Consider the following 254,347-nt stretch of genomic DNA (forward strand, 5'->3'; position numbering starts at 1 on the left):
GTGTGTGTGTGTGTGTGTGTGTGTGTGTGTGTGTGTGTGTGTGTGTGGTGGGCTGGTTGATTGATGCTCTTGAAACCCAGAATGCAGCAGAGCCACAGAGGTCCAGCAGATAAAGCAGTGTAATGAGAGGAAGCTCTATTACCTTGTTCAGTTTGTGATAAATAACCCTGATACACACAAACCTGTGTGTCCTCCCTGATCAGTGAGGAGCCGCTGCTGCAAATATCTTACAATCTAGCGCCCTCTTGTGGTGAAGAAATGGCAGCATGTGGTAAACCTACCTAGCCTACGTGCCAAACACTGCATACATCACTTTCTGACCAACACACGTCGCGCGCGCACACACCACTTTCTACCAATACTGCACACGTCACTTTCTTTTACAATCGTCACATACAAACCTTTCTTACCATTATTGCACATGCCACTTTCATCTATCTCTCTCAAACACACACACACACACACACCCCTCTCTTTTTTACCAATAAGAATAAAACGTCACTTTCTTCTTACAAACGTCACTCACACACACACACACACGCACACACAAACACACACACCTCTCTTATAAATTCCGCACATGTCACTGTCACATGTCACATCAACAAATATTACACATTCTGTCTTACCACTTACTGCTAGGGGTGAAATAAAAAAAAAAAATAAATAAATAAATAAAAAAAAAAAAAAAAAAATATATATATATATATATATATATATATATATATATATATATATATATATATATATATATATATATATAATTTTTTTTTTTTTTTTTTATTTTCCTCACTATATATATATATATGTATATAGTGAGGAAAATAAGTATTTGAACACCCTGCTATTTTGCAAGTTCTCCCACTTAGAAATCATGGAGGGGTCTGAAATTGTCATCGTAGGTGCATGTCCACTGTGAGAGACATAATCTAAAAAAAAAATCCAGAAATCACAATATATGATTTTTAAACTATTTATTTGTATGATACAGCTGCAAATAAGTATTTGAACACCTGTCTATCAGCTAGAATTCTGACCCTCAAAGACCTGTTAGTCTGCCTTTAAAATGTCCACCTCCACTACATTTATTATCCTAAATTAGATGCACCTGTTTGAGGTCGTTAGCTGCATAAAGACACCTGTCCACCCCATACAATCAGTGAGAATCCAACTACTAACATGGCCAAGACCAAAGAGCTGTCCAAAAACACTAGAGACAAAATTGTACACCTCCACAAGGCTGGAAAGGGCTACGGGGAAATTGCCAAGCAACTTGGTGAAAAAAGTTCCACTGTTGGAGCAATCATTAGAAAATGGAAGAAGCTAAACATGACTGTCAATCTCCCTCGGATTGGGGCTCCATGCAAAATCTCACCTCGTGGGGTCTTAATGATCCTATAAGGAAGGTGAGAAATCAGACCAGAACTACACGGGAGGAGCTGGTCAATGACCTGAAAAGAGCTGGGACCACCGTTTCCAAGGTTACTGTTGGTAATACACTAATACGTCATGGTTTGAAATCATGCATGGCACGGAAGGTTCCCCTGCTTAAACCAGCACATGTCCAGGCACGTCTTAAGTTTGCCAATGACCATTTGGATGATCCAGAGGAGTCATGGGAGAAAGTCATGTGGTCAGATGAGACCAAAATAGAACTTTTGGGTCATAATTCAACTAAACGTGTTTGGAGGAAGAAGAATGATGAGTACCATCTCAAGAACACCATCCCTACTGTGAAGCATGGGGGTGGTAGCATCATGCTTTAGGGGTGTTTTTCTGCACATGGGACAGGGCGACTGCACTGTATTAAGGAGAGGATGACCGGGGCCATGTATTGCAAGATTTTGGGGAACAACCTCCTTCTCTCAGTTAGAGCATTGAAGATGGGTCGAGGCTGGGTCTTCCAACATGACAATAACCCGAAGCACATAGCCAGGATAACCAAGGAGTGGCTCTGTAAGAAGCATATCAAGGTTCTGGCGTGGCCTAGCCAGTCTCCAGACCTAAACCAAATAGAGAATCTTTGGAGGGAGCTCAAACTCTGTGTTTCTCAGGGACAGGCCAGAAACCTGACTGATGTAGAGAAGATCTGTGTGGAGGAGTGGGCCAAAATCCCTCCCGCAGTGTGTGCAAACCTGGTGAAAAACTACAGGAAACGTTTGACCTCTGTAATTGCAAACAAAAGCTACTGTACCAAATATTAACATTGACTTTCTCAGGTGTTCAAATACTTATTTGCAGCTGTATAATACAAATAAATAGTTTAAAAAAATCATACATTGTGATTTCTGGATTATTTTTTTGGATTATGTCTCCCACAGTGGACATGCACCTACGATGACAATTTCAGACCCCTCCATGATTTCTAAGTGGGAGAACTTGCAAAATAGCAGGGTGTTCAAATACTTATTTTCCTCACTGTATATATATATATATATATATATATATATATATAAGAAAAAGACTGGGCAAAAATGGTCTGCATGGCAGAGTTCCAAGACAAAAAACGCAGCTGAGCAAAAAGAACATAAAGGCTCGTTGTTTTGCCAGAAAACATCTTGATGATCCCCAAGACTTTTGGGAAAATCCTCTGTGGACTGACTGAAGGTGTGTGTCCCATTACTTCTGGTGTAACTGTAACACTGCATTTCAGAAAAAGAACATCATACCAACAGTAAAATATGGTGGTGGTAGTATGATGGTCTGGGGCTGTTTTGCTGCTTCAGGACCTGGAAGACTTACTGTGATCAATGGAAACATGCTGTTCCAGAATTCTGCTGTTTACCAAAAAAATCCTGAAGGAGAATGTCCGGCTGTCTGTTCGTGACCTCAAACTGAAGCAAACCTGGGTTCTGCAGCAGTACAATGATCCAAAACACACCAGCAAGTCCACCTCTGAATGGCTGAAGAAAAACAAAATGAAGACTTTGGAGTGGCCTAGTCAAAGTCCTGACCTACATCCTATTGGGATGCTGTGGCGTGACCTTAAAAAGGTGGTTCATGCTCGAAAATCCTCCAATGTGGCTAAATAACAACAATTCTGCATAGATGAGTGGAGCAAAGTTCCTCCACAGTGCTGTAACAGACCCATTGCTAGTTATTGCAAACGATAACTGCTAAGGGCGGCCCAACCCCAGTTATTAGGTTTAGGGGGCAAACACTTTTTCACACCGGGACAAACTGCATGTTGTGTTTACTTGTGTTATCCTCTACTAATATTTAAATTCGTTTTGATTATCTGAAACATTAAAGTGTGACAAACGTGCAAAAATATATACAGTATATATATTGTAATTATCCTTCATTCATTCATTTTCTCCCGCTTATCCGTAATTTGGGTCGCGGGGGCAGCAGTCTAAGTAGGCCCCCGCCTTCGACTGCTGCCCAATCCTCACAGCACCGTCCCTCACGGTCCCTCCTGCAGGTGGTGAGCCCACGGGAAGTATTGTAATTATATATATATATATATATATATATATATATATATATATATATATATATATATATATATATATATATATATATATATATATATATATATATGTATATATATATTTTTTTTTTATAATTTTTATTATAAGACCTCTAGTTATTAACCAGTTTGCCTGTTCAGTTTTATTTAATGGGTTTGGTTAAAACCTCAATAAATCAAACAAGTATTAATCAATAATTAACTATCAATTATATTGAAATGGCACTGGATGTGTGATATCTTGGGGAGAAAAAGGTCTGGTGAAGTTTCAGAGGTCCCAGATTACAAAACATTTGAGAAATCCTGCCCAAGAGAACCCTTTTTTCGCATGGATCTTTATAATTTTGTCGTCATCACAATTCATTTACGAAAAACATTTCTCGCTAATAAAACAAAAAAAAAAACGTTAATTCTTTCTGGCATCTGGAGATCAACAAAATAAATGTTCAATTGGATCTTCGTAGGTGTAATGCTGTATTTCACCAGTTCATCCAGTTGCATCATCGTACCATTCTCCAGCAGATGGCAGGACAGTGTAGAAAAATAATATCTTCTACACAAGCCTTTAAGACCCTAGATTTTTTTCAGTCATATGTGTTTTTCCTTAAACTTTTACTATAAAGTGAAGGCACACAATTGTACAGAATGTCGGATACGGATGCGAACACATGACATTTTACTTTTACTTTAACTTGGAGACCCAAAAACTGTTTCAGTATGACAATACCCTGTGCACAAAGCAAGCTCCCCAGATCTGACTGCACCCCAAGTCTCCTCACTCTATATCAGTACTGGACTTTTCTAATGCACTTGTGGATGTATGAGCAAAAATCTCCAGAAACAAACTCCAAAATTAGTAAAACATCTTGCCAGAAAAGTGGAGGTTAATATAACAGCAAATGTGAACTAAATGTGGAATGGGAAGTTCAAAATGCACATTCCAATTACATGCTCAGTTGTCCACAAAGTTTTGTCTATTTAGTGTATTAAAATTTGATACAAAAAAAGATTTCTTGTAAATACAGTACAATGTCACACTGACTTTTGATCTTTGCTATTCAAGTCAAGTCAAGTCAAGTCAAGTTTATTTGTATAGCGCTTTTCACAACAGACATTGTCTCAAAGCAGCTTTACAGAAAACAACAGTGAAGGTGAATGATGTGTATTTATCCCTGATGAGCAGCCGTGGCGACAGTGGCAAGGAAAAACTCCCTTAGATGATATGAGGAAGAAACCTTGAGAGGAACCAGACTCAAAGGGGAACCCATCCTCATATTCCCTTTCTCTAGCACTGTCTACAGGTCACATGTGTACATAAGTATGTTGGAAGACACGTCTGTGCCAACTCAAGTATACACCTTAGTTAAAATGTTGCGATAAGACGTGGTCTCTGTCCACAGTGCTGGTTATTAGGAAGCGTTCAGATTGGAGCTCTCCATGGTGCTGGTTTAAAGTTCCTATAAGACAAATTGCACTGCTTTTCCTATAGTACTCTTGTGTGATTGGGCAGAAAGGTGGGTGGGAAAATAAGTTTGAATTTATTTTTGTGCGGATAAATGAAGGGATGTGAGGACAGCAAGGTGAATGGCTGAGAATAAGGATGGACTGAGAGATGGATGAGTGTGTGGCTTGATGGATGGATAAATAGGTGAACAGTGTAAGAGTGGATGATAAACTGGCAAGTGGGCCTAAAGGTGAATTAGAATTAGAATTGAAGATCAAATGGTAAGTGGGCATAATAACAGATAGATAAATTAGTGAATTGGCCTAAAAGCAGATGGATGAAGTGGTGAGTGAGCATAAGAGCAAATTATTTAATCAGTATAATTGGAAATCAGAAGGGGTAGATTAATATTTAGATAGATTAATAGGGTGGACAGATGGATAAATGAATGAAACTTTAGTTGAAAAGAGGAAGGCACTGGGAACAAGACTGTAACTTAGCAGGCAATGTTTGTTTAGAAATAAATTATTGCTCAATTATTTATCTAAGGACAAATAATAAATATAAACAACAGCAGGTTTAATTTGTACTTAAGCATAGCTGAAATAAGGTCTACTTCCTAAAGCAAAAAAACTAAACAAAAAAAAGAGTCTATACTAAATTAGAAACAGGCCTTGACTTGCTGAACAGATTTACATACAGTGAGGAAAATAAGTATTTGAACACTCTGCTATTTTGCAAGTTCTCCCACTTAGAAATCATGGAGGGGTCTGAAATTGTCATCGTAGGTGCATGTCCAGTGTGAGAGACATAATCTAAAAAAAAAATCCAGAAATCACAATGTATGATTTTTTTACTATTTATTTGTATGATACAGCTGCAAATAAGTATTTGAACACCTGAGAAAGTCAATGTTAATATTTGGTACAGTAGCCTTTGTTTGCAATTACAGAGGTCAAACGTTTCCTGTAGTTTTTCACCAGGTTTGCACACACTGCAGGAGGGATTTTGGCCCACTCCTCCACACAGATCATCTTTAGATCAGTCAGGTTTCTGGCCTGTCACTGAGAAAAATGGAGTTTGAGCTCCCTCCAAAGATTCTCTATTGGGTTTAGGTCTGGAGACTGGCGAGGCCACGCCAGAACCTTGATATGCTTCTTACAGAGCCACTCCTTGATTATCCTGGCTGTGTGCTTCAGGTCATTGTCATGTTGGAAGACCCAGCCTCGACCCATCTTCTATGCTCTAACTGAGGGAAGGAGGTTGTTCCCCAAAATCTCGCAATACATTGCTCCGGTCATCCTCTCCTTAATACAGTGCAGTCGCCCTGTCCCATGTGCAGAAAAACACCCCCAAAGCATGATGCTACCACCCCCATGCTTCACAGTAGGGATGGTGTTCTTGGGATGGTACTCATCATTCTTCTTCCTCCAAACACGTTTAGTGGAATTATGACCCAAAAGTTCTATTTTGGTCTCATCTGACAACATGACTTTCTCCAATGACTCCTCTGGATCATCCAAATGGTCATTGGCAAACTTAAGACGTGCCTGGACATGTGCTGGTTTAAGCAGGGGAACCTTCCGTGCCATGCATGATTTCAAACCATGACGTCTTAGTGTATTACCAACAGTAACCTTCGAAACGGTGGTCCCAGCTCTTTTCAGGTCATTGACCAGCTCCTCCCGTGTAGTTCTGGGCTGATTTCTTACCTTCCTTAGGATCATTGAGACTCCACGAGGTGAGATCTTGCATGGAGCCCCAGTCCGAGGGAGATTGACAGTCATGTTAAGCTTCTTCCATTTTCTAATGATTGCTCCAACAGTGGACCTTTTTTCACCAAGCTGCTTGGCAATTTCCCCGTAGCCCTTTCCAGCCTTGTGGAGGTGTACAATTTTGTCTCTAGTGTCTTTGGACAGCTCTTTGGTCTTGGCCATGTTAGTAGTTGGATTCTTACTGATTGTATGGGGTGGACAGGTGTCTTTATGCAGCTAACGACCTCAAACAGGTGCATCTAATTTAGGATAATAAATGTAGTGGAGGTGGACATTTTAAAGGCAGACTAACAGGTCTTTGAGGGTCAGAATTCTAGCTGATAGACAGGTGTTCAAATACTTATTTGCAGCTGTATCATACAAATAAATAGTTTAAAAATCATACATTGTGATTTCTGGATATTTTTTTTTAGATTATGTCTCTCACAGTGGACATGCACCTACGATGACAATTTCAGACCCCTCCATGATTTCTAAGTGGGAGAACTTGCAAAATAGCAGGGTGTTCAAATACTTATTTTCCTCACTGTACATGATTGATAAGTGGGGTTGCTGGTTTGCATCGGCTTAATATGTCTGGATCAGCTTGACAGGACACAAAAACCAGACAAAACCACAAAATTTATGTACATTTAAATCACTGCCATGGGCATTTTCTGAGTTACTGCAGGTAAGGACAGCCCACGTCACCATTGTGTTACAAAGGGAGAAAGAATCTTAATCAGTTTGGTAGGAAGATAATGGGGGCAAATAAAAAAGAGAGTTTACCTACACAGACACACACGTGTATATTTGGGCTATAATTAAGTGTTAGAAGAGGTATAAAAAGATTATGCACAAACTGATTTTTGGTGCTTCCATTAAATTGCTTGACATTGTCCCAAATTTAACCCTGGACTTTTTTGGTCCTTTCTGCCACCTGAGCACTTGAACTTCTATCAATTTTTTTAGGAATCTACTATGACAGTTTGAGAACATTTACTGACATTTCTGAAAAGATTCAGGGTGACTATCCTAGTGACTATCCGACCAAGTAGGACACCACTGAAAGCCTAGGTGTGAAATGCATAACCCACCACTGGGTTATGCATTTCACACCTAGGCTTTCAGTGGTGTCCTACTTGAATTAATCCACTTTTTTATACCATCATTATGATGCCACGGCTATAAAAACCATCAATATTATAGAGAAGCGCAGTATAACAGTGCACTGCATCACAGACAGGAATCAAATGCAGTGAGAATAAAAGCCAATTCAAAAACAAGTAGCCCAACAAACACAATTGAACAAGTCTCCTTTCACTGAAGCCACAGCAGTACCACCTGCATACATCATCTCTAGCATAAGCATCAGTGTGACCCTCATTAAATGACCCTAGTTTTTTCATGCACTTCATGCACTACAGGGAAGAAAATGCAGAAGTATAATAATTTATGTAAGAACTTAACAGTTTTGAACATAGAAATATTGTCCATTTGATTTACTGAAATGTTTCCTGGGGGTACATTTATAGACAGCTTTTTGCAGAAAGAAGTCCATGTTGTACATTTCAATGTTTAAACAGTTAACAAACAGTAGAACCCAGACATGTTCCTAAATTTACCAGCAATTATCATAATTTTTTACCTTTGCTTACACTGACCTTTGACTGTATAAATGAATTTTTGGAAACTGTTCACTGTAAGCAAGTGTGCAAACACTGGAATGGGTGCATCCATCTTCCTCATTTAATGATTCATTTAATCACTGAAGTGTTCACGCTTTTTTTGTCTTATTTCCACTAATCTCTGTTCATGATTACATCAGTGGGAAAACAACCGATATATTCATTCATTCCTGTTAACCTAATTGAACTTTGTCCACTTCTAGCTGTACCCCGAGTTATCTCCCAGTCCCAGTTTAAACGTCAGCAGCCAGTATCTGATTACAAGCTACATTTTTTACAGTGTTTTGACCATCTAAATTCACTACTGGTTTTCCTAAATGCTTAAGTGACAAAGTATACAGTATTTGTAGTAGAAAAAGATAATGTTTGTCATCTCTGGTCATTTATTTCCCAGAATTAGCCTCACAAAACCCTTAAAACACAGTTAAGACAGTAAAGTCAATTAACAGTAAATTCACCACTGACACTAGCGCTAACAGCAATAAAACAACTCCAAACATCCGATGCTAAGACTTTTTATACAACCCCAAATCAGAAAAGGTTGGGACAGTAGGGAAAACGCAAATACAAAAAGAAAGTAGTGATTTCTAAATTTACTTTGACTTGTATTTCATTGCAGATTATATGAACACAAAATATTTCATGTTTTGTTTGGTCAACTTCATGTCATTTGTAAATATACCTCCTTTCCTGTCATTCAGACCTGCAACACATTCCAAAAAAAGTTGGGACAGTAAAGAATTTACCACTTTGTAATGTTGCCTTTCCTTTTCACAACACTTAAAAGAGGTTTAGGGACTGAAGACACCAAGTAGTGAAGTGTTTCAGGTGTAATTTTGTCCCATTCTTCCTGCAAACAAGTCTTAAGGTGGGGTCTTCGTTGTCGCATTGCCACACATTCTCTATTGGAGACAGGTCGGGACTGCAGGCAGGCCAGTCAAGTACCCGTACCCTCTTCCTCCGCAGCCAGGACTTTGTAATGTGTGCAGAATGTGGTTTTGCATTGTCTTGTTGAAATATGCATGGACATCCCTGGAAAAGATGTCTTCTTGAAGGCAACATATTGTGCTCCAAAATCTCTATGTACTTTTTTAGAATTAATGGCACCATCACAGAAGTGCAAGTTACCTTTGCCAAGGGCACTGACACAACCCCATACCATGACAGACCCTGGCTTTTGGACTTGTTGCTGGTAACAGTCTGGATGATCCTTTTCTTCTTTGGCGTCCATTCCTCCCAAAAAATAGCTGAAATACTGATTTATCTGACCACAGTACACGTTTCCACTGTGTGATGATCCATCCCAGATGCCTCTGAGCCAGAAGTCGAGGGCACTTCTGGACACTGTTAACATAGGGCTTCCTTTTGGCACAGTACAGTTTTAACTGGCATTTGTGGATGTAACTACGTATTGTGGTACTTAAAGGTTTGCCAAAGTAGTCCTGAACCCATGTGGTGACATCGCTTATAGATGAATGACGATTCTTGATGCAGTGCCTGCAACAATCTGAGGGATCTGATCTGAGATCACGGTTGTTCAGCTTAGGCTTGCGCCCTAGTCCTTTACGCACTGAAATTCCTCCAGATTCCTTGAATCTTTTAATTGTTATGCACTGTTGAAGGTGAAATATCCAAATCTCTTCCTATCATTCTTTGAGGAACAATGGTTTTAAAGATGTCAAGAATTTTCTCACGTATTTGTTGGCAAACTGGCGATCCTCGGGCCATCTTTGCTCCTAAAGGACTAGACCTTTCTTGGACGCTGCTTTTGTACCAAATCATAACAACAATCAACTGTTGACATCACCTGTTTCAAATCACATCATTATTTAACCAATTTACCTCATTACTACCCCTAAATTGCTCCTGTCCCAACTTTTTTTGGAACTTGTTGCAGGTCTGAATGACAAGAAAGGATGTATATTTACAAATGACATGAAGTTGACCAAACAAAACATGAAATATTTTGTGTTCATATTGTCTGCAATGAATTACAAGCCAAAGTAAATTTAGAAATCACTACTTTCTTTTTTTTAATTTGCGTTTTCCGTACTGTCCCAACTTTTTCTGATTTGGGGTTGTAGTTATTTTCCATATAATTAGTCATGTTGAATCAATCAAAAAAGTATATTTACAGTATGATTGAGGTTTAATTACAAATGATGATTACAAGTACATGAAAGTTATTAGAAATACAGTTAAATAATTAAGGCTAATTGTTTCATGACTGGTCAAGGCCATGAATGTGATCATTCCAGAAGGTGAGCTATTTAATCTTTTTGTTTTGTACATGTAAGGACCTCACTGCCCCTGTGTTGCAAAGTGAGAAAGACTCTAGATCAGTTTGGAAGAAAGAAAATGTCAATATTAAAATTATTGCGTTAAAAATATAAAATGGTTAAGTGTTAAAGGTTATTAAAAAATAAATAAAAATAAAATCATGCCCTGATTTTTTTTATGCTTCCACTGAATTGTTTGATGTTTCTTTAATAAAATCAACTTTATTTGCCATTTTAACCCAAGACCTTAAAATTGTCAACTTCATTCAATTTGTATAGCGCATTTAACAACGAACATGGTCTCTAAGCAGCTTTACAGAGATAACACGGTTATAAAGATGAATAAAGTTTAGTGCCTATTAGTTTGTTCCTTATAATTATAAGTTTGTCCATAGCGAGTCACCCAGTGGCAACTGTGGAAAGGAAAAATGCCCAGATGAAATGAAGAAACCTAAAGAGGAATCAGACTCAAAGGGGGAACCCATAGTCATCTGGTTGGCACTTCATGTCCATATATTACAAGTCTTTTCTGCCACCTGAGCACTTTTAACTGAATTCTTTGGGAAACAAACAATTTCAATTTTACATTCAAATCATTACTTTACCTACAGCATTCTCTCTTTCTATCCATCAAGCTCTGGTACTCACTCCTAGTGATCGTTATTTTGTTTAGGTCTCATCACTTACTTTCATAGTCATGTATAAATAAATAAAAACTTGCATTAAAAAACAAAGTAAAGTTTGTATTCTGTGTATGTGTTTTTATTAAACCCGATTTTAATTAGCAGTTAGATTTCTGGACACAATACATGGGAGTTACACAATTTAAAAACAAATGAAATGGTTATGGCAAGACAGTGCCTCGAGTAAGGCATACTTGAATATACTATTTATAAAGGTTATCTCTCAGGGCATGAAATGTTAGTTAAGCAACAAAGTCGGTGCTTGTTAGAAAAATCTATAGATGTAACAGAAGTGTATCTGGCTCGAGCGCATATATATTTTTTTTTTTTCATCCGTCAGACATTCGTCATCGTTCATTTGTGTGTGTTGACCAGCTCCTCCAGTTTCGTCTGGTTGGACCCAGAGAACTCTTCAATCTGTAGCACAAAAAAGAAAAAAATAATTTTTGTAAAATGAATCAGCTGAGATGTCAACCAGAATAATAGCAGGCTATACAATTCCCTGCTTTTTGTGCTTAAACTAAAAGATCTAACCCACCTTCTTTCCATTCTTGAAAAAGTAGAACGTTGGCATGCATTTGATCTCACAAGACTGAGCCACATCCTAAAGGAACAAAGGGTGGGGGATTAACGGGGCAGATCATAAGTCAGTCCTTTTTTTTTCCCATGAAAAAACTAAATAGATTTGAGTTCCACTCTTTGTTAAGGTTCAAGTGTAGTTCTAAGTGTTTTAATACAAAAACATCATGTAAACATTACATTTCAGATTTTTCTCAATCTGCAGTGCAATTGAAACATGCTTCTTTTTGATCGAGTGTGGCATACCACATTATTATACTGTAGATTATTGCAAGTTAATATATTGTGTTCTCTAGGTTTATAGAAATTACACCTTCCACAAACACATGGCTGTGAAAGATTCAACTTCTTTCTATTAAACATAGAAAAAGACATGAAAATGTATTTATTTGCAACCAGGTGAAAACCTGATGGAGGGAAGAGAGGGGAGGGGAAAAAAAAAAAAACAGTTACATGTTGAGATTCGTAGCTTAGTAAACATGGTACTGTTTTTTTTATTTTGGATCATAAGGTAAAGTACAAGTATTGCCATTTAAATACTCGCAATCCCTGTCAAATTTAACAACATGTAAATTTTGTAAGCAAAAACAAACAAAACATCTCTTTGTTAAGGACCATCATGAACTGAAGTCAAGTCAGGCGATGCATCTGCGTTTGAGGAACCGGCAGAGAAGCCAGGTGCATGCACACAAACACGTGGTCTTTTCTACTTCAGTTTTTTGTCCTCAGCAGTGGCGTGGTTCATACAACTACCAACACCTACTGCAGATTTACTTCTCTAATGCCTATATTTGGATTTAAACAGATCCAGTTACACTGCCAATAGCAGTGGAAAAACGGAATGGTGGGAGAGCAGAAGACCTTACTAACCTGTGCGTCATCTACATCTACCTTGAGGAAGACCACGTTGCCATGTTTTGGGTTTTCAGAAAGTCCCTGAAAAGGAGAAAGAGAAAGTAAAATGGTCAGTTTTAATAAAAGACATCCTATATTAGTAAAAGGGATCCACTGGATAGTATAATCAGACAACAAAAACAAACGGAACAGTATCTCACTTGTCTTATTGATAATGATGGTCTAGGAACAAAACACGTTAAAAATTAAAGCCACCATCACATATACAAAAACAAACCCAAAACTGCCACATTGCATACAAATTCTACAAACCACTAGTTCTTTAGAAAGACTTAATTGAACATGTTATAATCTTCCCAACCAACACTATATAATGAACAATGACTCATCTTGTTTTCTTTCGTCAACATGTAATTATATTTTTACACCAGGCACCTGGGCATTAATTGCACCCCACTAATCCACGTACAGAAGCGTTTGTCTAAAAGATTCCCCCAGATGGACAGTACAGTCTAACAGACTTAGCTCCTTTGCAAAATGTTCAGCTGGGTTAAGATCTGGTGAGTAAAGGTCATAAAAGTTTTACATTATTTAAGCTAAAACAATATAGTAAATGTTGAGGGCGGAGTCACCCTGAAAAGACCACGCATCAAAACAGGAATAGCTCAGAGTAGGAAGGTTAAAAGAAGCTATCAATTTGCAGTACTGCTTTCATCCAAGCATACAAATGGACAACCATAACTATAACAGCCACAAACCCAAAGCACAGAAGAACCAGCAACCTCTAACCACCAACCACAATTTACATAAGCTGGATTTGGGCACCATGGCATCCAAATTACACAAACTCAAACCCCTTTGTTGGTCTTCTCCAAGCTACAACATTACAGTTTCCATTAACTGAAACCAAAACACCCTTAAACCTGTTCCATCATGATTATGTCCCTGCACACGAAGCAAGGTTCATGAAGAGATTGATAAGGTTGGAATTTTAGAACTTGTATGTAGAGTCTTGCACAATCCTGACCTCAACCCCATGGAACACCTTTGAAATAACCTAGGACTGCACCCCAGACCCAAACACCATCACCACTTCCTGGCCTCACTAATACACATGAGGCTAAATGACCAAATTCCATGCTGCAAAATACAGAGAAAAAAAATTCTGGTAAGAGTCTAAAAGCAAGGTGGACTAAATTGGGACCGAGATGTTTAATAAGCACATGTGAATGTTATGGTTGTTACATGTCATCTAGATTATTAACACACAGCGCAGTGCCTCCACTAATGAGAGCTTTCATATAATTGCGTAAAATGCAATTATCACAGGCCGTGTGATCGCGAAAAAAATTCAACCATCATCTTCATTTTGGATCAGTCCTTCCAAAATGTAATGATTATTGTTAGGATAAACGAATATCATAAGCAGGGTTTACTCACTTTGTAAAAGGGAGCGATACTCTGGCAAGGCCCACACCAAGTGGCTGTGAAGTCCACCACGACGAGCTTATCGCCTGCATCAGCCAGAGCTTTATCAAAAGCTTCCTGCAGAGAAGTGACCGCATAAGAAATAGATATGCCCGTTACACAGAAAGCCATTTTTCCTCCCCATAGCCTAAACCTTCTAGCACAATAAGAAACGCCACAGTGTATGAATTTCAATGCGATTCAGAAAACAGAAGCTCAGTTTTTAATAAAGTAGATTGCATTGATTTTCAAAATGTGGATTTTACCACAGACATCAGTACTCGCATTTTGCATGAATGCACATCTTGATACATCTGTCTCACTCTAGCTATAGATGTGTGCATATATGAAATGTGAGTTCATGGAAAATTGTCATTCCAATTGAATAGGTAGGAAAGAAAGCATTCACGTACAAAGTCACGCAAACTCAGGGTGTATGTGGGTGTGTGTGTGTGTGTATATACAGTGCAGCCAGAAAGTGTTTACAGCTCTTCAAATTTTTCACAATTTATGTTACAGCCTTATTTCAAAATAAGGTATTATAAGTTAATAAGTATTCACAGCTTTTGCTCAATACTTTGTTGAAGCAATTTAGGCACCAATTACAGCCTCAAGTCTTTTTGAGTTTGATGCTACAGGCAGCATCTCCCATTATTTGCAGAAACCCTCGAGTTCAATCAGATTTAATGGTTCGAGTCAGTGCACAGTCCTTCAGATCTCCCTAGAGATGTTCAATCGGGTTCAGGTCTGAGCTCTGGCTGGACCACTCAAGCCGCTCCTTTGTTATCTTGTCTGTGTGCTTAAGGTTGTTGTCCTGATGGAAAATGAACCGTTGCCCTAGTCTGAGGTCCAGGTTTTCATTAAGGATGTATTTCAACACATTTCTTCCATCTTTACCTCAATCCTGACTAGTCTCACAGTTCTACTAAAAAACATCCCCACAGCATGATGCTGCCACCACCGTGCTTTACTGAGGGGATGATATTGGCCAGGTGATGAGTGGTGCCTGGTTTCGTCCCTGGTGGTTCCAAACTTCTTTCATTTACAGAATCGAGGTTCACTGTGCTAATAGTGCCCTTCAAGGCTGCAGAAATGTTTCTGTACCCTTCCTAAGATATGTGCCTCGAGACAATTTTGTCTCTGAGGTCTACAGACAATTCCTTAGACTTCATAGCTTGGTTTGTGATCTGACATTGTTAACTGTGGGACATTATATAGACAAGTGTGCACTGTACATCACAGACACACAGTACATTTAGAAAGTATTCAAAACCCCCTAAATTTTTTTTATATTGTTTTTGTTGCAGCCTGATACTACAATCACAAAAATAAAATTCTCATTAATCTACACTCTGTAACCCATAATTACAAAGTGAAAAAAATGTGAATGAGTATTTAGACGCTTCAAAAATGAGCTCAGGTGCTTCCCAAGTCTATTGATGGTCCTTAAGAAGTTTTTACACCTTGATTAAAGCCCACCGGTGGAAAAGCTTATTAATTAGACATGATTTGGAAAGGCACACAGCACTGTACAGACGTTCTCACAGCTGTGTATGGAGATGGGACAAAGTTCCAAAAAGGTCAATCACTTCAGCCCTCTGGGCTTTATGGCAGAGTAGATAGACAGACGCAGTGCAAAACCCATTGATGCTCACTTGGAGGTTGCCAACAGGCAGCTAAGTAAAAGAAGTTTCTCTGGTCTGATGAAACCAAAAGTGAACTGTTTGGCCTTAATTATAAACTTCACGTCTGGTGAAAATCAGTCAACTCAATGTCCAACTCAATGTCCTAGCGCGGCCCAGCCAGAGCCCTGAACCCAGTTGAACATCTCTGGAGAGACCTGAAAGTGACCGCCCACCTACGGTCCACGTCCAACATGACACAGATTGAGAGGATTTGACGAAGAATGGCAACAAAAATACAAAAAAATAAAAATAAAAAAAATAATCACCCAATGCAGGTGTGCAATGCTTGTTGCATCATAACCAAAAAGATTGGCAGCTGTAATTGTTCCCAAAGGTGCTTCAACTACATTTACGGCATTTAGCAGATACCCTCATCCAGAGCGACATACAAAAGTGCTTTGAGTCTCTAGCAATGAATAAATATACACTGGTACACCAGATTACAAACTTAATATAAATATAACTTGAATTCTACAAAGCAAACTTGGAAAGTGCTAGTTTAAGTGTTTCAGGAAGAGGTATGTCTTCAATTCTTCAACTAAAGTACTGGAGCTCATGGTCTGAATACTGCATGTGAGATTTCAGGGTTTTTATAGATAAGAGCTCTGTTTTCATTTCATTCATGAGAAAAAAAATTTATTTCAACAATTGTTGTGCACAATGTGCGTTTTGAGTAGCTTTAGTCATCAATAATTTTATACTGTAATTTACACACACACACACACACACACACACACACACACACACACACACACACACACACACACACACACACACACACAGGGAAAAAGCTGTGATATGTAAATCTGAAACCCCCTCAGAGCCACGTGTTCGGGCTGCAGCGCGCGCACTGTTACCGCCCGTTAGAACAAAGTGCAGCAGCGTAAAACTCCCTCATTATATATAAATATAAATACAAACAAATATTACAAAAACAAAAACACCCCTAATCCTAACTTGGAAGTCCACACGGTTTCACTGTGCGTGTGGTAACATGAAGCCATAATAATATCTGGGTGTCAACCTGCAAACTGGATGAAGCCTGTCTCCTGACGAGTCTTACAAATAAAACAAAAACAAATCCCCAGAAATTAGTTTATTATCCTGGTGTGTGTTTGTGTGCATCTGTTTTTTATTCATTTTTCATTAAAAAAAGGCGACATTTTGGTTTGAGGGGAGAAACCCGAAGTTTTAGCGCAAGCCTTTTTTTAACTAACTAAACAGCCCTCTCCCACGCATATACGGAAAAGTAAACACCACCCAAACCAAAGCACAGTGAATAGATATACAATTTTCCAATTTATAATAATTTTTTTGCCATTTTTAGTGGTGTACAACCCAGGATAAATCGGCGCCATCTTGCCTACACTCAGGCACGCGCACGCACGCGCGCGCCCGCAACTGAAGCGACCGGACCAGTGTTAGAACTAAAACTAATAAAATATCGTTTTTAAAAACAAAACAGTTTACATACTATATAAACATATGATTCATATGATTCGTTTAAGGTTGTGCCTCTCCACAACATTTGACAAGCTCCACATTACAGGACAATATGCATTATAATGAATACGGACCGTTATAGAAAATAAATAAATAATTAGACTAACCGGTCTATAATAAAGCGTAGATTTACTATAAAGATGTTTTCCAGATTAAATCTTTGCAAATAAGGGAAATTACATCTTGACCACTTCATATTACATTCGATATATCGATTTAAAAGATGGAAAAATACCGAAAAGGCGCAACAAACAACAAACTAAAACCAGCAAATCCACGACTTGATTAGTTTTCTAGCGCTTACCTGATCCTCAATAACGATGATCATGATGATTATCGGTTAGAGATTAAAAACTAAGAAGTAAAAAAACTTCCTCCTGCTGACGACCGAAGTCTCCAACACACCGCAAAAGAATGAGTGAGTGGCGCGCTGTGCTCTTAACCAGAAGCTCCGCCCCCGGACACGCCCAAAATTATGAAGTCGGGTTGCCAGAACTGCACCATAATTATCAACATATCGATAAAAGAATTACACGCGTACGTGGATATGTAACAAGAGGCGTGCAGTCACGTGCTGCAGGTAACAGTTTGTTTTATTGTTTTATTCAGTATTGCATGTAGAAATTAGTTCATAATTCCAAAATTCCTTACAAATTAGTGTGAAATTAGGATTGAATTTAATACTCCTATAGTAGCAGAAACGTGGGCAGTATAAAAGAATTTTAAAAAGTATTTTTTAAATACAAAGCTTTTTTACTCTAGTCTTTCAGTTATGTGGAAAGACAGCTAAATATATATTCTATGTTGCATGCACAAATTAGTGGGTAATCAGGGAAGCAGAAAGGAAATGGCCTGCAGATAATTGCACAAAATTTTATTTTATATAAAATATTTGCTTCCTTGGTTCATCCCACTTCTTTCCACCAAGTGATAATGAAATTCTCATGATTTATAAATTCAACTCACACAAACACACACACGCACGCGCGCGCACACACACACACACACACACACACACACACTAATTCAATGGAATGAGAAAATTATTTAATTTCATATATATAAGTAAATCCAGTAGTGGGCCATCAAAAGGCAGGCAAAGCTTTCTCTGCTGACCTAAACACTATCGCTTAGAAATTATATCCAATCATATTTCAGCCATCATCTGTTGGCAGGGTCAAAGAAATCTGCCAGTGTGGCCACCTGTTCCTTTGAATACACATGAAAATGAAATTGCTTTGACCAATCAGATTTCGAGTTAGCAGCACCAAGGCCATCTGTCATATGTACATAACATTTTCACATTCTTTGATTGGATGGTCAGAGAGCGCACTAGTCAGAGCTCACAAACCGCATCTGGAGCAAACTGCACAGCTGGTTGACAAAAGAGAAAAAATTAATGTGGCTGAAGATATACAGGTAATCCTCTATTTACGATGGAGATACGTTATGATAACCCCATCGTAAGTCAAAAATATCGTAAGTCGAAGATAGTACTATGACTGTGACAGTCTTTCCTGCTTCATGCTGATTTATAATTTTTATTTTCTGCTATAAACTGATGGCTTTCCTCTGTTTTTTTCACCACAAACAGGAGACATACTTGTTGCTTGGAAGACATCGGAACAACATTCGAAGGATTCGACCATTTCTGTCCATACAGGCTGCCCAGGTGCTTGTTCAGTCTCTTGTCATCTCAAGACTCGACTACTGCAACTCTCTGCTGGCAGGTCTTCCCCTGAACGCTATTCGTCCACTGCAAATGATCCAAAACGCAGCTGCACGACTTGTGTTCAATCTGCCCAAGTTCTCCCACACCATCCCACTGCTGCGCTCCCTTTACTGGCTTCCAGTAGCTGCACGTATCAGATTTAAAACACTGATGCTTGCCTACAAGGCCAAAATGGACCAGCGCCATCTTACCTCAGTGACCTCATCACATCTCGCACTGCACCATGCTGTCTTAGATCCTCCAGCACTGCTCGACTGGTACCACCTTCTCTCAGAATAAAAGGTAAGTATACTTTTTGCTTTTGCCATCAGATTTTGTTTAGGAATATATATATATATATATATATATATATATATATATATATATATATATATATATATATATATATATATATATATATATATATTCCAAAAAAAAATCTGATGGCAAAAGCAAAAAGTATACTTACCTTTTATTCTGAGAGAAGTATATAACAAATATAACAAATATATGGGTCGGATTCGGATCCACCAAAAACCTGACAAAATCATTTAGTTTCTGAACTTTAATAAATAAGTGAATTAATAAAAAGAATGAATTTATATAGGGAGCAGGTTGAGAAGAGCCTGGAGAGGTGGAGGTATGCGCTGGAGAGAAGGGGAATGAAATTCAGTAGGAGTAAGACAGAGTACATGTGTTTGAATAAGAGGGAGGGCAGTGGAGTGGTGCGGTTGCAGGGAGAAGAGGTGGAGAAGGTAAAGAAGTTCAGGTACCTGGGTTCAACAGTGCAAAGTAATGAAAGTGTGTTAGAGAAGTAAAGAAAATAGTGCAGGCAGGGTGGAGTGGGTGGAGAAGAGTGACAGGAGTGATTTGTGATAGAAGTGTATCAGTGAGAGTGAAAGGGAAAGTTTATAGGACTGTGGTGAGACCTGTGCTGTTGTATGGATTAGAGACAGTGGCATTGAGTAAAAGACAGGAGGTGGAGCTGGAGGGAGCAGAGCTGAAGATGTTGAGATTTTCGTTGGGAGTAACGACGATGGACAGGATTAGAAACAAGTTTATTAGAGGGACAGTGCATGTAGGACGTTTTGGAGACAAAGTGAGGGAGGTAAGATTGAGATGGTTTGGACATGTGCAGAGGAGGAACATGAGTTATATCGGTAGAAGAATGCTGAGGATGGAAGGAGAAAAGGAGGAAGGCCAAGGTGGAGGTTCATGGATGTGGTGAGGGAAGACATGCTGGTAGTCGGTGTGACAGAGCCAGATGTAGAGGACAGGGGCTTATAGAGACGGATGATCCGCTGTGGCGACCCCTAATGGGAGCAGCCGAAAGAAGAAGAAGAAGAAGAAGAAGAAGAAGAAGAAGAAGATATATATATATATATATATATATATATATATATATATATATATATATATATATATATATATATATATAATTATTATTATACTATTATATAAATATACAGTAGAAGTAGTTTTTTTTTTGTTTTACTTTCTTTCAATACAATACACCCTAAAACTGTAGACTGGTTGTAACTCATAATCGTTTAAAAAGCGGACCTGGCAACACCGGGGCTGCGTTACGTCATGGTGCACATGGCAGTGCGCCATCTTGTGAGTCACACTGCGTTCATTTACTGGTATTTTCTGAGGCTTAATGGGTGTAATGAATGGAAACAGGGAAAGAAAAGAACATTAGATTATCTCAATTATAATTTTTGCACAATCTTATTTTACGGCTGAATGTGAAGAATTGTGCAAATAAAGTCTGTATACAGGATGTAATGCCTTGTGTGTCTGTGTCTGTATCTATACTGATCAGAATCTGTATTACTCTTAAATAATGGGACATGTTTACACGTGTGTTGATGTGTATCTCAATGCAATATAATGTTTTTTTTTTTAATGGCTCATTAAGAAATATTTATATTTGTGTGTCATTTGGATCAAACAATGCAACAACATCTGCTACTACTACTATTATTATTGTTGTTGTTGTTATTGTGCTTGTTTGTGTATTGAATAATACATTATCTCAACCAGACTTTTTGGAAACTGAAGTTTCCTGAACAGCTTCTATTTAATTTGAAAAAGAAAGCTATCTGTTAAAACTACAATGATGCTGTACTTGAATGCTCTGCTCTCAGTTTTTTATTCGTTATCTCTAAGGATGTTTTCTTGCCAAAGTTGTTTCTGTTTTTTTTCATAGAAGATCAAAGTCTACACTCTATAGACAAAAGTATTGGGACACTTGAATTTCCCAGTCATACATAGTACCTGTGTAAACCCTTGTGGCTGAATGAGCACAAATCTCCACAAGCACACTCCAAATTCTAGTGGAACATCTCAGAAGAATGGTGGTTATTAGCAAATGGGGCTCAAATGTAAAATCATATGTTCAGAATGCACATACCAGTTTTATAGTTTGGTGACCACAAACTCTTGTCCATATAGTGTACCTTGAAATTTCTTAAAGGCTTTTTAAAAGTATTCTAATGATAAAATAATGTGATATATACCAGTCACAATGTCAGTGAAATAAGTAGATGCCAAATCTTAATCACATGAGTCTCCATGTTTGTCTTTTTGATCACTCCTGGAGCAGGTGGTCCTCTGATGAGAGGTTATATTCGTGTTACTATTATCTCTCATCTGAACCAGCACTGGTTGGGCATCAAATAAACAGTGTTTCCAAGGAGACAAAAACCCAAATGAGATTCTGTATGAGATGTGAAGCAGGAAACATTTCAGATAATTAGAAGTGGACACTAAGCACACTCACACTCATTGAGAAACCATTAATACTGTGTGTGTGATGGACCATGGAGCCTTTCTAGTCATGCATGAATACAAACACATGGGGGGGTCTCTTAGTGCTTTTGTTGGAAACCGCAAGAAATCATTTCATATTCAAGTAAACATTTTAATGAGGAAACAGACCTCAGTCGTAAGGAAAAGGAGACTGTTTATGATGCTGAAAATGTTCTAAAATAGTCTATGAATTGCTTTATGAATCAGTTATTCTTAAAACAGTAAAAAAATATCTTAGTGTCTGGGGGGGCCTATTACCCAACTGCAATGTAACAATATTAAACATTTAAAAAGCTGCCGTGAACTCAGATATACAGTAGTACAGTGCTTAAAAATGTTTAATAATGTAATTTTGAGCAAAAGATCATGCAGATACAGGTCACATCATGCAGTTGAAACCCAAATTAGTTTGGTATAACTCATACATCTCAAAGTTCACACATTGTGAAATGACTTCCTCCTCACTACAGACGTAAAGAGTGGTTTTCCTGATAGCTCAAACCACACTCTCCTTTCATCAACAAATTTTGTAGTGAAATGTTTAATAACTTTTACACCGTTGTGCCACGTCTAAATGATTATAGATGATAAAATGTGGAATTTTTTAACATGAGTATAATTTGTGAGTAAGCATTCGCTCCTATTATACTTTTATTACTGCTTTGCCAGTGTTGGCTCCCTTGAGCATTGCCATGAATGCACCAGGCATGTTCTCGAAACCTTTGGTGATATGTTCTCTGCACTGGAGCTTTCCCTGGAACAACAGAACAAAGACAAGAGATCGACATAAAAAAAAAATGTCATAGGCACCTGCTCTGTAAAATACATTGTGAAGTAAAAAAATTGACAGGAACAGCTTTAACCTTCTTGGAGACATGAACTCTGACTTTGGTCCATCTCGTTTACTATGCCTAATCATTGCCGATGCTTGTGTTTATTTTCACACCAGTTTCTTTGCATATAGTCACATTAAGTCTAGCCTGCTTTTGTGTACCCTTCCTTGTATCTAAGTGAATATTTATGCTTTGATTTAATGCTCTGTTTCTTGTTGCTTGGTCATTGAAGCATATTACCTTTGTTTCCTATTTGAGTCTAGTGCTAATGTTTATACTCCTGTCTGCATTGTATGCATTCATTTCCACATTTCCACTTTATACCCTTCTCAGCTACCTCTGGTTCTTATTTAAAATACTTCGATCAGTTAGTGTATTTCAGCTCAGCTCTGGACATGTTTCTGAAATGTGATAAAAAAAAAAGCAAGAAAATATTTGCATGCTTTCTGGAAGAAATGAGAGCTGCATGACTCATGAGTTTGTGTGTGTGTGTGTGTGTGTGTGTGTGTGTGTGTGTGTGTGTGTGTGTGTGTGTGTGTGAAATGTCAGAAACACCTGCAAATGTTGATCTTGATCATAAAAATTAAATCATAAATAAAAAATATACTATAAAATTATAATAATTTTTTTAAATAATAATTTTCCAGTACTAGTTTCAGACAGTGTACATTTGTATGTCTGCCTTTCTAAAGGATCGTATGGCTTTCTGAAAATATAGTTTTGATGTTATATTAAATGAGATAGAGTTCTGCTATGTTGTGTGTATTGAGTATTGAAAATGAGATAAGCACCTTCAATGCTGTGTGTATTGAATGTTGAAAATTTACTTTAGAGTCTGAGATTGTGGGACCTCCAAGTACTGAGCAGAATCAAAAACACAGACCAGTGAAAAAAAATGTAAAGAAAAATAAAGGCACTGTTAAGAAGGGAGTGCCATTTACAGTGGAACCCGGTTATCTCGCCCTCGGTTAACTCGAAAACCCTATTAAGTCGACGTTTTTGAAGTGGAACCGCCAAATTCTTTTTCTAAGCATCTTCTAAGTATCTCGAGCACAAGGGGGGAAAAATTTGCCATTTAACGTCGGTTATCTCGGTGCAGCCGCAGAAGAACTCGCGGAAGTGGCAGAAAAATCACGCCTTACAGCTGCTACAGGTGTTGTATTGTATACTGGTGAATCTCTGCTGTTAGTTAGTGCACATATGCCTTTTGTTGTCAAATGTTATGCGATGAACGGGAGGCGAAAGCCGCGCTTGGCGGCGCGGAACGTGGGATGAGCAAAAGCATAGAATGATTTTTGTTTATCTCGATCATCGGTTACCTCGATGCTTTTGGCGACCCCCTAGGACATCGACATAACTGGGTTCCACTGTATTTATTTTCCTGATATGGTTTATATCCATATGTCCCTGTCCAGGGAAGCTTTAATGCAAACGTCACCAGGTTATGTATGTAAGCTCACAAGCACTTTTGTACGTCGCTCTGGTGAGGGGGTCTGCTAAATGGCACAAATGTAAATGTAAATGTAGTTCCCTGAGGGAACGAGAGCTACGTCGAAATTGCTTTGGGAACGCCCCGAGTTGTTCACGCACGGAATTATGTGTAAAATCCCGCCAATAGGCACCCATGACCTCATTTACGGGTGACGTCGCACAAACCAGTAAGCTAAAAAAAATAGGAGCGAGATGGCAGCGACATCAGCTTCTGAAAAAGGAGAAGTTAAGCACTGCAGGGATGCAGGGAGTATGGCCCATTGACGCAGCTCTTGTTCCCTCAGGGAATCAGGGTTACATACGTAACCTAGTTACGTTCCCTATTAGGAACTCAAGCCGCGTTGAAAGCACTTTACAGAGGAGACAAGCTCCTTCCTGGCAGATTCTCTCCAGAACTCCTGGAAGCAGGCGTACAGACATAGCCTTGGCCACATCTGCACCATGGCGTCCAGCCCCAATGGGGCTGGTGAGAGAGAGAGAGAACCAGAGGGGACAGTGCAAAGTCTCGAGGCAGTTTATGTGCAATGAAAGATGTGACTTGTCCCACTCATGCCCGCTCCCTTCCCCGTGAGGGATGCGTCCGTCGTTAGCGTTACGCAACAACAAGGAGCTCCCAGGACAGGGCCTTGAGACAGAAAAGTATGTTCTTTTCATACTTCTAAGGCCTTCGCCGCGTTACCTTAATAGTAAGGAACAGATTGCCTCTTCAGGAGAACCACCACTGGAGGGGTCATAAATGGAGGAGGCCAAGTGGGATCACACTGGACACTGCCGCTATGAGACTGAGCAGCCTCTGAAACTGCTTCATAGTAAGTAAATGGCCTGCTTTTACTTTCTTAACTGCAGTGAGGATGACTTCAATCCAGGCAGGAGACAAATTGTGCCCACAACACGGTCGAGTCCCACAATACGCCCAAGAAGGTGGTTCTCTGTACTCGGGAAAGCACACTCTTCTTTGTGTTTAGTCTTAACCCCAATTCCTTCATGTGGGCGAGAATGACATCTCGATGATGGACCGTCTGAAGCTTTGATCGAGCTAATACCAACCAATTATCGAAATAATTTAGAATGCGGATGCCCTGAAGCCGCAGCGGGGCTAGAGCCGCATTCAAGCACTTGGTGAAGGTGTGTTGTGAGAGTGCTAGGCTGAACGGGAGGACCCAATATTGGTAAGCTTCGCCCCCGAAAGCAAACCTCAGAAACCTCCTGTGAGGAGGAAGGATGGCTATGTGGAAATAGACGTCCCTTAGATCTATCATGACAAACCAGTCCTCGTACTTGATCTGAGACAAAATCTGAGCCTCCTGAGTGAGCGGTTCAAGGAGCGCAGATATAGGATCAGCCGCATTCCGCCATCCTTCTTCGGAACAACGAAGTACTGGCTGTAGTAGCCTCTCTGACTGAGAGGAACCACCTCGATGGCCCCTTTCCTTAGGAGGGTGCACACTTCCTGTTCCAGGACCAGAGCCTGCTTGTGTCCCACCACAGTAGGACATAACCTGTTGAACCGGGGAGGAGGGGACCCGAACTGAATCCAGTAGCCCTGTTCTACTGTGTGCAGGACCCACCGAGATACGTCTGGCAGGCCTTCCCAAGCTGCCAGGAAATCTTTTAGGGGAACAAGCCTCTCAAGGCTGGTCTCTGACCCTCCCAGAGCCGCTGGACCAGTGGGGACGGAAGGAGTCACCCGGTGGAGAAAGACTGCGCTTTGAGGCACATCTTGTGGGAGAGCTGTCTGGCCCCCTGGTGGTGTTAAGGAGGTACGAGCACCATATAATGAGATGAGAAGCAAGTGCTTTTCCCGGGGAATGGAAGTTTGGCCGAACAGGAGAGGCTGGAGAGGTCTCATCCAACTCCATGCCTTTTGCTAGGTCGGCCTGCGAGCCTGCGACCTTCGGCCCCGCTTCACCTCATCGAGAGCGGGGCCTGAGCTGCGAGGGAGATCACTCTCCTCGAAGAGTGATCTCGGGGAGCGGAGATTACGGAGAGTGCGGATTGCCGTGCGGCTACAGCACTGACAATCGTCTCTCTAGAGAGCCGATTAAACATGCTCTACTCCCAAGCAAACAACAGAAAGCTTATGTGTGTGTCCCCATAATAAAATGGGGGCAAGGAGGGACACACATGCAAAAGTTTGTTTGCTTCTTAGCCATTGCTGCACAGATTCACACACAAAGCGCTTACCTGAACAACAGAAGCTAATGTCGCTGCCATCGCGCTCCTTTGTAGCTTCCTGGTTTACACAACATCGCTTGTCAATAACCACACGACTGCCTATTGGCCGGATTTTACACATGATTCAGAGCATGAACAACGCGAGGCTAACCAAAGTGTTCCTGAAAGGGAACACATGCATGATATGATAAATCATTTCCTTATCTATGGGCCAAACAGACTCACTATATGGTTTAATAAGGATAAAATCCTAATGGTAAAATCGGCTTTCAAACTCACTTGCTTTTTTCTGATTAAGGGAATCACTTTTAAAGAACAGTGTTCATTGTTCTGACAAGGTTTCACACTGTCTATAATTTGTATGCATTAATCCAAACAAAAACGACACTTCTGTATATTGTACTTATCATTACTACTGTGTGTATGGTGTGTAGTCAACACTCCAGTACAACATATCAAAAACACTCATGGTTTTACATAAGTCATTTTACAACTTCCTGCCTTTGATAACTCAGTTTGTCACTCATTTCAGTTCATGATAAAAACAAAACAAACAAACAAAATGAATTGGCATCAAATGCACACCGAGCTCAGAAAACTTTAATCCCCTCTCACAATAAATGCACACAGCATGACAGATGTCCTCAATATCTTAAGTGTGGCATGAAATAAATGGTTGTAAATTATACAGATTTCACATATGTACTGTATATGTAAGAGATTTAACATATCGAGCCGCACACCTATCCTTTGGTGTGTCTCTTTGATTCTCCTCTGTAACACTGATCGTGTTCAGTGGCATTTCATTAGGTCCTATTCAATAACATGTTAATCAGCTGCTTTGAAACCCACTGCAAAATTCATGAGAATGGAAATGAGATGGGTTATAATGGGATCTATACTATAATTAGGCAGCATCCCTTTGAAGTCTTTCAGTATTGTCTGGTAGCCAGATGCTCGCTCTCTCTCTCTCTCTCTCTCTCTCTCTCTCTCTCTCTCTCTCTCTCACTCTCACTCTCACTCTCACTCTCACTCTCACTCTCTCTCACCTCTTTTACCCAGTTCAGGAGCCTCTTAATTGAGTCTTGGTCTTTGTGCTTCCATCGATATACCAAAAATCCTTCCATACGTAGCTGCTTAAAGATCATATGAGCATGAACATACGGCCCTGAAACACACAACATCGCATGTGATAAAATACTAACCTAATAAAATTTTTCAACACATTTTGATTATTGTCCATGTGTCCCATATAATAGTTTGTAGTTTACCTTATTTTAATAGTGCCCTGTCTTATAAAACACAACAGCTCTCCCCAATCAGAACTGAGAATTCATTAGAATCTAACTGTTATCAGTCTCGTCATACCTTAACATACTTTTAAGTTTTGCATAATAAGTGCTTTCAGATAATGAATTCAGCTATTCAAATAGGTTCCTCTGCAAAGTATTTGTGTATAATTTATTATAAATCACTACAAAATGTATCGCTGCAGGAATAAAACCTTAACTTGAACAAGTTTAATACTCATCCTCACCTTGATAATGTAAACTCAGACTAATGATTTCAGTAAGACTACTAATAAATCCTTTCGCATTTTGCGCTACACTGGTTAACAATACTGTGTACCTGTCTGTAAATCAGTGTCGTTATACGTAGAGATGCTCCCACAGACAGCGATCCTGCCAAAGTCCCTCATCTGTGGCAACACAACACTGCTGAACTCCCCACCTACCTGCAAACAGAGGATCCTAGGCTAGGTCATATTTCTATTTACAGATTTTCACATTCACATTTTTTTTTTAACATCATGCCTTGTATTAGTTACCAATATTAAATCTGAACCTTTGGATAAATACAAATAACATACGTTAAACCAAATAAGCCATACTGTAGGTCAGGATTATGCAGAGACATACAGGACTACACAGTAAAACCAGTGGACATCATCAAAGCATGTCGTGTTAGTTTGTGTTAAACTATTAATGTGCAAATTCATTTCAGTCTCACCTCAAATCTCACACAGTGTCTTTACGTTTCAGCTTATAGTTCCTATTTCCTTGGCCACACAGGCAGTGTATTGTTTCTTTTGTGTTGTAACATTTTCCCTCTAAATAAAGAACCTGCACTTGCATCTGTCTTTCACTGTTCTGTATGATACCACACAATCTTCTAAATTAACCTCTATTCATAACTTTAATGAATGAAAGTGATTTCTAAAAACTTGAGTAAATAATTTTTGGTTAGTATGTTAACATTAGTTTTTACTTTAGTTTTAACTACTTTAATGATAGTTCAAGTCAGTAATATACACTTTATAGACAAAAGTTTGTGGACACCTGATCATAAGATTTGTACATTCAAAAATTTTGAAATTTTGGAAATCCCATGCCATATTTAGTCCTCATTTTCTTCCCACTCTTCTGGTAAGATGTTCTACTAGATTTACTTTTCTCTGGCCAAGTCATGCAATAAATCTGACATATGCAACCAGTTAACAGATCAAATATTTACATACATAATCCCTGTGATCTTCCAGATGAAGGTTGGTTTTAAAGTAACTAACAGTTTAATGTTTAACAGTTTGTGAATGAATCATAATTGTATCCTAATTTAGTTACTTGGTGTTTAGTAACGAAAGGCTCCTTTACATCAGCAACACTGATTCAATAACAAACAAGTCATTCATAAGAAGACTGATGGCACCTGCGTTCATAACAACTAGTTTCTAACTAATTAATAATTTGATTGTTAATCATAAATATAATAATATATTATGTGTCAGGAAGTCATTCATGCAATGGTATGCAAAATCATGATTCTATTCAACAGATACTTTAATTAGGGTACAATATTCGGCAATCAATTATTTATTTATTGATCATTGGACAGCTATTTGAGAGCTGGCAGCCTGCACGTTTGTTGCCTTCACCATTTCACACTATTCCATATGGATCAATTTTCTGTTCTGATCTTAAAAAGTCTGTCAAATTACTGAGTAGGCACCAATCAGAGGCTGCAATTTTCATGATGTCATCATGTAGATTTCTTACAAAGTATTTTACCGTATTTTAAAACTACAAAAATACAAAACACTTAAGTATTTTGATACAAAATATGAAGCCATTTTCATTAACCCAATCAAATACAAATGACAAAATCCTATTTTATATTTGAGATACGTAGTTGAAATACATGTATCATGAATACTGCACAATCCCTGGGTGCAGTCAGCATTCCTAAATTAACCCGAAGGTGTTCAGCAAGGTTGAAGCAGAGCTCTATAGCCGGCCATGCAAGATCTTTCACCCCAACCCATATAAACCAGGTTTAGGTCACTTACAATTGTGTATCTCCAGATTTGTGGTAACAGTTTGGGTAATAGATATGGATGGTCAGGTGTCTCAATACTTTTGTCCATAACATGTATAACTTTCTATTGTTGTAAACTGGTTTCAAGATGTTTAGATGCATCAGAATATTACGCTTACATTCTCAAAGTAGCAGTCATATCCTTGTGGGGCTGCCTCTTGGAGCGTGTCTTTCAGTGAGCTGATAGTCTTGTAGTTGAAGGCATAGTCAAAGCCAAGCTCCTTGAGATAGGAAACCTTCTCATCTGAGCCTGCACAGCCCACCACCCTGCAACCCTGTGGAATGAAAGACATCTCAAACATGCACTTCCTTTTTCAAATAATGTTTATTTTTGAACAAACAAATAAATAAAAATGATGAATTGACAAGTCTTGGACCAAGTCTAGACAATGGAATAACTGAATATTTAGTAGTATTAAGTAACCAGATTTATATTCTGAATAGGTTCCTCATAAAGAATTACCTTGATTTTGGCGATTTGTCCAGCCACAGAGCCCACTGCTCCGGCTGCAGCATTAATCAGAAGAGTTTCTCCGGCCTTGATCTCACAGACCTCCTCAAGACCATAGAGGGCAGTCAGTCTGTGCAGAGAAATTAAACATAAAGCTATTTAATTAGCTTTTGTTTCAATTAATACATTAATTTATTCAAGTTTATAATGTCAGGTTTGGTTTCTGAATCAGTGAGTGTTTTAGCTGTATTTGGGCTAGGCGATTTAAACACTTGGAGGAGCAGGATACACGTTATCAGTATTCTCATGGGACTGACAGATATAGTCTGTTTTGGTTACATAAGGAATTATCACAGCAGCCAAATATACAACAGTGCTAAATGTAAGAGCAGTACAACTGTTAGTACAACATATAAGTACATGTACTGTAGTACATGTACTTATATAATGTTATACCTGCTACATTATGTCTGTACTTCTCTTGCACTGGAAGCTTCTGACGCCAAGTCAAATTCCTTGCGTGTGTTAGTATACATGTTATTAAAGCTATTTCTAATTCTGATTCTGATAATAGAACTTATGTAGTACATCAGTCAGAGGTGAATTTACAATCATTAAGATCTTGACTGAAAATTTTTAATGGGGATCACTTTTTATTTCTCCTCTATTTCTTAAAGACATTTAATCAGCTTTTCCTGTAGTCATGATCGACTGTAAACATACCCTGGCATGCCGATACCCCCGAGAGTCAGGGAAAGCGGCAGCTCTTTTGGCCAGTCAGGGTGAATCAGCCTGAGGTCAGAGCCATCAGACAGAGTGTGTGTCCTCCAGCCACAGTTTGCAACCACATAACTGCCGATGGGATAGTTAGGATTTCTGCTCTGCACCACCCTAAAAGTCAAGAGAAAAGGTGTGCTGTGTTAAAATTCTTTATTAATTAAAGAAATGGACAATAGAAAGTCTGACTGCAGCGATGTATCTACTACATTGATGATTGACAATGCTAAATATTTAAATGTGAAACGAACCAATTTGCATTATTCTAATACTGTTAATAAGTGTTAAAAATTTTTTTTTACTTTTACACAGTACTAACTACACACAATAGGCTTCAGCAGTCTACAAATAAAATAGATGTAATACCTGGTGATTTGTCAGGGAAATAGAAGAAATAAAGTGTTGGATACAGAAATATGTCTGTATGTGTGCATTGTTTTATCTGTTTAATCTGTTGGTCTGGGTTTCTGTTTAATTTCGGGCTCATCCCATAAGCAAGAGCACCAGAAGACTTTTTCGAATACAAGCCACCAATATCTGCAGTGTTTACATCCAATTTCATTCAATGTTATTTGTATAGCGCTTTAACAACAGTCCCAAAACAGCTTTACAGAAATAAATAGAATAAGAAATGAATGTATTAAAGTTTATAACATAACGTTTGGCTTTTGAATCATTGGCATTACAGGTCCAGTGTTTTAGCTGTATTTGGGCTAGATGATTTAAATATTTGCTGGACCACAGCTATTCATTACATGTTATCAGTATACTCATGGGACTGACAGAGTCTGTTTTAGTTACGTAAGGGATTATCATAGCTGTAAATAATACTGTACAACAGTGCTAAATATAAAAGCAGTACAACTACTGTAGTAAGCAATTTGGTGTACATAAGTTAGAAGTGGAATTTACAATCATTAAACCCTTGATTGGACATTTCTAATTGAAATCTCTTCCTATTCCTCTTCTAGTTTTTTTTTAAAGAATTTAAAAGTGTTTCAATATACAGATAATTCTTTTCTTAAATGTTCAGTTTTCATATTTGTGTGTGCACACAAGTAATATACACTGGTATCAGATAAAATCCTACTTGGACACTTGGGTTCCAATCATTGTATCTCCTTCCTTCATGCGAGTTCTACTGTACGGCCTGTGAACGAATGACATTACTGAAAATACAGAAGTGTATACTAAATACTTATATCAATGCAAGTAATATGGACGTAATATTACCTCATATATGGATCCACACTTAGGAAAACTGCCTCCAGCAGTACTTCTGAAATAACATTTATGGTATAATTAAAATATTATATAATTTTTACAACACAAAATATCATTATTGTGCCATGCTTGTCGACATACAATTCTTATACAAGAAACAAAGCAGGTATTATATGATGATAATTTTTTAATTATAAGAAAAATGTTAAGAATTAAAATTTAAAAAAAAAATTGTGGAGGCTTGTTATTCACTATACATTGTAGTAGACTTATATATTCCTGAAATATAAGTTTTTTTGTCTATCTACGTAGCTATGCAAGCACTTTGTACGTCGCTCTGGACAAGGGATTCTGCTAAATGGTAATGTAAATTACGGGTACATTAGGGACTCCTGCTATTGAATGGCCACATCACTTGAATGAGAAACAAAGCAGGATGTCTCTAATTCATTGAAGGTGCAGCACTGTAGCATATCTTAACATTTCTGATTTTAATTATTCATCTAATTGTTCACTAAATTAACAATGCCTTTCGCCAAGGACAGCTAATTCCACAGTAATGCTTTACTGAGTATGAAAATAAATTTGCCTATTTATTGGGAAAATGCTGACACCCTGTGGCGTGCCTTATTCATTACACCTCATCCATTAGATAATTTACAGTATCTTAAGTGAACCAGTGTAGTAGATCTTCTCAAGGGACAATACTACAGAAATGAAACTTGGATATATTTCATAGTTGTCAATGTCCAGCTTGTATAGCAGTATAGATTTACTAAGAAAATAACTCAACATACAGCCATTATTGTCAAAGTAGCTGGCAACAAAAGTGAGTACACCCTAAGCGAACATGTCAAAACTGTGTCAATATTTTGTGTGTGCACCATTGTTCTCTAGCACTGCCTTAATCCTCCTGGGCATGGAATTCACCAGAGCGGCAGAATTGTTGATGGGATCCTCTACCACTCCTCCATAATTACATCACAGAGCTGCTGGATGTTACACACATGGTGCTTCTCCACCCTTCCGCTTGAGGTCTGGAGACATACATGGCCGCTCCATCACCTTCACCATCAGTTTCCGCAGCAAGGCAGTTGTCATCTTGGCGGTGTGTTTAGGGTTGTTATTATGTTGGAAAACTGTTGTTCGGCCCAGTTTCTGCAGCAAAGGGCATCATGTTCTGCATCAGAATGTCATGAATTTTTCCATAAATGACCCTGCAGCTCCCCAGTACCAGCAGCATCATGCAGCCCCAGGTCATGATGCTACCACCACCATGCTTGACTGTAAGCAAGCAATTTTCTTGGTACTCCTCACCAGGGTGTCGTCACACATGCTGGACACCATCTGAGCCAAACAAGTTTATCTTAGCCTTATCAGACCACAGAAATGGTTCCAGTAATTCATGCTCTTGGACAGGTCGTCTTCAGCAAACTGTTTGTGGGCTTTCTTGTGAGCCAGCTTTAGAAGAGGCTTCCTTCTGGGACGACACCATGCAAACCGACTTGTTGTGGTGTGTGACGTATGGTTTGAACACCACTTCTGCAACCTTAAAGCAATGCTGCAGCACTCATGTCTGTTTTCATATGAAGCAGCTTCTGCACCTGATGTGCACAAGGACTCTTTGGACAACAACTTCTTTGATGGACCCATGCGAGGTCTGTTCCGAGTGGAACCCGTATTGGAAAACCTCTGTATGACCCTGACCACTGTAGTGTAACTCAGTTTCCGGGTGTTACCAATCTTCTTATAGCCTCGGCCATCTTTGAGGAGAGCAACAGTTTTAATTCTCAAATCCTGATGGAGTTCTTTGCCATGAGGTGTCATGTTGAACATCTAATGGTCAGTATGAGAGAATTGTACTCAAAGCAACAAATTCTGACTGCACTAATGCACAATACACAAATTTGTATGGTCCTGTCAAGCAGACAAAAACATGAACATGAAGAACAGGACATGTGGCTTTGCACGGTTACATGACATAAAGCTGTTACTGCTGTTGGGTGTACTCAGTTTTGTTGGCAGCTATTTTGACAATAAAACCTGTACGGTGAGTTCTTTTTAGAGGACATTCAATCTATACTGCTCTACAACCTGCATATTTACTACTCTAAAATACGCCTAAATGTCATTTCTATAGTATTGTGCCTTGAGAAGATCTACTACAATGGTTGCTGAAAAGTGAGAGGTGTACTCACTTTTGTTAGCTACTGTATGTATTCTGACCATAAAAATACTGTTACCATGAGAAAGAAGCTACTGAGCATGAGTTTGAATGCATACAATAATAGTTACTATGAATATGATATTTGATATACTTGTTAATGTCATATTTGATTTATTTTGTGCCAGAGACCTCCATCTTGTGGTTCCGGCAGGTCCTCTTCTTTCAGTTCAAAGTCACTGTCCTTGGGAAAACCCACAAAGTGCTGACGGAGCGTCCAAAACTTAGCCCGAACCATTGTCCTGGTTTGGAAAGAAAATACATATAAAGAGATACATTAGCTAGAAGTAAAACTGAATATGATGGGTTTTGTATAACCAAGAATAAACCGAAGCTACAATGTTGTATATAAAGCACATTTTTTCATTTTTCAATTTCTATCCAATGTTCTATTCAGTTTATTTCCAGAATTGTGCTATAAATAAAATTATTAATAGCCTAGACTAGATTCTGGACAATGTGATGATATAATATTCACAGGATTTAAATGTTTTTTTTTTTTATAAATATTTATGCAACATCATAGTGTACCATTTCAGCATTTGCAAATCTCAAATCCTTGTTTCTTCACTGCATTCTCTGCTTTTCCTTTTGCAACAGAACACAATCTTCCCTTTGCTCCAGATTATTTCTGACCATTTTGTCACTTCAGTAGTGACAAAGGTTCTTTTTCTAACTTCGCTCGGTGTTTCACTATGGGGAATCGCTTTGGGCGTGACCAACTACGGAAGCTCTTATGACACCACGTCTGTCTTGACAGACAGGTCGACCTGAGATCAGGCTCCGCCCCACCTTTATCCCTCAGCTCGATCCCTCCTAACATCATTCACGCTTTCTTCCCGTGAGGGACTACACTAAGCTCCCTCAGCACTTCCAGTTCTCAGCTGGTTTCGCTTAACTGTTCATCGTGCAGGCCGTCATTGGATTCCGCCACCGAACGGGAGGTCAGTCATACGGAATCGTTCTGAGCGACGTCACGGAATAGCGTCCGCGTCGAGGCGAGCTATTCCTATTCCAACCTGCTGGGTATTAAGTTACACGGTAGGGACGTAGTAGCGTCAAGCTATTAAAGGCTTAGCGCGTCAAGGCGAAGCGTTCAGAGGGCTGACTACCCTGCGAACATCGGCAGACTAACGTGTTGTGACGAGTCTAATATTCCCCGTACTCAGCCATGTCGACGATCACATCCCCCCCCACCAAAGGAAATGAGTCGAAGTTCAGGGAGGTTGCATCCCGCCCGTGTCCATCATCATGTGGAGCAACCAACTCGTGCAGGGACCCTCACCCGATGTGCATCACGTGCATGGGCCCGAAGCACGCTCAGACGTCGCTCGCGGACCCGCAAGCATGCGCGCACTGCGCGTCGATGCCGGTGAAACATTTGGAGAGACGGCTGAGAGTAGCAGTGGCTAACCAAAAGGACCGTGTCTGTCCGGCGCCGCCAGCTACCACGAGCTGGGCAGACCTGATGAAGGCCGAATCGCTGGTCATGCCACCTCTGTTTGATAACCTCCTCGCGGTGGATGAGGAACAACTGTGCGACGAGGACGCAGATGCAAACTCAGACCTCCTCGACTTGGATATGGAGGACGAGGATGAGGACGACAGTGGCCCCTTCCCGGCCCAACAGTCGAGACCCCAGAGCGCGGGCGATGCAACCTCACAGGCTGAAGGTAACCTGCACGAGGTATGCAAACGAGCCGCAGCGAAGCAAGGACTAGCTTGGCCCGCGGCCCAGGACGCGGAGGGAGCGGTGAGAGACCTTTACGACGGGAAAAGGCTGCCGCCTGCTCAACCCGCTGCTAGACAGCTCCTGCCCGCCATGCCAGCTTGCATGAAGGAGATGTCTCGTTACTGGTCTAGCCCCTTCAAGAGCAAGCTTCCCGCAAAAGGGTGCTCCAAGCTGGAAATTCAAGGGATGGAGGAGCTGGGGTTGGCCGGACCCCCAGCTGTGGAGCCTTCGGTGGCTTATCACCTCCATCCGAACTGGCGTTCGATATCCGCCTCCTCTCAAATTGCGCTGCCTGGGAAAATCGAGAGATTGACGGCGTCCATCCATCAGGGGATGTATAAATATGCAGCGCAGTCAGTGTGCTCACTAAACGCGGTGACTTTGCTGTCCGCGTACCAGGCGGAGATTTTAGAGGAAATGGGACGACAGCTCGACACGGGAGTACCTAACCCGGTACTTTGGGACGAGATCTGTGTGGTGAACGACCTAATTCTCCGCTCTTCACGAGGCGCAGTTCAGGGCTGCGGCCGCGTGATGGGCTTGGCTGTGTCAGGTGAGAGAGCGTTGTGGCTTAACCTGTCAGGCTTGGGTGACACACAGAAAGCGAAAGTCATGGATGCTGCCTACGACCCCGCTAAAGGTCTGTTCGGTCCAGCTCTAGAGAAGATGAGAGAAATCAGTACTCTCAGGAAACAGGAGGACGAAGCATTCAACCTCTGTTTACCTCGTAAGCTGTCTCAGAACACGCCCCCTCAGCCAGTGCGACGGGGTTTTGCCGCGGCTGCGAGAGGGAGACTGATGAACGTGAGGAGCACAAGATCGGCTCTCGGCGGACAGCAAGCTGGTCAACGCCCGAGATCGGATGGCTCGGGACCGTGGGGAAAGCATTCATTTGTGGCCGTGGCGGCTAAAAACCGTCCGCCCCACCCCGAGGAGTGGAAGAAGAAGCGTGCGACCTGACACGCGAATGTTCTCCTATCCTCCTTTCTTCGCTGGTGAAGAAAAGGAGAAGAGAACGCAGCCCAGTTCTAAGTTCTGTAGGGCTTCCTCTATAGTTTCTCCTCGGTTTCGAGGAATGAGGGAAAATGTTCAGTGTCACCAAGCACTCACGACATTTGTTCACTCGCACGTCAGTTCGGACGATTGCGCAATAAAGAATGCATCATCGCATCCAAGCCACGGGCTAAGGGGGATGTGTTCAAAAATAAAAAACACAATAAATGTGGCACTTTCGCATCCAGGCGATTAGCCGAGGGCGATAGTGTGCGAAAATCTTAAGAATTCAGCGTGCACCCCCCCAGTTTTACCACTGGAGGGCGCGCTCGCTCTACCAGCGGAGCCCAGCGCGGCGACGGTTGTGACGTCATCAACGCGCGACCAGAGTTGTGTACGCAGGGGTTCTCTTTCTGCGCGCCTCGTCCAGTGTCGCGCATGCGCTGTTCCTTCGTGGGTCTTAAGCACGATTTCACGGGGTTACAAGCTTCAATTCACAATGAAACCACCCAGATTCAACGGTGTGTTGGTCTCGGTGGCCGAAGGGGAGTCGGCTCACGTCCTAGCGACCGAGATCTACTCTCTTTTGAGCAAAAGGCCAATCAGAGTTGTTCCGGAGGCAGAAAGCCATCAGGGTTTTTACTCCCGGTACTTTGTGATCCCGAAGAGAGGAACCGCATCTTTTTCACATAGACGTTTACCCGTCACACAGAAAATATTTGAGGTTTGCGCACAGAAGCACTGCCTAAGAGTTTCAAACCATTCCCTTCGGACTGTCTCTCGCTCCGAGGACTTTCAGCAAGTGTGTGGAGGCGGCACTTTTGCCGTTAAGAAACAGCGGGGTTCGGATTTTGTCTTATATAGACGATTATCTAATATGCTCCTCGTCAAGAGAGCAAGCGATCAGAGATGCGGAGAGCGTAGTCACACATCTCTGCGACCTGGGTTTGAGAATAAACAGGGAAAAGAGCCGTTTGTGTCCTGCGCAGTGCGCGGAATATCTAGGGCTCAGTATAGATTCCCTCTCCTATCAAGTCACGCTGACAGAGAGGAGAATCGCATCCCATTTTTGGGCGGGGACTATGGTCCCGTTCCGAAGAATGCCTACGAATGCTGGGTTTAATGGCCTCAGTGATTTCTGTGGTGCGTCTGGGACTTCTCATGATGAGAGATTTTCAGAGATGGGTCGCGCGGTTGCGCTTATGTCCCCGACGTCATCTCAATCGGCCGGTCAAAATAACACATGCTTGCGTCTCAGCGCTCCGCCAATGGGGACGTCCCGCGACACTTCGGTCGGGGATTCCCTTGGGGGCGGTGTCGTCGAGGGTTACTATGATGACGGACGCGTCTTTGGCAGGCTGGGCTGCGACCCTTATGGGCAGAGCTGTGAACGTTTTTTGTCCATCAGAGCGACTCATGTTCCAGGCATATGGAACAAGGGTGCGGATCTGTTGTCCAGGGGAATCCCCCTGTACGGGGAATGGAAACTGCACACCCAGGTGGTGGAGCAGATATGGCAGAGATACGGCCGGGCTGCCGTAGATCTCTACGCCTCGCAAGAAAACGCTCAGTGTCCTCGGTTCTTTTCTCTAAGAGACGAAGATGCACCATTGGGTGTGGATGTGTTAGCCCACCCGTGGCCAAACGTTCTTCTCTACGCTTTCCCTCCACTGAGCTTGATTTTCCCCACCCTGGCCAGGGTCAGAGAACTCAGCTTGTCACTGATTCTGATAGCTCCACGTTGGGCATCCAGACACTGGATCGCAGAAATAGTTCAGCTACTGTCAGATCAACCGTGGCCGCTCCCTCCACGGAGGGACCTTCTGTCCCAGGCAGGCGGGGAGAATAATCATCCGCACCAGGACAGGATTGCTCTCTGGGCCTGGCCCGTGAGAGGTGGAACTTGTGGCAGGTTGACCCTAATCGGTTATACACACTATCCAGAGTGCTAGGGCCCCGTCTACTCGCACGCTTTATGACAATACATTTTTTTTTTGAGGAGTGGTGTGGCCGTGGTCACATTGTCTCCTTCCAGTGTTCTGTGGGAGACATTTTGTGCTTTCTCCAGGATTTTATTGGATAGAGGGAAAGCTTTTTCTACTTTGAAGGTGTATCTAGCGGCTATTTCTGCGTGTCGTGTCGGGTTTAATAACGAACCTGCGGGACGGCACCCTTTGATTAGCCGGTTTATGAAAGGTGCACGCCATAAGAGGCCGGTGTCTCGGCGGTTAGTGCCTCAGTGGGACCTATCTTTGGTTTTGGAAGCCCTTTCTCATCACCCCTTCGAGCGGGTGGATGGCGTAGGGCTGAAATTTCTTTCTCTTAAAACGGCGCTGCTTGTGGCTCTAGTGACTGCTAAGCGTGTGAGCGAGCTGCAAGCCCTGTCTGTCAGTCTGTCCTGTTTACAGTTTGCCCCTGGGCTCACAAAAGTTTCCTTTCGCCCTAACCCGGCGTTTGTACCTAAAGTGGTGGATTCTTCTTATAGATGTTCCGTTACGGAACTTTCAGCTTTCCACCCACCTCAGGAGGAGGAGGGATTGGGTTCCTTGTGCCCAGTGCGGGCCCTCCATACGTATGTCAAGAGAACAGCGGTTTCAGGAAATCTGACCAGCTGTTTGAGTCTTGGGCTACCCCTCACAAAGACAGAGACAACGGCTGTCCCGCTGAATTGTGGAGGCTATATTTATAGCGTATGAATGTTGTGGTTCGCAGGCACCTGCGGGTCTGAGGGCCCACTCTACTAGAGGGATGGTGACATCATGGGCCCTACTTAAGGGAGTTTCTGTTCAGGAAATTTGTGCGGCGGCTGGCTGGGCTATGCCACACACCTTTGTGCGGTTTTATAGACTGGATGTGTCTGAGTCATCCTGTGTCTGAGTTTTATAGACTGGATGTGTCTGGTGCTGAGTGCCAGATGCTCTGAGCCCATGTGATTGGCTTGTGCAATCCGGGAGCTGTCTATATCTCCCATAGTGAAACACCGAGCGAAGTTAGAAAAAGAAAGATGGGTTACTTAACGTAATCCCAGGTTCTTTGATAACAGAGTGAGGTGTTTCACCAGCACTTCCCTCCTTGCACTTGGACGGGAAGAAATCTCGCTGCAATGATGTTAGGAGGGGTCGACCTGAGGGATAAAGGTGGGGCGGAGCCTGATCTCAGGTCGACCTGTCTGTCAAGGTCGACCTGTCTGTATGACGTGGTGTCATAAGAGCTTCCGTAGTTGGTCACGCCCAAAGCGATTCCCCATAGTAAAACACCTCACTCTGTCATCAAAGAATCCGGGATTACGTTAAGTAACCCATCGTTATACCCATTATAGAAAGCCACTTCAGACACATAAGTCCAGGGGTCACCAACCTTTTTGAAACTGAGAGCTACTTCTTGGGTACCGATTAATGTGAAGGGCTACCAGTTTGATACACACTTCTGAAATAACAAATTTTCTCAATTTATCTTTAATTATATTTTATTATTATTAATTAATGATATTCATCTATGTGAAGACACTGATCATGTTAATGATTTCTCACAATAATTATCTACAATGATTTCCCAAGGTAGGAAACAGCTATTATTTAAACAAAAAAAGGCCCGCGGGCGACTCATGTGGTCCCTGCAGGCAACCTGGTGCCTGTGGGCACCATGTTGGTGACCCCTGCATTAGACACTTCAGATGTTAGCAACTACTGTCTCGTGTTTATCTTTCTTTCTCACATAGGATGATCCCAGAATCTTAAATAACCTGGCTATAATGTTGCACAACAAAACCTGAAACTTCTCATTAACAGCTACATGAGCAGGTAGATCAGACAGTCTGTCAACACACCCTGACTTATCTTAATGTTTTTTGGATCAGGTTCATCTGTTTTTTGTATAAGATTTTTGTATACCTGCTCTCTTTGTATACACTCTTCTGGTTCCACACAAGGCTCATAGCTCACACTTCTTTCTTTATTTGTTTCCTATATACACTGAAAGGCAAATCCCCACATAGTTTTTATACCACTGCTGTGTTGAGACACTGCTCATTCTTTCCTTTTCTTCCTAAGACACTCATGTTTCTTCATCCCCAGAGATGCATACCATCTCAAGATCTTATCATCCCTAGATAATGGTAGAATCATACTCTCTGACAATGCAAAAAACCTTAATGTGGTTCTGAACAAGCAGCAAACATTTTTCAAGTCAAGTCTAATCAAGTCAAGAAGCTTTTATTGTCATTTCAACCATATATAGCTGACGCATTACACAGAGAAATAAAACAACGTTCCTCCTGAACCCTGGTTCTACATAGAACAACAATCACAGAAAACAGAAAACACAGGGCTAAATACTAGTAAGTGCATCGTGTGCAACCTGGTGCAAACAGTGCAAAGACAACAAACAACAGTGAAAGACAATACAGGACAGTGCAAGACAAATACACAAAACACAAAATAGCGCCGCCATTAAACCTGTTGTATATTGCACACTGCATTGTGTAAGAAACGTAAAGTGAACAGTAACAAAAAATGTAAACTAAATGTTGTGCAAAAGAGTCACTTATGTCACTAATCACACTGGAAAGTTAGCATGCAGCTGTTTATGCCCCCACAAGTCTCCCACAAGACCCAATTGCCATGTTCCATTCACTGGCTTCCTGTAGCTGCTTACGTTAGGCTTAAAACATAAATACTTGTTTACAGAGCCAAAAATTGGCCTGTCCACACTTGCCTCCAAGCACTCATCAAACTTTACTCTGCTAAAAATTTCTTTAACCCTTTTGCAGGACTTGACCAATTGTCCAGACATGAAGTAAACCTTTATTTAAGACCGTTCTCTGCACTGACATATAAATGAAAAAATTTGTCAGTGTCAGTCTTCAAACTTTAAGTATTCACTAAGCACAAAATTTGCTTCTTTTTTTGTAATATTACTTGCCATAAGTAATTTTCCACAAGGCTTTATGGTATTAATAGAACATAGATTAACAGATCATAGTCCTTTTAGCATTGTGTGATATGTTTGTAATAGTCACTCTGTTTGGTTAATGTTGATAATGTTAAAAAAGGGGTGGATTGTGTGGGAGTTGGCTGTGCAAATAAGCAGTGGTTCAGTTTCAGTTTTCTGTGTACGATACAACAAAGATTGAAGCTAAAATTACACACCTGTAATTCTTATCATCATCAAGATATCATCATCAAAACCATAAACCAATGTGTTTAAGAATTCACAGAGATTAATTAACAACTCCTTCATTTGCCAATTTATTTATTAATTGACTTAGTAACTAACTAATCAAATCTGCTACAAACTGCATCACCATAGTGGTAAATGACATCTGCATGCTGATGGCAAGGCTCAATTTCCCTCAAATTATTTTTATGGTAGACACAAAACATTTCCAGATGAACCATTGTTGAAGCATAACCAGGGAAATGGTAACTCAGTGGTTGAGATCTTGAACCACTGAGCAAAAGAGTGCAAGTTCAAATACCAGAACTGCCAAGCTACCAATGCTGATCCCATGAGCAAGGCCCTCAATCCTCACGTGCTGAATATATGAGCTTATTTTTATAAATGCAAGTCACATTTAAGGGGAATTGTATAATTGTAAGTTGTTCACTGTTAGGAATATGCAATCAGTGCTGTAGTGGTATGATGTGCCTAACAAGTTACTCTTTCCATCCTGAAGTTGACAGACTTTACCTTATGGGTCATTATATATTTTCAATTTATGGTCAGATTTAATGTGGTGCAATAAACACTGCACCAATCTCTAGGAAAAAAGATAAAGGAAAACAAAATGCAAGTCACGTCGAAGTTCTTCTTTGGAAAATGTAGTAACACATTCTGGCCAGCCCCAATAATTTCTCCATCAAGTTTACATGTTTGTTCTGAATTGTAACTGTTTAACACAGAAAATAGTGTTACACAACAAATCTATTACAAATATTCCTGAGAGTACTGAGAAGTAACACGAAATATGGCTCAGAGCAAACAATTCACACTGGAATATAAGCCCCAGGTATCTATATAGTGTATATTCTCAGGGTATTGTCTTGTTTGTTGAATTGTATGACTTGAGGCTAAATATCTCCTCCATTTGAATGATATGATAACATTGCATTGCATGTTGTTTTAAACATTGCACTTTGAACAGGGTGTGGGTTTGGGTGTGGCATAAAATTATTGCCACTATTTCAATGCCATTTAAAGATATTTACAAAGTAACAAATACTTATTTTAACTGGAAGGACATTTAAATGCATACAATGTATGTGTGCGTGTGTGGCTGTTTGTGTAAAGCACAAGAATTAGAACAAGACTGATCATGTCATGCTATTCAAAGTAACATCTAAAAATATAAGAATTTGAAAACAATGAAAAACCTACAAAAACAATAATTACATATTAACCAAGATTATTTTAAATAAGATAATTTTTTAAAATATGTGCAGCCAAGCATTTTTCACTTACCTTGACTTTAAAATATAGGCACAAAAAGTCCAAGGTATGTGCAGAGCTTGCACAGAGTAAACTTTGCAGCAGTAACAGGGTTGCCAGATTGAACAGTATGTCTACAGTCTAAATTATAATCACTGAATAAACCCCACCCACAGCAAACTTCACAGAGTTCATTTTTTTGCTTTACATCTGCACACAAAAAAGCTCTCTCAGATCAATTGAACTACCTTGACTGCACAATGACCAAAAATACCCAGAGAAACCACATGTTCAACCCATATCTACAAATACTCTTTACTTATACAGTACTTGTATATACTTGTAAAATGGGTCAAAAACGAGACGTGACTCTTCTGTCTGAAAGCTGTTTATTGTACAGAAACATTTTAGTGTTTGTAAATATTACTTCTCCTTCATACTTCAATTTCTTTTGTCAAAGCCTTCACAGGGATCTGTCTTACTATTTTGTTTAAAAAAAAAAAAAATCACAACAAAATTACATTAAATTGTGTAGCATGTCTGAATATTTCATACTTTTTCTATGCGTCTTACATTAAGCAGATGTAAGACGCACACAGAAAGTAAGCAATAGTCTTGGTTACTTTACATCCCCAATGACATAAGTTGAGACTTTGTGTAAAATGTAAATTAAAACAGAATGCAATCATTTTAAACCCATATTTCGCAGTTTTTGCAAATTGGTGAACCTCTGCCCATCTTCTCTTCTGAGAGGCTCATTAAGATATACTTTTTAACACAATTAGTTGTAAAATGTTCAGCCTTCGGTTGTGTTGTGGCCATCAAATTCAAAACGACTTAATTTTTATCCCTTAAAATGGTATATTTCCTTAGTTTAAACATTTGATACGTTTTATATGTTATACTGTGAATAAAATTTGGGTTTGAGATTTGCAAGTCATTGCATGCGTTTTTTTATTAATTTTTTCACAGCTTCCCAACTTTAAAAAAAAATTGGGTTTGTAATAATTTAAATGACATTTATCGCTGTTGCATAATTTAATAACGTCCTACATATCTGTTCTTCTCTCTTGCAGCCTGCATCTGACCTTCCAACCTTCTTTACCAACAAAATGATATATTCTTTCTTCCTTTTTTCATCACAACGAAATGATGCATTGATTTCTGTTGGCATGTTTTAATAAAACATTCCTTTCTTTTCTTGCTTTCTATTTATTTCCATTTATTTTCTTAATTCTAATTTAACTGCAATTCAAATCCCAACATTTCACACTAATAACTGTGGAATAACTTCTATACTTCCATTATTTCTTTCTTCCTCTCAATCTATACTTATAATGTTACCTATGTTATAATGAGGTAAAGGCAAGCTTTAAGAAGTTAAAGTGACTAACAGATGCATGGACAATGTAGTACTTATGTGGCGTTGCTGACATTATTTGAGGTGCTGTTTGGGGTGCGCTCTGTGTTACCCGGCTCTCTCCATCCACAAAATGCTTTCTCCAGGTACAGAGCAGTGGCCAAAGACAGACGATCCTGTAGCTTTCCTGCTACAAGCTGCAGTCCAAGGGGCAAACCCTCCACACTAAGTCCTAAAGGACACTGTGTCACCGGCAGCCCGAGGATATTAAAGATCCCTGCACAGAGAAAGATGTTTGTAAGATAAAATCAAGATATTAAGAATTTAAACAAAAGAAAATAATAAAACGTCTTTATGTACTATTTTATATGCCGGTCCTTTGGTTAGCTAATAATAAACATCAGATCAAGCCAGGCTTTATCTGTATATCCTAATATACATGCCTGTGTTTCAGTACAGTTTTAACAAATCCTCATTGATTTCTCTACACATTTTTTTCTGTCACCATTTTATAGACTGCTCCACTGTTTTATTACCCTTTCAAAGCTCCAGTGATTGGGTCAACATGAGCAGGAGGCATTTGGATAAAACATTTTCAATTAATACAAATGGAGCTAGCACCCAAGATAACTGTTTAGAGCTATGTATGTGTCCCAACATGTTTTTTAGTGATATCTTTTTGTGTGTGAGGATTATGCAGTCATTTCCTGTAGGTATATTTAAAGTATTCTGTGGTAAATGCCAATGGCTGGTGGAGCCCAGTGGTATTGGCTGGTCCCACTATCTCTCAGGGTACATGGAAGACATGCTTCCAGACTCTTCTCTGTATTGGCACCAAGGTAATGGAACCAACTTTCACTGGATGTCTTAAACTTACAGTTCTGGTTTTTAAATGGTTTAGATCAGGGGTGTCCAATCTTTTCTACAAAGGGCCAGTGTGGGAGCTGGTTTTTATTCCAACCAATCAAAGGCAACACCTGATAGCCATTGTAAATAAAAATCATTAGATTTAAACAGGTAGAATTTCCGCGACTTGCTTGGTTGGAATAAAAACCTGCACCCACACCGAAACTTTGGATTGGACACCCCTGGTTTAGAGTTTTAGATGGATAGTATTCTTAGTCTGTGTCCTAATGAACCTGTATTAGAATATATTTATTTATATTTATAGAGAGCACTTTGTAATCGCTCTGGATAAGGGCACCTGTCAAATGCCATAAATGTAAATTACACTGCAAATGTAATGGAAATGTCATAATAGTTGACTTGGTGGTCTTCAATATTACATTTTTTTCAACTTCAGAAACTGGTTAAAGCCTTCTTCTCTGAATGAATGAAAATGCCACGCCTTAGTCTGTTGAACTCATGCTTGAAATCATTCTGGTGGAATTGATACCAGATGAAAAAAATAGTGCTTTGTATAATGCATTGAATCTGTAGTGGAGAATCAAATAAAAAGTGATTCCCACATTCCTGAAACACAAAGAAGTGTAAACGCTGACCTGTGTAAGAGAAATTGAAGGGGGTGAAAAGGGGATGGTGGTGTTTGGGCGCAAGCTGAGGGTGTGAAGGATACAACAGCACTCCATCAGTACCCAAAAGCTCCTCCAGCTCCTTTTGCAAACTCTCTTTCTGCTGCAGGATGAACTGAGACGGCTGTGAGCTCTGAAACATCTCCACCATGGCTAAACCTGAGCAACAGAAACAAAAATGAGCTCCCAGGAAGAGCTGTAACACCTCTATCTATTTCATTCTTACAAAAAAATAAAATTGTACCTATAGCAGGCATGGTGTGAGGAGACAGTCCTAAAAACCATTTGAAAAGCTCCCACAGAGGCCACACCCTCTTTTCTCCTCCACCCATCAACTCAGCAAAAGTTGTAGGGAGCTGAAATGAACACCAACGATTTTAGTTTTCAACAAAAAAATATCAAGCTTGATAGAAAGGTATCAATTCTATAGTTTTTGTAAGCCTTTCCACTGAGGAAGAGAAACATCTCAGTTGCTCAACTCCACACAACCACCACATTTTTATGTTTGGGGGATATCTAAAACAGTTAGTGTTGAGAGGGAGTAGATCACAAAACCTCATGAAAAAGCAGCAGCAGACCCTCCTTGTGTTACAAAATGGTTTTTAACATGTCGTCATCACCTTCACAACTGGATACTTACTCTATCAGAAGCCAGTGGAAACCAACTTAAACAAGTGATTTGAAGTTGTTTTCTTGGCTAGTGTTTTTAATAAACTGGCTAGTGTGTTACCTAACTAGCAGGAGTTCATGCTAACATAGTACTATATAAACACTATCTGAACACACCACAAGAAAACTTAATTTCCAGCTTTATAATTTTAAAAAGATCATAGGCTGGTATTCATGTCCACTCGATCACCTCCAAGGTCACTAACAAACTTCAACAACTCAGCGGTCACCCATATGAGGATGTGTTCCCTTTTGAGCATAGTTCCTCATACCCCTCAATTAGATTTTGCTTTCTACTGTCTCCACTGGCCCATAGGGAAAAACATATAAGGAATCATTTATGATGTTAAATGTATATTTGTGATCTATTTATTTCTGTAAAGCTGCTGTGGGACGATGCCCATTGTTAGAAGAACTGTACAAATAAAATCTAATAAAAGGTCCTGTAAAATGGCACATACTGTAGAATTCAAACAGAGGAAAATGCTAGAGTGAAGTTAATAAGTGGAACATAGTCAATAACCTTTTCACTTCCATCTTACTGTGCTAATTTCAGAAAAACTACACTCATCTGTATGGAAACCCGACCCCCCGGCACACTACATTTTTTATATATATATTGTATATATTTATATACTTAAAACATTTATATATGCAGGACCAGATACTGAAGTGATATACAAACAATACAAGCAAACCTTTCCATCTTTGCCAGGGGAGGACATCATAGCTCCCCATATCTGAAAAGAATATTTGAGCTGGGGGATGCGTAATTCTTGAACTTGGACTCCTAAGTCAGCCTCCAAATGTTCAACCACCTACAACACACAAACACGTTACAGTTAAGAAATTTGTTTGTAGATAAAGCACACACACACACACACACACACACACACACACACACACACACACACACACACACACACACACACACACACACACACACCAACAAACCAACACACAAACACACCTTCTTCTGTGCCTGAATCAGTTGTGGGTCGACAGGAGAAAGAAGAGGTGATCCTCCATCATGAGGAACAGAGAAGAATCTGAGTTTCTTCAGAGCCACATGAGCAGAGAGGGATAATCTGTGAGGAAAAATGATGTGTGGAGGTACAGCTGATTTTTTTTTTAACAAAAGTATACCACATCTATTAATAATTACAGTGGAACCCTGGGGTGTACGAGTGCTTTGTAGTACAAGAATATCGGTGCACGAGTGGTTTTACTAGTAAAAATCTTTGTAGGAGTACGAGCATAGTATATCGTGAAGACAAGCATTTCTTTTGACACGCTTCATGCTCAGTAGCTTCATAGACAATGTTCTGAGTTGCCCTCTGTTTTAATGGGCAGGGACTCCCCTTTCAAAAATTAAGCTCCTTCACCTCTTCCCCAACATCATTTCACCCTCACCCATCAACCACTATGACACCATGTAGGTACAGTACAGTACTCAAGTTAATTTATTATATTTATTATTTATTTATAAAGTAATTTATTTCTTTATGTTTATAATTTATTACTTTTTATGTTTATACTTATAAGTATATTTGTGTGTTAAATTAGGCATAAAACCTTTTTAAGGACTGAAATAAGCGATCACCTGAGGTCTAGAGGTTCCACTATATATAGAAATAAATCGTTTTTTACTGATGCAAATGCGTTTAAAACAATGTATGATTGAAGGGTTTCGAGTTTAAGTAAGGCCCTTAACCTTAAACTGCTCAGTTATATAAAATTAGATAAACGTAAACTATTGTAAATATGCTAATGTGTTATAACTGGTGTAATCCACTCATATCCAATCTAAGGTTACTATCTTTAATATCTTAAGCTTCTGAAGACATTTGCTAATCCAGATCATGGAAAAGTAAGTCAAAAATAATTTGAGCCGCTAGCTCTCATGTAATAGAGTTACTTTTCTGCATTGGGTCCTGCCATAATCCTCAGCATGGGCAGAAGATCCTCAGCATAGCGGCACATGGGGCCTGTACAGAGGAAGCCTGGCTGCTGTCCAGACGCTGGAGGATACTGGCCTTCATTATTTACTATACCTGCAGACAAGCATAATTACAGCATGCAGCATTGCAAACAGCACAAGACTAAAGAATTAAGGATGTTTATGTAGAATTCCTCTTACATGCACACTCTCTTCCTACCTGATGTCGGCTTATGTCCAAAGATGCCGTTAAAAAAGCAAGGTATGCGGATGCTTCCTCCGATGTCTGAGCCCACTCCGATCACTGAAGCTCCGCTGCCTATTATACTTCCCTCTCCCCCTGAAAGAGATTTTATCATTTTTCTGAGTTAAAGGAATAATTCAACATAAAAAAAATAATCTAAAGTATTCTATATGCTGTCACTCAGCCAGATATTCCAGGGTTTAATCAGAAAATACCATCTGACATCTAAATAAACAAGCTTAGTTAGAGTTTCAGTAATTCAAAATTGCGCTAGATGTTTTTAAAAATCTGATTTGGCAACCTGCTTCTTCACCAATTGCAAACAAGTGGTCACTCAAGTGATGGGGAAAAAAATCAATACAGTTTGCAAAATACTTTTTAAACAACAACTAGAAAACATTGCACATCTTATTTTGCCCTTTTCTTTAAAACAACTAAATTAGTACTGGAGCAACCAGATGCTATCTGGAATCACATAATTAGATGAAACTGGAAGTGGATCTGGGTGCAAACAAAGTGTCAAATGATCTTGATATAAGCACATCCAGTTCTGTAGTTTTTTTAGAGATCATGAAGATGGTCTGAAAAATATTTTAAATTCAAAATATCTAACTGAGCATCTAAGATCTAATAAAAATGTGCGGATTGGCATTGATGAGCATGTGAATATGTGTAATTCTCCTGTGTTCCATCCAGGGATTATTCCTAACTCACTCTTGATGTTCCTGGGATAGGCTACTAATCCGCCAAAATTCTGACCAGGATAGAAATAAGAACCCCCCAACCTAGGAAAAAAATAAGAATCCCTCAAATCCAACACAGAAAGAACATTGCAGAACACTGGCTCTGTCTAAAGCAGAACTGTGCATCAAATCAGCGGCAGGGGAGAAAAAAATGGCATTATGGAAGCAACCAGGGGTCCGAGCACAAGACAGAACTGGAGAGATTCACAGCTCAGATAGAAGAAGCTGTTTACAGGACAAGTAGCAAATCACATTTGGAGTTGGCCAAACAATATTTTGGCAATTAATCAAACATGTAGCAAATTCTCTACAGTGAAGCATGGTGGTGGTAGCATCATGCTGAGGTATCTCTTGGCATCTTGTATATTTCTATTTTCAAAGCCTCTTAATGATATGCTGGTAAAAGAAATATTGGGCAGTGAGAGGGGGAGTGTTGGTGAATACTTGTGCAAAGCACTGTATATGCCCTAACCTGAGCTGCCCCCTGCTATCCTCTCAAGGTCATATGGGTTCCTGGTAATGCCATAAACACGGTTGTGAGACTCCAGCCACATGGCCAGCTCACTGCAGTTGGTCACGCCTAGCGGAATTGCTCCAGCCCGCTTTAACAAAGCTACAGGCGGTGCATCCACTGTTGAAACCACAGTCTTCCTGCTCAGCAGTCCTGTAGAATTTGGCATGCCTGAGGGAAAGAGAGAGAAGGACAGAGAGACATGAAGAAAACAAAGCTGGTACTGCAGAGACAGTTCCGTTGGCTTACACTATTTTGGTGGGTGTGTATTTGAATGGAATGGATTTGTTTTTTTTTTTTTTATATTTACAATCTAATCTTAAAGAGATACCTGAATTTTTCAAGGTAGCAATTCCTTCAGAACATAATTCAAATGAACATGTTTTATTCCGATTTGTATGTCAAATTACCACAGATAGCTAATGTTGGATGTTTCGATGAAACTTGTCAATCCTGTAACACAGCTATTTGCCTCTGAAATCATGTTATAGCTCGCTGCAAAAAGGACAACTCTTGAATATTATTTACAAATAATTTTAGGAACAGTCATATGAGAATGTATAAATAGAAATTTGAAACTAATTTTGTGACCTTGTCAATGGTATCATGCAGTATTGTAGTCTATACTATCATCCACATTCCATTATAATACGATATACAGTAAAGGTCGACCAACAGTTTAGTTAACCTAGATAGCTAGTTTGGCTCGTACTTGCCGACGACCATTTAATCAACTAATTTTTTTAAATGGATACTGGATTGAAAACCAGACAAACACTTCATCGAAAAGAATACTGAACTTTATTATCATAATAAAAAAACTACTGAATCATGAAAATGTGCTAAATTAAATATTAATATAAATTATGTTTATAAATATTACTGTATTACATAAATAACAAATTAGTGCTCCCTCTTCGTGCTGCGTGCAATCTCACATGTCAAAACATGGCGTTAGTGATTCACCTCTAGGGGCTGCTCTCGTAATGACAGCGGACTTTCTCAGCCGCTATCGAAAACTTATTGATGCCAAATTAATCTGCAAAACTGATAAATCAGTCGACCTCTACTATATAGTGTAACCCATTAACATTATATTCACAATTGATTTAAGCCAGACATGCTTCCCAGGTTACCCTGCAGAGCGAAGGCCTCTTTCACAGTAAAAGGCACTCCGAGAAAAGGAAGCCTGTCTTCCAGTACATCTTCTCCTCCTGTCTCCTCCTCTATCAGTTTATCGACCTGTGCTGCCTCTTGGAGCGCTGCAGCAAACCTGACCGAGATTAAACATAAAAGAATGTGGTCTGTGATCAAGTCCATGACAGTTATTAAGCAGATAATAAAACACTTACTCACCTGTCTTTAACCAGAGCATTGATGATTGGGTTGACTTCCTGGATGCGATCGATGTAGGCCTGAACCACCTGGACACTTGTTACCTAGGGTAAAAATAAAACCTGAGGTAGAAACATCCCACTAGATACATTTACAAGTAGATTCTGAGCCATCATCAATTACATATCTGATCTACCACTTCCACTTATAATGCATATATTAGTTGTGGTTCCCTTTAAAGAAAATTTTAAGAGTATAGGTTTAAGCAAATATAAATATAATGCCAATGTAAAATATAAGTGCAACAAATAAATAATTAAACATAAATGGGAAAAAAATTACAGCATATGTATTTGTACTATTTTTATAGTGTCATGGTGTAATAAGTTTTTTCTGTGCTGCAATCATAAGTGTTTGCTTTTTAGATAAGCTAGTTGAGGTATTATGTTTTTCCATATTATTTAATGGTGCAGATAAATGAACCCTTTAAAAACTTCCGAACTGTATATAAAATGTGAACATAAAGCTTCATGTGAATTACTTTCATCCCCAGAATATTTTAATATGACAAGAGATTAAAAAAACAACAACCTTTGTTTTCCAGCCATGTTTGGATTAGGACATAAGCCTTGAACAATTAGCTTCTCATTTCTCTGGCTGTCATGACCTTTGTACAGTCTAAAAAGACTAAAAGTTCTGAACACAAACTTAAAACCTCGAACACTTAAAATAAACCATTTCAATTATTACATGAATAATTGCAATGTTTAAAAAATAAATAAATAAATAAAAAAATAAAAAAATAAAAAAAAGGGTGGGTCCATAAAGCATAGCCAGGGGATGATGATTTTAATGTAGATGCTGATTATTATTTAAATTTTGTGTTGGAAATCCCAAACTATTTTCAGAAAGAAGGAATACTGAAAGAGAAAAAAAAAGAAAGAAAATAGAAAGAAATCAAAAGAGAAGAAAGAAAGAAAGAAAGAAAGAAAGACAGAAAGAGACTAAAAGACAAGAAAGAAAGAAAGAAAGAAAGAAAGAAAGAAAGAAAGAAAGAAAGAAAGAAAGAAACTAAAATAGAAGAAAGAAAAAAAAAGAAAGAAAGAAACTAAAATAGAAGAAAGAAAGAGAGAAAGAAAGAAAGAAAGAAAGAAAGAAAGAAAGAAAGAAAGAAAGAAAGAAAGAAGACTAAAATAGAAAAAAGACAGAAAGAGACTTAAAGAGAAGAAAGGAAGAAAGAAAGAGACTAAAAAAGAAGAAAGAAAGAAAGTAGGAAAAAAGAAAGAGAGACTAAAAGAGAAGAAGGAAAGAGAGAAAGAAAAAAAGAAAGAAAGAAAGAAACTAAAAGAGAAGAAAGAAAGAAAGAAAGAAAGAAAGAAAGAAAGAAAGAAAGAAAGAAAGAAAGAAAGAAAGAGAGACTAAAAGAGAAGAAGGAAAGAAAGAAAAAAGAAAGAAAGAAAGAAAGAAACTAAAAGAGAAGAAAGAAAGATAGAAACTAAAAGAGAAGAAAGAAAGATAGAAAGAAATAAACTAAAAGAGAAGAAAGAAAGAAAGAAAGAAAGAAAGAAAGAAAGAAAGAAAGAAAGAAAGAAAGAAAGAAAGAAAGAGAAAGAAAGAAAACTCCATTTCCCATAATCCCGTGAACCAGTTCACCTTGCATTGCTTCCTGAAACAGAGACCTGTCACACACACACACACACACACACTGCAGTGAAAAGGGTGTATAAATGAGCTGGGGCCTGAAAGCTTAATGTGACAGTGTGTGTGTTGTTCTCGGGATAAAGAATGGTGTTAAAGGTGAATCGGTGTCTCACTTGTTTGCGGCGGATCTTCAGCGCGAGCTGGACGGCGGAAACGCGCAGCAGCGGCTCGGTGATGGGGGGAAGCCGGCAAACGTCTCTGCTTCCTCCATGCTGAGGTGCGAATAACCGGAAAAAGGCCAAAAACGCTTTAACGATCACACGCAGCAAACAACTCCAGAACCGCTCCAGCCGTGTCGAGGCCATGACGAGCGGTTTGGGACACCAGGAGGAAGCCTACTGCTGGATCACTCAGATTCAGACAGGATGCTGATCCTTCACTGCCCCCATCATGCAGCACTGTGTTACTACTGTACACAGCAGGTGTTGCGCAACAACTCACCAACTACAGCTGGAACACAATGAAAAACAGGGGTCACCAACCTTTTTGAAACTGAGAGAAACTTCTTGGGTACCGATTAATGTGAAGGGCTACCAGTTTAATACACATAGTTTTCAGTTTGATCTGAAATAAAAAATTTGCTCAATTTACCTTTTATTATATTGTCAGTGGATTGTACTCGCCCCAGCGCGTCAGTAAAAACACGATACAGGATTCAGAACACTCTACTTTACTGGGTATAGAATTAATAATACAGAATTAGTAAATAATAGAATATAGAATTAGTAAAGAATTATATAGAATTAGTAAAGAATTAGTAATCAGTTTGATCTAAAAAAAAAATTTGCTCAATTTACCTTTTATTATATTGTTAGTGGATTGTACTCGCCACAACGCGTCAGTAAAAACACGAAACAGGATTCAGAACACTTTACTGGGTATAGAATCGATTGTATATGAGGTGATTCTTGCTGTCTTCTGCTTACTGCTGTTCAGTGGGTTGGGTGATGCAGAATGTAATGCTCCGTGTTCTGGCCTTTTATACTCTTGGTGGAGGAAGGTGTACTGTGATGTCACGGGTAGCTTGTCATTGCTTGGTAAACTGTATATCTGCCTCTAGTGGTAACGCATGGAATTACAACTAAATAGGAATCCTTTCTTACCCAAATATGCATTGCATATTTGCTTCTAAATCTTAGCTAAAAGTCTGTCGGTTTGATCTTGGTGTCGTCTTCAACTGCTATCTCTGGTGGATTAATGAGTCGGGTAACTGGCCGTGTGTATAATCGACCTTTAACGTTGACCTCTGCAGACCTAACTTGTCCGTCTGCTCCAGTAAATGTCTTTGACACTCTCCCGATCAACCAAAGGGCTCGTGGTAACTGGGGATCAACAATCATGACGACAGACCCAACTGCAAGTGTTTTAGTCTCTGCATGCCATTTGTAGCATAGTTGGAGATTGTGTAAGTAGTGTCTCACGAATCTTGACCAAAAATGATCAGTGGGAACTTGACTTTGTCTCCATCTACGTCGTCCTATGAATTCATCGGCAGGGTATATCACTTGAGGTAAAGAGCTGTCTAGCCACCCCATGAGCAGCAGATTTGGGGTGATTGGGTCTAAATCTGCTACATTGGAGGTGACATAACCTAAAGGTTTGCTATTAAGGATTCCCTCTATTTCGATAAGTACTGTTTGAAGAACTTCTTCTGTTACTGTTTGTGCACCTACTACTGTACGGAGGGCATTTTTAAGAGATCGGATCTCCCTTTCCCAGCTGCCACCAAAGTGAGGGGCATTAGGTGGGTTGAACTGAAATTTGATCTTCTGTTTGGCAAGATGCCGTTGAAGTTCTTGGCTGCAATTTTTTAAGGCATCTCTTAACTCTCTCTTTCCACCCTGGAAGTTAGTGCCTTGGTCAGATATCAGTTCTGAGGGAGTGCCTCTACATGCTATAAATCTCCTCAGAGCCATGAGGAAGGAATCAGTGTCTATAGCTGTGAGAAGCTCAATGTGTACACATCGAGTTGTAAGACACTTAAAGATTATCCCCATCTTTTCTCTAAATGCCTGCCTATTTTGGTTTGGAAAGGTCCAAAACAATCCATACCAGTACTGTAAAAGGGTGGTTTATGAAGTCTCAAGCGTGCTCGAGGAAGGTCAGCCATTTTAGGGTTCTCAGGTTTAGCCTTCCACTTACGACACTCCATACAGTTATGTTGGGATTTTCTAATTGCTTCACGACCTCTTAGTATCCAGACACTTCTCCTCATTTCAGCAAATACTCGTTCTGGTCCTGGGTGACATAGCTTACTATCATAGTCTTGAATAAGTAATTTGGTGGCTCGATGATGAGGGTCTAGGACAATAGGGTGTACTGTTTGGAGTTCTAAGCCTTCAGCACGACGTAGGCGTACTCCTACCCGTATAAGCTGACTGGCTTTGTCGAATTCTGGGGCTAAAGTGAGTAATCTACTTGTAGGGGGATACGGGCTTACCGGAGCTTAGTTGCCTGTATTCTTCTGGAAAACTATCTTGTTGAATATTGCGGAAGAGGAGATGTTCTGCTGTCACATAGTCCTTAGCTTGACAGCAGAACATCTATTCCTTAGTAGATTGATCTAAGTCACTTGGATGTTGTTGAACTATGGCTTCAACAAGGTTATTCCAAGAGTGGTACTCACTAGGGTCTAAGGGCTTTGATGTTTGTGTGACACTACAGAATATACTAGCTCTCCTTTCCACTTTATCTTCGGGGGTCTTAAGAGGTGGAAGGGTTGGCCACTCAGATTCTGCTTTAAGTAAAAAGGGTGGACCTAAACTCCACCTGTTTGGTGTAACAAGTTCTACTAAGCTACGCCCCTTTGTTAGATCATCGGCTGGGTTTCTGGCTGTATCTACATATCGCCAATCATGTGACTCAGTTAGGTCTTGGATTTCTGCTATTTAAGTGCCTACAAAGACTTTAAAACTGCAAGATTCAGATCTTAGCCATGAGAGAACTGTAGTTGAATCGGACCATAAGATTACTCAGCTGATCTTAAGAGTGAGTTCATTTTCGAGCAGCTTCGATAGTAGGGCACCAATAAGGGGTGCACATAGCTCTAGTCTAGGAATGGTTTGTTTACGTTTAGGGGCAATTTTGGATCTGCCAATCAGGCACTTCTTTAGTTTCTTAATCTCTTCGTTATATGCAACTGCCTTTTCAGGATCCTTTGCCAACCGCCGCTTTATACTTCTTAAGTTGGGCATAACGGAGTCCTTAGTGGTACAGAGTTGTGGCATATTAGCTTTCCTTAAACGGTGAGTAGCGTAGCGATTCACTCCATCTACCATCACCCTGGTTGTTCTGGTTTGTAACAGATTCATTGCCACTTGATACTGCTTTCATCGCGTGACTAATTTCTCATTTCTGTGTGGAATAGTATCACCTTGCCATAGTCTCTCTACGTTTCGGGATAGTTCTTCCATTTAGGGAGTGATAGAGATATGTAAGCTTTATTGAGGCTGTATCTGCTGCTGCAGAAAGCACGTTGGACCTTGTAGTGTCCAGCCTAATCTAGTTCTAATAGCTGCTGGACCTCCAGGGGGCCCTAGGCATATAGGCTCAATGGGTGTTATAAGGTGGGGATGGTCTGCTCCTATCAAAAGGAGGGGTTGTACTTTATCTATGGGCTGTAAAGGAATGTTCTTTAGGTGTTGATATCTCTGCTGGAGTGTTGCAATGGGATACGAGTGTTCAGCCAAACCTAAGTGCTCAGAGGTAAAGGCATTCTGGATCCAGTAACTCTGTTGGGGCTGTGATATAGAACGTACTCTAAAGGAAACTGCCGCCCCATTGAGTTTCTTGATATCTTGTCGAATAGTTTTTAATGTTAAATCTTCCTTCTGACCTTGTAACCCTAGTTTCTTAACTGCAGCTGGGAGTAACATAGTCCTTTCGGATCCGTCATCGAGTACTGCATAAGTGTTCAGGGCTCGATTGTTGTGTTGTATACAACGGGAATCACTTTTAGCAGGACACGCTTGGAACCTTCTGGCCTGTCTAGATACAGAGTTTTGTTTGTGGAACTCACTAAACAGGTACTCTCCCTTTGAGGTTGGCTATTAACCTCATGAAGGATTTGAAGATGTTTCCCACTGCATAGACGACAGGGCTTCTTTAGGGTACAGTCTTTGGCTAAGTGTGATCGCCCACATTTCCAACAACGCTTGTTGTCTTTGATCCATTTGATCATCTGCTCTGTACTAAATGACTGGAAAGTGGTACACTGGTTTAAATAATGTTCGGTACTGTGACAATATGGGCACAGAGATCTGCTCTGTTCAGATCCCCGTGCTGTCTTGGACTGATGCGAGGGCGTCGGCACCCGAGTAACTGTTTCTGGAGATCGGTCAGCTCCATGCAGGATAGAAGCGAGTTTATGCTTCGCCACTGGGCCTGGCTTGGGACGTACCATCTTACTTCTCTGATCTTTCCCCTGATTCGAATGCTCAGAGTCTTGACACCGGGATTCAATCCTGAGCCACTCTGCCAGATCCGGTAGAGTGTAGGAATCCTGATGGGGCAGGTGTCGTTTAAATGTGGCACCCAAATCCGGGGGTAACTTAGTGAGTAAGCAGGCTGGATGTGAGGCGCATCTTAGTTCGCTTTCTCCCTTTGAACCTAATAAGTTCAGGAGACCCACGAGGGCCTGAATTTCATGGGTGAACAGTTTGAAACTAGTTGTATCTCCTGTCTGTACATTAGGAGCATTCATGACTTCTGCTATCTTAGCTAGAGCTAACTGGAAAGGTAGTCCATATTGGCCATTAAGCAAAGTCATAGTGTCTGTGTATGGCTGAGGGGAAATTCAGGAATGTGTCTGCTATTAGGCGAGCCTCTCTAAATTTGAGGTGTCCTAAGAGAATCTGATATTAAAAGAGTTAATTTGCATCGGGAGGTAAGATATTATCAAGGGCTAACTTTAAATTAGTGAATTCTCTGGGGTCTGGACTGGTGAAATCTGGAACTGTTGGATGTGGGCCCCTATAAAACATGTCCGGAGATGCGGCACTCTGAAGCCGCCCCATCAAGGGAGGATATTGTGAATTAGGTAGATGGGCATATGTATCTACTTTTGACTTTAAGGGACTCTTACTAGGGGGCACTTGTGGTGTATGAGGCACTGGCTCTGGTACCGCTGCCTCAGGTGGTTTAAAGATAGTTCTGGGCAAAGGGACTGGAGTCTCTATGACCTGCTGTGGTCGGGGAGCTAGCAGAGCTGCCTGCGCATTTACTGTTAAATTCTGCATATCCTTATAAAGGGTTTTAAATTGTCGGAGTTCCTCGTGAAAGGCCACTTGATTTTCATACAGTTGCTTAACTATCTTCTCCAGGTTTCGAAGCTTTGAGTTATGCCTGATGGATATGGGTGCAGCCTCGTCTGGTTGTAACAAAGGCTTCTCCTCTTCATCACTTTCTAATGGCTGTGTGTTAACATCCGAATGCGGAGCGCTAGTAGCTCCCGTAATTGCGCCGATGTCACCAGTATGTGAACTTAAAGGAAGAGAAATACTGTAATCGAGGGGTAACATAGTAGATTTATCTCTCATTGTGCTTATCTGTGTTTCCTCTTCTTGTTCACGTGAACGCTGTGTAGAGTATTGCACCTCATAGTCTTTAAGGTGGGATGGGGGCTGAGTTCTGCGTCGTGGGCGGAAAACTCGCTGGAGGGTTGTTCTGACATCCTGTAAGCACACTTATCCGGCTCAAAGGACCAAATGTTAGGAAGTTTCCCTATCTAGCTCGGAGGACCATATAAGGATTCTCACTATCTGGTATACGCTGATCAGTGGATTGTACCCTCCCCAGCGCGTCAGTAAAAACACGATACAGGATTCAGAACACTCTACTTTACTGGGCATAGAATTGATTGTATATGAGGTGATTCTTGCTGTTATTATATATAATTAATATTACTATATACTGATAAAATCCAGTTACCAGCATGACACTAAAGGTAGTTGTAATGGTTCTTTTTACTTAAGTACATGTTAAAGCCCAGACTTCTTTACTTTAACTCGAGTGAAAAGATGTAATCACTACTTCAACTTACCAGAGTCTTAAAAAACATCAGTATCTGTACTTCTACTTGAGTGAAGGATGTGTGTATTTTTGCCACCTCCGCATTGGACATTGTCCTAAAGCAGCTTAACTGAGATAAAGCGCTTATAACGTTTTAATTTATATCTTAGTGCCCATAATTTTATCCTAAATGAGGGCTCCAGTGGCAACAGCAGCAATGAAAAGCTCCCTGAGATTTCTATGGGTAAGAACCCAAGATGAACCAGACGCAAATGATAACCCATTCTCATTTGGGTGGCATCCAAATCATTATAGTTCCATTATTATTGAGGTGTATTGTTCAGTGATGGGTGCTTAAGTGCAGATCTGCTCATGCAAACTGCAGTCCTGAGCCTTTGTAGCAGACTGTTTATATTAATTACAGTTAAAATCCATTCTCATACTTCTTTTTATTAGTTCAGTGACTTCTGGATATTAAAGCTGTTTGTGTGAATCCATCCCCAACTGGACAGAGTGGGTTTAATTTGAAGAAAGCTCCATCAGGATGTTAGGCATCAGGATGCGGCTCCAAAAAGAAAAAAGGGACAGGATTGCAAGTCACTGGTACCTCAGAAGCATGTTTAACTTGACAGATAGGGAGAAATGGAGAGTGGATGGGTGGCAGGGAGAGAGAAAAAAGGATTGATAAGTATTCTTCTTGTTACATGAAAGTTAAAGAAACTTCAGCCACCAGATTTGAAGCGACGTTTACATTTGAATATAAATGTTTTACTCATATTAAATCCCTATTCGATAATAACGTTTGGCTTATTAACAGAGGTCGAGGCACAGATAGTCGATCGCTAGACCTATCGGCTATTGGCTAAAAATCCATATCAATAGGCTTTTCGGATTCCAGTCCGCTGCCATTATGAGAATCGTTAAAGCCATGTGCTGGTTGTTTTTACACGTGAAATGAAGTGCTGTTATAACCATAGACTAACTATTTGTTAGATTTACCCACCAACCATATGCATATTGATAAGTAAGTAAATGTTTTGATTTTAATAGCAGTAAATATGAAAAAATGTCATTATGATAGGAATGTTTTATAATAGGCTATAGTCTCTTAAACATTTATTTGTCTGTACAGTGTTTCAGTATCAATGCATAGTAGCTTCTGTATCAGTGACAAAACTACAAGGTGTTTCCCCGATGACAAGCTCTATTAAGTGCAAGTCATGGTGGCTCAAAACTAAAAGGGAAAGTTGCAAAGTTTTGAATAATAAATTAGTTGAATTACATGTATTTATCCCTGATTAGCAGCCTGGGGTGACTGTGTCAACGAAAAACTCCCTTAGATGAATGAGGAAGAAACGTTTAGAGGAAACTCAAAACACTGGAGAGTGAGAACTACCATGAATACCGGAGTGCGTGTGATTATGATTAATGTCCTTTGTATGGTTTTCAGTTTGACTTTATATTTAGTCTCTGATCCCCCCCTGTTAACGTTTCAGCAGACCAGGAGGGTACAAAGTTAATAACTGTAGGCTTAAATACTGGGCAATACCACAAACCAAAGGAAAGACAAAACATCTTCCACTTTTGACACAATTTGTTAGGTCTGTCTCTAAAGCTAACTACTCCTCCAAAAGCTTATCCCACTTGTTCTTGTTCAGTTTCTCCAATACGGCCCCGGGGATTTCTTTCATACACCTCCTGGTGTCTGTGTGACGGATATTCCCGGTCCCTTATTGGAGAACTGAACAAGAACAAGTGGGATGAGACTGTCTGAGTTGCAGATAGCTTATAGACAAACCTAACAATAACAAGATAATAAACTAATCTAGCATTAGGAGGCATAATAAATAAATTTTAAAATCTCTACAATAATACTGGTTGTCACTCAGGCCCATGTAATTTTCTGTTACAGACAGACCTGGCCCCCCATTAAAGAAAGAAAATATTATTTGGCCCCTGACATTAAAGGTCACTGAAAAATTAGTAGTGGGCTTTGATCATTATTGTGCAATAAATTGGATTGTTACTCATTGGATTGTACTACAGTATATGTTTCACTGAACTAGAACTCTGGAAATAAAACTGCATTAATTAATAATACAAAGAAAATTTTTCTTTCTTTCTTTCTTTCTTTCTTTCTTTCTTTCTTTCTTTCTTTCTTTCTTTCTTTCTTTCTTTCTTTCTTTCTTTCTTTCTTTTATTCTTTAAATTTTTAATGAAAATGAGAAGAGCCATGGCAAGATTAATTTTAATATATTTTTTACTTTAATTAATTGCTTAATGCAATAAATGCAACATTTATTTTTAGTCCCCAGTCAGGTTTGATTTTTGGCTCTTGGAATAGGCTTGGGCACCTCTGTTCCAGGGTCTATTTTATGTCTAAATAAATATTTACTGTATGGGTCAGTGTGGGTAAGCCAAGTCAGATCTATGTGACACTGATGTTTAAACCATGAATAGGCTAATACAGGCTGCCTACATCAGGTACATTCTGTAGGGTAACATTTTCACCAATGTGCAAATCCAGAGAGACTCAGTTTGGGTTGCCAGTACAAGGCAGTTTTTGGTTCAATATGTACAGACCACTCTGGACCATCTATAATTTTCTTATTAGTGTGACATTAGCCAACAATACTGGGCTGATCTAAGCTACACGCAATGGACAAATGTTGCACCAATGGTTAATGGGTTGAGACAGTTTCCTAAATTGACCCTCACTAGTCTCATGTATTGTTTCATTTATGTCTGATTCTGATAAAAGTTAAATTTTTCATGTTTCTTATTTGGAACAGGTGCAGGATTTTCCGAGATTGTTAGACAAAGTAAAGCTGACATCTCTTTGCTTCAGCAATGTATAATAAAGTGGACATATACATAATAAGCTAATGCGTTAATCTCTGTTTTGTGAGAAGGGTTCTGTTTTGATTATCATCAGTAAATAGAATTTACAAAGAAAATCTTCAAACCCTGATTATAAGTGCAAAGGCATAATTATTGACTGTTTTGTTTTATTCATGACAAGGGCTCACTGAACGCTGATGCACAAAAAGTTTGTTTTGAGACAATTTTAAATGTATTCTAAAATAGCTTCTCGGATGAAATTAAATAGACAATACAGTAAAACTCATACATACTGTATATGTCAGCTTTCATCAAGGTGGGTCTTCACCCATTGCCAGATGGATTTTGCTGGAGGAAGAACTCACACCCTAAAAATCTATGATAGTAACATGAAGTAATGATTTAAATTCACATCAGCTTTATAAATTCTGATCTCTGATTAGGAAGCAACAGAGTTAACCTGAATTCGATTAACTAATAGTAATGCACATTTAGAGTATAAGAATTGCATGATTGCAGGGTGTTTACACATTTATATAAAGAATAGATATTTCAGATTCAGTAAAGCAATTTGACATATAATTTTTGGGGAAAAAAAGCAAGTATGCTAACAGGTCTCTACACTGTCCTCCAGCACGTTAATAAGGAAGACAGTCTCATAATGTTGGGGTATCATGAGAAACAACTATTAGCAGTGGTTCTTCACAGAGACACCAGACATTGCCTCTTACAAAAAGATGACCTACAGGTACATTCAATTCAATACCATTCCATTTTTTAAATAGTGATTTTTACAATGGGCATTGTCTCAAAGCAGCTTTAGAGAAACAAATTGCTGATGAATGTAAATTTTAAAATGTACATGAAAATTATCCTACAAACTATTTAGGACAATAGCATTAAAATGTTACCTTTAGCTGGAAAAACAGTAAAACCTCCAAAGAACTCCACGTTCTCAATCTTAAATATGTTGTGATCCTGTCCTTTTTCACAGCCAGGCTGTTTTTGTCCATGTGACACAGAAAAGTATACTGTTATTAAGATAGCACAAACATTTTCAGCTAAATCTTTTAGCTAATTGCTTACGGACACATGCTTCCTCAAGGTAAATATTAAGGGAATCATGAAAAAATAATGAGTTATTTTAAGGATTTAAGATGTATTAGAGCTCAACATTTCACCATATCATGTTTGTACTGGAGTTTAAAGCTCCCTGTCTGTTTCTTCTTCTAGACAGTATTCACAGAAGGTGATGGAATTACAATGAGCTTCTATGTTAAACAGGGCAGAAATGCAGTATTGAAAGAGTCTGAAACACTCAAGTCTGCATGCAGGACTGAACTAACGTACATTAGCATCATAATAATTAGCATTTAATACATTGAAGAATGAAGTACAATGAGCTCATTTTGGTGCTTCTGGTACATTCCTGTTTTCTGCAACCACTTGATTGGTTTTCCCCGTAGCACAGGACATAGCTGGGTTTTTTCTGTATTACTCAGTAAAGTGCGATGTTAGTGAAATAACACCTAACTGCCATATAGACTGAAGAATAAATTCTTCAGAATGATCAATACTTTTTGAATCTGTTCTGCTTATATTGTGCACTCCTTTTCAGTTGTTGCTGATGTGGTACCCTCAAGAATACACCTTTTGTAACTTTAAAAACCTTGATGATTGTTTACAAATTTCTGAATTTCACTGCTTTCTAAAACAAGTCATACCAAGTAAGAAAACACAACATAAAAATAGATCATGTTTAAATTTATATCAAATCACATATATACACTTATTATTTCTTTCAATGAGTGTTAACCATGCTATATAACTTTAAATGACAGCCAGAGTTGTGACAGTGAAAGTCAATAAACCATTATAAGGCATCGAAAAACAAGAATTAAACCTTAAGACACCAATCATGCATTATGTTTACCAGTTTTAACCATTAAATGCTGTATAAATGACATAAATAAAAGTTACTTAAATAAAGGATTAAAGGGTGTCTGTGGAATGCCAAAATATAAATGTATATTCTTGTCTGGAGAAAAACCTATAAAAAAAAGTCCCACTTGGGATTTGTGTGAGCGTGCTGAAGTGTGTGACACTTACAGGAAACCAGTGCTGAGCCATTGTGGGTAAAATAGGTATTTCCCAAATGTGGCATAGCCTGTAGTACTGTAGTCTCACATTTTTGTGTATGCATATTAAAGTGTGGGGTTATTTACAGCATGGAAGTTTTCGGCCAGTGTGGGTAAAATATGTATTTGCTGAATGAGGAATAAACTGTAGTGGTCACACACAGGGTTCGTTTTGGTGTACCAATATGTGGCTACAGGTAACCTAATCTCAGCCAATGTGGGATATGTGTGGGTTTGTTCAGCCACCTGCTGCCACAGATATAACCCCTGATCTACTATATATTTGTGTGTCCAATAAACAATTTCATAATTTCAGGTTTTTGGTGGATAGAAACATTTGGAAAATCCCCTGTATTATGTAATAGGTTAAATAATATTGTGTTCAACATTGATTTTGAAACTGAAACCTTTCATTTGTGGCATTGGGTGTGCTGGAGCTTATTTGAATGCTGGGCACATTATTGCAGGAAGACATGAACTGTGACTTCAGTGTGTTTTAATCCAAATCTACAATGGATATAGATATACCACAGTAATTAATGATTTTTTTTTTTTGTCATTATCCTGCCAGAACAGGCCAATTATCAAATTATGGGAATAAATAGTGTACAAGGAAAATCTAAAACTTCAAGGGCTTCCAACATCCCAAACAAATGTATGCACATATGTAATTGTAATGGTTCAGTTTAATTGTAAAGAAAGGTGATTCTGGTTATATGTTGACCTTTAAACGCTCTCTGGTGGCGAGGATTGTGTATAGTAACTTCTGTATGACTCATGTTGAGTTAAGTTAATTGGGAAGTGTCATGGCTGAAGAGCAGCTCGTACGGTGAAGTCGTGACCCGCATAAGGCTATAAGTCGCTATTATTTGTTAAATAAATATGACGTTTAGTAGGATAAAGATGTTTGACTGTAGATTCATTAATCTAGCGATGCAAATGTTGCTAAAAACAAAATGTAAAGTGAAAAGTGTGAGCTTTAGGTAGCGCCGTATGTTAGATGCCTTTTGGTAATAATTATTAGGCTAATATGGGTTTCTTTGGCGTGGATTACAAGCCATTACCTAGAATTAAGTATATAATTTAAAATGCACATGACAATGTAACGTTTAATGTGTTGATTTAATGTTTCTTTTGAATGCTTTTAGGCAGTAGTAGGTACTGCTCACTTGGCTATGCACTTTGAATGTGATTTGATTACAATTCTAATTGCTGTATTTTCTATGTCTGTTTACAGTTTTACAATTTTAATTTTAATGTTAAAGTTAAACGAGAAAAGATTCATGAAAGCTATTGGAAGAATAAAAGCCATGAATCAACATCTCGCCTGTTCACTGTCTGTCTAGCTGGATAGAGAAGTTACACGTTTAGTGAGGACAGAACAGTAAAAAGCCTTTTTCATCAGCATACAACGCCTTTCAGAAGCTGTTAACTTCAGTCATCAAATCATCATGTGGCAGCCATTGGACCTGCAACCCCAACGTCTGCCATGGAGCCACATGCCGAAAGCACAAGATGAGGTACTGGAAACGAGATCCCGGTGCTCTGCTTCTTCATCGCGGTCTACCAGGTCATCTGCAAGCATAGCAGCTCTCAAAGCGTGTGCCAAAGCTTAGGCTGTACAAGCACAGGTGGTCTATGCAAAAGAGGAAGCTGAAGTAATGAAACATCAAGCTGAAATGCCGGCTCAGCTACATATTTTAAAGATAAAGAAAGAAGCAGCCGCTGCTGCAGCAGAAGCAGAGATATTAGTAGCAGCTGCACAGTTTGAAGAACAACAGCCTTACAGCAAAGAACATCTGTGCGACAACCCCGTAGACTCCAAGGGAAAGGTTCAAAATTTCATTGATAGTCAAGTATTCTTGCAAAGCAACCAAGTGCCGTCACAGCCTCAAATCTCAATCACAAACCCCTTCTATCAACATGATAACACAGTAGCAGAACCATCACTATCCCCCTACATTACTTCTGTAATCAAGCAAGAAACCCTGCAGCACAGACAACAACGGCCATCTATATACATGTCAACACCACATCCGAACATGTTACATCCAGTTCTCACTCATCAACACCAGTCATTCAGCTCAACGCCCCCAAACCCTCAACAGACATCTACGGTAAATGATATGGCAAATATTTATTGAAACGTGAACTGGTGTCAGCCACTTTGCAAACCTTTGATGATGATCCACAAAATTATCGTTGCTGGAAATCTTCATTTCTGAATGTCATTGAAGACCTGTCCCTGTCCCCTAAAGAAGAATTAGATCTACTTGTAAAATGGCTTGGACCAAAGTCAAACCAACAAGCTAAAAGAATCAGTGTGGCTCAAAATAATGATGCTGCTGAAGCCCTTAACATTATCTGGCAGCGCTTGGAAGAAACCTATGGAGTACCTGAGGTAATTGAACATTCACTCTTTCAAAAGATTGAAAACTTCCCTAAGATTACGGCTAGAGACTCAAGTAAACTAAGGGAGCTAGGAGATCTCTTGCTTGAACTACAACTGGCTAAAGCAGATGGTTATTTACGTGGACTGGCCTTTCTGGATACAGCTCGTGGCGTTAATATTATAGTGGAAAGCTCCCTTACTCCCTACAAGAAAGATGGATCTCACATGCTTCCAAATACAAGGTAGAGTACAACGCTACATTTCCACTATTTTCTACCTTTTCTAACTTTGTACGGAAGCAAGCACGCATAAAGACATAATACAGTGTTACATCCAGGCCCACCCCCTCCTAACAGCATCACACCGCCGATAGAGGTGAAACAGCATGGCGGGGGAGCCTGAGCTTAGCACACCATCAGTCTCCGTACAGCAATGTGCACCGAGGTATGTGGCAAACAGCGTGGCGCAAGGTCTTGTGCTAAAATATGCCTATGCAAAGTGTATTTATCAGGTCAGAGGGACAAGGCAATAAACCTGTATGCTGTTATGGACGAACAAAGTAATCAGTCTCTTGCCCGCACTGACTTTTTTGACATCTTTAGTGTTAAAGAAGGCACGGAGGTGTATACCTTAAAAACATGTTCAGGTATCATGGAAGTTAGAGGGAGAAAGGCTAAAGACTTCATTGTCGAGTCTATAGATGGTCACATAAGGGTGCCACTGTCTCCGATGCTGGAGTGTAACATGGTCCCAGAGGATCGCTCAGAGATCCCCTCGCCTGAAGTCGCCCAATGCCACCCACACTTGAAGGCGCTCGTGCACAAAATACATGTCATAGATTTAAATGCACAAATCATGTTGCTCTTGGGTAAAGACATACTGAGTTTACACAAAGTGAGAGAGCAGTGCAATGGTCCCCATAATGCACCATTCGCCCAGCGCCTTGATCTCAGCTGGGTTATTGTGGGAGATGTCTGTTTAAATGGCGCACACAAACCAAGGTCAGTCACAACGTACAAAACAAACGCATTGCTTAACGGACGTCTATCGTACCTCAGTCCATGTACCAATGTCCTGCAAATAAAAGAAAAATCTGTAAGGCATCTAAAAGACACTCAAATCTGTACAGATACTTACCAGGCGATACAAACAGACAATCTTGGGGACACTATCTTCATCGGAAGGGAGGATGATGAAAAGTTAGCACCTTCACAACAGGATACGCAATTTCTCACAATAATGCAGAACGAAATGCAACAGGTGGGTTGCACCCCTTCCCTTTATCACAACCAGACAACGTCTACCAAATAATTGAGATCAGGCTTTAAAAAGACTCAACACACAAGTCTTGACAAAAAACCTGAGATGAAAAAGCACTTTGTACAGTTCATGCAAAAAGACATAGACAACAAGCAAGCAGAAATCGCACCCTCTTACAGCTGAATGAAGAGTGTTGGTATCTCCCCATGTTTAGGGTGTATTACCCGCAGAAACCCAAGCAAATCCGTGTGGTTTTTGACTCAAGCGCTAAACATGAGGGCATAGCACTCAATGACGTCCTTTTAAGCGGCCCAGATCTCAACAACGCTTTGCTTGGGGTGCTAATCAGATTCCGCACAGAGCCCATCGCAATAACAGCAGATGTGGAACAAATGTTCTACTGTTTTACAGTAAGGGAAGACCATCGCAATTTCCTGCGATTTCTCTGGTTCAGAGACAATGACGTCACAAAGGAAATCATCGAGTATCGCATGAAAGTCCATGTTTTTGGAAATCGTCCGTCTCCCTCTGTTACAATCTACGGGCTCCGGAAGGCAGCTGAATCCAGTGTGAAGGAATATGGCAAGGATGCAGAGCATTTTGTCACCAGAAACTTTTACGTGGACGACGGTCTAACATTACTCCCAACTGAATTTGAAGCAATCGATCTACTGCAAAAAACACAGGAAATGTTAGCGGAGTCAAATCTGCATTTACACAAAATTGCCTCCAACAGCAGCAAAGTCATGGAGGCGTTCCCAGCAAATGACTTAGCAAAAGACATCAAAAACCTTGACTTAGACTATGGTCTGTATGGAAAGACAGTCTTCTTGAGTTAGAGCACCTGCACATTCCCAGACCGTATGTAACATTGTCTCTTTCCTCAACACAACACAGAGAGCTGTTTGTCTTCAGTGACGCCACATCCACAGCAATTGCAGCTGTTGCCTACTTGCGAGTTGTCAATGAGCAGAGACAGCACCTCACTGGATTTGTCATGGGCAAAGCCAAACTGGCACCAAAACCAGCCCACACAATTCCACGACTGGAGCTATGCGCCGCTGTCCTTGCTACAGAAATGGCAGAGCTTATATGCCAAGAAATCGACCTAGAGCTTCATGCTGTAAAGTACTACACTGATAGTAAGATTGTACTAGGTTACATCTACAACACGTCAAGAAGATTTTATGTCTATGTATCAAACAGAGTCTGTAGAATCAGAAAATCTTCAGTACCAACACAATGGCATCATGTCTCATCAGAAAACAACGCAGCAGACATTGCTACTCGCCCAATAGCAGCACTTCTACTGCCACAAACATACTGGTTCACCGGACCACATTCTTCTCGAAGGAACTGCCTCAGTGTTCATCTACAGCAGATACAAACAAGTTTGAGCTAATAGAACCAGAGCATGATTCAGAGATTCGACCAGAAGTGAATGTCTATGCAACTAAAGCCAGCATCGAACCCCTCAGATCACACCGGTTCGAACGATTCTCAACATGGAAACATCTCATACGAGGTATGGCAAAACTCATTACTCTAGCTAGAAACAAGTCCAAAACTTCAAATCAAAACACTACATATCCTCAAACTAAAGCTAAATTTACAGTCATCTCAAGCGTCCAACAATATTCATTCAAAGAGGACATTAAGAAACTGCATAAAGGGGAACGTATCACAAAAACAAGCCCCTTGTGGACTCTAAACCCTTTCATAGACTCAGATGGACTGTTAAGGGTGGGGGGTCGGACGTCTCTAGCCGACCTCCGCTATGATGAAAAGCACCCTCTTATACTCCCTAAAAAACATCATGTGTCAACTCTGCTTGTGAGACATTATCCCCAAGGCGTTGCTCACCAAGGTCGTCACCTCACTGAGGGAGCGCTGCGATCTGTTGGTGTTTGGATAATTGGAGGCAGGAAACTATTCTTAACTGTAATCTAGTGTCACTTGTCGTAGGCTTAGAGGGAAACATGTTGAACAAAAAATGGCCAATCTCCCAGAAGATCGATTTACCATGGAGCCCCCGTTCACTAGGGTCGGCTTAAATGTTTTTGGGCTGTAGTCACTCGCAAGACTAGGGGTGGGGCCGCAGAACGCAAATGCTGGGCAGTTTTATTTAGTCGCTTAGAGACTCGTGCAGTTCATATAAAAGTAATCAAAACTATGTCCACCTCATGCTTTATTAATTGCACTGAGAAGGTTTTTCGCAGTTAGAGGCCCTTCCAAGGTTCTCAGATCAGACCGCTGCACTAACTTTATTAGAGCCTGTAAAGAGCTAAAAATCAGTACAGATCACCCAGAGATCCAAGACTACCTCAGCAACTAAGGTTGTACATGGACATTCAACACGCCTCACTCATCTCTCATGGGCAGGAATGATTGTCTTACCCATGAGGTCCTCACAACACTAATGGCTGAAGTCATGGCAATCATAAATGCTCGTCCATTGGTTCCCATAAGTACTGATTCAGACTCACCAACGATTTTGACACCGTCTATGCTTCTAACGCCAAAAGCAGGGGTTGTTTCCGCTCCTGAAGGACCATTTGAAATAAAAGACATGTATAAAAAGCAATGGCAACATGTTCAAGGTCTTGCAGATACCTTTTGGAAGTGCTGGAGACAAGAATATCTGTCAGTGCTTCAGCCAAGAAGGAAATGGACTCATGACAAAGATAACATTCAAGTAGGAGATGTAGTCTTGTTCAAAGAAGATCAAGTTAAACTTAATGAATGGCCAATTGGACTCATTACTAAAAGCATCCCAAGCGAAGACAAGAGGATCAGAAAAGTGGAAGTTAAAGTTGTGAAGCAAGGAACCACTCGTGTCTACTTGCACCCAGTGACTCAACTTATTCTCCTGCTTCCCCAAAGTAGTGATACAAAGACTGATTAGTATTAAATAGTGGTATAAAAGCATTTATACCAGGCGGGGAGTGTAATGGTTCAGTGTAATTGTAAAGAAAGGTGATTCTGGTTATATTTTGGTTATATTATATTATATTATATTATATTTATATAAACGCCCTCTTGTGGCGAGGATTGTGTATAGTAACTTCTGTATGACTCGTGTTGAGTTGAAGTCGCTATTATTTGTCATATAAATATGACGTTTAGTAGGATAAACATGTTTGACAGTAAATTAATTAATCTAGCGATGCAAACGTTGCTAAAAACAAAATGTAAAGTGCAACGTGTGAGCTTTAGGTAGCGCCGTATGTTAGATGCCTTTTGGTAATAATTATTAGGCTAATATGAGTTTCTTTGGCGTGGATTACAAGCCATTACCTAGAATTAAGTATATAATTTAAAATGCACATGACAATGTAACGTTTAATGTGTTGATGTAATGTTTCTTTTGAATGCTTTTAGGCAGTAGGTATTGCTCAGTTGGCTATGCACTTTGAATGTGATTTGATTACAATTTTAATTGCTGTATTTTCTATGTCTGTTTACAATTTTAATTTTAATGTTAAAGTTAAACGAGAAAAGATTCATGAAAGCTATTGGTAGAATAAAAGCCATGAATCAACATCTCGCCTGTTCACTGTCTGTCTAGCTGGATAGAGAAGTTACACGTTTAGTGAGGACAGAACAGTAATACAAGTATATAATATATCTTTGCAGTGCTTTAGGGATTTATTCTGGATTCACGCTCACATCAGCAGGCGCTCAATGCCGCCTCGGACCGCGCATGCGTCACACCCCGGCGTCCGTATATCCCGCCCCATTTTCAGGCGCGCCCCGAATCCGGACCAATCAGAGCGCAGGATTAGAAAGCGATTTGGTCGTGGTCGAGACGAGCCGACGTTGATCCGAAGACGGGCCGAAGCGGAAAAACGCGACCGAGGTTGAAAGATTAACGATAATTACGACTTCCTGCATCCCCAGGTGTATCAGCACAAGCGATAGTGTTGGAAAATAAGGTAAGCAGCGGTTTAGGTCTCTATTTATTATCAGGACTCAGTAGAATGTAACCGGCAGATTGCTGACAGATGAATGCTTTAAAACCCGAACCTTTTACCGTATATAGATGAAAAAGATTTGGACGAAATAATTCTCCATGAATATGAATATAATTGATGTTGCTTTAGATGTTAAAACAGGATAAATCTATGTAATTTTAGGATTTCTAGAATATGTATTTCAGGCTGATGGATCTCCGCAGTGGATCCTTCTGTATAATAATCCCCCTAAATGATCACAGCAGGAATGTGGTGTAAATACCCCCCTCTGTATTTCACACACACACACACACACACACACACACACACACACACACACACACACACACACACACACGCTACTACAATTAAACTCTACGAATAACTGAGATATTATTATGGATGTTGGATTCATCACTCATAAATTAGCGGTTTGCAGCATTTTTATCTTGCTTTAAGGGTTTCTATGGTTGCCAGATTGAAACCACTGCTGTAAATGAATAAAGACGCAGACTCAGGATGTAAATAATTTCAATATTCAACCACATTGAATTTATCATGTCCTACCGTGTTCAAAATCCAATTTATCCTGTCTAATTGGGTATTGTATAGGCGGTTGCATTTATCAGACTCGTGGATAGGGTTAATATAGGGGTTGCCAGATTGTTTAGCTTTTGCAACTGTCTTCAACACCAAAAAAGACTGACTAACTATCTATCTATCTATCTATCTATCTATCTATCTATCTATCTATCTATCTATCTATCTATCTATCTATCTATCTATCTATCTATATAATTAGATTACATACAGTGTATTATATTATATATTAACTCTAACAGTGATATGTTCAGGTGGTTGCATTTAATATGATTATATCTTAATAGTGGAGTTTCACAATTGTATAAAGTGTATAAGGTTGTCTCAAGCCAAACTCATATTGCAGTTAAATTTAAGCTTAATAATAATATACAAAAATGAAATAAATAAATAAATTAATAAATAAAATATTCGCTATCATTTTAATCTGTGTGCTTTTTAGTTCTCAGGGGTGATAGATGTGAACGGTACACGTATTCGCACTGAAATCTTGCAGTACATCCATACTTTCATCCATCCTTTCATCTATCCTTCCATCCATCCATCCATCCATCCATCCATCCATCCATCCATTTATCCATCCCTCTATCATCATCAGTAAACCCGTTATCATGGCTCAACAGTCCCAAATGAGTTCAGCCTTAAACTGTAACTGAATTATCTCTAATGTAAATTCTATTTACATTCATGAGGAAATTGTATTAAACGGATAAAAAATAACCCAGTTAAACCAAAAATTCACTTCATTTAGCTCTAAGGCAAATTATGACAGATGAGTTACCAGAGAGAATGTCATCTTTTTTAAAAGATAATTAATATATAATATTAATTATGTCATTTGTTATTGTCCTTTCAGCTGCTCCTGTGCATTTTCTTCGAGGACATGACCAGGAAGAGGAGTGTCAGGAGTGTTTCTACCCTTATTCTTAGCCAATGAGAACATCATTTCAGACTTATTATCTTTCTCATCCTAAGAGTGTGCACACTCTTTCGCAAAGCAAAGAAATCTCAGGGTAGTCCCACACACTTAAGGCCTCCTCAAGACCAGAGGATATAAAAATCCCAACTACAATCCTTTGATGTGTTCTTAGTAAAAATTAGGCTCAGCACTTTTTTCCTCTACTGGAATACAAATTTGTTTGGACATCAGCCAAAGAACCAAGACGCAGATTCAACAAAAGGGTTATTTATATTTATTGAGCCATGGCGCGAGTGTCCAACAGGACTTCATCCTAACCTATATTTGCGTCCATCATTATGGATCAGGATGAGACGAGCACAGAGATTTGGGAGCCACCTCTGCATGGACTCCATGGACCAAACCGCATGCGTCCCTCATCGTATCGGGCTCTGCGGAGCGCCGTGTCTAGCCTGGCGCGAATCGACGATTTCTTCTGTGAGAAGATTGGCTCTGGTTTTTTCTCTGAAGTTTTCAAGGTGAGTTTTTTCCAAAATTTTTTACTATAAACTGCTTGATACTGACTGACCATCAATATCATTTTACTACTATGTCTGAGAACCATGTGTGCAATTTTAATGTGCTAAAGCTGTTAATTATTACTCTTTAAAAATGTTTTTTAAACAAAAAAAATGAAGTAACTTTAAATGGTTAATTGTCTTTTATAAATTTTGTGACATTTGTATTTGTTAACAAATGGCATATGAATTTTGTAAATGCTGTTGTATATAAAGAATTAAAACACTTGTCATGCTGTTAGTTACTGTTACTGCCCAGAAGGTGATTATTTTCCAAAAAACAGCACATCCTGAAGTGTTTTATTGCTCTAACACCAGTTTCCCAACAAAGAAGTTTGGTTTATTATTAATATATTTAGCTTTTAACAATTTCCAACATGTTGTGGAATTTCCATAAAACCAGTTTGTATTTACTTGTCTTATAGTAGTTATAAATAGTTTTTTCTCAAACCTGACTGCTTTTTCACCACATAAAGGTATCTTGTACTATTACCAAAAAATAATAATAATAATTATTATATTTTTTAAATGATGGAAAATTTTGAGTTGTACAAAGTGCTAACAATAGAGAGTCTTTCCATAAATGGTGTTTAAACATCTCGTCACCATGTTCTTTTGTTTTTTAATTTAGTTATCACTAGGTTTAGATTTTGTAGTGCTTCTGCCATACAAGTCCTGGTGAATCGGTTATATACTATATGGAAAAAAGTTTGTGAACAACTGATCATACGATTTATATGTGCTTTTAAACATGCTATTCCACATGTAATCCACATTTCCTGTTATAATAACCTCCACTCTTCTGGGAAGATTTTGGAGTGTGAATTGTAGAGAATTGTGCTCATTCAGCCACGAAGGTGGTAGTAAAACCAGGTGCTCATGTAGGCGAGAAAGTTTGGGGAGCAGTCAGTGTTTTAATTCATCCCAAAGGTGTTCAAAAGGATTGAGGTCAGAGCTCTATATAAGGCCATTTTTGATATTCCACTCCAACCAATGTACACTATATTTTCATGGAGCTGGCTTTGTGCACAGGTGCATTGTCATTCTGGAAAAGGTTTGGGTATTCTAGATCAAATGTACCACATCTACCACATCCAAAATCATCCTGTGTGCCTACAAATGTCTGGTACAGTTTTGGAAATAACAGCATATGGCTCTAAAAGTGAAGCATTCCAATAAATTTGTCAATATAGTGTACATATGATAATATACGTACTATACATATTATAATGTCAAATGCAAATTCATATGAACCTGTAATTTGAATTGCAGCCAGGACTTTGATCACAGCTGCTGCATTAGAAAAATAATAACACCACTATGTCTAATAATTAAACTCATTCAAACGTTATTCCAATAAATAACGACACCGCCCTCCATTCCTGAACGTTTAAGGTATACGACCCCAGTTTCTTCAGTAATAATAAACACACCTTTTTCCCTTCTTTGAAAATGTTATAAAGCTCCTAAACAGTGTGAATCGGTAACCTTGAACACACAATTTTTTCCCCGTCACTTCCTTTTGCATTGTTTGAAAACCTCCACTGTAACAGTGTACAAACACTACATGACGCCTGCTTTGTTTGCTCTTAATATAAGGTGTGTTGAGTCATTCCTGACACAGGACTAAAGAGCATACATTTTATTGTGTTCGAGATATAAAGATTTATTTATGCAATTATAATTATATAGACAATTCTAGTCAGAGGACGCGATATAGAAACTTTTGTATGAATGTTTCTTTAAATTTTGCATATGTTCATTACAACCACTTCCTCTAGTTTTTTTGCAGCTCATTTACAGTATTTTTTTACCAAATGGAAAGGATATGAACAATCCAATTTATTGATCTGAATTTCCTTTGTAAGATTGTCTAAAATGCAGTGTAACATCATATGTATATGGCTTTTCATCTTGTCTGTGCTCTCATGCTGGAGTAATATTGATCAAAATATTAATCAAGGTTGTAAGTCTTTCTTTTTGCATTGATGTGTTGGGCAAAAGGAGTGTTAAATCACGTTTTACAGCGCCTGAGGTTGACGTGTAATTGGGGTGTGATATTTTGCATTTGACATTTACACTGTTTAATGTTGCAATTTCAGCGCAATGGATTTATGGGGTCTATTTATTTTTTGTTTCTGCATAGAAGTGCTGACAGTCAGCACTTCTGCATAGAAGTGCTGACTGTCATGAATCTGATTTGCCAATATAATAGAAATTGGGCCAATATAAAACTTGTTAAATGAACATTGATTAAGTGTTTTAACAGTTGACCATGATATCTAATTGTATTTTATAAATCTCTATAAACAGTAGATATTATCACAAAGCAGCTTTACAATGTTCAATAGATGTAAAAGTATTAACAAATTAAACACTTCTAAAAAATAATAACAGACTTGCTGTTATTAAGCAACTTCATTTAGGATAATTTGTTTTTGTAATTGAATTAAAAACTATTTAATGAGTATATTTTTCTACTTGCTACTTACTATGCAGTGAAATTGAAAAAAAAAAAAAGATGTTTATGGATTGTGGAGCTTGTGCTCGTTCATGGTGTTAGTAAAGTCAAGTAGTGATGGATGAGATGTGCAGTGGTCCAATTTATTCCAAAGGTGTTCAGTAATATTGTTCAGAGCTCTATACAGAGCCACTTAAGATCTTTCATTCCAAACCATATCTTCATGCAGCTAGCTTTATGCACAGTGGCATTGTCATTTTGTAAAAGGTTTGGGTCTCCTAGTTCAAGTGAGGGTAAGCTTTAATGCTACTGCATCCAAAGATATCCTATAAAAATTGTCTCTAACTTTGTGGGAAGAACCATATATGGCTGGAAAAGTCAGGTCTCCAAATACTTTTGGTGTACATATTTAGTAAATGCATCATCAATAAGTCCAAAAATATTTTTACAGTAGTTTATCATACTATAGATATTATAGATCTGCTCTGTTGTGAAAATGGATACACAATGCTGAAAGCTTTTTCCCCCCAATTTGACCCTTAAATAGGGCATTATCATACATATCTGATCTGACAGTTAAAACTATAAATGTGTAGACAATATAGTCTGTTTATCACAGTGGTTAGAATGTACAGCAGTTTTTCAATTGACATTGTAGGGCATACTTTCATTCATGGTATGCATGGTATAATATCTCTAACAGACTCAATTCCTTTCTTAATGTGGAAATACTGGTGAGAAACCTTATAGTACACATTTACACAAGATAACTGTAGATTACAAAATGAATTTCCTGTAAATAGCAGCCCAGTCTCAGGTCAGTCTCAAGTCATGTAGGCTTTTATTATAATTTCAACCATATACAGTAGAGGACAATGTTTCCCCAAGAACAAGGTGCTACATCAGACAATATAAATGAACAAAAAGTAACACACAACACAGAACAACACAAAACTGATGCATAAAATAAAGTGCATGTGTGTGACATTTAGGAGAAAAAAAAATAAGATGGTGAGACCATGCACACAGTGACACTGCATCACTGTACAGTACTTTACAGACATTTTTTGTTAGTGCAGATGGACACCTCGTCTCCTTTAAAAGACAGAAGTGTGTGGTTAATGAGAGCAAGAGCTCATTGAGCTTTATATGTAAATATTAGTGATGTGCATTTCCATAACTGAGGACAATGCGATTTGTATTTTTTGTATATTTATTACGTATTACATTTATAATGTAAATATTCATTACAGTAGATAGAGTTCGCTTTTAATTCTTTGGTTCAGACAGACAACAAATCAAATTTACTTTGAACGCAAAGTTTAACAAAGATCAAATAAAGCCAGATGTTCTTTCCTCTTCTGTCTCCAGAAAGATGCAGCTCTACCTCTGCCATGTTAATCTATATTCTATTTGACTCTTAGGACACGCCTCAGTCTCCATAGTTTTGTGAGACACCATATTCGTGTAGCAGCAGTGGTGCTGAGAAAACACGCTTGAGAAACAGTTTAGCGAAGAGAACTCAATCAACATATAAAATAGTGGACACAAATTATTGGTCACTTTCTAAATCAAGTTTATATAAATACTACTTAATACTAAATACTACTTTCTAAATAGTAGTATAGCGCATCTGCTAATAATTATATATATATGTAACATGCATGGTGTTATAAACATGCTTCACTGTTCTTACCATCTCTAGTATATATGTATGATTTTGGTAGCTTGTGAAAGATTCTCATTGTGAGGGCAGGCCAGGTGGGGTGAAGGGATATCCACAAATCCTATTAGTGCTGAGCAGCCAGTAATGCTTCTCTTGTTTTCTGGCACAGTCTCTGTCGCTCATTCTTTGTAAAGCATAACTCCTGAACATGCAAGTCAGCACCAAAGTGAAGCATAAACCTAAAAACCTATTCAGCATATCTGTGTGTAGTGCTCTTCTCATTTAAACGCTCTACTGTCCTTTCTTGGAGTTGCAGTAGGAATGACAGACTGGTTCAAGGTGGAGGTGGGACTGCATTAAGGATTGGCTCTGAGCCCTTTCCTGTTTGCAGTTTGTAGGTTGACGGACAAGGTCAGACTCAGTGGACTATGATGTTTGCGGATGGTAGTGTGATTTGTGGGGAGCGGGTTGAGAAGAGCCTGGAGAGGTGGAGGTATGCGCTGGAGAGAAGGGGAATGAAAGTCAGTAGGAGTAAGACAGAGTACATGTGTGTGAATGAGGGCAGTGGAGTGGTTTGGTTGCAGGGAGAAGAGGTGGAGGAGTTTTTAGTACCTGGGGTCAACGGTGCAAAGTAATGGAGAGTGTGTATAGAGGTGGAGAAAAGAGTGCAGGCAGGGTGGAGTGGGTGGAGAAGAAGGGACAGTGCATGTAGGACATTTTGGGGACAAAGTGAGGGAGGCGAGATTGAGATGGTTTAGACATGTGCGGAGGAGGTACATGGGGTATATCAGTAGGAGAATGCTGAAGATGGAGCTACCAGGAAGGAGGAAAAGAGGAAGGCCAAGAAGGAGGTTTATGGATGTGGTGAAGGAAGACATGCAGGTAGTTTTGAAAGAGGCAGATGTAGAGGACAGAGTTGTACAGAGACGGATGATCCGCCGTGGCGACCCCTAATGGGAGCAGCCAAAAGAAGAAGAAGAAGAAGAAAAAGAAGAAGACTGTCATTTCCTGGAGTGTGAACACAATTGTATATATCTATGCTTTATAATTACACTAATCTTGGTCTAATCGGTGCACAGTGTTGAGTGTATGAGCAAGGATTTGTTTTGATGTTGCCCACATGCATTTCGTTTTATTGTGTAAAGTAAAGCTGTTATGTTGAGGAATATAATACTTGGATTGTGCTGTTAAAGGAAGATAATCAATGAAGTTGTGGTATGAGGTGGCCGGGCTCCAATAACAGCATGTTCTGAAGTCTTGTACTACTCCTATACCACAAATTTGCCATTTACTAGGGATGCAAAGTTTTTTGTATTTTTTTACTGCTGATTTTTCCGGAAGTGCACCCGTGAGCACAGACTACATTTGTAGGCAACAATCATTTGTGTGGAAGTATTTGGAAATAAGTATTTAAGAAGTAGAAATATTTTGCACAAATACAAGCCTTTTTCTGGCGCTCACTGAAGTTGCGCGAGCGTACCTGCCCGCACCCTGCACAAGCGTAGACGTTGAATGTTTGATTAGCTCAGCTTTTCACATGTTGGATGAGAAACGAAACAGACTAACTTGTGACAAAGCCGAAATGCTTCTCGTTTTTTAAGAGTACCTGCATGCACTTTTGAAATGCCAGAAGAAATCAGTTCTGTAGGCTATATGAATTATTTTTTTTTACCTTAAAATTACATTTACTTCATTTGATTTAAAAAGCACCTGCTGTAGCTTCTTTGTTTTACTCGTTGCACTAAACGTTATTTAAAATAACATTTTGGAATTATTTATTTATATTGCCTTCTTTGATTTTATTTTGTTTTAATGGTAAAGACCTTTTTTCTTTACATCAGATTTAAAAACAAAAACAAATGCTGAATGCTGGTTGAGTAACATTTTTGTGTGTTTTGTTAAATGTGTTTTGATTGTGTTGTTTGGATTGTGGAACTATGCTAGTTTTAACCCAATTTAAAAACAAACGCTAACACTGCTTTTTAGTACCATTTATGTTTGTAGTGAATGTAGCCTACTTACTGTGCATTTACTGCTGTTAATTTCAGATAGTTACAGTTATTGTTTTTAATAGGCAATACCCAGTTTGGCCTGTTAAATACCAAAAAACCCCCATCTTTAATGTATTCTTTTATTTTTCTTGTTTGTTGCTTGATAAAATAAAAAAAAACCCAAACGGAAATCGGTATCGGAATCAGCCAGTTTGCGTTAAGAAATCAGTATAGGAATTGGCTATGAAAAATCATGAACGGTGCATCACTACTATTTAAAATTATTACAGTCATTAACAAATGATACATTTTTTTTATCCATTCATGGTAAAGATGGCACAGTATCATTAAGTATTGAATGTGTTTTTTAAATGAGGATTTTTTTAAACTGAAGCACTCCATAGTTCAGACACATAAATAACATGTAGAGTAAGTGAATCAGCTATATTTATGTACAATTACAATACAAATTAAGCCTTAATAAAAGAAAAAAGAGACAAGTTTGACAAACTGTGAGGTATGAGGTGAGACTTAGACAGTGGTGCTCATTAGCAGAAGACATTAAACCGGTGCAAACAGTCATGTGACAAGCGTTGGTAGGATGCAATGACTGATGGGAAATGTTATTACTTAAATTGCAACAGCTATGTTTTATTATTTTTTTGTGTATTAGGAGATCCTAATGTTTATTTGTTAAATTCATAGTGCCCATTATTTTCCTCATTTCTGTTCTTCATATGGATCAAACCACAACTTGTAACATTAGACTAATGCATGCTTTCCTCATCACTCTGGCCAGCATATTGTAGCACAATTTGCAGCAAACAGATTTTATTTATATTATGGAGCACACACACACACACACACACACACACACACACACACACACACACACACACACACACACACACACACTCAAAGGGCCCATTAGTTTTTCACCCTGCAGCAATATCAGCTACGGAGATTAGATTTTCTGCCAAGCAGCACATCTGTATTATATCTGTAACAGTCAATGATATTAAAGTATACACCAGTGGGTAATACTCTAGAGCAGTTTTTCATAGATGTTTCTGTCTTATTTGTGTCTGGTTTATGCTCTGGATTTTTTTTATGTTTCTTGATTTGTCATGCCTGCCGTATACATGTGTGTATAAAACACGTATTTTAGCCAAGTTTAGACTCAGGACCTGGCTAATAGGTTGAATTAGTTGGAGAAATAGAAGAATTCGAAAACACAAAAATATAGGGTACTTCAGAACCAAGCTTGAGAAATGCTGTTCTGTTGTAGTTTGTGTATACACACAATAATGTGTACTTTGCCAGTGAGCTTCATTGCTGTAGGCTCTCAGTTTCATATTCAGTAGTTTCAGCTGAGCTACCAGATCATCTGCATGTTTTTTTTTTTCAGGTATTTCCTTAAATATATTTATTGTATTTTTTAGCTTTTGCTTTAAGAATATAGCTAATGGAATCCAATAGTATGTGAACATGATAGTGACAAGGATTTCCCTGGTTTGACTTGATTTGAAATGACTGGATTGTTTATATTGCAGCGTAGAATAGCGGTTCCATTTGTGATACCATAAAGCCAAATGTCTGCTGTGTGTGACGCAGGTCCAGCACAGGATCACAGGGCAGGTGATGGCTCTGAAGATGAACACGCTGGCAAGCAACAAAGCCAACATGCTGAGAGAAGTGCAGCTAATGAATCGCCTCTGTCATCCTAACATCCTCAGGTCTAACACCAACACACACACACACACACACACACACAAAATTTTCCCCTCAATTATGTGTGAGTAATCTTGGATTGTTCAATGCTGCATATGTAACTGTTCTTTAACAGGTTTTTGGGTGTCTGTGTCCATGAGGGACAGCTTCATGCCCTAACTGAGGTGAGCTATATATCTTTAACATAGAAGCTTCATACAATTAATGCAGTATATACAATTAAAATAAAAAATTATCATTTGATTTGCATGGTTATAGTACATCAATGGGGGTAATCTGGAGCAACTACTGGACAGTGATATTTACTTGTCCTGGGCTGTGCGGATAGGACTATCTCTAGACATTGCACAAGGACTACAGTATCTTCACAGCAAAGGGATTTTCCACCGAGATCTCACCTCCAAGGTATATACACACAGAATATATATATCCTGTATTTTTTTTTTTAGACAAGTCTAAAACACATGGGATGTGCTTTGATAGGAAAATAGTAATTTCGGATATAAAACAGGGTTATTGTTTGAGTAGTGACACATCATCATATTGTTGTACTTGCATACCAAAACAATTTGTTTATTAATAGTATTCTTAATGCTTATTATTTAAAGAACGCCACCCTTTTTATCCATGAAACATGTTAGTGTTATCGCTGACATTCTAGCAGCTATAAACAGTTCTTTCCTCAATTTCAGTTGATGTTCATAGAATAATAAAATGCAGCTTTCGTTGTGTGTCACAGAACTGTTTAGTGCGCTGCGAGAACGGTGTTTTCACAGCTGTGGTTGGAGATTTTGGTCTGGCGGAGAAAATCCCAGATTACAGGTCAGTGACCCCCCCTTTCACCAATTTATGAAGAATTCCTTTGCCCCAGACCTTGGAAGTTTTAATAATGAGATTAGAGCATATAGAAATATACTGACATGTTTTTCCCTGGTTTTTACAGCAATCACATATTATTCATATTCACTATTGCTACTCTGGTACATTAAATCCTAAGCAACCAGTTGATAATTTACCTCTTTTGATGCATACTGAAGTGTCATTACCTTTTCTTAGTACTTTCAAATACCTTTATATTTATAGACTTAACCTCAATTCCTTTTTTTCAGTTTGCTTTATACATTTAAAGCAAAATGTGGAAGAATGAAAAATTATAATTGTCATTTTAGAAATGATTTACTGTACATATTTATTCATATTTATACATAGAAAAGCAATGTAGTTTTTAATTTAACATTGAAATGTATTTTTTTCATTTAACCTAATTTTGAGACCTGTTTTTATTTAAAGAAAAAGCTTTTATATAACTATAATTTATATATATATATATATATATTATAAAAGTTTTTTCTTTAAATAAAAACTGTTAAATTAAAAACTGCATTGCTTTTCTATGTATAAATAGAATAGGAATAAATATGTATAGTATATAACTATAACTATAATTTATATAGGGGGAGTGGTGGCTCCAGCGGTTAAGGCGCTGGGTTGCCGATCGGAAGGTCTGGGGTTCAAGCCCCGGTATCGCCAATCTGCCACTCTTGGGCCCTTGAGCAAGGCCCTTAACCCTCTATGCTCCGGGGGTCCCTTACGAGGGAAATATCAAGGTCCGTGATGTCGGAGTGACGTGGGGCCGCCTTCCCGTGGGCTCACCACCTGCAGGAGGGACCGTAAGGGACGGTGCTGTGAGGATTGGGCAGCAGTCGAAGGCGGGGGCCTGCTTAGACTGCTGCCCCCGCGACCCGAATTACGGATAAGCGGGAGAAAATGGATGGATGGATGGATAATTTAAATAACTAATGCTTAATGTTGCAATCAAAAGCCAAAACATACTGAGCAGAAATGAAGCTGAGTCACTACCTACAAAATGTATTTTAAATTAATACAACCAATATAATGATGTGCCATAAGACGCATAGTAATCTTAGAGGTTTTCATGCTAAGCAGACAAAATTTTAAACAAATGTGTTTTAAACTCGAGTAATTTGTAGTCTGTTAATTATGGTGTTCTGAATTGATCTTTGTGCCTCCATATGTATCCTTTGCCTAATTATACAACAATTAATTTCACTAGTTTTTGCCAAAGCAGCATAAAGCTTTTTTGGCATGTAACTATAAGAAGACTCAGAAGACTAATAATCACTGTGAGTTTGAACTTCTGTGAGTTCAGCTCATTTATTGAGTGAACTTTTTTGGAAAAATTGCAAGCTTGCAAGTTTTCCTAGCATGTAAGTGCTCTACAAATAAAATAGTTTGATCCATTTTCTTTCTTGTTATATGATGTGAACGCATTAAACAGTAATGTACTGCAGGTGGCATCATGCCCAGTTTGGTCAGCATTCCTTCAATATATCTAATGTTTTAATCAGATATACCTCCGTTTATGGCAGTAGACATGAACACTGTGTGGTATAAGGCTAAAACTGATTCTTGTTCCTGACAATATATCCAAATTGCTTTCTCTTATATAATCTGATAGGAAATTTTAATCTTTATAAAAAATCTCTCTAACTTTACTATGAAAGTCATTTTTTGCTTTTTTTCAAATTACAATATCTCTCGAGAATTGATTGTCTGAATCCTCGAGAGGAAGTTTTATTATAGATTTTGTCATAGTAACAATAACAGCAGGGTTTCAATGGCTTGTTTAATTAATAAATAGCCACAGTGAGTTTCCATGGCTTTTTAATATAAAATTGTATTTTATTGTCTCTAATGCCACAAATGTTCATCATGAACATTTCTACCATTCTGCTGCTGGTTACTGCTGGTACCTACAATTTTAAGTGTTTTTCTATACTGAAAAAAAGTTAGAAGTTATGCTAATCTCTAAGATTTTTTTGTTTATGGCTGCCAGTTTATTTTTTTTTTATATTATATAGTACATTTCATTATTGTGTGAATTAGGAAAATAGTAATTAAATAAAGCAATGTAAGTCTTGACCTGGGAGATTTAGGCATTCATATATTTTTCACATATGACAATTATCTAAAACCTGCCAATGTGTTGCAGTGACGGAGAGGAGAAGCAGCCTCTGGCTGTGGTCGGCTCTCCCTACTGGATGGCTCCCGAGGTGCTGAGAGGAGAGCTTTATGATGAGAAGGTATTTACATTTACATTCATTTGACTGACGCCCTTTTCTAGTACGAACTCACAAAAGTTCTTTGAAGTCCCTATCGTTGTCGTTTGTTAGGAAAATCACAGAAGTCTTTTTCACGCTCAAGCAGTTTATATTTTACGCAACACAAAAACACATGACCTCCGTTCACTATTTTCTTTTGGGTGAATTTGCATCAGGACTCTAAAGGTCCTTATAATACACGAAGGAAGTTTGGTCGGTGACCCCTTATGGAAAGTGTCACTTCAGGAGAAGAATGTTTCCAGAAGACACCGCAGTAAAATTCCTAAAATTTTCAAATTTGTGCAAAGTACACATGTTTACTGTTAGTTTGTTAATGCTTTGTACAAGGATTTAACATTTATGGAAGAAAACTACAGTAGCAGTGTTTTGACAACATATCATTAAGAATATTATCAACTCAGGATGAATGCTATAAGGCTTTTTGGCCATATTTACTTCAACAGAGAAAAATAGAGACATTCCATTATAGCACCTGTTTTTCATCAAAAAGTATGATGTAGTCTACACTAATAACATATGAGGAATGTGTTATATGAGGAATAAATCTCCCTGGGGCATGTTAGCCATAAACCAGTGCTAGGTGTGTGATCTTCATCATTCTCTTTATTGTATAAGGCACGCCTCGCTCTGGTTTATCTTGCTTATACAATGACCATTTACCAGCATTGACAAGTTAAAACTGCCATCCATCTTTGCAGTGCAAACGTGACAGAATAGATATAAAGAATACAATCAATGTAATTGAATTTCCATTAGTTATTTTATGTACAGGTTGTCTGCATGCTCAAAATCAAACATAAAGTTGTGTAACAGGATTATTACAGAGAGAGAGAGAGAGAGAGAGAGAGAGAGAGAGAGAGAGAGAGAGAGAGAGAGAGAGAGAGAGAGAGAGAGAGAGAGAGAGAGAGAGAGAGAGAGAGAGAGAGAGAGTGTGTGTGTGTGTGTGTGTGTGTGTGTGTGTGTATTACATGCATCTGGTTGGTGCAAATTCATTATATTTCTCATTTTAACTTTATGTTTTCATAAATGTATCATCTATCAAAATCACCATATTCACTATATCAGTTAAATGATGTATAAAAATCACCTATTTGGCAAAGTAATGTATTTTAAAGTAAAGACACTATACTTTATATACTATATAGTATACTATATATATATATATATATATAGATATATATATAATATATATATATATATACTATAATAAATTTTTTTTGAATAGAATGATATTTAAAATAATTCTTTGTCATGTTCTCATAACAGGTGGATGTGTTTGCGTATGGCATCATTCTGTGCGAGATTATCGCTCGGATCGAAGCTGACCCAGACGTCTTGCCTCGAACAGAGGTACTGCTCAAAACATAACCACTATAAAATCCCTGCACTACATATTCCCTGTACTTTCACACTGTTATAAAGTGTCATCAACTACAGATATACACTGCATCCCATATACATTTTTAATGTTACTGATTTCCTTGTAAAAGGATCTTCTTATAACTGCATGAATACTGGTGAATTCTTCTTCCTTCTGACTTCCTTCTTTGGTCTAGCATGCAAAACAAATTCAAATCCTGTTCAGGCACAACAGCCTTGAACATCTCTGATTCGCTATTTGCTAGGTCAGAGAAGGTTGACGATATAAAACTTTTTTTAAACACAATTTTCTCATATGTTTGATTGTAAGGTGTGTTCAATAATAATTAATATCAGATAGTACATTAATCACAACTTCTATCTTTCTGTAGGACTTCGGACTGGATGTGGAAACCTTTGAGCAAATGATTGGAGACTGTCCACCTGCTTTCCTTAGTCTGGCTGTAAACTGCTGCAACGTACGTGACAAGCATGCAACAACAATACGCACGCACACACACACACACACACACACACATTTGTCTGTCAGAATATACACTATTTCCGAAAGTTTCGGGTCACCTGGTCATAATTAAGGTATGTGATTTTTGAGCATCACATTTACACCGCTAGATTTTGTAGTGTGTTTATGGATATTTGTGTTCATCAGCCAAAAAGGTGTTATGAAAGGCAGGTACTGATGTAGGTGAGGAGGCCTTGGGTGTAGTCAGTGTTTTAATTCATCTCAAAGGTGTTCAGTAGGGATGAGTTTAGATCTCTATAACATGCCACTCGAGATCTTTCTCTCCAAAGCATGTTAACCATATTTTCAAGGAGCTCACTTTGTGCACAGTGGCATTACCATGCTGGAACAGGTTTGGGTTTCCAAGTTCAAGTGAATGAAAAAATGTATTATAGCGGATCTAAAGTCCTGTACAATTGAGTGCCTCCAGCTTTGTGGTAACAGTTTGGAAAAGAACCACATATAGCAGGAAAGGTCAGGTGACCCAATACTTTTGGAAATATAGTGTATTTTACTTTACTTTGTGCTTTTTCAAAAATATCCTTAATGTATTGACCAAAATTTCCACAGTGGAATATTTAATATAAATAAATAAATAAATGTACACATACATGTGCTCTGAATAAACTTTCAGCATATATTTCATTCACTTCACTTATTTGTATAGTGTTTTTAGCTTTACAGAAATAAATAGCCTATAAATGTACATTTTAATGTCATAAATTAGTCCCTATAAATATATCCCTAATGTTCAGAGCAACAGTTGCAGTGAAAAACTCTGAGATGGTATGAGGAAGAAACCTTTAGAAGAACCAGACTCAGAAGGGAACCCATCCTCATCTTGGGAAAATTAAGTCCATTCATTTTAGTTCCATCATTCTTGAGGTTTACTGATAAACACTTGAATGCAAAAATGCTCATGGCAATTGCAGCCCTAAGCCATTGAATTAGATTGTTTATATTGTTACGTACCAGGATAACAGCAAATACAGGCATGGAGTCATGAATCCGTTTCAATCTTTTATCTGAAACCCATTTGAAATAAATTTACAGCTCACTATATCACAGTCGTTTTTTTTTTCTTAGTTTTTTTTTAGGTCTTAAACAAAAAGGTTCACATTCAAATCACCCCCAAAACATATTAACATTACCAGTAGCCTGCTGATACATCTCACTGTCCTTTAGGCATGGCCATCTCGACTATCCTACCGCACATGCATGCACGTAGTGTCTCTGTCACTGTTTCAAAATGGTGACGGCGCGAAAATCCTGGAAAACATCCAAAAGATATGGTATCCACTCCCGAGAAAGTCCACGAGATCTGTGCATATAGTCCAACCATGTCCCTCGCGACAACGAAGTGCCTCCGAAGCTTGTCCGTCATCTCACCGAAGTCGCGCTTCCAGAAAGTTCTCCTCCGCGAATTCACTCTCTATCGCGTGTGATCAAGAATAACCCAATCACAAAGCATGCCGAGATGATCACTAGCCATTTGACCGTATCCGAACTCGTTGACCTGCTCATGAAATCTTTTCTATGGTTTTTTCTTTTTCCTCTGCTCTCCATGCAAACAAAGCATAAGAGGATTAAACATTAATAACATCTTTACCACTGTATATTACTTATCCTTATGTTATTGCCATGTACTTAATCAGACAAATAGATGACCTTATGACAAAATAAAATACAGAATCAAATCAAAATAAAACAATACAATAGAGAAATAAAATGTAAATGTGGGTTCATCACACCTTCCCCCTTAAAAAGGAACATTTTGATCCCATAGATCTTTTTAACATCGAGATAGACAATCAGCAATGACATTATCTTTACCCTTAACATGCTTTATCACAATGTCATACTCTTGCAAAATTAAACTCCAGTTTAACAATCTTCTGTTTTTGTTCCTCATCTTTATTTAAAAACACTAATGGATTATGATCAGTATAAACAATGAGGGGTTTCTGACATGTACATAAGTAAACATCAAACTGTTGTAGTGCTAGAATCAAAGCTAATAGCTCTTTCTCGATGGTTGAATAGTTTCTTTGATGCCGGTTGAACTTTTTGGAGAAATATGCCACAGGGTGCTCGACCTTGTCGCTTTCATCCTGTTGTAACAACACTGCACCAGCAGCATCATCGCTAGCATCTACGGCCACTGAAAATAGTTTATTAAAATCAGGAGACTGGAGCACAGGGTAATGACATAACATGGACTTAAGTTTGTCAAATGCCTTTTGGCAGGATTCTCTCCAGACAAACTTCTCTCTTTTCTTAAGCAAATTTGTCAGGGGTAAGGCGACATCAGCAAAGTTCTTGCAAAACTTGCGATAATATCCCACCATTCCCAAGAATCTCCGCAAAGCTTTCTTATTGGTGGGAACAGGAAAGGCCAATACTGCCTGGATCTTAGCATCAACTGGAACTACCTGACCTTGACCAATAACATGTCCTAGATATGTTACATGAGCACATCCAAATTCACTCTTAGCCCAGTTAACTGTTAGGTTGGCTTCTGACAATTTTTCAAACAGTCTGCCAACATCTTTAAGATGACTTTCCCAAGTTTCAGTCCCAGTCACCAAATCATCTATGTAAGCACTAGTGTTGGGCAAATCTTTGATCACTGCATGAATCATTCTTTGGAACGTGGCTGGTGAATTTTTCAATCCAATTGGGAGAACCTGATATTCATACAGCCCAGAATGTGTTACAAAAGCAGATATTTCTCTACCTCGTTCAGTTAATGGAACACACCAATAACCTTTTAACAAATCGATCTTAGTGAGGAACTTTGATTGCCCCACTTTGTCAATACAATCATCTACCCTTGGGATTGGAAAAGCATCAGTCTTGCTAACAGCGTTGACTTTTCTATAGTCTGTACAAAATCTTGTACTACCATCAGGCTTGGGTACAAGTACACACGGAGAGCTCCAATTGGAGTGTGATGGCTGAATTATGTTGTTCTTTAACATGTAAGCCACTTCCTCTTCAGCTGGCCTACATTTCTCAGGACTCATCTTATACAGATGTTGTTTGAGTGGTTGAGCATTACCTACATCAACATCATGAACTGCTACATGAGTTCTTTTAGGAACATCAGGAAACAAATCTCGATGCTGAAGCACCAAGTCCATCATTTGAGCTTGTTGCCAAGGCTCTAAATGTGACATTTTCACATCAAGGTTCTGCAGAATCTCAGAATTGGACAATTTACAGGAAATGATTTCGGGTTTAATGGAGGGTGCCTCCTCCTGACAATCATCACCTACAGCACTTTCACCCTGGCTAACAACTGAGACAATCTGCACAGACCTATCATGGTAGGGTTTCAACATGTTGATGTGACAAAACTGTCTGGCCTTTGTCCTATCTGGAGTTGTCACAATGTAATTGAGGTCATTAACCTTGAAATGGATCTCATAAGGTCCATGGAATCTAGCCTGTAGGGGATTGGACTGCAGTGGGAACAAAACAAGCACTCTCTCTCCTGGCTTAAATGTTCTTGCCCTAGCCTTGCGGTCGTACCAAGTTTTCATCTTTCCTTGAGTAGCCTTAAGATTCTCCTTGGCTAGTGCACAGGCTCTATTAAGTCTCTCTTTGAAATTAAGGACATAATCCAACAAATTAACATGAGTGTCGTTGTTAGTCCACTGCTCACCCAGCAGGGCTGATGGTCCTCTTACCTGGTGTCCAAAAACCAGCTCAAAAGGGCTGAAACCGAGAGACTCTTGGATTAACTCTCTACGCCGCAAACAACAGCAAATGAACACCTTCATCCCAATCCTTCTCATTCTCAAAGCAGTATGTCCGAATCATGGTTTTCAGGGTGGAATGAAATCTTTCCAAAGCACCTTGGCTCTCAGGATGATATGCACTTGATGTAATCCGCTTGATTCCCAACTGGTAAATAACCTGCTGGAATAATCCGGAGGTAAAATTACTACCCTGATCCGATTGAATCTCTTTTGGCAGCCCAAACAAAGTGGAAAAACTTTATCAAGGCCCTAGAACCGGTGGCTGTTTTGATATTTCTGAGTGGAATTGCTTCAGGGAACCTTGTTGAAGCACACATGATAGTCACCATGTACTCATTTCCAGTTCTTGTTTGGGATAAAGGCCCCACACAATCCACAATAACCCTTGAGAAAGGCTCACCAAAGGCTGGGATAGGTTTCAATGGTGCCACAGGAGGGTCAAACTGGTGTTTACCCACCACCTGACAAGTGTGGCATGTGCGACAGAAGTTTGCAACATCTTTGCGCAAACCTGGCCAGAAGAATTGCTTCATGATTTTGTTAACAGTCTTGTTAACACCAAGATGACCACCTAGAGGTAAGCTATGTGCCATGGTAAGTATGTCCTTCCTATAAACTTTAGGTACAACAACTTGGTTAATAACTGCCCAATCTTCATTGGCAGGAATATCAGGAGGACGCCATTTCCGCATCAAAACCCCGTCTTTCAGGTAAAACCCAACGGGCACTTTGACAATTTCCTCATCAGGGAGAGCTTTTTCTCTCAATTCAGCAATCTCAGGATCACTGCTTTGCTCAGTGATTAATTGCTTTCTTGACAAAGATAAACCATCAGACACATGCGAATCGTTCCCAACTTCTTGTGGCGAACTAATAACATCTTGATCAAAGACTGCTCCAAGAAAAGTATCTGACAACTCATTAAAAAATGAACTCTTACTAGAGCCACTATCTAACCTATGACCTGAACGATCAAGGTCATGCTTCAACAACGTGCTAGATTGTACAGAGTTCTCCTCTTCTCCTGCCTGGTTGGCCATAGCTCGAGTCACTGCACATGAAGGGAAAAACTCCAAGTCTAACTTTGACTCATCTTCAATGCTTGGCTTAGAGGTCAACTGAACAGAGGGAACGACTTTTCCACCAGCTAAGTCGTTGCCGAGTAAAAGAGAAATACCTTTGACAGGGAGGCTGGACATGAGCCCCACTTTAACTTGTCCTGTTACTAAGTCTGACTTCAGAAACACGGAGTGCAAAGGTACGGTCACAATTCTCCCCTCAATACCCTGAACAAGAATAAAGTCCCCTATCACCTTGTCTTCACTTCCACAGGAGGGCAATGCCTTTTTTAACAAAAGTGATTGGGAAGCCCCAGTATCATGGAGAATTCGAATGGGTTGAGAAGGAGAATTTTCACTTGGAGAAACCAATCCCTCTGACACGAAAGGAAGAAACTCTTCCCTCAGAAGATCAGACGACTCAGCCTTTTTAGCATCATAAGGACAAAATGATTCATGTGAACCAAACTCAATAGGCATTTCTGTGACAGACTTCACCAAAGCATTAGGCGAGGGCCCCTTTTCTCTCTTTCTTTGAAGAATTAGGCACTCCGACAAGACATGACTCGGTTTCTTGCAATAACGACACGTAGGACCTGTAGGCGCCTCCTTCTTGGTATCACCAAACTTTTTCTTAACATCAGCACTTCTGTCTTTAACCTCTGTGGTTTTGGCTGAATTAAGTTTACCACCACTCTTCTTAGGTGGATATAGCCTATCATGAGATCCAAACTTAGACTTATGAGTGAGTGAATACTCATCTGCCAACTTAGCAGCTTCATGCAAATTCAACATATGTCTGACTATCAATCTTTCTGAGACTCCTAAATTTCTGTCTGTAAGCTGAACCCTTGTCTGAATCAAAGTGATTGTTTTTTTACAATACAAACACGGGCCGCAGTGGTGAGAGCCACCAGTTTCTAGTGTCAAAACACTGACACTAGAAACTCCTTCCAAAAATATTTTATTAGTAAAGGTTTATTTTATTAAATGTTTGCTTTTACTCTGTGTATTTTGTACTATATAGTACATACTATTCATTTTGCTAGTAGTTACTATAGAAAATGTAACATATTTGAACAAGCATATTAATACAGAGAATTCATCAGCACCTTCTGGCAAATCATATTTAAAATAAACTTTAATCTTTTAAAATCTTAAATAAAATCAAAATGGTTTTCTAAAAATGCAGGCTGTCTGTATTAATTAGGGGTGAAACAGTACAGAATATTTACGGTTCATTACATACCTCTGTTTTTAAGTTATGGTTCGTTTCAATTTCCGTAGTTAGAGGGGAGGAAATGCATTGCTTGGTTAAACAATATATAAAATCATATTTTATAATGTTATAAATTAATGCAATACACTGTTTTATTACATTGATTATATTGAGTAATCAATTAAATTGGCACAAATTAAATGGCACAAATTAAATTGATTAAATAAAATATAATTAATGAAAAAATAATTTTAAATAGTTTACATTTGTTAGACCCCATTTGGGTAATACAGATGTGTATGTAAGTGTGTGTGTTATAATGCTGTTCTAGTAGAATTGTTCTACTTATTTCAGCTTACTTTAACAAATGTGTTTATTCCTTTTATCCTTAAATTTTTCACTCTTCGATATCTGTAATTGTCAGGATTTTCTCCTTTTAAGAGAAATTATTGAAGCTGGAAATAAACGCTAAAGAATCCATAAATCCTATGAATGGTTTTCATGCATGTGCAAAACAAATATAATTTTTGGTTCCAAGTGAGTAGCCACAGTGACACTGCACCAACTCTTGTTTCTTTTTTTTTTTTATACCCCTGACATTGTTGCATATGTTTTCCAATTTATTAATAATAATAAAAAAATGCACTCAAAGTGCGAGGCAGAGACTAAACAAACTTGCGGTGCCCGCCACTTAATACGTTCCTGAGTAATCTCAGATTGTACACGTGAGAGATTTTTGTACGAATACGTGTACGGTTACACCCCTAGTATTAACTTGTATTTGAATAGGTTTGTTAATCTTAAAAATGCATTCAAGTTTATTTATTTTTTATTTTACCTAATAATGTGTATATAAGATCACATTGATAAATGATGCTGCATACAGATTTTTTCTTCCATGTTCAAACCAGAACATTTCTGCCCTCTTTTGGTAGATGTGTGCAGAGAGTCGTCCTTCTTTCTCTGACATTGTTGTGACCTTGGAGAGGATGGAGAGGGACAAGGCTGAGACACCAGTTATTTTAGGTGAGAAATGCTTTTTAAAATTTTTAAAAACTATAATACAAGTAGTTTATACTGAGACATAACTGGCATAATTATTTGTTTAACAAAATGTAAATCATGACAAGAATCATTACATGTGATTTTTTATTAAAAAATAAATGATAATAAAAAAGTCATAAAAAATGTATTACAAAATATTAAGGTTATTGAAATTAATGCTTATGTTCACTATTTTATATTTTATTTTACATTGTTATTCAAAATGACCTGTATGTTGTGTATATATAATATTTACTAAATTAAAAAGATTTAGTTTCTTTTTAATTTTTTTTTTTAATTAAAAAGATTTTTTTCATAAACCCAAACACGATACTATGAAGATTAAAAAAAAAAAAAAAGTTGAGTTAACATGTTGTAGCCTGTTGTAGTACTTGATTTGTTTCTAATGAATGTCAATTCATATTGTGCTTCATTTTACTTTTCTTTTTCCACTGGAACTGCATCGCTGTTAATATTAAAGCTTTGGTATTTTTTTAAAGCTCCAGTAATGCCTGTAAAGAATATTTTTATAGCTTATAAAAACCCTGTTCAAAGGTTGTTCGAGATATACTATATGGACAAAAGTACTGGGATGCCTGACATTTCCAGCCATATGTGGTTCTTCCCTAATCTGCTACCACAAAGTTAGAGGCACACAATTGTATAGGGTCTTTGCATGCAGTAGCATGAAATTTTCTATTTTATTCCTCCATTTCACACCAGTGTTTTTTGATTTTCCCAGAACCTATTGCTGCTGATGAGAGCCCATACAGAAGGCGTGGTTCAGTCCAGTTGGGCACCCAGCGCCTGGCACGGAGTCAGTCAGCATTGTTGCCCCCAGCCTCAAGTCCATGTGTGGGTACACCGGTGCGCCTCAACCCCTTCTCGTTACGCCATGACTTAAATGGTGGCCGCATCAAACTTTTTGACACACCTAGCAAGTCACTTATCTCCCTGACCTTCACTTTGCCCCCACTTCCTGAGCCTTCTAACTCTCCACCAGTGTGTGGAGCATTAAAGCTTCGAGGGCCACCTCGCCGGTGTCGGTCCTTACCCTGTACTCCTGAACTGGGTCGACCTTTTAGCTTATTTCATGAGCCTGAACCTGAAAGTGTAGAGGATACAGACGGAGAAATACAAGAGACAGGAACAGAGATGACCAGCTCAGATGAACCTGGGCAGGACCCTGGCTTGGTACTGGATCTGGAGATGGTGTCTTTGGAGCGGGTGGAGGAAGAAGATGAAGAGACGGAGGAAGAAAAAGAAGAAGAGGTGGAGGGACTCTGTCACAGTGAATCTATGGACTGCAATAGCTCGCCTGATGCAACAGAGGGCGCCCTGAGATCAACAGCAAAGCCTCTTCTTCATGGTTCTTATTCATCCTCTTCTACCTTCAGCCCTAAGCCTAATGGCTGGACAGTACCTATTTCAAATGGGCCTCCATCCCTTCCGCCCTTGCCCCGCCTGGACAATAACAACAGCATGTTGGGAGTTGGACGGGTGCCCTGGGTGCGGCTCAGCGGCTACCATGGTCATCGTGCTCCCAGCCGCCTGGCACCTCCTCCTGAACAGGATGACATCATTTCCTGTCCAGGCTGTTGCCTGGTGGGATTTAGCTTTCCATCTGTGTGCCTACGCGGAGCCCCGCCTCCTCGCCGAACCCCACCCCTCCGCCCATATAGGAATCTTAATGGGAGGGAGGCAGGAGCTGGAAGGTCAAACAATGGACTAATGTGTCGAGGTGCAAAGGGTTTGGCTCCACTCACAATGACATGCGAACCGGGATTGCCACTTCCAGAGGCACAGACATAGGTAGTTAGTGTGCCCTCTAGGGCATTAACACAACACAGTGCACATGTGCTAACCTTAGTGCTGTGGCTGTACCAATAACCAACAGGTTAGACTATTAGTGCTAATGTGCAGTGAACATGTAAGAGGTGGTGTAGGAGTGTGATAGTGAGAGTGTGTGTGTGTGTGTGTGTGTGTGAGAGAGAGAGAGAGAGAGAGAGAGAGAGAGAGAGAGAGAGAGAGAGAGGTGAAGTGTTATAGAAAAACAGATATCCAGTATGAAAAGTCTGACTGTGGTACTTTAGGATACTAAACAAAACAAATTCTTTTTGTGATGAATTTGAAGAAGGTGCTTTTTTAGCCACATTAGACCTTCAGTTTCATAAGTCACTGTGGTAAAATTGCCCTGAAACAGTGTGTTTGTGTGTGAAAGACAGAGGGTGACAAAGTGTCAGAGAATAAATGTGATAAATTCCGCTTATTAATTTATTAAAAACTACACTCATAAAACTGAGGATTATAACTATAATAGTGTATGTGTGTGTGAGAGAGACTCGTTTATTCGTTGAATGAATGAATGAGTGTGTGTTTGAGTGTGTGTTTGTGTGTGTAAGTTTAAATTTGTTTATATGTCTGAAAGCAATGAGTGCAATAAGTCAACACTGATTAGCAAAAGTGTATATAATGTTTCATTTTTTTCTTTCTTTTTTAATGGAGAAAGCACCATTTTGAATCTGACAGAAACGTGCATTTGCTTGTGTTGTAAAGTCATTTTTACTGTCACTCTGTAGTGACAAAAGAGGATCCTTGCTGGTCAGGTTATTTTGCTGCTTGTTGAAGTTACTATGGTGTACATGTATTTACAGGTTACAAAACCAGATCACACAGGATAAACTATTTAAGCTTCAAAATATTATTCTAAAAATAAAAATATTATTTCAAAATTCTATTTGAAACTGTAATGTAAATCACATGCAGGATTGTGAATGAAACTGTCAAAATGAGGCATAATAATTTATATGAAAATGATAATTGTAGTAGCATTTCAAGAGAAATAAAAAAAAAAAAGACACAACATGTCCTGTGTGTTCTGGTTCACTCCCCGTCTGATGTAACAGCATGACTGTCAACTTAACATCATGAGTCCATCTAAAAGGTTCACTCAAGCTTGCATAAGTCCACCTGCCCATGATGTGAGTGCTGAGAGCCTGTGCTGGTAGTGCAAAACACTACACTATAACATAACATAACATAACATAACATAACATAACATAACATAACATATAACATGGTGCTAATCTGCACAGTGCTGTTTTACGGCTAAGGGTATACCTAAAGAGCTGCTCTTTCCAGGTTTCATATCTAACAGGAAGAATCATTTAAAAATGGCATGTCCACAGAGAAACAGAAAAATGAATGTTGTTCCTAAAACCAATCGAATACACAAAAGCAAGATTTGATCCCAAATTAAAATTAAATCAAAACATACTGTTCAGTCAAAAATACATTTGATGACTCTGTTTTGTATGGAAAGTGGCCATACTCTACTGGCCATAATCAACTTCTGAGGCTATAGAGTTTGTACAGTTTAGTTACAATTTCTATCTATTGAAAAATATCTTGTGATTGACATGATGGATGTAAAAGGCTGAATAGCATTTGATCCCTAAGTGTGTATTTACTGTGTAAAGATTAGCTTCTTCCCCATTCAAAGCACTTAGCACAATGATTATCAACATCAATTCTGGGGGAAATTCGCTTTAATAAATGGTAATGATTTATGTTATTTATGAAACTGTTTTCAACATTAAAAATATTCACTGAAACCCTGTTTGGCTGCATAAAATCATTGTATACAAAACTGTCTGTGTGTTTTTAAAGAAAAATCTGGGTAGTATTAGTGCCATAGATTCACTATTTTTATTGTGGGTTATTTTCTATTATGTTGTGTTGCTGTTTAACATCTATTACTTAACAATGGGATCCTGAGCCCTGACCAGAAAAAGGCAATTACTAAAGTAAAATTAACGAACACATAATCTAATCACTAATTCACTAATTACTAATAATTACTAATTCATTATATCTTGTTTTTACAAGTGCCAACACCACTCATTTAAAATCAGTTTCTCTTAAACTGGTAACTGTGGGATTATAAAAAGAGAGATAAAAAGTGTGTTTGCTGGTTAAAAAAACATGACTAGATTTGGACGATTCCTAACAGTAATTATTAAATTTATACTTGATATAATAAACAGTTAAAAATATATTAATTAATAAAAACAAATAGATGTTTAATATAATGATCATGGCAAAACTTTAATAAATGAATATACAACTATACAACTATACAACAAACTATTAACGAAGTTACAACAACAAAAAAAAAACCTGACCACAGAACATGAGAAACAGCATAAACCATAAACGGCAACAACAGTGAAAGACAAAATGTGAGTATATATAAGTAAATACTTTTGCTAATTACTGTTAACCTAATTAAAAAACAGGTGACAAACGTGTGGTATGAACGTGGGAAATGTAAACTCTAATCCTGACAGGAAACTTGGCAATATTGCCGATATGTAATAAGATTCTAATTGTAGATTTGTTCAAAGTGATTTTTATATTTTATTAAAGTAGGTCGAAAACTTTTGTGACTATTTATTTCTGCAGAATTCGGAATTAGCACTTCCAACACGCTTAAATTACATTAAAGTCTGCTTCTTTTGTTGAATTTATATTGATTTATAGTTTTATAGTAAATCATTTTAAGGTGTTGAACTTTTTAGCCAGCTGTTTTTACAGAACATGTATCTGACAATTGCAAGCTTAAATATGCGTATGAATTCCAAAAGAACATTTTCTAAATGTTCTTTTGCATAACCAAGGAAATTACATAACCAAGGAAATTACTCAATACATTATAGCTATAATAATAATATACAATATTGTGTGCTATATTTATTAATTCAATAGATTATTGTGAGCTAAATATTATGTAATGAACATTTAAACATAAGAACATTGTGTCAAATAACAGTCATCTCTTGAAAATTAGAGCTTAAACTAATTGTTTCATAAGAAGAAAAAACAAGGGTAATTGTTTACTATCACAACAGTTTATACAACATTCTTGTATGGTTAGGTATTTATATTGGAATCTGCTAATTCAGTTCTATCCACAGTACCATATTTATTTTTTAAATAGCAAACAAGTTCAAAATACAGGCAGATGTAGGGTTATGTGCAACAGTGTAAAGGTTTTTATTTTTTATCATGAAAAATGGATGTAACTGTTTACACTTGCCATATCTATACTGAATAAAGCTGCAAAGTTATATCGTAGACTCCATCACTGAATCCAACAAAACTGTGTACACACGTGTATGTATATTATACACTATATATTATACACTATATATTTCTCAAGTGTAAATCATCCCAAGAGAATCACCGCAAACACGTTAGGTCCCGGTGCACACAGGGATATTTATGTCTTGATCTTTTCCATGGTTTCATCATTTGTAATGTTAGTAATAAAAAATCCTATAGTATCTATTACTGCAATCTTCCTTCCATTTATTTGTGTTTTGCATTTCTCACACTCACATATGAGCTAGACGACACACATTTGAATGCTTCTTTTCCCAGGATAGTGTTTCCTGCAGCACTCTGTCCCACTCCTGTGTTTCCCATCAGCACAATCCTCATTTCACTAGTATTCTCCAGCTTCCTCAACACTGCTGAAGAAGAGAAAATACAGCATTACTTCTCCATTTATTTCACAAATAAACTGTTGTTAATTAACATCCATCTTAATTAATATTATTAATGTATTTTTTTATAATTTGCTTTAATATATAGCAGGAGACAGTCATCCCTGTTTCATAGTTAAGTATTGTCTTTCATTGCCTAGAGATTGCCACAGTTCAACTTTCCAATATACACCAACATTACAGTTTACAGTTACTGTGGTACTCATAGCTAGAACAAATAACTAGCACTGCACAATTATATGTATAGTGTATTACTTGACATATAACTACATTTTTTTTATCTTAAAAAAAGTACAATTTATAATAATAAAAAAACAAGCATTCAAATAAGTTCCATTTCCCATTTTATTTTTTTTTTATATCTATTTGATATAAATTTTGTCTATTGAAGGCCAAAATGACCTGCTGGTACTTTGTTCATATAGCTGAGGTACTTAATTATCTTTCTGGCCTTGGTCCAGCACACTTGCTTTGGACTGTCTGCAGGTCATGGAGGTCAGTGCTGAGCATGAGCAGCTGATTGCACCACTCTCTAAATGGCCTGTCCATAAAAAAAGGCCGTAATGCTTCCTGTCAAGATGTTCTGGATGATGCAGATAAAGTGTTTTTGTACAACTGAGGTAGAATATAAAAGAACTGACTTTGAATGAGGTAAACTCACGGAAAATGTAGAAAGGATGACATTGGATGGTCAGGAGTCCCATTTTTAATGTGTAAGAGCATTTGAAAATAGCAATGCATGAGCTGTTTGTCATCAGACACACTCTGTGGGCTGGTATGTCTTGGTGAAGCTGACAAGGTTGCAAACTCTAATGTTACTTGTGGTCCTTACATTGGCTTTAAAATTGTTGGACTTGTTCTAATTAACAAACCAGAATGAGCCCACATCAAGATGTCGTTCTTGCCCACTTGAAGGAGCCAGGGTTAAGACTGAAAAGCAAAAAGAGTGTGCATTCTCCATCACAGAGAACCACAGATTTAGGTGTAGTATGGGATGCGACCCTTATGCGGGTGCAGTTGTCCCCTGCTCATGTCAAATCGATCCTCACGGCCATCAAGAGAGTTTGAGTAAGTTTGATGGCAGCAGCATCCAATGTGGTCCCACTTGGCCTCCTGCACATGAGACCCCTCCAGTGGTGGCTCAGGGCCTGAGGGTTCCCTTGGAGAGGAAATCCACTTCGTAGGATCAAGGTCACACAGCGAGCCCTATGTGCCTTAGTTGTGTGTAGAGATCCCAGGTTCCTGTCTCTGGGCCCTGTGCTGGGAGTTCCTGGTGTAATACTCGAGACCGAGACCTGGGGAATGGCGACTCCACCCAGATGTGGTGTAGCAAATCTGGGGGAGATTTTACAGAGCACTGTGTCCTGTACGCCTTGTACAGACCTGGTAGCCCTTCTCGAACACTCTCCCTGGGAGATTCCTCTCAGGAGTAAATTTTATCATTTGCTATAAAACAAAAATCATAATTATGCCAGGATTTTCTCTGATTTGAATTGCTCTACAGATAAACATGTGTGTGTATATACAGTGGAACCCGGTTATGTCGATGTCCTAGGGGGTTGCCAAAAAGCATCGAGATAACCGATGATCGAGATAAACGATATATTAACAATATATTAACGTGCTTGCAATTTCTTTATGTACTTGATGTGCGTTAATAAATGATAATCTGCATGCACGTGTTTTTTGAGTTTTTTTTTTTTTTTACACAACAGCGTTGCCGCGATTTGTTTGATGAAGGCATGCTATAAAAATGTACATACATTCGATGTTATCGCGCATGCGTATCCCGGTACGTGCCTTCCCACCGGCACTCTCTCAACAGCTGCGCTTTTCTTCCCAAAGCGCACCGCGGATTCCCCCCCGATCCTGCCGTTGTTAATTCTATGCTTTTGCTGCTCATCCCACGTTCCGTGCCGCGCTCCTACCATCGCCTCCCGTTCATCGCATAACATTTAACAACAAAAGGCATATGTGCACTAACTAACAGCAGAGATTCACCAGTATACAATACAACACCTGTAGCATCTGTAAGACTTGATTTTTCCGCCACCTTCTGCGGCTGCACAGCGCGGATCGAGATAACTGACGTTAAATGGCTAATTTTCCCCCTTGTGCTCGAGATATTAGGTATGGCGACATAAAAATGCTTAGACAAAGCAAAAGGTTCCAACTTCAAAAACGTCGACTTAATAGGGTTGTCGAGTTAACCGAGGTCGAGATAAGTGGGTTCCACTGTGTGTGTGTATATATATATATATATATATATATATATATATATATATATATATATATATATATATATATATATATATATATATATATATATATATATATTTATTTATTTATTTATTTATCTGTAGAGCAATTGAAATCAGAGAAAGACCTGGGTATAATTATTGACTCTAGTTTCTATATTGGTGCTTATGTACATTACTTTTATGTACAGATTTATAATTTGTGCTGGGATTTACACTCATAATTAAGAGTGAAATTGAGGAAATTAAGACATTTTCGTTTGGAAATCTTGTATCAATTTAACTATAATTTTTAATAATTTTCACTGTGTAATTTTAGATAAAGATTCAAGGAGGTTGCAAGAAGGGAGAAGGAAGCTACCCCAACCTTCAATTTAAAACCTCTCAAGTATACGTGATCCTCTATTAATAAACCCTTTATACTTTAGATGTCCTTGCACTTTAAATAAATCTTGTCCGAACCATGCATCTCACATTTGGACAATAATCATTATATTATATCAATAATATATTAACAATTATTATTATTACAATCTCCATGGCATCAGTATTCCCTAATGGCTGTAGTCTCTTTCAGCAATACAATGCTCCTTGCAAAAACAAATCACGAATGGTTTAAGAATAAATGACAAAGTGTTCACGGTAATGACTCATTGAAATGAGGTTGTGTATCTCAGAAATAATTGCAATAAATTAATATTGTACTTTATTTACTTTATTATCATCTCACAGATTAGTATTTGGTATTATGGTTTCCTATTTTTGACAGGCAGAGATGCTTTGCTCCCTGGTGATGCTCAAAACAAAGAGCTTAGTGTTATCTAGACCAACTGCAGAGTATGTTTCTCTTACTTAACTCTAACAATAAACTGTGTTGATTAGATTAGATTAGATTATGAAATTCATGAATAAATAATTTATTTTGGAGTATGAATATTTTGGAGTAACACTGGATGGCTTTTTTAGTTACATTATATGCAGCAGATAAATACTTGGTGTTACCAGAGACTGTAGTCTCTGCTTTTAAGACATGCAGATAATATTACTTGAATAGACTATTTTAAACCTAGAACATGATTTACATATGATTTACTTAGATATGTAACATCATTATGCACTTGCGTGCATAAAAAAAAATAGCGTCGATTGCAATAATAAGGGATGTAGCATGCTACTGTCAAACTTGTCACACATTGTAGTTAACATTTCAAGCAAGCGAGTCTATACTTTCTGCACCTCCAGCCTATTTTGATCAGGGATTAACCATTTGAGCACATTATTTCTGAGTGTGTTAATTTCTCTCTGAAGACAAATGTTATTTGGTAATCCCCATGTGTGCTGCCACTCAGTTTCCTAAACTAAGATTCTTACCTCTTACCTCCTACTATTTTGCTTGCTTGGTCTAATCTTAAAATAAACATTAGTTTATAAAATGTAAATAATTACACTTTTTTTTTTTAAAACCGATGGATGGAGATCTTCACTACTCCCTGACCCACATGCTTTATCCTCCCTGACTGATGAAGACTTTGCCTCCTTTTATAATAAGAAAATTGAGTCCAGATCTTTGATTTGTCCCCAACAATGCCTACACTACACAGCCAGAAATCTTCCAGAAATTTCTTAACCATAGCAGAAGAAGAGATACTGCAAGTCATTCAATCTTGCAATCCCACTACTGCCTTTTGGATTGTGAACTACAGTTCAGACTTTATTACAAGACCTCCTGCCATTCTTCTCCATGAACATCAACAGGTCCTTAGCATCTGGCCATGTGAGAAGAAACCTGCTCAGAAGATCGCTCATACCAGGTAACATGGAGGGGGTCCACATTTAGCCCACGCAGACTCTCCACTGGTGTTGCACAAGGCTCAGTACTTGGTCCCCTCCTTTTCTTCCTCTATACCTTCTCGGTCATATCCTCAAATGAGTTTTCTTACCACTGCTATGCTGATGACACTCAACTCATCTTCTCCTTTACTCCCTCAGAAACCACAGCTTCTGCTTCGACCTTGGCATGCTTGGCAGACATATCATCATGCTCATCAACAAAAACTCAACCCCAGCAAAACCGAACTGCTGGTCATCCCAGGTAATTCATCTCCAGGTCAGGATCTCAAAATAACTAAAAATAACTCTTTGCTCGCCCTTTCAGCAACTGCTCGCAAGTTTGGGGTAACTATGGACAATCTACTGTCCTTCTCCTCACATGTTGCTAACATTGGTTCCTATTCTACAATGTCTAAATAAATAAGACTTCAAGGCTCTTGTCATTTCGAGACTGGACTATTGCAACTCTCTGCTGGCAGGTCTACCTCTGAATGCTATTCGTCCAAAATACAGCTGCACAACTTGTGTTCAACCTGCCCAAGTTCTACCACCCCACCCTACTGCTTCAACACATTGTTACTTGTAAACACACCTCTTGATAGTAATCCTAAAATCCTAAAGTCCTATTGCTGACAGATTTCTTCAAAGCTAGATTATCAAAGGACCTTTATGTTAATGACGTATTTGCTTGCTTCCTTTAATTATCCAAATTTTTTGGTTTGCCTAAGCATAACTATTTTAAATACTTACAAATAAGAGATTGGATTAGAAGTCAATCATTTGCGAATGATCTAAGAATTCTGAGCTCTGAAAAGCTTCATACAAGATATACTTCTGCAAAAGTCCTAACATCTTCCATATACAGCATTCCTATTAAAAATCTTCCAGCCTACCATAAATTTCCAATGAAAGAAAAATGAGAATTGGATTTGGAATGTTCTTCTAATGATATTGATTGAGGTAATCCTCTAGAAAATTTACAAACTGTACTGTATCCACCAAACTTCCTGGCTATTGTGTCAAAGATGTAAAATGTCTCTTAAAAGCTTTTTGAAAGTATGTAATAGCAATAATTTCTGAAATATCGAGTAATCATATTGATTTTGATTTTAAAGTTTGGATACTGGGTGATGTTAGCTCACTTCACCTGACTAATTATGAAAAGTATTTTAATTTGATTGCAGGAACTGCAGCAAAACCCCCCCCCAAAAAAAACCTACACTTAAAAACTGTAAATAGGAAACCCTCCCAGAAAGAACTATGGATTAATGAGCTTGTGTCCTATAGTATTCCTGAAAAAAATATTGTATTCTAGTAGGCAAAAACCCACAAAGTTTGACTATTTGGACCACTTTTTCTGATGTTTTACCACTGTTAGACCCCATTGACTGACAATTCGCATATTTACCTTTTATTTTAGTTATTACTTTTCTTCAAGAATCAAGATTGACTGACAATTCACATGTTTACTTTTTATAATTGTTTTTTTTCTTTCCTGTTTTTACAGGAAGTTACATTTACTTACATTTAACATGATCAATGATCTTTGTGTTTTTACTTTGTTAACAATTTTTAAAGATATTACAAACATACTGTGTGTTAATTTTTACAATGGATAATAAAGGAATGTGTTGATACATTTAATGTATTTGTATATTTCACACCTGTATATTCTTAAAACACATTATAAAATCGTTTTAAAAACATGCTTAACTGCTGTGCTACAACTTGTTCTGGGATCTGAAAAGCCAGTGCATGTCTGTTTCTTTCCGAATAGTGTTCAGGACATTGACATAATCTCAAAGTCTAGTATGAAAACTATGTTAATCAGGTATTTTATTACCATTTAGTAACCACTACATTTTATTATAGCATTTATTTTGGTAAAGTCACAGACCCACATGATTAATGGCCACAGAGAATTATGGCAAACTTTAATATCTAGAAGATTATTATGGTTTATGGCTAGTGATGGGTTGTACATGAGTGATTCATTAAAGTCTTCAATGTGACTCAAAAGAATGAGTGGTCTCAAAAAGTGATTTGTTCAAAGCATCACAAAATCTTTGTAGGTTATGTACAGGAAACAGAATTGGACTCTTTTTGTCAAGTTGTTCATTCTTTTATCATGTGACTCCCACTGATGCTATGCTGTGCATTACACAGGAAAAGAATTGAGTAGGTCATCTCATGAGTACTCTGGTTCAAGTCGTTCTTTCTTTTATCACATGACTCCCATATATGCTATGCAGTTATATATACATATATAAATTATTGGAACTATAGTTAAAGTACATGTATGTACAAGTGTTGGGGGATTTGCTTAATGAAAATGTAACATTTTATATTATTTCTGATCAAAGAAACGAAATTAACTAAATGACTCACAAAGGTATTAATTCATTTTAAAGAATAGGACCAAGTCACTAAAATGATCCGATCTTTCCATCACTTTATATGACACAAAACTCACCCTTATGTGATCTGTGTTACATATACCTTGAAGGTATATTAAAAACACGGCATTCAAATGAAGCATTTTAATTAACATTTTTGTTTAATTCTTGTCTGATTCTTCTACTTCTTATTTACATACAGCTACAAAGATTATTCAATGACATTATTTTTGTTAGAGAAAGAGAGAGAGAGAGAGAGAGAGAGAGAGAGAGAGAGAGAGAGAGAGAGAGAGAGAGAGAGAGAAAATACATTTGTATAATTGTCCATATTATGCCAAATGCTGCAAATGTAAAAGTAGATTAATATTAAGCATTAATATTGATAGTTTTGATAATGATAATAAAGTTAGCAAAACAGAAATAATGTAACAGCTCTACTAAATAGTTACACATATGAATGGAGATTAAAAATTTTTTGCATTGTCTAATCTCTTTGTAATGAAATTCTCAAGAAGTGTCCAGAGAACCTGTGTGATTATGGCAATATATTTATTATTTTTTTCTGCCTGCTCTCTGGCTTGTCTCTCCTGCTTCTCCTGGAGCTCAATATATGCTTCAGACAGAGCTTCCAGCTTCAGAGCCTCAAACTGCCTACATCTCTGCTCTTCATTTTCTTTTAGAATTCGCTGTTTCTCTTCTTTAATTGCTTGTTCTGCCTTCAGCAGCATTTCATTGGTATAATATTTTCCTCCATTTTCTGACACCATGTTGTCAATTGTTTCTAGTAGTTGAACAACTTGTGTTTGATCCCTCACCTCATTAAAAATCTGGTATCTCTGGCCACACATTCCGAAGAATTCTGCGAGATTTGAGTTTTGACTAACAAAATCTTTCATGTTTCTTTTACCAAGTTTGTCTCCATATGTGAACAGGATTATGGTGTGCTTGATGGCATCTTCCCTAAATATATTCAGAAAGATCTCCACTGTCTTTTTGTCTTCCTGAGTGAATCTACTTGGGTGAACCACAAACAGGAAGACATGTGGGCCAGGAGCAGAGAGAGGTATACAGAACTTAATCCTATTGACCGTCTCCTCTAGAGAAAAACTTAGATCAAACAGCCCTGGTGTATCAATCACTGCGATTTTCCTTCCATTTACTTGTTTGATGTTCTTACAGCATTCTTTGGTCACAGATTCTGCTGATATGTCATATTTAAAGGCCTCTTCAGCCAGAATGTTGTTTCCAGCTGAACTTTTCCCAACACCAGTTTTTCCCAAAAGAACAATCCGAAGATCTTCATGGGATTTGTGTTGCTCATGCACTGTTTAAAAAAAAAAAAAAGAGACGCTAGTGTTATTGCTCACAGGAAATAGAAGGCAAGTAAATTTTTCATGCATTTTGTGGTTTTGACAATTTGAGATATGAACAATAACAAAAACACACTTTAAAGTGGAACATGTTTTATTTTTTCATATGAATCCTTTGTACAACAATCATTAAAGGTTCATTACAATCATATTTTATGCCACTGGTTTTGAAATAGACATTCAAATATAGAATACACATCTAAAAATTAAATAAACAGAATTCAATCATCTTAGAGTAAACAATCGAAACAAAAGCAGAACACACAGATTTAAAAGTATACTAGCATTTTAAAGCTTATAAATCAACATATAAATCAATGAGGTTATAATAAAGAGTTGCTAAAAAGAAAATGTGGGTAATAATTTTTGACCCACCATCAATTACTGATTATCTTCTTATCTTTTTGAGATTCCTTGTCAGTACACTGCAGAAGTTATTTACATAATTTCCTAAGGATCCACCAGCCTGTCCTTAACCCGATACTTATAGGAATCAGGCCTTTCCAGTTGAAATGCAATCCATGTAGCATTTGCCAAAATTGTGCACTTGTGATCGAAATATCTTGGTCAGGAATTGACTCTGTGACCTTTTTAAGGACAACTTTCTCTTCTGACAATGACTGTAATAGTGGCTCTGCTGGGATAACATTCTCTACTGAGGCTAACTGTGATAGTGACTCTGCTGGTACTTGCCATTTGGCCTACATCATTTTATATGCTAATAATGCTACAATTGGCAGCATAATACAGAGGATTGTTGTCGTCCATGGATATTGCACATGTTTTGCACTCTTTACATAAAATGGCTGTTTTTTCCTTCTCTTGATCATATTGTCTATTTTCTTCAATAAATCACTGACCTGAGCTTTATTTTCTGTTTCAGCATTATTGAACACATGGTACTGTCCTGAACATTTTCCAATCAGTTTCAACAAGTTCTTGTCTTCTTTCACAAACTGATCTATTGTTTTGTTCTTCAGTTTATCCCCATAAGTAAAAAGCACCATGCAGTAGGGATTCATATTTGAGCCCCACATTTTAACCAGCTCATCCATCACTTTCCTCTCTTGCTCTGTGAAGCGTCCCAGCTGAATAATGATGAGAAAGGCATGGGGTCCTGGATGGCAGAGAGTCACAGCTTTGTCCATCTCCTGCTTCATCTCTGTATCAGAGAGTCTGCTGTTAAAGAGACCTGGAGTGTCCACCACCAACACACGTCTCCCACATACCAGACCCTCCCTGTATTCAGTTTGCAGTGTCAGAGCACTGGAGCTGATGTCTGACTGAAACACTTCACTGCCCAGGATGGTGTTTCCTGCTGTACTCTTCCCCACACCCTGAAGCCCGAGCAGCACCAGCCGCAGATGCTCCTTGGCTCCTAAAAAAAATGGCCTTTAAATACTCAAAGTTTTTTTTTTAAATAGGGCACATCATATATTTAAACTACATATTTAAACTACAAACTACTGGCACTGCAGAAATTGTGTTCAATCCATAAAAGGAAAAACACACTGCATTGTTTCACTTTATGTAATGATTTATTGCGTTAGACAACTAACATAACAGAGACATCATTGTCTATTACATTTTAATTGTGATTTGGTGTAGGGCTGTATGCAGGTGAAAAATTGAAAATATCTAATTTTGAGATCTTTTATGGCATTTATTATAAATTTCAACCCATAATTTTATCTAAACATTTTAGATATTTAAATGGTTAAATCAATCAAAACGGAAGCCACCGTAACCTAAAAAAAACATTTGTTTTACTATAAATGATGCTTTATTTATAGAAACTGAACACCTGCACAAAGATATTCTTTTGGAACAAAAAAACCCTTGTCCAGTCTACTTCATTTCAGAATTGATTAATAATAAATCATTGTATCATGCAATATCCTCGGAGTGCTGCAGCAGCAAGACCTACAACTGCAGTAGCTACCCCAACACCAATACTGTTTTTCATGTTCCTAATGCAACTTTCTGCTTGCTTCCTTGCCTGCTCAGCATTCATTTGAGTTTCTCTTTGTATTCTTAACTGTTCCTCTTGAATTGCTCTTTCAGCCATTTGCAGCATTTCATTTGTGTAGTGACTTCCACCATTTTTTGTAATCAGCTGTTCTAACTGTTCAAGCAGCATACTAACCTGCATAGGGTCATTTACTTCATTGTTGAATACATAATATCGTCCACTAGTGGTTTGTATAAAATTAATTAGCTGAGAATTTTCTCTAACACATTCATGAATTGTCTTTTTGCTTTTTGCCAGCCTGTCTCCATGTGTGAAGAGCACCATAATGTACTGTGAGGAGGCTTCACCAAAGAGTTCCTTGATTATCTCCATTGTCTCTTTCTCTTCTAGTGTAACTCTTCCGAGCTGGAAAACTGCCAAAAACACATGAGGTCCCGGTGCACACAGGATTATGCATGTTTTGATCCTTTCTACAATTGTCTCATTTGAAATATCGGTGTCAAAAAGCCCTGGAGTATCTATTACAGCAATCTTTCTGCCATTGTTTTCCCCTTTAACTTTTTTACAGTCTGAGGTCAAAGATGAGCTAGACAAATCAGATATGAATGCTTTCATTCCCAGGATAGTGTTTCCTACAGCACTCTTCCCAACTCCAGTCTTTCCCACCAGCACGATCCTCAGTTCTTTGGTATTGTCCTGCTCCCTCTGCACTGTTAAAGGACAAGTACACCATTACTCCTATATTTATTTTACATGCATTGTGCATAAGGCATGACAATGCCTTTTAACCTTTTTTCTTTCTGCATAAGAATTTATTTTGAATAATACCTTTTTTAAATTTAATATACAGTGTATTTTAACTACAGTACATTCCTATGTCTGTTGTAATTATTACATATCCTAAAAATAAAGTCAAAGGACCTAATGTAAATCCATTTACCAGAAAAGCAAAATCAATGTTATAATGGTTTTAAATGCTTTAATAGTTCCCTTTCAGGAACTCGAGCTGCGTCGGAACGCTTTGGGAATGCGACTGCGTTGTTCATACTCTGAATAATGAGTGTAATCAATCAAAATTGAAGGCAGGCTGTCACCGGTGGGGTGATGTCACTAACAGGAAGTATAAAACGCATACGGAGAGAAGCCGGCTGTGTAAAATTTAATGTTGTTTTTCTGTCTGTAAAGAAAGAAAATGGAGGCATTGAAGAAAACCAAGCACACTTTTCGGCTTGTGGGAGTGGATCACGATATTTCGGCTCTCGAGGGAGCCGATTGCCAACACTGTGCTCGCATGCCCCGTTCCCGGCAGGCACTCTACGAGAAGGAAGTTCACTTTACCTCGCAGAAGGTTTGGAGACAGGCTTGCCCCTTTCTTCTACCTCCTCTGCCCGGACCAGCTGTCGTTTGCAGGCTTTAAAAGCACGCCTTTCAGTGGTTTCTTCCCCCTGCCATAAGAGCAAGCACACCTGCATGCCGAGGTGTCCAGGTCCTGGGCGTGGCCTTTCTCGGCCCGCCTCTTCAGCCCCAAGACCGCGGTGTAATCCAACGTCATGGGGCTTAGGGATTATGGCTATGGTGTTATGCTACATGTTGAAGAGATGCTTGCAGGCTATCTCTCCCCAGGTGTGCCATCTTCTCTTAACCTCCTGACACTACCCACCAAGCCCTTGCATACTACATCAGTGCTGGTGGGGACACTCCACACTTTAGAGTGGACTATCCGATTCAGTTTGGGTCTCGTCCACCCCAGTTTAACTGGGTTCTACGGCTGGTACTTCATAGTTCCCAAAAAGGACCGTGGGTTGCGTTCTATCCTAGATCTATGTCAGCTGAACCGCTCTTTCATGAGGCTCCAGTTCAAAATGCTGACCCTCAAGCAGGTTGTGTCAGATCACATCCGAGGACTGGTTTTTCACGGTAGATCTAAAGGATGCATACTTTCATGTACCCATCCTCCCTTCTCACAGGAAGTTCCTGAGGTTCGCTTTTAGGGTCAAAGCATACCAATACTCACTCCGGGAGTTCTGAGGAGAGTTTGCCAGGATGGAGTCCGTCTCCTCCTGGTAGCCCCCTGGTGCTTCGGCTGTCCGTGGTTCGTGGACTTAGTGGCCCTCCTCGAGCAGCCTCTGAGGAGAGATCTTCTCTCTCTATCTGTGACCGGAGCTGTGGAAGCTATGACTCCTGAAGGGGAACAGCTCTGAGTTTCTGGTCTCTCCACCAAGGTAGTTGAGACCATTCTCCAAACCAGAGCTCCCTCCATGAGGAGGCCGTATGCCGCGAGATGGCGTCTGTTCACTGTGTGGTGCACTCAGCACCAATTGGACTCAGTCCACTGCCCAGTTGGTTTAGTGCTGGAGTTTCTGCAGGAACAGTTCACTAAATGGTTGGCTCCATCCTCCGCTCCTGACACGTTTTTTTTTCCGTGGCACCCGGAGGCTGAGGCCTGGATGGGACCTGCGTTACGTTACTTGGGGTTATGTCCTCAAGGTGCCCTCGTTTATCCCAGGTCCCCCCGACCTGTCAGTCTCCAGGTATTCAATTCCTCTCCATTCCAGACCCCATACCAGGAGAGAATGAACCGGCTGTGCCCGGTCCGAGCACTGGACTGTTATGTCCACAGGACAAGTCCTTGGAGGAAGTCCTCGAAACAGTTGTTCATTTGCTACGGCCCTCCGAGGAGAGGCCTTTCTGCTCATAAGCAGACCCTCAGCAGATGGATTATTGATGCTATTGCCTTCTCTTACGGGTTCTCTGGTCTCCTCGCTCCATTCGGGGTCAGAGCGCACTCGACCCAGAGTGTGGCAGCCTCTAAGGCTTGGTCCTCTGGAGTGTTTTACAACCTTGACCTCTGTGCCACTCCTGGCCCCTCTGTCCTTTCGACCTAGCTGTGCACTTTCACACTAGTCAGGGACTGGTCAGTGTGGTGGTATTGGACTTTCGTTCCCAAAGCATTCTGACGCAGTTTGAGTTCCTGAAATAGAACGTCTCTAGGTTAAGTACGTCCCCTGGTTCCCTGAGGGAACTAGACACTGCTTCTCTATGCCACACCTCCAGTGTCCCTTCAGCGCTTTCTTCTCGGTTACAGAAGCTGAAGCCAGCTTCTCTTCATGTAAGTTTTATGCTTCCTGGTAATGACGTCACCCTGCAGGTGACAGCCTGCCTTCAATTTTGACTGATTACACTCATTGTTCAGAGCATGGACAATGCTGTCGGGTTCCCAAATCGTTCCGACGCAGCGTTTCATTCCCTTAGGGAACTATGGTTACATACGTAACCTAGAGAAGTTCTTTGGTATTGTCTTGCTCCCTCTGCACTGTTAAAGGACAAGTACACAATTACTCCTACATTTATTTTACATGCATTGCGCATAAGGCATAACAATGCCCTTTAACCTTTTTATTTTTGTAGCTTTGTCTACTAATACCCTTATAAAATCCACATAAAAGGTTTGCATTCTTTATACTGCACATGAATACATGCAGCAGAGTCAATTATGGTCTATAACAATATTTACCATGTTTATATATTGGAATATTGCCTCATAGGGAAGAATTCAAATATGTGTTTGATAACCAATATTTTGCACAATATATATAGGCGTCATATGTTACTATGCACATATGTACTATTCACAAATTATAAAATAGTTACAGGCAAGTCTCAGTTACGTGTCATTTTATTTTATTTTATTTTTATTTTTTTTTACCTTGGTTTCAATTTAAATCTTTATCTTGAACAATTTAAGCTAAAGAGAAAAAGTGGTCAGGCCTCTTTTTGAGTTATATAATCATGGCACAGTGAAAATTTATGTTATGGGTTATAATTATACTCTTGACTTTGAAGTCAATATTAACACAAGAAATGTATTATTTTGTAAAATCATTATTTTGAATCCAAGAGTTTAATTCAAAAATATTGCTCTTTAAAATAATGTAACATATGACTTTTATTTAGAGCACATTTTTGACTAAATAATTTAAAATAAAATTCATTGAAACATTACAAATGTAACATTTTCAGATGTTATGGTTTATAAATTCGTATCTCATAGCTTTATCATTTAATTATATGTGCAAAATTAACTCAGCATCTAATACAAAAATAAAATAGTAAATAATAGGATGCACTTGAGTAAGCCAGAGCTAGTATATTACATTTTGTATCTGCATTACAGTAGACCTCTGCAGATCTCTTTTTGTCTCAAGCCCATACTATTTTTTTGCATTTTAAAATATATGCCATATTTAAAGTGAATTTACAGTGATTAATGTGAACTTTTCATGCAGAGTCTAGCTAGATGTTTATTTCCATGTTTTACATCTTTTCAGTCATATATTCTTTTTATTCAATTAGTCTTTATATTTTATATTGTTTTTACAATTACATTTCAAAGGAAAGTAAATAAAACAAAAGGTTTAAAGTTGTATAGTTATAACTAGCACAAATTAGAATACACTATACAAATATACAGTAATATTTACAATCATTGATAATGTTTGTTATAAAATATTATATGTCATGTCTTATTATTTTTGTTTTCAATGTATTTGGATTTTTCTTAGGTCTTTTCTGAGAATATGCTGTACCAAGATAATATAGCATTGATTTAGACTTTAAAATCCATTTGAGCTAATTTAAAACCAAAGCATTTTTTAGACTAAAAAACTTTCTGGTAAAAGGTTTAATTCGACTTACCTGCCTCAGTTTCCATTGCACTTATTTTAATAGGGAGATAAAATGCTTCTCTGTGCTGTAGTGTTTTGTTGTGAAGTTGTATGGGGTATTTATTTGATGTTACTATAGCAGCTAGTGTTAATATACTCAGATCATGACACACCCTCATTTGTTCTAAAACATAAAAGTGTTTCTAAATCATCTATGCTGTGTATGTTTATTTTTGGGTGGATTTTTAAGACTCAGCCCTCCTTATAGTTTACAAAAGAAATGAACCTGGTTCTGTTTGTACAGCGAAATTTTAATTAAAGATAACATTAATTAAGTAAGAATAACTTTCAGTATGGACATAGTTGAGGTGTGCCATATAGCCTTTTACCTAGGATTTCTAGGTTGTTTTAAAAAAAATTATTTTTTAAATGAACAGAACAGGAAATTCCTCAAGGCAATTTTATTGATCTATATCTAATATCTTATTATTAGATAATACAGATAAGAATAAGCAGATTATAAAGGCTTTGTGTCTGCAATAATTACTTTCTTAAATTTCCATATGTATTGCCATTTTATATTTTAAGAAAATGAAAATTTTATATAATATATATATTTTTTTTATACAATTGTGTATTCGTTAGTGTTAGTTGACTACACAGCTATAAAATAAAAAAATACCACAACTTTATATCATATAAAGAAATCGTATCGTAAATCCATAAATCCCACCAGCCTTTTTAACTAACTCATCAATACAAATCTCCTGCCACGGCCATTAAACATGTTTGTTGGTTTACAAATTTCTTCTTAACAGTGGCAATGGTGTTAGTATTCTTAGACCTGACTTACAACATTTAGACTAATATGAGATTTTAATTTTAAGGCAATTAAACAGTAAGTTGCTCTGAAATAATGGTGTCTGTTAAATGATTTAAATGTTTTGCAAATTACTGCAGTTCAACTTTAGACTTCCCAACACGCTATTTTCTGGTCATTTCCAGGTCATCCGCTGCCATTAAAAGCATCTGTTACGAAAATGTACTTATGGGTGTTGTGTGTGTGTTCAAAATTAATTCTTAAAAAGCGATTTTCAAAAAATGGCCTAGAAATGCTATATACACAAGCCAGATGGCAACTAGGTGCCAACTATGGCAAACCAAAATATAAATATCTTTGTTCATCATATCTGTCAGTCCAGTATTGCTCTACAAACAGGTTGATGCTCTTTTGTAAGATTTAAGGAGTTTCATAGATCCACCCTAGAGCAGCTGCCACAGAATAAACATGTTCAGCATAAATGTAATATAGACAATTTCATAGCACAACAATAAATGAGGGATGGGCAGGGCTTTGAATATAGGACAGGACATTTGAGCAATTTTTTTTATGTTTTATTTCAGACTTATTATTTTTAACCTCTTTGCTTCTTTCTACAACAACTTCTCCAAGCTCTGTTACGATTCATTTTTTTGTGTGTCTCTGGAAGATGCTTTCCCCATGATACTATGTGTAAATGACAGAATGGAGTGCCAGTGTTCCTCAAGGCAATTTTAGAAAAAACTATTACATCTTTATAAGATAATACAGATAAGAATAAGCAGATCGCAAAAGAAAACTACACCATTTACACAATATATAATATATATATATATATATATATATATATATATATATATATATATATATATATATATATATATATATATATATATATATATACATATACATACATATATATTACTTATTGGGTATTTAGTCCTTTTCATAAATATTGTCAATTTGTATTATATCACAAAAACAATGGTTCACCCCTTAACCTAGATGTAAAAAGGGGAATGTAACATAATACAATAGAACAAACACAACACACAACATGCATACAGTCTGATATCAAAGGTAAGCTAGACAGTTCAGATTTGTTTTTCCCATGAAAGTGTCCTTCTTCTTCCCACTTTGCCCAAATTCTTTTTTCCATAACACTTAGAAGTATTTTCTGTTGTCAAACAACATCCATCCTAATTCATACTAATGATTTATATATATATATATATATATATATATATATATATATATATATATATATATATATATATATATATATATATATATATATATATATATCGTTGCTTGGATATGGTTGCAAGTCAACTTTCCAGTCTAATGAAACTGAGCTGGACTTTCACAACCCGATCTATTTTCTTTCTCAGTTTGTAATAATTTGTAAACAGTACCATGCAGTTTTGATTAACATATAAATCCAACACTTCCATCAGCTCATCCATCACAGTCCCCCCTTGCTTTGTGAAGTGTCCTAATTGGACGATATGGGGTTCTGAATATTAAAGTAACCGTGTTGTTACTTTTTTTTTATTACTTTTTTTTGTTAATTTATTTTACATGCATATTTTACATTTAATTGTTTGCCATATTTATCAATCATACATTGTTTTATGTGTCTAATAATTGTTATTTTCCAAAATTAAATAATGTCATATTTTTTATGTTATAGCTGTGTGGTTATAACTAACACAAATTAATACACAATTCTAATAGTATTATATACAATATAATATATTAAAATAAATTTTTCTTTTTCTTATAATATAAAAAGGCAACAAAGCTGAACCTGAATTCATTCAACTTTCACAGTTTTCATTGCACTTATTTTAATGGCAAGGTATAATGTTTGTACTAATGTTTTTTTAGTAAAGTTGTTTGCTTTTGCTGGATCAACTGCTATTTTATACTTGGATCTTCCCTCAAGAACCCTCATTTATTTTTGAGCTATGAAATTGTCTCAAATACATCTATGCTCTTCTTCTTCTTCTTCTTTTTCTTCTTCTTCTTCTTCTTCTTCTTCTTCTTCTTCTTCTTCTTCTTCTTCTTTTTTACACTCCATTCTGTCATTTACACATAGTATCATGGGGAAAGCATCTTCCAGATGCAAATGAATCATAACAGAGCTTGGAGAAGTTGTTGTAGAAAGAAGCAAAGAGGTTAAAAATAATAAGTCTGAAATAAAACATAAAAAAAATTGCTCAAATGTCCTGTCCTATATTTAAAGCCCTGCCCATCCCTCATTTATTGTTGTGCTATGAAATTGTCTATATTACATTTATGCTGAACATGTTTATTCTGTGGCAGCTGCTCTAGGGTGGATCTATGAAACTCCTTAAATCTTACAAAAGAGCATCAACCTGTTTGTAGAGCAATACTGGACTGACAGATATTATGAACAAAGATATTTATATTTTGGTTTGCCATAGTTGGCACCTAGTTGCCATCTGGCTTGTGTATATAGCATTTCTAGGCCATTTTTTGAAAATCGCTTTTTAAGAATTAATTTTGAACACACACACAACACCCATAAGTACAATTTAGTAACAGATGCTTTTAATGGCAGCGGATGACCTGGAAATGACCAGAAAATAGCGTGTTGGGAAGTCTAAAGTTGAACTGCAGTAATTTGCAAAACATTTAAATAATTTAACAGACACCATTATTTCAGAGCAACTTACTGTTTAATTGCCTTAAAATTAAAATCTCATATTAGTCTAAATGTTGTAAGTCAGGTCTAAGAATACTAACACCATTGCCACTGTTAAGAAGAAATTTGTACACCAACAAACATGTTTAATGGCCGTGGCAGGAGATTTGTATTGATGAGCTAGTTAAAAAGGCTGGTGGGATTTATGGATTTACGATACGATTTCTTTATATGATATAAAGTTGTGGTATTTTTTTATTTTATAGCTGTGTAGTCAACTAACACTAACGAATACACAATTGTATAAAAAAAATATATATATTATATAAAATTTTCATTTTCTTAAAATATAAAATGGCAATACATATGGAAATTTAAGAAAGTAATTATTGCAGACACAAAGCCTTTATAATCTGCTTATTCTTATCTGTATTATCTAATAATAAGATATTAGATATAGATCAATAAAATTGCCTTGAGGAATTTCCTGTTCTGTTCATTAAAAATTTTTTTTTTTTAAAAACAACCTAGAAATCCTAGGTAAAAATATTACCACCATTGCCATTGTTAATGAGAAGTTTGTACACCAACTAACAAGTATAATGGCAGTGCCATGTGTTTCAGAACAATTTTCATTAAGTTTTTATTGATAAGATCATTAAAAAGGCTAGTGGGATTTATAGGACTTTAAGTGTGTGATAGGAAAAAAAAAAGTAGATCATGAAGTAAATCTACACCAATTCACTGCACAACTCAACAATGATTAAACTGTATTGACATTCGGTGCCACCCAGATGAGGATGTGGTCACTTTTGAGTCTGGTTCCACTCAAGGTTTCTTCATTGAGGGACTCATCAGAGTGTTTTTTTTTCTTTGCCACAGTCCCCACTGGCTTGCTCATTAGCGACAAACTTACAATTATATAGAAAAAACTTGTAAATTTTTTTATTAACGTTTTATCTCTGTAAAGCTGCTTTGAGACAATGTCCATTATTAAAAGCTTCTTCTTTTTCTTTCGGCTGCTCCCATTAGGGGTCGCCACAGCGGATCATCCGTCTCCATCCCACCCTGTCCTCCACATCTGCCTCTTTTACACCAACTACCTGCATGTCTTCTCTCACCACATCCATGAACCTCTTCCTAGGTCTTCCTCTTTTCCTCCCTTCTGGTAGCTCCATCCTCAGCATTCTCCTACCAATATAAATCTTGTCCCTCCTCTGCACATGTCCAAACCATCTCAATCTCGCCTCCCTCACCTTGTCACCAAAACGTTCAACATGCGCTGTCCCTCTAATAAACTCATTTCTAATCTTGTCCATCCTCGTCACTCCCAACGAAAACCTTAACATCTTCAGCTCTGCTAACGATACCTGTGGCGGTCGTTGTTAACCCGGGCCTCGACCGATCCGGTATGAAATTCTTAATCGTGACCGGCATATTTGATTTGGCACATGTTTTACGCTGGATGCCCTTCCTAACGCAACCCTCCCCATTTACCCGGGCTTGGGACCGGCACTAAGAGTGCACTGGCTTGTGCCTCCCTAATGGCTGGGTTAATGTCCATAATTAAAAGCACTATGCAATGAATCTTTTTTAATTTAACCAGTCTTAGAAAAGAAGAAAAAATAGGAAGCAAAATTGTTGATTAAAATGAAAGCTGCATCTTAATCCCCTAAAGAGATGTTTATTTATAAAAAAAAAAAAAAAAGATAAAAACCAGAAACGAAAATGAAAGATAAACCTGTCTAACACTATGACAAAATATAAATAAATGTTGTTCTGCTAAATAAAGGAGTATACTTCGGGAGTGACAATAGGTGATTTACCAAAGCATTTTCTTTCATTAGGAAACAATAGTGTTTGACATTTCCTAATGATATAAAACAAAACAAAAGTAAAACAGGTTCTTAAGTATACCTTGATTGAGTATTTAACCTAAGGAAAAGTGACAAATGCAAGATTTGATTGGGGAATGATTGGGATCCAGTATAGAGTGGATAAGACAGGGGTGTTGTGTTCGCATTTTCTGGTCCTGGTAAGGACTTTTGCAGCTACCTTCTGGTCTAAATTGAGCTTATTTTTGCACTTATTAGAACATTCAGACAGTAACGAACTAAAGAAGTTCAACCTATATGTAACATCAGCATGGACTAGTTTTTCTGCATAATGTAATGACATCATATTTAAACCTTTAGCAATATTTCTGAGATAAAAGATGGCTATTTAAATTATATTATCTACATGAGCTTAAAAGAAAAGACTGGAGTCAATAATAACATCAAGGGTTTTTTTATTGCTGCACTGTCAGGGTGCGAGTAAAACGGGAGGCGGAAGCCGGAGTACAGCTCGCTCGGGTTTTGTGGTATGATATTTTTGCTGTTTTGTGTTTTTTTTTTTATTTTATATTTTTGCCCCCTGCAGCAGAGAGTCTGCAGTGCACCCAGAGTCTGTGTCTGCACTTGTTCACACTCCCCTGGGGCAGACTGCCGGGGTTCCCCCAAATGAGATGAGGTAAATACCTAATCATGACTATTTTTAATATTTAACCGTTCTGTCTTTGCTTGTTTTTTTTTTTTACATGGATTTTGCATGCCAGGGTTGTTCCATTATTTTTGCATCTTCTAATATTTTTGAGAATTGCTTTCTTGGTAACTTTTTTCTTTTGCAGTCCCTGTTTTTTGTGACCGCTTCAGTGCTTTTTGTTTGTGTCCAACTGTATGTCCCGTGCATGTTTTTTTCTTTTTGTCTCCTCTGTGTCTTTTATATGAATTAAACATAAGCCCTGTGTTTGCATCAGTGTAATTACTGTTTTAAGTAACCCCTGTTAGGGTTGAGTCTCAAAACAGGGTTGGCTGCATGAGACAGGTTGCCCCTTATATTATTCATTAGCAAGAAAATCACAAGCAGTCTAAAGTCCATAAACAAAAGGTCCACAGATCAAAAAGTGCAATACAACTCAGAAATAATAAAACAAGAGTTTGCACCAAAATATTTAGTAGGGAAATCTATTAAAGTAAAAAGGGTAAACAATTACACTGGAGTAATTCACGAAAAGACATGGGAAACAAAACACAAAAGCCAGACTGCCTGAACTCACAAGGGGAACTTGTACATTGAGAGTAATTGATAGCAGGTGGAAACAGTTAGACAATTAGTACTTAGGTAAGGGCAAATGATAAACTGGTGACATCTAGTGGGACAATTAAAGAAAGAGAAAGACAGAAAAGAAAACGGAGTCCTGACAGTGACCCTGAAATCCTCATAATATTAGTAGCATACTCTTAGTAAAGGGAAATTAAGGTCATTTTTGGGTCAGATGGAAAGGTGCTTATATAATTAACATTTACATGTTTACGTGGTCACACCCATGTTGGGCCAGTGTACAGAATCAGAATCTGGAAAAATGTTTTATTAGCCAAGCAAGATTTTATTTACATGCAGTTTACCGTACCATTTAACATAAAAGTCACAGTAATTAAACATAGAATACAATAGAACTATAGACAAACACAATAAACACACTTTTGCCCTTTCTTAGGCATTTATAGAAATACAGTTTTTTCTAAGCTTTTTCTACTTGTCTCTAGTCACTAGTATAAAGGAGCATCATCCAGAAGAAATGGTTTTTCAGCATCAGTAGTATTATAGTTACTACATCACTGTTAAAGATTATTAATGTTTAATATGATTTTGCTGTATATTAAACTTCCTAAAAGTAATCCATTTAATTGTAAATTTGAAATCACGCTACATCTAGAAATATAATTGTATTTTATTAAAAATCTGTGATCTCACTCTTACACAAATAGTATCAATTTAAAAAAATGTACAACTGATATTAAATTACTTTAAAAGTAAATCCGATCTTAGATGTGTTTAAAACAAATTACGAATCTTTGTGTAAACTGCTTTTAAAAAATTGCCTATCTTTCCAAACAGTGAGGTGTTTTGCTCAGCCATCCATCTTGCCTGCCATGCTTGTTCCCATTTAAATTTTTGTATTTCTATCTCATATTCTTCTCCCTCAAACTTCTTCCTCAGCTCTTCTATCACCTTCTGCCTTTGTGCTTCATTCTCTTTCAGGATTCGTTGTTTCTCTGCTTCTATTGCTTTCTCTGCCTCCTGAAGCATTTCTGTAGTGTAATGTCCTCCACCATTTACAGTGACTATCGTATCAATCTGGTCGAGGAGTTGGATGACTTGTTTTCGATTCTGATCTTCATTATTAAACAAATGGTATCCACCTTTGCATTTCCTGAGGAAATTCAGAAGCTTTGTATTGTTGCGTACAAACTGATGAATAGTTTTCCCCTTTAGCTGATCGCCATGAGTAAATAGAGCCATAGTGTAACTTGAAGATTTTTCCCCAAAAATCGCTTGAAAAATCTGAACAGTTTTTTCATCTTCCTCAGTAAATCTGCCTATTTGAATCACAACTAAGAGGACATGAGGTCCTGGAGCAGAGAATGGAATGCACAGCCTAATCCGATTAATCACCTCATCTGCAGATAACTGAGTGTCAAACAGACCTGGGGAGTCGATAACAAATACTTTTCTGCCATGTATATTTCCATGTGCTTTTTCACACTGTGTGGTTACAGACGAAGAAGATATTACAGATTCAAATGCCTTATTTCCGAATATGGTGTTTCCTGTTGCACTCTTGCCCACACCGGTTTTTCCGATTAGCAGGATCCGAAGCTCATCACTGAATTCTGTAACTATTAGAACATGAAATAATTTCATTTATTAATATTATTATTATTACTTTTTGTTACTATTTTTGCTAATGTTACTGTACAGTACATACCTTCTTCACTTAAATAATTGTCCTGTTTAAAAATCTGTGGGGACAAAAGGCATTTAGTGTGGTCTTTATTACACGTGTACATTTCCATATAAAAATACAATGTACAAAATTCTTGCATATACGATTGGGGGAAATCTGTCAAACAACAGTCAAACAACTTGACATTAGCTTATTATACTCTATAATGCAATTCTTCTTGACTGTTATATTTTGGATAAATTTGATGTTTGAGGAAGTATGCAGACACTTTCATAATAAAAAAAATAAATACCTGCTGTATACTCTTTGATGTTATGCTTAATCTACTTTGAGATAGTTAGTCTACAATAGAAAACAATAATTTAAAACTTTACGTCTAAAAAGCGAATTATTATATTATAATTATTAGAGTATTATATAATTTGTGAGATTTCAGCTTACCTTAATCCCAATAGCTACCACACCCACAAAACATGTCAAAAGCAGCAGCTTAGAAGAAAGAAGGCAGGCCATGTACTGCTTTAATCGTCCTGAGAAATTTTACATTATGGCTTATTCAAAACTTTTAATATCTTAACATATGACCATAAAGTAAGATATTTAGATACAAACATGACAATAAGTTAAAGTTGAGGTTCAAGTTTAAGTTCACATTCACCAGGGGTGGCCAACCAGTCAAGAGACAAAGAGCCACATTTTTTACTGTGTTACCGCAAAGAGCCACATCATACACATGGGCACACACGAATATCACCCATCCCTTCCTCACACACACACGCACGCACACACACGTGTCTCTCAAACACTCTCTGTGTTCAGCAGCACATATCTGTGTGTGTAACTGTTCTCTTTAATGAAGATGAACAAAACACCACTCAGGAGTCTCACTGATGAACACCTTCACTCAATCCTGAAGATTTCCTCAGCTCAGAGACTAAACCCCAGACATGATGCACTTGTATCTAAGAAGAGATGCAGGAATCTGACTTCAACCAATCAGAGTCAATCAGAGTGTTACTGACCTTGAATAAATGTTGTCTTTATGCACTTTTGTACTCCAAGGCATGGACTGTTAATAGTTGAAAGATTGTTTTTTTTTTTTTTTTTTTTAAAGGAAATTATTATTATTTTTAGTTATTCTGTTGTTGGCCTGTGAAATGCCACCATTTTGTCTCTATGTCCTTCCGGTGTCTAAACACTCCTGTGTTTAAATTCTGTTTTCTGCATTGGTTTTCCTGAATTTCCTGCCCTATCCAGTGTAGCCCTGTGAAATCCTTGCTTAAGATGATTTATTTATTTGCTCTAGGGAAAGACATTGTTGAGTTGTTTTTAACCTGCCTCATTTTAATTATTGACTCGTTCCACTTTTGTTATGGATTCTGGGACCGGAGTTTGTGGAATGATATTTTTGCTGTTTTGTGTGTTTTTTTTTATTTTTTTATATATATATTTTTGCCCCCTGCAGCAGAGAGTCTGCAGTGCACCCAGAGTCTGTGTCTGCACTTGTTCACACTCCCCTGTGGCAGACTGCTGGGGTTCCCCTAAATGAGATGAGGTAAATACCTAAACTTTAGACTGGAATCATGACTATTTTTAATATTTAATAGTTCTGTCTTTGCTTGTTTTTTACATGGATTTTGCATTCCAGGTTTGTTCCATTATTTTTGCATCTTCTAATATTTTTGAGAATTGCTTCTTTGGTAACTTTTTTCTTTTGCAGTCCCTGTTTTTTGTGACTGCTGTAGAGCTTTTTGTTTGTGTCCACCTGTATGCATTCAACAAAACACAAACACAAACTTCGATATGAACGTAAGAGCCGCATGTGGGTTGGCCACCCCTGACATACACATACATACAGAGTACGACATGCAGTGAAATGATTTATACGACCGACCGACATTTAAGCATGAAAAAAGGAATAGAATATTAGGATAAAAATAAAGTAGATAAATAAAAAGTATAAACTAAAGAAAATATAGAAAATATATGTGTATACATGAATCTAGATGGAGATGAATGCTTATGGCAGATATTGACAATACAAATTAAAGTGATTTAGTGTCAAGGTGCAGTATAGTGTGGTATAAAGTGACAAAACCATTGATAATTTATGAATGACAACCATTTATACATTTTCTTATTAGAAATTACCAGTTAAACACAACTAGGTATATTTAAAGAAAGTGACAATAAAATATTTTTAGATTTATGACTTACCTGCCATCTTGTTTATGTATGTTGAAGTCTATTTAATCTAACTGTTCACTGTCTCTCAGAGCATAAGTTTTGTTTTACCCGGAAAACTCAGTTTCGCTTTTGAGCAATTTCCCCTCCTATTTTTGGCACTTGGCCAAGACTTGGAAAAAAAAAATCAGACTCAGCTTTTGTTTTGTGAAAATGTATGAATTCTTAATGTTATGTTAACTATGGGAGTCTTTTATTATGATTATGAAATTGAAATGAATAGAGATACATATCCTATGATTAGTTGCTAGAAATTCCTAGCTCTGAAACTTTTTTGGCCATAATTTCCTAATGCTATACATTTTAATGCTACAAGTAGATGTCAAGTCAAGTCAAGTTTATTTCTATAGTGCTTTTCACAACAGACATTGCTTTAAAGTAGCATTACAGAAATCAACAGTTAAGGTGACTGGTGTGCATTTATCCCTGATGAGCAGCCATGGCGCCTGGGGCAAGAAAAAAATCTAGATGTAATGAGGAAGAAACTTAGAGAGGAACCCATCCTCATTTGGGTGACATCAAGAGTTTGATCATAAATCTTTCAACAATACAGAACACTGGAGAGTGAGAACTAACATGAGTACTGGAGTATAAGATTATAAGTAATGTTCTTTCTACAGTCTTAAACAGTCTATATGGTTATAAAACTAGAAGCTACTGAGCTCAACATTTGTGATCATCACAGTCCCAGCATCAGCTTCTCCATGCCAGAGCCTTTAAACACTCCAGGAGGTCCAATGTCAAAACTCCACACATGTAGTGGGATCCAATTGGCACTGGTACGTCTCTAGATGGTTCGGAATGTTTGCGAGTTCGGCATCTTCTTCTTCAAAGGTCCATAATCTTGATGAGGTGGGACGTGACTGGAGCTGGCCAAACCTCAGGATGCCTCGGGATGGGGAGAGAAAGAGAAGCAGTGGAGAGAAATTAGCGTAGCTGCTGTTCATGATATTAAGAGCACAAGTTGATAATGTGCATGTGATCAGATGTTCTGGAGCACAAGGTTATGATGTGAGATGTGTTATATATAGATGTGTGAATGACAATTAAAATGATCAGTGCAGACATCAGAATCTGGTCAATCTCAGGAAATTTGTTGTTGACTACTACTACTTAATAATTATAAATGATTTATTATTGTTTTTGTATTATTTTTATTATTATTATTATTATTATTATTATTATTATTATTATTATTATTATTATTACTACTACTATTACTACTACTACTACTACTACTGCTACTATAACTAGTGCTTATACTACTACTAACAATAATAAGCAATGAGGATTACCTCATTAAAAATGTAAATGATATAGCGGTAGTAAAACATGCAGAAATAATAATAAGCAATTTTAAGAAAATAAATTTGACTTACTAGTAAAACTTTAAACTTCCTTATTGTTCTCATTTTTCATTCCACTCATTTTACTGGTGAGATAAAATGTTAATCTCTGCTTAAACTCAGCAACACAAAACAAAGTGGTATTTGTTTTGTGTTGCTGTAGCAGATAGTTTACATACTCTGATTATAACACATAATTTTTTTTATGATCTTAGTGATGATCCATTATAACTATGCTATGTATATTATTTTTCTAGTGTGGATCTCTGAAATGTTTGTTAAGTCAAACTAGTTTAACAGATGGTAATAAGTAAGAATTATTTTGTGCTTGGCCATACTTAAGGTGTTGCCTGTGTACATACAATTTCTAAGGGGTTTTCTTTATTGTAAATTAATCTAAATTCAAAATAACAACATTGAACTACCGTATTTGTTATTTCACTGGCAGTAACTGAACTGAAAATAGTGGGTTTTTTTCAGGATTCAAGCAGGAACGAGAGCTTTGCACTATATATTTTTGGGCAGGCCAGAATTCACCTGCAGTAATTACCCGACCCATATACATTATTTGACAGGGAACCCAATTTAGAACAAAGTACATAACAGCTTTGTTGTCATGGAACCACTATTAGTTTTTCTGATTTTATATTTTGTTTGTTTATTTGTTTTCCTGGTCTTTGTTTGCTTTTTTCTACACAGTCTCACCCCACATCGTCACATATTGACGTTGCCTCGGATGGCGTACACATACAACGCAGAAGGGAGCCCCTTTGCGTCGCTTTTTAACGTAGATGGCCGTCCTATACACTTCAATGCAAATCCCGCGTCGCTTTTCAACGTAGATGCCCGTCCTATACACTTTAATGCAAATCCCTCATCTTCGGATTAGGGTTAGGGTTAGGGTTAGGGTTTGGGTTAGGATTATGGTTAGGGTTCGGGTCATCTTCGGATTTGGACGCGCCCAATGGGCGAAAGGAATTCTGAGATAATGACTAGCATTCCATACTTCAACGCCTTGTGATTCCATCTGGAACTTACTTTACCAAACAACAGTAAACCGGTGACTCAAAGCATACATACAAGCTCTAAATGCATTATTTACAGATCAAACAGTCAGAGTGTTATCTAGCATGCAATGGCCTGCCCAGTCACTGAACCTATTGAACTGCTTTTGGATGAGCTGGATCGCAATTTCAGAAATAATTTTTCAACTAGTACAGAATACCTTTGTCAAATTCTACAAGAGGCATGGCAAAGTATTTGAGCCAGGTTTTTGGAGAATCGGTTTTTGGAGAATCGGTGCTGGTACCGATCTTTAAGCATAAGGGAGATGTGCAGACCTGCAGTAACTACAGGGGAATTAAGTTGATCAGTCACACCATGAAGTTATGGGAAAGAGTAGTGGAAGCCAGGCTGAGAGATCAAATCAAATCAAATCAAATCAAATTTTATTCATCACATACACATACATACAGGGTTCTACATGCAGTGAAATGCTTATTACGACGGTCCGGCATGAGGGAATAGGATGGGGAAAAGAAAAAGGCAGATAAATAAAGTTGTCCGTGTGCGGTATGTTGTGGTGTAAAAAGTCCGTAAGTGTCCGTGTGAGGTATGGTGTGGTATAAAATAAAATATAAAGTGCACTGTGCTGTGCAAGTCCAGAGATTAAAGTGTCGTGGTGCGAAGGTGAGATATGTATAGAGGGGAATTGTGATGATGGAGAGAGTGGGCCCATTTTTAGATCCTGGGTGTTTCCTGGTTTACACTCCGAATGGCCTGTGGAAAAAAGCTCCTCCTCATTCTCTCTGTGTTCGCTTTCAGGGAGCGGAAGCGTTTCCCTGAACGCAACAGAGAAAAGAGTCTATTGTTGGGATGGCTGAGATCCTTTATAATCTTCCTCTGGTCCGGCACCGCGTGCTGTAGATGTCCTGCAGGTCAGGGAGCTCGGCGTGGATGGTACGTTCAGCTGAACGCACCACCCTCTGGAGGGCTCGTCTGTCCTGCATGGTGCTGTTCCCGAACCAGAAAGTGATGCTACCCGTCAGAACGCTCTCAATGGTGCAGGTGTAGAAAGTCTTAAGCACCTGAGAGGGTAGTTTATAGTCCCTTAAGCGTCTTAGATGGTACAGACGCTGCCGGGCCTTCTTCACCAGGGTGTTGGTGTGACAGGACCAAGACAGGTCCTGTGTGATGTGAACACCTAGGTACCGGAAACTGTCCACTCTCTCCACTGGGGTCCCGCTGATGTTTATCGGTTGGTATGTGCTCCTGTTTTGTGCTGAAGTCCACGATCAACTCCTTAGTCTTGCTGACATTCAGGAGAAGGTTGTTCTCCTGGCACCATCTCCCCAGGTTTTTAACCTTCTGTAGGTAGGGCGTCTCATCGTTGTTGGAGATCAGACCCACCACAACAGTGTCGTCAGCAAAGTTGATGATGGTGGTGGAGTTGGAAGTGGCCACACAGTCATATGTGTACAGTGAGTACGACAGGGGACTCAGAACACAACCCACAACTCAGTAGAGCGGTTCTGACGGTACGCAAACTGTAATGGGTCCAGTGAGTCTGGTAGTGATGCAGTGAAGTAGTCTCTGACCAGTCTCTCGAAGCACTTCATCACTACTAAGTTCAAGGCTACAGGGCGATAGTCATTAAGGCAGGCGGGCTGGGGTTTCTTCGGGACAGGAACAATAGTGGACTGTTTAATACTGTTAAAAAAGAAGAGGTGACCATCTGTGAGCAACAGTATGGTTTCATGCTGAGGAAGAGCACCACAGATGCCTTATTTGTTTAGAGGATGTTGATGGAGAAGTATAGAGAAGGACAGAAGGAATTGCATTGAGTATTTGTGGATTAAGGAAAAGCGTACGACAGAGTGCCAAGAGAGGAGTTGTGGTACTGTATGAGGAAGTCAGGTGTGGCAGAGAAGTATGTGAGAGTGGTGCAGGACATGTATGAGGACAGTGTGACAGCAGTGAAGTGTGCAGTAGGAACGACAGACTGGTTTAGGGTGAAGGTTGGACTGCATCAAGGATCGGCCCTGAGCCCTTTCCTGTTAGCAGTGGTGATACACAGGTTGACGGACGAGGTCGGACAGGAGTCTCCCTGGACTATGATGTTTGCGGATGATATTGTGATTTGTGGTAAGAGTAGTGAGCAGGCTGAGAAGAGCCTGGAGAGGTGGAGATATGCACTGGAGAGAATGGGAATGAAAGTCGGTAGGAGTAAGACAGAGTACATGTGTGTGAATGAGAAAGAGGGCAGTGGAGTGGTGCGGTTGCAGGGAGAAGAGGTGGAGAAGGTGGAGGAGTTCAGGTAACTGGGGTCAACAGTGCAAAGTAATGGAGAGTGTGTTAGAGAAGTAAAGAAAAGAGTGCAGGCAGGTTGGAGTGGGTGGAGAAGAGTGACAGGAGTGATTTGTGATAGTAGAGTATCTGCAAGAATGAAAGGGAAAGTTTATAGGACTGTGGTGAGACCTGCGATGTTGTATGGTTTAGAGACAGTGGCATTGAGTAAAAGACAGGAGGTGGAGCCGGAGGTAGCAGAGCTGAAGATGTTAAGGTTTTCGTTGGGAGTGACGAGGATGGACAAGATTTGAAATGAGTTGATTAGAGGGACAGCCCATGTAGGATGTTTTGGTGACAAGGTAAGGGAGGCGAGATTGAGATGGTTTGGACATGTGCAGAGGAGGGACATGAATTATATTGGTAGAAGAATGCTGAGGATGGAGCCTCCAGGTAGAAGGAAAAGAGGAAGGCCAAGGAGGAGGTTCATGGATGTGGTGAGGGAAGACATGCAGGTAGTTGGTGTGAAAGAGGCAGATGTAGAGAACAGGGTGGTATGGAGACAGATGATGCGCTGTGGCGACCCCTAATGGGAGCACCCGAAAGAAATAGAAGAAGAAGTTTTTGGAGAAACTAACCGTTTACATTCAAAGACTATTTAAAGCTGTTATACCAGGGGGGGATTTTTCAATGAAAATTAAGTTTCTTTTCATTTATATATTTGTTTGGTCAAGTAAATCTTCAAACCGATAAATAACCTAGTATATACTAGATGTGTCCAAACTGTTGACTGAACATAAAGAGGAGGGAACTTACAAAAATGTTAAGTTACATAAATAAATAAATAAATAAATAAATAAATAACAAAGTTAAGTTAAACTCTGACAACTGCACAAAGATGTTCATAAAAGCATAAATAATAATTCCAATAAAGATTTATTTAGCGGCGAAGGAAAGAACTTTACAAGTGCATGACAAAAGAAACAAAACTATGTGTGGAACAAACACATAAATAATATACTTGGCATAACGACCTTGAGAAAAAACATAGGTAAAGATATGATATGTAAATATATTTTCTAAGGCACCAGGCTTTAAGTAATACTTCAGCCTTTTATACTTAAACCTATTATTCTGTCTGTCTCTATTAACTGTGTAATCATCAAAGCTTATTGTTAACCTATAGTCCTAATGTAACATCTATGGACAGAAATAGCAGTATCATCTAGCTCAGTTAGCCACATTGCATGGGAAATAACATGTTTTAAGTTTTATTTTCAATAATACATTCCACTTATGCTAAATAGCATTGTGCCTAATAACTCCCTTATCCAAAAGAAAACAGAGACTCCAAAGCCCCTGATGTGACTAATTGCTTTAAATGTATAGTGTTGTAGAGAGTATAAAGATTTGTTATTAGAAACAGATTCAGTATTTTATACAGATAAAGTGTGAGTAATAAAAACTGTACAAATGAGATGGCATCTTTAACTGTAAAGTAAAAACATAAATGACCTGATGCAGCTTTGATTCAGAACAATACATTTTGTGATTTTGCTAGTCTGGCCAGACATTACAGATCCATTATCATTAATGGAGAAAATTTTGTGAGTAATTATTTGGTGACACTCCAAAATACCGGAATTAAATTGTCAATCAAAATCTGAAGACACTGCCCAAAATAATAAAAGTAACTCTTTTCTGCCTTTTCTCTTGCTTCCTCTTCGTGTTGCTGAGTTTTTTCTTATTTTCTCTATCAAATGCTTCTCCTTCAAAATTTTTCCTAAGATCATCTATCTCTTCCTGTCTCTGTGCTTCATTCTCTTTCAGGATTTGTTGTTTTGTTGTTTCTCTGCTTCTATTGCTACCTCTGCCTCCTGAAGCATCTCTGAAGTGTAATGTCCTCCACCATTTACAGTGACCATCTTTTTAATCTGGTCCAGGAGTTGGATGACTTGTTCTGGATTCTGATCTTCATTATTAAATATTTGGTGTCCACCTTTGCATTTCCTGAGAAAATTCAGAAGCTTTGTATTGTTGCAAACAAACTGATGAATAGTTTTTCCCTTTAGCTGATCTCCATGAGTAAATAGAGCCATAGTGTATATGTACATAGTGTAGCGATAGAAACTTAAAAGCATCGCATTACTGCGTACAAATTGTTGAATATTCTTTCTATTTAGTTCATCTCCATGAGTAAAAAGAGTCAATATAATTACACAAGAATTGATAGTATAGTATTATTTTGTATATTCATTATTTTGAATACAAGAGTTCAATTCAAAGATATTGCTCTTTAAAATAATGGAACATATGACTTTTAATTAGAGCACATTTTTGACTAAATATTTTAAAATAAAATACATTGAAACATTACAAATGTAACATTTTCAGATGTTATGGTTTTTAAAGTATCTCATAGCTTTATCATTTAATTCTATGTGCAAATGTAATCCAACATCTAATATAAAAAATAAAATAGTAAATAATAGCATGCACTTGAGAAAGCCAGAGCTAGTATATTACCTTTTGTATCTGCATCATACAGTAGACCTCAGCAGATCTCTTTTTGTCTCAAGCCCATACTATTTTTAGCATTTTGCAATATATGCCATATTTAAAATTTTAAGTAAATTTACAGTGATTAATGTGATAAGAACAAGAACTTTTCATGCAAAGACTAGCTAGATGTTTATTTCCTTGTTTTACATATTTTCAGCCATATATTCTTTTTATTCAATTAGTCAGTCTATAAACTCTCCATCAAAACACTTTGTCCACGCTCTGAATCATGTGTAACATCCGGCTATTAGGCAAGTCGTGACGTCAACGTGTTGACACAGCATCTTGTTTCCTCAGGCGGGTTCATGATGAAGTTACAGCCTAATTCATTCAAGTATTCTGCAGTGCACCCAGAGTCTGTGTCTGCACTTGTTCACACTCCCCTGTGGCAGACTGCTGGGGTTCCCCTAAATGAGATGAGGTAAATACCTAAACTTTAGACTGGAATCATGACTATTTTTAATATTTAATAGTTCTGTCTTTGCTTGTTTTTTACATGGATTTTGCATTCCAGGTTTGTTCCATTATTTTTGCATCTTCTAATATTTTTGAGAATTGCTTCTTTGGTAACTTTTTTCTTTTGCAGTCCCTGTTTTTTGTGACTGCTGTAGAGCTTTTTGTTTGTGTCCACCTGTATGCATTCAACAAAACACAAACACAAACTTCGATATGAACGTAAGAGCCGCATGTGGGTTGGCCACCCCTGACATACACATACATACAGAGTACGACATGCAGTGAAATGATTTATACGACCGACCGACATTTAAGCATGAAAAAAGGAATAGAATATTAGGATAAAAATAAAGTAGATAAATAAAAAGTATAAACTAAAGAAAATATAGAAAATATATGTGTATACATGAATCTAGATGGAGATGAATGCTTATGGCAGATATTGACAATACAAATTAAAGTGATTTAGTGTCAAGGTGCAGTATAGTGTGGTATAAAGTGACAAAACCATTGATAATTTATGAATGACAACCATTTATACATTTTCTTATTAGAAATTACCAGTTAAACACAACTAGGTATATTTAAAGAAAGTGACAATAAAATATTTTTAGATTTATGACTTACCTGCCATCTTGTTTATGTATGTTGAAGTCTATTTAATCTAACTGTTCACTGTCTCTCAGAGCATAAGTTTTGTTTTACCCGGAAAACTCAGTTTCGCTTTTGAGCAATTTCCCCTCCTATTTTTGGCACTTGGCCAAGACTTGGAAAAAAAAAATCAGACTCAGCTTTTGTTTTGTGAAAATGTATGAATTCTTAATGTTATGTTAACTATGGGAGTCTTTTATTATGATTATGAAATTGAAATGAATAGAGATACATATCCTATGATTAGTTGCTAGAAATTCCTAGCTCTGAAACTTTTTTGGCCATAATTTCCTAATGCTATACATTTTAATGCTACAAGTAGATGTCAAGTCAAGTCAAGTTTATTTCTATAGTGCTTTTCACAACAGACATTGCTTTAAAGTAGCATTACAGAAATCAACAGTTAAGGTGACTGGTGTGCATTTATCCCTGATGAGCAGCCATGGCGCCTGGGGCAAGAAAAAAATCTAGATGTAATGAGGAAGAAACTTAGAGAGGAACCCATCCTCATTTGGGTGACATCAAGAGTTTGATCATAAATCTTTCAACAATACAGAACACTGGAGAGTGAGAACTAACATGAGTACTGGAGTATAAGATTATAAGTAATGTTCTTTCTACAGTCTTAAACAGTCTATATGGTTATAAAACTAGAAGCTACTGAGCTCAACATTTGTGATCATCACAGTCCCAGCATCAGCTTCTCCATGCCAGAGCCTTTAAACACTCCAGGAGGTCCAATGTCAAAACTCCACACATGTAGTGGGATCCAATTGGCACTGGTACGTCTCTAGATGGTTCGGAATGTTTGCGAGTTCGGCATCTTCTTCTTCAAAGGTCCATAATCTTGATGAGGTGGGACGTGACTGGAGCTGGCCAAACCTCAGGATGCCTCGGGATGGGGAGAGAAAGAGAAGCAGTGGAGAGAAATTAGCGTAGCTGCTGTTCATGATATTAAGAGCACAAGTTGATAATGTGCATGTGATCAGATGTTCTGGAGCACAAGGTTATGATGTGAGATGTGTTATATATAGATGTGTGAATGACAATTAAAATGATCAGTGCAGACATCAGAATCTGGTCAATCTCAGGAAATTTGTTGTTGACTACTACTACTTAATAATTATAAATGATTTATTATTGTTTTTGTATTATTTTTATTATTATTATTATTATTATTATTATTATTATTATTATTATTATTATTATTACTACTACTATTACTACTACTACTACTACTACTGCTACTATAACTAGTGCTTATACTACTACTAACAATAATAAGCAATGAGGATTACCTCATTAAAAATGTAAATGATATAGCGGTAGTAAAACATGCAGAAATAATAATAAGCAATTTTAAGAAAATAAATTTGACTTACTAGTAAAACTTTAAACTTCCTTATTGTTCTCATTTTTCATTCCACTCATTTTACTGGTGAGATAAAATGTTAATCTCTGCTTAAACTCAGCAACACAAAACAAAGTGGTATTTGTTTTGTGTTGCTGTAGCAGATAGTTTACATACTCTGATTATAACACATAATTTTTTTTATGATCTTAGTGATGATCCATTATAACTATGCTATGTATATTATTTTTCTAGTGTGGATCTCTGAAATGTTTGTTAAGTCAAACTAGTTTAACAGATGGTAATAAGTAAGAATTATTTTGTGCTTGGCCATACTTAAGGTGTTGCCTGTGTACATACAATTTCTAAGGGGTTTTCTTTATTGTAAATTAATCTAAATTCAAAATAACAACATTGAACTACCGTATTTGTTATTTCACTGGCAGTAACTGAACTGAAAATAGTGGGTTTTTTTCAGGATTCAAGCAGGAACGAGAGCTTTGCACTATATATTTTTGGGCAGGCCAGAATTCACCTGCAGTAATTACCCGACCCATATACATTATTTGACAGGGAACCCAATTTAGAACAAAGTACATAACAGCTTTGTTGTCATGGAACCACTATTAGTTTTTCTGATTTTATATTTTGTTTGTTTATTTGTTTTCCTGGTCTTTGTTTGCTTTTTTCTACACAGTCTCACCCCACATCGTCACATATTGACGTTGCCTCGGATGGCGTACACATACAACGCAGAAGGGAGCCCCTTTGCGTCGCTTTTTAACGTAGATGGCCGTCCTATACACTTCAATGCAAATCCCGCGTCGCTTTTCAACGTAGATGCCCGTCCTATACACTTTAATGCAAATCCCTCATCTTCGGATTAGGGTTAGGGTTAGGGTTAGGGTTTGGGTTAGGATTATGGTTAGGGTTCGGGTCATCTTCGGATTTGGACGCGCCCAATGGGCGAAAGGAATTCTGAGATAATGACTAGCATTCCATACTTCAACGCCTTGTGATTCCATCTGGAACTTACTTTACCAAACAACAGTAAACCGGTGACTCAAAGCATACATACAAGCTCTAAATGCATTATTTACAGATCAAACAGTCAGAGTGTTATCTAGCATGCAATGGCCTGCCCAGTCACTGAACCTATTGAACTGCTTTTGGATGAGCTGGATCGCAATTTCAGAAATAATTTTTCAACTAGTACAGAATACCTTTGTCAAATTCTACAAGAGGCATGGCAAAGTATTTGAGCCAGGTTTTTGGAGAATCGGTTTTTGGAGAATCGGTGCTGGTACCGATCTTTAAGCATAAGGGAGATGTGCAGACCTGCAGTAACTACAGGGGAATTAAGTTGATCAGTCACACCATGAAGTTATGGGAAAGAGTAGTGGAAGCCAGGCTGAGAGATCAAATCAAATCAAATCAAATCAAATTTTATTCATCACATACACATACATACAGGGTTCTACATGCAGTGAAATGCTTATTACGACGGTCCGGCATGAGGGAATAGGATGGGGAAAAGAAAAAGGCAGATAAATAAAGTTGTCCGTGTGCGGTATGTTGTGGTGTAAAAAGTCCGTAAGTGTCCGTGTGAGGTATGGTGTGGTATAAAATAAAATATAAAGTGCACTGTGCTGTGCAAGTCCAGAGATTAAAGTGTCGTGGTGCGAAGGTGAGATATGTATAGAGGGGAATTGTGATGATGGAGAGAGTGGGCCCATTTTTAGATCCTGGGTGTTTCCTGGTTTACACTCCGAATGGCCTGTGGAAAAAAGCTCCTCCTCATTCTCTCTGTGTTCGCTTTCAGGGAGCGGAAGCGTTTCCCTGAACGCAACAGAGAAAAGAGTCTATTGTTGGGATGGCTGAGATCCTTTATAATCTTCCTCTGGTCCGGCACCGCGTGCTGTAGATGTCCTGCAGGTCAGGGAGCTCGGCGTGGATGGTACGTTCAGCTGAACGCACCACCCTCTGGAGGGCTCGTCTGTCCTGCATGGTGCTGTTCCCGAACCAGAAAGTGATGCTACCCGTCAGAACGCTCTCAATGGTGCAGGTGTAGAAAGTCTTAAGCACCTGAGAGGGTAGTTTATAGTCCCTTAAGCGTCTTAGATGGTACAGACGCTGCCGGGCCTTCTTCACCAGGGTGTTGGTGTGACAGGACCAAGACAGGTCCTGTGTGATGTGAACACCTAGGTACCGGAAACTGTCCACTCTCTCCACTGGGGTCCCGCTGATGTTTATCGGTTGGTATGTGCTCCTGTTTTGTGCTGAAGTCCACGATCAACTCCTTAGTCTTGCTGACATTCAGGAGAAGGTTGTTCTCCTGGCACCATCTCCCCAGGTTTTTAACCTTCTGTAGGTAGGGCGTCTCATCGTTGTTGGAGATCAGACCCACCACAACAGTGTCGTCAGCAAAGTTGATGATGGTGGTGGAGTTGGAAGTGGCCACACAGTCATATGTGTACAGTGAGTACGACAGGGGACTCAGAACACAACCCACAACTCAGTAGAGCGGTTCTGACGGTACGCAAACTGTAATGGGTCCAGTGAGTCTGGTAGTGATGCAGTGAAGTAGTCTCTGACCAGTCTCTCGAAGCACTTCATCACTACTAAGTTCAAGGCTACAGGGCGATAGTCATTAAGGCAGGCGGGCTGGGGTTTCTTCGGGACAGGAACAATAGTGGACTGTTTAATACTGTTAAAAAAGAAGAGGTGACCATCTGTGAGCAACAGTATGGTTTCATGCTGAGGAAGAGCACCACAGATGCCTTATTTGTTTAGAGGATGTTGATGGAGAAGTATAGAGAAGGACAGAAGGAATTGCATTGAGTATTTGTGGATTAAGGAAAAGCGTACGACAGAGTGCCAAGAGAGGAGTTGTGGTACTGTATGAGGAAGTCAGGTGTGGCAGAGAAGTATGTGAGAGTGGTGCAGGACATGTATGAGGACAGTGTGACAGCAGTGAAGTGTGCAGTAGGAACGACAGACTGGTTTAGGGTGAAGGTTGGACTGCATCAAGGATCGGCCCTGAGCCCTTTCCTGTTAGCAGTGGTGATACACAGGTTGACGGACGAGGTCGGACAGGAGTCTCCCTGGACTATGATGTTTGCGGATGATATTGTGATTTGTGGTAAGAGTAGTGAGCAGGCTGAGAAGAGCCTGGAGAGGTGGAGATATGCACTGGAGAGAATGGGAATGAAAGTCGGTAGGAGTAAGACAGAGTACATGTGTGTGAATGAGAAAGAGGGCAGTGGAGTGGTGCGGTTGCAGGGAGAAGAGGTGGAGAAGGTGGAGGAGTTCAGGTAACTGGGGTCAACAGTGCAAAGTAATGGAGAGTGTGTTAGAGAAGTAAAGAAAAGAGTGCAGGCAGGTTGGAGTGGGTGGAGAAGAGTGACAGGAGTGATTTGTGATAGTAGAGTATCTGCAAGAATGAAAGGGAAAGTTTATAGGACTGTGGTGAGACCTGCGATGTTGTATGGTTTAGAGACAGTGGCATTGAGTAAAAGACAGGAGGTGGAGCCGGAGGTAGCAGAGCTGAAGATGTTAAGGTTTTCGTTGGGAGTGACGAGGATGGACAAGATTTGAAATGAGTTGATTAGAGGGACAGCCCATGTAGGATGTTTTGGTGACAAGGTAAGGGAGGCGAGATTGAGATGGTTTGGACATGTGCAGAGGAGGGACATGAATTATATTGGTAGAAGAATGCTGAGGATGGAGCCTCCAGGTAGAAGGAAAAGAGGAAGGCCAAGGAGGAGGTTCATGGATGTGGTGAGGGAAGACATGCAGGTAGTTGGTGTGAAAGAGGCAGATGTAGAGAACAGGGTGGTATGGAGACAGATGATGCGCTGTGGCGACCCCTAATGGGAGCACCCGAAAGAAATAGAAGAAGAAGTTTTTGGAGAAACTAACCGTTTACATTCAAAGACTATTTAAAGCTGTTATACCAGGGGGGGATTTTTCAATGAAAATTAAGTTTCTTTTCATTTATATATTTGTTTGGTCAAGTAAATCTTCAAACCGATAAATAACCTAGTATATACTAGATGTGTCCAAACTGTTGACTGAACATAAAGAGGAGGGAACTTACAAAAATGTTAAGTTACATAAATAAATAAATAAATAAATAAATAAATAACAAAGTTAAGTTAAACTCTGACAACTGCACAAAGATGTTCATAAAAGCATAAATAATAATTCCAATAAAGATTTATTTAGCGGCGAAGGAAAGAACTTTACAAGTGCATGACAAAAGAAACAAAACTATGTGTGGAACAAACACATAAATAATATACTTGGCATAACGACCTTGAGAAAAAACATAGGTAAAGATATGATATGTAAATATATTTTCTAAGGCACCAGGCTTTAAGTAATACTTCAGCCTTTTATACTTAAACCTATTATTCTGTCTGTCTCTATTAACTGTGTAATCATCAAAGCTTATTGTTAACCTATAGTCCTAATGTAACATCTATGGACAGAAATAGCAGTATCATCTAGCTCAGTTAGCCACATTGCATGGGAAATAACATGTTTTAAGTTTTATTTTCAATAATACATTCCACTTATGCTAAATAGCATTGTGCCTAATAACTCCCTTATCCAAAAGAAAACAGAGACTCCAAAGCCCCTGATGTGACTAATTGCTTTAAATGTATAGTGTTGTAGAGAGTATAAAGATTTGTTATTAGAAACAGATTCAGTATTTTATACAGATAAAGTGTGAGTAATAAAAACTGTACAAATGAGATGGCATCTTTAACTGTAAAGTAAAAACATAAATGACCTGATGCAGCTTTGATTCAGAACAATACATTTTGTGATTTTGCTAGTCTGGCCAGACATTACAGATCCATTATCATTAATGGAGAAAATTTTGTGAGTAATTATTTGGTGACACTCCAAAATACCGGAATTAAATTGTCAATCAAAATCTGAAGACACTGCCCAAAATAATAAAAGTAACTCTTTTCTGCCTTTTCTCTTGCTTCCTCTTCGTGTTGCTGAGTTTTTTCTTATTTTCTCTATCAAATGCTTCTCCTTCAAAATTTTTCCTAAGATCATCTATCTCTTCCTGTCTCTGTGCTTCATTCTCTTTCAGGATTTGTTGTTTTGTTGTTTCTCTGCTTCTATTGCTACCTCTGCCTCCTGAAGCATCTCTGAAGTGTAATGTCCTCCACCATTTACAGTGACCATCTTTTTAATCTGGTCCAGGAGTTGGATGACTTGTTCTGGATTCTGATCTTCATTATTAAATATTTGGTGTCCACCTTTGCATTTCCTGAGAAAATTCAGAAGCTTTGTATTGTTGCAAACAAACTGATGAATAGTTTTTCCCTTTAGCTGATCTCCATGAGTAAATAGAGCCATAGTGTATATGTACATAGTGTAGCGATAGAAACTTAAAAGCATCGCATTACTGCGTACAAATTGTTGAATATTCTTTCTATTTAGTTCATCTCCATGAGTAAAAAGAGTCAATATAATTACACAAGAATTGATAGTATAGTATTATTTTGTATATTCATTATTTTGAATACAAGAGTTCAATTCAAAGATATTGCTCTTTAAAATAATGGAACATATGACTTTTAATTAGAGCACATTTTTGACTAAATATTTTAAAATAAAATACATTGAAACATTACAAATGTAACATTTTCAGATGTTATGGTTTTTAAAGTATCTCATAGCTTTATCATTTAATTCTATGTGCAAATGTAATCCAACATCTAATATAAAAAATAAAATAGTAAATAATAGCATGCACTTGAGAAAGCCAGAGCTAGTATATTACCTTTTGTATCTGCATCATACAGTAGACCTCAGCAGATCTCTTTTTGTCTCAAGCCCATACTATTTTTAGCATTTTGCAATATATGCCATATTTAAAATTTTAAGTAAATTTACAGTGATTAATGTGATAAGAACAAGAACTTTTCATGCAAAGACTAGCTAGATGTTTATTTCCTTGTTTTACATATTTTCAGCCATATATTCTTTTTATTCAATTAGTCAGTCTATAAACTCTCCATCAAAACACTTTGTCCACGCTCTGAATCATGTGTAACATCCGGCTATTAGGCAAGTCGTGACGTCAACGTGTTGACACAGCATCTTGTTTCCTCAGGCGGGTTCATGATGAAGTTACAGCCTAATTCTTTCAAGTATTCTTGATTCATTCTTGATGAATTCCAGGCGCTCTCTGTTTTTGCACCAATGAAGTTGCTTCCTTGGTCACTGTGAAGTTGACTTACATTGCCACGTATAGAAATAAAGCAACGCAGTGCATTAAGGAATGCATCAGTACTAAGATCATCTAGTACTTCAAGATGAACTGCTCTTGAACACATGCAAGTAAACAGAAGACCATATTTCTTCAGCTCTTTCCTTCCTTCTTCAATTTAAAATGGACCAAAACAGTCAATACCACTTTAAGTAAATGGAGGTGTAGTTTCCCTCCTCTCAGGTGGCAAATCACCCATCCTATGTTCCTGATTACACTTTGTTCCTGATTACACTTCCTGCACTTAATGCACTTAATGAGAGATGACACTGATCCGGTATGAAAATCTGCTTTGTGATCTGCATATTCAATTTGGCACACTGTTGTAGATGGTTATTTTGTGGCAGCTTCTCTAAAGTGGATCTCTGAAACACCCTACATTTTTACAAAAGAACATCAACCTGTTTGTAGAGCCAAACTGTAGTGACAGATAAACATTTAAATCATTTAACAGACACCATTATTCCAGAGCAACTTATTAACTGTTTAATTGCCTTAAAATACAAATCTCATATTAGTCTAAATACTGTAAGTTATGTCTAAGAATATTAACACCATTGCCATTGTTAATGAGAAATTTGTACACCAACAAACAATTATAATGGCAGTGTCATGTGTTTCAGAACAATTTTCATTAAGTTTTTATTGATGAGATCATTAAAGGCTAGTGGGATTTATAGGACCTCAAGAGATTCTCAGTGTGTGATAGGAAAAAAAAAAAGTAGATCATGAAGAGATGAGGATGGGGTCACTTTTGAGTCTGGTTCCTTTCAAGGTTTCTTCATTGAGGGACTCCTCAGAATGTTTTTTTTCTTTGCCACAGTCCCCGATGGCTTGCTAATTAGCGACAAACTTACACTTATACAGAAAAAACTTATACATTTCTTAATTACCGTTTTATCTCTGTAAAGCTGCTTTGAGACAATGTCCATTATTAAAAGCACAATACAATAAACATTTTTTTTATTTAACCAGTCTTAGAAAAGAAGAAACAATAGGAAGCAAAATTGTTGATTAAAATGAAAGCTGCCATCTTAATCCCCTAAAGAGATATTTATTCATAAAACAATGGAAGAATGGGAAAAAAATTGAGCTTTTTTTTGCACTTACTAGAACATTTAGACAGTAAGAAATTACAGAAGTTCAACCTATATGTAACATGAGCATGGACTAGTTTTTCTGCATCATATGTAACATATCATAGTCTACATATCATATGTAAATTTTAGCAATATTTCAGAGATAAAAGAGGGCTATCCTAATTATATTATCTACAGAAAAGACTGGAGTCAATAATCACGTCAAGGTTTTTTTCATTGCTGCACATGGAAGACAGAAAGACCTTCCAGAGGTACTATGTAATCAGAAAGCTTACTTCTAGCTGCATGTGATCCGTGTCAACATTCTACCTTCTTATCAGAAGTGGTAGAGGGAAGTCAACAAGCATCCACTGTCTAATGTCCTTCAGACATTCCTCAACATTTTAAACAGATGTCTCTCATTTGGCTTTGCCAAAACATACAATTGTGTGTCATCAGCATTACAATGGAAGCTAATACCATGTTTCAGAAAAATTTCACCCAGAGGTATCAAATATAAAGAAAAGGGCTTAAGTCAGTTTTTTAATTAAAAGTTAGATAATTGCCAGCTTGAAAGATGTAGGTACCTGTAACAGCTCCCATTGAGGGTTAACCTCCACCAGACCAGAGGGAACCTTCACCCGAATACTGAACACCTTGTAAACCAAAACACACCACGACTGTTTAATTTGGATTACGTTTGTGCTGTTATTTTTATTAAACCGCATATGGATTCTACCATGCCTGTCCTAGGAATATGCTACAGTACCAAACCATTGTTATAGGTAAAATGTTTTATTTTTAAAAACTTGATTGCTTCAGGAATTATCTTTTTAAAGAAATGTGCAAGTAAAGGATTGAATACGCTAGTAGATGATTTTGATGCGGAAATAAGTGCATTTATTTGCTCTCTTGATAATTTTTTTTTTACTTTATATTTGTATAATGTATAGGGTGATTATTCAATTCTTTGTCTTTTAATAGTCAGGATTATCTTTCAGGATCTGAGGGATTCTGCTAGGTTTCTTTTTTTTTTATTTTTAATTCCTTGTGTTTTCTCCACCTAATGCCACCATTTTGTCTCTATGTCACTCTTTAGTTCCTATTGTTTCCACTGGTGTCTGAACACTCCTTTGTTTAAGTTGTTTTTCTGCATTTGTTTTCCTGAATTTCCTGCTCTATCCAGTGTAGCCCTGTGTAAATCCTTGTTTAAGATTATAATTTTTTTGCCCCAGGGAAAGACTTTGTTTAGAGGACAAAGAGAAAATAATTTTTGTGAGGATGTTTTTAGAGGATTTTTAACCTGCCTAAATTAAATTATGGACTTGTTTCACTTTTGTTTTGAATTTCTGGGACTGGAGTTTGTTAAATTATATTTTTGCTGTTTCGTGTTTGTAATTTTTCGACATTAAAAATAAAAAGTCTTTCTCTGCATGTGTTCAACCCCTCCTGCACCCAGAGTCTGTGTCTGAACTTGTGTTTACACTCCCCTGTGGCAGACTGCCGGGGTTCCCCCCCAAAGGAGATGTGGTAATTACCTAAACTTCAGACTGGAATCAAGACTATTTTTAATATTTAATAGTTCTGTCTTTGCTTGTTTTTTTTTTACATGGATTTTACATGCCAGGTTTGTTCCATTACTTTTGCATCTTATAATATATTTGAGAATTGCTTCCTTGGTAACTTTTTTCTTTTGCAGTCCCTGTTTTTTGTGACTGCTTCAGTGCTTTTTGTTTGTGTCCAGTGCATGCTTTTTTTTGTCTCCTCTGTGTCTTTTATATGAATTAAACATAAGCCCTGTCTTTGCGTCAGTGTAATTAATGTTTTAAGTAACCCCTGTTAGGGTTAAGACTCAAAACAGGGTTGGCTGCATGAGACAGGTTGCCCCTTATATTATTTATTAGCAAGAAAATCACAAGCAGTCTAAAGTCCATAAACAAAAGGTCCACAGATCAAAAAGTGAAATACAACTCACAAATACTAAAACAAGAGTTTGCACCAAAATATTTACTTAGGAAATCTATTAAAGTAAAAATGGCAAAAACTTACACTGGAGTAATTCACGAAAAGACATGGGAAACAAAACACAAAAGCCAGACTGCCTGAACTCACAAGGGGAACTTGTACACTGAGGGTAATTGATAGCAGGTGGAAACAGTTAGACAATTAGTACTTAGGTAAGGGCAAATGATAAACTGGTGATATCTAGTGGGACAATTAAAGAAAGAGAAAGACAGAAAACAAAACAGAGTCCTGACAGTGACCCTAAAATCCTGATAATATTAGTAGCATACTCTTAAAGGGAATTTAAGGTCATTTTTGGATCAGCTGGAAAGGTGCTTATATAATTTTCCCATTAACATTTACATGTTTACGTGGTCACACCGATGTTGAGCCAGTGTACAGAATCAGAATCTGGAAAAATGTTTTATTAGCCAAGCAAGATTTTATTTACATGCAGTTTACCGTACCATTTAACATTAAGGTCACTGTAATTAAACATAGTTTACAATAGAACTATAGACAAACACAATAAACACCTTTTTTGTCCTGCTTTAGGCATTTATAAAAATACAGTTAGCTTCTTCTAAGCTTTTTCTACTTGTCTATTATAAATGAACATCATCCAGAAGATATGGTTTTTCAGCATCAGTGTCAATACTAGGAAAAAAAAGTAAAAGTTAGTATCAACACAACATTATTAATATTATAGTTACTACAGCATTGTTATAGTTTATTAATGTTTAATATGATTTTGCTGTATGTTTATTGTGTTTAATTGTGGATTTGAAATCACGCTACATCTATAAGCATAATTGTGTTTTATTGAAAATCTGTGATCTCACTCTTACACAATTAGTATAAATGTAAAAAATAATTGACACCTTAAATGTACAACTGATATAAAATTACTTTAAAAGTAAATCTGATCTTACATCTTGTTTAAAACAGATTACGAATCTTTGTGTAAACTGCATTTAAAAAATTGCCTATCTTTCCAAACAGTGAGGTGCTTCGCTCAGCCTCCCATCTTGCCTGCCGTTCTTGTTCCTCTTGAAATTCCCGTCTTGCTTTTTCAAATGCTTCTCCCTCAAACTTCTTCCTTAGCTCTTCTATCTCCTTCTGTCTTTGTGCTTCATTCTCTTTCAGGATTCGTTGTTTCTCTGCTTCTATTGCTTTCTCTGCCTCCTGAAGCATTTCTGTAGTGTAATGTCCTCCACCATTCAAAGTGACCATCTTATCAATCTGGTCGAGCAGTTGGATGACTTGTTCTCGATTCTGATCTTCATTATTAAACAAATGGTATCCACCTTTGCATTTCCTGAGGAAATTTAGAAGCTTTGTATTGTTGCGTACAAACTGATGAATAGTTTTCCCCTTTAGCTGATCTCCATGAGTAAATAGAGCCATAATGTAACTTGAAGATTTTTCCCCAAAAATGTTTTTAAAAACCTCAACAGTTTTATCTTCTTCCTCAGTAAATCTGCCTATTTGAATCACAACTAAGAGGACATGAGGTCCTGGAGCAGAGAATGGAATGCACAGCCTAATCCGATTAATCACCTCATCTGCAGATAACTGAGTGTCAAACAGACCTGGGGAGTCGATAACAAATACTTTTCTGCCATGTATATTTCCATGTGCTTTTTCACACTGTGTGGTTACAGACGAAGAAGATATTTCAGATTCAAAAGCCTTATTTCCAAGTATGGTGTTTCCTGTTGCACTCTTGCCCACACCGGTTTTTCCGATTAGCAGGATCCGAAGCTCATCACTGAATTCTGTAACTATTAGAACATGAAATTATTTTTATTAAATTAATATTATTATAATTTTTTGTTACTATTTTTGCTAATGTTTCTGTACAGTACATACCTTGTTCACATGAATAATTGCCCTGTTTAAAAATCTGTGGGGACAAAAGGCATTTAGTGTGGTCTATTTTTCACGTGTACATTTCCATATAAAAATATAATGTACAAAAATATTGCATATACGATTTGGGTAAAGTCTGTGGCCAGCAAGCAGTCAAACAACTTCATATTAGATTATTATAGTCTATAATTAAATTCTTTTTGACTGTTATATTTTGGATAAATCTGATGTTTGAGGAAGTATGCAACCACTTTCATAATAAAAAATTCAATAATGAAGCATGCAATATTCAATACCTGCTGTATACTCTTTGATGTAATGCTTAATTTACTTTTAGATAGTTATTCTAGTCTACAATAGAAAACAATAATTTTAAACTTTACTCTTAAAAAGAGAAGTATAAAATAATTTGTGAGATTTTAGCTTACCTGAATCCCAATAGATACCACACCCACAAAACATGTCAGAAGCAGCAGCAGTTTAGATGAAAGAAGGCAGGCCATGTACTGCTTTAATCGCCCTGAGAAAGTTTACGTTATGGCTTGATCAAGACAACTTTTAATATCTTATCATATGACCATACAGTGAGATATTTCGATACAAACACCACTATGTGACAACCAATCATACATTTTCTAATTAGAAATTAACAGTTAAACACAACTAGGTTATTTTAAATAAATAAGTGACAATAAAATGTTATTAGATATATGACTCACCTGCCATCTTGCTTATATATGTTGAAGCTTCTTCAATCTAACTGTTGAACTCACTGTCTCTCAGAGGATAAGTTTTGTTTTACCCTGAAAGATTAGTTTCCCTTTTGATTTCCCCTCCTTGAACAAGTTTCACAGAGAACATCCCATTTGCACATATTTTTGGCACTTGGCCAAGACTTGAAAAAAGATCAGTCAGTCTGCTTTTGTTTTGTGAGAAAATGTATTAATTTTTAATGTTAAGTTAAAGGGATGTTAACTATGCCAGATGTTAACTATGCCAGCCTTTTATTATGATTATGAAATTGAAATTAATAGAAATACATTTCCTGTGATTATTTCCTAGAAATTCCTAGCTCAAAAACCTTTTTGGCCAAAACTTCTTACTGTTATACATTTTAATGCTACAAGTAGATGTGTAAAAGACAATTAAAATAATCAGTGCAGACAGCAGAATCTGGTAAATCTCAGGAAATTTGTTGTGTGCGTTTATATGATGACTACTACTACTACTACTACTACTACTACTACTACTACTACTACTACTACTACTATAACTAGTGCTTGTACTACTACTAACAATAACTAATAATAAGCAATAAAGATTACCTCAATAAAAATGTAAATGATATACTGGTAGTAAAACATGCAGAAATAATAGTAAGCAATATTAAGAAAAGAAATTTCACTTACTTCCCGTGGGCTCACCACCTGCAGGAGGGGCCGTAAGGGATGGTGCTGTGAGGATTGGGCAGCAGTTGAAGGCGGGGGCCTGCTTAGACTGCTGCCCCCGCGACCCGAATTACGGATAAGCGGGAGAAAATGAATGAATGAATGAAATTTTATTTACTAGTAAAACTTTAAACTGCCTTATTGTTCTAATTTTTAATTCCACTCATTTTAATGGTGAGATATAATGTTAATCTGTGCTGAAAGTCACAATGGTATTTGTTTTGTGTTGCTGTAGCAGATACTCTGATTATGACACACCATTATTTTTTTTTCTGAGCTTAGTGGCTATTCATTATAACTATGCTATGCATATTATTTTCTAGGTTGGATCTCTGAAATGTTTGTTAAGTCAAACTAGTTTGACAGATGATAATAAGTAAGAATTATTTTGTGTTTGGCCATAGTTAAGGTGTGGCCTCTGTACATAACATTTCTAGGGGTTTTTCTTTATTGTAAATGAATCTAAAAATAACAACGTTGAACTGTCGAGACATAGCACTGAATCAGCGTTATTGAGGGTCCATAATGACATTCTTGGAGCCCTGGATGGTTTTTGGTATTTTTGGTGTTACTGGACCTAACCGCTGCATTTGACACCGTGGATCATGCCATCCTCATCAACATGTTGTTGGTCTGCAGGGTGCGGTGCTTAATAGGTTTTCATCATACCTCACTAACAGAACTTTTTCAGTAATGCTTAATTATCATTCTTCATCGGTTGCTCCTCTGTCATCTGGTGTGCCCCAAGGATCTATTCTTGGTCCTATTCTGTTTTCTCTCTATATGCTGTCACTTGACCAACTCATCTCCAATCACAAAGTTCAATTTCATTTCTATGCTGACGACCTCCAGATCTATCTTCCTGTGATTCTGAGTAATCGTTCTGCATTGGACCATCTCCATAATTGCCTTCAGGAAATTGAACAGTGCCTTTCCCAGAACTTCCTTCATCTGAATGAAGAGAAGACTGAGTACATCCTGTTTAGCCCGGACTCACCCAGCAGTTCTCTGAGTTTTGGTCCTCTAACACCTCAGTTTGCTCCTACCGTGCGTAACCTGGGTGTTATTTTTGACCAAAGTATGCACTTCGATAAACAGATCAGTGCAGTAGTGAAGGCGAGCTTTTACCAGCTAAGACTTCTCAGCAAGGTCAAATCATTCTTGTCCCAAGCTGACCTTGAAAAAGCTATACATATCTTCATCAGCTCGAGGATTGACTACTGTAATGCTCTCTACACTGGACTTAATCAATTACTTCTCAATCGGCTCCAAATGGTACAAAACGCGGCAGCACGTCTTCTCTCCAACACCTCCAAATGCTCACACATCACCCCTGTCCTCCGCTCGCGTCACTGGCTTCTGGTGCGGGTTAGGGTGGAGTATAAGGTCCTGCTGTTTGTGTTCAAGGCCATAAATGGTCTGGCCCCGACCTACCTCGCCGAATTAGTAACGGTCCACCAACCATCCAGAACTCTCCGCTCCTGTGGACATACCTCTCTGGTCACTCCCAAGTACAGATATAAAAAGTTTGGAGGCTGGTCATTTGTCGTCCAGGGACCAAAGCTCTGGAACGTACACTTCCAGCACACATACGATGCGTCACTGTGCTGAGTGTTTTTAAATCGCAGTTGAAAACTCATTTATTCATACAAGCTTTTAACGCGTAGCCCCTGATTCAACTGCTATTTTATGTACATTGTGTTCTTATATTTTATTGTCTATTGTTGTTTTACTGGAAAGCGCCTTGTGCTCCTTTTAGTTGCTGTAAGGTGCTCTAGAAATAAAATTTGATTTGATTTGCTGTATTTATTATTTCACTAGAACTGAGAATTGTGTTTTTTTCAGGATTAAAGTAGAAACGAAAGCTTTGCACTATATATTTTTGGGCAGGCCAGAATTCACCTGCAGTAATTGCCAGACTGTTAGATTTTTATCATGCCCAAACGAAACTTAATTCTTGGAGAGGTTTTCCATACAACCTGCGATGCCCGTGGTGCCTTTCTGATATCAGGGAAGAATCACACAGCACACGAATGGAGCTTATGTTCTTCTTCGGTTTATTGCAGGCAGCAGACACGTATATCTACACACATTGGAAAGAAAGTTGACCTAAAGTTGTTTCATGATTAGACAAGAGGATATACTAGCCGGAGATGTGCAAGCCCAGATAAAGACTCCCTGTATACCTTACATACTAACATCGTAAATATTCTATAGACACTAGTCCAGTGTGAAAACCGTCTTAACACTAACACAGACCCATATACAGTGAGGAAAATAAGTATTTGAACACCCTGCTATTTTGCAAGTTCTCCCACTTCAAAATCATGGAGGGGTCTGAAATTGTCATCGTAGGTGCATGTCCACTGTGAGAGACATAATCTAAAAAAAAAAATCCAGAAATCACAATGTATATATTTTTTTTTACTATTTATTTGTATGATACAGCTGCAAATAAGTATTTGAACACCTAAGAAAGTCAATGTTAATATTTGTTTGTTTGCAATTACAGAGGTCAAACGTTTCCTGTAGTTTTTCACCAGGTTTGCACACTGCAGGAGGGATTTTGGCCCACTCCTCCACACAGATCTTCTCTAGATCAGTCAGGTTTCTGGCCTGTCGCTGAGAAACACGGAGTTTGAGCTCCCTCCAAAGATTCTTTATTGGGTTTAGGTCTGGAGATTGGCTAGGCCACACCAGAACCTTGATATGCTTCTTACAGAGCCACTCCTTGGTTATCCTGGCTGTGTGCTTCGGGTCATTGTCATGTTGGAAGACCCAGCCTCAACCCAACTTCAATGCTCTAACTAAGGGAAGGAGGTTGTTCCCCAATATATCATCCTCTCCTTAATACAGTGCAGTCGCCCTGTCCCATGTGCAGAAAAACACCCCCAAAGCATGATGCTACCACCCCCATGCTTCATAGTAGGGATGGTGTTCTTGGGATGGTACTCATCAGTCTTCTTCCTTCAAACATGTTTAGTGGAATTATGACCCAAAAGTTCTATGTTGGTCTCATCTGACCACATGACTTTCTCCCATGACTTCTCTGGATCATCCAAATGGTCATTGGCAAACTTAAGACGTGCCTGGACATGTGCTGGTTTAAGCAGGGGAATCTTCCGTGCCATGCATGATTTTAAACCATGACGTCTTAGTGTATTACCAACAGTAACCTTGGAAACGGTAGTCCCAGCTCTTTTTTAGGTCATTGACCAGCTCCTCCCGTGTAGTTCTGGGCTGATTTCTCACCTTCTTTAGGATCATTGAGACCCCACGAGGTGAGATCTTGCATGGAGCCCCAGTCTGAGGGAGATTGACAGTCATGTTTAGCTTCTTCCATTTTCTAATGATTGCTCCAACAGTGGACCTTTTTTCACCAAGCTGCTTGGCAATTTCCCCGTAGCCCTTTCCAGCCTTGTGGAAGTGTACAATTTTGTCTTTAGTGTCTTTGGACAGGTCTTTGGTCTTGTTAGTAGTTGGATTCTTACTGATTGTATGGGGTGGACAGGTGTCTTTATGCAGCTAACGACCTCAAACAGGTGCATCTAATTTAGGATAATAAATGTAGTGGAGGTGGACATTTTAAAGGCAGACTAACAGGTCTTTGAGGGTCAGAATTCTAGCTGATAGACAGGTGTTCAAATACTTATTTGCAGCTGTATCATACAAATAAATATTTCAAAAATCATATATTGTGATTTCTGGATTTTTTTTTTTTAGATTATGTCTCTCACAGTGGACCTACGATGACAATTTCAGACCCCTCCATGATTTCTAAGTGGGAGAACTTGCAAAAAAGCAGGGTGTTCAAATACTTATTTTCCTCACTGTAAATTATTTGACAGGGAACCCTATTTCAGAGCAAAGTACATACCAGCTTTGTTGTCATGGACCCACCTTTAGCCTTGCCCCTTAGTTGTTCTGATTTTATATGTAGTTTGTTTACTTGTTTTCCTGGTCTTTGCTTTTTTCAGTTGTCGTTATTTCATTTTGTACTCACATTCAAACACAAATTTCTCAGTTATAAATGTAAAAGCTACAAAGTAGATTTTGTGAATTACAGTTATACTGTGGTGTTTTAACTTAATCATGGAAAGTAATTAAGGAATATGAGTAATAAATTTTAATCTACAAACCTTTGGCATCTTATCTATGATGTAAGTGTTAAAGAGAACAAAACTCAGTTGCAGTGACTTATTATGGGTGAAAGGAATTCTGAGATAATGACTAGCATTCCATACTTCAACGCCTTGTGATTCTTCACTAACTTCACCAAACAACAGTACAATGACGCAAAGCATACATACAAGCTCTGATTGCATTATTTACAGATCAAACAGTCGGAGTGTTATCTAGCATGCAATGGCCTGCCCAGTCACTGAGCCTACTAAACTGCTTTTGGATGAGCTGGATCACAATTGCAGAAATAATTTTCCAACTAGTACAGAATACCTTTGTCAAATTGTACAAGAGGCATGGCAAAGTATTGTAAGGTGTGGAACCACCCACTGGTCCAATGGCGGTCTCCAGAGGCGTGGCGAAGGATTCTCGCACGTTCTAGTCTTTTCTTTCACATTAGATAATAAGATATGGATTAATGCATTTCTTCATTTTGGTTATTAACCTCTTATCTGACTCCAATTAAATAAAACATAATTAATATTTGCATAGGTTGTTATTTTACTAATAGTACAATTTGGATTGTTGTTTGTTTAGTTATTCTGATTAAGCTCTGGTATTACACTCGTTCATTCGGTTCTCATAGTCGCACATGATCCTAGTATGGGCCTTATAATTAATATACTGGTCAACAGTCATAAGCGAATCAGTATTGGTCGCTGCCAGAGGTTGGACTATACGCTTAAGCGGCCGCTCTCTGCGTGCTCAACTTTAAACATACTTTACTTAGTCCCCTTAGAGGTGACATTTATTATTACAATAATTATTTCTAACCAAAGGTAATGAATTGAATAATATTGGAATAATCAGAGGTTGAGGCTGACCCTATTTAGAGTGATCAGAAATGTGACTCGAAACGGAAATACATATTGTTAACCTCCACGCTTCTAAGTACACTTAAACTAACGCCAAGTGCTAGTCGTATCTCTCAAATCCTCAGCTGATGTATTATTGACTATCTAACTGGGATTTAGGCCGAACCTAACCTTGATTTCAGTCCTTATGGTAACTACGGATGCAACGTTATTATTTGCAGTGTCAACAGTTAGAGAGCAACACAGAATAAAATGAAACATAACAATTTATTAACCAGGTAAGAAAATCACAATTCAAAGCCAATTCATATTTCTATTAAAATATAACACAAATACAAACCAATAGTATTTACATTTAAACAGGAAATATAAAACCTTTCATACCTGGTAAAAGACGACACAGTAATTGTGCGGGAGATCTGTTTACAGATTCCCTGAAATGTTGGTCAGTTCTCCTTAAATACCCAGATAGAATAAACATTATGTAAACATTATTTAGCAATGGGAGTTTGCATTGATTGGTTCTTACAGACCTGTGGGAGGCACCTCGCCTGTACACATTTGTAGTTGCACACGCCCCTTGCATAGAGTTATGTTTTCTTAATTCTATTAAACCTTTTTTTATTATTTGTTTTATTGCTGTGGGAATGGGACCTGTGTACCAGTTGCGATAAAACCTTTGTAATGAAATGAAACATGAAAATTTTCCGTCATTATTTACATGTGATATGACCTTTCTTACACATAATTATCTGGTGTGCTGTAGAATGTCCTGTGTTGAGAATGTAACAGGGAAAGGAGGGGTAGAGGGGTCAGACATTTGTCTGCAGGTCTACCATTTGTATGGAGATGTGGTGTTTGAAGACCAAAGGTAGCTCTCCGGGGAGCCTACTGTATTCCAGATAAAGTTCTGGTTCTCGAGAGGGGTGTTGTGGGGTCTTGGTCCACTGCCGTGAGTCCTGGAGGGAACTTGTTGTATCGTAAAGAGTTCTCTTTTGATGTTCTTGTTGCCTCAGGCACCTACAGGGCACACACACTGCACTCTCGGGCATCCATGCTGTGTTCTCGGGGAGGGCTGACCTTTTGGTCAGGATCAAGCAAAAGTCTTACAGTATTTTGGCCAGGTTTTTTTAACTGTTCACATTCAAAGACAATGTAAAACTGTTATTTATACTAAAGGGGGATTGTCAATGAAAATACATTTTCTTTACGTTTATATATTTGTTTGGTCAAAGTAAATCTTTAAACTGATAAATAACCTAGTTTTTTTGCATGTACTCTAAACAGGAGGAACATGCATGTGTCTTTCATAACAAATAAAAGTCTAGATGTGTCCAAACTTTTGACTGCACATAAAGAGGTGCACAAAAATGTTGTTACAAAAATAAAAAAATAAAAAAATAAATAAATAAATAAATAAATAAATAAATAAATAAATAAATAAATAACAAAGCTAAGTTAAACTTTGACAATTGCACAAACATGTTCATGAAGGAATAAATAATAATTTCAAAATGATTTATTTATCGGTGAAGGAGAACTTTAATGACAAGGATACAAGTTCATGACAAAAGAAACAAAACTATGCAAAACCAGCCTTCTCTACAAATAACTGTTTCCTACTTTGTTAAATCATTTTTGATAATTATTGTGAGAAATCATTAACATGATCAGTGTCTTCACATAAATAAATATCATTAATTATTAATAATAACATATAATAAAAGGTAAATTGAGCAAATTTGTTATGTCAGATCAAACTAAAAACTGTGTGTATCAAACTGGTAGCCCTTCACATTAATCGTTACCCAAGCTATCAGTTTCAGAAAGGTTAGTGACCCCTGGTATAGAGTATAAAAATTCATTATTAGAAACAGATCAAGTCAAAATGAAACTAACCAAAGGGAAAGGTAATATTCAATATTTTATCCAGATAAAGTGTAAGTAATCAAATCTGTGAAAATGAGATGGCATCTTTCCCTGTAAAGTAAAAAATAAATGACCTGATGCAGCTTTAATTCAGAAAACAGAAAACAATACATTTTGTGATTTTGTTAGTCTGGCCAGACATTACAGATCCTGTAGAGATTCTTATTATTAATGTAGAAAATTTTGCGAGTAATTATTTGGAATTACTGTGAAAATGATTAAAATTAAAATTTGAAACATGGCCTAGTGGTGTCACTCCAAAATAGCGCAATAAAATGTCAATCAAAATCTGAAGACACTGACCAAAATAATAAAAGTAACCTTTTTCTGCCTTCTCTCTTGCTTCCTCTTCGTGTTGCTGAGTTTTCTTCTTTTTTTCTATCTCAAATGCTTCTCCTTCAAAATTTTTCTTAAGATCTTCTATCTCTTCCTGTCTCTGTGCTTCATTATCTTTCAGGATTCGTTGCTTCTCTGCTTCTATTGCTACCTCTGCCTCCTGAAGCATTTCTGTAGTGTAATGTCCTCCACCATTTACAGTGACCATTTTATCAATCTGGTCCAGGAGCTGGATGACTTGTTCTGGATTCTGATCTTTATTATTAAATACATGATATCCACCTTTGCATTTTCTGATAAAACTTAAAAGCTTCTCATTGCTGCGTACAAATTTATGAATATTTTCCCCTTTTAGTTGATCTCCATGAGTAAAAAGAGCCATAGTGTACCTGGGGGACTTTTCCCCAAAAATTGCTTGAAAAATCTCAACAGTTTTTTCATCTACTTCTGTAAACCTTCCTATCTGATTCACAACTAAAAAGACATGAGGTCCTGGAGCAGAGAATGGAATGCACAGTTTAATCCGACTGATCACCTCATCTGCAGATAATTGAGTGTCAAACAGACCTGGAGAGTCGATAACAGACACTTTTCTGCCATGTATAATTGTATGGGCTTTTTCACACCATGAGGTTACAGATGAAGAGGAGGTCTCAGATTTAAAAGCCCTTTTTCCAAGAATGGTGTTTCCTGTTGCACTCTTGCCCACACCGGTCTTTCCAATAAGCAGAATCCGAAGTTCATCACTGAATTCTTCTACTGTTAGAACATAACTTTTTTTAGTTGTGTTGCATGTTTGGGATATTTCATGTCATCTTACATTACTATACATACCTTGTTGACTTGAAGGGCTGCTCTGTTGCTTAAGGATCTGTTGGATTAAGGCATTTTGAGTGGTATGTGTTAGTTGTTCAATGCAAAAACTGACAGACTGTAAGTACAATAATTATTAATGCAAATTTGGGGACAAACATCAAACATGAGTTGGGCATTTGTTATCTACAATGCTTTATTATCTGATTATAATTAATCTTGAATTGAACATGTGTCACACAAGGTGCTTTTTAACGTATTAATGGAAAGAACAGTAAAACACCATGTGTGTGCCAATCCTGAGCTCAAATTACTTTGTTTTAGTTTCTGATCATGCTCTCCCCGTGTTCACATAATTTTGCTTTGACTTGTCCTGTTTTCTACTACCTCTTAAGAACATGCCAGTATTTAAAATGGTTATGAAAATTGCCCCAAATTATAAATTAGCATGTGAAGCCTGGTGGGTGTGTGGGCAGAGTGTATTCCTAGCTTTAAGCTGTTTAGTTTTTTGCCTCCTTGCATAATGTGATTAATGAGCCAAATCGGTTCTTAATCATGGTCTAAGGTTCACGGTTTTTTGATCTGGTCTCGTTTTCACATTTCCCTCCTTCACGGTTTTGTCCTTGTATTGATGTTCACTAATTATGTGACAGTAGGTCACCTTCCTGCACATAATAAAACTTAAGCCTCAAAAGGATTCTTACCTCAAGCCCAAAAGCGGCAACAACCACAAAAACTGCCAACAATTTAGTAGAATGCATCCATGTCATGTACTTCTTTATGTGTCCTTTGAGCTTGCTTTTGGAATCAGCCTGAGATTCAAAGCCTAAAAACATAAAAAAAAGCCTAAAAGATATATTCTAATAACCATGTAATGTAGCATGTATACTTTAATTAAAATGAATAAAAACAAATAATAATCTTAAACTTGATATATGACCTTGATATGTTGATATATTTTTTAGATCATTTCATTCTGACCTGCCATTGTACTTGTAGATCTCGGAGACTCGTGGCTGTGTCTAACAGAGGCAGTGTTGTTTTACCAGAAGGATCAGTTTCACTTTCATTTTCTGTTCCAGAGTAACACGTACACAAAACAGAATCTTAAGTTTCAGGTCGTCACTAGGCTAAAAATAGATGTGGTATTATTTCTGCTTTATTGAGTGAGAGAAAAAAAGAAAGATAAGGAACATGTACATGGGTCATCTAAGAAATGTTGCATGGTTAATCCTTTAAAGTGGGAGGTGTATGCAAATGCAGAACTTTATATTAAACATTTAATAGTGATTAATCACATGAATGTCATAAGTTAAATTACAATTAATCACAACTTAATAACACATTTCTATCTGTTCTTAATGTACCCTAAATTAAAACTTTTCAAGTTTTTAATACTCTAATCAACATGGGCATGGACAAATATGGATGCTTTATGCAAATGTATGTTTAATATTAGTGAAACCAAACTCAAAATAGATCATGAAGACAAAATATACTTGTAAATGTTTTAAAGTAATTATGGTTTTATATGACATAAATCATGACACCAAATGGAACTTTTGTTATGTTTCCACACAATGTCGGAACTCAAATGTCCACAGTTGAGTGGTTCAAGTTTCAAATCAGTTTTAGTTATTCATTAAGCAATTACCAATATGCTTTAAAACATCAAATAATACATAAACAAACCAAATAAAAAGATCTTCCAGTCAAGCAATGAGAAGGAGTAAATTGTATTGCAGTCAATTCAGCCCTGTCCGGGAGAGTTCTCGGGTAAGTCAGCGAATGCAAGCAAGTGCGAAGTCCAATTAAAAAATCCCTTTTTTTATTTCCAACACATGGTAAATTTTACATAATTTCTCTAATATCTCCTTTTTAACAATTTACATACACCAATAATACTCTACGCCTATAAGCTTATGCACATTCTGTTAAATTCATAATTTTTCTTGGTAAATTTATCCCTTTTCTTGGAGCATTGTTTACCACCATACAATTCTAATTTACATGTACGAAGAATATTCTCTGATCACAAATTTTTTGAAAAATCACCTGATTGTGCACTTTCACAAAACATTCCTCGCAGATTTCACACCATTTTCTTGTTAGCATTTTCTGATTTTACTCTGTCTGCAAATCATCATTTGTTTTGTTTACACCTTGTCTAGGCATGTCTTACTTCATCATACCTTGGTTTGAATTAATTCTAGTTTTAACCAAACCAGGCCTTTAGTTTTAACACTCCAGTTCTTTTCTTCAAATGCTATTTTTAAGGTTTAAGGTAAGGTTTCGATGGTCCAGCCCTCACCTGCACACAACATTAAGAAACATACAGACAAGACAACATGGTGGCAGGGGAGAAAGAGAGCTAACACTAAATAACAGAACCATACATATTAAAGTAATATCTAAATGTGAATTTATATATTTTGTTGACTATGTCCATTACTTTTTTCCTAGTATTTCCCATTAAACACTCTTATGTATGCAATTGTCAGATACTACCTGTTGGACGATCCTAGGCCCCGCTCATCTGCAGTATTATTGCGGGGAGTCTTACAAGCCAATGAATACAAGGTTCTATACATTTGTTTTAGATGTGTCACATAACATGATATTCCAGTTTCAAGGTACTATAGTGCAACTTTCCTGCTGCCACATTCCTTTTTGTAACCACGAAGCCCTCTAATTTGTGTACGTGTTATGACAATGGCTAATATAGTTTTATATCAATAGCAGATCTGATATTGTTGGCCTGACATCTTTAGGCATACACCTTGAGCAGTGAATATGTGTATGTTGTGCCCTTTTTCCCTACCAATAGTGCTGAGCATGGATGGAGTACTGTGGCACTTACGACTGTTTTAAATGAATCTGATCCACTTCATACTTAACGTCTGTATAACCTGCTCTATCTCCTTCATTTTAATAATAACATAACCACTCAATGAAAGTTGTATCCCCAAAATCTTGGAGATACAGAAAACAAAATCTTGGTTCTTGTTTTTAAGAATTTCTTAGATCTTTTGAGCACTTGTGTAGGGTGTCTTCTGTACTGAACTCTGCTCTATCTACTGAGTTTATCATGACACAACTTTTAATTGTTAGTTCTGGTTCTGTGAGTATCACACCATAACCAGTTCTACTGGAATTTTACATGACAAGTGATTGACTGGCCAAAGTGAATTGAGGGCGTATGATGTGTATAGGGTTGCCAGGTGTCCCAATGTGATTCATTGTGTGACTGTGCATCTTGATTTGTGAAGGCGCTGTTGCTACTGCTCAATAACATAGTGGCATGCATGCCCTTTTCCACCTTATTAAGTGCAGTGCTAAAGTATGCAGTTAGTTTATGCAGCTTGCTGTTGCATCAACACTGCTGAGGCACATCTTTTTTGTTTTGTAAGTATTATATTTTAGTTTACAGCATTGTAGCTTCTTTTTATCAACATTGTGCCCATTTTGTGCTATTATATTTAACACAATATAAATTAGTAAAATCAAAATACATAAGCAATGAGTTTGGAATTTGTAAATTTGCTAAGTCATGAACCAGTACTTCCGTGAATAATTCCCCATATCATATATTTAGTGTTTGTGTATTGTCCAGGATATGTAAATGCAAACAGAAATTGTTACTCTGGCTGTAATGGTACACAGAAGAGGCAGAGGTCTATTATGCTATACCACTTAGTATTTTTGGAAACTTTGTATTTTCATGTTAGAAAGTAAAGTGTGTGGATTCGGGATCACTGGATTTTTTTTTACTATTTAGGTTTATATAGTAATATAGTCCACTAGTCAAACAGTTTGGTGTTTTGTCCTTAATTATTCTGTTGCTCCTTTTATTTTTTTATTATTATTATTTAATTTTTTTAAGCTTTTTAATTTAATTTTTTTAACGGCGGCTTCTGCTTCTGGGAATGGAGAAAGTTCCAGTCTGTCACAAAAAACTAGACCACGATTACCAAAAGTATGGGAATACTTTAAACAGACGCAAAAAAAATATGGTCCTTTGTTCCCTTTGCAAAACCGAAATTTCGTACCACGGCAGCACAACTGCATGCAGGAGCACCTCAGAAGAAAACATCCTGGCGCTCTCCGGGCTCAAAAGGACGAGCCATCTTTGTAAGTATTTATTATTACAATTAGTTTTGGGAGTAATTGTTGTGTTCTTACCTGCTGTGTTTTGGTCAAGAATTAATAAATATATGCTAGGTAATAATGGTAATGCTAATCGCTAACGGTATAAACTGTAAACATATACTGTATAGATTAATTTGGCGACAATAAAGCAAACTTTAACTTTTAATTTACATTTACTGGTTGTTGGAAGTTGTTTATGCACATCGACTTAAAATTAACTACTAGATTTACATTAAAAGTTCGCTGTAATCTAGTAGTGTATGTGAACATATAGATAAATAGGCTAACAGTGCATTTTTGTTTACTTTTGGCACAAGCCAATTAAATAAAACAATCACAAATACGTGATTAATAACAAATTCTCATTAGTTAAAAAGAGTTTAAAATGCTTTCTGTATTTCATAATAAAATAACAAATTCACTACACTTTCTGAAATACAATCAATATTGTAATCAAAGTAATCAAACATTGTAATTAATCACATTCAGTTCATTTAAAAAAATATGCAGATTTACTACCCTCTTTGAAATACAGTACAGTTTATATATTGTTAGCATTCATAGATTTCATGTTTAAATTGGTTCCAATGTTAATTATTGTGTTTGATTTTTCTCAGGAAGAGGCAAAGCTGTGTACAAGATTTCTTTCTAAAAAGGATGTCACTGTTTGCACGCCCCAAATGGCCTTAAACTTCATATATTTTTGCAGTGTTGAGCAGTGCTTTTGTTGAATTTATATAGCATTATTCGTGCCTGATGCTAAAGTGTTGTTTACATTTTATCTTTGGCACTTTATTTTTGTACACTGTAAAAACATTGAAGTATTTTTTTGGAAAAAATTTATTAAAATATTATATTAGAAGTTGTACTTATCATTTTTTGTAAAGTTATCCAAAGGATTAATTTGCTAATTAAAAAAAAGAACTCTAGATTAAGCAAAAAATAAAAATAATCATTAGAGTAGTCGACTAATCGAAAAAATAATCGTTAGATTAGTCAACAGAAAAAAAAATAATCGTTAGTTGCAGCTCTAATATATATATACACACACACACACACACACACACACACACACACACACACACACACACACACACACACACACACACACACACAGTATATACAGTAATATTAAGTTGGCATGTTACTACACAAGTGTGGAGTAGCAAAAACAAATTCTAATACATACATTTCACAAAGAGAGAGAGAGAAAGAGAGAGAGAGATTCACCAGACCATAGGAAACAAAAACATAAATAAAAGAGACTTGAGACCTTGAAAACCTTAAAGGAAAATTACTATCAAATACGCAGGCAGGTGGAAAGCATGTATAAATTTGTCCATTCCAGCAGTAAACCAACAAGGTATTCCTGTATATATTTTCTACATGAAATTTGTATTAAGGTACCAGGTTTTAAACTTAATCCTTTTATTTTTTTTGTTCTGTTTGATTCTTAAAAAATCCAAGCTTATTGTTATCCTACAGTATACTTTTAAAAAAACATCTGGTGACAGGAATGCCATTAATGTTGGCTTACTAAAACACACTGAATAGTGGAACAATGTTTTATAACTAATGTGTATAATACATTTGAATAACATTTTTGCTTTGTTGAATTGTACCGATGATAAAACCATTCTTACACCCACCCTGGAGTTACATATTGCTTTAGTATTTTAGTGTGTTTTGTAAAGTATGCAGTATCGGCATGTTGTTCTTGTTAAGGTTGTCTGCCATTAATGCACTGTAAATTTAAAAAAATGTAGTTCAAAATTATTATTAGAAATAGCTTAAGTATAAATCAAACTAATCTAAGAGAAAATTATGTGCACATAAACTGCATGAATAATAATAATTTATAAAAAATTATAGCATCTTTCCATGTTGTTGTGTATTCATTAATATATTACTCTGATTACTAGTATAATTATTCTTCTGAGACTATCAGTTTCTAATTTCTTTAAATACAGGAAAAGAAAAATAAAACAGTGCTTTTATAATGATGTTATTCTGGGCACATTAATAGTACAGGAGGGATTCACTAGTTAAACAGTTTTTTTAAATTCATTAAGAGAGTCTGGAAGTCTGGAACAGGAACTTGTGTTATTCCATAAACTTGCAATATACTAATGCAAACCTGAAAAATTTGATTTGCCATTTCAAAATAATAATAGAAACCTTCTTCTGCCTCCTCTCTCGCTTCCTCTTCATGTTGCTGAGTTTTCTTCTTTTTTTCTATCTCAAATGTTTCTCCTTTAAACTTTTTCCTTAGATCTTCTATCTCATTTTGTCTCTGTGCTTCATTCTCTTTCAGGATTCGTTGTTTCTCTGCTTCTATTGCTCTCTCTGCCTCCTGAAGCATTTCTGTAGTGTAATGTCCTCCACCGTTTACAGTGACCATTTTATCAATTTGGTCCAGGAGCTGGATGACTTGTTCTGGATTCTTATCTTCATTATTAAACACATGGTATCCACCATTGCATTCCCCAAGAAAACTCAAAAGCTTTGCATTGTTGCGTACGAGTTTATGAATATTTTCCCCTTTCAGTTGATCTCCATAAGTGAAGAGAGCCATAGTGTACAGGGGGGACATTTCCCCAAAAATTCCTTGAAATGTCTTAACTGTATTTTTATCTTCATCTGTAAATCTGCCTATTTTATTCACAACTAAAAAGACATGAGGTCCTGGAGCAGAGAATGGAATGCATAGTTTAATCCGACTGATCACCTCGTCTGCAGATAATTGAGTGTCAAACAGACCTGGAGAGTCGATAACAGACACTTTTCTGCCATGTATAATTGTATGGGCTTTTTCACACCATGAGGTTACAGATGAAGAGGAGGTTTTAGATTTAAAAGCCTTTTTTCCAAGAATGGTGTTTCCTGCTGCACTCTTGCCCACACCGGTCTTTCCAATAAGCAGAATCCGAAGTTCATCACTGAATTCTTCTACTGTTAGAACATAACTTTTCTTACATTTTTTGTTGTGTTGCATGTTTGGGATATTTCATGTCGTCTTACATTACTATACATACCTTGTTGACTTGAAGGGCTGCTCTGTTGCTTAATGATCTGTTGGATTAAGGCATTTTGAGTGGTATGTGTTAGTTGTTCAATGCAAAAATTAATGACATACTTTGTGTACAATAATTAAGAATGCAAATTTGGGCACAAACATCAAACATGTGTTGGGCATTTATTATCTACAATGCTTCATTATCTAATTATAATAAATCTTAAATTGAACATGTGTCACACAAGGTGCTTTTTAACGTATTAATGGAAACAACACTAAAACTCCATGTGTGTGCCAATCCTGAGCTCAAATTACTTTGTTTTAGTTTCTGATCATTCTCTCCCTGTGTTCACATAATTTTGCTTTGACTTGACTGATTTTCTGCTACCTCCTAAGAACATGCCAGTATTTAAACTGGTTATGAAAATTATAAATTAGCACGTGAAGCCTGGGTGTGGGTGTGTGGGCAGGGTGTATTCCTAGTATAACCGAGCGTTTTCAAAAGGGGCAAGTTCGCCTAAAATACTTTTCTCTAAGAAAATAATAGAAACGGAAGCAGGATTCTGTGAAACGACCAGTCCGACTTTTTATTGTGCTTCATGTCAAGAACAGCATCACTGTGCGCAGGTGCGATAATATATCTCTCTTGCTTACGGCAAGTCCCGAGGGAAAAAAAAGAAAACTATAACACACCTATAAAATGAACACAGCCCTAATCACACACAATTATCCTATACAGTCCTATCACACACAATTACACCCAAAAAGCCTTTTACACTAGTTTTAAGTATTCCTGGCTATCTGATTAGGTTTTAATTTTTTTAATTAATAAGCTAAATCGGTTCTTGGTCATGGTCTATGGTTAATGGTTTTTTGATCTGTTCTCATTTTCACATTTCCCTCATTCACTTGTATTGATGTTCACTAATTTTGTGACATTAGGTCACCTTCCTGCATGTAATAAAACTTAAGCCTTAATAGGATTCTTACCTGAACTCAATAATGGTGCTACAGTGGCTTAGGGCTCCAATTGCCATGAACAGTTTTGCATTTAAGTGTCACTCAGTGAACAGCTGATAACCCCATCGCTGATAGAACATAATGTATGGACATTCTGGGTCACCCAGATAATGATGGGTTCATTTTTCATGTTTGATTTTTCTCAAGATGTTTTCCTCTTACTATCTCAGGGAGTTTGTCCTTGCCTCTGTCATCATTGGCTTGCTCATTATAAATACATTTATAGGAACTCATTTACATTGATTAAATTTATATTTGCAATCTATTTATTTATGTAAAGCTGCTTTAAGGCAATATTCATTAAAAGCAAACTAAAGAAAACGTAATTGAATTCTGTGCATGCTTTGCTTGTGTTTAAATAGGTTAGCTTTGGGATGTCTGGTGCTACTTTCAACAACATGCCCGTATGTACACCGGTTATAAAAAATTGCCCAAGATATAAATTAGCATGTAAAGGTGTGTGTAAATGTGTACTCCTAGCTGTAGCCTAAGTATTCCTAGTCGGTCTGTTGTGTTCTTTGCTTTAACAGTTAATTAAATATGATGGAGTATTTACTAACTTTAATGCCCCTTTTAATGCTAGAATTTCGGTCCCCTTATTGCACATAATGTAACTTCAGGCTTAATAACAGAAGTGTTATATGAGTAATAATAATTTATCCTACCTGAAACTCAAAAGCTGAAACAAACACAAAACATGCCAACAGCCTTGTCTTGTACTTCTTTATGTGTCCTGTTAGCTCTCTTTTGGAAACTGCATCAGATAAAAAACAATAATTTTTAGGCCTAAAAAAATTAAAATAAAATGCAGCAATAAATGTACCTATGGTAATAAAAGCAACCATTAAAAAACACCCAAATCAATTTCAATTAAACATAAATAATCATAAACTTGGCATACGACAAAATGTCTTGCAATTTTTATTCTCACCTGCCATTGTACTTGTGGTTCTTCTCTCAGCTGTTTCTAACACACTGTCTCTCAGAGGCAGGTCTTGTTTTACCTGAATGATCATTTTCAGTTTCATTTTCTGTCCAGCGCAATGTTTACATAAAACAGAAACTTATGTTTTATTGGCCAAGCTGAAATTAGGTGTGGTCATATTTTTGCTTTATTGTGATATTCAAATAACTTAAGACACTGACAAAAGAATCCAAGTTGGTTTTGGGCAGGCATATTTAATGTTTTTTTATACTCTCTTACACACACACACACACACACACACACACACACACACACACACACACACACACACACACACACACAAACACAAACACACATGCACACATGGAGAAGTCAAGGAGGCCAGACCTCGACCTCTTAAAAGCTGTGGAGGAAGGCAGTTCCTACAGTATGTCAAGTGAGGAGTTATTCTGGTTATTGGAACACTAAACAAACATTTAAAAAGTCATACTAATCCTTAGTTTTACCTCATTTGGGATTAGTAAAATTTATTCTAAACCAAACACATTCTGGGAGAAAATATGACAAGGTGGTTATATGGTTCTATGCCACTCTCCTACAACAATCTATTTCATCCTGGTAAAATGTTACAATTACCAAATAGAATAAATCAGATTACAGACTTATCTTTCTGGTTATTAAGCATTTTCTAATTTATATAAGTAATTAGCTACATTTAGTAAACATGAATTTCAGTTGTGTTAATACTTTCTGTTTAGCTATAGTACAGTTACATAACAATTTTCTCAGTTTTTACCTCATACTAATACAAAGGCTCCTGTTTTTCCTTTAAAATATGATAAAAAAAAGAATTGAAAGATGAATTAAAACAATTGTTCACATATTCACGAATGAGATGGAAGGTCAGCATTAACTTTCTAATCCTGTTCACTTGTGACTTAAAAGATGCTAAATATAATGTCTAAAGTAATGTTGTTGTGTCTGAACAACATCGGGGGATATCGGGGGAGTGGTGGCTCCAGCGGTTAAGGCGCTGGGTTGCCGATGGGAAGGTCTGGGGTTCAAGCCCCGGTATCGCCAGGCTGCCACTCTTGGGCCCTTGAGCAAGGCCCTTAACCCTCTATGCTCCGTGGGTCCCTTACGAGGGAAATATCAACGTCCGTGACGTTGGAGTGATGTGGGGCTGCCTTCCCGTGGGCTCACCAACTGCAGGAGGGACCGTAAGGGACGGTGCCGTGAGGATTGGGCAGCAGTCGAAGGCGGGGGCCTGCTTAGATTGCTGCCCCGTGACCCGAATTATGGATAAGCGGGAGAAAATGAATGAATATTTTATGTTTTATTTACATAAAAAAAAAAAAAAAAAAAGATTCGGATCAGAGGAGTGATGTTGAACAATGTACAGAGGAGGTCTGCTGCTCTGAAGTGCCGTAAAGCAGTGGTTCTCAAACATTTTCAGCAGTAGGCCCCTTGTGATTGATGTATTCTTCTTTCTTTCTCTGGAAAAAATCCTTACTTTTATTCCCAGATAAGTTGTTGTGAGGGTTTTATATGGTTTTAGCACTTTAACTGGTAAAATATTCAAGCACAGTGTACACTGTGGTCTGCTGTCACTATAATACATAAAGCTATATTTTATGGACAAGATGTCAAATTTACACAGTTTCGTTTTTTTTTCATGCAAGGCTCTTCTGTATTAACCTTCTCAGCTGAGACACTGCATTGTCTATCTAAAAACTTATCCATTTTAAAGAGTCTTAGTATTTATCAGCGTTTTCATGGCTAACTGTTCTGTGCACTAGTACATCAACTGAGGTTTTGGTGATGTTTCAGCATAGTGTGCTGCGTAGAATTTATATTATATTAGAATTTGTTGTATTTCTAATTCATTTTTATTTTTATTCATGATAGTTTACATAGGTTGACAATCCTGAAATAAAGGTAAAATACATTTTTTTATAATTATATATTCTAGAATTTCTATGCGGCCCCCTAGCGACATCTGGTGGACTATCACGGGGCCGCAGCCCCCAGTTTGAGAACCACTGCCATAAGGATTTACCAGCAATTACAACATCTACTGAAATACTCCGTGCAGTGTAAGGGTTTATGTTTAGATTTAATGTTGTGGACAAGTTAGTATCTGTTTCTGCTTATGACACATATTCGTGCCATTGTTCACCCTTTGTCTCTCTCTTTTTCTCTTTTAAAAGCTTTTCACCTGTCTGTTGCTTGTCCAGAATAAAGCAGAGGGTGGATCTGTGATGATTTAGGATGCAATATCATATCAATGGCATTCCCTAGGCACACTGCATATGCAAGATGGATGAGATAGATGAGACTACAGAGACATTCTGGAGGATTTTTACACCCAATGGTTTAAACATGGTTGTACCATGAAGGTGGTTCAGTGAAGATACTCATGGGATGATAAGGCACCAATACACACAGCAAGAGTGGTGACAGGGTGGTTTTATAAACATGAATCACCAGATCTGAATATTATTCAGCTACTTCAGGGTGTTTTGGAAGAGAAAATCCACCAGCATCATGTAGTGACCTGGCAACTGTTCTGCAAGAGGAATGGCTCAAAGGCCCTCTGGTAATTGAACAGGACATACTCATCATTCTCAAGATGAACCGATGTTGTATTAGTTACAAAAGTACACTCTACACCATACCAAAAATTACTGTGATTTAAAACCATGTGCATTTAAATCGAAATACTTGAGAAATGAGCTTGTTTTTGTTGGTGCCTTGGTTGGTAAGTTATAGGCTATATGAACAATCTGTGGAAAGATAAATCCAAATTTTAATCTAACAGAAGCACTTGTGTAACGGAGAACATGAAATGATCTGGGCTGAATTTGGCTTTTTGGACTTACCGCTTGTCCGAAAGCAAATATCTGTCGCAGGTACAATAAGTAAAATGTAAAACTAATAATTTGAAATTTTTTTTTTTTACTTTATTCTCTCTGTATGAGTTTAGTGAGTAATTTGTGGGATTAGTGAGACAGTTCTTTTCTAGGTGATATTAGGTTCAGTAGGTGGCGCTATGCTTTAACAAATGAAATTAACTTCTCTCACACTGGCATGGTAAAGGTTGTGATAAACATGTCCCGTCATGTGTACTAGAACTCCTCCCCATAATATTTAGTTGACTTGAGGTTTCAAGTCAGTTTCCATTTGTCCATAATTTTCCTCTTAATTTTCAAATTTTTTTAAGGTTGTATTTACTTTTGTATAGGTTAGTTTAAGTTCAATTTGCCTTTTGACATTTTACTTATTTTTGCATTTTAATAGCCAACAGAGAGAAAATGTCCAGAACTGGAGAAAAAAGTAAAAGGTAAAACTTCCAATCTTTTACCTAATATGTTTTTATTGCCTCGTGAACATATGGGTCACAATACTGCCCAGGATACAATGATATTTCTTTTCGATTGTGCTTCTCTAACTAGAGAACTGTTTTTAAGGCATGTATACTGCAGTAATACTCTTACCAACATTTGTATAATAGTTATCATATTTCAGCTAATATAGTCAACATACAGTACAATTACAACATAGAAGAATAGTCTATTGTGTCAGCTATTCAGGTTATTCATAAGTAATTGTATATTTAATATATGATTATACATGATTTGTTTATAAACTCATCAGCCACTTTACTAGAAATACCTGTTTAATTATCCATATTAAATAATTCAGTATTTCAGAAAAGTATTTAATCTTCCAAAATTTCACGTGCAAACTCTAGTGCTTTTTGTAAGTGAAAAAAACAGGCAATTGACAGTTAAAAAAAAAAAATTCTATAAACTGTATTATTCATTTATTTTCTGTTTCACTATATGATTCTTGTAATTCAGATGGAGATACGAATACAATGCAATACTTTAGTTTAAAATATCCCAGTATCCCTGAAAAAAGTCTTGTCGCTGTGTACAAATTGACCTAAAGTGCCCCTGAAATATATTTCTAATCAAGATTTTTTTTTTACAAGAAATGGCTCATTTTAATCCCAACAGCTTTTGTAATAATGTTTCAGTGCAAATCGAAACTCAGAAAGTATTCTAATATTCACAGCTTGGTAAAACCCAATGAGTCAATTTTTGCAAAGACATAAGTGTTGTCGCCTTGTCATCTGAGTTTCACCTGTGACTAATAATGGATCAATTAGGTCTCAGGTGTGTATAAAAAGAACCCCAGTACACTAGACCCTCACATCAACTGCAACTAGACCTCTGTAAACATGCCTAAGATTCACCCTGAGACTAAAGTTTTGATTATCAAGAGGCTGAAGACCAGATCCAATGCTGATGTTGCAGACACCTTCAATGTGTCTCAGCGTCAAGTACAGAGGATTAAAAAAAAGATTTAAAGAGACTGGAGACGTTTTTGACAAGCCCAGGTCAGGCAGACCCCGCAAGACAAATTCTCGAGAGGACTGTTTGTTGGATCGAAAATCCAAGGCAAGCCCATTTTCCACTGCAGCAGAGCTCCACGAGACCTGGTCACTAATCAAAAGACAATTAAAAAACCGTGTGGCATTTGCCAAGGCCCACAGCCTGCTAAAAGGATGGACGCTGGAAAAGTGGCAGAGGGTGGATTTTTCAGATGAATCTTCTGTTGAATTACACCACAGTTGCGGCAAATATTGCAGAAAACATATGTGGGGTAGGATGAAAGAGGAGGCATGGAAGACGAAACCAAAAAATATTGATGAACTCTGGGAGGCATGCAAGACTGCTTTCTTTGCTATTCCTGATGACTTCATCAATAAATTGTATGAATCCTTGCCAAACCGCATGGATGCAGTCCCTCAAGCTCATGGAAGTCATACAAGATATAAAATTTGGATCTCACAGCACCACTACTTAATTTGCTGACATATTTTTGTATTTGCAGTAAATTTGTTAAATTTCTTTATAGGCAACAAAACTTTTGTCTTGCCAAAATTTGATCTTTCTGTCTTGATTAAATGATAAATCTTTTTTCAGTGAAACTAATTTATTTCAGTGCATTTAACATCATTTGGGAGGGTTTTAGCTTTTCATATGAGCTATTTCTAACACCAATTGATAAATTAAAAGCAGAGGTGGCAAAAGCACACACATCCTTTACTTAAGTAGAAGTACAGATACTCATGTTTTAAAATACTCTGGTAAAAGAGTAAGTACTGATTACTTTGTACTTCGTTACTTCCCACTTCTGGATAAATGTAGGTTAAAAAAATGAATGTATGTAATAAAATAAGTATTTTATGAAATTATGAAACCTTTATTCAACAAAATCAACAAATAACATGTTTGCATTATTGCGAAGGGTGATACTGAGATCTCGACTGCAGTAAACTGGGCAGGTCTGGCTCAAAAATGGTGGATTTAATGCGCAAAATGTCACGCAGGTGAGAGTCGCTTAGTCTTGTTCTCACACGGTTCTTATTCATGTTCATAACTGAGAATGTCTTCTCGCACAAGTATGTCGAGCCAAACAAGCTCAACATTTTCTTAACAAATGTATGAATCTCTTGAAACCTGTCTTTATCCAGCTTCTGGTCCACGGAAATAGGAGAGGAAAAAAGCGTGATCTCCTCTTCAATAGTTGCAAAATCCCTGAAACGCTGTTGAAATTATTTAGCCAGAGATGAGATGTTTGCAGCATACCTCCTCATTTGCACATTGATATTGTGTGCTCGAAAACGGGTCATTACTTACGCTGAAATCGGAAATCGGAAATCTTTCCCATCTTACATCAGTGTGATACACAACATCTCCGTATTCAGAGTGAATGTCCAGTAGAAATTGTTGAAACTGGCGGTGGCACAGGGCTTTGGAGCGAATATAATTATTAGCCATTATTACCGGTTTCATAACGTGATCATATTTCAGATGTTTTTCACATAGAACTTGGCGAATAATACAATGGAGTTTTATAGTTTTCTTCGTTACCTCCTTCTTCGCTGACTTTGTTACACACCAGGGCTAAAAATCCACTGTGCTCGCCAACCATGGCAGGTGCGCCATCCATAATAATCCCCGTGATTTTATTCCACTGTAGTTTTATGTCATCTACAGCGGAACAAACAGAAACAAATAAATCTGTCCCTCTTGTTTGGTCCTTAAGGCTCTGGAGATCAAGTAGCTCTTCACTCAAGTTCATTTCACTGTCCACTCCTCTCAACAAAATGAGTAACTGAGCGGTGTCGGATGCATCCGTGCTTTCGTCGCAGGTTAACGAAACGGTCTCCTAATATCAGATGAAACTTCTTTTTTTATTGTTGAAGAAGGTTCTGATAAACATTTGCATTCACTCTGCCATGTAGCTGTATAAGAGGCCCAACTCCTGCTGCAGAAAACATGCCCCAAACCATGACACTTCCTCCTCCACTTTTCACTGACTTCTTTACACACTTTGGGTTCAGTCTTTCTCCAGTTAGTCGCCGAACATAATGATTCCAATCGGACCCAAATAAATTAAACTTGCTTTCATCACTGGAGTGAACTTTGGACCAGTTCTCCTCTGTCCACACAACATGCTTATTTGAGCCTTTTGATTCTTTCTGCTAATGAGAGGTTTGGTCACTGCAGAGTGGGCTTTCAGTCCAAATGCTGTTAAACTTCGAGACACTGTATGACGAGACAGATCCTTACCCTGTTCAGCGCTGAACTGGTGAGCAATTCCAGCTGCAGTGTGGAAACGATTGCCCATTGAGATCATCCGCAGTATCCTGTCCTCTCTTGTATTTGTCTTCCGTGGAGGACCAGCCTTCTTGGCGGACTTGAATGAGTTTGCGATGTTCTAAAGAGTCAATATTCTTAAAATCACAGATTTGGAACGACCAACTTGTCTTGCTATGGCTGATAGGGTCATCCCTTTGGCCGTCATCTGGACAACCTGCTGCCAAAGGCTTTCAGTCACTTTAGAACGGCCCACCATCTTGCAGAGTCAGTGAAACTGGAAGTTAGGCTGCCAGTTAAATCGGGGTTGACAGATAATCAAGGAAATTAGCACCAGGTGCCAGATTAACACCAATAACTGGGAGGTATCTGAAAGTGTTCTCTAATTTTGATCAGTGTGTTTTTGCAAAATAATGTTTTTTTTTTTTTTTTTAAAGGCCTTAGTTATTTTGTGGAAAAGGTGTTCTGGTAGCATGGTATAGACAGGACAAAAACTCCTTCAACTGTTGAGCATTGAAGATTATTATACATATATATCACATGCTGTAAATATGATTCATATTTATCTGCACTATTTTCTATCTATCTATCTATCTATCTATCTATCTATCTATCTATCTATCTATCTATCTATCTATCTATCTATCTATCTATCTATCTATCTATCTATCTATCTAATTTATATGATGTGAGGTCCAGTTTATTGACACTAAAACAGGTAGAAGTAATAACTACTTTTTACTTAAGTACATGTCCCAGCCAAGACTTCTTTACTTCCACTTCAGTAAAAAAGTAATTAGCATGTTTCGTCTGGAGGTGCCTTTTTATATTGAACTCCTTGAACACAGCCACGGTCTCTTGGCAAATTAGGCAGACACAGTTGTTTCGTAACTCAGTAAAAAAATATTCCGATTTCCACTTGTCCTGGAAACGGCAGCACTCGCTGTCAACTTTCCTTTTCTTACTTCCAGTTGCCATTTTAGAAATGGGCAAAAAACAGATCAGGCGCAAAACAGGGTCGCGAGAGTTCGGCCACAAGTTTACTGCCATCTTGTGGTAAATTATAAAATAGTTTTTAACGCGTGTATTTTATACTGTGGACAACAGTACTGGCGGGCCATATATTATTGATTTTATGACAGAGGCTTTGGGCCAGTGGAAATATGAACGTGGGCCGCATTTGCCCTGGGGGCCGGACTTTGGGCATGTCTGCAGAAGGGGCAAGATCATTTAAGTCTTAAAAATACCGTATTGAACTCAAGCTAAGCGAACACGCACATAAAAAAAAAACCACAAACTTCGATATGAACGTAAGAGTCGCATGAAACCAGAAAAAGAGCCGCATGCAGGTTGGCCACCCCTGCAGTAGGAGAATGGAGTGACTGATGGAAGTGGTAAGACTGTAATAAATAAATAATTTGCTGCTGATATAAGCAGTCCAATTATTCCAGCGTATTATTTGTTCGTTTATTGGAAAGCTCTAGGTGAGTCTTTTTCACATCTGGTCAAAATTCTTTACAGTTTTGTATTGTGTATGTTCCATTTACATTTCTAATGTATATTTAATGTAACTTCAATGTTAGACTTCCACCACAAAAAAAAATTAGATTTTTGAAGTATGGAGCAACTACAGGAAGTGTTTACATTGAATTTATTGTGTTTGAAGCACCTCTACGAGAGACAATGTCTGGGACAAGTGTGCAAAGTGAAAGGTAAAACTAATACATCTATTATGTAGTGTGTGGTTGTATGTGTGTTTGTGTGATATTACCATGAATGCTATGCTTTTTCTCTCTTATTGTATCTCTCTAATTACACTGTAGTGGGCTGTTGTATAGTCTAGTAATGATAGATGGATAATATATATAATTATTTATAATTTATTTATTAATTAATATAATTATTTCCCTTTTTATCTTATTTGCCACATTAACACTATAGACATTGTCTAAGAATCTGAGGCTGTCTAAAATGTTTTAACACTTCTGAAGTCTTCTATTCACTAAGTTTAATCCATTCGGTGAAAATAAACAATTTTGTATTTAAAAAATAGTATATTCTTTTAATTTCCAGCAAACTTGACGAGAACAAGATGAACCACAAGAGGCGAATCTTGGCACTAATCTTCAACCAAAAAACGTTTGAAAAATCTGAACGTTCACCAGAGCGCAGAGGTACAGATATAGACAGAGACAACCTTACACAAAGGTGCGCACTCACAAACATTCAAAACAGTCATCTATATTCTAGATCTCTAAATTCTGCTATACTGACCAGATATTTGCTCTTGGTGTGTGTGTGTGTGTGTGTGTGTGTGTGTGTGTGTGTGTGTGTGTGTGTGTGTGTGTGTGTGTTTACATAGATATTTTTAGCCTCCTGTATGTTTGAAGTACAATCTTACAATGACATAAAAGTGGCAGTGGTGCAAGAGAAACTACGTGAAGGTATAATCTTGAGACATGTACACTATACATTTTGTTGCAACCCAGCCATTAGGGAGGCACAAGCCAGTGCACTCTTAGTGCCGGTCCCAAGCCCGGGTAAATGGGGAGGGTTGCGTTAAGAAGGGCATCCAGTGTAAAACTTGCCAAATCAAATATAAGGATCACAAATGAGAATTTCATATCGGATAGGTCGAGGCCCGGGTTAACAACGACCGCCACAGGTATCGTTATCCGACAGGGTACCGGTGGAAATTGGGCTACTGTTGGCCGAAGGAGGAGAAGGAGAGGAGGAAGACGTCTACAGAGACGCCAGGAAAAGGAGCAGTGTAGGAGAGTGGAGGTTCGGGTTGGTACTTTAAATGTTGGTACTATGATGGGTAAAGGGAGAGAGATAGCTGATATGATGGAGAGGAGAAAGGTACATATGTTGTGTGTTCAGGAGACCAAGTGAAAAGGGAGTAAGGCCAGGAACATTGGAGGTGGGTTCAAACTGTTCTATCATGGTGTGGATGGAAAGATAAATTGTGTAGGGGTGATTCTGAAGGAAGAGTACACTAAGAGTGTAGTGGAGGTGAAAGAGTTTCTGATAGGGTGATGAACATGAAGCTGGAAGTTGAAGAGATGATGATAAATGTCATCAGTGCCCATCTCCACAAGTTAGCTGTGAGATGGAGGAGAAGGAAAGATTCTGAAGTGAATTAAATAAAGTGGTAGATGGTGTACCTAGGAAAGAACGATTGGTGATTGGGGCAGACTTTAATGGGCATTTTGGGGAAGGGAACAGAGGTGATGAAAAGGTGATGGGTAGGTATGGCCTTAAGGAGAGGAATGTGGAAGGGCAGATGGTGGTAGATTTTGCTAAAAAGATGGAAATGGCAGTGGTGAACACTTATTTTAAAAAGAAGGAGGATCATAGGGTGACGTATAGGAGTGGAGGAAGGTGCACACAGGTGGACTATGTTCTATGCAGGAGATGCAACCTGAAGGAGATTGGAGACTGTAAGGTGTTGGCAGGGGACAGTGTAGCTAGACAGCATCGGATGGTGGTCTGTAGGATGGTTTTGGAGGCGAAGAAGAAGAGAAGGGAAGAGGTCAGACAGGGGCTCGGTGGTGGTGAAGAGGTGTTGGGTGATTGGGAAACTACCGCAGGAGTGATGAGGGAGGCAGCTAGAAAAGTACTTGGTGTGACATCTGGAAATAGAAAGGAAGACAAGGAGACGTGGTGGTGGAATGAGGAAGTGCAGGAGAGCATAAGGAGAAAGAGGTTGGCAAAACAGAAGTGGGATAGACATGAGAAAATGAGTGATGAGAAAAGTAGACAGGAGTACAAGGAGATGCGGCAGCAGGTAAAGAGGGATGTGGCGAAAGCCAAGGATAAGGCATATGAGGAGCTGTATGAGAGGTTGGACACTAAGGAAGGAGAAAAGGATTTATACTGATTGGCCAGGCAGAGGGACCGAGCGGAGAAGGATGTGCTGCAAGTTAGAGCAATAAAGGATGGAGAGGGAAATGTGTTGACTAGTGAGGAGAGTGTGTTGAGAAGGTGGAGGGAGTATTTTGAGCAGCTGATGAATGAGGAAAATCAGAGAGAGAGAAGGTTGGATGATGTGGAGTTGGTAAAGCAGGATGTACATAGGATTTAGTAATGAGGAAGTGAGAGCAGCGATTAAGAGGATGAAGAGTGGAAAGTCGGTTGGACCAGATGACATACCTGTAGAAGCATGGAGATGTTTAGGAGAGATGGCAGTGGAGTTTTTACCCAGATTGTTCAACAAGATTCTGGAAGGTGGGAGGATGCCTGAGGAATGGAGAAGGAGTGTGCTGGTACCGATCTTTAAGCATAAGGGAGATGTGCAGACCTGCAGTAACTACAGGGGAAAAGTTGATCAGTCACACCATAAAGTTATGGGAAAGAGTAGTGGAAGCCAGGCTGAGAGAAGAGGTGACCATCTGTGAGCAACAGTATGGTTTCATGCTGAGGAAGAGCACCACAGATGCCTTATTTGCTTTGAGGATGTTGATGGAGAAGTATAGAGAAGGACAGAAGGAGCTGCATTGTGTATTTGTGGATTTAGAGAAAGCGTTTGACAGGGTGCCGAGAGAGGAGCTTTTGTGATAGTAGAGTATCTGCAAGAATGAAAGGAAAAGTTTATAGGACTGTGGTGAGACCTGCGATGTTGTATGGTTTAGAGACAGTGGCATTGAGTAAAAGACAGGAGGTGGAGCCGGAGGTAGCAGAGCTGAAGATGTTAAGGTTTTCGTTGGGAGTGACGAGGATGGACAAGATTTGAAATGAGTTGATTAGAGGGACAGCACATGTAGGATGTTTTGGTGACAAGGTGAGGGAGGCGAGATTGAGATGGTTTGGATATGTGCAGAGGAGGGACATGAATTATATTGGTGGAAGAATGCTGAGGATGGAGCCACCAGGTAGGAGCAAAAGAGGAAGGCCAAGGAGGAGGTTCATGGATGTGGTGAGGGAAGACATGCAGGTAGTTGGTGTGAAAGAGGCAGATGTAGAGGACAGGGTGGTATGGAGACAGATGATGCGCTGTGGCGACCACTAATGGGAGCAGCCGAAAGAAGAAGAAGAAGACTACACATTTTGTTGCAGAAACATTATTAACCTGGAGGTTAACAAATACAATTGCTGGTGATCCAAATGCTTTTTTTAATTTAAATATTCTTAAACATAATCTGTTTTAATGAAATGTTTTGTGTAAAAACTTTGTTTTATGTTCATTCATTCATTCATTTTCTCCCACTTATCCGTAATTCGGGTCGTGGGGGCAGCAGTCTAAGCAGGCCCCCGCCTTCGACTGCTGCCCAATCCTCAAAGCACCGTCCCTTACGGTCCCTCCTGCAGGTGGTGAGCCCACGGAAAGGCGGCCCCACGTCACTCCGACGTCACGGACCTTGATATTTCCCTCGTAAGGGACCTCAAGGGCCCAAGAGTGGCAGCCTGGCGATACCGGCGATACCCCAGACCTTCCGATCGGCAACCCAGCGCCTTAACCGCTGGAGCCACCACTCCCCCAAGCGTACAGCACCTGGTATTCCCAGGCGGTCTCCCATCCAAGTACTAACCAGGCCCGACCCTGCTTAGCTTCCGAGATCAGACGAGATCGAGCTTTCTCAGAGTGGTATGGCCGTAAGCCTTTTTTTAGTACAGTAAATGCAGTACTTGCAGAGTTGGAGGCTGCTGATCCAAGAGAAGTGTCAGTAAAGGAAATTTATAAAAGTCATATTCTGATTAATTATTCCCAAAATGTTGCAGGTACTTGGCTTTGTTTTAGTAAGTTTTTATCAGAAGGTATTGTCTCTTTAGTCACTGGGAAAGATTCACTGCAAGGGTGAACACTGTGAACTGCTCCTTGCACTGAAACCATGTCTTGAGATCAAAATGACTGTGTGTATGACTGAGACCTGTATTATGAGAACACTGTGTCTAATAAGGACATTCATGGACTATCATGTAAGAGTCCTTCACCAAAGAAGTGTTAGTGTGTGTCAGTGTGTTTGACAAATACATGGTATTCAGGGCTTTAGTGATTTACATGTGTTTTGTGTTTATCGGCATGTGTATGTAACAGACATGGTTTAGCAGTGCACTGGGTATATGGGGACCTTGTTGTAATGTGATAGGCAATGTACATCAGCAGCTGTGTGTATTGTGTCTGACAGAAACCTGGTTTTGAGGGACTTCACTTTTTATTTATTTATTTATTTTGCACAAATATAACAATATACAAGAATACAATCCAAATATTGTGTAGGGAGAGGCAAAAAAACCAAAGGCCTTCACCTAAATTTATTTAAAGCCTCCACCTAAACAGCAGCAACAAAACTAAAATAAATATAAAATTAAAAAGAAGAAAAAAAAATAATAATAATAATAATAATATACTTCAAAAACTATATAGGATATATAGTTCATAAAAAAATCAATAAACAAAAGCACAATTATAAAGAAGCAATAAAATAATTTTCTAATACATCTTTTATAACTTTTTAAAGAAGAAAATTTTTCTACTAAATGAGAAATTATTCCATAGTTTAATACCCCTAAATCGTTTAGAGCAGGGGTGTCCAAAATTTTTTTTGGTGAGGGCCAAATACAGAAAAATAAGCAAAGGCCCGGGCCACACACAAGAAGTGACATATTGACACATGATTACTGTGTGTATTTCTAACTCACCTATAATGTGAAGAACATTGCTCTCAGTGGGAGCAGGGATGCTGTCCTTTGGATTGAAGGATGGCTGGGATGTCAGGAGAAAGTTTGGTGGTTGAGACACAAAGGACTTCACAGAGATGGCTATAAGTCATTCTGGATCTCAGTCTGCTTTTGTTCTGATTTAACAGAGAAAATGTTTGTTCACATATGTATGCTGAGCCGAACAGGCTCATCATTCTTTTTGCGTGGCGTCTCATCAGAGGAAACTTGGCATGATCCAAACTCTGATAGAAGTCAGGGAGGGAGAGAAGCTGATGTTGACTCTTCAGAGAATCATCACATTGCATTTCAATCAGTTCTAACTGCAGACTCTCCTCCACTTCTTCTGCATCCACCAGGAAGGGGGTCGAGAACAGCTTAATTTGTTTTTCAACGACAGGAAAATCTTGAAAACGCTGGTTGAATTCTGTCATGAGAGATGTAATTACAGAAGCATATTTCTCTTTTTTAGCAGAAAGGTCTGCCTTTGGAAAAGCAGACTTGATTTCAGACAGCGCAGGGAAGTGTGCAACATTAAAGCTTCGTAGTTGTGTCTCAAACAGGCGGAGCTTTACACAGAAGACTTTCATGTGCGCATACAGGTGTGACACCAGCTGTTCTTTGCCTTGTAGGTTCTTGTTCAGTGTATTCAGATGATGAGTGAGATCAACTAAAAATGCCAGGTCTGCCAGCCACAGACGGTCACTCAGTTTATGAAGAGGTCGGCCCTTCTCTTTCAAAAACTTGCCGATTTCTGATCTCAGCGAATAAAACCGCTGCAGCAAAGAGCCACGGCTGAGCCAGTGCACATCAGAGTGGTAGAGTACATCCCTGTATTCAGCATCCACGTCAGATAAGAAAGCTTGAAATTCCCTGTGGTACAGTCCTCTAGCTCGAATTATGTTGACAGTTTTTACAACAGTGTTCATCACATCGCCCAGCTGGACAGTCTCGGCACACAGTGCTTCTTGGTGGATTATACAGTGCATCCTAACAGCCTCACCTCCGCTCTCTTTTACCTTGACGCACACCATGGATGCCATTCCTTTGCGCTCACCCATCATGGCCGGAGCTCCATCCGTTGTTACTCCACAGAGCTTGTCCCATTTAAGCCCTATCTTTTCAACTGCCTCTGACACAGCGTCAAAAATATTTCCACCCGTCATTGTGCCTTTTAGGCTCATCATATCAAGCAGCTCCTCCGTACAGCAAAAATTCTCATCGACTCCCCGCAAAAAAATTAAAAGCTGTGCGGTGTCTGTGCTCTCATCGCATGCTATCGAGTAAAAATCAAAAGCACAAGCTTTCTCTCTCAGCTGAAGTTTCAGGTTAGCTGACAAGTCCTCGATTCTCCGCACCACTGTATTTCTGGATAAGCTCACGTTGTTGAAATCCTGAACTTTTTCCGGGCACATTACTTCTGTGACTTTGATGAGGCACGGCTTTATGAAATCACCGTCTGAGAACGGTTTGCCATGCTGGGCAATAAGTTGTGCGACTTCATAGCTTGCTGCTGTGGCGTTTTCCTGTATTTTGTTAGCACGAAAAAAAAACTGTTGTTGAGCTTGCAGACTAGCTGCCATTTGCTTGAATTTCTGTGCTCGTTCGGCACCTGTGTACGATGCGTAGCTCTAATGCTTGGTCTCATAGTGCCGACGGACATTATACTCTTTCATCACGGCAACAGTTGAGCTCAAGCGCCATGTGGGGGCCATATTCAATTATATTTTCTGAATTTGCTGCGGACCAATAAAAACTGACCCGCGGGCCGTAGTTTGGACACCCCTGGTTTAGAGTATTGACCTCTACAAGTAAGAATTTCTGGGAAATGAAAATCTGCACATTGACGAGTTTTTTTTACTTCAAAGAGAATTTACTTTAAAAAATCCCGGCCAATTGCTCTGGAATGTTACCTTCACTCAAATATATTTTATAAATAAAAACACAAATTTGAGAAATGTTGATATCATAAACAGTTTTTTAAATAGAGAAGCCGATGAAGTATATACATTGGATTGGGTTGCAATCCTAACAAAGCATTGTAAGGGAAAACACATAGCAGATATGACCTGTGTGATTGTATATCATGAGTACAAAGGTGACCCAAATATTATAGTATAGTTAAGCCATTGTTATTGTTATTATAAGTTATTGCTGGGTGTTAATTATATGGGTGTAAATCAATAAAGAGGCAGAAAAGATTATGTAAAAAAATATATATATATATCTATTGTTAATTATGTCAAAATTATAGTCCTTAAATGTGTTAACCTGGTTAAGAAGACACTACAGCCAGGTTTTACACTGTCTGATTTTTGGAATACTTCAATATTTTGCTGTTGTCTGTTCATCACATAGTCAGTAGAATGTGAGGGTCAATTTAAAACATTAGTTAAGCTAAATGTATGTTTAAATCAAAAATGGTTATTGGTTTGTGTCCCGCCTAAAGGGAGGTATTAACCATTAAAATATCCCTGGACAGGTCTATATAAGAGCATTTTGTTTTGCCTATTTTCAGATTACCATAATAAAGGACCAATCTAAGCCTAAGGAACAGGATTCAAAAGAACTTTGTGAAAAGACAGTAAGGTTGCCGGATAGACATTATTTTTGTCATAAGAAGTTCTGTTAAATATTATTATTGGTTTATATTTTTAGGTATGTACTGTATCTTACAATAAGCAAAACAGTTCATATATTGGTTTATATTGATAATTTGTATATCATAAATCAGTTGCACTGTTCAGTAGAATATAAAAAAAAAAACTTGCTATTTTATCACCTCAGCATTCAGTGCTTACACATACCTCTTATAAAGTCAAGAGTAAACCCTGTGAATTAAGAATGAGGTTTTTTTAAAACTATATTTGTGTTTAATTTGTGAATATGTTCTTAAACATATAGATTTGATTATGATGTTAATTGGCTGTTCTGGTAACACTTTTTACAGAATTGTAAACATAAAATGGTACTTGCAACTGTTTCGAGCATTAACAAGTGTGCTGCCTGTGTTGGATCTGTGTCACACAAATGGATTGGTCTAAGATGCAAAGGTCAGTACCGTATTTTTCGGACTATAATCCGCTACTTTTTTCCCACGTTTTGAACCCCGTGGCTTAAACAACGAAGCGGCTAATTTATGGATTTTTCCTGGCTTTTTCCCGGTTTCACAAACTTCAAGCCAAAAAACTGGGCGACATAACATTAGACCAATGAAAAAAAACGCACCTCACCTGTGTACTGAGCTGCACGGCATCGGGAGAAAAACTTTCACCGGTGATTTTTAAACACACGACGATGACAAAAGATAAACTCCAGAGAGAAATACAGTAGTTTTGAAAGGAAGGAGGAAGACAGTGAACAATGACTTACTTGGTCGGCTACTGTTTAGATACAAGCCGTTGTAGCGTGTTGAGTCTGGGTGAAGGGAGAGCTCACTAAATCTCCAGTTGCAAATGAACTCTTATAAGCACAGACAGGTTTTCAAAAAGCGTGCTTTTTTATTTTTCTTGGCAACAGCGTTATGGGTTAGTCAAAGAAACTTAGAAATGAGCATCAGAAAATAATGAGCACATAATCTTTAGTCGCACACGCGCACACACACGCAGTAATACCGGAAGAATGCAGTGACGTGCTATTCCCAAAATGGTGCTCTGCTCTTAAAGGAGTCACAACATATTTAACCCGTTACACCGTGTAACAGACACTCTCTTTCGGTAAAGCCTGTGTAAAGTTCATTAGTTTCAGTGTAGGCGGCTTATACACATGAGTCACTGTCAGATGAGGAGTATGTACCAGATTCAGGCAGGGAATCTGAGAGTTCAGTAGAGTTGGCTATCCATCCCAAGATTCCTGATGTTGCAAACAAGGGCAAAATGTGAAGATCCTGATTTACTTTATGAGGAACAGTTGACTGATTCAGAGTCTGATGAAGCAAGCTTTGCACGATGCTCAGATAAATTTTCAGGGAAAGTTACAGTTAAGCAAGTGTCAGAAACCCAAAGAAAATCAAATGTTGCAGCATCAGGCAGTGGATCAGACAGCTTAAATCTTTCAAATGCAGTCCCTGGTACACCTTCAAGTAAAACTCTTTTGGAAGTAGAAGAGGTAGTTGGTGAAAGTGTTCTATATGGAGATATTGAGAAATCATTAATAGTAGCTAAAGTGGCTATAGCTGATGAGTGCCTGCAGTCAATTGTAATTTCCTGTTCAGAAAATAAGAAAAACTAATGTTACATGTGTGGGAAACCACAGTCAAAAATCTCTCGCCATTTGAAAACACATATGGCAGAAGGTGAAGTTGCAAAAGCACTGTCATTGCCAAATAACTGAAAAGAACGTAAAGTACTTCTGGAGAAACTTAGAAACAAGGGCAACTATCAGCATAATTTTGATGTGGTAAAGAAAGGAACTGGGATGCTCAAAGTAAAAAGAAGAGAGAGTTTACGCATTGCATGTACTGCAAAGTGATGTTTGTTCGTAAAGACCTATGGTGGCATGTAAGATGATGTTCTTTAAAGCCAGGAAATCTCATGGAACACCAGGGTAGGACCAGGGTTTTGGGTTTGGCAGCCATGGCAGAGTCTACATTTCCACAACAGATATCTCCAGGGGTATGGAAGCTCCTCAGTGTAATGAAGCAAGATGAGGTTGCCTCTTTAGTACGAAATGACTTTTGCATCCTTCAACTAGCACAGTCTTTTTTCAATAAACATGGAAATGACACCACCAAGCATGAATATATTCGTCAGAAGCTTCGTGAAATTGGAAGATTTTTATTAACTCTGCGTAGTGAGTCTTGCATACAAAGCCTTGAGGAAGCTGTAAAACCTGCCAACTTTTCAAATGTTTTTCAAGCTGTCAAGACTGTGTCTGGCTATGAGGAGGAAAGGAACTGTTACCAAACTCCAAGCCTAGCATTAAAATTGGGGCATACTTTACAAAAGGTTTGTGAGATCTTGCATTGTAGAGCTTTAATGGCAGAGGATGAAGAGCTAATCAAGTCAACTGAGACCTTTAAAAAAAAAACTGTATACCAGAAAGTGGTCAGAGCTCATTTCCCCACAATGCTTTAAGCACACTCAGTGAAGCAAAATTTAACAAGCCATTGACTCTGCCATTGACTCATGATGTTTAGCTTCTTCACAAACACCTTGAGACAACTGCTGATGCATCATTTGAAAACATAAGCAAAGAGCCACCAACACAAAGTTATGCAAAGCTTGCTAAAACCACCCTTGCAAGAATAATTGTGTTAAATCGAAGACGTGCTAAGGAAGTATTAAAAATGCTAGTAAAAAGCTTCCAGGACAGAGATAACACTCTTCTTCATAAGGATGTTGCAATGGGCCTTTCCAAATTTGAACAGAAACTTTGCAACCACTTCAGCAGAGTTGAGATCAGGGGTAAAAGGGGACGAAAAGTCGCTGTCCTTCTTACACCACACATGGTGGATGCACTGACACTTTTGCTCAGTAAAACAAAGGAATGTGAGGTACTGAATGAAAACTGCTTCCTGTTTGCATCTGCTTTTAAGATGGCAGTGATGGAAGTGACTCAGAGTGGGGCTGAAGCTGAGAATTTGGATGCTTTCATGAAGACACCAGCACAGCTCAGTAGGATTTCTAACCTGTTTTAACCATGTTTAATACCCATAACCACTTTCCATTTTTATTTTTAGATTTCAAGAATTAGGGTTTGAGGTACAATCTTACAATGACAAAAAAGTGGCAGCGGTGCAAGAGCAACTACGTGAAGGTATAATCTTGAGACTTGAATATGTTTTTTTGAGAATTGACTTATTTACTATACATTTTGTTGCAGAAACATTATTAACCTATTTAACCATAGCTGCTGCAGCCAACCACAAAGATGCGGATTGCTTTGTCTGCATATTCCTATCTCATGGAAAAGAAGGAAAAATTTAAGCATTTGATAATCAGATTGAAATTAAGGAAATAACAGATTTATTCAGAGGGGATGAGTGTAAGAGCCTTGTTGGGAAACCCAAGATCTTCATCTTCCAGGTGACTGTAAACAACAACACTGCTCTTCCTTTAGTACATTACAGTATATCATTGCATATATAGAAAAATAAAGATTTAACTTATAGAGATATACTCATGCTTGCTGTATGTCTAAACCTACAGGCATGCGCTGGTGAGAAACATGAAAATGCTGTGACCGCCATGACGGCAGGGGATAGTGATGATGACGAAGTGGTGGAGGAAGCAGCTAACATCTACACTATCCCTACAGGGTCAGATTTCATCATGTGCTACTCTGTAGCACCGGGTGGGTATAAATGAGGCTACGTTCACACGGAAACGATCTGAAGAGAAAACGCAAAAGTGGCGTTGCGTTATCACTTTTTATTCTGCGTTTAGACGAGCGTTATGGGGGGGAATTCTGCGTGCATATGGTGACGCAAAAGTGTGTGAAATTCGATGTAGTATGCACTCCAGGCGGCAACGTGAAGCATTGCCACACAACAACACCAAGTCCGCGCGGCTGCGTACCTGAGCAGATTTTTTGCGTTTTTACCCTTTAGACGGGAACTAAAACGATCGGTGGAGCGTTTTTAAGATTTCCACTCTGGAGGGTGGTTTCACTTTTTTGCGTTTTTAAGCCCCAAAAACGCCGTCCTCGTCTAAACGAAAGGCACATCTGATAAAATATTTTTCGTTTTCACCCGCGAGCGTTCTCGTGTAAACAGGGCCTGAGATTAAATGAAAATAACCTAATAATAAGTTAATAAGTCAAAAATAAGTCAAAATAACAACTAAACAATTAGAAAAAAAGTTCTGCACTCATCTCTAGTAGAGTACTCTCTACTTGAATAATGTAGCTGAGGTTGAGGAACTGTCATGCTTCAAATGCATGATGACACTGATAACATTTTACTTATGGATTTTTTTTTTTTATAAATTAATTTAATTTATTTAGATTAATATATACATGTAAATAATTTAGAAGAAAAGAAAAACATTTAAAGTAAAGATCTGAAGCTCAAGCCATAATTATATTTCAGATTTAACCAGAAAGTTAAGTATAATATAAAGCCTCTACATTAACTGCTCTATTTTCACTAAATTCCCTAAAAATTCTAATGAATATGTTATGAACTCTTAGTGTAGGAACATTTACATTTATGGTATTTTGCAGACAGCATTATCCATAGCAACTTCCAATTATCTTATTCATACAAGTGAGCAGTTGAGGGCTATGAGCTTTCAGCAGTTCCCAGCAGTGGCAGCTTGGTTGTTCTGATCACTGGGCGACATCTTCCCCAAACCTCAAATAAAAAATATATAATAATACTTAAACACAACAGTTATAGCAATTCGATCTTGTATCTACATAAGTCTGTATATAATTTATATTACCATGTAAATGTAATGATGGTCACATTTATACACTTCGACATGGCGCGCCAAGGAGGACGTACCGACAACAGATCTCGTCATACCTCATTCCTAAGGGCGAGGAGTCACTCAGCACCGAGGAAATTCAAACGTTAGGGAAGAACAAGGAACTGTGGAGGAAACATCTCATCGTGCCTAAACCGAAGAAACCTCCGGACCCTTCAAACTAGACTCGACCGATGATGATTTCATTTCTTCTCTGAACAGGATTCTTTTCATATCGCGATCCAAACTCTGGAGCCTTCTATATTCAGGATTTATGTGAAACGCTAAAGCAGCATGGCCCAACTATGGAGTTCACTGAGATCCTAACACTGGTCAACATGAAGGTTTCCAGGCGTACTGCAGACGTGAAAAAAAAACAGATGCCCTGCTTCACCTCCATGCTGACTGAAAAACGTTAGGTCCAAGAAACAGTAAAATGCCAACTTTTAGTGTATTACTGTTCACCAATTTTCATTTGATGATCAATAAACATATTTGGTCTTGTGTTTTTTTTTTTACGGCGAAACAAACAATCAAATAAATCTGTCCCTCTTGTTTGGTCTTTAAGTCAATGGAGGTCAAGTAGCTCTTCACTCACGTTCATTTCACTGTCCATTCTTCTTAAAAAAATCAGTAACTGAGCGGTGTCGGATGCACCCGTGCTTTCGTCGCAGGCTAACGAAAAAACCTCCACTCCTTTTGCCTCCAACTGTCTCTTAATACCAGATGAAACGTCTCCAATCCTCTGTGACACAGTGCTACGAGCCGGCAAACATTAGCAAACTGTTGCTTTTTCTCAGGACAAATGTTCTACCATTTTCATCACAGTCTTTAATAAATTCACCCTCAGTAAAAGTTTTGCAGTGCTTGGCAATCAGCGTTCCCACCCCATAGCTTGCCTTTGTGGTATTTTCATTCGTTAAACCAGCTTCAAGTTGCTTCAATTTCTCACCAGTTAGCTTGTCGTAATTAGCATGTTTCGTCTGGAGGTGCCTCTTTATATTGAACTCCTTGAACACAGCCACAGTCTTTTGGCAAATTAGGCAGACACAGTTGTTTCGTAACTCAGTAAAACATATTCTGATTTCCACTTGTCCTGGAAACGGCGGCACTCGCTGTCAACTTTCCTTTTCTTACTTCCAGTTGCCATTTTAGAAATGGGCAAAAAAACAGATCAGGCGCAAAACGGGGTCGCGAGAGTTCGGCCACAAGTTTACTGCCATCTTGTGGTGAAATATAAAATTGCTTTTTTTTACGCGTGTATTTTATACTGTGGACAACAGTACTGGCGGGCCATATATTATTGATTTTAATTTGTGGGATTAGTGAGACAGTTCTTTTCTAGGTGATATTAGGTTCAGTAGGTGGCGCTATGCTTTAACAAATTAAATTCACTTCTCTCACACTGGCATGGTAAAGGTTGTGATAAACATGTCATGTCATGTGTACTGAAACTCCTCCCCATAAAATGTTGTTTATCTTGTTTATCAAGTCAGTTTCTATTTGTTCGTAATTTTCCTCTTAATTTTCAAATTTTTTAAGGTTGTATTTACTTTTGTATAGGTTAGTTTAAGTTCTATTGTCTTTTAAAGGTTAGCCTTAACGTTAGACGTTTTAAGTCTTTAAAGAAGTGGACTGCCAGCTCAGATAAGAAATTTACCTTTTCACATTTTTTCTATTTTTGCATTTGAATAGCCAACAGAGAGAAATTCAGTATTTTAGAAAAGTATTTAATCTTCCAAAAATTTCACGTGCAAACTCTAGTGCTTTTTGTAAGTAAAAAAAAAACCAGACGATTGACAGTTTAAAAAAATATATTCTATAAACTGTATTATTCATTTATTTTCTGTTTCACTATATGATTCTTGTAATTTAGATGGAGATACAAATACAATGCAATACTTTAGTTTAAAATATCCCAGTATGCACCTAGTGTTCTTTGTATTTGCTCCAAGTGTTCCACAAACATAACCTGGATTAATTACTTAATGATGGTAAAGAAAATAATGAAATATTGTAATATATTTCTGTTTGTATGCCACAACATGGTGTGGCAGTTTCAGCTTGCAAAGTTAGTTAGTTAGTGTGTCTAACCAGTAGATAAACATTATTCATATTTTTAATTACAACTTCTATCAGCGTCCAAGAATCAGTTGCCTGAAATGTATTTTATACAACTGCATACATCTGTATTATTATAACTGACATCCTTAAATATTATCTATTAATCGAAAAAATAAACAATTAAGCACATGGCCGCAGGAAGTGTTAAAGCCTAATATTTTTAATAGCCTACATTTTCAAAAAAATCTCTCTCTCGCCAATAGGGGGTGCTGCACCAACCCCAGCACCCCCTATTGGCGAGAGAGAGATTTTTTTGAAAATGTAGGCTATTAAAAATATTTTGCACAATTTATAAATTCCTTATGAATATTTTAGGAAATGATTTTGACACACGTAGGCTATTAAGTGTATTTTGGATTTTAATTTAATTATTTTGATTATTTTAATTATATTGATTTTTCAAGTTCATTTGTAAAGCGCGTTTCACACGCGCGGGTAATTTTAGTTTGGCTTTCTCTGGCAGCGCGCAAACATAGTCTAAATGCCTTGCCCTTGTGGAAGATAAAATTAGCTCTTCATACCTTTTACAACAACATGAAGATATCAGAAAAAGAGATCGGTGGTCTCTTTCCTGCTCGTGTTCCACATCCCTCTCAAAGCAGTAGGCTTTAACGCGTCTTTGTGTGGATATATACTGTATACTGTATATATATAACTGTTTTTTTTTTTTGTTGTTGTTTGTTTTTTTTTAAATGGATTCAACTTTATTATATTATGTAAGTTACCAGTATTTACTGATATTTATTTCAATGCTTTACAGGCTTTAGTGTGTTGTTTCTTTGGGTTTTTCTTTTATTTATTTCAAAACAACCCCCCAAACACCGCCGGTATTTGGTCCATTACCACCGCAGTGGTAAAAAAAAGGTGCCATCGTCACAGCCCTATGTATTTATTTTTTTAAATGTATTCTAAATAGGCCCATAGGCTCACAGGTTTTTTGTCAAAAAAAAAAAAAAAAACTGTTCAAAATTACTTCCCCCTGTTCAAAATTACTTCCAGCGGCCCTGATTAAGCATCATTTAATAGTTTTAAGCTTTTGTATCAGTGTTGTATAGATGAAAATTATTTTATGTTCTTTTACGTTTCAGTAGACTTGAGGAGTACATGATGAACCACACGAGGCGAGGCAAGGCGCTCATCTTCAATCACGAAACATTTGTAAAATCTAAGGAACGCTATGGCACAAATGAAGACAGAGACAATCTTATAAAAAGGTGCACAGTCACAAATATTTTGAGTTATATGATCGATTTATCTCTGGAAAAGTTAATACTGAATATCTGTTTTCTCTTTGCACATAAACATTTTGAGCATCCTGTGCTGTAAGTGTGTTCTCAGTTGTATCCTGAGAGCAAAGTATACTTTCAAATACTCAATTTTATTTTATTAATAATTGGGTTCAGCTTTAAAGGCCAAACTACCTAGAATTACAAGCAAAATAAATGTATTATAAAATGAACACAATTTTGTTAATTTTATAATTTGTATTTATAAATTGTATTTCAGATTTCAAGCTTTAGGGTTTGAAGTGAACTCTTACAATGACCGAAGGAAAAAGGAGGTGCTAGAGGAAATAAGTAAAGGTACAATCTCGTTAAAGACCAACACATTTCTTAGATCTGATTTATTTATTATTATTAATGTTAACTTTTTTAACCACAGCTGCCGCAGACAACCACGCAGATGCCGACTGCTTTGCCTGCATTTTCCTAACTCGTGGGGATGAAGGAGAAATTAAAGCCTATGATGATCAGATTGAAATTAAGAAAATAACGGATTACTTTAGAGGGGATCAGTGCAGGAGCCTTGTAGGGAAACCCAAGATTTTCATCTTCCTGGTGACTGTGATGTTATTTAACAACACTAACACTACTTGTTGTTTAATATAGTACATTATATCAATAAAAGACAAGTCATTTGATTACATATGCCAGAAAATCAAGATTTAACTTTATATTTTCAGAGATGTACACATACTTACTTTATGCATAAACCTACAGACAATCACTGGCAGCGAATCTGAAAATGCTGCGACGGGAATGATGGCAGAGGACAGCGATGCTAAGAGCTACACCATTCCGGCAGGGGCAGATTTCCTTGTGTGCTACTCAGTAGCACCAGGTGAGTGTGAAAAAAATTAAAGGACTAGACTTTGTTGAAAAACATTGAACAAATTTTACCTTGGAAAAAACTAGAAAACAGTCAAAACACACATTTTTATTCAGCTTTACTATCAATTTTGTTTTAAATGTGTTGCAGATTATCAACTGTTCTTCTGTCCAACATGTTTCTTTCCTACCTGTGCTCTATATAATTTTATAATAGTGGTATAAAATCAGCTCATTTGTTTTCTTAAGACATTAATTTTAACTTCTGACTGGCACAATCTTTTAACAAAAATTCACACATAATTGTTATTTGCTGGAAAAATTAATACCTGAATCCTAAATTCTCAAATCTTTTCAGGCTGTTCTGCTCCTTTCATTGGGACAAATTTGTCTCATCCAACCATCAAAAGCTGAATCTCCCTGAAAGATCTGCTCCTATTTATTTTCTGAAAAAACTGCAGGAATAATAACCATAAATACCTTTATATAAGGATAGGAGAAATGCATATTAATGTGTTATAAATGGCCCAGACATTCCAAAAAATAATAATTTATACGTACATTTTTAGTCATTTATATGTAGCCCTGTTTGTAAGTTTTTTTAATCATGGTTGATTTAATGGTGATCGCATTTAAACACTGATCTTAATGCCTTTTTTTCTGAATAGGATCCCATTCTTCTCAGGATGTCGAATGCAGATCTTTTTACATTCAGAAGTTATGTGAAACATTGAAAGAGCATGCCACAACTATGGAATTCACCAAGCTCCTGACACTGGTCAACCTGAAGGTTTCACAGTGCAACATCAAAATGAAAAATGAGATGCCCTGCTTCACCTCTATGCTGACTAAAACGCTGTACTTTAGGTGCAATAATTAGTAAAGCAACCAGTTCAACTGCATGTGTGTTTGTGAAATTTTTCCCGTGGGTTCTCTAGTTTCCTTTCAATGCACAGAAAAGGGTAGTAGATGGAAAGGCTATGCTATATTGCCTGTAGGTATGGATGAATGTGTGAATGTGTATATTGTGCCCTGTTTTAGACTGGTGTCCTATCTACTGTGAGGAATTTTCTTGTAATTTCTAGTCTGACTCCCAATTAATAGTTAATAAATGATTAAATAAATAAATGAATCTTCATTAAAACATTCATTAGATCTGCTTGCTTACTATAGCTGAAAGATTTAAGCACTGTGCCATCCAAACAGATTTGTAAATGCAACATGCAAGTAAAAGTGATAGGAAAAAAATTCTACTTATTTTGACCCAAATAGATATTGAAATAGATACTTAAATAAAAATGTTTTTAAAAGTTGATCAAGTGTTGTGATTAAATAATTTACTGATACATTATTATTTGACTAATACACACTTTCAATGTCAGTTACTATTAAACAGGTATTTAAAGGAATCTATTTGCTGAATGTTGTTCAACAAGCTCACAAGGCATGTTGTGTGCTTTAGGTGGCAAATACTTTCTTTCCACTTCATTTCCAGACAAAAGTAAACAGCAGGCAAGAGGTGTGGACAATATAAACGTGGCATTGTTTATAACAGATACGCATGGAAATCAGCAATACTTTGGACTCTGGATGTTAGCATGAGCATGGCTTAGGAAGGCTGTAAGAGGAAGTGTAACTAAACCCGGAAATGTTCCATATTCAGGCGACGACGCCATCGGTTATGGTGGCAGTGACATTGCAGTGGGGGTTGTTGCAATTGTGAACGACACTGAAACAACACTAAATAATTGTTAATATTTCATCTAAATGAAATTACATAATAATATTTGCTTAACAATTACATATAAATATCTGCTTAACAATTACATATATATGTTTGCTATTGTGAGAGCAAATTTTATTCACTCCGCTTATAATCATGTAGACGGAACCTATGAACACATTCACAAAATATATAGAAACTAGTCAGGTAATATTTATTTAATACAAGTATTATTAGCAAATCATTAAAGTGTAAGTGATTGGTGGAATTACTGGGTTTTTTCCACTACCTATTCCTTTGTTTGTTTCATGTGGTTGTCACGCAAGTTCTCCCTGTATGTGATTGAAGTGGATAATTAGAGTTGTAAATCCTGTTCTGTAGGTGGTTCCATTCCTGTAGTAAAAAAAAAAAAAGCTGACTGTTACAATGTTGTCATAAACACTGCATAAGACCCACCCAAATGTTTATTTGTTCATTGGCAGGTGAGTTTCGTTTTCATGTGTTGTCAAAATGCTATTAGTTTTTTATTTTGTATTGTATATTCATTTATTCATTCATTTTCTCCCGCTTATCCGTAATTCGGGTCGCGCGGGCCCCCGCCTTCGACTGCTGCCCAATCCTCACAGCACCGTCCCTTATGGTCCCTCCTGCAGGTGGTGAGCCCACGGGAAGGGGGCCCCACGTCACGGACCTTGACAGAAATTTTAATAAGAATATATACAATACAAAGAGTGGCAGCTTGGCGATACCGGGGCTTGAACCCCAGACCTTCCGATCGGCAACCCAGCGCCTTAACCGCTGGAGCCACCACTCCCCCTCTTTGTATTGTATATATTCTTATTAAAATTTCTGGTAGAGGTGCACAAAGGAAAAGATGAGACTTGTACTACTTTTAGATACCTTTAAATAATTTACATTTACATTTGCGCCATTTAGTGCAGCCCTTACGCCCTTGTGCAGAGCGACATACAAAAGTGCTTTGGGATACTATCAATAAATAAATCTACAGTGGTATGCTAGATTACAAACAAGATAAATCAGCCTACAACTCTGCTGAGAGAGGTTTTTTAAACAAAGTAAACTTGGAAAGTGTTAGTTTAAGTGTTTCAGGAAGAGTTAGGTCTGCACCCGTCAGTTTTCAGAGTTATGAGGTATCTAAGGTAAGAGGGTGCTGGTCCATTTTTGGCTTTGAAGGCAAGCAAGTGTTTTGAATCTGATACATGCAGCTACTGAAAGCTAGTGGCGGGAGCAGAGCAGAGGGGTGGTGTGGGAAAACTTGGGCAGGTTAAACACAAGTTGCGCAGCTGCATTTTGAATCATTTGCAGTGGACGAATAGCGTTCATAGGAAGATCTACTAGCAGAGACCTGCAGTAGTCCAGTTTCTAAATGACAAGAGACTAAACAAGCACCTGGGCTGCCTGTGTGGACAGAAATGTTTGAATGCTTCAAATGTTGTAGAGAAGGAATTGACAGGAATGAGCCACATTAGCAACTTGTGAGGAGGACAGTCGATTGTCCATAATTACCCCAAGGTTGCGAGCAGTGGCTAAAGTGGAGAGCAGAAAGTAATAAAGAGTTATTCTGAGATCCTGACCTGGAAATGAATCACCTGGGACGATCAGCAGTTCGGTTTGCTGGGGTTGAGTTTTTGTTGCTGAGCACTCATCTATGAAGATATGTCCGCCAAGCATGCCAAGATCCGAGCGGAATCTGTGGCATCTTGGGAAGGAAAAAAAACGATGAGTTGAGTGTCATCAGCATAGGAGTGGTAATAAAACCCATTTGAGGACATGACCTCACCAAGAGATGGTATAGAGGACGAAAAGGTGGAACTTGTGGGACACCAGTGGAGAGTTTGCTTGGGGCAGATGTGGACCCCCTTAATGTTACCTGGTATGAGTGACCTTGATGGTAAAAAACAACTATTCCCAAGCTGCTTCATGGATACCAAGGCTCTTGAGGGTAGACAAGAGAGTCTTGTGGTTGACTGAATGCTGCTGAAAGCTAAAGGAGGATTAGAACAGATGCCAACTTGGCTGATAGAGCAGCATGTAGTTTCTCAGAAGGGCCATCTCTGTGGAATATGCTGCTTTGAAGCCAGACTGACTTGGATCATGGAGGTTGTTCTGTGAAAGATAGCCTGACAATTGGCTAAAAACCAAGTGCGTTCCAGAGATTTCAAAAGAAGGAAAGAAGTGATACCAGTCTGTAATTGTTGTTGTCCGATGGATCCAAAACAGGTTTCTTTAAAATGTGAATAACCCTTGCTTGCTTGAAGGCAGTTGGCACATGGCCAGAGGCTAAGGAGATGAAGGGCAGGAGGTCTTGTGAGATGGTCTGAAGCGCAGTTGAAGGGATTGGATCCAAAGGGCAGGTGGTGGGATTGCAAGATTGGATGACTTGCAGTATCTCTTCTTCTGTTATGGTTGAGAAGCTTGACAAATAAAGGAGTAGGGGATTCCTGGGTGTGTAGTGAATGCATTGTTGGGAAGTAAGTGAAAGTCTGGCAGATTTCCTTTATCTTTTTAATATAAGGAAGCATAGTCTTTAGCAGTCATGGAGGATGGAGCAGGTGGAGCAAGTGGGTTGAGTAGTGAAGAGAAGATTTGCAGTTTTTTTCAGCAATTAAAGTTCCATTGAACCTTAATTGATTGAGATGTGCATAATTCAGTCTTTTATTAAAAACTATATTATATTATATAATATAATATTATATTATATTATATTATATTATATTATATTATATTATATTATATTATATTATATTATATTATATTATATTATATTATATTCATGCTTTTACCTTTTCAGTAAAATTGGTCCACCAATGGAGTACCAGATGAACCACAGGCGGCGTGGCTTGGCACTAATCTTCAACCATGAAGATTTTGCAAATACTAAAATGACGCGTCGTGACACAAATTAAGACAGAGACATCCTCAGAGACAGGTGCATACCCACAAACATAAACAGAAAAAAAGATAGATACCTACTTGGTATAGCAGAATTAGGCGACTGTACATAAATAGTATTGTCACCTGTATATTGTATGTCTGCATGTATTTTTTTTAATTATTGTATGGATTACTGGGTAGGACAAATGTCACAAAACCACTTTCTTTTAAAAAAATTTAAGAGCTTATGTAATGTAATGAGTCCAGCCTGATTTTTATTCATTTATAACCTTTGTCACTTACAAATATTACTTTCAGTTTTCAAAACTTAGGGTTTAAGGTACGCTGTCATGATAATAAAAAAAAAGGCAGAAGTGCTAGAGGAAATATCTAAAGGTACTGTCTTTGAACTTCCACATGTTTCTGAGAACTGAATTGTTTATTGTAAATTCTGTTGTATTAAAATTATTAACTTTTTTTTTTAACACAGCTGCCACAGCCAACCACGCAGATGCTGACTGCTTTGTCTGCATTTTCCTATCTCATGGGGATGAAGGGGAAATTAAAGCCTATGATGAGAAGATTCAAAAAAAAAAATAACACATGCCTTCAGAGGTGATGAGTGCAAGAGCCTTATAGGGAAGCCCAAAATCTTCATCTTCCAGGTGACTGTAGCGTCTGGCACAGGTCATTTAGACTTCATGTCCCAGGCATTCCTTTTAACCTATGACATCTACATCTCAATCAAAAGGTAAAACCTTCATTGGGGTGGTGTATCCGTAAAGTGTCACACTCCCCCTCCGAAGACACTAAACAGGACCAAACCCTGAACTCTTGTTTAGTTTGCCGGGACCCATAAAACAATAAACTCATAAAACTCATGAAACAATCCAAACTCGAAACTTGATCCAGCATGGCTGCTTGTGACAAACACACACAACCAGCTCCAGAACGTTTGGATGTTACCACAAGACAGATAACCCCCTTTGCAGATTCTCTGTTTGACCCTCACCCACATACACACACACACACACACACACACACACACACCACCCCGGAAGACTGATAACACAAGCCAGTCTCTATACCACACACACACACACACACACACACACACACACACACACACACACACACACACACACACACACACACACACACACACTCTTCTCTTCTCTTCTCTTCTTAAGGCTTGACTGACTTAGAATTATCTGTTCTTTACTTTCCTGACAAGGGTGCATTTTATTTATCAGAATACAACATTGTATTAACATCAGTTAATTACTGATCTCTGTAAGTTAATGTACTCTGCCTTATACTGTCATTCCTATTCATGTTTAGTATCCAAATGACCGCAAAATTATCTGTTTCTTTATTTTTCAAACAGTGGTGCATTTTATTTAATCATGAAATGTACCATACCGTCTTAATTCACTTTGAATAAAACTTTAAAGTCCTCCAAAGGCAAGTATAGCCTGGAAACCATGCCCACCGATGCATGAACAATGGAAGTTTTTCCCTCCAAAATTTCAGGCCATAGCATTGGCCATTCCCCCAAGGATGGGTGGGGTTCAGGACCTTTAAAACATCTTGAACCGGTCCAGTCAGAGTTCAGTCGGGTCCAGTCAGAGTTCAGTGAAGAGAGCAACTCGCTCACTCGGCTCGACCGGAAAGGCTCGGACCCCTGGGGCCCGAAGGCCCGGGGGCCCGATGGCCCGGAGAGTCGGACGCTTCGAACAGCTCAGCAGCGACTCTTCGGGACGAGATCTCAAATCTCTTTTGAGATCTTCAAGCAAGCTTTATCTTCAAAACACCAACTGCTCTGATCTTCAGGAGAAGCTGGGAGAACATCTGACTCCATCCTCACCGACTCGTCCAAGATTCTTTTGTCTACCGCATCCGGACTCTTGTGCAACAAGTCAATGCAAGTAACCGGTTTACCAACTAATTTAGATGCGTGTTAAGTTTGAACCCCTTGATATTAAGGCGAATTGAAATTTCCGTGACGATTTCTCAGTTAGGATGTGATTAATTTGAAGTAAGCTGCCTTTCCTTTCTTTATCTCCTTATAAACTATAAAAATGTAGAAATGCTTATTGTATGCATAAACTTACAGGCAGAGGTGGGAATTAATGAAGTACAAATACTTTGTTATTGTACTAAAGTAGATTTTTCTCATAACTTTTCTTCACTATTTATTTTTCAGACCACTTTCTGTTCTTCCTTCTTCTTACATTTTGAAACCAGGCTTGTTACTTTCGTTTGAATCTATTTGGTGACATGATCGAAATATTTCCTCTCATTGCACACCATTTTCAGCCGATCAACCTATTTGAGAACATCTACTGAGAAACATGAGAACTTCTACTTTTACTGAAGGATGCGCATACTTTTGCTATCTCTGTCTACTCTGTCACGTCTAGGCATGTGCCGGTGAGAAATGTGAAGATCCTGTGACCGGTATGATGGCAGAGGACAGTGATGATGCGGAAGTGATGGAAGAAGCAGCTAACATCTACACTATCCCAGGCGGGGCAGATTTCCTAATGTGCTACTCTGTAGCACCGGGTGAGTCAGAAAAACATTAATGTAAAGTCTGTTTTTTACTTTATCTATTTGGCCAGTCATTTAAACATTGTTAATTTTTTTCTCTAAACAGGATTCAAGGCATTTCGTCATATAGAGACTGGAACATTTTATATTCAAGATTTATGTAAATTGCTGCAGGTTGATGGTTCAACTATGAAGTTCACTGAGCTCCTAACACAGGTCAACCTGGCTGTTTCCAGAAGGACCTTTAATAATAAAAAACAGATGCCCTGCTTCACCTCCTTGTTGACTAAAAATCTCTATTTTAGACCAAAGAAATAGTCAGGTTTGGGTCTCAAAGTTCAAGTGAAGGGAAGATTTTATGCTATCACATATCCAAAGACATCCAATACAACTGTGTGCCTCCATCTATGTTCACAATATTTGTGTATATATTGTACAGTAAATGTACTATATATGTATTTATATGTCATGGAGTGAAGCAGGATGATTGTGCACCAAAAAGTAATGGTAATAAAGAGACCTCTTTAAAGTCTTTCACAGCCCAATGCCCCTCATGCTGCCCAATGCCACAGTCAGTTTGTTTTTTTATTTCACCTTTTAAGCCAAATTGTATATTATCAGTGAAAAATAATTAACACAAATACAATTGTCACAGGCTTGTTTTCTAAAGCTAAAATTTATTTTTACTTTTACTTGTATTGTGAAAGGTTTACCTTTACCCAACTTATGAATACTAAAGAAAGTAAAAAAAAAAAAGACTTATTTATTAGTTGGAGCTATTTGTCAGGGCTCTCTTTCAGCCGCTCCCGGTGCTAATCGCCGACACCTGCTCTGCATTACCCGGTCCCCTCTATTCCTGCTCTGACCTCACTCGCTGTCGGATCTACATGATTGCCACAGAGATCTACAGAATTCACAGCTGGTTCCTGCTCCTGGTTTTGATTCTAAGGATTCTTATCATATTATGTGTGCTGATTAGTAATAAAGCATGATTGAGTTACTTCCGCTTCCTCTGCATTGTCGCTGTCCTGACACTATTAGTGAAAAAATGAAAATGTTGGCACAGATATTTTTCATTTTATTCACTTACAAAGTTAAAGTTTAAACAAAAAGGTTATAGTAGGAATTTAAAACATGACAGTCAGCTCTCCACATTTGCATGGATTAGGAATCAGGAATATGGAAAAATCTCAAGGCCTTATAATTAACACACAAAGAAGTAAAACAATTCACTGTACTACTGTCAGGGATCCCCCTGCCACGCCCCCCCTCGGTAGCTGTCAGGGATTCACCCTGCCACGCCCCCCTCGATAGCAGTCACGCTGCTTTCCTTGATTACCGACAGCTGAGGCTCATTAAAGATCAGACTACTTAAACTCACGTTCTTGAGTCACAGGCTGTCGGTCCTTATATTGTCATGCTGGTGAATCCTGTGGCTGCTTGAACGCCGGCATTCACCACTGGCTCTTTCTCCGTTTCCGTTTTGTATTACTCATTGCCGGTGACTTTACTTACAGTTTGATTTTGCTTTGGATATTTGCGCTCATGGTGGATTACTCGTCTCGAGCGGATATCTTTGATTGTTATTCTCCTCGGCTTGAGTGTTTTGTTTTGTACGGTTTGATTAAAGACAATAATTGGACTATATCTGCTTCCGCGTCATCAGCCTGACAACTACAAACATATGTTTTATTAAGCGATAAAAGTGTGGACTAACACACACACACACACACACACACACACACACACACACACACTACACTGGTACATTAGGTATTAGAATTCTCAAAGTTATTTAAATAACTGCTTTGTTAAGTTTAACATTTAGCTAAATTGTGAATGTTAAAATAGCGAAACAGCTGATGCATAGTTACTGTATCATTTACCAGGAGTAATTAGTAACTAAAATCATTAGCTTATAGGTTATCTTATTAAATATTTACTAGAGTTACCTCATACCAAAGCCTGCACTTTCATTTTTACATATTTAGCCCTAGAAACAATAGTTTAAAAGCAAAAAAAGTAATCTAAAGGAATGTATATACTGCATAATATAATTCCAAAAGTACTAGTAAAGTCCCACTTAATTCAAGTTTGTCGGATGTATACAAAACTGTATGACAAAAATTTATACGGTTGTACACAAAACCGTAAATGTCCACAAACAATTATGTATCTCAAGTCAGTGGACATATTGTGGAAACCAGGACATTTGACAGAAAATAAAGTAAAATGCAGCCATTTGTGAGGGCTGCTGGCTGCCTTTCATATGTTTATGTTTGGCTGTTGTAAGTGAAAGGTGTAAGATGTCTGCTGTAATCCTAACATGAGAGAAAAATTTGGCTGTATTGTAAATCAAACAAGCTATACTATTACAGAAAGAATCTGTTAGTTATTTAGAAACATCCAGAGTTATTTAATCATAATGTAAAAATTAACCATTAAGTGGTAATATAATAACTGCATAAGTAAATAGCTATTTTTGACAACCACACAAAATATCTTTGATTTTATATTTTTTTTTTAACTCACTCACTTTTTTAACATATGCTGATTATTTAAGCGTATTATTACAGTACAGGTAGTATACAAACTGAAAAAAAAAGTATCCAATTTAAACAGAATAGTAAAATGAAATATAATGAAAATAAATAAAAAGAAAGATGAAAGGTTTCTTAACATTTTGTGTTAAAAACTTTAGTCAGTCAATGTTTGTGCCCCATAAACTCCATACCTCCACAGGCCTCGCAAAAAAAGTCTGCCTGGATGAAGGTGCAACAATGTTACCTTTGCAACAAAGTGCTGAAAAATACAAGTCTGTGTTTTTACATTTATTACAAGTAACCTTTTCATAATCCCAGGACGTAGCTCTGCATTTGAACTGGTTCCTCAAAGCTGGACTCACTAAAACACCACTTAGCAGAAACACAGGCAGAACTTTCTCTCCTGCAATTACTACTAGAAAGAGTTACTTCTAGACTCCTTGCTTTAGAGCAAATCCTGGATAAAGAGCCCACTGACAAAGTGGGTGACAGTTGTTCGGATATATTTTATGGTACATTGACATTAGTATATCACTGTCAAATTCTTCTAGAACAATGTTTTGGAGGGGGGCAGTGGCTTCACTTTGTTGAAATCCTCAAAAATAATTATTTCAGATGAGATCTGACCATAATTTGTTATATACAGTACATCATATCAGTAGTACCGTTGAGTGACGAAGAGCCTGCACTTCAGCACTATAATCACAAGCCACTGACATATAAAACTGCTGGTTTTGTTGAAAATGCCTCATGACTTGAACTTAAATGTTTATGTTGGAGGAATGGGCCAAACTACCAGCAACAGTGTGTAAAAAACTTGTGGCGACTTACAGAAAACGTTTGATCTCTGTCATTGCCAACAAAGGGTATATAACAAAGTATTGAGATTAACTTTTGTTATTGAACAAATACTTATTTTCACCATAATTTGCAAATAAAATCAGACAATGTGATTTTCTGGATTTTTTTTTTTTCTTATTTTGTCTCTCATAGTTGAAGGGTACCTATTACAGGCCTCTCTCGTCTTTTTAAGTGGGAGAACCTGCACAATTGGTGGCTGACTAAATACTTGTTTGCCGCACTGTACATATTACATCATAAAACCTTATAATTATATAACTATAACAGTCAGTTTTGATAAAGTTACTTTAAAATAGTAATTAATTACAAGCTACCAATTACATAGTAATTAATGCAGTATTTACCCTGTCTAAAAAGCATTACCTTACTAATTATTATTGTAATTAAGTTGTTAGGTAGACAATACAAGCATAGATGTGAATCTGCATGTTAAATTGTTTCAAATAATATACAACTGCATAATTTATTCTTGGACTGATACTGAAAAAAATCATATAGTGAAATACAAAAGTTGTGGCAACATTTTCTATTAACACCCATATGAATAATGACTTATAAGTAAAATAATTCATTCTACCAATAATTATGGACATCAAACATATGACCAATACTTTGCCAAATTACTCATAATTAGTTATAATAGTTGGAACTAGTGTTTGTAAAATCCTGTAATCATTTGTTTAGGGAAAAAAAAGGAAACTGTCAATGATTGGTGCACAGAGTAAAGGGAAAACTACCAGTATTTTTTTTTTTCAAGTTCTTCCAGGAAATAGGAGTGACAGATAGAAGTGGTAAGACTTGTTCAGTAGGTGGTGCTATACCTATTATAAATAAAGAATTTGCTGCTGATATAAGCGGTCCATAATTCCACCGTATTGTTTATTCGTTTATTGGAAAGCTCTAGGTGAGTCTTTTTCACATCTGGTCAAAATTCTTTACAGTTTTGTATTGTGTATGTTTTATTTTCATTTCAAATGTATATTTAATGCAACTTTAATACTTGACTTCCACCACAAAAAAACAAAAATGGATTTTTGAAGTATGGAGCAACTACAGGAAGTGTTTACATTTGATTTATTGTGTTTGAAGCACCTCTACGAGAGACAATGTCTGGGACAAGTGTGCAAAGTGAAAGGTAAAACTAATACATTTATTATGTAGTGTGTGGTTGTATGTGTGTTTGTGTGATATTACCATGAATGCTATGCTGTTTCTCTCTTATTGTATCTCTCTAATTACACTGTAGTGGGCTGTTGTATAGTCTACTTTGGTGAATGTAGTATGATAATGGTTACTAATAATGGATGGATAATATATATACTTAATTATAATTTATTTATGAAAAAATTATAAAAAAAATTTAAATAATTATTTGCCTTTGTCTATAATGTTTTAGCACTTTCTGAAGTCTTTTATTTACTAGGTTTAATCTTTTCGAATAAAATAAACAATTTTGTATTTAAAAAATAGTATATTCTTTTAATTTCCAGCAAACTTGAAGAGTACAAGATGAACCACAAGAGGCGTGGCTTGGCACTAATCTTCAACCAAAAATTTGAAAAATCTAAACGTTTATCAGAGCGCAGAGGTACAGATAGAGACAGAGACAACCTCACACAAAGGTGCGCACTCACAAACATTCAAAACAGTCAAGTCAAGTCAAGTTTATTTTTATAGCGCTTTTCACAACAGACATTGTCTCAAAGCAGCTTTACAGAAATCAACAGTCAAGGTGAATGGTGTGCAAGCCATGGCGACTGTGGCAAGGAAAAACTCCCGTAGATGTTCATTTAATCTTCTCCCGCTTAATCCGTAATTCGGGTCGCGGGGGCAGCAGTCTAAGCAGATTCCCCAGACACTTCTCCGTGTCCAGGGATAGGCTGTCAAGGCCCCCGCCTTCGACTGCTGCCCAATCCTCTCAGCACCCCCTTAGATGTTATGAGGAAGAAACCTTGAGAGGAACCAGACACAAAAAGGGAACCTATCCTCATTTGGGTGACATCAAGAGTTTGATCATAAATCTTTCAACAATACAGAACACTGGACAGTGAGAACTAACATGAGTGCTGGAGTATAAGATTATAAGTAAATGTTTTTTCAAAAGTCTTTGGTATAAAAGTAGGAGCTCAACATTTGTGATCATCACAGATCCAGCATCAGCTTCTCCATGCCAGAGCCTTTAAACACTTCAGGAAGTCTAATGTCAAACTCCACACATGTAGTGGGATCCAATTGGCACTGGTACGTCTCTAGATGGTTCAGGATGTTTGCGAGTTTGGCATCTACTTCTTTAAAGTCCATAATCTTCATGAGGAGGGACGTGACTGGAGCTGGCCAAACCTCAGGAAGCCTCGGGATGGGGAGAGAAAGAGAAGCAGTGAAGAGGAATTAGCGTAGCTGCTGTTCATGATATTAACAGCACAAGTTGATAATGTGCATGTGATCAGATGTTCTGGAGCACAAGGTTATGATGTGATGTGTGTTATGTGTAGGCTTTGCTAAAAAGATATGTTTTTAATCTGCATTTAAACTGGGTGAGTGTGTCTGAGCCCCGAACACTGTCAGGAAGACTATTCCAGAGTTTAGGAGCTAAATGTGAAAACACTCTACCACCTTTAGTGGACTTTGCTATTCTAGGAACTACTAGAAGCCCAGAGTTTTAAGATCTCAGGGAGCGTGACGGATTGTAGCGTGTTAGAAGACTGGAGAGATACATGGGAGCCAATCCATTTAGTGCTTTATAAGTGAGTAGCAGTGGTTTGTAGTCAATTTGAAACTTAACCGGAAGCCAATGTAGGGACGATAAGATCGGGGTTATGTGGTCATATTTTCTTGACCTTGTGAGAATTCTGGCTGCCGCATTCTGAACTAACTGAAGCTTGTTTATTAATGATGCAGGACATCCACCTAGTAACGCATTACAGTAGTCTATTCTGGAGGTCATGAACGCATGGACGAGCTTCTCTGCATCGGATATAGACAACATATTTCTTAGCTTAGAAATATTTCTAAGGTGAAAGAAGGCTGTTTTTGTAACTTGGTTGATATGATTTTTAAAAGATAAGTTGCTGTCTAAAATAACTCCCAGGTCTTTTACTGTTGAACTAGTGGTAACAGAGCATCCGTCTAAATGCAGGTTGAGATGCTGGAGCTTCTGTATACTAGTTTTTTGGCCGATGAGCAAATCTCCGTCTTATCAGAATTTAAAAGTAGAAAGTTATGGGTCATCCAATCTCTTATTTCCTTAACACACTCAGTTATCCGGGTTAATTGAGCTATATCGCCTGGTTTAGATGAAATATATAGCTGAGTATCATCAGCATAACAATGGAAGCTAATTCCATGCTTTCTAATAATATTTTCCTAAGGGAAGCATGTATATTGTGAAAAGCAGGGGTCCCAGAACTGAACCTTGTGGCACGCCATAGTTCACTAGCATTAGCCTGGATAGCTCTCCATTTAAATCTACGAAATGGTAACGATTGGACAGGTAGGATTTAAACCAGCTTAATGCCTGTCCCTGAATGCCAATGTAATTCTGTAAGCGATCTAGGAGAAGATCATGATCAATATTGTGAAACGCAGCACTAAGATCTAGTAAAACTAACAGTGAGATGAAGCCTTGGTCTGAAGCTAAAAACAGGTCATTGGTGATTTTAACTAGGGCAGTTTTTGTACTATGATGGGGCCTAAAACCTGACTGAAACTCCTCAAAGATATTGTTCTCTTGCAAGTGGGAACATAACTGGGCAGCAACAATCTTTTCTAAAATCTTAGACATAAATGGCAGATTTGAAATTGGTCTATAATTCGATAGCGTGTTTGGATCCAGATTAGGTTTTTTAATGAGGGGCTTAATAACTGCTAGCTTGAGGGATTTAGGGACGTGACCTAACGATAGTGAGGAGTTAATAATATTCAGAAGAGACTCACCAGCTGTATATAACACTTCCTTTAGTAGATTTGTTGGAATGGGATCTAACTAACATGTTGTTGATTTAGCTTTGATAATAACATCATACAGCTCTTCCTGTCCTATACATGTCAAATAGTGGAGTTGTGGAGTTGAAGGTAACACTGTCTCAGGAGATGGTCTCAGAGGTTGAACTGCCACAATTGTTTTTCTAATGTTATCTATTTTTTCAGTGAAGAAATTCATAAAGTCCTCACTACTAAACTGTGATCTAGTCATCTAGTCTAGATCTCTAAATTCTGCTATACTGACTAGATATTAGCTTTTGGTGTGTGTGTGTGTGTGTGTGTGTGTGTGTGTGTGTGCGTGTGCGTGTGTGTGTGTGTGTGTGTGTGTGTGTGTGTTTACATAGATATTTTTAGCCTCCTGTATGTCTCTGTTCACTTTACCCATAACCACTTTCCATTTTTATTTTCAGATTTCAAGAATTAGGGTTTGAAGTACAATCTTACAATGACAAAAAAGTGGCAGAGGTGCAAGAGAAACTACGTGAAGGTATAATCTTGAGACTTGAATATGTTTTTTGAGAATTGACTTGTTTACTATAAATTTTGTTGCAAAAACATTATTAACCTATTTAACCACAGCTGCTGCAGCCAACCACAAAGATGCGGATTGCTTTGTCTGCATATTCCTATCTCATGGGAAAGAAGGGAAAATTGAAGCATTTGATAATCAGATTGAAATGAAGGAAATAACAGATTTATTCAGAGGGGATGAGTGTAAGAGCCTTGTTGGGAAGCCCAAGATCTTCATCTTCCAGGTGACTGTGAACAACAACACTGCTCTTCCTTTAGTACATTACAGTATATCAATAAAACATTACATATATAGAAAAATGAAGATTTAACCAAAGAACACCATACCTACTATGAACCTACAGGCATGCGCTGGTGAGAAACATGAAAATGCTGTGACCGCCATGACGGCAGGGGATAGTGATGATGACGAAGTGGTGGAGGAAGCAGCTAACATCTACACTATCCCTGCAGGGTCAGATTTCATCATGTGCTACTCTGTAGCACCAGGTGGGTATAAATGAGATGAAATGAAAATAACCTAATAACAAGTTAATAATATATAAGTACGTAAATAATAAGTCAAAATAACAACTAAACAATTAGAAAAAAAGTTCTGCACTCATCTCTAGTAGAGTACTCTCTACTTAAATAATGTAGCTGAGGTTGAGGAACTGTCATGCTTCAAATGCATGCTGACACTGATAACATTTTACTGTTTATTTTATTTTTTATTTATGTTTATTTATTTTATTCATTTAGATTAATATATAAATTTAAATAATTTAGAATATAAGAAAAATATTTAAAGTAAAGATTTGAAGCTCAAGCCTTAATTATATTTAAGATTTAACCAGAAAGTTAAGTATAATATAAAGCCTCTACATTAACTGCTCTATTTTCACTAAATTCCCTAAAAATTTTAATGAATATGTCATGAACTCTTAGTGTAGGACCCTTTACATTTAAGGCATCTTGCAGACAGCTTTATTCATAGCAACTTTCAATTATCTTATTAATACAAGTTGAGGGCTATGAGCTTTCAGCAGTTCCCAGCAGTGGCAGCTTGGTTGTTCTGATCACTGAGCTACATCTTCCCCAAACCTCAAATAAAAAAATATATAATAATACTTAAACACAACAGTTATAGCAATTCGATCTTGTATCTACATAAGTCTGTTTATAATTTATTGGCCATGTAAATGTAATGATGGTCACATTTATACACTAATTTTCTTTTGTTCTCTGAACAGGATTCTTTTCATATCGCGATCCAAACTCTGGAACGTTCTATATTCAGGATTTATGTGAAACGCTGAAGCAGCATGGCCCAACTATGGAGTTCACTGAGATCCTAACACTGGTCAACATGAAGGTTTCCAGGCGTACTGCAGACGTGAACAATTTAAAAAATAAAAAACAGATGCCCTGCTTCACCTCCATGCTGACTAAAAAACTCTACTTTAGGTCCAAGAAACAGTAAAGTGACAACTTTTAGTGTATTACTGTTCACCAATATTCATTTGATGATCAATAAACATATTTGGTCTTATAAGTGTTTTGTTTTTTTGCTTCCACACAATCTATTTAAAAGATTTTAGAACACCAGGACTGAACTACTAAACAAGCACTAAACATACGATATATGATAAGAGAAGACTAGCAGCGATTGTAAATATACTTTTAAAAAACCCTTTTACCTTTAGTTTTGTTAACGCCAATGCCTTTTCTTACTTAATAAATTCTGCAAAGTGATGAGTGTTTTCAGGCACAAACTAAACTCAAACTTAATTTGATTTGTAATTTGTTTTTTTTAGTGCTGTTTAACTTTATTTTAACACAAGTTAAAATTAACATTAACTTACGACTGGTTTTCTGGCTGCTGTGAACTAAGTAACTGAGTCTTACTTTTACTGATACACCTTCAAATAATGAATAGAGCAATGACTATAAGAGCAATGACTATGTGACAATTATTCCATATAATACACTGAAATGCAATATTTATTTACACCCAATTAAAACACTTTGATTAACATTAATATGGTTGCTGGTAAATTCATCAGCAATTCATCAAAATTATTTAAAAAAATGAAGGAAATAGTTTTTCTGGAAGTGGCTATTATACTTACTTCGCATCTGTATTCTTCCTTTATCAGGGTGTAATGCATGCCTAAATAGGCATTCCAAGAATTGTAAAACTTAAAAAAGATATTTTCAATATCATTTGAAATTGTATTATCAAGTAAAGGAAATAAAATGAAATTGTTACTGTGGGTAAGCTATAGTTATAAATAATTATAAAGTTATTACTTTACTTTTGAACTTTCATATAAAAACAGCCAACTTGAATTTTTTTTTTTTTTTTACAATTTTTTATATAAATTTAAGTGTACAGTATATAGCACTTAGCTTAATGTCCAATTCATATTTAGATAGAAACAGAAAATTAATAATATCAACTTTCATAATAAGGAGCATGCCATTTTAACTGCAAATAATTGCATATGATTATTAAGATATTACTTAGCACAGACCTGGGCAAACTACGCAATGCTGAAATTTCAAGATTGGGTGTATCTGCAAAGAGTTTCTCCATGTCGGGTTTAATTTATCACCTGTAATCCAAACATTCCGATTGCCATTCTAATTATGAGAAGAACGCGGCACAGAAAAGTAAAGTAAATCCGAGCACTCCCACTCCAGCTGCAGTGGATGTTTTTGAAATGGCGAGAAAGTTTTCCAGTGATGATGCCAAGGCAAAAGGCATAAAAAAAAAAAAAGAAATTTATTGCCTTAGATCAGTGGTCGCCATCCCATCGATCGCGGCTCATGCTAAGAAAAGAAAAGTTGATAACGAATGTTTTTAACAAGACATGGACTGCCAAGTATTTTTTTTACAGAAATTAAAGGTAAAGCCGTGTGCTTAATCTGTGGTACATAGGTCGCTGTGTTAAAGTATTATAAGTTGAATTGCCACTACACGACCAAGCATGAGGATAAATACAGAAATCTGTCTGATGAAGAGTGCGCATGGGAGTCTGATGCGTTGATAGCAAAACTGCAAACCCAACAAGGACATTTTACAAAACTTCACACCCCCAGAGATGCAGCCGTCAGGACAAGTTATGTCATTTCTTAAAAATCGTGAAAACTTTCCATACCTGAGGAGGATTCTAGTCCTCTTTGGATCTACCTATGTATGTAAACAGACATTCTCAGTGATGAAGTTCAACAAATCCAAACACAGATCCTCTATGACTGATGACCACCTCTCAGCTGTCCTTCGCATAGCCACCTTAGACATTCAGACAGATTTCAATGAACTTGTTCAAGCCCAGAACAGACTGGATTATTCTCACTGAAGAGGTAAAATGAGGTGGAAAACATTATAAGTTATTGTTTGTTGTATTACAGTATTTCTATAAACTTGTTAAGTTGTTTGTTGTTTTTCATTGTTTGTGGAGATTAACAAGTTAAAAATAAATTGCACTGATTCTATAATTGTTTTTGTTTTCTTATTTGACCTATTCACCAAAATTTCACATTGCCTAATATAAATATTTACAGAAAAGTTTTATTCTTCCGATTATCAGTACCAGCTATTTAAAATATATAATTCAGTGCATTTTACAATGGAAGAAAGTTGAGCAGAATTAAGTTCAAGTTATCATTGGTTTGGCCCTGAACACAATTCAGGTTTCTCATGTGGCCCCTTGTAAAAATTAATTGCCCACCCCTGACCTAGCACATAATAAAATAAGGCTTATATGAGGCTTCATAGAAAGTGTTAATACTTGTTCTTTAAAGTAGCACCTTTCATATTAAAATTATTTGATAGATTTTTTTTCTCCACCACTTGGCTGTGCAGTTTCCACTCCCCCTGTTCCACTCTACAGGGGGTTTCCCCGAGACAATAAATCCGCTCCCCTGTTCAACATGCCTGGAACATGAGTCTCTCTGATGAATAAAATCTTTGTGTTTCACTACGTTATCAGCTTTCTTCCCAAGTGATGAAGCGGAAGGAGCATACGCCTTGATGTAAGCGACCACAATGGAATTGTTGGTCTTCACTAGAACATGCTGGCCCTTTATGAAGGTCAGAAAATGTTCCAGCGTTAAAAACACTGCCAACAACTACAAGTAGTTTATATGCTTTCGGATCAGCTGTGGAGACCAAAAGCCATTCACAGCTCTGCCCATTAGAGTCGTTTCTATAAAGTCACATCCAGTGTTGGGCAGTAACGCTTTACTAGTAACCGGTAACGCGTTACTTTTGACAGTAACATATACTGTAACGCGTTACTTTTAAAAATAAAGCAACTCCGTTACCGTTACAGTATGGTGCGTTACCCGTTACTTTTTTAAATGAATTAATTTCGGCTGAAGTGTAGACTACAGCCTAACCTGCTTACAGCAGCGTCGCATTGTAGGATTGGTGGATGAACCACTGTAAAGAGGAAGAAGACGCATTGTATGATTGGTGGATAAACCACTGTAAACACGAAGAAGACGCATTGTAGGATTGGTGGATGAACCACTGTAAACACGAAGAAGACGCACTGTGGGCGTGTCTCCGTTTATTCAGGTCTGTGCGGCAGTAATAAGTCGAGGCGAGAGCAAGAAGAGTTTCTCAAAGTGGAAATATGCTCATTATTTCACTTTAGTTGAGTATAAAGACAAAAACTTTTAAGTCAAATGTAAGTTGTGTCTTTCTGGTTCGAAGCTCGTATCTACTGCGATAAACAGCAACTCCAATCTGTTGAAACACCTCCAGGACCTCCATGCCTGAGGAGCTAGCAGCTAGAAGCTAACCCGGTGTTCTGTTCTACATTGTTGATAGTTTTCCAACTTCAGCTGTGAAAGGAACATTTTTAAGAGCTCAACACAACAGCAGAAGCCACCTTAGTTTTTGATTGTGAATATATTATTCAGCTTGTTTTGTTATTTATTTCAGAAATCCTTGTGATATATTCAGTTTGTGATGGTCTGACTTTAATAAAATAGTGTTTAAAAATTACTTTGTGTTTAAGTCAGTTTTGTGTTTGTAGACCATAACACATAAAAGGGCATTAATGAGAACAATTAAGAAGGTTCTTTAAAAAAGTAACTAAAAAGTTACTTTTAACAGTAACGCATTACTTTTTGGTGTAAGTAATCAACAAAGTAACATAGTTACTTTTTGAATGAAGTAACGAGTATCTGTAACTAGTTACTATTTTTTAGTAACGAGCACAACACTGGTCACATCATTCAGCAAGCGCACTGACTGCGCCCCCAATTTGTACATCCTCTGATAGATGGACATTGTCAGTCTTTCCATCTTGTTTATTAAATAGAGCGCCGATTCGGATGGAGGTGATAGCCCTTTGAAGATTCTTCCCACCCCTTGAATCTCTAGCTTAGAACACCCTTTTGCAGGAAGCTTGCTTTTAAAGGGGCTAGCTCAATGGCGAGACATCTCCTTCATGCGGGCAGGAGTTGTCTTGCTGCCGTTTGAGCAGGCAGCAGCCTTTTCCTTTTAGCTCCTTCCACGTACCTATTGCGTTTCAACTCTTGGGCCAGGAAGGGACAAGTATCGTCCACAGACATGGGTCTTGTTGGTTGGCCACCGCCACTTTCATCTGTTGACATGGCTGAGTGCAGAATAATTAAGACTCCTTACGTCACGTTGGTCTATTGATTTCCACAGGGTAGCTAGCCCTTCGAAGGCTCGCCTTGACGTGTGAATCCCTTAGTTGACTTGATGCCACTAATTCTCGATAGGTCAAAGAGAATAGCATGCCTTGACGCAGACACTATTCTGAATTTAGCGATGTCACTCAGCACAATCCCATATGACTGATTTCACGTTTGGGAGAATCCAATTCTGGCATGCTTCTCAAACAGTTAAGTGAAAACCAGCAGAAAACTGGCTGTGCTGAGAGAGCTTGATGTAGTCCCTCATGGGAAGAAAGCACAAATGACGTTGTAAGGGGTCGGCCTGCGCAATTAGGGTGGATCGAAGCCTGGTCTCAGGTCGATCCGTCTGTCAAGACAGACATGGTGGCATAGAAGCTTCTGTAGTTGGTCATGCCCAAAGCAATTCCCATAGTGAAACAAAGAGGGAAGTTAGAAAAATAACTTTTGTTTTTATTTAAATATTGAAGCATTGTTATCTGTCTTTTGCTTTTGGTTTAGATAAGGGCATACAATTTAAAGTTCAGTTTAAATCCAGCTTCATTATCTTGTATCTCATGTAAGTTTTAACATCATAATAAAACACCTTATATGGGTAGAATCAGGAGAAGTTGTCTGTTTGTACCTGAAGGGATAAAAAGCTTTTCTTGTTTTCCAAAGAAATACATAGTTTAATTACAAAGTACATTCATTTCCGGAGATTCCAATTTAAAGTACATAGAAACATAGTGATTACCTAAGTAATGCATTTAATTTACTTAGTGAAACTACTGTAAATACCCAGCAATATTAAGTAGTGTTATAAGCAGATTCTTATCAGCATCTCAGGCGATGTATAATGTGTAAATCATCAACAAATAATCAACCACCATAAACTGGAAGACACAAAGAAAATAATAAAAAGGGGGGCAAGTAACTGTTACCCTTAATAATCTGCCCAACTGGATTCTGGAAGTCTTCAAACAGGATCTTGTTGGTTGTTTTGGACTTTTATTCCTCTATAAAGTGGATTGTTCAAAACCACCATAGCCAAGATTATATGATATGATATAGGTGCTAGGATGAACAGGTGGTAGCTCAGTGGTTAAGGCATTGGTCTTTGGAACAGAAGGTCATAGGTTCAAATCCCACCACCATGCTGCCACTGCTAGGCCCTTAAACTAGGCCCTAAAGACCCTCCCCCGCTCAGTTGTAAATCACTCTGGGCATCTGCCAAATGCTGAAAAACTTCAATGTAAATGATCATCAAGTTGGATCATGACATGACTGTGGAGCAAGAATGATGAGTCATACTAAGATGACTTACAGATGTTAACAGACTATTGCAAAGCCAACAAACAGTCTCCAAATGTGGTTAAAACAAAAGAGATGGATGATGACTTCAGGAGGGCTTGTACATCTGGCATTAAAATGACTAAGATTTAAGCTGAAGTAGTGTTTATTGACCTGTGAAAGAAATCCCACATTAAACGTATTATTATATATTTCATATATTACATAAGAAATCTAGCTCTAGTTTACTCCTTACCCTGACCCTAAACTTCTCTATCTTGCATATATACGTGTGTCAGTATGTTTACAGTCTCTTTGTATTATGTCTTTACAAATAATAGTTCTCAGTAATTCAGTTTTTATACTTCCTTCAAATTGATTTTTTTTCTTCTAAAAAAAAAGTTATTTAAATACTAGTGAGCATATTATTATATACATTAACCACATTTTGGAAGGTGAACTGCTCAATTACAAGCGTATCCAGATGTTTGTAAGCATAAATAAGATTATCATAAAATGTTACGCCACATAAAAGTAAATAAGAGACTGCTTCTGAGCATAATCTGAACATAACAGTTACATAATCAAAGTCGACGTTTTTGAAGTGTACCGCTTTGTCTTAGCATTTTTTATCGGTTTTGTCGATGTTATGTCGATGTTTTTATGTCGCCGAACCCTGATATCTCGAGCACAAGGGGGAAAAAATTTGCCATTTAACGTCGGGTTATCTCGGTGCAGCCGCAGAAGAACTCGCGAAAGTGGCGGAAAAATCAAAGCTTACAGCTGCTACAGGTGTTGTATTGTATACTGGTGAATCTCTGCTGTTAGCTAGTGCACATATGCCTTTTGTTGTTAAATGTTATGCGATGAACGTGGGATGAGCAGCAAAAGCATAGAATGAACACCGGCAGTATCGGGGGGTGAATCCGCGATGCGCTTTGGGAAGAAAAGAGCAGCCGTTGAGAGAGTGCCGGTGGGAAGACACGTACCGGGATACGCATGCGCGATAACAACGACCGCCGTGAACCAACATATACCAACAATAACGGACAGTGAGAGTGTGGAAGTTTAAATAGGAGCTGGTGATGATGATAAACGAGCACCAGATGTGCGCGATTGAAGCCGGGAGCTTCAGAGAAAGCGGCCGAGAAAACACCTGACACGCTGAAGGGAGCGCCGAAGGGGGCGTGGCAGATGGATTCCTGACAGTTAACAAACATGTACTGTATGTATTTTTATAGCATGCCTTCATCAAACAAATCGCAGCAACGCTGTTGTGTAAAAAAAAAACCTCCAAAAACACGTGCATGCACATTCTCATTTATTAACGCACATTATGTACATAAAGAAATTTCAAGCACGTTAATATATTGATTTTCGTTTATCTCGATCATCGGTTATCTCGATGCTTTTTGGCGACCCCCTAGGACACCGACATAACCGGGTTTCACTGTATCTGTAAAAATTCCACACACTTTATTTTTTAAGAGGTGAAAGTATTGTTGAATAATCTTATGACTTGTGAATACTGTATTATGTTAAACATGTTATTATTATTATTATGTTATTATTATTATGTTATTATTGCAATAAATATGTTTTTTTTCATGCAGGCCATGAAATAATATTTGTAAACAAAATTACAAAGAACACCAGTTTTAAAGGTATAATATTTTGGGAAGTGCATCATGACTTTTGGGTTTGATTTGTCACACTCTCATTTAAAGTTGATTCAGATTTTGCAAACGCCTCATGTATTCCTCTACTGATTAAAAAGAGAACAAAAAAAAACAATGAAAAATTATTTATTAGCTGATGAAATTTAAAATAGCTGATAAATCCATGTACTGAAGCCAGTTTATCTTTGAGCATATTATATTTCTCCACATTGAATTTCTGTTTAAATTTTTTTTGGTGCCTTTGTAGAAGTACATATACATTTACATTTACATTTACATTTACATTTAAGGCATTTAGCAGACGCCCTTATCCAGGGGCGTCTGCTAAATAATTGGTATCACCCATCCATAGTGGACCCCAGCTTTAGTACTAAAAAGGAGAAGCACTAGGGCAGAGTGTAAGTAAATATAGTAATATCTGCTTGGTAAACTATGGCCTGTCTTTCTTTCAGAGTAGAACCAGAGTGAACTCTGTTACACGTGCTTTACAGATTTTACACATTTAAACTTTACTGGAAAAAAATTAATTGGTATAGTAACAATTATTATTTTTTTTTTTATTAAAAGTGGCAAAAAATGGTTAAATAATGTTCTGATACTGTCTTAGGTAGCTAGGTTCTTCTCTTTGGTCACAAGCATCTCATTTTCCCATGAAACTGAAAGTCCTGATGGTCACCTAGGTTTGACATGCTTAGTAAGAACATAGGCATTAACCCCAATGCTGGTGGAGTAGGTGATTAAGTAGGTGACAGGCCCCATGATGTCCCAGGAGTAAACCCACCATGTGAACCAGGCCTGAGCACAACCATGCACTGCTTTCATTAACCAATGAAAGCAGAACTGCCTGTACTTTCATGGGGTGTAAGAAATAATGCAGACTAAATTAAAAAAAGTCAACTGTTTTGGCATCAATAACACAAACATAGAAAAAGAAAGTGATAAAGTATATAAAGGTAGTTAAGTATTTATTTTTTATTTCTGTCTTTTTAGGGAACAGTGAAACTGCAGTGAAACTGCAGTTGGTTTATTTATGTCATTTTGGCAGATGCACTTATTCAGAGCAAATTACATTTATTTAATTCATACAACTAAGCAGCTATAGGGTTAAAGGCTTTGCACACAAGCCCAGGAGTGGCAGTCTGATGAGAATGGGATTTTAACTAATGATCTTTGGATTGAAAGTCTAATGAATTAATCACTAAGCTAACACCTTCTCTTGTATACAATACATATATAATTTAAATATAACCTAGAAGAATTAGTTCTTGTTTCTGAATGTCCAGTTTCTAGCATAGTTACCTTTTCTTTCAACAGGTTGTGCTCAGGTAGGTTCAGAGCTGTGTGTAACCTGTGTGTCACTTGTATGTGCCTGTTTACACGTTGATTGAGTTTAAGTTTAAAGCAAAAAATACAGAAAATCAACCAGTTTGCAACCTTCAAAAATCTAAAGCTTGTGGCCAGAAAAGATATCAGGCGCTTCAGATGTATACCTCTTGGTGCTGCTGGACATTGTAGATGACTTTATAAATGCCCAGCTGAAAGTCCTTGTTTGGAGAATGTACATAGATTTAGTGGAGGCAATATCCACCCTATATGTTCACAGAGAACATAAAAAATTTATAATTTATAACCATACAAGATTCTATGATATATCACGGACCATAGACATATAAAATAGCTAGACATCTCATTGGCCTCTTGATTGTGCTGTATGTTAACATGTCTGCCATCATGGTCCTGCCAAGTTCCTTGTTTACAAGTTTGCAGTTCCCTGTAAACAAATGGAACTAAACAGGAGAGCTGTAGTTTTTCTAGATAAAAATAAACCAACATTTGTATTCGTCAACTGATATCAGTGGTTTATGACGGGAACAAAAAAATATCCAGTTAAAATCTGGATAGTTAGACTAGTTAGAAAATTATATAATAAAGAGTTGCAAAAGCTCACACTTGTCAAGTATATTTTGACTTTTATATTTTTGGTTTAGAATTGTGGAGTAATTTAATATAACTAAATTCACAATAAATGAAATGAACTCTTGTCAATGAGGATAAAGCTTTTCTGTGTTTAACCTCACCATTTTAGTTTTCCATTCTTGTGCTTCACTTGAGAACATACATTGTTCCCTGTTTTTTGTTTTTTTCCAATCCTTTCCTTTTTTTTAATGTTTTGATCATGTGTTTGTTACACAAGTTCTCCCTCTATGTGACTGACATGATTGATAAGAGTTGTTCAGTATATGGTGCTATGCTTGTAGTAAATAAATTCATTCTTTCACACATTCCAGTACTCATGTTAGTTCTCACTCTCCAGTGTTCTGTATTGTTGAAAGATTTATGATCAAACTCTTGATGTCACCAAAATGAGGATGGGTTCCCCTTTTGATTCTGGTTCCTCTCAAGGTTTCTTCCTCATAACATCAGGGATAAATGCACACCATTTACCTTGACTGTTGATTTCTGTAAAGCTGCTTTGAGACAATGTCTGTTGTGAAAAGCGCTATAGAAATAAACTTGACTTGACTTGACTTGACTTGCCTTGACTGGTGCAAGCTTAGCTAAACTTTAAATGTAAAAAAAAAAAAAAAAAAAAAAAAAAAGCAGATACATGGTTACTGTATCAGTTCTTAAAAAAATAAGAAGTGAATAAAATCAACATATCAAAGATCACATCATTAATGATTTACTGTTGTTACATAACACCAACGCTTGCAAGTAACTTTCATTTTTACTCAACCCTACAGACAGTAGAAAGAAGAATATGGTAGTCGGAAGGAATGTATATACTGCAAAAAAATAATTTTTAATCATTAATAACTTATAATACTAATGTTGTAATGCATGTGTAACATTAACTCCACATGCTATGTTTTCTGCTGCGGATTAAAATATATAACTTACAACTATAAAGTAACTATACTGTAATATTGAGCAATGTAATATTTATAGCAATTATAAACCATTATAAATATTTTAAATCTAAAAACTGTTATAGTGAAATACAAAAGTTCTGACAAGATTTTCTATGAAAACCATATGAAAAGTAAAAATACAATTAATTCACTCTACCAGTAATTATTGTACATCAAACACACGACCACATTTAGTCCTCAGTTGCTGATATAATTACCTACATTTTTTTACAATAGTGTTCTATTGAGATCACATTCTATCTGTCAGGGAGCTCCCTGCTTCCTCGCCTGTGCGCACCCCGCCCGTCCGGAGCTCATCACCGGCCTACTGAGGCGGCACACCTGGGTCTCATTAACCGCCTGCCTACTTAAGCCCCTCACTCACAGCTCTCAAGCGTCCGTTATTATTCTTTGCTGGACTCAATGAGTGTGTTCGCTACAGCTTTGTGTGTCATTAAACACAGTTGTTTTTCATCTTGGCTCTCGCTTCGTTCGCTCGCGCCTGACACTATCTAAGAGATTTTAAAGTGTGCTTGTGGAGATTTGTGCTTATTTGGCCACAAGGGTGTAAAGTCATGCACTGATGTAGGGTGAGGAGGCCTGGAAGCCTTCCACTCAAGTTCATTTAAAGCATATCTTCATGTCACTTTGTCAGAGGCACTGTCATGCTGAAACAGATTAAGGTATCCTAGTACAAGTAAACAAAAAAAAAAAACACTTTCAATGCAATCACATCCAAAGACATTTTATACAATTGCTTAAAATTACTTAAAGGTAAAACAACATATCTTTTTAATAGTCATTGTTGGATGGATTAGATTGGTGGAATTAGTGCTTGTTTAATGTTCTAATCTTTTAGGTCTAAAAAACCCAAGTGAAGGAAATAGTAAAAGAAAAAGTAAAGGAAAACAATACCAATTAATATATTATGTTTTTTTGTTTTGTTTTGTTTTTTTAGTGGGACCATAATTTTTCCAGTGAATTTCTTTCGTAGGTGGTGCTATTCCAATGCAACATTTCCATTTATGGCATTTAGCAGATGACCTTGTCCAGAGCGACATACAAAAGTCCTTTGAGTCTTTATCACTGTATAGATCTACACTGGTGTGCTAGATTACAAACTTAAGGTAAATCAGCCTACAACTTTGTTGAGAGGATTATTTTTTTTTTTTTTGTAAAAGACAAAGCAAACCTGGAAAAGTATTAGTCTACGTATTTCTGGAAGAGGAAGGTCTTTACTCATCACTTAAAGATGGCCAGAAACTCTGCTGTTCGGACATCTAGAGAAAGTTTATTCCACCACCTCGGTGCCAGAACAGAGAAGAGTACCAGAACAGAGCCTTGAAGTATACTTATCTCTTACCCTGAAAGAAGGTGGTACCAGTCGAGCAGTACTATACATTCAGTGTGAAAGAATACATTCTTTCACACTGCCTGTTAAAAGGTTGCAGTGAACTAGGTGTGAAGAAACAACAATCAGTTGATCATTTGTTTACTGGCAGACTTTAAGTAAGTTTTCAAAATTCTTCAAATTTTATACAGTTTTGTACTATATACACTATCTGCCATTTAATTTTTAATTGACTTTTCATGTTAACTTCAGTGTTAGAAATGTTTTAAAAAGGGCTGCATTTTTAGTAGATTGGCACTAATCTTTAACCATGAAAATTTCGCGCCAGCTTCAAAGAAGCATTGTGGCACAAATAAAGACAGGGACAACCTCACAGAAAGGTGAGCAAAAACAAACATTAAAAAAAAAATTATAATATTTATGTACATTAAATGTGTATATTGATGTATTGAAGACACATGTTCATGTATTCTTAAAATGAGCTTATATATTGCCGGACAGGACTAATCCCACAAATTCTCTAGCATTAAATAGCTTTAAAAAGCAAACTACTATACAGAGAACTATTGTCTTATAACCTCATCTACTTTCCATTGCTTTCATTCAGATTTCAAGCCTTGGGGTTTGAAGTACACTGTCACAATAACAAAAAAAAGGCGTATTTCCTTTAACCCTAAAGGAAATACGTAAAGGTACTGTATATCAAATTTAAATGTGTTTCTTAGGATTGATTTAATTGATTTTAAAGTTTTTCATTAACATTATTAACTTTATTCAAACAACAGCTGCCACAGCCAACCATGCAGATGCTGACTATTTTGTTTGTATTTTCCTGAGTCTTTGGGATGAAGGGGAAATCAAAGCCTGTGATTCTAAGATTAAAATTACAAATATAACAGATTTCTTTAGAGAAGATGAGTGCAAGAGCCTTGTAGGGAAACCCAAAATCTTCATCTTCCAGGTGACTGTGTTTACATTTAACAACAACATCACTTTCTTTTTATTATATCAAATACAGATATAAATATGATATAATAAATAATACAGATAATGGGGTGTATACATACTTTTCGTATGGCCAAATCTACAGGCATGTGGTGGTAACAAATATGAAGATGCCATGACGGGCATGATGGCAGGGGACAGTGATGATGAAGTGGTGGAGGAAGCAGCTAACATCTACACCATCCCAGCAGGGGCAGATTTCCTCATGTGCTACTCAGTAGCACCAGGTAAGTATAAAAAAGATTAATAGAAAGTCTGAATCACACACAACTTATTTTATCTTAAAAAATATATTTGCTACATCCAACTCACAGAACACCATCAGACTTAGGGCTTTATAGTGTATAATGGCTGGTCATATCTAAGGATAATTTGATTTCTTTCTTCTCTAAACAGGATTTGTTTCATTTCGTAATGAAATTCATGGTGGGCTATACATTCAGGATTTATGTAAAACACTGCAACAGCACGGTTCAACTATTGAGTTTACCGAGCTCCTAACATTGGTCAACCTGAAGGTTTCCCAGCATACTGCAAACAGGGATGGTTTTAAGAATAAAAAACAGATGCCTTGTTTCACCTCCTTGCTGACTAAAAGATTCTATTTTAGGCCCAAGAATTTGTAAAGTATTTATTTCTAATGTATTACTGTTCACCACTAATCACTTAACAATCAATAAACATTTTTGCAACAACATAATATATGATGAGTTACATTTAGCAGAAGCTACAACTCCAGAAGCTACTAAAAGACCACAACTACATATCATCATCATATGTATTCTACTTTTATTAATCATTAGGCTTAGGTTATTATCTGTCATACATTTACCTGTAAATGATTTGTTATTTGTTAGTATAATATATGCTAATGTGAATTACAGCCAGCACTACTGTTCCAGCTGAATCATAATAAAATTGAATAAACACAAGTCCAACTGTCGTATAGTTTTTTTAAAAAGCAAAGAATTGCTTTCATTTTCACTTGAATTGATAGCACAAAAGGCTTTTATTTAATGTATTTTGGGTGTGTATGAAAGACACACACTTGCACACACAGTTTGTGTTTGTGTTTATAACTATTTATAATTAAGAGAACTAAATTTGGCTGCTCATGCTTTCATAATGTCAAGGTCGAAGCTCAAACTGGGGTCAGCTGTAAAATTTTTACACAAATATCTGTACTTTGTACTTCTTACATTTTAAAATGAGGCTCATTACTTCAGTTTTAATCTATTTGGTGAATCAATAATCAATATTTTTTCTTCTCATTTGGCGGCTTTTTAAGCACATCAACCAATTTTTTGTAATTGTGCAGCTTTTTGAACCTACCATGCATGTATAATTTCCTGGCTCTCACACACCACAGATGTAGGATAGATTACGAAGCTAACAACGTGCAAGGCAGAAGGTCATTTAATCATGATCTTTTTTTCTGCTTGTGATCTATATGGTGGTTCTTCAGCTGGGATCATTCATTAAATAACATAATTTGAAATTCTTTTGTATTAATATACAGGGTTATTCAAAAAGAATGAACTGATATCATGATGCATTGCTTCAGTTCTTGGGCATCGTCATAGAATGAGTCAGTTTATTTATAATCATTTACATAAAAGTTGATTGTGAGTATAATACTTGTGACTTGGCTGGAGTTTTGTATTACTTTTCCTTAAAAAAATATTGCGTAATTAAATTGGTATATTCTTTTTAAATAACCCTGTATATATGATGTAAGGCCCAGTTACCACTAAAACATGTATTGGTCATGTTTTTATTTTACCTAAGTTCATGTCAGAGCCGAAACCTCTTTACTGTAACTTGAGTGAAGGATATGTGTACTTTTGCCATCTCTGGAACCCACATGTAGAGACGAACTCTGGAAACGGACCACATAACGAACAAGAAGAGACTCAGACAAAAAAGGGGAAATAAATGCACACAGGGCTGCGGGGCACATGTGGAAGCACTGAGATACTAATGTGGAACTCAGGACACTCTGACGACATCTGGTGGGGAAAAAAGGAGAAACACCAGAAAAGAAAAAACAAGATCCTAGAAACCACCAGATCCTAAATAAAAATATGTCTGGAATAAGAACAGGTTTGTTTAAAAGGTTTATTGATATATATCAACCAGAAACACATGTATGCCTGCTGACTGACAGTCATGTTATTTTTTTTTTATTTCATATAGTCTTTCAATGCAAAACATTTACTGTGGGAAAAATTATTGAGCACAAATCCAGATTTCACAGGGTTTTGTTACAAAGGGATTCATTAATTAGGGATTAATTTTTTACTTAAATTGTGGTGGTACAAAGGGCAATCACAGATTTGCCTTATATTTACTCATATTTGAGTTAGCTAGAAAAAATATCTGCGCTGTAGATGTCATATCAGGAAAGATTTGCAGACATTACATCACACCAAAACGTTTGGGCAAAGCATTTAATTCAACTAATGCCGGATGTTTTTTCTTCACTCTCCGGTTGAACTCATACCAAACCATCTCAACTGGATGTGGATTGTGTGACCATGGAGGCCAGATCATCTGATGCAGCACTCTATCACTCTGCTTCTTGGGCAAATAGCTTTTACATAACCTAGAGGTGTGTTTGGGGTCATTGTCCTTTTGGAGAACAAATTACGGTCAAACTAAGTGCAAACCAGGTGGGATGGCATGTAGTTTCAAAATGGTAGCTATTCTGGTTAAGGGTGAACTCAATTTTGACTAAGTCACCAACAGTGTCATCAACAATGCACCACACACCATCACACCATCACACCTCCTCCTAGATTCGTTACAGTGGGAACCAGGGATTCAGGAACCGTCCATTCAGTCCATTCCACTCGGTATGTCTAATATTGACATGGCGGTTAGAACCAAAAATCAATCATATTTGGACTCTTTAGACCAAATGATAGTTTTTCACTGACATAATGTCCATTCCTCATGTTTGTTGGCCAAAGCAAGTATCTTCTGCTTGTTGTTCTTCTGAAGTAATGGTTATTTGCCACAGTTCAACCATGGCCTGACATGGCAGTCTACTCTGAACAGTGTCTGCCACTTGTAATCCGAAAAAAAATTATGTAAATCGTCTGTTCCTTAGTCTGGCAATTCTGATCAACTTATCCTCTGCAGCAAAAGTAACTCTTGTACTTCCTTTCCTGTGGTGGTCCTCATTAGAGCCTGTTTCATCATAGCATTTGATGGTTTTGGTGAATGCACTTGGGAATACAGTACTTGAGAATTAAATTTCTTGAGATTTTTCAGATTGACTGGCCTTTTTTTTTTTTTTAATAATGAAAGACTGTCTTTTCTCTTTATTTAACTGGGTGGATTTTTTTTTTGCCTTAATATTGATTTGTACAGTACAGTTGTTGTAGCTTTGTAGGCGTACTCACCCTTTCCTTTACACAAGACAACTAGTGGTTTAAAGCACATTAAGAAGGCAAGAAATGTATAAATGTTACAAGGCACAACTGTAAATTTAAAGATATTCCATATGACAATCTCGTGAATCTGATGAGAGAACGTTATGAATTTGCCAAGCTGTCACCAAAGCTAAATTTAGCTATAACATATAAAACATATTCTTTATTGTTTAATACTTTTTTTATTTTATTTAATACATAATTCAATCTGTGTTCTTTTGGATGTTTTCACTATTAATGTACAATACAATTTAAATAATAAAAGAAAAAACATCAAATGAGAAGGTGTGTCCAAACATTTGACCTGTGCTGTACATTTTCTTTTATTTATTTCTGTTCATGTCTGCTGAAAGTTATTTAACTTGGAAACATCACAGTTTTGTTGGCTCTAAAGAGCATTTTATTGAGGGTTATTTAGCATTTAGAATTTTTTGACTGGTTGTCTGATTGCTGTGGACTTTGTTACTGAGTAAACGTTTTAATTACTTCGGTTTAAAGTGATAAGAAAGAAGTGACAAAATAACTGTGTGCTATTCAGTTTAAACATTACATTAAAATACTACAGAATTTGATCCTTCACCCTTAATAAACACTTGATATGGCATTGATATGATTTGTGGATAATATATTAATGAACAACTGAAAATCAAAAGTGATTTATAGCACTACATAGTGTATATAGAACTTAGCTTTATGTTCCTCAATAATACTTAATGTCTAATTCATATTTAGTTACCAAAAAAAAGTTAATAATGTATTAAAAGGTAATTATTATATTACATCCTGCCATTTAAATGTTTTTAACTGTTAATAGCTGCTTAAGGTTATTAAGGTGTTACTTACATAATAAGAGAAGACATATAAGTGTTAATACTCATTGTTTAAAAGTGCATTTAACTTTAAATACACATTTATACATATATATATATAATAAAATGTATTTGTTTTCTGTAAAGCATTCTGTAGTTTTATTGACAGTTAAAATGCAGCTAATGTGTAATTTAAAATTACTAATTAAAAATAGTAATGTGCAAGTGTGTGTTTTTATGTAAACATTAAACCATTGTTACCTGGATATTTGCTTTTGGTTTAGTTATGGGTGTAAAGCTTAGTCAATATCCTGGTCTATTATCATAATAAAACATTTTCTTATCTGTATAAGATCAGGGCAAGCCACCTGCCTGTACCCTGAAAAAAACAGGCTCTATTACGTTCTAAATGAACTAAGAAATGTTTTAATTAAATATGCATCACTTAATTTTAATTTAATTAAAAGTACATTAAAAAAATCAACTTAACAAAATACATTTAATTAATTCTCAACCCCAATTCCATAAAGTTGGGACACTGTAAAATGTAATTAAAAACAATAAAATGATTTGCAAATTAAACAGACCCATATCTCATTCACAATAAAATATAGAAAACATCAAATGTTTAAACTGAGGAAATGTACCAATTTAAGGAAAGAATAAGGCCATTTTTTATTTGAAAGCTGCAACATTTTTTTTTTTTAAGTTGGGATGGAACAACAAAAGTCTTTTATTAAAATGAAACAGTTGGAGAAAATTTTGGATAATTGACAACAGGTCAGTAAGATGATTGGGTGTAAATAGTGTATCTTAGAAAGACAAAAGTCTCTCAGAATTAAAGATGGCCAATCTGTGTCTACAAATTGTGGAAAGAAATTAGAATAATGTCCCTCAACAAAAGATTGCAAAACAGTTAAAATGATCATTATTTACAGTACATATCAAAAAGTTTCAAAGAATATGGAGAAATCTCTGTGCACAAGGGACAAGGGAAAAAAATCAATCTTCAGGCCGTCAGGGGACACTGCATTTAAAACAGTCATGTTTTTGTAATAGACATCACTGCTTAGGCTCATTAACACCTTCAGAAATCATGGTCTGTGAACAGTTTTCCATGTCATTCACAAATGCAAATTTAATCTCGATCATGCATAGAAGGCGGCATGCGTAAACACGATCCAGAAACACTGACATATTCTCTTTCCAAAGCGCATTTAAAATGTACTGAGGCAAAATGGTTCTGTCCAGGTGCTGAACTGACCTGCCTGCAGTCTAGACCTTTCATGATTTGAAAACATTTGGCGCATCATGAAATAAAGAATACAACAAAGGACATCTAGAACTGTTGAGCATCTGATCCCCTCAGTTTCCAGATGACAAGACGCTAAACAGTGGTAAGCACGGCCCTGTCCTAACTTTTTGAGAACTGATACAGCTATTAAATTCAAAATGAACTCATATTTTCCTTAAAATGGTATACATTCTTAGATTGAACATTTTATGTGTATTTTATTGCAAATGGAATATAGATTTATTAATAGAAAATGGGTTTAAAAAATATCTATTTTTAGTTTTAAAAAAAGTTTTATAATTCCTTCAAATAATTTATTTTTCCTCCATAAAAAAAAAACTGCTTTGAATATAAGTGGCCAAATTAATAAAAAAAAATAACACATACTGGAAAGCAGACTGCTCAGAAAGAAAGAAAGGTGCTTTATTCTTGACACTTAATAGCACAGTAAAATTCTTTCTTTGCATATCCCAGCAATGTTAGGAAGCTGGGATCAGAGTGCAAGGGTCAGCCGTTAAACAGTGCTCCTGGAACACAGAGTGTTAAGGGCTTTGCTCACAAGGGCTCAAAGGGTGGCACATTGGTGACCCCGGGGCTGGAATTGCTAACCTTCTGATTAGTAACCCAGAACCTCAACAATTGAGCTACCACCTCCCCCGAGCATATCCTTATATTATCCAAAATTCATGACACATAATCCTGGATAAGGATAAATTCAAGGGAAGTGAATACTTATGCAAAGACACGGTACTTACTACAAGTGGTCACGAATGTCAAATGTAAAAAAACAAATAGTATACAGGAAGAATGGAAGTAGAAGGCTTTATTTTAATATTTAGTTATTCCAAAAAATGTTTATTACTGCAATAAATATGGTGTTTTCTAAATGCAGGCCATGAAATAATATCTGTAAACAGATTTACTGAACACCAGTATTAACTGTATAATGTTCACGGAAGTGCAGCATGACGGTTGGGCTCAATTTGTTCCACTGGTATTTGAAGTTGATTCGGGTTGCGCAAACGCCTCAAGTCTTCCTCTACCTGAAAAAAGAGAACAAACAACAATAAAAAAAATTATTGATTAGAAAAAAGTTTTGAAAATTAAACAGCTCATTTGAAATTAGCGCCAAAATCAACGTACCAAAGCCAGCTCGTCTTTGAGCATATTATATTTCTCCACGTTAAATTTCTGTCTTCTGGCACCTTTGTAGAAGTAATGCAGGAACTGTCTGTCTTTTGCATCTGGATAAACATAGTCCTGTAGGAGAGAATCCCATATCATACATTTTACCACCATTTGTTAAAATTTATAAGATTTAAGCTTTAGTAGTGTATATTGTGAAAAATAAATCCCATATGAACAATTTTTATTATAATTTATATAATACATTACATTAGAAATCTTGCGGCCGAGGCAAAGCCTCGTGGGGCTCACAGACCTAGCAGAAGGCACAGAGACTTTTGAGTCCTCTCTGGCCTCTCCTGCCGGGTCGAGCGTTCGTTCCCCGCAGGGAAGCACGCCGGTTTCTTCTTCCGGCATAAATAGCGTGGTGCTCCATATTTTTTCCTCTGAGAAGGAAGAAATTTGGGGGGCTAGCAAGCCCACTGATTTCTCACAGCCTGTGCTGTATGAGGAGCTCCTGGAGGTAGCGACGCTGACCATTTCCAAGCTAGAAATAGCAGTGGAAGCAGTGCACGCCCAGTGAGCTTAATAAGCGTTTTCTGCGCCACGCGTCACAGCCTCTACACTGGGGCCTACCATTCTTCCCCGACCTGCACACCGAGACGCCCAGGTCCTAGGAGACCCCTTACATGGCCCGTACCTTCTCCCCACGAGCAGGATTCAAGGAGCGCGGCTATGGGGTGATGCTAATGTGCAAGAGACGCTAGCTAGCTATCTCTCTTTCGGTATAGCATTACCACTAAGTCACTAAGCACTAAGGTACTGCCTACTAAACCATTGAGACAGTCCTTGTAGGCAAGGCTTACGCAGCAGCGGTTCAGACTGTGGGTTGCCTCCACAAGATGAGTGTGTTGCAGGCATACCAGGCTGACCTGCTACAAGAGATGGATGAGGTATTTAGGTCTGGGGCTGACAATTTGACAACTCCGCGCGTTTCTCTGCCCAGACCCAGCGCACCTACAACTCCGGCACCGGTGCAACACAGACCCTGGATGCGGCAGCGGCGGAAGAGACAAGCCAAGCCCCGGTCGAAGGACCTCTCCCCCGCCACCACTACGGGCCTTCAAAATTTCGACCAAGAACCGCTTTGCCCCTCTCCGCGAGACGGAACGCGACACTGTGATTCTCGGAGATTCCATTGTCCACGCTACCGGAGCCAAAGGTAAGGTGCACACTCGCTGCTTCCCCTGTGCTCGTGTTCTCGATGTCACTGCGCAGGCACCCGCGATCCTGAACAAGAACTTTGAAATGGTTGTTCTCCATGCTGGAGCGAAAGACACCAGGCTGAGGCAAACGGAGATCTTAAAGAGGGATTTTAGGATCCTGGTGGAGACGGTACCCAGCACATCGCCCACGACGAGGATCATAGTGTCAGGACCTCTTCCTACTTAACAGCGAGGGGCTGAGAAGTTTAGTAGACTTTTAGCTCTAAATGAATGGTTACAGTCATGGTGTCGAGAACATAAACTTCTCTTTGTTAATAACTGAAACTGTTACTAGGTACTAGGTTCTTCCGCCCTGATTGCCTGCACCTCAGCAGAGTTGGAGCAGCAGTGCTATCAGATAACATCTCTAGGATACTTCACACCACAGATATTAGGAAATCTTCAACTATGAGAACACGCATACTACAGACCAAATAGTTACAAGTGAGCACACAGCCCAGTTTATAGAAACCATATCTACTCCTCGTATACATAGATATTTTACCTCAGCGTGATGACATCACAGACTATTACCTCATACTGTACACTGTACACGCTACCAGTAGAGCAGATTAGCCGTGTTTCACCACGTTATCGACTTGGTAGGACCATTGTTCCAACCACTAAGGACAGATTCATAAATAACCTGCCCGATTTATCTCAATTTCACACTAAACCCATGAATGCTAATAATCTTGATGAAATAACTAACAACATAGACCTTATGCTCACTAGCACATTAGACACCGTTGCCCCCATCCGGTTAAAAAAGGTTAGAGAACAAGCATCTGCACCTTGGTATAATAGTCATATGCATGCCCTCAAGAGAACAACACGTAATCCGGAGAGAAAATGGAGGAAAACTAAATTAGAGGTATTTAGAATTGCGTATAAAGATAGTATGCTCAGCTACAGACAGGCGCTAAAAGCTGTACACATGAGCAAACTCATAGAAAATAACAAAAACAATCCCAGGTTCCTTTTCAGTACAGAAGCTAAACTAACTACAAACCAGGGCTCTGAAAATTGTGTTCCATCACAGTTTAGTAGTGAGAACTTTATAGATTTCTTCACTGAAAAAATACATAACATTAGAAAAACAATTGTGGCGGTCCAACCGCTGACAGCATCTCCTGACGTTATCTCACCTTCAACTCCACAACTACACTGTTTTACATGTATAGGACAGGAAGAGCTGTATAATGTTATTGCCAAAGCTAAATCAGCAACATGTCGGTTAGATCCAATTCCTACTAGATTACTGAAGGAAGTGTTATATACAACTGGTGAACCTCTTCTCAATATTATTAAACTCCTAACTATCGTTAGGTCACATCCCTAAATCCCTAAAAAAGTTAGCAGTTATTAAGGCTCTTATTAAAAAACCTAATATGGATCCAAACACCCTATCGAATTACAGACCTATTTCAAATCTCCCATTTATGTCTAAGATTTTAGGAAAGATTGTCGCTGCCCAGTTATGTTCCTACCTGCAAGAAAACAATAACTTTGAAAAATTTCAGTCAGGTTTTAGGCCCCATCATAGAACAGAAACTGCCCTAGTTAAAATCACTAATCACCTGTTTTTAGCTTCAGACCAAGGCTTCATCTCGCTGTTGGTTTTACTAAATCTTAGCGCTGCATTCGACACTATAGACCATGATCTCCTCCTTGATCGCCTACAGAATTACATCGGCATTCAGGGACAGGCATTAAGATGGTTCAAATCCTACCTGTCCGATCGTTACCATTTCGTAGATTTAAATGGAGAGCTATCCAGGCTAATGCAAGTAAATTATGGCGTGCCGCAAGGTTCAGTTCTAGAACCCCTGCTCTTCACAATATACATGCTTCCATTAGGAAATATTATTAGAAGGCATGGAATTAGCTTCCATTGTTATGCTGATCATATTCAGCTATATATCTCATCTGAACCAGGCGATACAGCTCAATTAGCTTGAATAACTGAGTGTGTTAAGGAAATAAGAGATTGGATGACCCATAACTTTCTACTTTTAAATTCTGATAAGACTGAGATTTTGCTCATCAGCCCAAAAACTAGTATAGAATAGAATAGCAAAGTCCACTAAAGGTGGTAAAGCATTTTCACATTTAGCTTCTAAACTCTGGAACAGTCTTCCTGACAGTGTTCGGGGCTCAGACACACTCACCCAGTTTAAGTGTAGATTAAAAACATATCTTTTTAGCAAAGCCTACACATAACACGTCTCACATCATAACCTTGTGCTCCAGAACATCTGATCACATGCACATTATCAACTTGTGCTGTTAATATAATGAACAGCAGCTACGCTAATTGCTCTCCACTGCTTCTCTTTCTCTCCCCATCCCGAGACACCCTGAGGTTTGGCCAGCTCCAGTCACCTCCCACCTCGTGATGATTACGGACCTACGAAGAAGTAGATGCTGAACTCGCAAACATCCTGAACCATCTAGAGACGTACCAGTGCCATTTGGATCCCGCTACATGTGTGGAGTTTTGACATTGGACCTCCTGGAGTGTTTAAAGGCTCTGGCATGGAGAAGCTGATGCTGGATCTGTAATGATCACAAATGCTGAGCTCAAAACTAGGGGCTACTAACCATATAGACTGTATAAGGCTGCAGAAAGAACATCACTTATAATCTTATACTCCAGTAATCATGCTAGTTCTTACTCTCCAGTGTTCTGTACTGTTGAAAGATTTATGATCAAACTCTTAATGTCACCCAAATGAGGATGGGTTCCCCTTTTGAGTCTGGTTCCTCTCAAGGTTTCTTCCTCATAACATCTAAGGGAGTTTTTCCTTGCCACAGTCGCCACGGCTTGCTCACCAGGGACAAATGCACACCCTTCACCTTAACTGTTGATTTGTGTAAAGCTGCTTTGAGACAATGTCTGTTGTAAAAAGCGCTATACAAATAAACTTGACTTGACAATTTAAGGAGTTACATCGCACTGCGACCTAACCCTCAGGGCCACCAAGGTACGGCGCAGGCCATCGGTCGGTCCATGTCAGTTCTAGTAGGCACAGTAAGGCAATCTGTGGCTCACCCTGTAAGCGAGGATTCCCGACAGGGACAGGGCTTACCTTCTGAATGCCCCGGTGGCTCCTCCTGGCCTGTTCAGGTGACGCTGTAGGTAAGGGCAGTCGCCGACAATCAGAGCGCCCTATTTCGGGGAGGGCGGTGTACACCTCATTACATGGTGCCCGTACCGCCTCGACAACCACCAGGAGGCCAGACTGTTAGCTCTCCCACAGGATGTGCCTCAAAGTGCAGTCTCCCTCCACCAGATGACTCCTTCCATCTCCACTGGGGATGGAGGGGACCCATCACTGCTCAGGAAGCAGCCATGGCTGCAGGGCATTGCTCCAGCCGTTCTGAGAGGGTCAGAAGCCAGCCCCGATCAGACTTCCGGGCAGAGGAGGCCAGGCTGTTAGCTCTCCCACAGGATATGCCTCAGAGTGCATCCACCCACCAGTGAGTGTCTCCCTCCATCTCTGCCCGAGGTTTTGCTGCGGATAGAGGAGACACATGGCCTCTCAGGAGGCCGCAATGGCTGCAGGGCATTGCTCCAGTTCAAGGTTCAAAGACCCTTGAAAGGCTGGCTCCCATAAGAGATCTCCTGGCAGCTTGGTAAGACCTGCCAGATGTATCTCTGTGGGTCCTGTTAACAATAGGGAGGGGCTACTCAATTCAGTTCAGGTCCTCTCCTCCCTGTTTTAATGGGATGTGTGCCACCCTGGTGGGACCAAAGCAGGCTCTTGTCCTGGAACAAGAAGTGCGCACCCTTCTAAGGAAAGGGGCCAGCGAGGTGGTTCCTCCCTTAGTCAGAGAGTCAGGCTTCTACAGCCAGTACTTAATTGTTTCGAATCCTAGATCTGCACACCTTGAACCTCTCACACATGAGGCTCAGGTTCAAGATGCCATGGGTCATGTCTCAGATCAAGTCCGAGGACTGGTTTGTCATAATAGATCCAAACGATGCCTATTTCCACATAGCCTTCCTTCCTGCTCACAGGAGGTTATTGAGGTTTGCTTTTAGGGGCGAAGGTGGTGAAGGCCGAGGCCCGGGGAATGAAGGCTCCACCCTGAGGTGGTGGAGCAGATATGGCAGAGATATTACAAAGCCCAGGTGGATCTGTTTGTGACTCAGGAGACTTCCCAATGTCCCCTCTGGTTCTCTCTCTCTCTCTCTCTCTCTCTCTCTCTCTCTCTCTCTCTCACTCTCTCTCTCACCCACCCCCACTGTGGCTGGACACCATGGTGCAGATGTGGCCGAGGCTACGTCTGTACGCCTTTCCCTCTAACGTGCTGCTCCTGGGAGTTCTGGAGAGAGTTCACCAGGAAGGATCCAGTCTGGTGGCACCTTGTTGACCGGGCAGACCTCGATGCAGCGATTGACGCTGCATCCCTGCGGCGCTTACCTTCTCAGTTTTACAGAAGCTAATGTCGCTACCCATGTATTATATGACATGTAACATAAGTCGACGTTTTTGAAGTGAACCCGCCAAATTCTCACTTTGTCTAAGCATTTTTTAATGGTTATGTCGACTTTTTTATGTCGCCGAAACCTAATATCTCGAGCACAAGGGGGGAAAAATTTGCCATTTAACGTCAGTTATGTCGATCTGCACTGTGCAGCCGCAGAAGAACTCACGAAAAAAATTATGCCTTACAGATGCTACAAGTGTTGTATTGTATACTGGTGAATCTCTGCTGTTAGTTAGTGCACATATGCCTTTTGTTGTTAAATGTTATGCGATGAACGGGAGGCGAAAGCCGCGCTTGGTAGGAGCGCGGCGCGGAACGTAGGATGAGCAGCAAAAGCATAGAATTAACAACGACAGAATCGGGGAAATCCGCGATGCGCATTGGGAAGAAAAGAGCAGCTGTTGAGAGAGTGCCGGTGGGGGCCTAAGGGGGCGTAGCAGGTGGATTCCTGACGATTAACAAACATGTACTGTATGTAAATTTTTATAGCATGCCTTCATCAAACAAATCGCAGCAACGCTGTTGTGTAAAAAAAACCTCCAAAAACATGTGCATGTACATTCTCATTTATTAACGCACATCATGTTCATAAAGAAATTTCAAGCATGTTAATATATTGGCGCCATATTGATTTTCGTTTATCTCGATCATCGGTTATCTAGATGCTTTTCGGCAACCCCCTAGGATACACATATATACATATATATCCATCCATGTCCGAATAATATATATAATTACATTGGTATATGGTGTATTCATACACACATTTACCTATTATAGAACATTTATTCCATAGCTGTGTACTGATGTTTCCATTAATTGCTTATGACACTATAATTGGCTCTCTCAATAAATTACAAATAGGTGAATGTGACACTTTTAGGAGCTTAGGTGAAACTAGTTCAATGTTAAAGTTGTGTTCCGGCACCTCAAGCACCCCATCATGGGACAGTTGATGTACAATTAACGTCAAATACAAATCTTTTTGTGATTATAAGATTTTAAATATATATGATAAGGCAAAAAATAAACATTAGCTTTATTGCGTGGCCCAACTATTTGTGACACTGCCTAAACCAAGCACTATATTACATTATATTATCCTAGAAGTCTGTTGTGTTGAGGTATTTTTAATATACACTCACTGGCCAACTTTTGAACAGCTTCCCTCCCTGCTAATTTGTTTAGAAATCATTAGAATAAGCAGACATCATGGTGGCAGGTGACAGGAAGGAAAACGGTAACTTTTTACAACGATGGTGAGCGGAAAAGTATGGGCAGCTGAAGATTGGTGCCCAGGTGATAATTATTGCGTATTCTGATGTTTGATGTGAACATTAATTGTAGCATGAATGTATGTACCCTGCAAGCTGCTACCTGATAGATTTGGCTTACTGCATGAATGTACAGGGCTACAGTTGGTTCTGCTAAAATGACCAATGTAGATATTTATTAGAGGTGAAACGATAGTGGATTTTACCGGTACTGATAGCTAGGTTGGATCATACTTTGTGATAACCGATTAATAACCTGATTATTTTTCAAATGGATACTCGATCAATTAAAAAACATTAAACATAGCGCTCTCCATGCAGTGTGCAGTCTCTGGTAAAAACAAACAGCACATGGAGTCAGTGATTAGCGTATAGAGGTCACTCTCGTTATGACAACAGACGCAAGCCGGAAAAACTACTGGTATAGATTTCTGCAGATAGAACAAGCAATCAACTATCGTTGCTGATAATCAGCAAAACTGATGGATGTATATGTATATTAAACATTGTATTTTACCTGCTTGGTGAGAACATAGTAGGCGTAGACCCCCATGCTCGTGGAGTAGGTGATGAAGTAGGTGACAGGCTCCATGATGTCCCAGGAGTAAACCCACCATGTGAGCCAGGCTAGAGCGCCACCCTGCACTGAGAGCAGAGCCAGGCCGCCCCAGAGAGCATTTGAAGATCTGTGCTCAGCTCTAACGAGAAGATGAGCCTTCATCTAAAACACAGAAATAGAGTTTATTACATGTGTGCAAATATATAATGTGCTGCATACTTAATACAAAACATACAAAACAATATGAGCTCTGTGACACAAACATACAAAAAGTAAGTGATAAATGATATAAAGCTAGAATAGAATTTTTTTTTTCCCGATAGTTTTATAATGCAGGGCAGTACACACTGAGGTTGTCAATAACTCTATTTATGGCATTTTGGCAGGAGCCCTTATCCAGAGCAAATTATGCTTGGTGTGGGTGGGAGTTGAACTCATGACCTTTGGATTTAAAGTAACCACTAGCACCTCCCCTTATAAACAGTAAGTATACAATAAGAATATAAGGAAGAAGACTGTAGTGTGAGATTCAGGGATGAGGTCAGACAGGGGTTTGGTGGTGGTGAAGAGGTTCTGGAGGTTTGGGCAACGACTGCAGAAGTAATAAGGTAGACAGCTAGAAAGGTACTTGGTGTGACATCTAGAATGAAAAAGGAAGACTACGAGACGTGGCAGGGGGAATGAAGAAGTGCAGGAAAGCATAAGGCGATAGAGGTTGGCAAAACAGAATTGGATTTCAAAGAGTGACGAGAAAAGTAAGCAGGAGTACAAGGAGATGCGGCAGCAAGTGGGATGAGGGATGTGGGGAAAGCAAAGGAAAAGGCATATGAGGAGCTGTATGAGAGGTTGGACACTAAGGAAGGAGAAAAGGATTTGTAGTGATTGGCCAGGCAGAGGGACCGAGCTGGGAAGGATGTGCTGCAAGTTAGAGCAATAAAGGATGGAGATGGAACACTACAGATGTGATATTTTCTTTGACAATGTTGATGGAAAAGCATTAAAAGGTCAGAAGGATTTGCATTGTGTGTTTGTGGATTTAGAGAAAGCATTGCTGAGAGCTGAGAGAGTGCTGAGAGAGGAGTTGTGTTATTGGATAAAGAATTCATGTGTTTCAGAGAAGTATGTGAAGGTGGTGCAGGACATGTATGAGGAAAGTGTGACAGCAGTTAAGTATGCAGTGTGAACGACAGACTGCATCAAGGATCTGCTTTGAACCCTCTGAACAGGAGTCTTTGTGGACTATGCAGTTGCAGCTGATATTGAGATTTGTTCTGAGAGTGGAAGGAGAGCCTGGAGAGGTGGAGGTACATACTGGAGAAAAGGGGAATGAAAGTCAGTAGGAGTAAAACAGAGTACTTGTGTGTAAATGAGAGGGAGGGCAGTGAACTTGTACAGTTGCAGGGAGAAGAGGTGGAGAAGGTGAAGGAGTTCAGGTACCTGGGATCAACAGTGCTAAGTAATGAAGTGTGTGTTAGAGAAGTGAAGAAAAGAGTGCAGGCAAGGTTTAGTGGGTGGTAAACAGTCGCAGTGATTTGTGATAGAAGGGTATCTGCAAGAAAGGGGAGGTTTATAGGACTGTGGTGAGACCTGCGATGTTGTATGGTTTAGCGACAGTGGCATTGAATAAAAGACAGGAGGTTGAGCTGGAGGTAGCAGAGCTAAAGATGCCGAGATTTTAATTGGGAGTGACGAGGATGCACAGGATTAGAAACTAGTTTATTAGAGGAATGACGCATGTAGGACGTTTTGGAGACAAAGTGAAAGAGGCCCGATTGAGATGATTTGGACATGTGCAGAGGAGGGATATGGGGTATATCGGTAGGAGAATGCTGAGGATGAGGAAGACCAAAGAGGAGGTTTATGGATGTGGTGAGGGAAGACATGCAGGTAGTTGGTTTAAAAGAGGCAGATGTAGAGGACAGAGGGGTATGGCCACCCCTAATGGGAGCAGCTGAAAGAAGAAGAAAAAATAATAAAAATATAACCTGCTCTAAAGGGATTAGTTCTTTTTTCAGAATGTCCAGTTTCTGGCGTAGCTGCCTTTCCTTATTCAGGTGATGTTCAGGCAGGTTCAGAGCTGTGTGTAACCTGTGCACCATGTCCTTTAAATCCACCGTGCTGGTCGAATTTTCACTTTGCATTGATTCTACGCATACACAGAGAAAAAGGTACAGATCAGAATTAAACCGTTATTCCTGGTTTAAGGTGCGTATCTGGTAGGTGTTCTTTAATAAAAATTAATAAATCCTTTTATGCATTTTTTTTTCTCCAAAGCCTTTGCTAATCACCACACCAGTAATGGTTTCTGCTTGAGAGCAGTTGAGAACAATTTGCTCTAGAGTCGATTAGTTTACTTCAAAAATCAACAATCAGTTTAGGTTTAATGCAAATAAATACAGAAAGTCAACCAGTTTGCAACATTCAAGATGCTGAAGCTTGTGGCCAGAAAAGATACCAGGTTCTTTAGATGTATACCTGTTGATGCTGCCTGGACTTTGTAGAGGACTCCATTAATACACAGCTGAAAGTCCTTGCTGAGAAGAGTGTACATAGATGTAGTGGAGGCGATTTTTACCCCATCTGTGTACAGAGAACAGAAAATAAAATCAAACCATACAAGCTTCTATGATATCCTACAAAAAAAACTAACGTTACAGCACCCCCTAGTGTTTCCTTTCTTATATATATTATTGTTTTTCTTAAAATCTGGATTTATTCTTATTTTTGTATTTTATTATTTTTTCTCTATATCCTATATGATAAAAAAAATTATAAACTATATTTTAAAAGAATTCTAAATTCAACATTAATTTCCGTAGCAAACAAGAAACCATTGCAGAGGTAAAGCCTCTTTGACCTGTAAAATGCATTTCCCTAAAGATGCTGTGTTTATGTCTAAGTGTGGGTGTGTGTGTATACCTGTGCTGAGTACAGAAACTGTTGAGACTCCTGGATCCTCTCTCTGAATGTCCAGAATAAAGTCATTGACATTTGAAACCATGGGTCTCAGATGGAACAGACATTTCTCCTGTCTGGAAGGCAGAGGCAGAGCCAGTACAGGGCGGCCATATTTGTAATGCACTGAAAGTTCTACAACATGGAAAAGACAGATAAATATATGTATATTTTATGTATACCAAACGTGTATGCATATCGGTATATGCAATTTAACAATTATGCAAGTTGTCATGTAGAACAATTACCACTAGATGGTGTTACAGTGCTACAGTAGACGACTGGAAACGCCCAACAGCTGACCTGAAAATACAGAAAACCTCCTATAAATCATTTTCCAACTTACAAGTTTATATTTTGCATATGTCACTGTTTCCACAACCCAGAATAAACTTTCTCTTTTGTCTGTTAGTGCAAACACAGACAGATATACAGACAGACAGAGAATAAAGATAGACAAAATATAGTGTAGAATATACACACATATGACTATAGGCAGACAGATAGTGTGGACTACAATCAGGAAGTTAATGTAGACTATAGACAGACAGATAGTGTGGCCAATAGTGTGTACTACAGACAGATAGTTAGTGTGGACTGTAGACAGATCTTCTTCTTCTTCTTTCTGCTTCTTCCATTAGGGGTCGCCGAAACAGATCATCCATCTCCATCCCCCCGTCCTGTACATCTGCCTCTTTCACCCCAACCAACTGCATGTCCTCCCTCACCACATCCATAAACCTTCTCTTTGGCCTTCCTCTTTTCCTCCCTCCTGGTGGCTCCATCCTCAGCATTCTCCTACCGATATACCCCATGTCCCTCCTCTGCACATGTCCAAACCATCTCATTCTCGCCTCCCTCACTCAAAACGTCCTACATGCGCTATCCCTCTAATAAACTTGTTTCTAATCCTGTCCATCCTCGTCACTCCCAACGAAAACCTTAACATCTTCAGCTCTGCTACCTCCAGCTCCACCTCCTGTCTTTTACTCAATGCCACTGTTTCTAATCCATACAACATTGCAGGTCTCACCACAGTCCTATAAACTTTTCCTTTCACTTTCACAGACACCCTTCTATCACAAATCACTCCTGCCACTCTTCTCCACCCTGCCTGCACTCTTCTCAAACACACTCTTCATTACTTTGCACTGTTGATCACAAGTACCTGAACTCACCCACCTTCTCCACCTCTTCTCCCTGCAACCGCACCACTCCACTGCACACATGTACCGCACCACTCCCTCTTATTTACACACATGTACTCTGTCTTACTCCTACTGACTTTCATTACCCTTCTCTCCAGCGCATACCTCCACCTCTCCAGGCTCTTCTCAACCTGCATCCTACTCTTACCACAAATCACAATATCATCCGCAAACATCATGGTCCACGGAGACTCCTGTCTGACCTCGTCCGTCAACCTGTCAATCACCATGGCAGACAGAAAAGGGCTCAGAGCCGATCCTTGGTGCAGTCCAACCTCCACCTTGAATCAGTCTGTCATTCTACTGCACACTTTACTGCTGTCACACTGTCCTCATACATGTCCTGCACCACCCTCACATACTTCTCTGACACACCTGACTTCCTTATACAATACCACAACTCCTCTCTCGGCACCCTGTCCTACGCTTTCTCTAAATCCACAAACACACAATGCAACTGTAGACAGATATTTAGAATAATTATTTATGCCATTAAATGTCATAAAATACTCTGATCCACCTGCCACAAAACAGCCCTAAAGCACCTATTCGCCGCCTCAATTTGTTACAAAGGGCATCGGATTGGACATTATTGGAAATATTGTGATTACACAATTTATAATATCTATAGCTCAGAGATACAGGACACCAAATTTTTGTTTACAGAGTGAATGAAATTAACATGTAGGAAATTCAAGAAAGGCAATTTGTTATCACTTATTTAAAATATTCCCTCGAGGTGAATTCCTTCTTATTTTAAATTGTACTTATTTTGCTAAGTATTTGTCCATTTTTATAAAAGTGACAATAATAAATAATTTTGCCTTTTGTTAACGACTACATTCCTTCATGAAGCTTAAGCCTCTTAGGTTTTTCACATCACAGTGCTCAATGGGAAAAAATTGTGATCAATATTCTGACACCCAGAAGGTGAAAACCACATGTTCATGTGCACAAAACATGTTGGTTACGACAGAACAGATATGTGCCCTCTGGAAGGTTGATTGCTGCATTGATATAAAATTAATTATCTTATCTGTATCCAGTGAGCTAAAGCCAATGATACAGTGTCATAAAATGCACAGTTTACGACAGTGCCTCAGGGATATCTCAAGATATAAAAGGGCATGCACCCATGAAAGATATTTTAGTTGAAATAATACCATACATATAAATGACCTGGGCAGAGATCACAGCACGACATAAAAAAGCAAACAACTAATATCAAGTGTTAAAAAGAGTAACCTCCTGTTGTTGAGCGTGTGTTTACATAACTACAGGTTCGAGAAAAAACAAAGCAAGCAAGCAGTACTGACTTAAAGGGACTAAACGTGTAAAAAAAAAAAATGCTGACAATCACCGATCCTGCCAGCAGGAAAGCTGAAGCAAGCTATTCATTTTAATATCTGCTTAGTCTGTTAGCCATTTTTTAAATGAAATTTGCTGCGCTGTTTTTCACTCGTAGCAAATGAAGCCAGAATGGCACTTCTTTTATTCAATAAATCATTAAAATCAAACAAAGTGAAGCAAAAAAGTGGATTTCAGTTGAAATTTTTAAGGGAAAAACAAACCATAAAATAGGCAATAAATGATTTACAGTCACAGTGTGCAATTTCTGAGCTGAGCCTTCAACATTTGTGATGGGGCTTGAGTCATTTGAACAGGAAATAAATGGACAGTTTTTGAGCAGATGCCTGGGAACTGCAGTTTTTCTCTTTATTGCTCACTAAAACAACACCAAAAGCTACTGGTTACATTTTCCTTAACAGTAAATACACACCATGGGTGTAACACAATGCCGAAAATGGATTTGTTTCTATTTGCTCCAAACACTCGTATCTTCAACAATCTTCACATTTGAGCCTTAATTGTAAGCACTTACAGCATGGTCCATCAGCACTGTCTCTGTTCACTCTTTAACCTTAACTTAAAACATTTAATCCCACAGTAATTATTTTGATTTACAACTACATTACGAATTTGCAAATGAATTTATTTGGTATGCTTTATGAACAAAACTTAAAGTCATTTTCTTCTTCCGGCTGCTGCCATTAGGGGTCGCCACAGCGGATCAGCCGTCTCCATACTACTCTGTCCTCTACATCTGCCTCTTACATACCAACTACTGTAATTTCCAGACTATAAAGCGCACCCATATATAAGCCGCACCCACTGTATTTTACAAAGATTTTTATTTTAAACATAAATAAGCCGCACCTGTCTAAAATGCCGCAGGTGTCTATACTGAAACTAATGAACTTTACACAGGCTTTAACGAAAGACACGTTACACACGTTGTAATGGGTGAAATATGTTGCGCTTCCTTTAGGAGCATAGCGGTATTTTGGGAATAGCATGCCACTGCATTTATCCCGGTATTACTGCGTGTGTGCAAGACGAGGATTATGTCCTTATTATTTTCTGATGTTGATTTCTAAGTTTCTTTGACTAACCCGTAACGCTGTTGCCAAGAAAAATAAAAAAGCACGAGTTTTGGAAACCTGTCTGTGCTTATAAGATTTCATTTGCAACTGGAGTTAGCGAGCTCTCCCTTCACCCAGACTCAACACGTTACAACGGCTTGTATCTAAACAGTAGCCGACCAAGAAAGTCTTTTGGCTTGAAGTTTGTGAAACCGGGAAAAAAAACACTTTTTTTACCACTTTTCTTACAATGTGCACATTCTTACACTAGTGCACATTCTGTTGGTGTCTGTTAAGAATACAACGCGTTTCTTTCAAGTGTTGATTTCTAGAAACAAATCTGCAACACACAAAATAGTTAAAGGGAAAAAAGCACCCACATGGTCAAATAGTAGGTGGCTCCATAAAAAGGGAATACAAAAATAGAAAGAGAATACGCATATCGAGGTGAAATGGACAGCGGGATCAGAATTGTCGAATGCTAATATTACATTTTGTACATAATCCCTTTAGTGTCAATAAAAATAGAGAGCTGAAACATTTCCATATTTAGTGTAGGAAAAATCCATATGAATGTCTTTCCAGCTCATGATTCACACATGAGAAAGCCTGAGCATGAGCATAAATGTTATCATTTCAACATGTCTACATAAATACAAGAAACAGCAGCATAAAGCAAATTAAGCAGCAATGTAGAATAATCGATGCACATTTTCTGGATTTAGAAACTTGTACATTAGACAAAGCTTAACTTTTAATTAAATCATAATTTTATCATTTTTCTCCTTACATTTGTAATGGCTGCATACTAGGGTTAGACAATACACAAAGGCTACTAACCAGGTGTTTCCTTTAATATATGTGAAGGCAGCCGACCAAATATTTTTTGACTGATGCTCATGCGAGGTCATGGATGATCTCTCTGGTGACTCCGACTGTCTAGTTTCGATGTGCCACTTTTCCTTAAGCAAGGCCAAATTCTACTATTTTCTTTTCTGGTGGTGGTGGTGGTAGTTGCTGTGTTAGGTACAGTGGCTCATTATTGGTTGGAGTAGTAGGAAAGTAATAGTATTAGCAACAGTAATAGTCACAATAGTATAGTAATAGTATACTAGTAGTAGTAGGCAAGTGGTAGCTCAGTTGTTAGCTATACTCACAATAGAAATAGCAGTTGGTGGCTCTGGGTTACTGATCAGAAGGTTGGGGGTTAAAGCCCCAGCATTACAAAGCTGCCACTCTTGGGCCCTTGAGCAAGGCCCTTAATCGTCCGTGCTCCAGGGGTTCTGTATCATGGCTGACCATTATCCTACTGTCCTCTGAGTGTGCTCTGAGATGGATTTACTGTCCAGAGAGTCCTCCACCAAGAAATATGGGGATTTGTGGTAAAACTAATCAAAAATGCATGGATGAATATGTTTTTCTAATCTTAGACAGCTGAAAATGTAGCACCATAGTTTTGTCTGTAATACTGTGCAAAATAATTATCTCGCACAAAAAATACAGCTGTGTGCAGATGAATTTAGAAAGCATGCACCATGTCCTGGATTGTATGGTTGCAAGCCAAAGTCGGTAATTGACATTCATGCCTGGCTGCCAGAACGCAAAGCACAGCAGGCCTGGCACTCAAATAGATGCTGCCTTTCTATTCTTGTTAAAAATGCAGTAGAATTCAGTGGTTTTCAGCGTTGTTTCACTTATTCCATCCAACACAGCAGATTGCTCTTGGTAATTAGCTGACAAGATGATGTGAAGAAAAGAAAAGCTTTAAGCAAAAGGTTCTTGTGTAGAGTTCTATTATTTGAGATTATTCAAGTGCAGTGCTGATTAAGTGTGGCCATGACTGAGATAGTAAAGATGGACTAACATACTAATGTAAGATCTTATTAGCACCAAGGGCATCCCAGTAGCCATTAAACATGTTAAATTATGGGTCAGTGTAGACCATCAGTCAGACCATGGACATTAAGCTCCAGTTCTTTACATCAGTTTGGTCAGAGCGCTTCACGTAAAAATGCTGAAGTACAAGATGACAAAGCCAATTTCAACACGAGTTTCAGCTTTTATGCAAAAAAAGGAAAGGGTTAAGGAAGAAGATATAATAGCTTACATCACCACTGAATTATCTGTCAGTAGGACCACACCAGGCTACCATTTACCTTCACTCAACACTTTTTTCCCCTCTGTTTGTTGACTGGTGGCAGCTTATTTAGCACTTACAGAACTTCAATTCTCTTCTCATTCTTAAATTCTAGTATTAAACAGTCTACTTGACAATCTTCACCCTTCTAGAGCATGGTCAATCTGCCCCTGCAATAAATTACACATTACTGTGCTTAATTACAGTAAGTGTCTATAAAGCCTTGTGAGTGACAGGAAAATAAATAGGCTTCTTAAAACCATTTCACAGCGCTTCATCTCACCCAAACCTTTACAGAGCTAAAGATATGAGAAGACACGTTCCTAGAGAACTTTCAGACTGCTTTCTACTCATTATAATGCTTTAAAGGTATTTGGGTATTTGCATATGTATGTTAAATGAAGAGTTGCACAAAAAGATAACAGGTTAGTTACATGCAGGACTATGATGTATTCTTGTTTTGAAACAAAGTGAATCTTTTATCTCTTTAGTACTGTTGAAATTTGTATTATTATACATTTTTTTAAGTATAGTCAAAGTATTGGTTGTTTAATTCTATTTTTTTTATATTTGTGTTATGTATGTTTTAGTGTTACGTATTGGTCCAGCTTACTAAAATGACCATTGCAAGTGTTCTTACATTTACAGTATTTATTGAAGTTCATTTTTGCCCATTTTTCTGAACGGTATTCTACTTTTTTTTATTTAATTTTAAATAAAAGGTAAATAATCACAAGAATTGTAGCTAACACTTCTAAATTCATCTTGAATTTATTTAATTTTTAAATATATTTACAGTAATTTAAGGTGGGGTGAAATCTGCACATATAACTATAGCACATAAAAACATATAGGCAGACCTATATAGATTGCTGTATCCGTGCTTCTAATGAGTACGTTCAAGATATGTTCCCTTTCAGTTCTCCCAAAGTAAATCACCCAATGTAGCATAACCTCCTATTACGAAACAAAATCTCTCCAACCACCCAGTCTAGCTGTCAGGTGCAGACCGAATATAATATAAAGCTTCTTGTCTGTAATAAAACATACCAGTCACTAACAGGTGAATCTGCAAACTATCTGCAAACCACAAGCATTAGGAGAGAATTTTGCCACAAAACTAAATAAAATATATTTTTCGATATACACTCAAATGTTATAGTATAGTACAGCAAAATCCAAATGTCTAAGATTACTACTGAAAATAATATGGTTTCTTTTTATTCTCTCTGAATTAACACAAAGGTTTTCATTAAAAAATAAAATCATTAACAATAACTTGAGTGCCAAGTGGAATCATAAAATTATTTATGAGCATTCTCTAAGAAATGATCCATGTTAGATCAAATTCAGTGCTGTGTCATCTTAACATGTGCTCCAAAAGGAAGAAATATGCCTAATAAAAAATCTGCCCTTTTGTACAAAGAATTTGACAGTCAATATTATAGATTTGCTAACATTTAAGTAGTGACTTAAATCTTTGTATTTCTTTCCACTATAAATCACAAATAAATGTGGTCTCAGACTTTTGGGCCCCACTGTTATTAATATCAAGATTACATGTGAACCCTTATCTCTTAATGGTGCTAGTGCAAATTACTATTTGCTTACACAAATAATATGGACTATACTAAAAAAATAATTTAAAAAAAAGTATACACTGCCATCTTGTCTGGAAATGTATTTGATTGGCATCTTGCCAATAATTTATATAAGACACACCCATTCACTTCCTCATAAATTATTAAATGTTTATAAAAGTTTTATTATAAGCACAAATATTTTTTGCTTTATAAGTTTTAATTTGACTGTCAAGCAATTGAATGTCTGAGTATGCTTGAATGTGATGTCATGACAATCCTTTATAACTCATTTTGAAATGCAAATGTTTGGGGGCGCGGGGGAGGTAAAGCTTTGTAAACTGTGGTAATAAATTATGGTTGTCTCCATGTTTCAATTCTAATTATATTTAACAACAATCTACTAGCAATCTATTTAGAATATAGTCTGTTTCACAGGATTATTATGTAAAACAGGGTTTCACCACTTCAAAAAAGTGAGTAGCTTCTTCTTTTGCATGTCAAGCAGCATTTCCCACCATTGTCCCTGACAATTTTATACACTTATTCCTGCAGTGTAGTGTAAAAAATAGTCGCAGACCCTGATGCAAGTCCTAGACATCTAGTGCAAGTAGCTTTGCTTGCCAACAAAATGTGCAAAATTTTTTTTTTTACCTTATCCCAATCAACTAAGCCCTCTGAAAAACCTGTTTTTATCTCGACATCACAAACACAATGTGCTATATTAAATGGTGTTATAAGAAGCCACACAAATGTTCCCCCATCCAATTACCCCAAACCTGAATTAATTTGCCTACTAGCTGCCCAAAACCAATATGTTAGCTAACATTTGAGCTTAGGCAGGCTTGGGCAAACAAAACAAAGACAACACACCAAAGTGTTGACAACCTCTGCTTGCACTGTGGGCTAGCTAATCAATTTATCTTCTGTCCACCACTGGATTTACTTAAATTTCTGATGTAAATTCATTATTTATGACCATTTTGTCACACATTAACAAGGAATTGCTAACTACTATACTATACATTTATAAAGTGGAGAGAAGAATAACAGGTTCTGCAGGCATCAAAATCCTGCCAATTAATAAACCAAACTGAAAATTTGCATTATCATACTTAGGTTATATTGCCTTAGTAGGTTCATTAAAATGAACTGACATAAAAGTGTTGATTCTCTTGTTGGAAAGCACCCAGGATGATGATTTCTGCATATTCGATTCTTTGTGGAATAGCATAGCAGCCTCACCCGCTGCAAAAAAAGTTTATATATTTTTCTACAAATCTCACACACTGCACACTGCCAAAAAAGCGCCTAAAAATTATTTCTTGATGTTTACTCCACAAATCATTTTGAAGAATTGTAAAGATGATATATTGCCCCCCCTATTCTAATACAGGTATGAGGTAATATGCAAAAAGGGAAATCTCATAGGTGTCATCTGCATGAGAAATGTGATAATTAATCTTGTAATACCCAAGCAAGAACGACAATTGTCCTCATGAGCAAACCGGCTACAATAAACAAGTTATTTATACTATAAATAAATAAATTAATAAATAAAAGCTTCCAGGGTGAAATACTAGGCTGTTTTATTTCCAGGTTCCATTATAATGAATCTATAATCTTCTTAATAAATGCATTACAATTCTGCTGCTTCTGCATCTGAAAATATGACCACATAACCCCAATCTTATCGTCCCTACATTGGCTTCCGGTTAAGTTTCAAATAGACTACAAACTACTGCTACTTACTTATAAAGCACTAAATAATTTGGCCCCCATGTATCTCTCCAGTCTTCTAACACGCTACAATCCGTCACTCTCCCTGAGATCTCAAAACTCTGGGCTTCTAGTAGTTCCTACAGTAGCAAAGTCCACTAAAGGTGGTAGAGCATTTATACATTTAGCTCCTAAACTCTGGAAGTCTTCCTGACAGTGTTCGGGGCTCAGACACACTCACCTAGTTTAAGTGTAGATTAAAAACATATCTTTTTAGCAAAGCCTACATATAACACACATCACATCATAACCTTGTGCTCCAGAACATCTGATTACATGCACATTAACTTGTGCTGTTAATATCATGAACAGCAGCTACGCTAATTCCTCTCCACTGCTTCTCTTTCTCTCCCCATTCCGAGGCTTCCTGAGGTTTGGCCAGCTCCAGTCACGTCCCACCTCATGAAGATTATGGACTTTAAAGAAGTAGATGCCAAACTCGCAAACATCCTAAACCATCTAGAGACGTACCAGTGCCATTTGGATCCCACTACATGTGTGGAGTTTGACACTGGACCGCCTGGAGTGTTTATAGGCTGGATCTGTGATGATCACAAATATTGAGCTCAGTAGCTCCTACTTTTATACCAAAGACTGTAGAAAGAACATTTACTTATAATCTTATACTCCAGCACTCATGTTAGTTCTCACTCTCCAGTGTTCTGTATTGTTGAAAGATTTATGATCAAACTCTTGATGTCACCCAAATGAGGATGGGTTCCCCTTTTGAGTCCGGTTCCTCTCAAGGTTTCTTCCTCATAACATCTAAGGGAGTTTTTCCTTGCCACAGTCACCACGGCTGCTCATCAGGGATAAATACACACCATTCACCTTAACTGTTGATTTCTGTAAAGCTGCTTTGAGACAATGTCTGTTGTGAAAAGCGCTATACAAATAAACTTGACTTGACTGCATAAGATCTGAATTTACAGAGACCATTGAAGTGCAATCAAAATGCCTACATAAATTATTAGTTTATCAACATGAACTGCACACTCTGTTTAATTAACACATGATAATATGAAATCAATTTGCTCAGGCAGTTTAAGACAAATAAAAAGATCCATCTGGCTGATTAGAGTCTTCTAATGCCCTACATGAAGCACACGCTCTTAAATGATTAAACATCGACAGAAAAATCTGTTTTCAAACCATTGATTGATTAGTGCACACAGGTTTGCAAAATGGTAGGCACTATGATTATAGTCCTGCTGATTTTTTTTTCCTTTGGTAGCAACACTTAAGTGACTAAAAACAGAGCCTTCTAGATGCATGGCATGCCATGAAATCCCTTGAGCAACGTAGGCTTACAGGAGATGGTGCGAGCCCTTGTAGCACAAAGGTCAGCCAAGTACAGTACTACAGTCCTACAAAACATTGGTTATAAATATCAATATTGAATTTCATCTCCTGCTGAAGCACCACATCTCATCGAAAGTGTGCCCAGATAATCCTTGTTAAACCATTCAGTGAAGCCTGTTGCCTCGTAATAGTGTGCAGAGTCATCCAGGAATTGAGCACCCCCATCAGGTTGGAATCGTTTCATCATCAGTTAGAGCTATATATTGATTTGCAGTGATGCTTTGCTCAAAAAAACAAGTGGAACCATGCCACACCAGAAAAAAAAAAAAGCCTCCTATAATATAAAAACATCTTTATTATCTTATTTGTGACACATATGGTGTGGTTTTATCACGTATTGCAATAATCCTACATGCACCCTTACATGTTGCTTATATAAGGCAGTTAGTTTTATAAGCGTAAATCTGATCTTAAAATATATTTCAAACAAGTGAGCAATTCATGAAAAGCTATTTCAGACATTTGAACTTGCTGTGACCATGATCCATCTTAGATCAATTCTAGAATCGAATTAGCTCATCTGCTGATTACAATGGATAATTCCATAAAACCCTACAAACATTCAACCACTTGTTCATGAAATATGCCAACAAAAATCTTGGACAAAAAAAAAAGCAAGCACAGATGGACATGCAGATGGACAGAGGGATCATGGTTATAAAAAATGGCTATACAAAAATGTGGGCCTGAATACAAAAATAAGTATGTAGGAAAAACAATAAGGAAGCTATTAAAAAGGCTATTAAAGAAACTATTGTGCTATTTGACCTTGCTGTGACCTTGATCCTGTTTACATCAAATTTCAAATTTTAATTAATTTATATACGTTTTTTTCCAGATAAATCCGGCAGTTACTCAACCACGTGTACAAACCAGAATTACAAACAGACTCCTGGTCAGATGCAATGGCCTTCCTCACAGTGTTAACCAGAAAAATACATAGCTTGCGGTTTTCCCTGAGACAGGAATAATGATATAGAGCTTTATTACAATGATCATTTGTAATGCAGATATCACAGACAGATAAATATGAAATGTTAAAATGTAAAATAAACTTTAAGCAGCCAACAGGCAGAAAGCAAAGCAATGGCAGTGAATCTTGTATATTGACACCCACTCCTGCTGTAATGTGTCAGAGTGATGGAATATAAGCCCACAGTCTTCAGACTTTTTCCATCACCTCAATGCGGTGAGAAAGCTGGGAGAAAACGACTGAAGGGCTACGGGCAAAACGTGCCTTTACTTGTATGTGTAAGCAGATTATTGTTTTCCTGTGAGCACTGGACCATGATACTGTGCGAATGCTTTCAGAGGTAATGTCGATGTTAACTGTCAATTTGACAGATTACAGACATAAAAAGAGCATCATGAGAACAGAACAAATCATACAGAATCCAGAAACATAACAGCAATGAAGGTAGTTCTGGTTCTAATGCAAAAGAAAAACCCACATTCAATATTAACATGCTGGTTCTTCTATGCTGTTGTTTCTGCAGAAGCAGATGATTTACAGGACTGTGAATAGTAAATGATTCACATAAAGAAATTTAAAATACCTATTTCTACATACTTGATAACTAAAGAACAAAATGGTTTTACCTCAGCCACTTTGACTCATAAAGACCAGACTGACTGCACCCTTTTCCTTCACCATGTATTATTAGGCTATGAATGTTAGTGTAAATGTTAATCTTAATTTGACATTAGTATGACCTTTAACTGACTCTATAAGACTGTAAAAAACAATAGTCATAATCACACATCCCAATACTAATGGTATACCTTACTCTCCAGTGTTTTGTATTGTTTTCATGCTTTATAATCACATTCATAATATCACTCAAATAAGGATGGGTTCCTCTTCCTCATACCATCTAAGGGAGTTTTTTTTTTTTGACACAGTGAACCCAGGCTCGCTCATCAGGGATAAATACACAAAATTCACATATATAAAATAAAATGTTCTTGTTGTATAATTCTTACATTCTGTAAAGCTGCTTTAAGACAATGCCCATCGTGAAAAGCGCTTGTACTGTCCAACACAGGATACATGATGTTAGTGAGGCGTCATAATATCATGTTATTTTGTTCAAAGATATTACCATAAAAAAAAATCTAAAACACATATAAAATCACTTTATATTATCATTGTATAGAAAACCACTTGGGTTTTAAAATCTCTCTCTAATGAGGGTTTCGAAGGCTGCATGGCTTGCCAAGTAAATAGACAGCATAAAAACAAAATATATATATATATATATATATAAATAAATATATATTGATTACTAAATTCTAAAATTGCATACAAACTGTAAAGCTGTAAGGATTTTGACTTTTAAATGGTTATTGTTGCCATGTGGGTGACTAATGGGATTGGGGTCTATAAACATGCAACAAGTGGCAGCTCTGAAGGGCCACGATGCAGTCAAAAAGAGGTCAGAGGAGAATAACCAGACTGGGTCGAGCTCACTGATATCACTCTGTACAACCACGGTGAGCAGAAAAGCATCTCAGAATTCATAAATGCAAATCACATCGGGTTTCTATCCTGTCAGCCGAACTGAAAACTGAAAAAGTGATTCCCTTTCTGGGCTGTGAAGCTAAAGATTGGAAAAAACCTAAAATAAAAATCCATGCATCAGCATAAATGTGGTGACTCATCCCCACACTTCTTCACAGACTGAAAGTAGAAGAATGTTTAAACCCAATGTGCATTGTGATAACCATGATGTATTATCTGAAGTCCTGATGTTTGAGTGATTTTATATTTCATAGTGTTTTTGGAGTCAGAAACAGTCCAGCCTTGTTTTGAGTTTTATTAATATTTTTTCTTCTTTAATCGAAAAAGTGCATTATATCTAAGTGAAGGCTGCTTTGCTGAACTGTACTCATTGTGTGAGAGTTTTATATATAGATAATTATTTATTTAAAAGGTAAAATAAGGCATTTCTGGTGCACTTTGCTTGGCGTCTTTCTAAGACTTTCTTTAGGTTCAACCGCAAGCAGACAGGAAACGTCGAGGAAGGCAACAGTGTAGCAAAAGTACTTTGTTGCAATTCAACACACACACACACACACACACACACACACACACACAAAACTTCTAAACGGTGATTCGGATACTAAATGAACGAGCATGAATCATGTACGACAAGGTTAACGTTATTTCCTGACTCTTAACACCGGCAATAACAACCAACTGAACTAGAATAAAACACATTATGTAAGTTATGTGAACCCAAAGCGCTGCACGCTCCCTACATAGGGCACTTCTTGGTAAGACTGCTGTTTAGGATTGAGCCATGGAAAACTTCAGCTCGATCTCTTACCATTTTGGGTGGATTAGAGCAGGCAGGACCCCGCTGTGGAAGACTGCGGGAACATCCGTACAGTTTGAAGACTGTTCTTAGAGAAGCCATGGCTGGAGAAAAATCAAATAACTGTAGCACAAGTTCAAGAGCTCTCCTTCATGTAGATGCGTTCAGAAGTGTCCGATAAAAGGCAGTGTATAGTCAGTATGTCCATAAGATTTCCCTCGTCTTTCTAGTGATTTTCTCCCCACTTTTTTGAAACGGTTTTCTTTTCTTTCTGCTGCTCCTCCTACCGGAGAACAGAAGACGTGTAAGGGAGGGGATGTGAACAGAGAGGGGTGTGTGTGTGTGTGTGTGTGTGTGTGTGTAAGTAAGGGAGGAGGTACGAACGGAGCGGGGAGTGTGTGTGTGTTTGTGTGTGTATATAAGGGAGGATATGTGAACAGAAAGGAGTGCCACACCCATTGTAGTCATACACAGACATGACATTTCATTAATATCCTGGTTGTTCTTCTTGTAGTTATTATTATTATTATTATTATTATTATTATTATTATTATTATTATTTACAAAGCTTAAAAAAGTTCAGTTCACTTAAGAAGACGATAAGAAAATAAACAAACAAACCAAAAAAAAAAACCCTAACATTTTCCTTCCTCATTTTACACAAAATTCAATACACACCCCCACTTGTTTTTTTAGTATACAGGTGTACTTCCTTGATTCTGATTGGCTGATGGAAATTGTAAGGCAGTGGTAAACAAATTACAGCCCACAGGTCATATGTCTGTTTAAACCCGGCCTGGTGATAAAAAATTAAAACACAGGGGTGTCACTGGTGAAGGCGAAACATCACCCTGAGCAAAAACTGTATAATCCTCATCATGTAAAAATGGTATCATTTGATCAGGATTCGCATTGGATCTGTTCTGTCGTGACTCGAGAGCATCAGGTTGTGCAATCACCTCGCTCACGACATAGTGATTAATTTAATTAAACTGGTGCGAACAAACACCAGATCTAAAAGCAGAAAATAAGAGCAGCAGTGAACGAATAAACGTTTAGTCGCCGTTGTGGTTTTCAGCGAATGATTATGCATTAGTACACCAATGCATATTTTTGTATTTTTTAATCAGGCCTGTTAGCTTGCTGCGTTTATCTACTACAACAGTAACTTATCTGTTTTCAAACATGATTTACTGTGACTTTACTACGTTCAAATGCTTGTTTTTAATGTTTGTATGTTTAATTTATGCATATATCCTTTAATTATTATACAAGATTAAATTATATATTCTAGTTATAAATGAACAAAATGTTCGTAACGTGTTTAAAAATGTACTATATTTTATATAGATTTCCCCTTTTGCCTGAACTAGCATGCGTTTCAAGCAATTCCACTAGATTTTACTCCAAACACTACCAACATTTGCTGAAATTTAGTCTATTGTGTCTACACAAAGATATTTATTCTTTACATTTGCGATTGCATTAAGCCCTACTTTAAAAATGAACAAATCAAAGAAAAGAAAAAAGGCGAAAATAAGTGCCGAGTTTTTAATAAGGAATGGACAGCTAAATCTTTTTTTCACTGAAGTCTGTTCAAAGGCCCTATGCCCTATTTGCCAAGAAGCTGTTGTGGGTTTCAAAGAATACATCACCAGCCACTTCTCTAATAAGCACATTAGCTATAGTAGCAACCAGTCAATCCAAGAAAGGGTGACTACTGCTCTGACTTTAGAAGCCAATTTACAGGCTCAGCAAAACATTTTCCCCTGATTCAAGCACCAAAACCCGTCTATTTGCTGGCATTCAGATAAACAAAGTTAAATTAATTAATTTAAATCCCATTGTAACCCTTGAAACAAAAATATTACCCACCCCTGTTCTACCACCACAGAACACAGATCCACCAACAAACAAAAAGACAGACTTTAATTAATTTGATGTATTATTTGATACTTCGGACAATACAACTCATACAATGTGTTGAACTGAAAATCTGAACAATGTCTTCATATATGATAACTGGCATTTAGTATTCAATATAGTACATTTGCTTGTGCACTTATTTCTGAAATGTAGCCCATTTGTTGCTAACCAAAGTTTTGTCCATACCCTTACACCTTGTCCTGCAGTGCAAACCTTATAATATTAAATTGGTGTTTAAGTGCTTGTTGTACCTGTCTTTTAGTACTATTTACACCAATATTACACCGATCAGGCATAATTTTATGGATAACGATCAGGAATAACATTATGACCACATTCCGAATATTGTGTTGGTCCCACTTTTGCTGCTACAACATCCCTGACCCATTGAGCATTAACAGCATTAACTTCTTCAGCAATTTGAGCTACAGGAGCTCATCTGTGGGATCAGACCACACGGGCCAGCTTTCGCTCCCACGTGCATCGATTAGATTCACCACCATTCCTTCCCTGGACTAGTGCGACTTTTCATAATTGTCCGATAAACAGAGTTGTGTTCAGACATCTTATTGCATCCAAAATAGTACAGTGGACAGTACATCTCGAAGGTACACTAGTAGATACCAATAGAACGTTGAATATGTTTGAATCTTTCCAGACACAGGTGAGTGCAGTGGATGATAACATAGCAAATTTGAACTGGAAACCTGTTTGAACCTGTTTAAACTCCCAATAACACTATTCTGTATGCTTGTGTATTTGCATATGAAACAGAAATTTAGAGAGGCATCATGTAGAACTGCTTGAAAAGACACAACTGACAACAACCTAAAGAACTGGCACATAAATGCAACTCATCAAAATAAATGCACTTTAATTATTTTTGAACAAAAGGATGATAAATAAAGGGACCATGTGCAATAAAGTCTTACAGCCATTATATACTCAGGAACCATGTTTTCTGGTAATGTGGTGTTCGTGTAAAGTAAGACCTGCACTGCTGAGGGAGCATGTGTGGATCACGGAAGATTTAAACAGTGCTTACATAATTATAATGGAGCTTTATACAAATCACAGAACCGGGAGTGTCTTTACCATGGACAATGCCTTGCATACTGTACTTCTCACTTTATGCACACAAATGAATCCAGGGTGTGTCCCTGTCTCACTTCCGGAGTTTGGAGAAACACTGTGACCACAATAAATAGCTTGCAAATGATATGAACACGAACTGTGTCGGTGTCATGGAAACATCTCATTCTCATTCCTTTTGTCCCGTGTGGAACAATGCCAAACTGCATTTAGGGAAGAAAATAGCACCACACGAGTGATTGATTTCCTTTAGCAATTTTTGCTTGAAGTGCATATTTAGAGTTGGCTTAGCAGTTGGAAAGGGGAAATTAACTAAATTAGACTTAAAAACTTTAAAATATTAGACTAGGCTACTCTGTATTCTCAGCTAGTTGATTTCTACCGTCCATTCTGAGATGGATGAAAAAGCTTCACTGTGTAATCAGTGACATTTATTCATTCATTTCATTCATTCATTTTCTCCCGCTTATCCGTAATTCAAGTCTAAGAGGGCCCCACCTTCGACTGCTGCCCAATCCTCACAGCACTGTCCCTTACGGTCCCTCCTGTAGGTGGTGAGCCCATGGGAAGGCGGCCCGACGTCACTCCGACGTCACAGACCTTGATATTTCCCTCGTAAGGGACCCCCGGAGCATAGAGGGTTAAGGGCCTTGCTCAAGGGCCCAAGAGTGGCAGCTTGGCGATACCGGGGCTTGAACCCCAGACCTTCCGATCGGCAACCCAGCGCCTTAACCGCTGGAGCCACCACTCCCCCAGTGATATTTACTATGTAAGAAAAACAGTGAATCATTCTTTACGAACATAGTGACAGTTTAATAAAAACTGCCATGTGCTGGGCACTGTGTCCATGTGCCTGTTAAACCACTTGGAGTGTTTCATGAATATTTTAGTTCCACTGAAAAGAATCCCGATGTGTTTAGCTTGCTATCAGTCAATCACAGATGTATCCTGGAGGCAGGAGACATTTCATGCGGCTTGTTATTGTTTTTCGCATATTAAGCATAAATAATATGCTGTAATGCATTGTGGTTTGGGAAAGCTACAGACAAATTACTTTAAAATACATTTTACAAGAGAAAAATCCATACCCATTTGAGGCAGGAGGGTTTCAAATGATGCGCATTTTCACTGTAATTATTTTTTGTGATGGATGGTGACTTGAAATGTCTGGGTTTTTTTTTCATGGTATTACCTGGTACTCTAAAACTAATTATAAAAAAAAATAATACACAGGAAAATATATTTAGTTGAAGTTGCTTTTCTGTGATTGTTCAGAAGGTATTTGGTAATTTTCTTAAGAGTAGTACTAAAAAAGCTGTACATAACACTAATTATTAGGTTTAATAAAGCACTGATTGTAAAGTGTTATCATTACAATAGCAAAAGATGTTAGTAGTTGGATTCTTACTGATTGTATGGGGTGGACAGGTGTCTTTATGCAGCTAACGACCTCAAACAGGTGCATCTAATTTAGGATAATAAATGTAGTGAAGGTGGACATTTTAAAGGCAGACTAACAGGTCTTTGAGGGTCAGAATTCTAGCTGATAGACAGGTGTTCAAATACTTATTTGCAGCTGTATCATACAAATGAATAGTTGTGATGAGAGAGAAAGAGAGAGAGAGAGAGAGAGAGAGAGAGAGAGAAAGAGAGAGAGAGAAAGTGAAGATTTTAGTGTCAGCACTTGAATTAACAGTCATGGTATAACACTAGATACCATGAACATGAACAACAACCATGGAAAAAAATCCATGTGAAGGTGATATATATATATATATATATATATATATATATATATATATATATATATATATATATATATATATATATATATATATGTGTGTGTGTGTGTGTGTGTGTGTGTGTGTGTGTGTGTGTGTGTGTGCTAATTACCAGACACTGACATTTAATCAAATATGGAAAGCTATAAATTTACTCCATTAATTTTGAAATTGAA

The 254,347-nt window shown here is 37.8% G+C and overlaps 11 protein-coding genes, 1 long non-coding RNA gene and 3 pseudogenes across 23 annotated transcripts; 7 read left to right on the top strand and 8 right to left on the bottom strand.

Annotated features, from left to right (window-relative positions):
- Positions 1–11,377: 11,377 nt before the first annotated feature.
- Positions 11,378–17,867, bottom strand: txna (thioredoxin a). The gene is made up of 5 exons (XM_083538991.1): positions 17,714–17,867; positions 14,195–14,299; positions 12,770–12,835; positions 11,859–11,924; positions 11,378–11,737 (listed from the first exon to the last, which is right to left on the bottom strand). Exons 1-5 carry the CDS (start codon positions 17,735–17,737, stop codon positions 11,675–11,677), a joined length of 324 nt encoding a protein of 107 aa, XP_083395117.1. The 5' UTR covers positions 17,738–17,867; the 3' UTR covers positions 11,378–11,674.
- Positions 17,868–22,333: 4,466 nt separating this feature from the next.
- LOC310724577 (prostaglandin reductase 1-like) lies at positions 22,334–43,791 on the bottom strand. Of its 2 annotated transcripts, none has more exons than XM_083538812.1 (10): positions 43,666–43,791; positions 34,614–34,723; positions 32,267–32,312; positions 32,124–32,183; positions 30,980–31,147; positions 30,269–30,386; positions 29,925–30,080; positions 28,063–28,168; positions 27,483–27,601; positions 22,334–22,688 (listed from the first exon to the last, which is right to left on the bottom strand). In XM_083538812.1, exons 2-10 carry the CDS (start codon positions 34,717–34,719, stop codon positions 22,578–22,580), a joined length of 990 nt encoding a protein of 329 aa, XP_083394938.1. In that variant the 5' UTR covers positions 34,720–34,723; positions 43,666–43,791; the 3' UTR covers positions 22,334–22,577. The 2 variants fall into 2 exon arrangements, with proteins under 2 accessions (XP_083394938.1, XP_083394939.1); XM_083538813.1 differs by lacking the exon at positions 43,666–43,791 and adding an exon at positions 40,564–40,648.
- A 213-nt stretch (positions 43,792–44,004) lies between these two features.
- faah2a (fatty acid amide hydrolase 2a) lies at positions 44,005–54,123 on the bottom strand. Its single transcript, XM_083538752.1, has 11 exons — positions 53,780–54,123; positions 51,987–52,069; positions 51,767–51,903; positions 50,592–50,801; positions 49,353–49,472; positions 49,112–49,247; positions 48,164–48,281; positions 47,892–48,011; positions 46,769–46,880; positions 46,495–46,683; positions 44,005–45,269 (listed from the first exon to the last, which is right to left on the bottom strand). Exons 1-11 carry the CDS (start codon positions 53,969–53,971, stop codon positions 45,049–45,051), a joined length of 1,638 nt encoding a protein of 545 aa, XP_083394878.1. The 5' UTR covers positions 53,972–54,123; the 3' UTR covers positions 44,005–45,048.
- A 17,866-nt stretch (positions 54,124–71,989) lies between these two features.
- Positions 71,990–97,908, top strand: tesk1a (testis associated actin remodelling kinase 1a). The gene is made up of 11 exons (XM_083538723.1): positions 71,990–72,241; positions 73,716–74,296; positions 82,068–82,189; positions 82,300–82,348; positions 82,443–82,589; positions 82,924–83,006; positions 85,198–85,288; positions 86,594–86,677; positions 87,079–87,165; positions 94,186–94,276; positions 95,037–97,908. Exons 2-11 carry the CDS (start codon positions 74,117–74,119, stop codon positions 96,104–96,106), a joined length of 2,004 nt encoding a protein of 667 aa, XP_083394849.1. The 5' UTR covers positions 71,990–72,241; positions 73,716–74,116; the 3' UTR covers positions 96,107–97,908.
- Positions 97,909–106,494: 8,586 nt separating this feature from the next.
- On the bottom strand, positions 106,495–114,488 carry LOC310724773 (GTPase IMAP family member 8-like). Its single transcript, XM_083539046.1, has 6 exons — positions 114,383–114,488; positions 109,609–110,397; positions 109,301–109,325; positions 108,421–109,107; positions 107,860–107,876; positions 106,495–107,669 (listed from the first exon to the last, which is right to left on the bottom strand). The coding sequence occupies exons 1-6, from the start codon at positions 114,396–114,398 to the stop codon at positions 106,810–106,812; spliced, it is 2,394 nt and encodes a 797-aa protein (XP_083395172.1). The 5' UTR covers positions 114,399–114,488; the 3' UTR covers positions 106,495–106,809.
- A 6,331-nt stretch (positions 114,489–120,819) lies between these two features.
- On the bottom strand, positions 120,820–125,001 carry LOC310724580 (GTPase IMAP family member 7-like). 5 transcript variants are annotated; one of them, XM_083538823.1, is made up of 5 exons: positions 124,849–124,988; positions 123,073–123,161; positions 122,924–122,973; positions 122,644–122,686; positions 120,820–122,563 (listed from the first exon to the last, which is right to left on the bottom strand). In XM_083538823.1, the coding sequence occupies exons 4-5, from the start codon at positions 122,648–122,650 to the stop codon at positions 121,719–121,721; spliced, it is 852 nt and encodes a 283-aa protein (XP_083394949.1). In that variant the 5' UTR covers positions 122,651–122,686; positions 122,924–122,973; positions 123,073–123,161; positions 124,849–124,988; the 3' UTR covers positions 120,820–121,718. The 5 variants fall into 5 exon arrangements, with proteins under 5 accessions (XP_083394949.1, XP_083394945.1, XP_083394947.1 ...); XM_083538819.1 differs by lacking the exon at positions 122,924–122,973 and having other exon boundaries at positions 124,849–125,001; XM_083538821.1 differs by lacking the exon at positions 122,924–122,973 and having other exon boundaries at positions 120,820–122,557; positions 122,653–122,686; positions 124,849–125,000.
- Positions 125,002–143,895: 18,894 nt separating this feature from the next.
- LOC310724774 (GTPase IMAP family member 8-like) lies at positions 143,896–165,389 on the bottom strand. Its single transcript, XM_083539047.1, has 8 exons — positions 164,419–165,389; positions 164,153–164,241; positions 155,324–155,360; positions 154,350–155,248; positions 146,499–146,535; positions 146,208–146,299; positions 145,780–145,813; positions 143,896–145,691 (listed from the first exon to the last, which is right to left on the bottom strand). Exons 1-8 carry the CDS (start codon positions 164,513–164,515, stop codon positions 144,847–144,849), a joined length of 2,130 nt encoding a protein of 709 aa, XP_083395173.1. The 5' UTR covers positions 164,516–165,389; the 3' UTR covers positions 143,896–144,846.
- Positions 160,863–162,479, bottom strand: LOC310724586 (GTPase IMAP family member 9-like). The gene has a single exon (XM_083538840.1). The coding sequence runs from the start codon at positions 162,444–162,446 to the stop codon at positions 161,493–161,495; it is 954 nt and encodes a 317-aa protein (XP_083394966.1). The 5' UTR covers positions 162,447–162,479; the 3' UTR covers positions 160,863–161,492.
- Positions 165,390–167,670: 2,281 nt separating the features above from the next.
- LOC310724598 (caspase-6-like) lies at positions 167,671–185,658 on the top strand (annotated as a pseudogene). Its single transcript, XR_014538344.1, has 6 exons — positions 167,671–167,755; positions 173,160–173,294; positions 183,427–183,503; positions 183,597–183,772; positions 183,896–184,040; positions 185,378–185,658. The product of XR_014538344.1 is annotated as a caspase-6-like (transcript).
- A 965-nt stretch (positions 185,659–186,623) lies between these two features.
- On the top strand, positions 186,624–190,702 carry LOC310724600 (caspase-6-like). Its single transcript, XM_083538866.1, has 7 exons — positions 186,624–186,881; positions 188,368–188,493; positions 188,786–188,862; positions 188,942–189,117; positions 189,280–189,400; positions 190,056–190,292; positions 190,354–190,702. Exons 2-6 carry the CDS (start codon positions 188,384–188,386, stop codon positions 190,265–190,267), a joined length of 696 nt encoding a protein of 231 aa, XP_083394992.1. The 5' UTR covers positions 186,624–186,881; positions 188,368–188,383; the 3' UTR covers positions 190,268–190,292; positions 190,354–190,702.
- A 3,488-nt stretch (positions 190,703–194,190) lies between these two features.
- On the top strand, positions 194,191–197,625 carry LOC310724775 (caspase-6-like; annotated as a pseudogene). Its single transcript, XR_014538345.1, has 5 exons — positions 194,191–194,213; positions 194,324–194,401; positions 194,496–194,670; positions 196,429–196,573; positions 196,665–197,625. The product of XR_014538345.1 is annotated as a caspase-6-like (transcript).
- Positions 197,626–200,766: 3,141 nt separating this feature from the next.
- Positions 200,767–206,008, top strand: LOC310724595 (caspase-6-like). Of its 3 annotated transcripts, XM_083538858.1 has the most exons (7): positions 200,767–200,866; positions 201,052–201,097; positions 201,453–201,584; positions 204,354–204,430; positions 204,523–204,698; positions 204,819–204,963; positions 205,707–206,008. In XM_083538858.1, exons 2-7 carry the CDS (start codon positions 201,069–201,071, stop codon positions 205,934–205,936), a joined length of 789 nt encoding a protein of 262 aa, XP_083394984.1. In that variant the 5' UTR covers positions 200,767–200,866; positions 201,052–201,068; the 3' UTR covers positions 205,937–206,008. The 3 variants fall into 3 exon arrangements, with proteins under 3 accessions (XP_083394984.1, XP_083394985.1, XP_083394983.1); XM_083538859.1 differs by lacking the exon at positions 201,453–201,584; XM_083538857.1 differs by lacking the exon at positions 200,767–200,866 and having other exon boundaries at positions 200,964–201,097.
- An 11,239-nt stretch (positions 206,009–217,247) lies between these two features.
- LOC310724776 (caspase-6-like) lies at positions 217,248–219,327 on the top strand (annotated as a pseudogene). Its single transcript, XR_014538346.1, has 6 exons — positions 217,248–217,284; positions 217,675–217,726; positions 217,954–218,038; positions 218,132–218,307; positions 218,437–218,578; positions 218,748–219,327. The product of XR_014538346.1 is annotated as a caspase-6-like (transcript).
- Positions 219,328–224,699: 5,372 nt separating this feature from the next.
- LOC310724574 (calcium uniporter protein, mitochondrial-like) lies at positions 224,700–249,772 on the bottom strand. Of its 2 annotated transcripts, XR_014533094.1 has the most exons (11): positions 249,385–249,734; positions 235,815–235,869; positions 235,531–235,701; positions 235,087–235,191; positions 234,597–234,757; positions 231,478–232,773; positions 230,512–230,671; positions 229,879–230,468; positions 229,215–229,823; positions 225,035–225,985; positions 224,700–224,934 (listed from the first exon to the last, which is right to left on the bottom strand). XR_014533094.1 is itself a non-coding variant. In XM_083538808.1 (8 exons), the coding sequence occupies exons 1-8, from the start codon at positions 249,472–249,474 to the stop codon at positions 224,842–224,844; spliced, it is 996 nt and encodes a 331-aa protein (XP_083394934.1). In that variant the 5' UTR covers positions 249,475–249,772; the 3' UTR covers positions 224,700–224,841. The 2 variants fall into 2 exon arrangements, 1 of the variants encoding a protein (XP_083394934.1); XM_083538808.1 differs by lacking the exons at positions 229,215–229,823; positions 229,879–230,468; positions 230,512–230,671 and having other exon boundaries at positions 225,035–225,151; positions 232,570–232,773; positions 249,385–249,772.
- Positions 232,711–233,325, top strand: LOC310724647. Its single transcript, XR_014533127.1, has 2 exons — positions 232,711–232,804; positions 233,067–233,325. It is a non-coding gene; the product is annotated as an uncharacterized lncRNA (long non-coding RNA).
- Positions 249,773–254,347: the final 4,575 nt, after the last annotated feature.

This window comes from Silurus aristotelis (assembly GCF_946808225.1).
Source record: "Silurus aristotelis genome assembly, chromosome: 4".
Taxonomy (NCBI): domain Eukaryota; kingdom Metazoa; phylum Chordata; class Actinopteri; order Siluriformes; family Siluridae; genus Silurus; species Silurus aristotelis.

Coding starts and splice junctions, on each gene's coding strand:
- txna (XM_083538991.1), bottom strand. CDS start 17,737: ATGATCATCGTTATTGAGGATCAG. Junction 14,300..17,713: donor TCATCGTTATTGAGGATCAG/GTAAGCGCTAGA, acceptor ACTTCTCTGCAG/GAAGCTTTTGATAAAGCTCT. Junction 12,836..14,194: donor GTATCGCTCCCTTTTACAAA/GTGAGTAAACCC, acceptor TCTCCTTTTCAG/GGACTTTCTGAAAACCCAAA.
- LOC310724577 (XM_083538812.1), bottom strand. CDS start 34,719: ATGGTTCGGGCTAAGTTTTGGACGCTCCGTCAGCACTTTGTGGGTTTT. Junction 32,184..32,266: donor AGTGTGGATCCATATATGAG/GTAATATTACGT, acceptor ATTCGTTCACAG/GCCGTACAGTAGAACTCGCA. Junction 28,169..29,924: donor ATGACTGCTACTTTGAGAAT/GTAAGCGTAATA, acceptor CTCTGTTTGCAG/GTAGGTGGGGAGTTCAGCAG.
- faah2a (XM_083538752.1), bottom strand. CDS start 53,971: ATGGCCTCGACACGGCTGGAGCGGTTCTGGAGTTGTTTGCTGCGTGTG. Junction 51,904..51,986: donor AATGCTCTGGTTAAAGACAG/GTGAGTAAGTGT, acceptor AATCTCGGTCAG/GTTTGCTGCAGCGCTCCAAG. Junction 49,473..50,591: donor GATAGCAGGGGGCAGCTCAG/GTTAGGGCATAT, acceptor AATCTCTTTCAG/GGGGAGAGGGAAGTATAATA.
- tesk1a (XM_083538723.1), top strand. CDS start 74,117: ATGGATCAGGATGAGACGAGCACAGAGATTTGGGAGCCACCTCTGCAT. Junction 83,007..85,197: donor GAGAAAATCCCAGATTACAG/GTCAGTGACCCC, acceptor AATGTGTTGCAG/TGACGGAGAGGAGAAGCAGC. Junction 87,166..94,185: donor TGGCTGTAAACTGCTGCAAC/GTACGTGACAAG, acceptor CTCTTTTGGTAG/ATGTGTGCAGAGAGTCGTCC.
- LOC310724773 (XM_083539046.1), bottom strand. Junction 109,326..109,608: donor TGCAGCACTCCGAGGATATT/GCATGATACAAT, acceptor ACCTGCATACAG/CCCTACACCAAATCACAATT. Junction 109,108..109,300: donor CACCAAATCACAATTAAAAT/GTAATAGACAAT, acceptor GAGTATTTAAAG/GCCATTTTTTTTAGGAGCCA.
- LOC310724580 (XM_083538819.1), bottom strand. Junction 122,687..123,072: donor TGGTAGCTATTGGGATTAAG/GTAAGCTGAAAT, acceptor TTGTCCCCACAG/ATTTTTAAACAGGACAATTA. Junction 122,564..122,643: donor AAGTGAAGAAGGTATGTACT/GTACAGTAACAT, acceptor ATGTTCTAATAG/TTACAGAATTCAGTGATGAG.
- LOC310724586 (XM_083538840.1), bottom strand. CDS start 162,446: ATGCAACACAACAAAAAATGTAAGAAAAGTTATGTTCTAACAGTAGAA.
- LOC310724774 (XM_083539047.1), bottom strand. CDS start 164,515: ATGAAACTGAAAATGATCATTCAGGTAAAACAAGACCTGCCTCTGAGA. Junction 155,361..164,152: donor TTTCAGCTTTTGAGTTTCAG/GTAGGATAAATT, acceptor TTAATCCAACAG/ATCCTTAAGCAACAGAGCAG. Junction 146,300..146,498: donor ATATATAAGCAAGATGGCAG/GTGAGTCATATA, acceptor AAACTTTCTCAG/GGCGATTAAAGCAGTACATG.
- LOC310724600 (XM_083538866.1), top strand. CDS start 188,384: ATGATGAACCACACGAGGCGAGGCAAGGCGCTCATCTTCAATCACGAA. Junction 188,494..188,785: donor AGAGACAATCTTATAAAAAG/GTGCACAGTCAC, acceptor ATTGTATTTCAG/ATTTCAAGCTTTAGGGTTTG. Junction 189,118..189,279: donor CCAAGATTTTCATCTTCCTG/GTGACTGTGATG, acceptor ATAAACCTACAG/ACAATCACTGGCAGCGAATC.
- LOC310724595 (XM_083538858.1), top strand. CDS start 201,069: ATGTCTGGGACAAGTGTGCAAAGTGAAAG. Junction 201,585..204,353: donor AGAGACAACCTCACACAAAG/GTGCGCACTCAC, acceptor TTTTATTTTCAG/ATTTCAAGAATTAGGGTTTG. Junction 204,964..205,706: donor GTGCTACTCTGTAGCACCAG/GTGGGTATAAAT, acceptor TTCTCTGAACAG/GATTCTTTTCATATCGCGAT.
- LOC310724574 (XM_083538808.1), bottom strand. CDS start 249,474: ATGGCTTCTCTAAGAACAGTCTTCAAACTGTACGGATGTTCCCGCAGT. Junction 232,774..234,596: donor AACTAATCCCTTTAGAGCAG/GTTATATTTTTA, acceptor TCTGTGTTTTAG/ATGAAGGCTCATCTTCTCGT. Junction 225,152..232,569: donor ACTATGTTCTCACCAAGCAG/GTAAAATACAAT, acceptor TCTCTCCTACAG/GACTATGTTTATCCAGATGC.